Source organism: Peromyscus leucopus, chromosome 6 (genome assembly GCF_004664715.2).
Source record: "Peromyscus leucopus breed LL Stock chromosome 6, UCI_PerLeu_2.1, whole genome shotgun sequence".
Lineage (NCBI taxonomy): Eukaryota > Metazoa > Chordata > Mammalia > Rodentia > Cricetidae > Peromyscus > Peromyscus leucopus.
The window spans coordinates 72,051,754-72,298,231 of NC_051068.1; the positions used below are offsets into that span (position 1 = coordinate 72,051,754).

A 246,478-nucleotide genomic window follows, 5' to 3' on the forward strand; every position below is an offset into this window, starting at 1 on the left:
CTGCTCCCTCTTCTGTGATTTTTATTGAGCCTTAAATGTAGGGTTTTCAATGCAGATGTGATCAGTTGGGTTGGGGCACCCCACAGTCTCTAATTCTCTGAATTTTCACCGGTTACAGAGCTCTGTAATTGTCTCCATCTTTTGTAAAAAGAAGCTGGTTTGATGAGGGGTGGGTGAAAGCTGCAGTGACCTGTGGGTATTTGGACAGATGTTAGAGAACAGTAAGAAATGATGCTAGTTTAGGACACAGGCAGTAGTAGGTCCTCTCTGATCTATGACATCTCTGTTCATGAGTGGCTGGCTAGGTTTACAGTACCATGCACGAATACCTTTGTAGATGTAACCGTCTTTTAAAATAAGAAACACAGAGCCGATTGCAGAGTTTAAAAGCCCAAGAGGTCAGAGCAGTAGCTAAGAGCTAAAAACCTTACCCTTCACTGCCGCTGCTGTCCTCCTCAGCTGCAAGAGACCTACTTCCTGTGTGTTTGCCCTTTTTATTGACTTTCTATTCTGTCTTCTCATTGGTTGTAAACCCAATCACATGACCTCCTCGTCACTGCCCATCTATATAGACCTCCAGGTCTTCTATGGTTGGTATTGAGATTAAAGGCATGTGTCTCCATGCTGGTGGTATCCTTGAACACACAGAGATCTGCCTGTCATGTGATCGGGACTAAGGGCGTGTGCTACCACTGCCAGACTTCTGCTGTGGCTTGCTATTAGCTCTAACCCCCAGGCAACTTTATTTATTAACATACAAAAAAATTCACATTTCTGTACAAATAAAATGTCACCATATACCTTCCTGCTGACTGGACCACACATCCAATTAGACAGCGGTGGGTTACCCCCAAGATAAGAGTACCGCTACTGCACCATTGGGGATGCCTTGCCGGGCTGGTCAGACACCTTCTTCCCTCTATTGCTTTCCACCTTATTTTCCCCGCAGGATCTCTCGGCGAACCTGGAGCTCACCCACTGCACAGGACCGGCTAGCTGGCCGGTACACCCCAGTGAGCCTCCTGGCTTTGCCTCCGCACTGCTAGACTCTGGGAGGGAGCACGCTGCCATGCCAGGCTTTGGCCTGGGTGCAAGGGAGCCAAACTCAGGACTTCAATTGAGTGCAGCCAACACTCTACCAACTGAGCTACCTCTCGAGCCCCTCGGTCATTTTTAAACGTACTATTTTTATTCTATGGAATGTCATACATGAGTATGATATATTTTGATTATATTCATCCCCAGTGCTCCCAGATCCATCCCCAACTCTTCACCCTCTCCCAAGGTGTCCTTTTTGTCCTTTTAATCCCATGGAATCTAATTTGTGCTGCCCGTATACTCATGGGTGTTGGACCATCCACAGGAGAGTAGTAGACCCCTCCCCCATGGGCCACACCCTAAAACTGCTCTCCCAGAAGCTATCAACTGCCAACCGCCCCTCAGCTGGGGGTGGGGACTCAAGGCCTTCCCACTCCATTCTGGGATGTCGCCTGGCTTGATCTTGTGCAAGCCACTACAGCGGCTGTGAGTTCATGGGTCCTGTCATGTCCAGAAGACACTTCCGGTCTGGTCCTCCCTGACCACTGGCCCTTATGATCTTTCTGCCTCCCTTCCTCAGGGGTCCTGAGTCTTGTCAGGGAGGCGACTGTCATTCTTAAATGTGCTCAGTCAGTTCAATCATGATGAGGTCATTAACTCAAGCCCCATTTCTCAAGTATAAGAGGACAGTGGCTTTGAGAGGGACGTAGAAGAGGGTGGGGCAGGATTCCTACAGAAGCTCATTAGCCTGGCTTAACCACCTTTCGCTGCTCCAGCTGGTCATGTGAAATTGGAACTTTGTTCCCGGTGTCTTCTCAGGATTCTGTCACGTTCTCACAGTTCCCTCCTTGGAGAAATTCTTACTCCCAGGTTAAATTCTTCCATATATGGAGGCGGTTGTGCCATCTTTCATTTTTTCTTATTTTCTTTCTTCTTTGTAAACACAGCACATGAATCTATTTGTTCTGTCATTCATATAATAAAAGAATACTTTGGGAAAAATTGAATTACACCCCTCTGCACCCACTTGCCCCAAGGACAACAACCGCTGTTGACCATAGAAAAACTGCAGCTGTGGTTCATTTATGGTTGCCCACTTTGAGCTTGTTTGTTTGTTTGTTTGTTTGTTTGTTTGTTTGGAGAGGGAAACAACTTTAGCATGGAAAGGTTTATTTAACCTCGTGTGAACTCAGAGGTTCCTGCCCGTGGTTGCCTGGCGTCATTGCTTCAGTCTGAGCCCAGGTAGGAGCCTCACAGCAGAAAGCACGTGGCCTAGCAGAGACGCTCAGGCCGTGGCCTTCACAAGGTAGACAGGTGAGGAGGGGAGAGGAGAGATATGCACAAGGTAGGCTCTTCAAATTCGCTCCTCACTGACCTATTTCCTCCCACCAGGCTTCATTTCCTAAAACTCCCCTGATGAAATTAGTGCCCTCAGGATCCCGAGGCCCTGGGGTCCTCCCCTCAAAAATGCTGGAGCCTAGGCTTCTCATGAGCCTTAGGGGAAGGGAGGGGTATTGAAGACTTGGCATCCAAACCTTAGCACCCGGCGACACTGACTGATATAACTCAGTCCAAGAGGAAAAGCCATGTGCTCGCTCTCTACCCTGACATTTCTGTCCTCTTCTCAAGAAGTCGTAGTGCCCAGATGTTGGTTGTGCCCAGGTCCAGGTGGAAGAAACTGTGCTGGTGGCGTTTGCAGGTCTGATGTCTCACTGCAGCAGTGTCTATGACACAGTCTTTCATGCATCTTCCGGTGACCTCTGACCCTATATTTGGGAAACAACCCACATTCTGGATACGAGGATTTAGGTGCTTTCTCAACTACCACTTGCTGCTAGGAAGGAAATGTGTATCTGCCTCCTACATCGATCTCGGTCATAGTTTGGTAAACTTTTAAGGTGTCGCCTAGAATTCTCCCCCATCTCATGACATCTCAGGCCCTACTTGCCCCCCACCCTGCTCCGCTGAGGTAGCCACGGGGGACGCTGAGAGGAACTGCCAAGATTCACCGTGTTCCAGCAGTTTCTCAGGTCTCAGCGATTCAGGGAAGCGTTACAGAGTCCCCCTCACCCCCCCCCCCCAATCTGTCCAGTACTCACCTAAGACCAGTGCTGTCCAGGTCTCGAGGGCGCCCCCTCAGAGTTTTGCTCTGTTGGAAAGACTCCCATGGCGTTCTGGCCCAAGAAGCAAAGATACTCCTCCACTGGGTGAACATTCCACTGCCTGCCTTCCTTTTTAAGGCTGCACTTCCCAATGATCTTATGACCTGGGCTGTGAGTGGAGGGTGGAGGTAGGGAACGAACAGAGAGGGGCAAGGAAGGAGGGAGGAAGCAGAAAAGAGGTTTGGGGCCTGGAGGAGAAACTAGGGGATTGGGGATCTGGACAATAGGAAGAAAAATGCAAAGCAAAATAAGGAACCCCTTTTTGGGGCGGGGGGTAGGGGAGGGTTGTGTGTTAAGACTAGACACCAGCAAGCCAGGAAAAACGGGCTTGCACTTCCCGGATCCTAGTGTTAAATCCACTCTCTCATAGAGACACCTATCCTCGCTACACACTCCACATGCCAAGAGCGGAACAGAATGAACGTGAGCGCGAGGATTCTTCTGGTTGTAAATTAAGGGGGGGGGGAGCATGCTTGAAGAAGAAATTGTGGGGTACGATGGAGGCTGAGAATGGATTTGGTCACCTATAGTGAATCAGAGTCCTACTTGCTGTGTGGTTCCATGGTGTAATGGTGAGCACTCTGGACTCTGAATCCAGCGATCCGAGTTCAAATCTCGGTGGGACCTTTCTCTTTAGTCCATTGTAGGATGATCCATTTTCTTTCCTGTTCACAGTCCTGCCTGAGCAGAGGAAGGAAAGGGGAACAGGTCCCGGCATTCATCCAGCACTAGGTCATTTGCAGGTCACAGATATGTCCCAGCTCTTAGCTCAGAGACGCCAGTCTATTGCATAGCTTCCCCGGCACCCCGTCCTTGGCCTCCTGCCCAGCCTGGGACTCGCTGTCACATCGGAGCCCCTCCCAGTCCTCAGGTGAGCTGGGGCTGGAAGGGTTCCAGCACCGCGAGGTTGCGCACGCGCCTCCTGGCTGCCGGCACATCCGCGGATCCTTCTCTTCTTTCTGCACCGGATGAAAAGAATTTAAACGCCAGCTAGCCCTTCTCAGCTTGGTGTTGGGTTTGAGCATTTTCAGCACATTTCAGTTTGTTGAACTCGGAGTTACGATTGAAACCAGCAGAGGCCGCAAGTTGTCTTCCAGTGCGTCTGACTGGGGAATCTCTTTAAATCCTAAATTTATACAAAAAGCTGAGCCTGGATTTCAGCGCCCCTGGTGGCTGCTCCCGGGCTGCGAGTGGGAAATCACTGCAGCTTCCTGCTGCCAGAACTCTGCGCCAGGACAACTCCGTTGGAGAAGATCGTGGCAATGTTAGAAGAGGATTTAAAGGAGCCTTTCCTATGTAGGTGCCTGAAGACATTTAAAGAATTGTTTTCCTGTGGTTGGAATTTGGGGTAGTTACGAAGTACTGAAAAGTATAAGAGTGCAGTCTGGGATCTAAAAGGAAATGGGAGGACCCAGCAGAGGTGGTTGAAAGAGGCGAGGGAGGCAAAAAGGCAAAAAGTCCCCTCCCCCAGATACCCTGGAGGGCGAAAATGCAAGTAAAAGACTTCGGCCCCTCGTAACTGGGTCAGTGTCTCTCTGGAATGTAAACTTCTCTGGGTACGGAACCGCTTAGTCAACCGGTTCTCAACCTGTGGGTCACGACCCCCGCGCGGTCATCTAAGACCATCGGAAAACACAGATATTTACATGACCATTCATAACTGTAGCAAAATCGCAGTTATGTCCGATGTGACAGTGAGTCCCGGGCTGGGCAGGAGGCCAAGGATGGGGTGCCCTATTGCGGTGTTGGGAAAGCAACGAAACAACTTTATGATGGGGGGTCACTACAACAGGAGGAACTGTATTAAAGGGGCGCAGCGTTAGGAAGGTTGAGAACCACTGCCTTAGGACCCCGGCTCCCCTCTCCCGGTGGTGGCTCGGGCACTAATAGGAAGCATTTAATTTCATTCCCATTGGCTCCTCGAGCTCCCAGTGGAGTCCCATCCACATGGCTCAGCGGATAGTGACTGGACCCTGCTCTTGTACCAAATTCTGACACCGGGTAGACACCCCATCCCCAAAGTCAGCTCCTGGAATCTGACGGGGTGTGGGGGAGCTGCCTGCTCCAGGACAGCCATCTTGGGGGTGTTCTAGCTTGCTTCTCTGTTGCTGGGATAAAACATTCTGACCAAAAGCAACTTGGGGAGGAAAGAGTTTATTTCCCCTCCTAGAATACAGCCCATCACAGACGAGAAAAAGTAAGACAGGAGCTCAAAGCAGAAGCATGAAGTAGAAACCATGGAGAAAAGCTATTTGCTGGCTTGCTGCCAGGCCCGGTTCAGCTCTCTAATACGGCCCAAGCACGCTTGCCTAGGGATGGAACTGCCCACTGTGGGCTGGGCCTTCTCCATCAATTAACAGTCAAGACAAATGATCCACAGACAAGCCCACGGGACAATCACATCCAGGCAATTTCCCGAAGGAGGCTCTCTCCTCTTGGTATGTCAAGTTGACCACCAAGATTAGCCATCACAGGAGGACATGAAATAAACACTCTGGAGTCTGGGACAATAGAGCCCTCTTCACCCCCGTGGTCTGCTTTCAACAAGCTTAAACAGCACATGCAGTTCACCTATATATATAATCTATAATATAATACACACCGTGCCATCGTCTGCAAGGGTGTGCTGGCCAGCAACTTCCCGACTATAGACCCCACCTAACTGAAAACCCCATTTCTGGGACCCGGACTCCTGAGGGACAGGAACCTGGAGATGGAGTTGTGGGTCACAAATGGTAGAGAGGAGCAGCCAGGACACCGGGATCCCCCCAGCTCCTGACCTGGGAAACTTCTCTGCCTCCGGAACCACGGGGCTCGGAGAAGAAACAAAGTGAGCTTGCCTTCAAGCCCAGACCGGCTTCACAGTAAAAGACTTGGGTTTCCGCTAAAAAGAGAAGCCCCACGGAGATTTGAACTCTGATCGCAGGACTCCCAGTCTAGAGCGCACACCATTACACCATGACTGATTCCTTAGTTGGCTGTAGGTATGTAAATCCATTCTTGGCCTCCAAGAACTTCCTCCTCAAGTGTTTATCTTTGTCAGACGGAATCCAAGCACGACAGATACACAGGAGTCGTCGCCCCTGCTCACGTCCTCGCTGCCTGTTCTTTAGGTTTGTATCTCCCGGAATGAGATCAAATCCTTTTTGGGGACCGGACACAAAGAAGGGCGTTTTAGGGCTGCCAGTACGGCTCCTATCTGGTCCACGTTGCAGGAGCTTTCTGTTCCGAGGTAAAATTCCTGCCCCAAGCATTCCTTGCATTTTTTTTTTTTTTTAGAAGTTGCCGGCATCCCATCTCTCACACAGTCACTGATGATGCTCCGAGCAGGATCGGACTTCACTGGATCCGAGTCTTCCCTACCCGCCTCCTTCTCCCTCCCCTCACCCCCAATTCCTTTTCGGGTCTTTTATCTCCCACTTGGCTTTCTTTCTGCCTTCCCCTTGTCACATTCTCCACAGCTTCGTCCAATCCAAATGTCTGTCCTCTTACGCACTTCTCTTTTTCCGAGAGAAGGGGGGGAAGGGAAGAGGGAGAGAGATTCAAAGCAGGATGGGCTACAATCTGAGAAGGTGAAGAAGAACGAGAGTCCCTTGTCCCGACCTTTTGGGTGAACCTCAAACAGGCAAGATCCTGCCAGGAAAGGTGAAATCTACTCTCAAAAGTTTAAGGAATTTTCACAACCCTGGAGTCCGTCCTCTTCCTTGCCCGCAGAGTCCCAGGGAGCAAGGGTAGGGGCGCCCCCTGGCGGACAGCTGGGGGCAGCGCACAGAACGCGGCTTCGCTTGGGCTGGTCCCCAGTGAGACCCGCCCAGAGGCTTGTGCAAAGAAAAGCTAGGGTTGCCCTAATTAGAGACGAAGGTTGGAGGAGGTGTAGGCACTCAGCTAGCTCTGGTCTCTTCTCTCACCTTCAGGTGCCCGCAGCCTCCGCGCTGCTGTCTCCCGGGGGCCCTGGCAGCCTCTGGACGCCGAATCCCCATGATGGGATGAGCCAAGAGCCGCTCCCAAGAGTGAGAGCTGCCAACCCCAAGAACGAAAACGACAATGACGTGATGGGAGTGGAGGCCGCTGCTGCTACACATCACGCTGTGACCTCGGTATGCTACATACGACCTCCAGAGTGGTGGTCGAGAACAGACCTATGGACTGGACCTAAGGAGAGAACGGGAGTCCCTACGCACCCCACCCCCACTCCCAACCCAGCCCTCTTGTTCTCCTCTTTTCCTCTTCTCACTCCCGGAACCACTCTTCCACCCGCGGTGGCCTCTCTAACTTTCTTGCTTCACATCGCCCACGTCCTCATCCGACGTGGTGCTGGGTGGGAAGCACGTTCCGCTTTCAATAGGGCACCCTCTACATTTTCCAGGGAAATTTGGTTCAACCGCGGTAGGGAGGCTTTAAAGAATACACACTTTTGAAATACACGCTCTCCAATGTGGGGACTCCTCGGTATTAAAACTCAGAAAGACTAAGTGGGAATCTGTTATTTTAATATTTGCTTATTATTTTTTATTTGTGTGTAAGAAGATGTCAGGTTCCCTGGTGATGAAGTTACAGGCAGCTGTCAGGCACCTCACGTGGATGCTGGGAACTGAACGCTGGCTCTCAGCAAGAGCGGCAAACACGCTCAGTGGCCAGCCATCTCTTCAGCTCCCTTAGTGACATTTTTGATCCCCCAGGAACTCTTTCATGGAACACCTCCTGGGTGTTCTTAGGTGCCAGGCCCTGGTCTCTCCCCAATGCAGAGATCATGCATCTTCTCCCCTCAGTCTCCCCGTTCCTTCAATCACAGCATCAGCTCGAAGTAGGTGGCTTATACAGCACCATATCAGAAGTCCGTAATCTCGTTAGAACCATTCATATCGGCAAAGTAAGGTGGTTTATACAGCACCATATCAGAAGTCCAGAATCTCATCAGAACCATCCATATCGGGCGTGGATGAGGTTTTCTGAGTGTATGTTATGGTTCTGTCCTGGAGAGGGGCAACTTTCTTGCCTGCAGCTTCCTTTCTTTCTTTCCTTCTTTTTTTCCCCCCCACTCGTGAAGTCCAGTCTGACTCCAGAGTCATTGTGCAACCGAGGGTGGCCTTGAACTTTTTTTAATAAAAATGTATTTATTTTTTATTTTGTGAGTATCTACATAAGTTATAATGGATTAAATGATTTTAAATGTTTGCAATGAAAATAGGAACAGAAGGTGTTGGGGGGTAATGGGGATATGGAGCTAAAATCATGGCTCTCAGACAGGCAAATGATTGAGAAGCCACTGCCTTTGTCCTCTTGGAAATAGAGCAAATCAGTTTCTGCTTCGCTGTTCTTTTTCCCCTATCCATGCATATAAAAATCTCTTCTAAGTTAATGAAGCTCGGTGGGTACAACCGCTGAGCCCTTGTAGCGTCAAGCATTGGCCAGTCCATACTGAAAGGAGACTGAAATTCTTATACTTTGGTTGTGAGCCTAGCCTTTAATGGCTGAGCTGTCTCTCCAGCCTGAAGTCTGAAATTCTAAATCCAGCAGGCATCCTCAGCAGGTGAGACGCCAACAGCAGGTACCACGAGCCCCAACCTAGGAATGGGAAGGTGGCAAGGAACACTTGAGACAGTGCTGGACTCTCTAGACCCTGGAAACCTGGGACAAAAAGAACCTGAAGACTCTCCCAAGACAGTGCCCCACAGTTGAAGGTTGGCAAGTGGTATTCACTGGTCATCATTAGAGAGCCACACAGGGAAGAGCCAGAAAAGCATGGATGATACAGCATTGGGTGGTACAATGGCTGTCCTTGGTTACCAACTTGACTACATCTGGAATTAACTAAAACCCAAGGGGTTGGATACACCTGTGTGTGGGGGTTCTTAATTAAAATCATTCAAAATGGGAAGACCCACTTTTAGTCTGCATCTTTTGAGGTGGGAAGATCCACCTTTAATCTGGGCCGCACCTTCTAGTGGCAGCCTATGTGAAGGGCATTCATTCGTCTTTCCCATTAAACCTCTCTAGAAAGTTCCTTCAATGGCAAACATGGAGGTGTGTCTCCTAGGTGGTTCTAAATACAGCCAAACAAACTGAAGAGCAACCACCATATTCTGTGTTTTTCTGAGCCAATGGTAGCATTTTAAATGGAGGTCAGGAACTTCTCTAGAGCCTCATTAGGTATATCTGCAAACCTGTCAGGATGCAGTATAATCGAAAGACAGGTGGGGTGGGAGAGGCCAGCTTTCAAGTCTGGTTGACCCAGTCCTCATGACTTCATGTCGGCATATATGGTCAGTGACCCACAGCCACATCTGCTCTACTCACAGCTCAGGTAAATGCAGCCACTGAACTCGGAGCTTTCCTGCTGAATACTCATCTCATAAAACCCAGGGAACCTGGAAGCCGAGAAAGTGAAGCGATGGTCCCAAGCCTCACCCTCTTCCTGCCTGCCTCTCAGGCACGATGACAGGGTTTAACATGGAGGGTTGATTCAACCGATTGCTTTCAAGCACCCAATCATGCCAGGGCCTCCCAGCGTGGTTGTGTGCTGTGGGATCACGCTTTTGTACACTGGTTTAATAAAATGCTGATTGGCCAGTAGCCAGGCAGGAAGAATAGGTGGGATAAGCAGACAATGACTGCCTGGCTACTGGCCAAGCAGCGTTTTGTTAAACCAGTGTGCAAAAGCATGATTCCACAGCAGTTGTGTGCTGTTGCTGTGCTTGCACACATAGAGTGATGGGATCTCCGAGGGATCTCCCATTCTCCCAGATCCACCTGCTGTCTTATGTACAGTAGGAACTCGGGCAAAGGTGCATACTGCGCCTACATACTTCACCTTAGGGATTTCACAGTGAGGAAGGCAAGGAGACCTGTAAATACATAGTGCCGTTGTGATGGTTTTAATGCCAACTCACCATTAGCTAGAATCACCTGCATAAGGAGCCTTGACTGAAGATCTATCCTGGTTGCCTTGATTATATGGGAAGATCCATCCCGAGCATGGAAGTGCCTTCTGGTAGCAGCCCAGATAAGGAAGAGTGTGGCAGAAGGAAGACTATCTGCCCTCTGCTCATCTGGCCTTTCTACTTGCCATCAAGTTGCTTTACCACATTGCTGCAGCTGCCAGTTCCTTCCTGATATCAGAACGAGCATTTCTGAACTTCCACCATGGACCAAGGACCTACTGCTCTCTAGGAACTCTTCAAGTATTGGTACCAGATTGGGATTACTGAGGCACCTGTGGTGACTGAAGGAAACTGGCCCCCATAGGCTCATAGGGAGTGGCACTCTTAGGAGATGTGGCCTTGTTGGAGGAAGTGTGTCACTGGGGTGGGGCTTTGAGGTTTCAGAAGCTCAAGCCAGGTCCAGTGGCTCACTCTCTCTTGCTGCTGACCTCAGATCCAGATGTAGAACTCTCAGCTACCTCTCCAGCACCATGTCTGCTTGCACACTGCCATGCTTCCCACCGTGATGATAATGGACTAAACCTCTGGATTGTAAGCCAGCCCCAATGAAATGTTTTTCCTTTATAAGAGTTGCCATGGTCATGGTGTCTCTTCACAGCAATAGAAATTCTAACTAAGACAGCACCCATCCTCAGCTATGGGTTCTCAGTCCCTCAGGTGAGAGGCAGCTGTGGTTACTATTTTAGTGCAAGCTGAACTAATAAATTACATATGTACATATATGTATTCATCCTATAGGTTCTGTTCCTCTAAAGAACCCTGACTAATGCCAAGAATATTCAAAGAAAAAAGCCTGTAAAGTACAAGAACTCTTGTAATCTATAGGTCTCCAGGACCCACCCTCTCTAGCATAATTAGCATTCAAAATTATTGTGTAGAGCCAAGCACTTACTTTTGAAGAATTCAGGAGACAGTCCCATAGCATATCTGTCAATGTTCTAATAACCTTTTATTCACTGAGTTTTAATTATGTATTTTCTGTAGTGGAATGTCCTTCTGTAGGCTATGAATGTGTGTTGCTCTCTTTGGTTGATAATAAAGCAGCTTGGCAATGGCAAGGCAAGATAAGTTTAGGCGGTACAATCAAAGTGAGGATGGAGATGAAGAAGGGTGGAGTCAAGGGAGCGCCAGCCAGCCACCATGGAAACAAGATGGGTAGGAAATGAGGTAACCAGCCACAAACCATGTGGCAAAGCACAGATAAGAAATATGGGTTAATTTAAATGTAAGAGCTAGCTAGTAATAAGCCTGAGCCACTGACCAAGCATTTATAATTAATATAAGCCTTTGAGTGGTAATTTGGAAAGTGACTGGCAGGTATAATCGGGCATATGGGACAGAAAGCTCTGCCACCGGTTACATATAGCACTCCAATGTGACACATGTACATCCACATAAAACCTGACAAAGCTTAAATAAGATTCTAGACTCACAGGAACGGAGTCAAGCATGACTTCTTGGTAGCTGTCTTTTCTCTGGTGGGCTGTTCGCTGGCAGCCAGCAGAGGTACAGCTAACTTAGAAGATGGTTTTCTGGCTCGGTGCTCACAGCAAAAGTGGGCGGCTCTTTTAAGAGCCACTTATATAGTGTTTATGAGCAGCCATGGGACACGTTACTCGGTGATGGTGTGGACCTAGAAACTTCCCAGAGCTGGAGTGATAAACATGGCTCTCAGAGCTGGCAGGAAAGGTGCCTCCACCATGAGAATAGACTAGACCTGGGGCAGAGGAGCTAGCACCAGCCTGCCATGATCTAAGTTACACAGCAGTTTTTTGCTCATGCAGACAGAAAAGGTTACAGATGCAAAATAAAGACAAATTCAGACAAAAAAAGAAAAGAAAAGCCTCTAAACAGGTTACAGTGTGTTTAACATGCATAGGCTTGGGAGAGGAAAGAAAAGGGGTAAAGAAAATTCTTAAAATAAGTCATGTAAAGATGGAAAATGCACAGAGAGTCTGGATACTTTATGTTATTGCATTGTCTTTTATGTTTGTTGAGGAAGGAGCAACAGCTGCTAAGAGATGTTTGATTATTAGCGTTGCTAGATTAATCTAACTTATATATTTTAAAAATGTCTTGACTCCAAAATTTAAGTCAAAAGATATGTTACTTTGGGAAAGAGGTTCTGCTTTTATTACCACAGAAAATAAGAGGCTGTTGATTCATTCTGGGTTAAGGAAAATCAGGTTTGGTTGAGGAAGACCCCCTGAAAATTCTCCAATAGGAATGGATGGCCCAGATGATCCAACATTTCAGAGTATCTCTCTTGCAGTTTCCTCTGAGTTCTGCATCCAGAACAGCTTGAAGGCTGCTGGCTGAAATGATCCAGCCTCACAGACTACTCCAATCAGGACTTGACCATAATCCTGAATTTTTTTAGGGTCCCCCAAAGATTACCAACATTCCCAATTAGTGGGAAGTAGGCTAGAGAACTACACCCACCCAATGTTTGTCATTGTTTGAGGGGGTTGTTTACAAGTTGTTATGGATAATGGTCAGGAAAAAAGCTGAACAAAGGAGATTAGATTCAGGGATATTGTTCTGAAAAGAAAAACAGGGGAAATAGAAATGATAAGGTAAAAAGGTAGATTATTGAATCTACTTTAATCCAAAAACAACTATTAATCCTACATATTTTACATTAGTATGGATTTTGGTTTATTGGTCAAAATTTAAAGTTAATTTTGTTGTACTGTATGTATATTTCTACTCTTACTTAGGGTGTTATGTTTATGCAGCTCATTAAAAAATGTAATGTATATTTTAGAATACAGATTAATAGTCATCTATAATAATCAAACTTACAGGCATATTAGTGAGGTTTTCTAGGTATACAAAGGTATGTTTCAATTAGATAGGTAATCTTAAAACACTTCAAAGACCTACAGAATATCGCATTTAAAATGTCTTAAGAACTAGACTTTTCTTGACAGTGAGACATGTCTGCTCCTGGCAGCACCAATTACTTCAAAGAGGATGATGGGCATCAAAGAAACTCCATAAGGAGTTTGCTTTCAATGTGGCAAGGCTAGCCATTTGGGCAAGAAACTGGTCTTGCCTGGATTGCCTAACAATATGCTGTATAAACTGGACATGTAGGACCCATAGGAAAATAACTTTGCCAAAACAAGATGGGATGGCCATCCAGGTTCCTGCTTCACAGAAGAAACGGCCAGACATTCTTCAGGACACCGAGAAAAGCAACTGATGAACTTTGCCAATATAGGTGAGACAGTCCCTCAAATTTCCTGCTTCACTAAAAAGTCTGCCAGAGACTCTAGGCCTATAGACTGAAGATAGATGCCCCAATGTTACAGAAAAACTTAAGTGAGTATCCAAGCAGCCAGATGTCTCTGTCATTTCTAGAGTTTTAGAAGTTGCTTGCAATGCACTTCCTATTTATTCAGGTAATAGTATATCCTTTTGGGGTCCTCCTACACAGAGTTGAGGACTAGATAGTTATAGTTTTACTTAGTTATGATAAAAGGTAAATTAGATACAAAACTTTAGACTCACCAAGATAAGATAGATACTTGAGTGTTTTCTCTAATTTTGTCAAATACAAATAGAGACTAGATATTGTAACTGCAATTCTTTCTTGGTAACTGTTGTTATATAATTTTACAATGTTAAAGTTAAAACCTTTCTTTTTGACTAGACAAAAAGGGGGAAATGCAGTGGAATGTCCTTCTGTATGCTGTGAATCTGTGTTGCTCTCATTGATTGATAATAAAACAGTTTGGGCCAGGGTGAGGCAAGATAAAGTTAGGCAATCAAACTGAGGATGGAGATGAAGAAGGGTAGAGTCAAGGGGATGCCAGCTAGCCACTGAGGAAGTAAGATGTATAGAAAATGAGGTAAGTATAGATAAGAAATATGGGTTAATTTAAATGTAAGAGCTAGCTACTAATAAGCCTGAGCCATTGGCCTAGCATTTATAATTAATACAAGCCTCTGAATGGTAATTTGGAAAGTGACTGATGGGTATAATCAGGCATACGGAACAGAAAGTTCTGTCACTGGTTACAATTTTCCTTTTTGTCTTACCTTAAGGAATTCAATTTCCCAATTGAAGCTCAGGCCTGATTTCTGACCCAGTTAAGGCAGTGAAGGGAAGGGAGAGAGGCCTCCTTCTTCCTCAGTCAGTATTTAAAGGACCTCTTCACCTGGGGTGACCCCGACAGCCTTCAGTTAGGACCACCGAGAGCGACTAACAGGGGCACAGGGTAGCTCATCACCCCACCCTAAAACTCAGCCAGGTGAAGTGGCCACAGGCCTTCCTTACCCCACTCTGCCTCCAGGTGCCCAGCTCATATGGCACTCCCCCAGGCAAAGGACCTTGGTCCAGCTCTCCTGTCTGCACTGTATCTGGAGCCTCCAGAGACCAGGCCTGACTGAGTAGGAGGAAGAAGAAGCAGCCTGGGTAGAGGCTAGGGTATCCCTATTCCTGCCTCCCCACCTGCTGTGACTTGGTGTCTGGACAGCAGGCAGTGGTCTCATTGGAAGGAGACTGTGATGTGGGAAGCTCGTTAGAATGAACCAAGTCTGGGCTAAGTTCAGAGGTTTCTAGATTTCCACATGCTGGCTGAATTGTGGACAGGAAGCTGATTCGTTCCTTCTTTTTCCTCATCTCTGAAATGGTTGATACATGCATCGCACAGAAGCCGTAGCATTCAGATAGGGACTGCCCGTGGGTGCACTTTCAGAGAGAAATGGTCCCTCACGGTGGCTGGCTTGAGGACTTGAGGCAGGGGAACCTGATGGTGGGGTGGGTAGGATATTGGATATGCTGGATGGCTTAACAGATAACACAGTTGTGCTCTGATCAAACAATAGCCAGAGGTCTCGAAGTGGCTCCACTTCACAAGGCTGTGGCCTACCTGAGCCTGAACACAAGCTCTATGCTGTGAGGCTGGGGGTGGAGGGAGGGTCGTATTGAATGATCCCGGGGGCTGACGTAGATGGTGATGAGGAAGCGTCTCTGGGTTCTGGGAAGCAATAGATGCTCAGGGACTATATGTCAAGGTGAATGACTAGGGAGGGGTTTACACAAGGACAGCTCACAGGGTTAGAGCAGCGGAGGTTTCAGATTCAAGGGTCTAGGAAGACCTGCTGACTGCAGGGACCCCAGTGGTGCGACCAAAGATGGCCTGGCCTTTCCAGCCCTGGCAAGTGTTTTCCTTGTGGGGCTTGCGGAGTGAGTCTGACCCAGGGGACCAAGCAGTGGTGGGGACTGCATGCCCTTAGTCACCTGTCCCCTAGTGAGCTGAAATCCAGAGGTGTGCCCGATCTCCTTTCTGCATCTTTGGCCTGAGGTCACGGAAAAGCAAATAGATCAAAACCAACAACAACAACACACACACACAAAATAACAAAAACCCCACATTCAGTCTACAGACTTTTGAATCCTTTGAACACATTAAAAAAGTATAAACTTAATATAGTTAATATTCTTATGCTGTTGTCAATATTTAATACTCTTGGAAAGGCTTTTATTAAAATTGAATATATTTACAGTATATCTACTCTGATATACTGTAATATATATGTATATGTATATACATAATGAACTATTGTTCCGGTAAGCTATTAGTATATCTGACTTTGCATTGCGTATTTATTGATTGACTGATTGATTGATTGATTGGCTTATGTATGCAGATGGGCATGCATGTGGAGGGCAAAGAATAACGTGAGGTACTCAGTTCTCTTCTTCCACACTGTGGGTCCTGGGGCTCGAATCAGGTTGTTACGATTTGTCAGCAAGTGCCTTTACCCACTGAGCCACCTTCCAGCCCAGTAGTCTATCATTTGAGTCACACTTGTGTGTGTGTGTACGAATTTGGTGAGAACACTTTGACCTAATGTCTGCATATTTCGAGTGTGAAAACATTAACTACAGTCCCAGCACTGTCCTTTGGATCTCTAGCACTCACTCCGTCTGTGGAACTGAAGCTTTGTACCCGCTGATGAAAATCTCCCCCTTTCCTCCAGCACCTTGCCCACGGGGACCAACATTCTACTTCCCTGCCAAGTCAACATCCTTAGATTGAGAATGTCGAGGTCAGAGGAGCACTGGGTGTGCAGGCAGTCACAGAGACACATTAGATCACGAGGCTCTGATCTAATGAATGGAACTGTTCCTCAATGGATTCATAATATCATGGCCTTATTGGGAAAGTGGCGAAGGGTAGGAGGTAGGGCCTAGTTGGAGAAAGTGAGTCACTGGGGGCAGTCCCTTGTGGGCATTGGATCCCCTGGAGCTTACACGGAAGGTGGTTGTGAGCCGTCATGTGGGTGCTGGGAATTGAACCTGGGTCCTTTGCAAGGGGAGCCAGTGCTCTTAACTGCTGAGTCGTCTCTCCAGCTCTGATGTCTTGTTTTAAATGATGTGGTGGTGGTGGACGTGTGCAGAGCCTGCAGCGACCAGAGGTATTGGATACCCTGGCGGTGGTGTTACAGGCGGTTGTGGCCCACGTGACATAGGTGTGGGAACTGAACCTGGGTCCTCTGCAAGAGCAGCATGTGTTCTTAGCCACTGAGCAATCTCTCCACCGCTGCCTCTGGGTTTCTTAGTGATGGCTTGTCTTTCATATGCTTTTTTTTTTCATTTTAACTAGGCAAAGAATTTTATTAACCCCTTTCCAAATTTTCTTTCCAGGCTTCTTCAGCTTAATTGGCTGCAAAGAATTAATTGTGTCTAAGCAAAAACTGAGCTGCAGAGTCCAGGGGACTCTTGGGCTTAAAAATATTGGAGAGCTAGATTTTATCAGATCCCTAAACAAAAGAAGTTTACAAAGCAGTCATGCTATAAAATAGCAGCTCCTGTGACTTCGGCAAGTGTCACCATCTTCAGAAGTCAGCTCAGTTCAGTTTGCCTTGTCCTTAGGAGGCTCCTCAAAATTCCCCACCAGATCTGGAACTTCATCATCATCCTCTCCAGCAGCGAATGGTCCTTTTCCATCCACAGACCTGGCAGAGCTTCACCAGTCTCCTTACTCTAGGCAGACCGTCTGGCCCAAGCTGATGTAGAATGCTGAGAAGCATGAGTGTCGGCTGATTTGTTAGCGCATGCACGGCCTGTGACGGTGAAGGTGTGTGCCATGATGGTGGAGGTGTGTGCCGTGACGGTGAAGGTGTGTGCCGTGATGGTGGAGGTGTGTGCCGTGACGGTGAAGGTGTGTGCCGTGATGGTGGAGGTGTGTGCCGTGATGGTGGAGGTGTGTGCTGTGATGGTGAAGGTGTGTGCTGTGATGGTGAAGATGTGTGCCGTGATGGTGAAGGTGTGTGCTGTGATGGTGAAGGTGTGTGCCGTGATGGTGGAGGTGTGTGCCGTGATGGTGAAGGTGTGTGCTGTAATGGTATGTGGTAAAGGTGTCTGCTTTGATGGTGTAGGTGTTTGCTGCCAGAGACGCCTGAGTTTTCTGGTTGTTAAAATGCACTACTGTTCCTTTTTTAGTAAACATGTTCACCTCTTCAATATCAGGGCTGTTGTTCACCCCTAACTTCTTCAGGAAGAACTGAAGTTGTTTATCGTCTGCTGTGTCTGTTCTGTGAACCACTTTCTTTCTGCAAGCAGTTCCTTTCCCACCAAGGCACACTTGTGCCTGCAGTTTGGCAATGTTTTCCTGGGTCATGGGAATGGGACCTCATGGGGAACTAGAGTTCATGCTCGGGGGGCCTCAGGCAGACCAGCTGAGATGAGGCATGCACACATGGGGACGCCAGACAGCGGCACGTCTTCCATATTCTTATATCCTTATTCTAGGAGCTGCTACAGACATGAGAAGCAAAGGAAAACAATTTCTTTATACACAGTTTGCTTTAATAGCCATCTGAAAGACTGTGTAGCATCCTCCCACCCACCTGTCTGCACACTATGACCTTTGACACCTGGCCATAGCAACATATATATCTATATTATACATTTATACACACACAGCCACATCCTATGAGCACTGTGAAGACGCACAGTCTTCAATTCAGAACAGGCCTCGCCATGGCATTAAAAGAGGAGCAGGTGTGCTGTATGCTTTAGACATTCAACGGGCATGATGTGGCCGCCAGTCTCCAGTTCCCCCGAGGGGAGTTAGGATTCCAGGGGACAGCACATTTAAGGGACGCCCGTTCAACTTGAGATCATCTAGGAAACAGAAGGTGCTAGGTTAAGCGTGGGGCACCCAGAAGTCACCACGTCTGCTGTGTAGACTCAAAGAACTCTGACGTGGTGTTGCAGACCAAAGTACTACCTGGCTTGGCCCATAGGGCTGGCCTAGATTAAGAGTCAGTTTGCGAGGGGACTTTGCTGAGCCCCAACACTGTCCAGCAGGGCACTGCCACTCAATTCGTGTGCTTTTAAAACTGAGGAGCTTCGGTGTTGGGACCACACACCCCGTTTTGTGGGTGTCGAGGTCCTACTTCCCCTGAGTTGGCCATCTCGAGGACAGACGCTGAGGCAAGAACCGTGATGAGGAGGGTGCCAGCGCCACGGAGGCTGTTTAGAAGCAGAGCCGCGAGGCCGTCTATGCAGTCTACGTCAGTTTGGCTTAGTGCTGGGCCCAGCGGGCCTTGGCTAGTCATATTCACTGCTGCCAGGATGCCACTCTCGCCTGCCTGTCCCGTGGGGACACGTCTCTGAGCCCCTTTCTGGACCTCCAGCAGGGGAGGTGTGGGACAGACATCCCTCAGCAGATCGGCAGCTGCACAAGAGGGGGGCAGGCCCGCCCTTCCTGCTGCTGCTTTAAGGACTTGTTGTGGCTTCGCTTCTTGTGTGGCTCCTGGAAGACAAGGGTCACAAGCCTGAAGTGCACGGCCGAGCCCTTAAGGATTTCACCTGCGGACAAGGGGAGGCAAACCTCGTCAGTCAGCGGGAGTGGTCAGCCCCTGCTGGAGGCTGGAGTCAGAGGCAAGTGTGCTGAGCAGGCAGGAGCCTGAGAGCTGGTTAGGAGGACAAGCACAGGGCCGGGGGCGCCGGCCCGGAGAAGCTCCCGAAGCCTAGATTAGCTGGAAGCCTTCCACACTCCTAGAGTCTTGCCTCTCACGCCGCTGTACGCTGAGCGGCCAGACCCCATGGCTCTCCCTTCAGGAGTCGGATCATGCTCCAAAGCAAGTGGTCTGAAGCAAACAAACACAAAAGAAAGACACCCAAAGTGCCTTTTCTATCTCTCAAGAAAAGAAGTGCTGAGCCGGAGGTGAGCAGACACACACTAAGGAGCCCACTCTCTGTAGAAGGGGAAGACGTACAGCAGGAAGTCTTCCCGGTAAGTGCACGTCCCTGTTGTCAGTGGGGGCGAGTTGGCAGGGCCTCGGAGATAATCTAAGATGAGTTCTACCAGCCAAAGCCACACAGCCAGTTAGTGACAGGCCTGGGGCCTCGCTTAGGCCCAGGCCCGTGTCCCTCCCCCACGGGCCCTAGGAACTAGAGAGGCAAGCTTCCACAGGCTTGGGCCGGCGGTGCCGGAGGCGGCCGGGTTACCTTGGCTGGGACGGGAATATGGCTGCACAGAGGGAATCTTGTAAGTGCAGTGCTACAGAGGCTCGAGAAAGAAAGGAGAGTATCAGAGAAGAAACGGGAGTGAGACCGAGGCCAAAGAGCGAGCTGTCCGGCCCAACCCCACGCCGCGCAGGGGCACTGCCGCAGATGGGGTTAGGAACTTTCTGGGCAGCTGCTGGGCTGCTTTGGCGGCGTCAAGTCCACGTTCAGAGAACAGTTTCTGATCTTTAAGCCCCAACCACACACACCAAGTTTTCCCTCGCCCTGCTTCCCGGGGAAGGTCCGGCACTTATAGCATTTGAGAGGACGGTGGAGAATGTCTACTAGGGATAGAGAGTCTTTCGCCTTCGGGGGCAGTGTTTATCTTCAAGTTTTCTTCTAGATCAAGGAGGCTACATAAAGATTTTAAAGACAAGGGTACACCCAACCTCGCAGCAATGGTAGCCGGGTCAATTTGCAAGGTTCGGTCTACTTTGATTTTTTTTTTCCCACAGAGCCCTTGAGGAAACTCCAGTGCGCACAAATGGCCTCATAAGCAGACACCCAATGTCTCTGCCCTCAGGAGGCCCCTGTGCTGTGTTTCCCCAGCTTCCTCACCCCACAAGAAGGACAGAGAGCTACGGTACAGGGAGAGAGGGAAATAAGATGAGGGCAGGCAGACAGGCAGAGGCCAGGGAGGGAGGGAGGGAAAGAGGGAGGGAGGGAGGGAGGGAGGAAGGGAGGGAGGGAGGGAGGGAGGGTGGTCTCTGCTGAGGAGCCACGACCTACATCGGACCAGAAACCTCTTAGAATGTCAGAGCTGGCCAGGGGCGCCACAGACAGGATGGTAGCTGGTGGCTGAGGACAGGCTCTGTGGCCCAGGGCTGCAGCGTCGTCCTTACCTCTAAATTAGTCCGTGCTTTCTTCAAGACAGCATGGGTCCTCGTCACTGGAAACAGAAAACCTCCTCACAATGTGGGAATTACCAGCTGAGTCCGGCTTCCTTGGCACATGCATCCTAAAACACGCTCTCTGCCACTCAGTGTGGTCTATCACTTCTAGCCACCCTCTCTACCCACCATCACCCCTCAGTCTCTCCCCTTTCAACATTCCTGAGTCCCTCTGGTCACGTGTCTGGAAGAGCCCTCCCCGTGTGCCCTTCGGGGACACCTACGGTGGTTCACGATGTACTGTTCCATGCTTTTCTTCTTCTGCTTGGCTGTCTTCAGCCGCTCATTGGTTCTCTGAAGGAGCTCCTCCTGTTGGGACACTTGGGCTCGCAGGTCCAGGAGTTCTTTCTCCATCAACTGTCCCTGGGGAAGAGGAACAGACTCAGACCACATTCACAAGGCTGCACACACCCTGTGCTTTTTAGCTCTTCTGGTCAAGCAGAGGGCTACCATCTTCTTGGGATTTTGTATTAAATTCCCTCCTTTAAGACCTCTCAAACCTTAGCGGGGCAGTGGTGGTGTACACCTTTAACCCCAGCACTCAGATGCAGAGGCAGGCGGATCTCTGAGTTCAAGGCTAGCCTGGTCTACAGAGCAATTTCCAAGACAGACAGAAATATGCAAGGAGACCCTGTCACAAACAAACAACAACAAACCTCTCAAACCCCTGCTGGAAACAGCTGAGGACCAGGCCGCCAGAGAGACATGGAGAAGCCAAAGCCTGCCAGGGAAAGCCTCGCTCTAGGCTAGCACCAAATCCCAACCAAAAGCAAGAGCTCAGTTCAGCCCTGTAGAATTTCCTTAACTCTTCATCTCAAGTGACACTTAGGAGTTCAGGGATGTTATATCCGAAGAGATGGGACTGACCAGTGGACAGTGGAAAGTTTGCAAGTATCTGCCACTGTGGAGACATGAAAGCTCCTTGAATTGTCATAGCTGGGTCCACAGCCATCAGTACCAGTTATCTGCAGCTGGAACACCTCTGTCTAAGGTCTGCTGACCACAGCCTGCCGGAGAGGCAAGCAGACCCAGGCCTGGTCTAGAGACACGAACTTTAAAAACTGTTGAGATTCCAGAGAATGGCTAAAAGAGGCTCTCGTGCTATGATCTTTTGGTCAAGTGAACCTTAGAGGTGGAGGAAGAGTGCCATATTGTCAAAAGGTCTCTCGATCAGCTTAAATTTCAGGGTACAAGCCCCAAGAAATACCTGGATTCTGGGCTGATTACGTCTACTTTCCATGTTTTCCTTCTCTCTGATGTCTCATCAAGAGTTGGAGGGTGGGAAGAGAATGTGTGAGAACTGCCACGAGGCAGCCACGATGGCTCAGGGGTCTCCCTCCAGGATGTTCCACAAAGATTCTGTCCACCCCAACTTGCCATATAACCCCTGACCATTAAGAAAGCTGAAGGAGTTGAGAGCAGGGCCAGACTGGCATGGAAAAGGTAGGTTTTAACCAGCCGAAGACAGCCTCTTACCGCTTGGCCTACCAGTCCTGGACCGTGCGAGCTTGGCAAGGCTGCTCTCCAGAACATGGTGAGGAGGGATGCTGACTCGTCTAGGGTGTGGTTCAGAGCTCTGGCGCTGCTCTGCAGCTCACGGACACTTTTGGCACCTGGTACCTGGGAAGAGAGGACAGGCAGCCATGGATGTCACTGGAACTAGGGCATCCCATTGCTCCAAGCTCAGGGCTCAAGCTTCCTGTGTGAACACGCCCAGGACACAGGCCTGCTGGAAACCCTGGCTTTCCCTTACAGTTCCGGGACAGCGGGTCCCTTTGCCTGGAACCCTTCTCCCAGGATGCCCTACAAGCTTTCAGAACTCATTCTTGTGTGGCATCCTTTCTGAAACTGCACCTTCCTTGTCCGTGATGCAATCACAGAGGACAGCTCCTCACACTGTGCCTGTGGCACCTTATCGTGCACACCGACAAGGAACTCTAGCTTGCTCTTCAGTAGTGGGTCCTTGTAGACAAGGCTGTCCTATGCAAGCATCCATGGGTGGCCAGTTTCTCAAACAACACCATCACTGGTGCCTGTTTCCTCTTAACTACTGCGCACACTGAAGAGCTTCGCCGGCTGCCTCCCCTCCTCGGCTCGGTCTGAACAGGGAAAGCTGCACTATCAAGTTTACTACCCTTCTGTGTACGCAGGTTCCCGTGGATGCCTGCCCACCGGACTGACTTTGATCTAGACATGGCCTTCTGCCAGCATTCCTATTACAGATAAGCGACCGAAGAGGATAACATAATGGCCTGGTCCGTCAACATTTTACAAGTGCTCTGTTACAAAGCACGGGGTCTCCGGGGGTTCTCAGTCCGAGTATCAAGTCAGCCTGGTCTGTCGCCGAGTGGAGATGGGAGACAGGAAAGAAAGGTTCTGGCTGGAATAAACGTAAGTCACTTCCTCAGCGACTGGGAGATGTAAGCATAGACGTAATGATTGTGCAAAGGAGGTAAAGTCAGGGGGAGAGAGGCCCCCAAGAGCGTCAGGTTCTTACCCCTATGCCCTGAGCTTCAAGGCCAGGGATGCTGCACACTGGCCTCACAAGAGACAGGATCTTTTGGACCAGCAGCTTGCCTTCCCTGATCTGCTCTTGCAGAGCACTGTAGTCATCAATATGGCCAATGACATGTCGGCCATGCTTGTGGGCAAAGGAACCATCAACAGCATTGCCCTCCAGCTTGGGAGGGTTCTTCATCACTGCAGAATCATCTAAACCCAGCTCTGAGGAGGAAACACAGACAGGGTCCACTGTTAGACGTAATAACAACTTCCGGTACTCTGCTCCAAAGGGACAACGAAAGAGGCAAGAAGCAAGTCAGCCTTCAAAAATACAGGATGGTAGAGTCCACAGAGCACTCTAGGTCCTACGTGTTTATAACCGTCCTTAGGTCACTGTGTTAGACACGTCATACCGTGTTGTGGTAGTGTTAATTGTCACCAGCCAGAATTTGGAATTACCTGGGAGGTGGGCCTCTGGGCATGCCCGAGGCGAATCATTCTGATGGCATTAGCTTATGTGGGAAGACTCATCTTAACTGTGGGCAGAACCATTCCCTAGACCGGGTGTCCCGAGCTGGAGACAGTGAGCACCAGCACACATGTGCTCACTGCCTCTGATTCTCGTGCCAGATGCTATGTGACCAACTCCCCTAAGTTCCTGTGAAACCTGCAACAGTGAGCCAGCAGCAGCTCACTTACATTGCTCTTCTCTGGAAACAACAACAAAATGGATACTGTGACATTTTTTCCACTGGTGAAACATGCAGGATACAAACTATTAATGAAGACGTTTCTGGGTAAAAGAGGAGCCAGAAATCAAGCAGCAGAATACAGAGGAGTCCCGCTGGAGAACAGAGCGACAACAGAAGAAGAAAGCAAAACCAGAGTGGCAGGCAGGGAGAGTGTAGAAAGAAGGAGGAAGGCCGAGGACCGCGCAGAGGCAAGAGACGGAGAAAGGCCTCTGGACACAGGTGCCGCAGGCACACAGGCCAGCCGAGGGCCGTTGGCATCAGTCACGTCCCATCACGATCTGAGTCTTCTCCTTGCTATAGTTACCATTTGTCCTGGTGTTGATGGCAGGGTCTGAGCCAGGAGCAGAGCGAGAAGAGCTGGGGAGGCCCGTGGCTGGAGAATTCAAGCCAACATCCCGGACTGGAGGAGACACAGCTGAACCTAGGGGGCAAAACAGGAGCCATGTCAGGTCCGCCCACATGCCGCACACTGAGCCACGTGGTGCATGCGTAGCCCGAGACAGACCTCAGGCAACCAGCACCCAGAGGCCATAACACAGAGATCCAGCAAAGCACTCGGCGGGCACGCCTCTGCGGAGGGTGTGTTTCAGAAGAATGCCATGTCTAGCTGAAAACGTTGGTAGATATTTTATAAGCCCAATTTTGGATATACTTTGCATGTAGTATCTAGTACAGTGCCTTGAACGAAATGTAATTGTACATAAATGTTCACGGTATGGATGTTAAAATGCTGAGTAAAGGCAGAGAGAAAGGCTCAGTAGGAGAACATTTGCCCCAGCACTGAAAAAAAAAAAAAAGTTTACCAAAGAATGACGAGGTTCATAAAGGCTTCAGTTCAGCAGTCTGGTTATCATTCTGTTAGTGCAGCAAAGTCTAGTCACCTGCTCTTGAGCCTGATTCCTCCCTAGGCTCCTGATCCTGACTCCTAGGCCTAGGGACCCTTGCTTGTCTATTAAATGTCTCAGGACTCCATCTTCTCATAGGAAATACAGAGATGGGGGAAATGCCCTATTTCAGTGAAATTGTATATTTGACGACACCTGGTAAATTCTAAAGCACGACATAAATATGAAGAATCAATCCTGATTGACAATTATTGAATGCTACAGATAACCACACAGGCTATATTTCTTATCAGTCCCATTTTCAAGTGGAGTAAACTAAGGGTTAAACATCTGAGAGTTTAAATACTTTGCCCAGAGCAGATAACCTGTAAGTAGCAAACTTGGGAGTCTGGAGACAGGCCTGATCCTGAGTCCCTGGTTGTCACTCGGGAGGCCGTGTAAAAACATCTCCCGTCTCTGCCTGAGGCGGCAAGGCAGTTCAGCAAGAGTGCCCTTGTGCCACAGACACCTCGGCGGGCAGAGGGCGCTGCTTCTCCCTCATCCTCACCTTGGAAGAGTGGCTGTGTGTTTGCAGGCTCCACATTGGCTGAGAACTGGCTAACAGAGGACGGGCTGAGATCGGCTTTGCCAGCCCCACCGTCCAGCTGCTGTTCCAGCTGCAGCCGCAGACCATTGTTCACTTGAATGCTCTGCTCCAACTGCCCTCTCAGCGCTCGTATCTCCGCCACCAGGTAGCTTAACTCACTGGGGACTTGGTGGCAGGAATCCAGGTTGCAAGCTGAAAGAGGAAAGAGGGGGACCTAGGGTCACGGAACCACGTGTTTCCACGTATCAGTAAGAATGCTGCTCTGTGGCATTCCTGTCTGCCGAGGGTCGCACTGGAGTCTCAAGGGCTTGGCCACCCACCTGTGAGACAAAACCGCTCTCATACAGCACCAGGAGCAGAGCTAGGGGGCCCCTGACTTCATTCTGCTCCTCATGACGCCAAGTCCCCCACAAACTAGCTGTACATAAGATGTGGCCTCACCGTGTGGACATCATATCTACACCACCATGGTCTCAGGTTGAGTGGAGGCTCTCAAGAGCCTTTGCTCTACAATTTCCTTGCATAAAAATGATTCCACCAACTCACCTGCCTTCAAACCCATGAGTAGCCTCAGAGCTGGGCCTCCTCATTCCATAGTTCTACCACTGATGCTTTTCTCAAGGGCACCCAGGCTTTGACCCAGCCGTTCATGTCAACAGTGCCTCACCCTTGGGCTTCACAGAGAAGGGGGAGAGGGTCCTCATACCTTTCAGGCCTGTCTTAGGAGTTCCACAGAGTGACTCATAGATCTGGAGCTCTGACTGCAAGGAGAGGGACAGCTGCTGCTTTTCTTCACACTGTTGTTGCAGGAAGGCCAGCTTGTGCTGCAGCCTGCCAGGGAGAGGCAAGGGTTCACTGAGCCATGTCGGGGGAGAGGAGCCGCGAGTCGCCCTCTGCCTGGGGAATCTTAGCCCCAGCTGTCAACTCATGGGGTGGGCTGGCCAGGCCATCACTTTCACTTAGCAGAGTCTGGGCAGGTGAAGCAAGTCAGCCTGAAGTCCGAGCACTAGCTCCCTTTGCTGGCAGCAGCGCAAACATCACAGGCTCCTCGCGGGCCCTACCGTGCCCTCCTTGCTGACAGGCAGACACTGCGGGCATAGCGACTTGCAGGTTATGGAGAAAGTGATGTCTGTTAGGGGAAGCATGGGAATGCTCTCCTGCCCATCGCTGACAGACGGACACCTTTGCAACAGGACTTCATCTCTACTTTGTAGCACCCAAAGTTATTCCTCGTGCCCAATATGGAGTCTTCCTTTGGCTCTAAGCCAGCAGGGTGGCAGGAACAGCTGAGGGGAAACTGAGTTTTCCAAAGGAGGAAACTACCGTTTTTTGCCAATATCACGTCTGCACTGAACGTGGGTGCGTGCCTTGTCAAGACCCCGCCTACCTGGAGTCCTTTTCCTGGAGGGAGAGCCTCTCCTCCCGGAAATGCAAGATCTCTTCCTGCTTCTCCTGCAGGTCTCCAGCAGCTGCTGCCGCTCAGCCTTCTGCCGCTCCAGCTCCTTCTCCAGCTCTTGAAGCTGGGACCGAGAGGAGAGCAGAGCCTCCTGCAGGCGGTCCACTTCCTGGGAGTGTCCTGATGAGCGGGAGACAGGGGTCTCTATGTCACCGCCTAAAGCTCGGTAGAGAGTCAACCCCCAAACACACGTGAGGCCAGGGGAAGGAAGGAAGGTCCTGTGTGGGTGAGCAGTCCGCCTTAGGGGACGCCCCCATACTGGGGGGTGTGGGTCTCTTTCATTGTGGTGTCTGGCCCTCTGTTTAAGCACACCCGCTCTTGCCCTGAGGGAGAGCAGCATGTTCCTAAAGCTCAGTGTGTTCTAGACACTCAGGCAGCCACTCAGCTGTCCACCTTCAGTCTTATCAAAGACCAGCGCTGATTTCTTGTTTATGGATTTTAGAATATATCATCATTTTGAAAATTGGGACATTTTGGTGTTTTCTAGCCATGTGACATCTCTTTGATCAGAACTCCTTAAACAGGGACTTTAACAGGGACTCTTCATATGAGGCTAGTCCTTGCATACAAGTGTACTCATTTGGGTGTCTGGCTGTTTCTCACTAGGGAGGCTGTTCTCTTCCCAGCATGCACTGGTAGGCTCTCTGCCTCCCCCTCATCCTTCAGCCCTAGTTATCTTCCCCAGCAGGGGCTTTGCCTCTCAAATCTTCTTGTACTGGAGTAGCTACCTTAGAAATATCTCTTCTTGCCTTTTGCCTCCACAAGGATCCCTTCATTCTGGACTTAATCCTTTCATATACTGTTCTTAGCCTTTTAATAGCTGTTCAATAGATATTTGTAAATAAAAATCATGTGTTACTAGTCATACATTGAGTTAATCAAGTCAATGAATAACTAAGGTAGTTTGCCTCCCAGGCCACATGGGAAATGATGCCCACTCATAGGTGACCATTAAGTAGGGTTGGGAAAGTTCTAGAGGACATGGAACCATAGGAGGACGGCCAGAGAGCAGCAGGAGGGAGGGATGTAGTGAGGAGGCAGGGGACTGGCAAACAGGACCCAGACAGCTGCCCACATCTGTACTTGTCTGGAGATGCATGAGAGAATACAGACACATGCTTCCTGCTGCTGTGGATCCCAGTCACTGTGAGCAGGTGGAAGGGGGCAGATTCCCAAATGGCATGGCAGCTTGGTAGACAGCCAGCTGGATCGATATGGGTGGGCTTTCAGAAGGAACGGGCTTCCTAGAGCCATTCAGTCCCAGAACCTCAGGGTTGAGATCTCTTAGGCCAGTGGTTCTCAACCTTCCTAGTGCTGTGACCCTTTAATATAATTCCTCATGTTGTGGTGATCCCTCAACCATACAATTATTTTTGTTGTTATTTCATAACTGTAATTTTGCGACTGTTAGGAATCGTGATGCAAATCTCTGTGCTTTCTGATGGTCCTAGGTGACCCCTGTGAAAACATTGTTCGATGCCCAGGGGGTTCACGACCCACAGGTTGAGAACCACTGTCATAGGGACTAGCCCTTTGTAGGTAGATTAGCAATGTAAATCTTGGATTGGTAAATCTGGGTAGCTGTTACATCAGCTTCTCTTTGCTTCTCCAATTGGTGATTGTCATGGCCAGGGTAGAAACAGACCTAGGGAGAGCTGTAGTTTGTGATTTTTGCACAACCCACCTCTGGAAGCATGACTGAGCTGAGCCTGCAAGCTTTGGTTTTCTTCCCTCAGGGCTCTGTTCTCACTGTAGAGCTGAGGCATGGACTCCAGGCCCTGACTGTAGAAGTGGGAGGTGGAGCCTGTCCCAGAAAACACACACATATGTTCCATGCAACAGATGCTTTTCCATTCCCTCAAAGATCTGCTGTCCTGACCCAGCAGAAATCTCTGGCCCTCAAGGCCTGGGGTTAACCTGAGCACAGTGGCTGGTGCTGAGTGGCACCCAGCACATGCAGGCACTGTGACTGTGTAGGAGGCGTTTTCTCCCTAACTGGCTGGGGTTGCTGTGTAGAGGCAGCAATTGCATGCATGAAGGGTGACCTCCAAATGATGTGGGGGGGGCGGGGCAGGGCAGAGGTGGGGACTAATGGCCTCCTAAGTGAAGTGGGTGGGGTGGGTCTTCATAGACCTGGCTCTACTGCTTACCAGCCAGCTACATATAAGCCGATTAAGGGCAAGAGGCCAGATCTTTGCCTGAGGAAAGTTGGGCTCTGAGCTCAGATACCTCCCACAATACTGTGGGACAGTCAAGTGAAGTAACGAGTACCAGTGCTTAGAAAACTGGGAGGCTCTGTCTTGGGACATTTCCCATCATCCAGGACAGAGGCGGCGGGGCCTTGCCTACCGCTTTCCCGGGTGGTGGAGGTGAGCCTCTGCCTTGCCTACCGCTTTCCCGGGTGGTGGAGGTGAGCCTCTGCTGCAGCTGCTCCCGAAGCCGGTCATTGACACATATGGACTCCTCCAGGCGCTGGCGCAGGTTCCGGATCTCACCGAGATGCTCTTCCAACAGGTCGGCCCCTGCAGCCATCCCAGGACAAGGCGGAAGCTAGGACGCTGGTTGCTAGGGTGGGTGAGCTCTGCCAGTGGCCCCTCAGCCTGACCCTAAGGTCCCCTTCCCTCCGCCCACTGTGCCCTTCCACACGGGCAACCTCGCTGAAGGAGGTGTGGGAGCAGAGGGCGGCCCTCTGCTAAGGAAAGCCCACTGGCCCCACCCACGGTGAGAGGGAGCTGCCTATCACTTAGAAAGTAACTGACAGCTCTAACTGAGCCCGACTACCTCTGGGCAAGGCGTGTCCACCCTCGGGTGTGTTTTGGGGGGTGACAGAGAAGACCTTACTGCCTTTTTCCAGTCTCTTTATTGTTACTCAACAGTTTTTTAGCAAAATCCATCCATTCCCACTTAAAGAGAAGGCCTAAGGTAAAAACCACGTCCTCAAGCTACAGGGCATGCTTCCCTACCTCACTTTTAGCAAGCCAGGAATAAGGAGGCCCCTTTATGGATCGAAGAACCCAGGAGAAGAAGCACTCTTGGGTTACAAGCGGACCCCTTCCCTTTGGTCTGTCTCCTGGAAATTCCGTTTTTTACTGTTGGAACTGAGCTCCACCACATCCTGTTGGCCTCCTTAGTTACAGCCCTCCACTTGGTGTGACTGGGTTTTTGTGCACAGGACATATTTAAGGGGTGATCCTGTCAGTTCTGTGCATTACCTGTGGGTTTGGAGTTCAGCTGGTACAGTGAGGAGCCCGACGACAGGTCCCCAGAGACGCTCCCTTTCTGAGGCCTCATCGTGTCCCACTGGCCGCTGCTACCCAGGTAACCAGGCTCCGGGATTCTGCCCAGCTCTACGATGCCCCTTGTAGGAGAGTGGGACTGAGCGGGGTTGAGGTAGTGGGAAGAGCTAGCTTCTGGACGGCTGCTCAGCAGCGTAGCTGTGGAGGAAGGAGGAGCCACGCTAATACCTGGACAGAAAGAAACCAGTGAGAAACCACTGGGATCAGAAGCCAAGAACCAGTAAGGACATTGAGACTACTGAGAAGGGAGACTAGTGGTGGACAGGGGGGGTGGGGGGGATGTCAGTCCCTCAGTCATCGCAGGACGGCAGTTAAATGAAGACTCAAAAGCTCAACCCTCTGCATTTCCTAGCATGAGACACCAAGAGGCAAAGGATAACGAAGGATCTGAAAGACGCCTGTGTACACAAAGGAAAAGCCCAGGGCGCCACTTCTGCGTCCCTACTGGTATATTCCTCATGATAGAATCCAGGAAAGCTCTGGATGTAGGAATCATCCCAAAGTTAGGGGTAAAGAATGTGATGAGCTATCTGACTGGGCGCACCCACAATTGGGAGCATCCGTTCGCCTGTATTAGCCGTCCCCCAAAGCTAACCATCAGTCAGTCTTTCCAGAGGAGATGAGGTATAAAATCCAGTTAGATGTTTCCAGATTGAAGAACTCTTTGCTTGGGTTGGGAAACCCCTGTAAGGAAAGTTGTGATCTGGATCCCCTCCACAAGATTTGACAAACTACGGTGTGTCATCCGACCTTAAAGAATCATCAAGCATGTTCCAAGGATGGTGGGTGGGACCTCTCCTTTGCTAGGATAATGCTTTCAGAGACCCCAGGAAAGCAGAGACCCCTCCTTGAGCCCCGTAGGCAGAGGCAAGAGTTCAGGTGATGTCCTCCGTAGCCTGTTTCTGACCTCCCTAGGGAATGAATGTCTAAAGGAGGGTCCCTATGCAGAGTTTTGTTTTCCGCTTCTGTTTTTCAAAGCCCAGCACAGGAGGGTGGGTGCGTGCCAAGAGAAGCACAGCAAGGCTGGTTTCTTCCAACGATTACCAACACAGGCGAAAAAGACAGGCAGCCCCCTCTAAGCAAACAGGAATGAGTCCATCACTCCCTCCAAGGCCTTCAGACTCTGAGCAAGGATTAGTACAATGAATGGCCACTGCCCAACTTTTATCCTCAGTTATAACTGGTTCTCAAATTGGGCTACATGCTAAAATCACCTGAGGAAATGTAAACACACACACACACACACACACACACACACACACACACACACACACACACAAAACAAAAAAAACCCTCCCGAAACAGTTTTATACACAGAATCCTTCTAGTCTTTCCCTTCCTAAAAATCTGCTGACAACCATGGAAAGATAAAGGAAAAGGACAGAAGGAAATGAAAGCCCAAGAAGGTCATGCCACTTGGACATGCGGCCCGTTTGTCGGTGTCAGAACTGCCGGGGGCGGGGGGGGGGGACAGCTCTCGGTCATGAGCACTAGCCCATCTGCTGGTCTCGAAGGAGAAGAGCTGCAAAAAGCCACCAGAGCATTGCCACTGGGTCCAACCAAACTCAAGCAGCAGGGCATCTGTGCCCTGGTACAGAGGGGTCGGGGACCACACTCCAGGAACAGAAGACAGGCGCCAAGCCCATTCTCTCCCACAGGGCAGTTAGCTTCTGTCTTAGCTGTCTGCTCTAACTCCATGGACTACACAGGACTCTTGTGAGGCTCTGGAAAGACCACAGTCATGTTAGGCAGGCCCCACACTGATGTCCAGGAGAGAGCTGATAATGGAAGATTTGTTCCCTTAGATTCCACGGCCTATAGAATCGGCAAGCTCTCCTGAAGTCATTCATGGTCCAGTGGCTTCTGTAAATCAAGCTGTGTGCATACGAGACAAACTATCCATTTTGGGGGTTGAGTGAACAAAAAAAAAAAAAAAAAAAAAAAAAAAAAAAAAAAAGGCTGATCCAAATGCCCTCAGGGGCTTTACAGATAGGAACTCTTGGCTGTGATCTGTGGTCAGTGGAGAATCTTGCTGTTAATCTCTGGCTCACTCAAGCTCTGTTACAGGCAGAGCATGGGACTTCAGTGAAATTCTCAAACCCTTTCCAGTTGTCTTTAAAAGTCATTACTACAAAGTAATTCTTTTTACACCTAAAGTGATCACATGCATAAAACCTTACAATGAGGCATCCAGAGCACACACACACAGCAGATCCTTTTCTATGAATCGTGCAAGCACACACGATGAACTACCTATGGGGTCAAAGGACAGAATTCACAACAGTTGTTTGTCATGGCCTGTGGTTCCGGTCTACCCATCTACGTGTCTGGTTTCCTGCTTAGGGATGGACCTTGAACAATAAGAAAAGGGGTTCCACTCTGCTTCTGAATGTTGACATCACCCTTTGTATCGCAAGCTGATGATGTCGGGCACTCAAGTTCATTAAGAGCAGTCTGCAGCAAGAGATGTAACGACCCCACAGAGCAGTCGGTGCATGTGGCCATATTTTTAACGGTTATGTCACCCTGCAGGGGCAAAGCATACCTTCTTTATCCTGCCTGCCACTCAGCATTTCCCAGACTGCCAGGGATGCGCATTAACATATTGGGTGGTTAATGTGTTAGCAGTCGGTGAGCGCCAGACTGAAAGTCTCTGAGTCCCTCCGGTAGCTGATGGGACACACCCCAGGGACCACAGCAGACGCATTTCAGACAAGAAGCAAGCAAGCTTTCCCTCCATCTGCCCCCTGTGACACATGCCTAGTTTTCCCTTCACCCCCATCAAGCCGAAGCCATGCAGAGCAACAGCGTGGTGGCCGCCACTAATAAGCACACCAGGACAACGGGGCTCACTTTCTCCCAGCTGCTTCTGCAGCATCTGCAGCTCCTGCTGAGCCTCAGCCAAGGACACCGCTGGTGTCTCACTGCACCCGAGGAGGGGGGGGCCAGAGGGGCCGAAAGGCATGAAGCTGGGTGGAGTTGAGGGCATTGGTGCCTGGGCAAGGCTAGCCGGCTTGGGTGAGGAGTTAAAATGAAAGCCTAGAAGTAAAGAGTTAGGGAGAAAGGAGACATCATTAGAGAGAAAATAAGAGAAAAAAACAAACAAACAAACAAACAAAAAAAAAAAAAACAGAGAAGGCAGATCATCCCCTGATCAGATGTGGGCCTGCCATGTGGCCAGCACTTACTGTGGTCCAGGCTAAGCCAGCAAGGCCAAGTGTTATTCCTAAGAAGCAGCCTGGCAGGTGTCTCCTCCTCCTTATCCCTTTGCCGGGCTCACCTGCATGTATATCCTCTGCTAGACATGGAGGCAAGATGGCGTGACTCACGCCTACTGTACATCAGGATGGCTATGCTTACTTCCTCACAGGCCCTGGGATGCTGGTCCTAGCGTGTGCCAGCCCTTCTCTCTGAGAAGAGACTATCTGCTCATCCAGAACTCCTTTTGTGACTGTGTTATGATCCTTCTGAGGAGGGCAGGCTAGACCAGGTATTCCTAGGAGGTGTAGTGCAGGCGGGACTGTGGTGAGAACGAACTTCAGACATCCAAAGCGGAGTGTTCATTCACAAGAGGAGAAACAGCCATGGTGGTGTGGCTGAGACAGTGACTTGCAAGCCTGTCTGAGACAACTAGTTAGCATTTTTATTAGCTTATATTAATTGTACGGGAGAAGGGGCTTCACTGTGCCATTTCTGTATGTGTATGTATTATACTTTGACCGTATTCTCCCAGGAGGGCGCTGTCTTGTTTTTCCTCCTTCCTTTCCCAGCCCCTTCTTCTTGAAGGTTCCACCCCTCCTTTGTCTCCTTCTCTTTCCTCCCACCTCCGTTGACAGGCTCTGACTACGCAGGACAGACTAGCCTCACGTCCTGGGTTGAAGGGGGCACCACCAACTCTGTACACACAGGCTGCCTCAGCGCATAGTAGTAGAATGATAAACTCTTTGAGTAGGACCCGGCAGTTTAATTAAAAACAAATATTTTCCCCCTAGTGACCCATGAAGTCCATGTGCAGCCAAATCTTGAGAAACACTATGAAAATTGGATGTTTTAATCTGTTTCTTTTTTCCAGTGGGGAGCAGGGCAGAAATCAATACTATCCTGAGGAAGAGGCCTTATGTAGAAGACATGACGACATCTACAATACATCATTGGTCCCCTGGTGCTGTTACTGCATCAGAACCATACTGCAATCACCCAAACTGCCTAGAGACACAGCCCAGCCATCTTTTAGGAAGGCATTGTGATGTTAGAACCCCTGACCATAGCCTCTGTTTGAGCTGAAAGCCGTTAGACAGGTTATCTACGCTCGGGGTGAGTAGCCCATCCTTCACGATTTCTTGGTTCACTTGCTGCTCACTCGGAGCCAGACCCCCAGAGTCCGGGCTCAGATAGAGAAAGGATGCATACCCCTCCTCCTCCAGACTGTGGTTGAACTGCCTGTGGGAGGGGTGAGGGTAGCACAGAATAGGACTGTGCTTTTTGGGACCCAGACCTGAGCACATACGACCTGAAGGTAGCCAGCCATGGAGGAAGGCAGGAAGTGGGGGGGGGGCCTTTCTCTACAGTCTCTGAAGCAGAGCTCTGAGTGAGCAGTGAACACTGACAACTGTGCTAAGACATGAAGGTGAATGCGCCCCATATGTACATGGTACACATCCTGGACTATGACCCATTCATAAATCCACCGGCGGTAATGTAAAAGAAACGTCATTGAGCTGTGACGTCAGCTGCGTCACCTACGGACAAAGGCATTTGCACCACTTAAGTAGGTAGCATAAATGGGATCGATGGATGAGAGTTTCTTCCTGTTCTTTAGCTATTGTAATCCTACAAACACGTTTGCCTCTGTTCCCCAGGGTGGGTTAGAGAAAGAAATGGAGATGCTTATTAAAAAAGGATTCCTCAATTCTTGGTCAAAACTGGTTCGTAGATCAAAGCTTATTGCAGACTTCTTGTTTTCTCATTTCTAAAAATCAGACACAGATGGTGAATGAGAACGGCCTGATTGGTCTAGGATATAATAGATTTAGGCTTCTAACAGTTTCCACCCTTATCCCTGAAGGAAAACCGAGCAGGCAGCTGAGAGAGAGAGAGAGAGAGGAAGCTACTGGCCCACGGGCTGTGGCATACCTGAACAGGCCTGGCTGGCCTCCTTGAGGGGGTTCTGGGGAGTTGGCAAGCTGATGGGACTGTTGCTGGACTCGACCTTTAGCCCCTGGGATACACTGGTGGCTGATGGTTTAGAAGACAACACAGCACAATGACTCAAATGATGGATGGACTCTACAAAACCCACGAATGAAAAAAAATGTCTGGTGTCCTCCAGAGAACTGGGACCCGGGCCTTATATTCTCCAGGGGTGCCAGGGCCGGAGGCTGGCTGTCTTGAGATGCCCTGGGGACAAGGACCCTTTGCAGTATCCCCTTTCTTACTCTTAGATAGCTCCTTCAGTGAGGGAACTACCTTTGGGGTGACAAAGGGGGATCAGAACCTGGAAATCCTGGAGTAGCACACGTAGCGGGATCTTTGGAAGCCCGTGACGACTCGGGGGCCACTGTGCAGAAACTGTAAGGACATGGGGCATTTAAGGACGGAGGTCTATCAGACAGATTCAGTGAGCAGTAAAGCTTGGCCACCACCTCCTCACTTGGGATTACATGTCAGCATGTGCATGATGACGGAACTCAAGAGAGACAGAATTGCTTAGAAAGTCAGCAATAAAGCCGGGATCTAAGCCATGGGAGCCTGTGCTTGGGACTTGGTCCACACCAAAGTGGACTATAAGGCCTGGATCCCAGGGTCTCCTCTCAGTCTAGACGGAGGAGGTGCCACTCGGACAGTGGAGGCTACCTGAGTGGCCAGGTGAAGACTTCTTCTCTTCATAGTGTGTGTACTCGCTGGCTACGTCCATGTCAGAGCAAGCTTCTATCTCATCAGACAGGAAGGACGCGCTGCTGGCCGAGCGGTGGGAGTCAGTCAGGGCATGGCTGCTGGGGGGCGAGAGAGACCGGCTGTCCAGCTTGGCCTGCAGGACTTCGATCACTTTGTCCTTCTCCTGGAGCTCCCTGCTGAGCCTGGTGGGGAGAGGAGCAGGCCACGGGTGAGTCCAAGGTCACCTATCGCAGCTAGCCTTCCCTAACGCCCACAGGGAGACCCACGTAAGCCAAGGGCGCCATTCTGTACAGAATCTGAGAATGACACATCTCCAACTGGGCATGTGGGATGTGAACAGGTAGACCACAGCAGCCACACAGTGCCCAGGCCACAGGCTGGCACCGGCAGAGGCACAGCCAGTCCTGTAAGGCACGGCTGCCTAACGGATGATCCCTAAGACAGCGGCAGTCTGAGGACTATGAGCATCTCCAACAAGTATAAAAACTAAAAGGAAGCCTTGAAAAATGTAGAACAAATGCCCCAACACCCAAAGCTAGGGTAAGTGGAGACATCTAGTTAGCTCAAGTGCAGGCCCTCTATGTGGCTGTGATAAATGAGGAAACCAAAATGAATCACAAACACCGTGTCCTTCACCACTGATATTCTGAGAAGCACTCGCAGGATCTCAGCACAAAACAAAAAAAAAAAAAAAAAAAAAAAGAAAAAAAAAAAAAAAAAAAAACACACAAGTGATCTTCAAACAGGCACAATGTCCTGGCAAACACAAAGTTGACTCAAGATCACAAGTGACCCTACAAAGCACAGCCGACACAGTGCAACGGACTATCAAAGCAGTGGCCACAAGTGACCCAGCCAAGCCCCCTGACCTCCAACAGGCCCAGTCCCGGCCACGGCCCAAGTGCCCTGGCTCAAAGCAGTGGCCACAAGTGACCCTGAGCTCAAAGCAGTGGCCACAAGTGTCCCTGAGTGCGTGGCACAGGCCTGAGTTCAAAGCAGTGGCCACAAGTGACCCTGAGCTCAAAGCAGTGGCCACAAGTGACCCTGAGCTCAAAGCAGTGGCCACATACATGATCAAAGACACACATGAGAAAGCAGGAACTGATGGCAAGCAGTGCACGTGACCCTGAGCTCGAGTGAAGTCTGAGTCGCGGCACAGTGTCTGTCTGTGAGTGTTCCAGACTGAACATGTCGTCTTCCAGCGTCTCTGCACCGTCTCTGCCTCTTTCTCTACATGCTGTCATAGGATTGATTCTCCAAGGAAATAAAGTGACTACTGAGCTAGCTGTCCATAAAGCCCCGGGGCAGGCCAACCTCGCAGGAAGCTAAGACTCTTGGGACACACATGGTTCGTTCATGAGTCAGGCTGCTTCTAGCTTACCACGTCTAGAGCATTACTACAGCCATGAAATTATAACAAAAGAAAAGAATTTGGGAAAAACCAGTCAGTGTTCAATGAACAAATGAATTAATCTCCTTCAGCTTCCCTTCCTGGTCTGTGAACTTGGGGCTACCCTGTCTGGGTCCCTTTACCAGACTGTCTTCTGAATTACCTGAGGGCCAGCGGCTCAAGCCCAGCTTCTTCTTTCTCACTTTTATGATCCTCTGAAAATAAAATTTAGAAAGTTACAGAAGTTAAACAGGTTCCACGTCACACATTAGAAAGCACGGGTCCCACGAGGACACAGAACAGTGATTATGCCACACATCGGTTCAGGAAAACTATTTTGAGTGCTCAAGTTCTGTATGTCTGTCTGTCTGTCTGTCTGTCTGTCTCTCTCTCTCTCTCTCTCTCTCTCTCTCTCTCTGTGTGTGTGTGTGTGTGTGTGTGTGTGTGTATGCCTGGGGAGGCCAGGGGGCAACCGTGGGTATTATTGCTCAGAGGAGCCACCCACCATTTTCTTCCTTCTTTTTTGCGACAGTCTCTCACTGAAATCGGACTCACCAGCTAAGCCAGGCTGTCTAGCCAGCAAGCCCAGGAGCCCCGTCTGTCTCTGGCTCCTCGGGGCTATGATTGCAAGTGCGAGTTACCATGCACAGGCTTTCTTAGGGAGAGTCGAGTCTGGGGACTGAACTCAGGTCTTCTTGCTTGCAAGGCAAACACTCACTGACGGAGCTACTGCCCCAGCCACAGGCGATATCTTTTTAATCAGCATAAATTAACTGAACAAAATGATGGATTCCATGATGAGACTTCTGCAGATGTACACAAGATACTTGGATCATGAAGTCCTCTGTGGCTCACCCTCACCCTCACCTCTGCTGCTGGGCCCGCGTCTGTTCCCTGGTAACTGACTTCCTGCTTCCATGCTCGCTGTTGCTAATGTCTTACAGTTGCCTCCCGATTCCACTTGTGAGAGAACACCTATGATAACCCTTCTTTAGAGAGGTGAGCAGGCAGCTCACCTGAGCTCACCGGGGAAGTCACCCCACCCCATGACCTGGTGCTCACAATCATGACTTCACATGTCCAAACCGGGGCTGAAAACTGAAACATATTTTATCTCACTGGTCACAAGCTGCCTCCCCGTCTCTTCTCTGCCATACTCCAGCCTCCACATCCCGTGGCAGCCTGGCTTCTACATACACACCCACGTGACCACCGACTCGTTCCTCTCAACCTTCTTTTGTATCTGAGAGGACAAGTCCCTTTTCCTGTAGGTTGATCCAAATGCCTAATTGTACACCTTGACCTCTTCAGTTCTGGGATTATAGAAGTGTGCCACTATGCCTAGCTCTACAGAGGTGACAGCCAGCTTGGTGCCACTCAGAGGAGTCCTGATTCAGGAACCTGGACTCTGGGGTCGAGTGCCGCTGTGGAGGAATGGCAGCCACCCGAGCCTAGGACTGTGCCGGGGGCCAACTTACTAGTGCTCAGTTTGCTGGTGAGTCTCTCCGTCAGCTGACCCCCTTGGGCTAGCTGCTCCCGGAAGCTCTGGCCCAGGTAGTAGTCGATGTCGTTGCTCCGTAGGAGGTCCTCAAAAGACTTCACTGTGTCTTTTGCATGTTGGGTGAGAAGATAGCAAATACCTCTCCCTTCTCGGATTTTTTGACGCAGATATGATAGTTCGCGGGCCTGATCCTGAATCAAGGAATCGTATTTTCTAGTGCAGGGAAGAGAGGGGAGAAGAAAATTGAAAAAAAGAGTGAGTGTAAGTTATAGGGGCTTCCTTAGAGTCCTCTGTGAGACCACACCTAAGGAACTCCCTGACTTGGGCACTGTACTAGCCACGGAAAGTGTTGAAAAGTAAATTCCACACCAAGAAACTACTGTACCAAAACGTTCAGGAAGCTATTGTTCTTAACTCTTCTAGAATGTTAGTCTCATATTCAAAACTAAACCATAAGATCTATGAGAGTAAAGAAAATCCCAGTCGGGCGGTGGTGGTGCACGCCTTTAATCCCAGCACTCGGGAGGCAGAGCCAGGCAGATCTCTGTGAGTTTGAGGCCAGCCTGGGCTACAGAGTGAGCTCCAGGGAAGGTGCAAAGCTACACAGAGAAACTCTGTCTCAGAAAAAAAAAAAAAAAAAAAAAAAAAAAAAAAGAAAGAAAGAAAGAAAGAAAGAAAGAAAGAAAGAAAGAAAGAAAAGAAAAGAAAGAAAATCCCACATTTTACATCTCACACAGTCCAGTACAGTGTGGACACACAATAGATACCCTATAAATATTTATAATTTTTTACTCCTAAGTCTGTCTAGGACTTTCTCATCTTCTATTTCAAACACCATCATCTGCGTGGATTTCTTCTGTGCTCTGATACTGCGGCAGATGGCGTTTTGCAAAGACAGTAAGTACAGTCTCCCACGTCCCGGGCTTTCCTCCAACATGGCTTTGCCAGTCCTCCGTCAGTGAGGAGGTTTACTCTCTATACAGTTAAGTCTGGAAGATGCTGTGACCATGCTAACCCAGGCAACACAATGGAGGCATCACTGTGCCAAGCCGAGGAGTAGTTCTTTAGCTGCCTGGCAAGATCTACCTCCTGTCCTAGATACCAGCTTTCACACAGAAGCAACATTGCCAAGGACTATCACAGCATGAGAAACCAAAATCAAGGAGACATCCTTGAAGACAAAGCCACATGGAGAAAGGGAGGAACCAGGAGCCTAGGCATGGATAAAGACTCCACGCCCACCTCAGAAGGACCTTTCAGACCACTCTGGCCATAGCTTCCATCTGACGGCGGCCACGTGGGAGATCCAACTGAATCGAGTCAGCCCAGAGAACCATGAGAGATGGCAAAGTCATCATGTCTTAGAGTGGTTCATTACTTAGCGGTAGAATCGGTACAGAGGTTGACACGTATGTCCACTCCGTATTTTTTAGCATAAAGTATTGGTAATCGAGATAACTGAAAACAGCATTGAGAGTACTGTATTCCAGATACTAGAAGCACATTAAGAGTTCAGCTAAGCCCAGTAACTGTCCTTGAGCTGGGTCCTCTCTTATCTTCACTTCATAGGTAAGCAACTAGATGGGGAAAGATTAGTTTGCACAGCTCGGGAGTTGCAGAGCTAGGATTTCCCGTCAGGCATCTGGGACGAGTTTCATCACTACCCTGTACCACTTAAACTGACATGTTTTTTAACATCTGTAACAGGGCATCTCGGAGATCTGCTGCCATCATCCGATGTGATGCTGGTATCCCTTGTTTTCCCTCAGCTCAGCCACTATTTAAATAACTGTCCTCCTGATGACCTGGGTACATTCTCCCTTACAACTGCCAGGGCCGCTGTTCTAAGCACTGACTTAGACATCAATCAAGTGGCCCCCCCTCCCCCAAAACAGTCCCCCGCTTACCCAGGCCACGAGGCAGACCTCAGCTCCTCGGCCAGCTTCCCCTCCAGTCCAGTTTTGGGGAGCTGGGCCTCTAGCTGGGATACCCTCTGGATGAGACTCTCCAGATCCTTTTTGGCCTGTAGCCCTGGGGGGTAAAAAGCCCCAGTGCCGTCCGATAGCCACCCTTCATCTTCATCAGTGACACTGTGAGGTGAAGACCCCTCCAGGGTTGCGATGGTTCTTAGCTTCCGGGGTCTCTCCAGACTGGATGAGTAATCACTTGTAGCAGAGAGGGACCGGACCCGGCTCCTGAGGTTCTGAATGACCTTGTTGGCATTCTGTAGCTGGGCTTTCAGATCTCTGATGTCCTTCCTCAGGACAGAGCTGTCGTCCGGATTTCTGTGCATCTGGAAATCGTCCTGCCTCCCGGGTTTGTTCTCCAAAGGCTTCTTTGCAGGTGGGCTGACCAGGACGGGGTCCAGGTACCCCTGCTCAGAGCACAGCCCTTCCATGAGCACCATGGGCCCCAGGCTGTTGTGCTCCTCACACTCTGAAAGAGACAGAGACATCTTCCTGAAGAGAAGCTGGGGGTGCTGCTGTGGCCACTCGATTGAGGGGGCAGGCTGGTCACATGATCAAAGTGCTGGGGTAAGACCCGGAGCAACGCTCTCTTTAAGTCTGGCCGTATGCTGGGCACTCGAATCTAGCATTTCTTCCTAAACAGGCTTGTGGGCAAGATACAGTCACTTTCATCTTGTTGCCTGGAGAATCCAACAGGCTCTCCAGGAAGCTTGAAGGTGGTAAGCTAGCTAGTCACAGACCGTGCAGGGCACACAGCAGACCCAGAGTTCAAACCCTCTGGTGCCCTGTGTCCTTAACACATGAGTGAGTCAGGGCCTCTTCAGTGAGACATTAACAAAGCTTCATAGCTTTCAAATGACCACAAGGACTCAAGAACAAACGGCTTCTGCAGTTTCCTAACAGTGCTATGACTTAAAACTCCTGGGTTGCAACAGCATACAAAAACAGGCCTAGGGAAACAAGACCTTCCCAACAGTCAGTCTGGTAAGCCAGGCCAGGGCGGCGGCACCGGGATGACTAGTCACCATTTTACTAGTAACATGAGGGTCAGAGTGTTTTACTAGAACTTATCCATTTCATCGACGTGAGTACCTGGTGAGTTGGAGAGTTGGTTTGTTGCCATTTTAGCAGGTCAGGAAACGGAGGCATAGAGAAAAAGAGGGTTTGAACCAAGCACTCTGGTCTTTGGATCCCTGCCCCTAACTTCCCACTACCCTGCCTCAGCTTCCAATCTGTAGGGATCCTGTGGTTCCCAATAGTCCTTTGAGAATACAAAAGAAAAGATTTTATTCTAAACTTACAGTTTAGGTATCCATTAAAGATCACAGCTCTCTTCCGTAATAAAAAGGACTAGGTATTTTTTTCTATAATAGAAGTTATATTTAATTTTTTTTTTTATTAGCAGTGTGCTGAAAGCGATAGAAGTTCAAACTGGTTGCCTCATTTTGAAGAGTTCTCCAAAGTTCCTGTCCTTTGCTGGTCCTAGGTCTCCTTCATTCTCCTCCTGACCCACTACTCATCTCGAGTGGAAGTGGCCTAAGGCATCCAAATGCGGCACGGGACTCGGGGGAGAAGGGGGCCCCACACACCGTGTACTTACCGGGGCTGGTGGTCTCCTCACGTTCAGCTTCATTCTCACTCCGGCCACAAGTCTCATAGCCCAGGTCTTGAAGGTCCACCTGGATTTGCTTGCTGTCCTGTTTCACCAGGGATTCACCTGTGTTCAGGAAGAGACAGTGGTGGTTACAGAGCATCCAGACCTCCCTCATGTTACCCCAGCCTCAGTGGCACATACCCCCGGCCTTTAAGGCCAAGCAGTCAGAGCCAGGCTAGCAGAGAGGCTTTCTTGGACTCCGATGGGAGAAGATAAAGCTTGCCATAGGTAGTAGGTACCCACACACACACCCGGGTGAGCCCATGGTTGCCATGGAGAGGCTCTCTTCTGAAAACTGAGGCTTAGTTGAGACTAGACAAGGGAAAGTCAAGAGTTGCGTGCTACCACGTTAGGAAGCTCCAGTGAAATCATTAGGCCCTGTATCTACACGGTCTTGGCTCCAATGGGGCTGAAGTCCTTAAGAGTCTTGAGACATCTATCCCTGCCCTGTCCAATAAGGTAGCAGCTACCTACCCATGGTTACTCTTTATCAAACTAGCCAAAATTCAATTTTAGGTTCCTGTGCCCAATTCCTATGTGAATAAAGAGCATCCTGTCAATGCAGCAATCTCCCTTGGCTAGGGCTGACTCTAGAGCAACAGTGATGGCAGGATTTCGAAGACTCTGTTATGGTGCAAAGGAGGAAAAACCCATCATGTAGAGAGCCAAGTCAGCTTACTGACAGCCCTGGAAATCAGCGAGCCCAGATGGAAGTCTGTTTCAGTCCGTTATGTTCACCCTGGCTTTAAAGATGTGTTTATTTTTATTTTCCATGTAATGAATGCTTTTCCTGCGTGTACATCTGCGCACCATGGGCATGCCTGGTGCCCCGGGAGGCCAGAAGAGGGTGTTGGATGCCCCTGTGAGAGCAGCAAGTTCTCCTAAGCACTGAGCTCTATCCAGCCCCTACACTGTAACTTTAAAACCTTATCTTCTTCCTTTATTCTTTACATCCACCTACAAGTTGGAGTAAAATAGTCACACACACAGTTCTAAGACAAGAGTCGTGGCTGAAGTGTTCACAGGTTGGGGTAGAAAGATAAAAGCTGAGAAACAGGTGACTTCACTGGGGGGGGGACACACGACACTTTGACGACCACGAGCTGGTGACACTCACTGAATATGACCCTGTACTTCTCCAGCTGGTTCGCCTGGGCAAACACGGTAGCTTCCGAGATGAGTAGCTTCTCCTGGAGATCTTGATACCGCTGTCTGCACTGAGCCAGCTGGGAACGCAGGTGTTTGGTGGGCCCTGGTAGGCTAAACTCGGACTGGTGTCCGGAGTCTCGGGCCTGGGACTTGTTCTCCAGCTGTGAAAGGACCCAACACAATGATCAGGACGCTCTAAGGTCACCCTCTATGTGGTGAGAGCCACCTCTCTGTCTGAACGCCCGCCGGGGACGGTGTGCGTTATGTGTTTGCCCCAGCTGTTCCAGACAGAGCTCCTGGAGAGCTGGGACAATGTTCTCCTTCTCTTTCTCTCTGAGCGCATGGTAGCACAGCGCCAGTCAAGTCTCTAGATCAGCCTGTAGCAAACATTGACTCAGTTGCTTGAAAGGAAGAGGTGGAGATCTCCACTCCACCTTCTCTGCATTCCTGCCCCACAGGCCCTTCTCAGAAAGCCTTTGAACTCTCCATTTCACCGAATCTAGGGCCAAGTTCCTTCCTGCAGGAGGGTATCAGTGACTTCCCATGAGGCCATGACACAGACCACTCTGGAACCTCCGAGGAAGCAGCAGTGGTAAGAAGATGACATGGCACCCCAATTTGTCTGGGCCCCGTCAAGGCCCAGAGCATCACAACAGTCTGGCAGTTACAGCCAGTGAAAAGTCACTGCGTCTGAACGTTCTCCCCCACACGCTGAGTACCTGGAGGGCAGACAGCAGTTCATAACCCACTGCCACGCCCTTGGAATGAAATGCTCAGAAACACTCCTTCAGTGGCGTGGAACCCTTTCGAATGCCTCCGATTACAGAGCCCTGCTGCTAACATCAAGGCACCACCCCTCAGTACTTCCTGACCCACACGGCAGAACAGTGTAACGTAAAAACCGAAATCCCCGGCCCTTCCCCGAGTTTCTCACCTCACCCCTGCCCTCACTTACGTGGTGGGTATCCGCTGGGAGGGCTGCCCCAAGACTGAGGCTCTGGGGTCTGGGGCCAGGCCTCGTGGCCACGTTCTCCTTGTCTTGGTGTTGCTGCTTACCAAGGGCAGGCAGGCCCATGTTCATTCTGTCCACCTCCCTGGCGAGGCGCACCAGGAGCTCCGGCCTCACTTTACCGTTCCCTTCCGAGCTGCTCAGGAGCAGCTGTTCCTTGAGGAGGTTGATGATGTTGTAGGCACTCTTCAGTTTCCCCTGGACTTTCCTGAACTCAGCCTGGAGGCTGCTCTCATCCAGACCCCTTGGCCTCCGCAGTCTCCACCATCGCCTCGCCCTTCTCCTTGTCCTCCTCGGCCTCCCATCCGTCAGACATCGCTTCTCCCATCCGCTCTTTCAGCTCTGCATTCTCAAGGCAAAGGCTCAGCATGGTGTTCCTGCCAGGAGCATAGAACATGGAGCCGGGGTTAGCCGGGCCTACAGCTCTTCCAAGACCTTTTCACCCACATCTTAGTGCATGACAGACTCAGAGCCATTCAAGTACAGAGCTGAATCCCAGAGACCTGTGCCATGCCTCATTCATGCACCGGAAGACCCAGTGAGGGAGCGGGGAAGAATGGCCTCACAACACATGCTTCCCTAGCCACTGGATGGCAGCATTATTAAACAATCATGAAATAGACCCCCCAGTCTATTTTTCTTTACTTAGCCACATAGTTTCACATGCTGAATATTCATGACCTCTGGAATATACAAGCAAAATTACAATATTAAGTTTTTTTTTTTTTTTAAAAGATGGATCCTACCCAAGACAAATTTATTATTGTGGATTTTTTTTTGTTTGTTTTTTTGTTTTTTTGTTTTTCGAGACAGGGTTTCTCTGTGTAGCTTTGCGCCTTTCCTGGGACTCACTTGGTAGTCCAGGCTGGCCTCGAACTCACAGAGATCCACCTGGCTCTGCCTCCCGAGTGCTGGGATTAAAGACGTGCACCACCATCGCCCGGCTGTGGATTTTATCATTTTATTACTTATCTCTGGTTTTAAATCACTGAGTGATAAACTGGGTCTCAGGAATATGAAAAATAAATAATACTGATCAGAGCTGTAATAAAAATGTAGTTATTTAATTGTTTGCCATATTCCTGGTCCACAAAATAGGACGTAACCTTGCAGAGAGCAGATGCTGTGTTTGCCCTATTCATCCTGTATTTCTGGGACCACCACACATGCCTGACACATAAAACATCTCGATTTGTTGAAGTAATAAAATTGACTAAACTGAGAACACTGAGCCAGAACACACACACACATAAGAATCAGTACTGGGTGTGCACCTAGACGAGGTTCCTCAGAATCCTAAAGTTTTGGAGTTTCAAGCAGAAATTGTTAGGTGTGGATTCATGGGAGAAAATACTTTGGAACATCGAACTCAGAGAGATTTTCAAAGGAGAAAAAGGTATAGTTCTGTGCCAAAATTAGCATGGAGGAAGGAGAAAACAGGAAGGTATATAGAAGAGAATATTGAGTTAGTTTTACATCCTTCTGTGTTGGGGTAAGGCCTGATGTTTTTACACTATAAACTAACGAGAGTGAAGCTTAACAAGGGACTGAGTGTTGGGTGTGTTCTCTTTTCACATCAGTGTTTAAGATTGGGTGGAGAGCCGAGCAGCACAGATTTTCAGGTTGTGAACATAACCTACAAGGTTATATATACATGGTGTACATAGAAGGAGACGCTCTGCTCCATGACATCACAAGTAAATCCACACACGAATGCCTGAATAAACTTACATTTCCACGACATCACAAGTAAATTCACACATGAATGCCTGAATAAACTTACATTTCCACGACATCACAATAAATTCACACATGAATGCCTGAATAAACTTACATTTCCACGACATCACAAGTAAATTCACACACGAATGCCTGAATAAACTTACATTTTAACGTAGGTAAAATGTAAGGAAAGAATTATCATGACAATTCAACATAAAAGAACTGATACCTAGAATGATGCAAGACTTAATAATAAGTGTGTGTGTGTGTGTGTGTGTGTGTGTGTGTGTGTGTGTGTGTGTGTGTACCCATATGGAGACTGGAGGTTGACATCTGGCATCTTCTTTGACTGCTCTCCACCTTCTCTTTTGAGACGGGGCATCTCGCTGAACCAAACACTGGAGCTAACCTATTGGCTGGGCTGGCTGCCCATCAAGTCCCAAGGATCCTTTCCCATTTTCCTCTAGTGCTGGGATTTATGGGAACATGGGGTTGCTCCGGATCAAACTCAAGCCCCAGTGCTTATGTGACAAGCACGTTGTCTATGGAGTCATCGTCCCAGAATCTTCGTTTGTTGTGTGTGTTTGTTTGTTTATTATTGTTGTTATTTTAGAAAACACAGACTAGCCGGGTGGTGGCGGCGGCGTATGTCTTTAATCCCAGCACTCGGGAGGCAGAGGCAGGTGGATCTCTGTGAGTTCAAGGCCAGCCTGGTCTCCAAAGCGAGATCCAGGAAAGGTGCAAAGCTACACAGAGAAACCCTGTGTCAAAAAACCAAAAAAAAAAAAAAAAAAAAAGAAAACACAGACTATAGATTAAAGGCTTTGGTGTTAACCAATCAGGAAGGGGTGCAGCTGGCTGGCTAGCTCAGTTAGAGCATTAGGAGAATGCTCTAACAAAATCAGGAGGAAGTAACAAAAACCAGGAGGAAAGGGTCTAGCCTTGGCATTATGAAATCTTGAGCAGGTTACTTGCAATTTTGTACACATTAATTTCCTTAACTGTGAAACAAAGACAACAGGCCAGGTCCAGTATCCTACTCAGTGGGTAACACCAGGCACGGTTAAGTGACATGGATATGCAGGGAGTGAACAGGTCCTCAACTGGCATTCGTGCACCCGCACAGCTACTGTAACAGTATGCCACGATGAATACGGCTCCCAGAGGTGAGTGATACTGACATCTAGAATAATAACAAGGCTTACTAATAATTGTGTGCATATGTGTGTGCACGTGCACACATACATATGTGTGCATGTATGTGTACCCATGTGGAGATGGAGGTTGACTTCTGGTGTCCTCCTCTATTGATATCCATCTTATCAATTGAGACAGGGCGTCTCACTGAAACTCTACAGTATCATGTCTTTTTCAGCTTTTTTTCTCTTTCAAAAATCCCCTTACAGCCAAAGTAGTCAATGGATCAGTACTTGCCACTTTTTTTTTTTTATATAATTTTAGTGAAACAGAAAAGGTTATTAAAGTTGCAATTCCATGATTCAGCTGTGTATGCTTCTGAGAGGGAGTTGAATGGAGATCGGTGGGGCTGTAAATCCTCTTCCTCAAAGGCTCTCCCAGCTCTCTGTACAGCAGTGAAGCTGCTTGGGTAGGTGATTATGGGACTTGATCCAGAAGGCTGCACCCACACAACTAAGGAAGATTCTGTCCATACACATGCATAACGAGAGCCTCAATGGTATATATAAATTTATAAAGGGGTTCTATGGGGAAAACAGACTCACTGATGCAAAATGAAGTGATGTCGTTGCCTCTTCGTCTCCCAGGGGAAAATGGGGAAAGCTCCAGATTGTGCACCAGGAAACCTTCCACATCCAAGAAAGAGCTTGCAACCCACTCCCCCTTCTCTTTAAGAAGTCACATGGGCAGGCAAGAAGCACTGCCTGTCACAATCAGGCTAGGTAGCCCAAGGTCATGGGCGGAGCAAATTCCCATGCATCTGGGCAGTAATAGTAGAGCGTTATTATATCAAATTAAGACTAGATCATCTGCCTAACAAAAGTAGTCATCACCATCTAACACTTACCTTGCTCTAAAGAGTATATAAACGCATTAAGGCATGGAGCCTGTGGCATGCCTTGGATGTAGCAAGTTCTTGGCTGAGGTAGCTCATCCATCGTCTGGGGGAAACGCTGGGACATACCTGATGTGGGACACAGAGGAGAATCCTGCTTCTTCGATTTGAGCCTTCAGCTCCTTGAGTTCCGCCTCAGCTTTCCTCCTCTCCTCCAAGTGCTGGTGGACTTCAGCCCTCAGGTGGAGCATTTCTTCCTGAAGACACCTGTTATTGTCCCCTCCTGGTGGGGAAGGGGGCTGAAGACATGTGTTCTGGGTCTCCATGGTCGCCAGGCTTTTCTCCAAAGCCACCTTGATGAGCTGAAAGAAAACCACAGTTTCAAGAAGTTAGACCACTAAAGGGGACCCACGAACACGCACAAGGGTGGCTTCTGATGGGAACAAAAGACGCAATCAATGACCCTCTCTTCAAGCCAGTCACGAGGGCCCTGGGATTGGTGTGGGCAGGAGGCCACACCGGGTGAGTGAAGAGAAGGGCTTTGCCATGGGAGGAAGAGGAGAATCCAGAGGTGGTGAGAAACACACATGCGCGCACACCCACCCTGAACACAAACAAATGAAGTTTAAGCTAGTCTAGCGGATGCCAATATTGTGGTGCTTCTCTTCCTGGGGCACAGAGTCCCCCAAAAGTCTGCCTTGAAGTTGAGGTGCTTTACAAACCCTAGAGCACGGGAGTCTTGACTGAAGATCATGGTTCAGGATGCCAGTGCTCTGTGCCTAAATCCCTGTCTGCCACTCAGACTCCAAAGAGGAGATGAAGACTCAGAGTGCCTACAGCCAGTTCCAGAATTAAAATCATGGAGCTCCAGGCAGGGCAGAGCCAAGCCAATTCCACTGAGAGCAGGAGACTCACCCTCCAATTACAGGGTTTGAGGTGAAGCCACCCTACCGGACACCCAGTTTTTCTTTTTGATTATCACCCTGTGTCAATGCAAATTCTCTATAAATCTAAGCACGTGAGAAGAAAACAAAGTAGATTTCACAGTGCCTTTCTTCTTAAGGATTTTCTTGAAGTCACTCCTAAATGTTTCATTTATAACAGATTTTAAGGTGCTTTTCTCAAGTGGGAAGTTGGGAGTGTTTAGATTTTCTTATCATCCACACTAGGCTTATCTCTAGCTATATTCTACAGCTTTAAAGGAATATTAATACAACTCAGAATTTGGGTGTGATAACCTACATAATGTGTGACTGTTTTAATGTAAGGATTTCTTCCACCTTCCTCCCTCCTTAGGTTTTGAAACAGGATCTTGCCTTTCAGCTCATGCTGGCCTCAATCTCACTGGTACCCCAGGCTGTCCTTGAACTTTTGGTTCTCCTGGCTTATCCTCCTGAGTGCTGGGTTTATAAACAGGTGCTACTGCACACATTCCAGCAGTACTCGCCACACTTCCAGCCACGTTGACTTCTTTTCCTTCCAGTGGTACTGTTCAGAAGTTACACTCAATTCTAGGCCAGTTTTGACCCTCACTCTTCACCCCTCCATGCAGGAATTTCTGTGTCATGCTATCTCCTTTTACCTCTGTCAATATCATGAGTCATGTTTGTTACTTATAAGCTTATCCTGGTTATATAGAGTCATGTTCTAATTACAAAGCCATTAAAATAATTATTGTGCATCTCTATAAACCATGTAGCAGTCACCTGACTAGAGATGATTCATATAATTAATTATATGCTTTATACATTCATTTGGGTCACTAACATATTGAACAGAATAGGACCCAGAGCACAGCATATGGGTCGATGATGGCTAGAAGAGCTTGGGTGGTCACAAAGCTGTTGGCTTTTGCTATTCCTCATAACAAAGCTAGGTCACACCTGTGCTGTATGTTTGTGGTAGCATTCATTCATAGTATACATGTAATGGTATTTTAGCACCACAGCAATTGATATTGTCAAGTGATATGGAGCCAGAAAGAAGAGATTCCTAAACACAGCTACTCAGTCTTTAGGCATTCAATCCCATCTGGATTTTGTGAGTCCAGCAGTGACCAGACTATAGACAATGTCTGTCTCTAAGACTGCTGCCTGGTGCAGCCAGCTGGTTCTGTCTCCACGTATACCACCCAGCAATTGTAACGGAATAAAGGATTAGGTATGGGACAGGACACTTTCGAAGACTTATCACCATAACCTTCACTTAACTATGTGATGTGCCAGGAATGGTGGCCCACGCTTGTAATTCCAGCTCCTGGGAGGCTGAGGCAGGAGAACTGGAAGCAAGGCTAGCTTAGGCTACATAGTGAGGCCATTTCAAAAGGCCCCAAAATAATGAATAGGTAGACAAAAATAAACTTTGTGATGTTACCTCCCTATATAAACTACTTGCAATGAACATAACTAAAAATCACCATTAGACTTGAGAATGGACACAATGGCCACTCTTTTCTTAACCTTGAGTGTTGTTTATGCTTAAAAATAACCCAGCATTAATGAGGTCTATCCATTGGTAAAGTATCTTCCTGTGTGTGTATTTTATCCAGTTGGTTTCAGTATACCTATTTTCTTTTAAAGAGAAACATTTTGACTCATGAAATATGGATGCCAGAATGACCGTAAGATTCATTTAGACTGATTTCTCATTTTAAAATAAGAGAGTAAATCATTGCATAAACACAGAGGTGTCTGATCTTACATGTGGTAATATGATATAATCTACACAATTGCAGGACTGCGTTCACAGATATTCTGGGGCACATGGGGCAAAGGGTGAATGCCTCTGGCAGAGATCTGGTCATTGTCCAACCTAACTTGAGTTTTCACATCTCTGAAAGGAAGTTTTTTTTTTTTCACCTAACTTTATAGTTTTAATATAAACGTATGAAAAGTGAATTAGGATCTAGAATCATTATCTTTTACCACCTACGAAAAGCAAATACTCGTGTGCTTCTCCTCAGGAAAACTCATATCCAGTGTGTGTAATACTAGTGTGGCTCCTTTGGGTCCCATTTTAAATCATAATTCTTACTGTTTTTTCATATCATCTAACTCACTTGCGCAGTTGCTCCCATACAGTTTAACCTTTTTGGGCGTTTCTAGACCGACTCCAGATCTGCACTTTGGCTTGACCGGAGCGGTTTGCTTTCACCCTCTCAGGTCATATTTCCCACAGTGAAGGTCTGTCTTCAGACAATATAAACGACACTGAGAAATCACCGTTTCTCAAACAAGCAAGTGTCAGCCATCAACTAAAGACTATAACCACAAGGAGCTACCACCCATGTGTATCAGAATGTGTTGTATGTATTTTAAGAATGACAACATGTATCTCCTCGAACAACAACAACAACAACAACAACAAAACAGAAGAAGAAAGAAAAGAAAGAATAAGGAAAAAAAGGATACTAAATTAGTATGCCTTTGTAGAAATGAGTTGACAAGTACTTAGAAAGAAAAAGAAAAAAACTAGACAGAACTACTATATGACCCAGGATTTCCACTTCTGGGCATATACTTCCAAAGAACTGAAATCAGTATGTGAACTGATATTAGCACTCTCTTTCCAATACTGGTCACAAATGCCATAATATGGAGTCATCCTGGGTGTCTACGAATGTATGAGTAACTTACATATAATGAAAAATCTACTGAGTCTTTTTTTTTTTTTTTTTTTTCCGAGACAGGGTTTCTCTGTGTAGCTTTGCGCCTTTTCCTGGATCTCACTCTGTAGCTCATGCTGGCCTAGAACTCAGAGATCCGCCTGCCTCTGACTCCCGAGTGCTGGGATTAAAGGCATGCGCCACTACCGCCTGGCTAAAATCTACTGAGTCTTAAAAAGAGGGGCTATCCTGCTATCTATTTAAATCTGGAGAAGATTAGGCTATCTGAAATAAAGCCACTCACAGAAAAGCAAACACCATGCCATCTTCCTTATATGACTCCCATGCGGACTCTAACAAAGTTGAGCCAACTGAAGTAGAAGGAAGAAAGTCTGGTGTAGGGAGGAAGAGACAATAGGGACTTGAGAAGTCACAAAGCTTCACGCGGACAGAAGAAACAGGCTTTGAGGTCAGTTGTTCACATGGTAACTGTAGTTAGCATTAAGTAAATTTTAAAATAACTAAGTAAATTTCAAAGATCTCACCATAAAAAAATAAAAGTAAGTAAGGTACAGATGTATTAGTCATTTCATTATATATGTGTACATCAAATCATCACATTGTGCTTCATACGTTTAGTTATGATTTGATAATAAAATATTACTATTTTAAAATATTTTTTCTCTTTTTCTGTCAGATTTAGTGTACTGATCTTTTGCATTTGAAACTTGATTATTGATGAACTTTTCTGCATTGAAAGTGTTCAAATGAACAGGAGTGGCTGACTGCCCTCCAGTGTCCTTGGTGGGCATCTCCTAGGCATTTATTACAGACCTTACAACTTTTTGAGATCAGAATTTGGTTGGGCAATATCTAGGGAAGATTACTATCATGGTCAGATCTGAAGCTCTCTAAGGCAAGTGACTTCTTAGAATGAGGAAACAAACTTGCTTTCTTTGATGCTTGCCCAGGAACACAAAGCTGGATATGTTTGTTAGGGAAAGTGTGTATATGGGTGTGTCAGAAAGGAGTGTGACAGACAGACAGACAGAGGTGGTGCACACCTTTAATCCCAGCACTGGGAAGGCAGAGGCAGATCTCTGTGTGTTTGAGGCCAGCCTGGTCTACAAATGAGTTTCAGGACAGTCAGGGCTACACAGAGAAACCCTGTCTCAAAAACAAACAAACAAACAAACAAACAAAAAAAAAAAAAAGGAGAAAGGAGGAGGAGGGAGGGAGAGGAGGAGGAGCAGGAGGAGGAGGGGTGTGTGTGGGACCAACTATAAAGTTTATCTCCCAAGAACACAACAAGGAGGAGCTCAGAGGCTAACGATAGAGGAGAACAAGCAAACAAAGCTTCAGAAGCTGGACACACGGCAGTTACAGCAGAGCAAGCTTTATTTCATTGGTAACAGGAGAGTCACATCTCCAACTCCACGAAAGATGAAGTGCACTCACAGCGGCTTCGCATACAGTGATGTCATCCACCAAGGTTCTTCCTACTCAAAGCTGGAAATCAGCTCTCAAGAAAAGGTGATAGGAAGAAAACCGTGCTTACCCATCTTCATCCAGGAGGTATACACTTCTGTCTCTTAAGAATAAAGCCCTGATCTGAAGGTGTGCTAAGTTACTATGACACTGAGTACTTCCTATGCCAAGTACCAAGACAAGCGCTGTGATGTGCCGGGGTGAACGTTTACTCCAGGGTGAGACTGACCTTCTCACGGTAGAGTCTGGTTATCTTCTCGGTGTGGGGCTACAGAAAAGAAGGCTTGGGAAGAAATGGCTTTACAAACCAGGTTGCCTGTAAGACTTGCAGCAGCAGGATGGTTAGAGCATGGTAATCAGAACCTGATGGTCATGGTATTGGTGTCTTCCGTTTATTTCATCTGAAGTTAGTCCTGCCCCACAGCTGTTACAGCCATTGTGTCCGGTCTACATCCCAATCTGTTTAGAGCAGACTTCTGTTCATCCTGCAAATTCTTTCACCCAAGATCCTCGATGAAATCAGGGAGGGAGGGAGGGGCAGAGACCTCCGTGCACTGAAAACTGCAGCCCCTCAGTCAGTGAGCAGGACTCAGAAGAAGCAAATAGAGAAGTGTGGCTAGTGCAAAGCCCTCGAGGGGGGAACGAAGGGTAGTCCTGACTACAGCAACCAAAGGAGATCGTGACAGAAAGTAAAGAAACTCATGGTGATGTCTGATGTCCCAGACAAACTCAGGTCCTTGTCAAGAGCCCCAAATGATGCCAAATCCTACTCAGTTTGGGGTCTGTTCACTTGGCCTCTTCTTCCCAGTGTAATGAATGGCTCCTCTTTTTCTCACACAGGAAGTGTACAGACCCAGGAAGCCCCCTTTTTCCTATAAGTGTTTCTAGTAGATCCAAGGAAGATATCACCAGAAAGCTCAACTTCTTTCTAGTTCTCTACAACTTAAGAGCCACAGGCATTTAGCTAGACTTTTGAGCGTTTTGGGACAAGGTGGAGACACTCAGCTCCAATGAGTGCTAAGATCACTAAGGGTGACGTAACCTTTGAGGTCCAGGACAGTCACTCTTGGGCTGGAGACATTACATTTCTCTGATGGTGGGCTGGTGACAAGTTCTGAGGCTTGGCGGGACTGGCTATTGGGTAGCCTGTCAGATCACATAGCACCCAGAAAGATCCCTGCTTTGGAGGCATTCCAATCCCCCGGGAGTTTCTCAGACAAGTACTCCCGTCAAGCAGGCCCCGGGCCTCGCTTTCCCCCAAGACCAGCCCTTCCATGTCTCTCTGTCTTCTGTTTTGTGTTTCAGTCACAAAAGCCAAAGAGGGAAAGCATTCATAGTCTTAAAAGCAACAATTCTTCCGAAGCTAAAGCTACAGACAGACAGCAAACAGGGACAGGGCGGGCGGGAAGGGACCAGGGGCAGAAATAAGAACGAGAAGCAGTAAAAAACAATGGTGGACTGAACAGAAAAAGATCGAGGGGCCGCAGGGAGCAGGCCAGGGGGTGGGTTACGCAGATGTCTTCTCACTCGCAGCGCAGGAGGCTGGAGGTGAGAATGGGATCCGGGAACTCCTCGCACCTGACCCTGACTTACTTGCTGGTGGCTGTTGTGCCCAGCCTCCTCCTCGATGCTGTCTGTGAACTCCGTGCTTGTGTCCTCGGCGTCATCGCCCGCAGCAGCAGCAGCAGCAGCAGCACCTGCAAGAGTCCAGAAGAGAAAGGTGACTCCTTCACAGGTGGCTCCAGACGCCGGGTACAATTACACGCTTGCCATCCACCTCTGATTTTTTTCTGTTCTTCACGCTCTTGGCCAGCAACAGGGAAAACAGAAGCAAGCCTTCTCTTAGGCAAATGTTAGTTCCCTCCTAATATTTCAGCCTAAGCCTCAAAAGCAGCTCACTTGGACTATCCTGCTACACTTTAGAAGCCTTCAGAGTGTCTGTTCCTCTCCCCCACGTCAGTGGATTCTTCTCTGTTCTGTTCATACCCTAAAGGTCCTCAACATGGCTGGACGTCACTAACCTTTCTCCCACCACTGACTACTGAGCAGACCCCTCAACTCCTGGTATCAGGGCAGCTCCTCTCCCACTCTTCCATGGTTGGGATGGGTTGTCCATAGGGTGACGACATCTCTGAGGAACTGATCTCTGGGGTCTGTCTCACACAGGTCAGGATGTGAAGCACAGGGCAAACCAGTTTTCTGACTCCTCTCTCCAGCCACCCCCCTCTCAATCTCTTTAAGCGCCAACTTCCTTTGCCTGGAAGATTCTCTGTACTGCTCTGCTCAAACCGTGTGTAGTCTCATCCTTTCATCTTCCAAAGATGTACCTGTCACCCTCGAGCATAAGCATCTATATCCTGCTCTAAGGGACAAGTAGCTGCAGTTAGCGGTCTGGGCCAAGGTCCAGGGTGGCGCTGGGCAAGAGAAACTTCATTGAGGATGGCCTTGTCCTGTGCCTGCACTGCTCAAGAGAGAAGACTTTGATCAGCAGTTTATACTTAAATGGCCATCTGTGGCTAGTGGCTACTGTACAGGATGGCACAAACATGTAGCATTTATTCCTTTTAAAATTGATTACAATAAAAGATTGTTCATGCAATTCTACACTAAGAACTGTGACTCACATTACTGATTCCCGCCCCCTGCCCCCAGAACATCAAAGAATACCTATTGTGACACTTTTGTATCTCATGGAATTTGCCAAGTTAGGGAACATTAACATCTAGTTCTAATCCTGCCTTTTATCTACTGAGTAACCTGGGGCTCAAAGAATTCTGTAGTTTGTCTAAGGTTACATAGCTAGTTCTGACAAGATTTGGGCCCGTAAATCAAGTGTCTGGACTCCGGAACCGTTGTTTCTCATGATGGAAAACCTGATTACTTCTTCCAAGACCAAAGGATCCCCCCTGAGCTCAGACACTCATAAATGAAATCTCAGCACGAAGAATGAACATTCTCAGCTAGAGTGACGATACTTCTTACCTACCTCAAGAAAGCATAACTTACTTCTACTCTATACACCAAGCAGAAAGAGCGCAGCTCGCATCCACCTTCCAATTCTTAGTACCTGCAAGTCCACGCCAGGACATTTGCAATGGCCTGCTCATCTCATCCAAGAACTAAGAGGTAGGTGATAAGTGTGTTGTCTTAACAGCTTAGGACCCCCAGTCTTCACTGTGAATGCTGCTCTACCTTCAGGAAAGAGCAGGATTCTATCTAGTGAAACCATCTACCAGCAGGCAACGGTACCACTCAGTATCTTTAGATACCTCCTGCAGCCAGCATATAGCAAGACTTTACAACTACTTCCTTGAAAGGCAGAACCATCTCCCTCAAGGTCCTGGTAAGTAGAGATGAGTGAACATCATCCCTAAGCCCGAGCTGCTTTGGAAGCCTACTAGAACCAGGATGCCAAGTCACTGATGACATCTGTATGAAATCTGCCCCTGTCCAACAGTAGAGATGGCATTTCTTCCCTTACAAAGAAAATGAGTTTTCTCACTAAAAAGCTTTTCTCACTGTTTCCCTTTGGAGCTAGAAAATGACTGAGGGTCAATGAAGCTCTATGAGGTCAGCATTCCCATATCATTCACACGGGCTGTAGAGTCTGCTCCATATTGAGTCCATATCCCTAAGTCATCCCTGTACTGGGTTCCAGGAGTTAAGTTGGAGCTTTTCTGCTGCTAGAACCACGTTTCTATTATTGCTCCTTTAAACCACTGGGAGGGGACAGGATGCCTTATTTCTGGTTTCATCAGAAATTACAGACAAAAGAATATGCCCACTTACCCCAACCCTCTATTACATGGAGGTTTTGTTTCCGTCTTCCTTAATGGAGCTTGATGGCTACTCTGCCTTTTGCTGAAACTAAAAAGGCTGAAAATGTGTGTTTGAGAATAAAGCCAAAAACAAAAAGGAAATATGAGAATGAGTATGTTGTCTCACACTCACACAAGATCCTGTTTGGAGGCAACTGTCAGACATCCCTCTTTCTGTTACGATTTCCATTTCTGAATGAATGAAAGGAATTTTTTTTAGGGCGGCCATGTGGCTCAGCATTAAGAGAGCATGCCTAGCAAAGCCCTGGGTTTGATCCTTAGCACGGTCTCAGATCTGCAACCCCATACTTGGAAGGTGAAGGCAGGAACATCAGGGGTTGAAGGTCTTCCTCAGATACACAGTGAGTTTTGAGGCCAGTGAGACCCTGTCCCTCTACTGAGAAAAACAAAAGAATTTTCTACGCCTTTTACAAAGCAACCAAAGACTACTTTCTTAACCATCTTGGGATAGTTTAATCTTCTAAGTGGAAAAGACCCAACACTTCTAAAATTGATCGCCTGCTCACTTTTGATAACATATGAGATTCTCTGTGAGCTAATGATCTACCCCTTTCCAGGAACCTTGCTTCTCTGAGATGGAGTTTTACATGTCAGTACAGAGATGTGGCTGAAATATTATCAGACACTCGGAGTCCTCAAAGGATCTTCTCAATGTGGTTCTGGGAAGTTCCTAGGCTCTGAAGTCCACAAAACAGAGGTGATACCATGTGTCCATCTGTACTTAGTTTTCTACCAGCTATATGACTTTACAACGCACACAGAAATGAAACAAATCTATACAAGGTAACAAAATCCTTGAGTTGACAGTTTAAACACTGTGTAAACACAAGATGTTCTTACTAGTGAGGCAGGCACTCACACTTTGGTAGGTATTTTTAAATTGAAGATGGCATGGTGATAAAGAATGTGGACTCTGGTGCCAGATCACTTGTTTGAACCTGCTTTTGCCACTAGTTATGTGACTTTAATTAGGGTTAGTAACGCTATCTGTTCCAGGCAGCTGTTGGGAGCTTCCAACAGCTTCAGACTTCAAAGGGTTTGCCGACTCTGCGTGCTTGGAACAGTGCTTGGCGTGTGATCAGCGGGTCTGACCCTTAGCAGTATCATTTGGCTACTGCTGGAGAACTGAAGTGGTCCTTGGGCTGGGAGGCTGGGGGCCGGCAAGGCTGGAGGCCACAGAACCTAACCGAATATAGGCAGCAGAGCGAAGTGTCAATCCTGATGATGCTGATTTTACCTCAAGGTCTTTCCTTCTCAATTACTGCCTCATAGGACCCGAGGGAAGGCCCAGGCTGTCAGGGACACAGGGTGAGCCCTTTTGGAAAGCCGCCACGGCCCCCATCAGATCAGAACTGCCCTGACACGCCACTACGCGCGAATAGCTTTAAAGGAGACTTTATGCACTTTCCTTTTAATTCTTAATTCACGTGAAAACTGGGTAGGGTCAAGGCATTCTCCGCAACTTCCACTCTACGGCCATTATGTCCCTTGAGTTATTTATATGGGGATGGCAAGGAGCAGTGCCTCCCCACAGTAACTTCGAACATGGCAGGGGGCACATGTAACTTATTTTGAAAATGGATTTGAAGGGTCGAAGCTCACAGTCTGGTAAGTTTGCAGACCAACGGCTCTTTCCTTGAGGATCTTGTGCCGGCCTTCTCCGGCCCATCTTACTTTCATTCCCAGGCACTCTGCCATGTGCTCATTATCATCGGAACACTCAATTTTCACGTCATGCACCAAGTCTTTCTGGCTCAGTATTAGGATGCTATGTGAGAATCAAAGACAAAAAGTTCTCTATAAAGCTCCAGTTTGCCCTACATCCATTCCCTTCAGGACTGAATTAACGTCAAGATTTGTTCCAGTTCTCCTTAGCTTCTACTGAGATTGTTTTAGACGGATGTTCATCTTGGAAAGTAGGTAGTGCGGCTCTGTTAACCGGCAGCCAAGCCTCTTTACGGTGGACTTCTGTGTTTCAGATGCAATGTTTCCTAAGAGGGCTGTCCATGGGAATATTACTAAGAAAGAAGCTGCGTTAAGTGACTAAAGCAAATTCAACTCCCAGTGACTTTCCAGGGTACACAATCTCAGCGGGACTCTAGTGTCTACTCCCCCAAAAGGCTGCTTCGTCCATGTTCCACCGATCTTAAACTGCCCTAATGTATAAATGAGGGCCATTCTGGACAGATCAGGAGATAGCCCCACAGTCTGTCTGTCCTATCAAGTGACTATCATGTCAAGGAATTCTCCGTTTGCGGCGTCTCTTCAAGGAACAAAAGCATGCTCTTATAGGGACATTAAACGATGGCACCACCCACCACAGCAATTGACCCTCAAATCGGCCTGCATTTACTACTTCTCTTCAGTGAGGAGAGCAAGAATGGATTTTTAAGGCTTAACACGCCCATTTCACTGCTATGGGGAAGTGCAATGCTGTGTCTTTGGTCTGGCTTCCTTGAGAGGAGGAAAAAAAAATGGTTTTCCTCTCCTTTAGTTAAACAAGCACGCATGCATGGGGTCTGACTTTGACTTGGAATTTTAGTACAATGATCAATAGGCTGACTCCTATAAAGGAAAAGAAAAAAGGACATGAGCTTTCTCTCTCTTCTCTCATAAATCTTTAAGAATGAAACCGAGTAGCTTCTGTTGGCCTTTGATACTTTTATTGGATCAGTAACAAGTGTTGGTGTGTCTCAACTGAATTAGCTGATATACTGACACACATATAAAAAGCACAGGCTCCATAGCACAGATATTTACAGGTTAACAACACAGTTCCAGGAAGGATGAACTTTGAGAAAATGAGCAGCTTAAGGTGGTGAGGAAAGTCCTGAAGTAACTGAGTGCCAAGTTTCTGATCATCTAATGTGTCACTTCTTCATCTGAAGTCGTTGTGAACCACCTTTCCTCAATACCCCACAACATTTCACGTGATAAAAGCACCATTGCTTCCATTATTAGATAATAAACACCTTGCACACAGAAGTGTATGGTCTACAGAACACACTTGTCTATGTACAAGCTTCTAAAGTGTTTAGGTTGAGCAGTCAATCTCTAGCAATGACGAACAGCGGCACAAAGCCGGTCCGGGCACTCTTCTGGGCCACTCACAGCACATCTACCCGCCTCTGCTCCAGTCCAGAGAACAAAGCTCACGCGTCTAACAGTCCTGCTCCTCAGATTACTTTGGACCAAACATTTCAGAATACTCTGGAACACTCTATTTTACCTTTCCTGCTTTAGCATGAGGGAGGGCAGGATAATAAAGACTACTTTCTGGAATTTGGTTTTAAACAATGAAAGGAAAAATAACATAAAATGAGTGTATCACTTTGTAAGCTGAATTATTCTTACCTGACATCTGGTAAAACTTGTTGGCTATACGGTTTTCGATTTCTTTCCATTTCTCATTCTCTGTTGGTGATAAATTCTAATGCCAATTTTTATTTGGAAAACTCGTCCTGGCGTGTGCGAGTATATAGAAAAAATGAGGACTTACCTTCTGTCAGTACTCAAGAGTACATAAAGGTAATATATTTATTTTCTAATTTTAATAAAATGCTTTAATAAAGTCATTGTTACCAATGGCATGGGAGCAACTTCAATTCATAATCCAGAATGCAGTAAGATTTGAAACTCGGCATAGAGAAGCCTTTGCCATGTTCAACCTAAAATTAACTCAGTTTGTTCTGCTAGGCAGTCTTTAAGCACATGAGTTATAACATGGCTTTCCTGACGTCATAGGAGCTCTGTCCCCTTCTCCTGCAAGCCACTGCTGGTGACAACCCTGACAACTACAACTAAGACCCTTGTGGAGGAGACAGCTGAGGGGTTTAGGAGTTCCCAATGTGACGATTTTATGACTCTCTCCTATAAAAAGATCATGAAAGGAGAAAATTCTCGCAGGAGTTTTCTGAGTAGTAAGCCTAGTTTTTAGAACTGCAGCATTTGGAGGGATGTCTAAACAATGGGCTCGCAGCTCTGCAAGGACAGCGCAAGGAAAACCGAACTATGAAGAAAGTGTATTCGGCTGGGCTTAGCAGTCAGGAGCCTCAGGTAGTCAATCACATTTTACTTCTGAGAAAGGGGTGGGGCAGTGTGGTGTGACCCGCCACTTCTCTCCGTGGTCACGATATTCCAGTGTGAGGTCAGAGAGCTGAATCAACTTTCCTGAACTATTGTGGAGCTGTAAGCACAGCTCTTACAATAGATACTGACTAGGAGCTCAAACAAGCACACGTGTGGTAGGACTTTACGTATCTCTTCCGTGGAAGTCACTTCCACGGAATCGGTGTAAGTCCCGTCTACCAAAACCCTTCTTTCTACAGGGACTCTGTGCCGGTGGAAATCCTCCACAGGTTCTGATTTTCTTTGATCCTTAATAGGTCTCTTTCTATATGGAATATAGCTGAAAGTATTTTAAAATGTAAACAAGGACAATGTGCTTTCCCTACAATCAGCAGCACTAAAAACATTGCTGCTGTCTGTCCCTGAATGAAGAGACGTGGGTATGGAGGCAGATGAGGCGGAAGTGGCAGAAATGGAAAGTAAGTATGCGTCGTGGCAAAGTAGAAGGATGGCGTATTGAAATAGCCCAGCCATTCCTTTGCAGAAATTACAACGTGGCTAAATTGCTAGAAACAGAACATCAGAAAGATGTTGAACAATAGGAGCCCACCAACAGTCGGATCCCAACAACGTCACTTAAACCCGTGGTAGAGGGTTTAAGCTCAGTGGTACAGTGCTTGCCTAGCATGCACAAAGTTCTGGGTTCGAGCACTCAAGATCAAATATAAAGGAACACAAGAATTCTAGATTAGGAGAGAGTTTGGAGAAAGCATGTTAGAAGGCCTTTCATTTTATTCCTTAACTGAGCCTTCTTAGAAGCCTTTTCCAACTCAATAGTTTCAAAAGCTAGACTTCCCTCCTTGGCCTCTTGCAACCATTACTCTGCAGATATTTCCCACTATTTACAATGAAACGTGAGACAAATGAAATCTATCAATAATGGATTTTTCTAAGTTAAAGTTCAATGCTTCTAATTAAACAAAGCCCAAGGGAAAATCTGCTGCATTATTGTTCTTTCAAGAAAGTTTTTATTGAAGCACAAGCTTCTGTAAGTACATGATCCTTTAAATCTGAGTTTATTGAAATATTTTTAAAACCCCCCCACAAAGGCAGACAAGTCCAGCTAACATTCTGTGCTTCTACAGAGGAATGAAGATTACAGCATGCTAAATCCAAATCTATGAATGACATACAGAATCACAGTACCATCCACCTGGGGCTTACACACTACAATTCATCAGAATTGCGTTCTGTAACCAGATGCCAAATTATTGCACAAGTGTGTAGGCCTAGCACATTATCTCCAGGCAGCACAGTCCCCAGCCTCATTCTAGCATCAACGCCAGAAAGTAAGTACCAGATTTTAGTCACATTTATGGAATCAATAACAAATACTTAATTTACCTGTCTATCAACCTACTCTTGTTAGACGTTGGCAGATGGACTAATTATTAACAGACATTACTATAATCACTGCAAACTCTTAGGACCTAAGAGTCAGCTACAGCTGAAGCTTCATAGCAGCTTTGCAAAACTTTGTTGGTCCAATAGTAAAGTAAACACATTTCCTAATTGCCTTGTAATGACCTGACAGACCAGTCTTTAACTGATTTGACCTGTCTATAGTTCAACTCTACTATCTTCTCCCCTACTTGCTAGTTACATAATGTTTTACTTAGGCAGGGCTTAAAGTCTCTTAAAATGGGGGAACTAAGAAAAATGGGTGGTTCTGCCATCTTTCCTATTAAATGGTTCCTTTTCCCCAAAAAGCTGTTAAAACTGAAATAGCACATCCATTATAAGGAAGGCCATGCCGTCAATCTTTGTGAACTACTTCATCAGAAGATTCCGGGGTGCTTCTCTGGTGGAATATTTTCTTCCTGTCCACTTCAGGTGGACTGATGCTCATCTGTTATAGACACAGCTGAGGTTACAGGATCTTGGACAGAATTTGGAATGTAACCCACACCATGTCAACACATGGATGTAAAATGCCATGTCAAAAAGGAAGGGAGAGGGAAAATCATGTGCTCAGTCTAGCTTTGGGAGGGGACTCCATTTTTCTTAGGGTGCTGGAAAGCCTGAACTATGTTCCCTCAGTACCGTCTTCAGGGGAGCTAAAACCTCAGCTTCTCCTGTAGAAAATCTAAGCCCTTCAGCCGTAGGAAACTGTACGGGGCAGAATCCACAGCCCCTGCAGTAACCTGTTACTTCTCATATTCTTGACATTTAAGATGCTAGAAATGAAATCTTCGGTTCCCTTTCTCTACCTGTCATGTTGTCCCAAGAAAGTAGAGATGCACAGACCTCTGACACTTCCTTCTGAGTGACCTGAGCCTATCGGCAGCCCACACCGACTTCTTCCTCTAATCTGAAGGGATAGATACGCCAGAGCAGGAGTAAATGAAGGATGCCACCGTGCCACCTCCAAATGAGGATCTAGAAACCGTACTTTTCTCTGATTCTGGGATACAGGAAAATACTGCTTTCAAAGGGGATACGGGCAGGTAGGAGTGGCAGCCACGCTCAGTCGCAGCACCCAGAAGGCAGAAACAGGTGCAGCTCTGTGAGTTCAAAGCCAGTCTGGTCTACACAGCACATTCAGGCCAGCCACAGGACAGACATAGCCTGTCTCAAAAAATAAACCAACAAAAATGCCAAAATCCAAAACAAAACAAAAAATGGGGGGGGGGGATTGGAAACATCACATAGACGATTATCTTTTTATCCAGAGAATTGTGATTCGGGAATCCTTCCTTTAAAGTCATATTCTGACTAAAGGCCATGCCTGTGGCTTGAAGAAACCCTAGGCCAGTGAAGAACAAGAATTTTATAGACTTTTATAGACTAGAACTTAATGTCCACTAATCTGATCTTGTCTGTGACTCTCAACAGTCAGCTCTGAAGCAGCCGTAGAGGGCGATATTGACCATGAACACTTTCATGGTCTCTGCTCCTTAACTTAGCCTAAGTCCACTCTCCTGGTTTTGATTATCCTTAGTAGGGCTACAACCACTCCCCAAAGCCATTCTATGGGCTCTCAATCTCTCTCTTTCTCTCCCTAAACCTGAAACTCACTTTATTCCTTTATTTGAATAAAATCTGCTTTCAAAGAGCAGGGTTTGACTGGATGGCAAAAACAATACACACACATGCATTTTATGACATGATATGGAACATGTGAAATGGGGGTGAGATGTGGGGGATAAACTTTATTGGCCTATGGGAGGGTGAAGGAATGAGGGGGGGCTAGGGAGACGAGCGAGTGGGTACGGAAAATTAAAATGGAATGTTCTAAGGTGTGCGGGTATACTTCACGGCCTCCCTGTCTAAGGGAGACGGGTGTGCGCGGTGAAGCTCAGGTCGACTACAGTGACTCCCCTTGGCAGGTGCCTCTGCCACTGGTGACGGCACCTGTCCTGTCACTAGCAAGTCGGCACTCATTCTGTCAAGTCCGACCCGACTCTCTCTGGTTAGTGCAAACAGGGTTTCCATCCTGGGCTGCGGTGTGACCCGCCAGTGCTCAGAGGGCATGCTGGTGAGGAGCGTGCACACTTTCCAGTTCCCCACCTCCAATGGCGGCCAGCGTCTCCAGCCTGCTCAGGCGCTCCAGGCTTCTTCCAAGAACTTCTTCTAGTCGGCTGCGCAAGGCCTGGGCCCCTTCCAGTTCCACCTGCAGAGTCCGGTCTCTCTCAGAGCTGGTTAAACATGTCACATGGAAGGAAAGGGGTTAGCCATCAACTACGACGAGTCCACATCCTTCCAAAGAGCCCTCTGTGCCACCTAGGCCATCGCCTCCTAAGGTAACTGCTCCCCGAGGCAAGGGTTAAGGGAATAGACGCAGTCTTTGGGTGGCCCCTGTGCTCACTGCTGGGACAGAGCAAGGCCCGCACCTTGCTGGAAAGTCTGTCCCTTTAGCTACATTCTGGGCCACTCCCACACAAAAACATAGCGCGTTCCTACAGCAGCAGAAGAGAAATTCTGTTAGGTAAACTGAATTGAGACTGAGCTGAGAGCTGGAGAGAGCTGTTTTCTCATCTGCACCGAACTGAGGGTGCTCTGAGTGAAAGCAGCTCAAAGGAGTGGCATTCCAGAAGTTCTTTCCAAAGGCATACTGAGCAAGTGGTCCTACCACACCTTCCCATCCTTGTATTGTCCTGAGGTGGAAATGAAACATTTCTAAAGCCAAGTGAGAAATTAGGGGAAACTGAATAATAATAATAATAATAATAATAATAATAAAACATAGAAAGAAAAGAGGCCAGGAGGAAGGCAAGGAAAAAAAGGAAGGCACTCTGAAATGAGTCATAAAGACACAGCACATTAAACCAAACCTGAGAACTCTAAGAAAATACATTCACATGGTGCTTTATCTGCGCTTCTGCGTGGAATCTGCCACCGTCACAAACACATGCTCTTCACTGTCCTTAACCCAGGTTAGCGCCCGACAGCCTTACTGTCCACAGGACAGCAGGCTCGCAGGGCATGGAACCGAAATGCAAGGAGCCCACAGAGAGGGCACACTACCTACAGGACACTGTTCCAGACCCCTGGCCTGTCTTCGTGCGGAACCTTTGCGGTAACAGTGGGAAAGTCTATTTCAGATTTAGACACGGAGGCTCAGGCCAAGCCCCGCAGCAAATCACAAGGCGAGGAGCTTCCTTTTTTTTCTCCCCTTTGGTACTGTGAACACCTGTTTGTCATGATAAACTTGGTAAAAGAAAATAAGAGACGGTAAAGGAAGGAAAGCTGAAGGTGGGCGAGCCAGGCAGCCCCTCTCTTACTTCTCCGGATGGGCGTGGAACTTGACCAGGCTGCTGTACAGCTGCCTCTCTGCCTGCAGGGCCTCGTTGAGACGACTCCGCTCATCCACTAGTCCTTCTAGCATCAGCAGCAACTAAGGAAGGGAGAGAGAGGCAGCAAGGTGGAAACAGCAAAGTGAGACATGAAGCCACAGTGAATCCCGGGAGACAAGACGGTGTTTATTACCCAAGCTTCCTACAGAATGTTACAGTCTTCAAATCAACATCACACTCGTTACATTTTACATCTAAAAACTATTAGTCAAATTCAAACATGGGAGTGAGAATTGAGGGAGAGAGAGCGAGTCCAGAAATACAGGAAAGGGTCTAAGATGGAGGGATGAAGGGAGGCAGGGATGAGAAAGAGGGACGCAGTAACAACTTAGTACTCTTTCTAGGAAAAGTCCCTTCACTCAGTACTTACTGAGCATCTCCACACTGTCACACGCACTGTTCTAGTTCTAGGGAAAGCTCAGGAAAGCCATGGACCGCCCAGAGACAGCATGAGCCACATGAGCTGAAGACAGGCTGCAAACGCGTGACCAGCAGAGAGCTGCTGAAAGTGCGTGCCAGGCTGGAGCGAGGGGAGCGGGGCAGACGGGCAGACAGACAGGCTTTCTGAGGAATCTGGCACTGAGAAGGTTAGACGTGGGGGAGACGCTACAGAAGAACCTGTGCCCCACGAACTCACCTGTTGTCTCCGGTTTCCAGAAACTTCCTGACCCTGGGATTCTACTGAAGCAACTTTTTCCCGAAGAAGTAAGAGCTCTTGAGTCAGGTGTTCCATGGCTGGTATGTCTTCAGGGTCGACCAGCTGCATCTGCAGGTCCTAGGAAAAAATACAAGCCAACTTTAAAACCGCAATAACATTACTCCGCAGAGCAGCAAGGGACCTGTTCTGTTCCTGTTCTGTTTCAAGGCCAAAGAATTCAGTATCTTGTGTGAAGATGTTTTAAGATAGCTGAGGTCTAGACTATTCCAGTGGTTTTCAAAAAGCTGTGAAAGACCTTTATGAGGTCTTCTTTTATCTGTATGTTCCTGGTCAGCGACTCCAAGTCGGCAGCCTGCACCTGCAGCTCATCTTCTTGCACAGCCATCATGGACTGTAGAGCAGACAGCTCTATCTGTGGAGAGAAGAAAAGCCAACATCAGGCAAACGCTTTTCCATGTCATATCATAAACAGCCAGTAACACGAGAGGAAACCGAAAAAAATAGTGCCGTGGGTCAAGTCAATAAAACAGGAGTGTGGGATCAAAGGATGCTCTAAAACAAACTGTAAGAATGTTTTCTATTACTATGAACAACAAATTTAATTAATGGGGTCACCGGGATATTTAAAAGTTGGTTACAGCTCACAGAAGGAAGAAGAAATGGTGTTTAGTTTATGTAAATACTTCAGCTAATACATGAAAATATGGCAGGTTTAGGATGCCTACATTTTATACCCCTTAACGAATTACTAAGGTACTAAGCACATCCAGCGGCTGACACCACCAGGGATCACCAAACGACATGCCTCCTGGTGAAGAGCATGCTGCCACCACAGAGGAGCCTCTCCACCAGTTAGCACTGTGGGCACCAAGCTTTCAGTGTTACGTCTTCTTTCCCCCAGACGAGAAACTGGATGATAACAAAGCTCAGAAACTCCACGGTAACAACCACCCCTGCTAACATTCACGGTGTGCCTGCTACGTCCCAGGCACACAATACACTGCTTGTATTTAGTTGTCTCAACACACCTGCCGATCCGGCCCCTCTAGTTCATGCCTACTTCAACACCCGCCACTTGACTGCAGCACGTCGGGCTTTGTGCTGACTAGGGGCCGTCTGTCAGCCTGCAGTATCTTTCCCAGGGCCACTGTCTTCTCTCAGGTACCACCAGCCTGCTCAAGAAAGCCTTTGGCCACTCATCTAAGATGATCCCCGTCGGTGTTACTGTTCCCTGACACTTTCTACAGCATGCTATCTTATCATCTATAAGTACAACATTTAAGTTATTCATTTGTGTAATGTGTGCTATCACTCTAGTAGGAATTAATGACACAGATCCAGGAAAGGACCCTGTTGATTCTGCACCCATCTCATGCCTAGTTCTAGCTCTGGCTTAGAGAATGTGTCTCATGAAGGAACTGGCACAAAAATCCTCCCCCAAATCCGAGGATGTAACCTCTTTTCAATTATAGTTAAGATGATTTCTACCCTTCAGTGTATAAACAAGACAGACGGGGCAAGGGGAAATTAAGGAACTAACTTAAAATCACAGAGTTAGTAAGTAGTTCATGTGTAGTGCGGAAGTCAGGGAAGACAAATCAGGCTGTCAGACTTAATGTCTTTTTGATGGGTATTGTACATCCATATAGTCTTTGTGGCAATGGCCAGTTATTTTAAGTAAACTTTTGAAAAGCCTGTTTTAAGACAGTATGTGGTGGCAGAATAAACCAGGCAGCTTGGCTTTCCCCTGCCAGTCCTCTACACAGACAGCTAGCTGCCTGTGGAAGGCTTGCTTTCATCCCTGCTTCACTCAGGCCAAGCTGCCCGTGACTGGACCAGTCGATCCTTATAACTCAGGGCCTAGTTGGTGCTGGCAGCAAGTTCTATACCTGAGACTTTACCGATAATAAAGTTGATAGTGTCTGCTGCTGATTTTATTTTTCCGGTTGTTCAGAGCTATGGACAACTATTGGGCCCCTCTCAGAGATTACTATAATTACATATCTCAGGATTTGCAGTATTAAAAAAAACAATAGGGCTAGAGAGACGGCTCAGTAGTTAGGAGCACTGGCTGCTCTTCTAGATGCCCCAGGTTTGATTCCCAGCACTCTCGTGGAAGCTCACAATCATCTGTACCCCCAGTCCCAGAGGAACTGATGCCCCCTTGTGGCCTCTGCAGGCTCTCGGCACACACATGGTACATAGACATACATGTAGAAAAAAATACCTATACACATACTTTTTAAAAAAAATGGTAAACTTAAGAAAATATTCTTGCAGCATGATTGAGGTGTGAAGATAGACTGACACAGGTTTTCAATCCTAGCACGAGCTGCTGACCAAGTTTTTACACTGAGGTTTAGTTTCTGCATCGGTAAAAGAGAATATGTATTTCCAGGGCCACCAAGAACTACAGAAAACATCTTCAAAATGCTTGGCATGTGGCAGAAAACCAGTGAAACCAGTGGCTGTTAATAAGTACCCAGTATTAGAGGGAATATGTAACAGTATTGAGCTGAGAAGTAAGCAGTTGATTAGGGATACATAAAGCTGAGCAATGGAAAGTATCATTTATTCAAAACACATAGTCACAGCCCCTGCAATTTATGACCCTCAAAACAGGACAGAAGCAAAAAGGAACACTGTTCTAGATTGGAAATGCATGAGTAAAGTGGAAAGCGTGTGGGAACCCTAATACCTGACGTGAATAATCATGTAACAGCTACAGAGGAACCAGAGCAGGGAGGGCGACTGGGCCATTCTGAAATTGAAAGTTCTCAAATACTGCATACTTGTGTTTTCAAAACTGAGTTATATAATACAAGTCTGTAAGAAAAGAAATACGGTAACAAAATCAAGAGGTATGATCCGGACATCTGCGTTACATTAGACATCAAGTCATGATGCTTCCTAACGTTACCCTAGGAGTCCAGGACACTCACTGAGCTGACCGGATGTCGCAGCTACACATAAGTCTTCAGTTCAGTCTGTCCCTCTGGGCTCAGCCCTAAGCTGTCTTCCATTCTGCATCCTAGCTGGACATGCAGCTGGTTGCATTGGGAAGGCTGAAACATCTTCTAAAAAAGTGGATTAAAACTCCATGGGCAGGGAGAGTCCAACACGGAAGGCGGGGAAGGTACCTGCTCCAGGAAAAGACTTCTCAGGAAGTACCTGGGGTGTGAAGACCAGTTTAAACCTCAATCTGGCATTATGATGAGCCCCCACATCGGTGTTAAAAAACTGCTATTTCCTATTTGTGATGACACCACCTACTTCACGTGGAGCTGTGAGTGTGGTCACTTGACTAGCACAGTGCATGTGAAGAATGCTCAATATACAGTATTGCTCACGCTCACCTGCCTCTTGTTTCCTGTTTGCAAACTTCATGCGTCTGACGTCATCATTTTAGGCAGGAATTACACAACACTTCTGTTTTGCACAAGTGCTTCACAATTATTTTATTTTACTTACCAGTAGGAGGAACAAGCAAAGAGATTTGATGCTTCCACGGCAGTGAGAGCATCTTGTCGAGGTGACGAAGATATACAACAATTTGTGTTCCTCTCCAAAAAGAAGGAAGGCCTATCTTGCATTTGGAGCCAGATATGATACACGGAGAGTTGGAACATTTAAAACATAAACCAGTTTGAAAGAAACAATAGAAATTTGCGGACTGGTCTTGACTGGCAAACTTACCTGGCTTTCTCTTTCTTTTTTAGCCATGAGCTCGAGTTCCTCCTTGGCATTACTCAGTTCTTTCTCCAGCCCTGCAACTGTGTCCGAGTCTCCTGAGATGAACGCACAACACTACTTTTAGTCACGGAAACATGCTGTGACCTGTGCTGCCCTGTTTCTGAGAGGTTGACGCTAAGAACACACCCCAGCACTTAAAAAATACACACATGCACCTGCTTTGGTCTGTAGCACTGTCTGTAATGGAAACCCCACCATCAACCCACACGCTAAAGAGAAGGAATGGAATAGACCACCACACGTTCAGCCAGCAGATCACACTACACAGCTGAGAAAGATTGGGAATGAAGTGAGTGAGCTCATTTGGATTTCAAGGATACTAAATATAGATGTAAAAGAACATTTACCAGGGGAAGAAGGAAATGATACACCATATGCACAGGTAAACTGTCTGCTTATTGTTTAAAAACATACACAGGAAGGAGGACAACCCAGAAATGAAATGTATTACCCTTAGTGAGTGAGCAGAAATGAGAGAGAAACAGGGATCTGGATGGGCCTTCTGAGTCCACCTTTTTATATATTTAATTTCTGAAGTTAACACTGAGTTTTTAATATGTAAGTTGGTTTGACAATGAGTTAAAGAAAAGAACTAGAAAGGTTCCATGTAAAGTTTGGGCAGTTTTTCTTGGAAGTGATGTGTCTCTAGATTTCAGGGGAATCCAAACTGGTTTGTGGAACTATCATGATGTGTCCTGGCCAAATCTACTAGACAGGAATGGATCAGGAAGAGCAGAGGGAGTCTTCACAACACAGAACCGGCGCTCACCTAACGTGGGCCTGGGCACGCCGGCATCTTCTTTAGCAGTCAGTGAAGCGCTTTCATCTCTGGAGGGCATCTGCATAGAGCTCTGAAAAGTGGAACGGTTGTGGGGCTTAGAAAGACACGGGGACCATGATCACAAGGACAGACTTGGAACAGTCTCAGTTTGCAATTGCCGCCTCAAAAGTAAACAGGCAATGCAGTCGCCGTGGACACCTATGTGAGTCTACAGCTCTTACTTGATCAGCCTGCTCTCCAAGGTCGGGGCTGATGGATGTCACTTCAACTTGCTGGTCTGAGAGGAGTGCCCGGAAGGGGACGAGGTCTCTCCCCAGGTACTGGCGCAGGGCGTGTAACTCTGAGTTTCTCTCCAGGAAGGCTTGAGCCATCTTTTCTGCAGCAGCCTGGTAACAAGGAATCACAGAGAACATTATTAGAAAGACGTCATAGCCGTAAATAAAATTGATTTTCAAATTTCTCTGAAGATTTCTTTTTCTTTTATGTGCATGAGTGTCTTGCCTGCATGTGTCCCACGTGTGTGCAGTGCCTGCAGAGGGCAGGAGGAGGTCCTCTGGGACTGGAGTTACGGGTGGTTGTCAATCACCCGCAGGTTCTTAGAAGAGTGAAGGGCGAATGTGATAAAAAGAGATGGCATGCATGTATCACATTCTCATAAAAAGGTTATATTTTAATAGTTTAGGAAAAGAGTAGAAGAAAAAAAATCACCCCAAAAGAGTAAGCAAAAGGAAAAAAATAAAAAAGGATGGGCCTGTCAACACTCCATCACAGATGGGGGAGGGGCCTCTGAGCCTCCCGAGACTTGCTGACAGCCAATAGTTACTGGAGGGGGAGGTACCATTTCTTTGGTGGTGTAGCATTGGTAAATAGCCTTTGCTTCAGTAATTAACCTCCCACTCATGGTTAGGCAAGAAACCCCAATTAGACTCATTGTTCATACACACAAACGACTTGAAAGCAGGAGGTGGGGAAAGAAAATAGAAAAAATTTAAATATTCAAACTAGCTTATTTCTGCCAGTTTTCTAAGAAGACGACAATACAAGGGGAAGACCTAGAACTTATCTGTGACCACTAATGTACAGACACGGACTCAGGACTGGCAGGATGACTCAGCAGGTGAAGGCGCTTCCCATACAAGGCCGGGGGCCTGCCTTTGATCCCTGGAGCCCGTGTAAAGGTGGCAAGGAGAGCCAGCTCCACAAAGCTGCTCTCTGATCCCCACCAATGCACCACGGCACACGTGCCTACACATACACGATGTGTACCCAGGCACACACACAATAGTAACTGTAAACTTTCAGGGGCGCGGAGATAATGAATTGGAACCCTGTTAGCTGGATGACAGCACCAACTTTCTGTGGGATGAAACCAATGTTTAGATGAAGAACTGAGCTCCCATCACAATTTCTAAATAAAAATTAAAAAAAAAAAAAAAAACTTGCATTTTCAGTTTGTAAAACTTGGACTCTTTTGAGGTAGGGACGATCACTTAAGTCTTGATAACTTAGATAATATTTCAGAATTCCATTCTCCTTTCTCCAAAGCAATCAGAAGATTAAGAAAGTGAAAATAATGGATACATGCATTGTGTAGGCCACCTTCCAGATGCAATGTTCTAACCCTTTCATTCTGGCTGACGGACAGCTGTAGTTCATACACTGAAGGAAAGAAGCCAAGCTGACTGTAGAGAGTGAGCCCGGTCACCAGCCCCACACTTCCTATCTGCTGACAAGAGTGTCACAGGACCCTTGTCTGGTTTCGCAGCAGCGCTTACTTGGCTCGCCTGCTCCCGGGTATTCATCGACTGAAGCAGCCCCTGGATCTCCAGTTCATGCTCCACGACTTGTTTATTCTGATCACTCAGGAGGTCCTGCAGCATCTTTTCTTTCTGCTGCAGGCGCTGGCACAGCTCCTCAGCTATCCCGCTCTGGCCAGGTCCGAGTTTGCAGAGTAATGTTGCCCTGAGATCCTAATGCGGAAAGGGAAGGTACAAATTTCTGGAGAACAGAATTTTCTCTACCGCATATTGAAAGGGTTGTAGGAACCCATCGTAACTGTAAGATTCTTGGGAACATTATAATGCCTTATCATTTGTTTCCCCACACCTAACACAGGCCCATGACTCTAGACATATATACTTAGCGAACGAATACAAACAATATAGAGAAACGCCTAGAATGGCAGCTTTCACGATTTCTGAAGTAAGCAGTTTTCCTTATGCTTGGGCACGTGACAGTTAATGGCGGGTGGAGCAATGGAACACTGAGCTCCTTCACTTCCTCTGCAGTGTATGTAACCTTGGAGGGGGAGGACAGAGCCATGGGCTAAGGGAATGGAGTGAGGGTGAGAGGGCACATGCCCCCTGCAAGCTCAAGCCTCAAGTAGGAGGAGGCAAGCTTGAAGCCAGCCTGGATACAAGCAAGACCCTGTCTGGGAAAAAAAAAAAAAAAAAAGAGGACCAAGGGAACTGTACCAGTAAGGAGAGTAATGCCACTACAGCTCCTGGTCTACGCAGAAGTACAGCCTGGTGCTTAAAACCGTGGAGCCCTGCTGGCTGGACTGAGCCCTGCGCCTCTGCTACGCTGCTCTGACAAGTTACTTAACCTCAAACGTCTAGGTCTTTGCTTTGAAAGCAGAGTATGTCCTCATGAACTTGGGAAGATTCACGAAGTTCATTTCCCTTAAGCTCTTAAAATGATGCCTGACCCAGCAAGTACATCGTAACTATTATGATGCAGATGTATTTTTAGATCTAATTAATTCTCATACAGCTTCTCTGAGAACGATAAATGACATGTGATGTTTACAGTTGTAAAAAGAGGATTCCCAGGGAAAGGTAGCTACTCGCCCAGGCACAGGATATAGTTGAAGCCTTGGGTCGCTGGCTCCTGCGGCCTGGGGGTGCTGCCTGGGGCTGTGTCCAGCATCCCCGAGCCCATGCTCTGGAGTTACTGAGGTCTTACCTCCACCTCTTTGTCCTTGTTGTGCAGAGATGTCTGCAGCTGCTGAAGGACGCTCTCCTGTTCCTTCCGCCAGTGGCCAGATTTGGTTTCCAATTCTGCTTTCAGCCACTGGAGGTTTTGACAGGTGGCAGTTAACTGCTCCAGTTCCAGGCCTTTGGCCCTCAGGAGACCCTCCATACTCTACAGGGACAGACACAGCAAACGTAAGGCCAAGGGGCGCCCCACACTCCTCAGGATGAGAGATCTGTCCCACCTTTAACTTACACCCTCCTGTCCCTTTTGGTAAGAGGAGAAAACACAGAATGTCAAACCGGCGTTTTTCTTTAATGTGGTTTATAGAGAGGTAAATATAGAATGCATGATAAATAGGATGGGGAGCAGTTTCTCTCGAGAAAAAGTGAATGGCTTCTTTAAGAACTGACAGATGGAAGCTAGACAGCATCTAAAGTAAGTATGCAAAAAAAAAAAGCTAAAAGTGTATGTTAAGAAAACAAGCGGTTGCTGGGTGGCGGCGCACGCCTTTAATCCCAGCACTCGGGAGGCAGAGCCAGGCGGATCTCTGTGAGTCTGGGGCCAGCCTGGGCTACCAAGTGAGTTCCAGGAAAGGCACAAAGCTACACAGAGAAACCCTATATCAAAAAAAAAGAAAGAAAGAAAGAAGGAAGGAAGGAAGGAAGGAAGGAAGGAAGGAAGGAAGGAAGGAAGAAGGAAGGAAGAAGAGAAGAGAAAGAAGAGAAGAGAAGAGAGAGAGAGAGAAAGAAAGAAAGAAAGAAAGAAAGAAAGAAAGAGAGAAAGAAAACAAGCGGTCACATAACACACTGATATCTATAGAGCATCAATGTGAAAAATACAATATAAAGTGTGCGTGTATACACATTACCGCAGCAGTGCTCACGGGAAAGTGTATGCGCACGTCCATATTACTAGACAAGGATGAGAAGTCAGAACCATGCACACAGCAATCTCCATGCACTACCCCCCTCTAGGTCACAACATAAAGCTTCCCTCTCGGCTCCCAGTGGTGGAAAGAGAGAATGCTGCCACTTTTCTTTGGTTCTGAAACTCTGGGTCTCAGAGAACAATGCTTTGAACCTGAGGCTTCAGGCCCAGAAGGCAATGGGGAGGTGTGGGGAGGGAGCGGGGAGAGCAAGGTGGATTTGGCTCTTACTTGCATGGTGGTTTCATTGGCGGACAGGACACTACGCAGCCTCTCTAAATCATGATCTCGCTCTCGCACAGCTAGGTGAAGCTGCTGCAATTCCTTGTCCTTTTCTTCTAGAGCGGAGAACTTTTCCTCGAGAGCCCGCTGCAAGGAAAAGAAGGCTCCTAAATTCCGAGGGTTCACTAAACTATCACCTTTAATCAAATCGGTCTCAAATGTGAACGAACAGAAAACTGAAGGCCCCACGCAGTCCTTCAGACACCGAGTGCGGCTAGGCCACCGGCAGAGGCATGGGGGAGCTGGCTGCGTACCTCCAGAACAGCAGCTTGGGCTTGTATCTGCTGCTGCATTTTCTCCAGCAACAGCTCATTCGTTTCTGGAGTTTTGTCCGGGTTATCTCGATACCGTAGGAGCTCCTGAAGTTCCTAATAAGACAAAAGCACTTTCCTTTATCCTTTTACCTCTTAGCTGAATTTCTTCATTGTTTTTCAAGAAATTTGTTATTTAGCACATATACACAAAATGCTCAGAGATAACAGATATGTAACTTGTTAATGATTCTGCAACAAACAGACTAGCAGGTGAACTAGTCTGCTCACGGAAACACAGAACACGCTGCCTGACTCTGCCTAGAAGTGTCAGTCAAGATTTCAGCAAAGATTTTGAGCTAGGCCTGGTGGGGCATTCCTGTGGTGCCAGCAATAAGGGGGCAGAGGCAGGTAGATTTCTGTAAGTTAGAGGCCAGCCTGGTCTACAGAGCTCCAGGTCAACCAGGGCCACATTCTCAGACCCTGTCTCAGAACAAAACAAAACCAAATACAACAAAAAGATACTTCTCAAATGAAGATGTGGCATGGGTACTGTGAGGGAGTGGGAATGATACACAACGGTACATAAAAATCATATGCTCTGAAATTTAAGCAATTCAATATCCTGAAAGCTTAGAGTGGGTAACAACTGATCACGCCTCTTAGTGCCCCATATTCCCCTAAAATTTTCATTCTGTCGTTGAATTCTGTAGAAGTTCATATCTTCTGTCATGTCTCAGGAAGCAGAATGTCTGACTCAGAGGTGTTCTGTTTGCTGAATACTGCCTATGCAGTTTACGTTTGCACACAGAGCTAGGTACTTGCTGGGTAGCTGCTTCACAGATTGTATGTTCTACTCATTTTACGTGTTTCCAGCTCCATCACTCACACATGAGGTACAAGGCAGGCCTCGAGGTAGGCACCTGAGAGCTCCAGAAGCTGGCTTTGGTTGGAGAACTCACCTGAAACAGCTGCTCTTTGAGACTCAGACTCTGACGTAGGTGTTGAATGTCCTGTTCCCGGATTCGAATCTCATTGTATTTTTCCATCTCTAGGGTATGAAGCTGTTGGTTCTTACTATGCAATTCTCCTTGGAGGTGTTGTAAAGCTTTCCGTAATTCCTGAAATAAATATACCCTCTTTTTAAACTAACCTCTTCACATGATCATCAGGTATGAAGGTCTTAATGCTGTCAAGACAAGCTGGGCATGATGACCCCTGTCTATAATCCCAGCTTCCAGAGAGCCCAAGGCAGGAGGATCTCAAATTCAAGGCCAGCTTAGGCAACACATTTCGATCTCATCCCCAAAACAAAACAAGACAGACAAAAACTACAGCATGAAATATAAAGTAGCAAAAAAAAAAAAATCATTATTTAAATTGATATAGAAGCGTATATAGGGTATAAATCAAATAGGATGTGAAAGTTTATGAGAGTTATGGAGTAGAAAGTCGATTTGACAGTGTAGTTCAGTGTTCGCTTTCTGATCTGAAAGGAGAGCGCTGCAGTCTGCTAAGGAGAGTCTGCCCTGTACCCCGGAGCCCTTCACTAAGCTCAGAGCTGCTACCATCTTCCTCCCGAAAGAATTCAGCTTCTTAATTTGCATTACACCTCAATCCTGAAAAATATCTGAAATAATTCAGGGCTCATAATTAATTTCTGATCTACTACAGTGGGAGATATAGCATGTGCTCCATGCTAACAAGATAGAGGTAAAATGCTTACATGCTAATTATACATGTAAATGCTCTTCCCTACGTTACCTAATGACTTTTTTAAATTCAATTCATTTATTTACTTTGTGTGTGTGTGTGTGTGTGTGTGATGCATGTGAGTGCAGGTGTGCATGTGTGGAGGTCCAAGGGAACAATGTTCAGGAGTTGGTTTTCTCCTTTCAGCAGAGGTCCTGGGCTCCACTGCTTGTGAGGCAAGCGCGTTTGACTTGCTGGGTCATCTCACCTGCGCCAGCTGCCTGTACGCTTTCAGAACGACAGGCCAGCAGATACCTCCTCCTCCTTCATGAAGCTTTCCTATGCCTTCCTCCCTCGGCCCCTCCTAGACACAGGAACATAAAGCTGCATTTTTGGCCGTATTCGCCCTACTGAAACTGTCACCTGACTGCCTCTCCTACTAAACTAAGTAACTGAAGAGGCAGAGTCTCTGATATTCACCTTTGTATTTCCAGGACACAGTCTGCTCACCTGGGACTTGACCCACGGGCAACAAATACGGAACCAGATTAGACTAAGCAAATGATTCAAGGGTTCGGTTCGGCACACACCGTGCTGCTGAAAAGTGACCGTGGGGCAAAGTCAGCCTCGGGAGCCACCAAACGGTTAATGATTTACCTGGTTATGTTTCCAAGCAGCTTCCTTCTGTTGCTCTCTCTCCCGGGCCGCAGCCTCTACAAACTGCATGCACCGCTTGACATCAGCCAGTTGCCGTTCTTTCTGGCGCACCAGCCTCTGCAGCTTCTGGATTTCAAGCTGGCTACAGAACAGAGCACTCTGAAGATCAAGCAGGGCCACCTGTTGCTGAGCTGGGGCCGCGCCCTCTGAGCTCTGAAAAGGGCAGAACCATAGTCATAACCACAATCACAAGGCAGAAAGCCTGGAGCAGCAGAGAGAACTGTGCGGCCCAGGGGACGCCGCTCCCACCTACGGCCCTCATGTACCTGGAGCTGTCCAAGCTGGCTTTGGTGCAGCATCTCACGGAGCTTTACCATTGTGTCATTCTGTCCTTCGATCACCTGGTACAGCTCCTCGGTCTGGAAACGAGAGAGGGATAGCATGCTGATGGTGGCCAACTACACATAACAAGTTACCTTGTCTCTCCTGCACAGAATCATTCCAAAATACCGACTGAGCGGACAGGTTTGCTAGTCTCGCAGAAGTACTTACTACTTCCACAGAATGAACTATTTCCCACAGGTCTGTGACTACATAGCATTTTACCTCACTTTCCCTGCTTTTTAGCGATTCCTTGAGGCTCTGGATTGTCACATCTTGCTCCTGAGACGACTCCTGTGCAGATTTTAGTTCACAGCTCATTTCATTCAGTTTCTCTTGAAGAATCTGAATTCAGCAGAAAAACTCTCGTTAGCTCCATGATGGTTTTTAACCTCGAGGGCCATCAAAACATCTGGGGTTTAGAGAAGGTCTTAGGGCATATTGTCTCGTTTCTTTCCCGTGCATAGTAATCATGAGAGTCTGAACATGAAGAGAAGTAGCAAATATGAACTGCTTCCCTCAATGCTCAAACACCTCAGTTCTCACGGGCTGCACACTCTCTATGTCAAAAGCCATACTATTCTTCCGGCCCTTCCATAGGACCAAGGAGTGCCTGCTGTCTAGTATAGGACAGGCTACTATAAACGCGTACTAGAGCAGATTTTCAGGAGCCCCCTTGGGACGACTGCCTTGTAAGCAGATATTAAATCTACGGACTATACAGGAATAAGAAGACACACTAAAATCAAGAGCACGGACTTCTGGTCTCAGAGCCTTAGTATATAGAGTTAAGGATTACATAGAGGATCTAATCTCATTCCTAGATGGCAGCAGGAATTGGGGTACGCATGGAACAAGCTAAAATCCTGAGAAGAAACAAAAGGAAGGTCTGAGCAAGCTATGAGGATCTGAGTTTGACCCAGCAGTCACATAAAAAGGTGTGTGCTTGTAATCCTAACTCTGGGAAGGTGAGAACAGATGGATCCCTGAGCTTGCTGGCCAACCAACCTAGCCTAATTTTCAAGCCCCGGGTCCCAGTGAAAGACTACGTCTCCCAGATACCCCACGGTAGATAGTTCCTGGGGAAGAGTACCTGAGACTGACCTCTAGTCCACGTGCACTCACATGCATGTGGACTACCTGTACGCACACAACTCACACATACAAGGAAGGAAATAAAGATAAAAGTGTAGAACTATACTTTGAAATCAACTGTTCCCCAGAGAACTGGGGATGCCACAGTATTCACCTCCCAAATCCTACTCAGGATGACGGAGCTGGGCTAGAGCCAGTTCTGACCATACCTTGTTGGTGGCCTCTGTTTGCTGGATTTTGTCCTGGAGCTCTTCCGCGTGGGAATCAGACGCAGATTTACTGATGACAGCCTGGGTGACGGGGGTCTCCTCTGAGCTCAGCTTCTGTTGCTTGAATAACTTTTCAGGCTGGGGCTGGGAGGCAGCAGAGAGACAAGCACACTGAGTGAATGCAGTCAACGACCCATTTGATTTCCATGTTCAGACTGGGCCTCCTTTTTCAGAGCGTACTCTTAGCAAGTAGCAGGACTGTCTTCCGGAAGTCACCTGGTGATCTGTGCAGCAACTATGGTTTCCAATTACCTGAGACGCCATCCCTACTTCTTGTCATTCTCTACCCATTCTCACAGACACTGCTTTGTCGGGTAAAGCAAATAACTCAGAATTTAAAGAGAAGAGGCACTTAAAAAAAAAAAGAACAGGATTATGACAATCAAATATTTGCTTCATTCTATTTCATTCTATGTCTAACCAGGAAATTAACAAAGACATCGAAGGGTCAAAGTTATATTCCAATTACCTGTCCTATAACAAGCCTGTTTGTGTTGTTGGAAAACCTGTAGCCCTTTTTTTTAATATGGGCCATCCAGAAAACAGCATTTCTGGTCACCAAATCTTCTTAATTTATACTACTGTTGATAGGAGATGCCCTTGTTCTTAAGAAATACATATGGAAGTATCTAGAGCAAATGGAAAATCTCTATAACTATTAATAATTCTCACTTGTTTGCAAGGCAAAATGTGGCAAAACAGCAGTAACACTTGGTAAATCCAGGTGAGGAAGCGTGGGAGGCTTTTGTCTTTTTTTTTGGCTCCGTAAATCAAAAATATTAAAAATGAAGGGTGGAAAATAAAAACATAACCATAACAGTCTGAAGGACATGTGCTTTCTAAGACTACTGAATCTTAAAGAGCATAAGGTGGACTACATATCAAACTATACCTGAAGATCACGAGGAGCTCAAGTACTGGCTGCCTAAGGAATCCATGGGGCATTAACTCCTCCCTCCCCTGCCAGCCCCTTTCTCATCAGGAAAACAAAGAACTGCTACTGTGTTTTTCTTTCTTCACACTCTCTAACTTTACCATCTTCCAGGGGCTGGGGTTGCAGCTGCCTGTAAATGTCTTCCTGCAAGGGGCTGGCTGGAGGAAGTCAGGTGTGTTCTGTTTCCCCAGGGCTGTTTATCATGGTTCCTAACACTAAATACAGAGCGCTGTGTGAGGTTCTGTGGGGAAGACAATTCAGACAAATATTTAGCTCTGGATCCCAACAGTCTTGGTCTCTTGAGGAAGTGGTCACACCAAAAGACTATTCATCTTGACAGGTCATATAAAAAAGATTCTTGGGAGAGACAAAATCTATCTAGATCTAAAAAGGAAGATGAGATGCTTGCAGCTGGCTATGGCAAGTGAGGAAGAATGTTCTGGGGAAAGGGGAGGAGTGAGTGGGGCTAATGGATACAAAATATCAACTTTGTTACTTTTCTAAGCAGAGTGATCTTGTAACTGACCACTCACATCAAATCACCATTTTTCTTTTCTTTTCTTTTCTTTTCTTTTTTTTTTTTTTCCTTTTGAGATGGTCTCACAACCCAGTCTGGCCTCCAAGCTCACAACTTTGTCTCAGCTTCTCAACTGCTAAGATTGCAAGCCTACTCCATGGCGCCCAGCTTCAAACCACTGCTAAGAATGAAAAGGGTGCAATTAATTCTGTCAGGAAAAACAGGTACAAATAAGGATGTTTTATTACCTTGTTTAAAGCCCACAGCTCTATCTGAGCAGCTCATTAAAAGGCTGTTTTATCCCCACTAAACAAATTGATAAAACAAAACCTTCAAATCCTAAAAGGTGAGATGATCAAAGTGGTACTAAGACAGAGTCCCAAACATAAACACAGGGCAGGAAATTACAACAAGCAGAAGAGTTCTGAAAGTTGACAAATGACTCAGGAAAACGCTCAGCCTTCTGAGAGCATCCTCGAGAAGCTGGACTTGAAGGTTTGCTTTGAGAAGACATGGGGGTGAAATGGGCCCCTTTACCCTGGTTACACCTCTCAGTACAGCTAGTTAACTTCATCCGCTCCCTCAACACACACCTGTTGAGCACCAAGGAGCACACACTATGTTGGAGGCAAAAAAAAAAACTGCATAGGACAAAAGTGACTGGTCTTGAAGCAGACTTTACAGCACTTGGATTTGGTGGCTACACAATAAATACGGAAATACAGAGTATCTGCTAGTGGTTCTTCCTTTGTAGTAACACAGGAAAGTACTACGGAGAATTGGAGACTGTTACTTTGTATCAACTAGAGGAGGGTTCCTTTTGAGACAGTATCCAAATGGACATCTGAAGGGGTCAAGAGATAGTCATTCCAAAGCAACAGAGGATCCAGCCAGGCAGAGAGAACAGCTGACGGAATCTGAGCCTGGGAAAAGAAAAGCCTGTATGTCTAGAAAGGTATATTCCAAGAGAAATACAGCTTGAGGCACGGGTGTAATTTTTAATCTTCTCATAGCTTCCCTGAATACATTTTTAAAAAATCGAACTTAGTTTTGACAAATGTGTTTAAGCTAATATTTTTAAAACATTACAAATGTGATCAATATAAAAAATAAGACATTGTAATTTTTAAGTATTTGAAATCTGAGGTCTATTTTACACTTAGAGCACATTTCAACTCAGATTAGCCACGGATCAAGTGGACAAGAGGGGTACAGGCTGGTGGGGGCCTTATTAGAACACACAGGACACGGGGCAGAGTAACGGGGTCACGTGTTAAGGGAGGCACACACAGCCCAGGTCTCTTACACTCCTGTACAGAGGGAATAATTCAGCTAGCTGCATCGGAACTGGGAGGAGAAGTGTCTGCAGTATTTCATGTACTCACATTTGATTTTGGATGGTGCTGGGTATCAAACCCGGGGCCTCGGGCAGCTCTGGCCCCAGCCCTGACTGCAGTGTTTTCTAGCAGAAAAGCAATCCTATTTACATGTTCAAAAGCTCGCTCCAGCTGCTCTGTCGATGATGCACAGTTAGGAAGCCCCGGCAGAAAGGCGATCAGCCAGGAAGCAGGTGAAAGGTGGCTGGATCATAAAGACAGCAGTGAGAAGATAAGTGGATGGGTCTGGGACCGTTCATGTGCTGTGGCTCCAGACAACTGGAGGCCCGAGAAGAAGAAGCAGCAAGGATGACGACTCCCAGAAATACTTGAGATATTTGTTGTGAATAAAAGATGCCTCCCCTGGAGCAATAGCAATGATGTCACACACATACCACAAGAGATGACTGAAATAGATACCTACAATTCTAACGGACAAAGAAAACTGTCAGTGATTCAGTGGTAGAGCAGCCTCTATAAGACCTGGCTTTTTGTTTCCTCGGTGTAAAGTAACTCTCCAGTCATGTCCACTACAAATATGAAATCTCAACCATAGCAAGCAGAATTGAAGAAATTCACTTCAGGACTGGAGATACAGTGCAGCTGTTATGTTTACCTAGCATAAACAAGACCTCAGACTCAAGCCTTAAATCTCTAGTGCTGGGATCAGGGAACAGTTTCACTATTAGAACGGCAGGAAGGTAGTCCTAGTCATTCACTTAGGGCTCTGAATGAGCTAACCAGCCATTCCAATCCCACTTTACATACTAGGAAACGGAAAGCTACATAAGGTAGCTTAAGATATTCAAGTGACAGAAAAGGTCCAGAAGTGTCCAGGGAAAACCAAATTGCAGCTGGTGATGCAGCTTTTATTCCTATGAACCCACAGTTCACCATACCGTCAGGAACATTTTAGGGATCAAAGGTTTGTGCTTAATGAATGAGACCCATAAAAACAAACCAAACTAAACGAGGCCTGTCTCCTACTTCCCAGGCAATGTTCTAATCCTTCAGCAGCCCTCTTGGAAGCAAGACCATTTCCTTGTATATGTTTCTCTATATGCCCACGTTTATATTCACATATATGTGGTCTCTAGGCCTCCGTGTATAAACACAGGGATACAGGAGGGGCAACTCTGAAGCAGAAGATTGCCACAGGCCAGGAATCTGCATCTCATGTGAACGTCTCAGCCTGAATCACAGGAAACTTCTGATTCTGTGAATGACTTATTTAAGACATGGGAGGTGTCTGTTTCTCCTTTCTTCATAATTTACTCTTTTATAGCATGGAAAACGCCTTTTCAGAGACGCCCAAAGGCCATTTAATAAGCTCCTCTGAGTCAGGATTGTGTACTAAGTTCTTGTGAAGTACCAAGCACATAAGCTTATAGGTCCTAGAAAGATTCAACACAGCCCGATGTCGGTGATCCTTAGGTTAGTAGCATTAGGGTAATTCCAGATACTTGTCTTCTACGACCATGACCTAACCACACAGTGTCCTTTCAAATTAATTACTTTCAAGTCAGAGTTAGTATGCATGCTTCATCAATCTGGAAAAGGAGAGCGATGTCCAGGCCTAGTGTACACAACACAAGGCTAAAGAGCAGTTGTTTTTACCTCTGCATCGGCAGCATTTTTCCAGGCATGTTCTAATCCTAATAGTGAGTCACAGATCTCAAACTGCTATAATCGCCTATCCTACTGTTAATCATCAGAGACAAACAAGATCCAACGGCTAGCATAAAATTAAAGACCCAACCTTTGACTAGTATCTAATGTCTATATTTCCCAAAGGGCCTGATCTACCTAAATATACAGCAAAGGCTTAAGTGGGACAAATTCACAATCGTCCCAAGGGAGCAGGCCTTGCCATTGTAAGGTTTGAAGCAAAGGTGTGCTCTTTGAATTTGGACAAAAGGAGCCTGTAGTGGCCCAGAGCTTGGTGGATTGCTGTTTACTAAGGAGCCACACCCCCTTATCATAGCTTTTCTATGTCAGGAAATAAAGAAGGAAATTACTACCCAGAACAAGACGTCAAACCTTTCTGCAGATGATCTGAAGAGCCTGTGTCCACAGAAGGCAAATAAATGATTTGCATAGCATCAGTAAGCAAGAGAAATATACTGTTGCTGCTTATCTTACTATAAGGAAGGAGGTGTAGGGGGGAGGGTGGGAGGGAAGCCAAGCCGCCAGGAGGGATCTTCAATGCTGACAGTTAATACGCATACAATGGGTTAAGTGGAGGATCAAACAAAGGAATCAAAATGGCTAAAGTTTGCTTTCAAGGTTCTTGTATCTACAAATCAAAAAGAAAACTAACAAAAAACACTTATTTCCCCATCGTGACCAGCCTATTTTCAGATGCTAATATGAGAATACCACGTTTAATTTGTAGCATCTGTGTCTGGTCACAGAAACACTGTTTGGACCAAACACAGAAGTGAGGCTCCATTAAAGAAAGAAAGGAAGCACCCAGGTGCTAGGCATGTGATGAAAGCAGGGTTTTGCATACATTTTAAAACATCCCTTGTGCTTTCTACTAAAGTTCTTATTGGTATACAAATTTTACACGCAGGCCTAACTATGCCTCAAAAATCCCATTTCATTGGACCCTCGACTTCACTCATTACCAGACTGTAAGTCTCTGGACCCCGCTGACGGAGGACTAAGATTCCCAGTGACTTCTAGATTGCCCACCTTTGCCAATTGTGCCAGGATGTTGAACAGAATTAACTGAATCCAGCATTTAGTGTTGCTGTGGAAACAAAGTAACAGCTACCTGGTCCCTGTAAATAGCTGAATTTAAAAGGGCGGTCTGCAGTCCGTTAGGGGGACGTGAATATTCAAATTAAGTTCATTCTCCAGTCATGAAGAAAGTCAAGACTATGGTGAGTGAATCCCTTTCTTACTAACAACTACCTCCCAGGAGGGCTGAGTAGAAAAGCTGCCTGTGCAGTCTTCGCCTTAACTTTGAGTGACAACATTTGAATTCCCAAATATCTCCCATGAACAAGTCACCATTGACTCTCAAATGACTGTTACTATAACAAACATTGCCCAGATGTTCCTTCGAGAGATTAACAGGTTTTACCCTATGCTATGCGCTACCCATTTTGAGGCATCTAGGGGATGGAAAGCTTAACGCTCCAGGGAGAACTGGCCAGGAACCTAACTCTCTTACAGAAAGACAATGGAAGATATCATGCACAAATTTAAAAACAAAAATGGCAAAAAAAAAAAAAAAATCAATGGGTGGGGGGACTTTTGGTGCTGTAAGTGAAATGAAATGTCTTCTTTCTACAGGACTTTTGGTATGTAAAAGATACGCAATTTTGACAATAGAAAAATCAACAAAGAATGCTTAAAAGGTTTATGAAAAGCAACTTACCTAAGTGTAAGTCATATTTACTAAATAGGGCATGAGCAAAAAGTATAGCCAACATGGGCATGGGCGCATGCCTTTATTCCCAGCACTTAGGAGGCAGAGACAGGTAGATCTCAGTGAGTTCGAGACCAGCTTGGTCTACAGAGTGAGTTCCAGGACAGCCAGGACTGTTAAACAGAGAAACCCTGTTTTTTTCCAGCCTAGAACATTACTATCCTGAAACTCATCAAATCACAGGAAACCTATGGGCAGCTCATCGGAAAGGCACGCATGTAGTCATCATGGATACCTGGAACTGGAGTGGCAAATACTCTTCATCGAGGTCATCCCACAGCTCCTGCAGGTCTGAAAGGTCCAAAGGATAGCTCACAGGTGTCAAAGGCCTGTTAAGGAAACTGGAACTAACTCCATTTGTCATGATATGGCCAGGCTTGGCTCCAAGTGGGCTGGATTTCACTGGAATTGGAAGCTTGCTCCCTCGGGGACTCTGGAGGGGCTTATATTCAAGACCTTTAATCATGCTAAGAGCTAGCTCCAGTTTGTGGTTACAGAAATGCTGTGGAGCCTGGTCATCCGAACAATAGTCACACTTCAGAAGTTCTTTGGTACTCCTCTCCGTTTCCTCATCTTTTGTTGGGGAGGACTGGCCTGCACACTAGCATCCAAAGATTCCACCGAGGAACCTGGCGTCCCTTCCTCCATGCTTTCTCCATCCGGGGGAACTTTTGTGCTTGCTAAGTCTGGCGGCCCAACCTCTGACAGTGCTGGTTCTTCGGTGCAAATGCTGGTCGAGTACCTACTAGAGGGGGCATAAGAAATACTTCTGGCCACTTTGCGAGGAACCTTACAGATGGCTTCATAGTCAGAATCTGCAACCCGCAAAGCCGCACAACCGCGGCATCTCCTGGGTCGGTTTCCGGGGCCTTCGGAACCATGACAGCTGTGTGACTCCTGAATCTGATCCTCATTTTCAACCCAGCACTCAAACCCTGAAAAGGCAAAGTCTTCCTGGAGCAGTGCGGAGTACCTCATATCTGGCAAGCTGGAAATGTCCACCGTCCCACTCCCCGCCTTGATCTCCTCGCCAGAGTCATCGTTATTCTTCCGATACATACTGGCGATGCAGAACTTGAGGCGATCCTTCTCCAGCAGCAGCTTCTGCAAGCGCTCGATAGACAGGGCTTCGATCCTTGCAATAACAGTATCGAATCGATAGATGCGATCGAGCATGAAAGCACACTTGCTGCAAGCAAACTCGGCTCTGCCATCGCGAGTGACATCTTTGCCCAGGACGTACGAAAGCAGAACTTGGAGGTTGAGCTTGGACGTGGTATGGAAGATCCAGCGCCGCTGGTTTCCACACAGCTCCCGGGCACAGATCCTGCAAATCTCTTTCATCTTTACTCCGGGAAGGGTGGCCGAGCGTCTCGGTAACGGCCCCAGCTGCGAGCTGCGAGCTACTCACTGGCTCTGGGATGCGTTCCTCTTCCCACCTCGATTGTCTGGGGCTGGCATGGTCCTGCCCGGGGTCCTCACTGGGTAGGGGCGCACCTCCGAGCGCGCAGGCTCTGGGTACCACACGGCCAGCCCCGCCCCTCGGGCAGGGGGCGGGCGCGGAAACACCGAGGCGGGGGGATGCTGAGTGACAGGATGCGAGCCGAGCGCCGACGCTGCCAAGGCCCCCTACAGCTGTCTCTCCGGCGGGCCGCCGTGTCCTCTACGTCCTCCCGGGCGGGCAGGCAGGGCTCCCAGACGGTTGCAGAGGCTCAGGGCTGACGCAAAGCCCGGGCGAGGAGGCATCAGATTTCAAGATGGCGCCGGGGCCGGCGGCCTCCCCGTGACTCCTCTGGGAGTTGTAGTCCGACCGCGGCGGCTCTGCGCATGCGGGCTGGCGAGCACCTCGCCCCCGCCCTCTCCAGCTATCCCGGTAAACGTGGGCTTATCGCCGAGTGGAGCGTGGAAAACCAGGTGTCGGCCCGGCGCCTGCCTGCTTTACTCTGATAAGATCTCACCAAATGCACGCCCTGATCCCTTCGAGGACTCCATCTCCGCTGCTGGATGCCTGGAGGCTCCTCCCAGGGAGGAGAAAACGCAGTCCCCTCCCTGTCGGTCCACGGCCCAGTGCCACGTACTCTGGACGTGGCCTGGCGGTGCCACTAGGTACCGCTGCGCCACCGCCTTCTCGGGCCGCCGCCCCACCTCCTCTCCTAAATTCAGTCTGGCTCTGGGGTCAGAAGGCCCCAGGCGGCCGAGATGGGTGGGGAGGGCCTGATAACTGGAGGAGGCAGGTAGAGCGAGTTTGGCGCTGCCAAGCTAAGGTTGAACGTTCCCTACTATTGGATGGATCTAAGGATGGGGACTAGTGTTTCCTCCCATCAGTGTTGGGGGATGGGCGGCTAGGCCTCGCTGGCCTAGGTGTTTGGTCCTTTTATGGAGTGGGGCATGGCCAGTGCACAATGCAAGCACCTGAGAGAGAGAGAGAGAGAGTCCAGCAAACTCCTGGGTGGCTGCATCTGTTAATCAAGATCTTAAAGATAACAAGAGAAAGGGCTTTGTCAAGCTAGAGGCCTCCCGAGAGGAGATTATCACGAAATCTCCTCCTTTTCGACATGGAGAGGGGAGACAGTGGCTTCTTTGAGAACGTTTTCAACTCAAGGGCTTCAGAATTAGGGCTGGAAATTCACTGGCATAGTTAGTCCTGGGTTTTACTGCCGCCATGCAGTTAAGTCCCCCACCCTTGTGTACAGAACTTCACACACAGAGGAAGGGACCGTGTAGCACCTGCTGGTTGAGATGCAGGTAACACAAAGTGTTGTGGGTAAGAATTCACTTCCGGACTTGAGAGGCAAATACCAGAAGAGGAACCCTGTCCCCAGGAACCGCTTGAACTTCCCCCAGAGCAGGAACTCAGGTCCCTAACGACTTATGAATTCTAACATTGTGAGACCCGGGCTATTGTAATTATTCTAATCACCTAAACAAAATCCTGGAGCTTTGTCTGCAACGTAACTTTGCATATATAATTTCACCTAAAGACACAGATTCTGATCCTCTAGTCAAAGATCATAAAATGGGATTCCAAGGAAACAGCTGCAGTTTTGTATCCTCTAGGTATGTGAGCTTGAAAGTCATAAGAAACTGAGCAACAATCTGAAATATACAAGAGTTTCTGGACTCACCCTAACTGATGGACATGCAGAGAGCATTCTACTCCCCCCTAGATAAAATACTCCAAAATTACATCGAAAAATAGTGAGTCATACCAGAATTAGCCCTACCTAACATGATCATTGGTATTTAAAATCACTTGATCATAGTCAAAAGGTAATTCAGTGTAGATTAAAACAAAACAAGCCGAGTGGTGGTGGCACACACCTTTAATCCCAGCACTTGGGAGGCAGAGCCAGGCGGTGTGGTGGTATTGTGTTCCCCAAAATATTGTGTACCTTAATAAATTTATCTGGGTCAGAGAACAGACAGCCACTAGATACAAAGGCTAGAAAATGGTGGCACTCACACCTTTATCTAGCATCCAGAGATAGAATCCTCTGGATCTCTGTGAGTTCAAGCACATTGAAATAGCCAAGCATGGTGACAACGCTTTATCCAGAAAGCCAGCTTAATCCAGGAGTGTGGTAGAAAGCAAAAAAATATAAGGCGTGAGGACCAGAAACTAAGGCTTTTGCTGGTTAAGTTTTAGCTGGTTAAGCATTCAGCTTTTGAGCAGTAATTCAGCTGAGACCCATTCGGATGAGGATAGAGGCCTCCAGTCTGAGGAGACAGACCAGCTGAGGATCGGGCGAGGTGAGATAGCTGTGGCTTGTTCTGTCTCTCTGATCTACCAGCATGGACCCCAATAACTGACCTCGGGTTTGATTTTATTAATAAGAACTTTTAAGATTCCTGCTACAAGGCGGATCTCTGTGAGTTTGAGGCCAGCCTGGGCTACCAAGTGAGTTCCAGGAAAAACCCTCTCTCAACACTGCCCCCCCCAAAAAAAACCAACAAACAAACAAAACAAAAAATCTTGAAGCCTAAAGTTTAAAAATAAAACTTAGAAGAAACATCATTACAATACGTTTAGCATTTTATGGTCATCTTCATCACAATTTGTAGTTAACAGTGGCTCCTTAGAAGGAAGCAAATTGGGGTGGAAGGAACTAACTGAAGATATATTATTCTATAGACTATGAAACATTTGAATTTAGACCAACGAATATTCAGGTATCACCTTTAATTTTTTGTTTTTTTTTCATTAAATATTTTCTTTAAAAAAAAAATTAGCTTAAAAAAACTGTATGTGCTTGAATATTTTTCCTGCATGTATGTATATGCACAAAGGTATATGCACCACATATGTGTCTGGTGCATATACATGCAGGCAAGTTCAGAAGGGGGAGTTGGTTTCTCTGGACCTGAAACTTGCAGTTCTAGATGGTTATGAGCCATATAAGTGCTGGGAACTGAATCCATGTCCTCTATGTCTATGTAAGAGAAACAAGTATTCTTAACAGCTAGGTCATCTCTCCAGCCCTAAATGTCTTTTAAATTTGGAAAAGACCCCAGAGGTAAAGCCAAAGGCTGTGCCAGTTTAACATACCAGGTTCTACTTAGATCTAAGCCATAAAACTTGAAAGTAAAGGGAAATGTTTGTAACTTGCATGATGTACACATAGTGTGGGCAACTCAATATAGACAAAGGCTCAAATAGGGATATACAAATTAATGATGGTTATATCTGGGGACTGAAAATGAGTATGTTTTATGTGACCTTGGAATAATCTAGAGTTATCAGAGAGGAAGGATCCTCAATTGAGAAAAAGGCCTCCATAAAATCTGACTGAAGGCAAGCCTTGGGGCATTTTCTTAACTAGTGATTGATGTGTGAGGGCCCCGCCCATTGTGGGTGGAGCTGGCCCCAGGCTGGTGGTCCTGGATTCTGTAAAAAAGCAAGCGGAGCAGGAGCAAGCCAGGAAGCAGCACTCCTTCATGGCCTCTGCATCAGCTCCTGCCTCCAAGTTCCTGCCCTGTTAGAGATCCTGTCCTGAGTTCCTTCAATGATGAACAGTGATGTGGAAGTGTAAACCAAATAAACCTTTTCCTTCCCAATTTGCTTTTGATCATGGTGTTTCATCACAGCAACAGTAACCCTAACTAAGGCAGAAGACAAAGACATTTTCTGGGCCAGTAAAGATTTTCTCTGCCATGTCTTGAATGGTGGGTACGTGGGTTTGTGCAGCTTCCAATGCTCATGAGATCGAGCACTTTTAGAGTTGTAGATTTGATCTAAGTATATGGTACTAAAATAGATATGTAAAATGTAGATATGCATTGCCTAAATGCTTTTAATCTTTAGCAGAAAACAATCCCCACTTCAGCACAGAATAGCTTTAAAAACTGGGGATATAAAACAGTCTGGAAGACATTCTGTAAATAGCCCAATTGCAAATGAAAAAAAGTCTTGTTCTTGTTTAATATGAAGTTTAGAAAACACAGTTCCATGCACATGCATCCCATGCATTTAAGACTGAAGTAATGTATGTGATTAAGGTGAGGCTGAAGATTTTTGTGATAGTTTAATATAGATTAATGATTACTTCTAAAACTTACTGAATGCACAAATAGAAAGCTTGAAAGTAGGTTTCTTATTGTGGAGTTATCACTGGGCTGTATCAGTAGTTTGTCCTGAGGAGAATGAATGATAACAACCTGGGTGTGGAGGCTTATGCCTACAATCTTAGCTTGGGGGAGATAGAGGCAAGAGGGTAAGGAGTTCAAGGTAGTCCTCAGCTACACAGTGAGATGGAGGCTAGCCTTGACTACATTCAGACCGTATCTCTAAAAAAGAAAGAATAAAATGACTGGTGAGCACATTCACAAGCACTTAGTAACTTAGTGCTTACTACTTAGGTAGCTAACATTAGGTGACGTCACTTACATCTGGTCCTTAGATTCCTAATGGACAATATGAACTTTTAAAATACAACAGTTTTCAGACTTTAGTATCCCATCAGAATGAGGTGTGTATGTTTGGGGGGGCGGGTATTAAAATACAGATTTATCCAATCTTGGACCTCCTAACAAATCCCCAGTCTTGCTCATGCTGCTATCTGAGAGCTGTACTTTAAAAGTCACTGAACTAGAACTACTAAGTTGGGTTCAGAAAAAACCTCAGTAAACATCCGAAGTTCTCGGGAGGCTGGAGAAATGGCTCTGTGTTAAGAGCACTGGCTGCTCTCAGAGAGGACCCAGGTTCAGTTCCTAGCACCTACAGGGCGGCTCACAACCGTCTGTAACTTCAGTTCCAGAGGATCTGATGCTTTCTTCTGATCTCCATGGACACTGCACATGTGGTGCATAGATATACACATGCACATAAAAATAAAATAATTTTTGAAAGAGAAAAAAGGCCAGAAGTTATATAGATAGATAAATGAAAAAAATCTATCAAAGAGCTATTCACAACATTAATGTTGAATTTAAAAAAACTATACCATAGTTGGAGATGGCGGCTCTTGCCAGCATATTATCCCAGTACTCATGAAGCTGGAGCAGGAAGATCAGATTGGCACTGCCAGCCTGTGCTTACACTGTGAGTTCCAGGTCAGTCCAGGCAACAGGGGGTGACCCTGTCTCAAAAAATCAGAAAGAAAAGGAAAAAAGGAAGGAGGACTATATTTCCATTGTGGTGGACAAGTATTGCTGTGATGGCATTTTGTTGGTTGTTTTGTTGTTGGCACCACACCTGTTTGGGTATCAGAGTCAAAGGAGTCTCTCTCAGAGCCCCCACCACCACCACCACCACCACTTTTGTATCCACTGTATGGCAACAAAGCTGTGTCTCACATCTAATTCTGGCTTGGGAGGGAATTTCCAAGGGAAGGAGAGGTGGGAAACCCCCATGTTCCAAACCGGCTGTACTGGGTTTGATGCTCTAACTGTTCTAATTAATTAAAGCTCTTCCTGCCACAAAAAAGGTTCAGGAATAGAAGATGAAACAAACAAAAGAAGAACAAGAAGATGAAATAAAGAGTGTTCAAGTAAAGCCATTTAGGCTTAGTGCTAGCACACAAACTGGTACATGGTCTCTGTGTGCTGGAAACTAGAAACAGTGATGCTTTCCACTAATTAATGCAGTATTTGGAAACTTGGGCTTTAAAAGCAGGAGACTTCTGGTATATCTACAGATTGTAGTCATGCATTTTAGCAGAATCTGAGTTATGATAGTAAACATCAGAACCTTTTGCATTAAGTTGTTAGATAACTAGTTTCATAAATAAAACTTTGAGTATGTATTAAGTATGTAAGGCAGTCAACATGAATGTATGCAAACTTGATGTTTTCTCGGGCTTTGCTGAGCCCTCAGGCAGAGGTAATTAGAATAAATGCCTAACTAAATGGTACAGACACATTCTGGTGTGGGAGAAAAACACTGAGACCAGTGTGGACTGAGCACGTTGGAGGAGGCAGGAGTAGCCTGTGAAACAGCTGTCAGCCAAAGAAGATAGTATTATTCTAGGAAGTTGGGGTGAACACATTTTTGCCTATAAGTAAAGGAGAAAGTGGGGATTGCTGAGCATCCATGTGCATCTCTCTGCAGCTAATCCTCTGCAGCTGTTCATTCACAGGTATTGAGGTCCAACTGTGTAACACACTGTCACGGAGGACCTTAGCAAGTAGCATTTAGTTACAGTATTTTGACCAAAGCAAAAGAATTTGGACATGATGTCATGCACTTGAGCAGAGAATCGAACGAAGAGAACTATTTTAGGAAACTGGGCTGTGCCACAGATGGAATACAATGTTGGGAGTTTCTGGATGATTACAGGATGATCTGCTGAAGAGCCATCACAGCTATTTATATGTGTAGAGTAATCATTTCTGGTGTAGAAATGACAAGGGTATGGTAGGTCTGAGAGTCACCGTAAGAGTGAACGGTGCCGGGCAGCGGTGGCGCACGCCTTTAATCCCAGCACTCGGGAGGCAGAGCCAGGCAGATCTCTGTGAGTTCGAGGCCAGCCTGGGCTACCAAGTGAGTCCCAGGAAAGGCACAAAGCTACACAGAGAAACCCTGTCTCGAAAAACCAAAAAAAAAAAAAAGGAGTGAACGAAAGGGCTTGTTATATATGTATTAGATATGTGAGCCAATGAGCATGTATGTTGGCGGAAATTTCTGTACCACCAGCCACCTCCCAAATAACCACACAGAGACTTATTATTAATTATAAATACTTGGCCAGTAGCTTAGGCTTCTTACTAACCAGCTCTTAGAATTTAAACTAACCCATATTTATTAGTTCATGAACTTCCAAGTGGCTCATGGCTTGTTATCTCATTTTCTATACATCCTGCTCCTTCTGTGTCTGGCTGGTGACTCTGCCTTTCTTCCTCCCAGTGTTCTCTCAATCTCACTCTCCTGCCTAACCTCTTTCTGCCTATCTATTGGCCAGTTGGCTCTTAATTAAACCAGTGAGAGTAACACATGTTCACAGTGTACGAAAGGATTATTCCACAGCACATGCATTTATGAAGACAGGACCACTGCACTCCTGAACTCACGGCGTAAGACCTTCACAAGTTCAAGCCAGTCAATATAGTCCAGCTGGAAAGGGGGAGGGGCCTGCCTCTTCCTGAGGGAGGGAAAGTCAGTTTTCTTTAGGGGTGTGATCCCTGCTAGGTTGACCATGCTCCAGTAGTCATATGCATTTGGGTAGCACTGATTTTTGGCTCAGTGAGTTATATGAAAAAAAGACAAGGAGAAGAAATGTCATTGGGTGGGAGAAATGAGCAGGATTTGGGAAGAATTGAAGGGGAGGAGTTCGGAATGGATATGATCAAAATACATTGTACACATGAAATTCTCAAAGAATGCATTAAAAAATAAACGGATGATAGAATCTTTTCATGCTGAAAGAAAATCTTGAAGTTATTTACCACAGGGAAGACAGATTGCCATCTCCCTCTTATCTACAGTGGGCCGTATCCACATTTTTAGTTTCCACAGTTTTAGTGACCTATAGCCAGCTGTGGTCCAAAGTATTAAACAGAACATTTCCAGAAAGAAGGTCGCTCCTACACTAGAAACCGGCTTGCCTGCGTGTTCGGATGAACCCCTGTGCTGTCAGATGCTGTCCTGCTGGAATGAGAATCCGTCCTTTGCTAGTGCAGCCTTACTGTGTGCTGCCCTCTCGTTACCCTTGAGCTTCCTGTGCTCCGTGCTATGAGAAATAAGTTCCTCTTGTTTCTAGGCTACCGGGTATGACATTTTGTTACAGCAGCCTAAATGGACTAAGACAGCACTCCTAAAATACTTAAAGAGTATCTTTCTAGATTACGTAAACAACCATCCAATGAATACACCAGTGTTTTCCCTTTTTGTCTCCACTTACTTAAATCCCTTTCATGCTTTATAGACCAAATCTTTGCTGCCTACCCCAGTTCACAATGATTCCCCCTTTCTCTGTTGCCTTATATTTTCCCTGTTAAGGGATTTTCATCGGTGACAACTCTGAAGGACAAAGACTAACCCCCATACTTCTGGTATTCCTCTGTCTTGACTATCGGTACCCTTGGCAGTCATGTAAATACTGCCGACAAAGCTGTATGGAATCCCCTAATTCGCTATCTCCTTTGCAGCTCCAAGTATCAAAGCTGTGGTTGCTTTAGCTGAGAACTCTTACTCCTGAGACTCGTTACTGATGAAGGTTATGGCTTGGAGACAGTAATGCTGGGTGAGGATTTGTAAACAAGCCTCCGTCCGACATACATCAGCTTAGGAAGAGGAGCTGAAAAGCTGCCTTAAAAAAAAAAAAATCCCCTTATATGAAGCTGTCCGGCACTGCCTAAGCTATGCATCCCTGCAAGGTTTTCATTCTCCACCGTGAGCATTCAGAGCACATTCTTGCATTGACTTCCCCACCAGATCTCCCCATGGAAACACTGGAATGTTTGCTATTTTAGGAAATATGCCTGACTGCAAGCAGTGCTGTTTACATTAGTGCAAATGAGGCATGAATGCAAAGCCTTGAGGGGCTGCGGATCTGTGTGAGTGAGAAGGTCCTGTTTGATTCGCCAGCACCCCTCCCAATTCTGCTGCTCTGTGTCCACAGTGAAATCACATGCTAATAAAATTTGCTTATCTGTTATTAGAGAAAATACAGGAAAAATACAAAGCGAGAATTCTTTCCGACCTTTGTTTCCAAGTACGCCATTTCCCCTGCTTCCACACGCCCTGGTTTGGGTTTCTTTTTAAAGCTTTGCCAAAAAAGAAAAAAAAAAAAAAAAAAAACATCTACTGTTCTATAAGAAGGAATAGTATTAATAACTGGAGCGGCTACGGGTTTCCCTGTGATTCCGGCTCCCTTCACTGGGGAAGAGAAAAGGGCTCTGCTAACGCTCTTAACTTTCGCAACTGCCCAGAGCAAAACAGGTGGGCGAGGACAGCAGCTCCTGAGTACCCAGGCCACACTCTGTGGACCCGAGTGGACATCCAGAAGGACTAGAGGTAAACCTGGAGTGATGCCACAGTGACTTGACACATTTAGAGCATTTTAAAATCTTTGTCTAAAGTTAACAGATTATCCTATATATTGTACCGACATGCTTTCACTAAACGGGTGCTGTGGGGCAGAAAGGAGAAACAGCTGAAAAGTTAGTAAAACTAATGGAGTCAAATAACAAGTTTCAGAATACCTGCTTTAACTTGTAATGCACATTATACTGGTCAATTGACACACACACAATTTAAGCTTGTTGAGTAAGATCTCCGAGTGAGGAATCCCTTCTTTGTCTCCTCTAAAACTCCCATCCTGGGGCAGGCTGGCCCTATCCCTCTGTAATGAGGAGAAGGAGAAACAGTAAACAGCTAAGGGTATTGCGAAGATTGTGTCTTGTGAACAGCTAGAAGAAAACCACAGCCGACAGAGGTTATTAGTGTTTATCCATTCAAAAAGCGCATCCCTGGAAAGATGCTCTGCTCTGTCTGGAGCCTTTGATCAGAAGCTCCAGCATGACTGAGCAGGGCTGTAACTTGACACAAATCCAGACAGGTACAGGAACAGGGAATCTCACCTGAGAAAATGACTCCCAAAGATTGGCCTGTAGGCACGTCTGTGGGGCATTTCCTTGGGTAATGATTGATACTAGAGGGTCCAGCCTGCTGTGGTGGTGCTACCTGTGGACAAGTTGTCCTGGGAGGTATAGGAAAGCAGGCTGAGCAAGCCAGTGAACAACGCTCCCCCAGGGCTTCTGCTTCAGTTCCTGACTCCAGATTTCTGCCTCACGTTTCTGCTTGACTTCCCTCAGTGAAGTTCTGAGAGTTGGAAAATGAAATAAACCCTCCTCTTCCCCATTACATCTGGTCATAGTGTTTATCACAGAAATGGGTTTACGCCAGATGTTTCAAGTGCCAAACTAATTGGATGGTGTTTTGTTATCGATCTACTGCTTCTTTTAGTTCTTTTACTTACTATATACCTAGTAGATCCGTTCACTCGGAACTGGAAGCACAGCTGTGGCAGACCAGTCTTTGGATCATTCAGAACACTGGACGGACTGCAGGTTCTGAAGTGAAACTTCTTCTACTCAGATTATATGTGATCCATCCTGTCATGCTGCTGTAATCACGTGAGAAATGCTCATGAATGGGACTGGGGTAAATGAGCATTTTTCGCTTGGACGGTTCGAACCTAGAGGTTCAGGATCTGTGTGCTCTCCTTTCCTCTAAGGGCCGTATGCCAACTGTGGTGGTTCTGATTGTGAAGACGGGAGAGAAGCGGAAAGGATGTAAACTCCAACTCAGATCTCAAGCACTTTCGTCATTCAGCATCCACTGGAGATTATGGGATGGTTTTGCTGACGGTGAAGAGGGTTCTTTAGCCCCTGGAAATCAGGACTGAAAGTTTGGAAATGAAATTTTCCTTCCTTTAGTGCGCGTTGCCATGGCAGACAGAGGTGTGAACATAATAACAATGGAATTAAGACATTGCTACTGTTAGCAGGCAGGAAGATGTCCATAGCACAGGCTTCAGGCGTCTTAAACGCAGTGTCGGCATATACCGAGAAGAGAGGAAATGTGATTATAACTATTTTCAATATCTTTTACTCCTATCTAATTCACAGAATTCACTTGGTGGAGCAGTGAATAGCTGTGGACAGCCATACCTTGTTCTCAAGAGGCTGCACCTCTGGGGATTACCTTCTCGCTGGGTAATCCTAGGGCATTCATTAGGGCTGCCTTTCTAAAATGCATACTATGTGTTTGTTTGTTTGTTTTTATTTCTCTTGCTTTAAAACAATTCTTCATTGCTTACAACATAAAGTTCTTATCTCTGTATTTATGGGCTTTTCCAATTGCATATTTCAGCCTTCTCCCATACTTATCAAATGTTTGCTAGCAGCAATTACCCTTAATTCCTTAACGACCTTCCAAGCCGCTGTACACAGCTCCCTTGCCTAGAAAGATCACAGTGGTTAACTTTTCTCATTGCCCACAAAAGCGAGTCAGCAGAGGAAGGATTTCTTTTGGCTCATAGTTTCAAGGTGGAGAGGGTATGGAGGCCAGAGTGACTCCTGCCCATAGCAATGGGGGTCCCTTTAGACAAGCAGTTTGTCTACATTCAGTGGTATAGGAAGCAGGGAGAACTTGGCCCAAGGGTGGGCTGAACTATAGCTGAAGGCCTGGTCTCATAGTGGCCTACTTCTACCAGCCAGGCCTTACATCTAGAACCTTCTAAAATGGTTCCACCAGTGGTAGACTGTGTGGGACAGGTGAAGTGCTGGGTGAGTGTGTTCTGTTGACAGGAGCACAGACATGTCAAGGATACCAGTGCCTCAGGCTCATGGGAACGAAAGGCCTTCTTCCCCTAGGCCAGGCTCAGGAGAATGGCAAGACCTTCCCCTGGTCCAAGTAGGGATGTTGATGAAAGGTTGACTTTTAGCTAAATCCAGTAGGTACTGAGACTGTCAGCCACAGCTTCCTCGCCCTGGATGACGGCAGCCTGAGACTGCTCTCCTATAGAGAGCCTACAGAGATTAGCTAACCCACGTCCTTGTTCGTGCTGTATACTGACTCAAATTCCAAAGGACTCAAATGTTCCACTGTCCATTGACAGTAATATCCAAGCTGTGTGTAATCACCTGAAGCCAAACCTAGATTCTGTTGTAAATGTAAACAGAATGCTACTATAAATTCCATTTCCCATGAACTGAATTACTAAGTGAATCAAAGGAAGGTTGTGTTTTTATTTGGCAAATTTGCCACTTTCTCATCACTTTAGGGCATAATCACTTGCTGCTTTTGAATTGCCAACATAGCAACCTGGGTCATGCTGCATCTGACGCTTTATCATTCACAGAGATGTTCATACAATACAAGGTCTCTTTTAACTCTTTTCATATAATCTCATTAAAAATTTATATATGAAAATAAGCATTATTGTATTCTAAGTTAAGTTCTGCATAGATAGATAGATAGATAGATAGATAGATAGATAGATAGATAGATAGATGCACAAACACAAACAACCATATAATATCTACCTCACAGTTATTTTCAGGGTATAATTAAATCAAGTTACTATACAAAGTATTCTAAGTAGTACTTGCTAAGGGAATTCTACAATATGCATTGATTTTATTACCAAGGAAAAAATATTCTTTGATGAATATTTTATAATTTATTTATTTTTATTTTATGTGCATTAATTGTTTTGGTCCCCTAGAACTGGAGATACAAACAGTTGTGAGCCACCATGTGGTTGCTGGGAAATGAACTTGAGTCCTCTGGAAGAGCAGACAGTGCTCTTAACTGCTGAGCCATCTCTCCAGCCCTGATGATTATTTTAAAATACCCTGGGTTCATATGATTAAGAAATCCAACCAACTATCTCATTTTATATTATAATAATTGGAACCATTTATGTCTAAATGTACCCAAGATATAGCAGAAAAAAATGCCTCAATATTTCTTTCTTTCTTTTTTTTTTTTTTAGGTTTTTCGAGACAGGGTTTCTCTGTGTAGCTTTGCGCCTTTCCCTGGAACTCACTTGGTAGCCCAGGCTGGCCTCGAACTCACAGAGATCCGCCTGCCTCTGCCTCCCAAGTTCTGGGATTAAAGGCGTGTGCCACCACCGCCCGGCAAGCCTCAATTTTTTTTGTTTAGTAAATAAACAGAAGAATCACTGTGACTAGTTTTTCCTGAACTATTCACACTGGTGTGTGTCCTGGGGAGCAAGAATGCAAACTGGCCACTCTAGAGTTCAGTCATCGTCTAGGTTGACAGATACAATGAGAGAATTGTGACCATTAATGTCACTGAGGACTGATATATTTATTAATTTTACATTTTTGTTGTTTTGTAAAATGAAGGTAGTTACAATTTGAGAGAAGTTTGTAACAGAAGACCCATTGACAATATTTTTACATATCTGCTTAGCCACTTTAAAGTTGTTATTATGGATAATTATAGTAGTTGTTATGATGTTTTGGACAGCATACAAGATACTTCACATTTATTATTTTTAACCTTCCTAAGTGACTGAATACTGGGTATTTTTACAGAAGAGGAAACTATGTTTCTTCAGTGTTATTCATTTAGGGAATAGTGCCACTAAGATTCAAATTTCAAAATCCAAGCTGATTCTTGTCGTTCTGCTTCCCTATTTACAAGCCAGGAGGCTTCACAACCCAATCAGCATAGAAAGAGCAAAATTCCTTCCCTGAACTTGGACTTGACTGATCCTTCTGTGTCTGTCACTTTTCTCATCATTGATAAAACACCTGAAAAGAAGCATCATAAGAGAGGTTTGGTTTTGCTCAGAGTTTGAGCATATATAGAATCTATCATGGCAGGAAAGGCATGGCAGTGGCTAATGCTGTGGTTATAGGCTCTCCCTTAACTCTAAGAGGATCAGGAAGCAGAGCAAAATGGAAACAGAGTAAAGCTATAATCCCCAAGGCCTGTATCCCAGTGACACACTTAAAGTTTATATAACCTAAAACATACCACCTATTGGGGACCAAACGTTCAAACACATGAGCCTGTGAAGGATATCTCACATTAAACCATAACACCGTCCAGAAGTTAATATGAAGCACTTAAAGATTGCCAAGAGTATTTGAGATCTTACAGAAATCACTCTAACATTTCACTCTGTCTAGAAGCACGGACTGAACCCACCCTTTCATTCACAATATGAGCACACACTGGAGTAGACATTTACTAAAAGGCTCTGAGTCACTTTGGGTCATTTCAGAGCTGATAATACAAAACTCATCTACATATACTGCCAGTCTTGATGGTTTTCCCATAGCTTTGAGTCATCAAAGGGAGAGAAGGAAATGAGCTATGGGGGGCTTCTTGTCCCCAACACGTAGGAGGACTTCCTTTCACAGGCCCCAGTGCTCATGAGTTCCATGGTGCCCTCTTCACTGTGCAGGAGGCATGGCCCACTCAGTTTTCAGGTGGTGAATGGGTCCTAAGGTGGCATCCAACCAAAGCAGCCCTGATTGACTGATCAGTGTACAGATGTATACTTGTTTGCTCTCAAAATGAATGTTCTATGAAAAAGTAGGGAAATACTGTATGATAGAATTAACAGCATGATATGATTGCGTTTCTAAGTGTATATGTTGGGTGACAATAATAAACCTTATAGATACCAGGTAGTATTTCAAAAGCACATCAAGATAGTACACATTGTGGAATTTAATGTACTTTATCTGCAAATACTGATGCCATTTTGTTTTAGGTTGCTGTACTTAGCTTGTTCTGAGCATTCCTTCAGAGGAGAATACAAGTGATTTTTGTCTTTTTGAAATAATAATCTTTTTGCTTTTTAAATCTGATGTGAAAACTGATACCCAACCAGTCTCCATCACTAGTATTACAAACTACATATATCCTCTTCAGTGTCACCAAAGAGGATGCAAATATGTATAGGTACTAAGTATAGCAGCATTTGTGTATCAGGAAATACAAAACAAGCTACATAGGTGATTTTATTTCAGAATTTACCCAATAGTATTATGTCTTTCAAAATGCTTACTCAAGGATACATATAATTTTTCCTGAAGCTGCTGGAGTAATTGCTGTAGAATGTTAGCCTGACAGGCTTTAGAGACTGTTTGAGGCTAATTTTCTAATTTTATATTGATAGGAAAGGAAAAGTGGCGTATCTATGTTGCATAGCTCATAAAGAGTCAAATCAGAAAGCCAGATCTTTTTTGTAGTCAAGAGGTTTTTTTCTCCCCTAATCAAAGTATACATAAAATACTTTTCAGAGTCATTGTGGCTTAAGCACCTATTGAAAAATTCCATCTACTTTCCTCTATTGCTTACAGATCTTACCCTCTAGTATTTATGCTATGGATAGACAAGGCTGGAAAACACTTTTAATTTTTTTTTCAAGGCAGGGTTTCTCTGTGTAGCTTTGCACCTTTCCTGGAACTCACTTGGTAGCCCAGTTGCTTGAACTCACAGATCCCTGCTCTGCTCAAGTGCTGATTAAGTGTGTGCTGTGGAAAACACTTTTAAATTGATTCTTAGTCACCACTCTTTTTTTCTTTTTGGTTTTTTGAGACTGGGCTTCTCTGTGTAATCGCCATAGCTATCCTGGAACTCACTCTGTAGACCAGACTGGCCTTGAACTTACAGAGATCCACTTGTCTCTAACTGCCAAGTACTGGGATTACAGGCATGCACCACCACTGCCTGGCCTACTCCCCACTCTTTTATCAAGACTCCAGAATTTGTTTATGTGAAACAATACATTAAACCATACATCTGAGGGGCTCCTTTGCTTCCCCATCATTTTCAAGTTTACATTTATTTGAAATTACTCTTCTCCAAATGTATTTTAGGATTATGTACTATGCAGTGTCACTCTGCACTTAGCCCATGTTCCAATACCAAAAATTCAAACAGCAAATTATATAATAGTTCTAGGTAATAGAGTGATTAGGGGAATTCTTAGGTTTCCCTAAGTTTAACATAATAACCACACTTTAAGTTTGTAAGGTTTAACATGTAACTTCAAATACAACATGTTTTATAGAAATCTACAAGTTTTTAATCTCTAAAAAAATGACTTCATTTTTTAGAGTTTCAAAACTGCATTTTTCAAAAAGAAATGTCCCTTATCTTCTCCGATAGCTTCAGACTTTTTACACTCACCATTGACTATTTCATGCCACTCCAGACAAACCTGGCATGGCTGACCTACTTACAGTGCTACTCATCTTCCTCAAGAGAAGGTTAAAAAGCAGATTGTTATGACCGCAGATATTCAATATGTCTACTACAGTACCTGTCACAAAAGCTTTCGAAAGATCATTTCTTTCCTCATGGTTAGAGTTAATCCTCTGTAAAAGCAATGAAGAATTACCAAGCATAACACAGGGCTCCTTTTAGCTCATGATGTTGATCTACTCAAAACAACAATTAACATCGATAAGACTATATATAGCAAAAGGGGTAGAAAACAGCAATTTGCATCTAGCCAAGTATAGATTAAATCAACCAGAGACCTTTTTTTTGACTACGGAGTACTGGAAGCATGGGGAAATCCAGAATCAAAAGAAAGGAAGGAAAGTCCTTGGCTGCAACTACTCTATTATCAATGTCATCTTGGGCTGTAGGATGGAACTCTTGCCTGTGCTCTGTATCAGCTATAATCGGGAGAAGGTGATCTGCACTGGTAATCATAATATTCATATCTGTCATTCCTATGTGTCATCGTATCCTCTATCACAGTGAGGATCCTAATGTCTACCCCTGCCACTATCTCCACCACTGCCAAGGGTTAGTCTGCCTATGTAAATGCCTGGGGTAGACCTGTGCTTTCTTGGTGATAGAATAGTCCACATGAATTCTTCTGCTCTGCATCCCTATTCTGTATGCCCTTTCTATAGCTTCCTTAGAGTCATCTAACCTCTCTAAGTACACAAAAGCAAAACCACATGATAGCCTAGTCCATGGATCATAAACCACATTGACACTGCTCAGTCATCCATATTGAGACAATACTTCCTGATGATGCAGACACAACACAGAGTCTTGGCCAACTACCCTCAGGCAATGGTCAGGATCTGGATTTGGCCCGCTGCCAGATGTCTTCTGTAATTAGATGGAGAGTGACTCAGGCTCCTTTGCCTTGGATATGCTGGTGTTTAGGACCCACTTCAGATCATGTTCTAAGCGAATGGTACCTTGATTGAGTATAGCATCCGTGAGAATGCCTCCTTGACCTAGACTTGGGCTTTGATCTTTATGAAGAATGGGATTCAGAGTATTCGGAGACCCTCGATGAACTACAAGATTCTGACCTGCTCTTTGCTTTTACTTATCAGGAGTTTCCATTGGAGATTGTGACTGAGAGACTCTACGCCCTCTAAGATGTCCTCTATATCACTCACCTCAGCCAAGTGCTGCCCAGAACTAGATGAAGGACAAGTCTGGGCTTGAGAGTTGAGGGCCTAGTCACCCCAGGTCTGGACTGTGGGGAGGAAGAACATGATGAGAATGCTGTGCTCCACATGCACTAGCTTGCAGGCTCCAGCAAAATGCACATTTTGTTTTGTCTAAAAACAACATAGAAATTGGAAAATGTCTAGAAATTGTGTTGCTTAAGCATAGATACATTCTGGGGCCCACTTAGAAAATGTGGCTTTAGTAAGTTGAAAGTCAAGTGGAGGAAGGGCACTCGGGCTGTGGTTGCTTTCAAGATAGTTGATACTATCATCATTTTCTCCACAGTAGAGGCAGGCTCTCCAATATCAAAACCACATTCTATGTTGTAGGGAGCTAGAAACCATTTGGCATTGCTGGGAGAACTGTTGTGGAATAATCTTTTTGTACACTGTGAAGATTGCTCACTCAGATTGATTTAATGAAAAGCTGAAAAGCTAATAGCTAGGCAGGATTGGGGAGGCGGAGAGGACACTGGGAAGAAGAAGGGTAGAGATGTGGCGAGTGCCAGCCAGACGTGAAGTGAGTTGGACACACAAAATGGGATAGAGGTTGTGGGAGTCTGCTGGGAGACCAGCTCCAACCAGCTCCCACCTATCAAAGGGTTCTTGGGTAGAGGAGAGAGGAATGAGAAAATATCAAATAGAAAGATAGATGATGAGGAGAAAGACAGAGACATAGGATAGTTTCAGGAGGGCCTGGGTCAATACCCAACAGCCCCTTTGTTTATTCAAAAGGGCTTTTTATAATATGCCAAGGAAAGAGGCAAAAGACTCCCCCTTGCAAGATCAAAGCATACCATACAGCCAAGTGTAGACCCTTCCAAACACCTGGTAAATATGCCCATGGTCAAATCATCCCATTATGCAGCCCTGCTAGGTAAAGCAGGCTCAGATTCTCTGACCCTGAGTAATTTGGGCTCCCACAAGAGGTAAAAGCCACATGGTAGAAAATAAATTAATAAAAATATGGATTAATTTAAGTTATAGGAACTAGTTAGAAACAAGCCTAAGCTATCAGCTGAGCATTTATAAGTAATAACAAGTCTTCGTGTTATGATTTGGAAGCTGGCAGGAGTGACAGAAAAAAAAAAATCTGCCTACAAATGGCACCCAACCTGGACCATGTACAACCACATAAAGCCTGAGAAAGTTAAAAAAAAAAAAAATTGGAACACAGAGTCAAATACAGCTTCCTTGCAGTCTCTCAATTAGGCTTGATGCTAGTGGCAAACAGAGGCAGGGGTCTTTTAAGAGGCCCTGCTACTGAGCACTTATGTGAGATTTGTGCACAGCTGGTGGTGTGCTACTTGGTGGCATGAGTTGAGGTAGAAATGCTACAGCAGTGTGGACCCAGAAACTTACTGGAGCTGGAGCAATAAATGTGGCACCTGCTGGTACCTCCACCATGAGGCTAGACTCTCAGGGAACCAAGGTGGGTGGAGCCAGCCACCAGCACACCATGAGTTAAGCTACACAGTGGTTTAAGTTTTGCTCATGCAAACAGAAAAAGTTACAGATACACAGTAAAATAGATTCAGATAAAAAAAACAAAAACAAAAAAAACCTCTAAACAGGTTACACTGTGTTTAAAAATGTACTTAAGAAAAAAAAAGAAAGAAAAAGGGAATAAACAGTCATAAAAATAGTTTAAAAATAATAAAGTCTTTAAAGAAAAAGTAATGTAATGGAAAAAGCCACATAAAGTTGGAAAGTACACAGGGAGTCTGGATCCTGTATGTTATTGTGTTGTCTTTAAATTTTTTGATTGCTGATGAGCAAACAATAACTGCTGAAGGACATTGGATTATAAAAACTACTAAATTAAAGCAACCTATATATTTTTAAAATGTCTTAAACTTCAAAATGAAAGCAAAAAAAATATGTTACTTCATTGAAGAGGTTATATTTTTGTTTCCACAGGGCAAAAAAAGGCTGTGGATTTGTTCAAGGTTAAAGAGGACCAGATTTAACTGGGGAAGAACACCTGAAAATCCCAGCTACAGACATAAAGAAAACAAAACCTAAAAAAAAAACCCTACAAGACAGATCAAGAGGACCAGACGCCAATGAAAATGGGTGGGCCAGGTGATCCAGCTTCTCAGAGTGTCTCTGTTGCAGTTTCCTCAGAGTTCTTAATCCAGAACAGCTTCAAGGCTGCTGGCTGAGATGGTCCAGCCAGAACTTCAGATAAGCCTTGCACTTTCCCATTTTGCAGAGCCTGGACAACAAATAATACAGCGAACTCCCCCAGGACTTGACCATTATCCCAATTTTCCCGGGGTCTCCTAAAGATGCCAGTGCCACAAGACAACAGAAATCAGTCTAGAAAATATGACACCCACATTCCCAAGAGGTAGGGTGGGTGGATTTTGGTCATTTGATGAGTTATAGATGTTTGTCATCATTTAGGGGTGTTAGTTACAAGTTGTTATTTGTCATGGTCAGGAAAAAGATCTAACAAAGGCATTAGATTCAAGGATCTCTTTCTGAAGGAAAAAGGAGGGATACAGTATAGAAATGATAGAATAAAAGGGTAGATTATTGAATCTACTTTTAAACTAAAAAGCAAATACTAGTCGTAAATATTTTACATTGTTATGGATTTTTGTATACTGATACAAATTTAAGGTTATTTTTGTTATACTGTATATATGTTTCTATTCTTGTTTAAGGTTTTGCACCTATGCAGCTCATTTTAAAAGGTCATATAAAGTTTTAGTCTTTTGAAAGTTATTTAGGATAATAAATACAGGTTAACAGTCGCCTATAACAATCAAACTTATAGTCACGTTAGTTATGTTTTCAAGGTCATCAGAGATATATTTTAGATGGATAAGTGATCTTCAAATACTTCAAAGACCTACAAAATATGAAATTTAAAATGTTTTAATAACATAAGACTTTTTATGACAATGAGACACGTCTGCTCCTGGCAGCACCAATCTAATGCAGGGAAGATAGTGGACATCCAAGAACTTCCATATGGAGTTTGCTTTCTTTGTGGCAAAAGTTAGCCACTGGGCAAGAAACTGCCCTTGCCTCAACTGCTGACAGTTACTGTCCAAACTGGATCAGCAGGACACAAAGAAAAGCAACTGCTGAACTTTACCAAGACAGGGTAGGACAGTTCTTCAAAAATTCCTGCTTTACAGAAAAGTCTGTCAGATATTCTAGGCCTGTAGGCTGAAGATGGATGCCCTAATTTTGCAGAAAAACTTTGGGTAACTGTCCAGGCAGCCATATGTCTCTGTCGTTTTGGAAATGGCTTGCACTGCACTTCCTGTTTACTCAGGTAGTATTATATCCTTCTGGGGTCTTTGATGGAGTTGAAAACTAGATAATTATAGTTTTCCTTAGTTATTATAAAAGGTAAGTTAGGTACAGAACTTTGGACTCACCAAGAGAGGATAGATAATTGAATATTTTCTCTAAATTTGCCAAATATCAATGGACTGGACATTGTAAATGTAATTCTTACCTGATAATTGTTCTTATTGTATATAGTTTTATCATGTTAAGAGTTAAATCCTTTCCTTTTTATTTAGACTAAAAGGGGGAAATGTGGAATAATCTTTTTGTACACTGTGAAGATTGGTCACTCGGACTGGTTTAATAAAAAGCTGAATGGCCAATAGCTGGCAGGATTTGGGGGGCAGAGAGGATGCTGGGAAGAAGAAGGGCAGAGATGTGGAGAGTCATCAGCCAGATGTGCAATGAGTTGGACACATAAAATGGGACAGAGGTAAAAGCCACATGGTAGAACATAAATTAATACAAATATGGGCTAATTTAAATTGTAAGAGCTAGTTAGAAACAAGCCTAAGCTATTGGTTGAGCTTTCATAATTAATAAGAAGTCACTATGTCATTATTGGCAAGCTGGCAGTCCCAACGAAAAGATCTGACTACAGAAAACTCTAAGACTGTCCCCATGGTTCTCTGGTATCTATACCTTTGTGTAATTTTCATCCCTTTGAAGTGCTGTTTTGTTTTTAAACAAAATGCATGGCAAACATGTTCAGAGTCTGGACAAGAGAAAAACATAAAAGAAGGAAGCAGTCAAACTATGCCTATTTGTAGGGATTCTTTACTTAAAAGACCATTTTGAGTCTATTAGAAAACTCTTGGACATAATTAACACAGTAAAGTTGCAAGATGCACAATCAATATTATTAAAAAAAAAAAGAAAGGAAGAAAGAAAACCCAGTAGCTCTTATTTATACAAATGATCTGAGAAAGAAATTAGAAAAATTATTCCATTCACCACACCTGGAAAGTAGATATTTACACAGTAAAGTTGCAAGATTCAAACTCAATATTTAGAAAAAGAAAGAAAGAAAAGTAGATATTTACACAGTAAAGTTGTAAGATTCAAACTCAATATTTTGAAAAAGAAAGAAAGGAAGGAAGGAAGGAAGAAAGAAAGAAAGAAAAGAAAAGAAAAGAAAAGAAAAGAAAAGAAAATTCAGTACTGAGATTTATACAAATACTCTGAGAAAGAAATTAGGAAAATTATTCCAAACACCACTTCTGGAAAGTAGATATTTAGAAATAAATGTAGCTAAAGAAGTGAAAGATCTCTAAGACAAAAGTTTCAAGTTATTGAAAAAGGAAATCACAGAAAATATTAGATACTGGAAAAATATTTCTTATTCCTGGATAGGAAGAATTAATATTATAAAAATGTCTATACTACCAAAATTAATATACAGAATTGATGCAATACCTATTGAAATTTCCATATCATGCCTCACAGGTTTAGAAAAAATAATTGTAGAGTTTGTCTAGAACCACAGAAGACCACAAATAACCAAAGCAATCCTAAGAAGTAAGGACAACTGATGGTGGTGATATTACAATACTAACCTCAAACTATACCACAGTAACAAAGACAGCCTGGTCCTGGCATAAACATAGACAGACAGACTAATGGAATAGACTATAGAACCTAAAACTAAAATGGCAAATCTATGCTCACTTAACTTCTGACAAAAGAGGGAAAAACTACTTTGGAAAAAAATGCAGCCTATGCAACAAATGGTGCCGGCAAAACTGACTTTCCACCTGCGGAAGAAGGAAACTAGGTACTTACCTTTCACTTTGTACAAAAATCAATTCAAAGTGGATCAAAGACCTTCATTTAAAACCTGAAATGCTGAAACTTTCAGAAAAGTACAGGGATACTCTTCAACACACTGAGCTAGGCAAGAATTTTTCAATATGTTTTGTGATCCATTTATTTTTATTTTATGTGTTCGGGTGTTTTGCCTGCATGTATGTCTGTGCAGTGCCCATGGAGGCCAGAAGAGGGTGTTAGATCCCCCTTGGAACTGGATTTACAGATGGTTGTTAAGTCACCATGTGGGCACTGGGAATTAAACTCAGATCCTATGAAAAAGCAGTAGGTGCTCTTAACAGCTCAGCCATCTCTCCAGCCCCATGAACATTAAAACTGCACAAGCACTAACTCCAAGTATCCACAGATGGGACTATATTGAAAATAAAGTTTCCATTCAGCAAAGGAAATCATCAGCAGAGTGAACAGACAGCCCACAAGATGGAAGACAATCGTTAGCAGCTGCACTTCAGACAAGGGCTAATATCCAGAATTTACAAAGAACACCAGAAATTAAATACCAAGGAAATCAAACTGCCAGTCAACAAACGGGCAAATGAACCGAATAGACAGTTTCAAAAGAAAGACAGAGGGAAGACAGACAGACAAATGGCCAATAACTATTTAAAAAGTGTTCAGTGTTCCAAGCCATCAGAGAAATGCAACTTAAAACTACCAAGGGATACTGCCTCATTCCAGACAGATGGCTGCCATCAACACAGATGATAGCAAATGCCAGAGAAGATGTGGAGAGAAAGGAACCTTTATTTACTGTTGGTGGCGGTGAACCATTTGGATACTTCCCCAAAAATGAAAAAATAGAACTACCATATGACCCAGCTATTTCACTCCCGGACACAGACCCAGAGAGCTCCACACCCTACCGCAGAGATGTTTGCGCCCATGTTTATTACTGCTTTATTCACTACAGCAAGGAATTGGAATCATCATGGTCGTACATGAACAGAGGAATGGATAATAAAATTTGTTACACACACACACCATATATAATGGACTACTACTCAGATCTAAGGAAAAGTGAAGTTTAAAATATTGCAGAAAAACAGATGGACTAATAATGTACAATATTAAGTTTGGTCTCAGAAAGAAATAAACCACTTATTCCATCAAATATGTGGAATCTGGTCACCAATAATGTATGTCAACAAATATGCATGTGGGTTCAGTGTAACAAGAAAGAAAGAGAACAAGAAAGGTTAAATGTGAGGGGATGCAAAGGACCAATGGCAGGTAACAGATAGAAATGATAAAAGAGGATGCAAAAGATAATTGTTTTCTAGCTTCAAGCCATGTCATTTTTGGTTTTGGTAATGACTGAGTGCATACAAAGATTTAACTGTGAAAGTGTAAAACTTAATATAAAGCTTCACAGCTTCAATTGTGAATGCCAATACATAATTTCATTAAGTTGTATAGACTTTGGGTCTGCTTAATTTTGATGCATGGTTTTTTTTTTATTTATTTGCAAGGTCTTTTATAGTAAAGCTTACTTTAAAAGATCATTGTTTGTAGTTATAAATCACTCAGCATTGTTGGGAGACTTTAAGACTCTCCCCATAATTCTCTGGTATCTCCCTATATCTTTGTGTACTATCCACCTCCTTGGAGTGTTATAGAGAAAGATTTGCTTCTCAATAAATACTACATGACAAGCATGACGGAATATCACTGCACCACTGTGCTACAGTCTACATCAAAGTGAGCAGAATTTCCAGATATAATTGAGTTCTAACTGATTGGCTTTAAAAATATTTTTTTTTTTTTTTTTTTTTTTCGAGACAGGGTTTCTCTGTGTAGCTTTGCGCCTTTCCTGGAACTCACTTGGTAGACCAGGCTGGCCTCGAACTCACAGAGATCCGCCTGCCTCTGCCTCCCGAGTGCTGGGATTAAAGGTGTGCACCACCACCACCCGGCTATTTGTTTGTTTTTAATTACGTGTTTGTATGAATCTGAGTGTGGGTGTGAGCATGTTGGTACAAGTGCCCACAGAGGCCGGAGGAGCTAGATTTCCCTGAAGCTGGAGTTATGGGTGTTTTAAGTTGCCTGACATGGGTGCTGGGAACCAAACTCTAGTCTAAAGAGCAGTGTGCACTCTTAAACTGCTGACCCATCTCTCCAGCCCCATCATCAGTTGACTTTAAACTAACCAAACAGTGGGTCTGTCATAGTCAGGAGAGCCCCCGAAAAGACAGGCAAGGAGAGAGAGGAGCAACAGGCTTTATCCCATGACTCTACTACCTCACAGAAATCAGTTCTGCCAGTGATGCATGGGGCCTGAGATACCGAGCCTTTCCAAGGCCTGCCTCCAGATGAGAAACCTAGTCCACACCTGGATTTCAGACCCATGAGACCTTAAAGTAAGATCCAGAGGAGCCTCATCTGGATTTCCAGCACAAAAGCTTGCATGATAAAGACACGTGTCATAAGCTGCGAAGTGTGTAGTGATTTGTGGTATACCAATCAGTAACAAGTGCTCAAGGAATTAGGGATCTGGTGCCCAGGCCGCCCAGCCTGAGCCTCACCTGCACCTCCATGCTCACTGGCTCCTCCAGCAGATGTAGCAGGTGTTGTTTCTCCTGAGACAGCTGTTCCACAAGTCCCTCCTGGGCAGCCAAGCTCTGTCTCAGCTCTTCAATTCTCCTGGGCCAAAGACATGGAAGGAGTCTCTTTGTGCAACCATCCAACCGTTAATTATTGACCTGTCCCTATTTAGGCTCCTGCCACAAACCAGTGAGCTTTCTTACTGGATGCCACTGACGGGCCAACCTTAAGAAGAAATCCGGTCCAGAGGGACACGACATCTTAGAAAGGGTGAAAAAGCCTACTATCAGTACTTAAAGCATGGCTACAGTGTGCTCTCCTGGGGAACAAGGAAGCCCAAGAAAAGACTACCAAAGACGCCTACCTGTCCCTCTGGGCCAGGGCTTCCGAGTATTGGCCAGGCTTCACCTGGTCTCCCCGTGTGTCTCTCCTGTCCGTAGCAGCAGCATCCATCAGCTTCTCCGAGAGCGCCAGGTTACACCCCTTCTCCACCTCCACCAGAGCTGCCATCCGCGTGGCTTCATTCTTTGCCAGCCTGGATTCCTGAGAAAAGAAGGAGAGCTGAGCGGTGGGCTAGTCCCACCGAGGTCAGGCGCTCCAAGATACAGGGGTATTTGACGGAGAGGAGAAGTAAAGGAGAGCAGCTAGGCCAGAAGAAGATAGGGTGGCCCTGGAGAGGCTTTGGGGGACCACTTCTCCCGTCTGGACCTGCGGACACTCCTCACCTCCTGCAGCAGCTGGATCTTGTTCTCTAGGAGCTCATAAACTTGTTCTGTCTCCTGCTGCCGTCCCTCAACCTGATGCCGGAGCTCTGCTTCATTCTGGCTGTTGAGATCCTCCGCATCGGTCCTAAAACCACATAGCATTTGCTAATTAGAGCAGACCCCCAACCTCATGTGCAGACTCAGATCGCTCCAGCCAGGCGCTCACACCTCGGAGGAGAACATGAAGCCCTGCTGCGGCACTGTTCCCAGGACCCACTCTGTCTGACCTTTTCATCTGACCTTTCAGGACTTGTAGGTTCATTTGTTCTTGTCAATCAGGGCAGGTCTGCTGCCCTGAGGTTACCATGATTGCAATAGCTTCAAGAGGAGATGCTCATAGTGAAGGCAAAGGAGTCAGCAGCTATGATCATGGTCATGGACTTTCCCAGGTAAAGTGCTCTCCTAGAGGGATTGCTAACAGCCTGCTTCCCTGTTGTTTGGGTTTTAACTATTCATTCCATTTAGGTTGCCAGGACATACATTCATTTGGGCAGCCACCGAAATGCCCTCCTTTACAACCAGGAATGCATAGACTCACTGTCCTGAGTCTGGGACACTTCTACAGAATTCTATCAAGTGTTCAAGGTCCCGGGCAGAGAGCAGATATTTAATCTGAGTACACTCTGGTTTGGGCTGCATGTGGCTGCTCTGATATCCCTAGGGATGGCTGTCCAGGCACTAGCATGAGGGGTAAGGTATCACCAGTTTATTTATAGTGCACAACAGCTGTCCTTTGGATATCTGAGGATTAGAAGTTTGGGGGCCCAGACCAGGTGCTGAGTTATCTTAATTCCGGTTAGGTTTTGTTTGTGTTTTAAGCCATTTTTGAGAACCATGAACCATCATCATCTTGTTCCCAGAGTGAAGAACTGCATTAAATCATAGCACGCTTTACTATTTGGACCAGGAGTTTGTCACCATGGAGATGGATCAGATATTCCCAGAGATTGTAGGACTCCTTGATTTATAGTGGGCGCTAATCAGCGCCATCCCAGAGGCTAGCCCCATCTTCTGGTGTTGGGATCAAATAGCCTTTGTGAAGCAGGAATGGACAAAAAGTCAAAGAAATAGCCCAAGCATCCGACAATGGCAACTTTAGGGGATCAGCTTCTCCGTTAGCCCCACATCTCTTGAGAAATTCACCTGATAGGCTGGAACCAGGAGCTTTAGAGAATGGAACACACTTTAATTATTCTGAGATAAATTCAGCTCTCTATAACCCAGTTTTTCATATTTTAGAAAAGTATGCCACCTTTATCAAAGTACATATAACTGTAATAGGCCACAGGACAGATGTCCTGAAATATGTTCAGTCATTGGCTGATCAGTGGATGGTTGCTTGAAGTTTTCTGCCATTACAAAGAATGATGCAGAAGCATTCTTAGCTTTCTCCTCTCATGGGCATCCTTATTTATGAGGAATAGAGTTCCTCTAGGAATTTTACGATTTTTTTCACCTTAAAAATTAATAAATCATACCAAAAATATCATAATCCCCCACTGTCACCAGAAGAACATGAGAGTGACCGTTTTCCCTGAACCAGCTCTTGTTTTTTTTTTTTTTTTAGACTGACTGATCATTTCTGATAATGTTGTTTGCAAATACTTAACATTCACTGCCTCCTGATTAGTTCTTTCCTATTTAACAGGAAATTTGCAGTCTCAGGTGTGGGAAAGTCACCCATCCATGCCAAAATGTATCTGACCAAGTAACAGGTGCATCCAAGGAAACATGAAATCCATGGCTTCACATCCCAAATCAGATCCCACATTCAAATGCGAAGGCTAATGTAACATGAATCTTAAACGGTCTTATAAAATAAAAAACCTGGTGCCAGCTATTGGGGTAATTTCTGAAAGATCAGAGAAAAAGAACAAACCACAGCTAACCTCACATTGCCAACTTCTCAGCCAATAATGTTTCCTCAAACTGGAAATCTCTGTGTCTTCATCTGAATGGATCTCAGCTGAACTGCAGCTAAAAGCCTAAAAGCTTAAAAGACCTCTAGTTCCTGGTCCTCACACCTTTCTGCTTCCTGCTATCACTTCCTGGGAATAAAGGTGTGTGTCACCATGCCTGGCAGTTTCCAGTGTGGCCTTGAACTCACAGAGATCCATCTGGATAGATCTCTGCCTCCGGAACGCTAGGATTAAAGACATGTGCTACCATTGCCTAACCTCTATGTTTAATATAGTGGCTGTTCTGTTCTCTGACCTCCAGGTAAGTTTATTGGGGTGCACAATATATCAACCACAGGCTAAGGTTCAGGACTTTGCCTCTGAATCCATTCCTCTCTGGTGAGTGAGCCCGAGTCTGGGGCAGGACGAAACTCGTGTGTACACACTGCTCAGCACAGAACTCAGCCTGCAACTCACCATGTCTTATCCAGATGCTGTTTCCTGTCCTGGAGTTCTCGTTTCAGGCTCTCCACTTCAACCTTCAGCTCGATGTTCTGAAAAGCACACAGACATTAACCATCATTAGCCGTCGGCGCACTCTCTCCTGGTTCCTATTGATGTTGGCTCTGGTCCACAGCCGCTCATCTCCATCCTTTTCGGAACCCACAACACATGGGGAAATCCAGACGGATCAGTAAACAAGCTCTCCAGTTCTGAGATTTCCCCTGTGCTACCATTCATGCTTCCTCTGGATCACCAATGATGCCCTAGCTCATCAGCTCTCTAAAACATTAGAGGACAGACATAGAGCAAAACGAAAGTTTTCTACCATTATAGGCCACTATGTATTTTAAAATATGAAGGGGGTTAATTATTTGTGTATGTGTGCTCTTGTGGGTGGGTGCACGGGTATGTGCAGAGAGGTCAGAGGGCACCAGGTGGCATTCCTCAGGAGCCATCTACTTCCTTTGAGGTAAGGTTTCTCACTACTTTGGAACTCTCTTCTAGCTCAGGCTAGGCTGTGTGGCCAGTGGGCTCCAGAAATCTACCTGTCTCAGTCTCTCCAACACTGGGATTATCAGTGTAAACTACCACACCCAGCTTTTCCTAGGATTATCAGTGTAAGATACCACACCTGGCTTTTCTATTTTATTTAAATTTTTGGCATAGTTGCTGTTGATCAAACTCAGGTCATTATGCTTACATGATAAATACTTTCCCTATTAAACTGTCTCCCCAGCCCTGGATTTAATTATTTAAGGAAAAAAATTGATGTGTATTTTAAAAACAATGCCATAAATTTTATTATGAAATTGGACTTTTATAAATTAAGTGGTCTTTGGTGGTGGATCTACGTAGGGAACAATCCTTATAGGGTAAGGCAGCAACACTTAAGATTTTGGCAAAGAGAAAAAGGAAATAAAGGCGTGCCTGCAGAGTGTGAACAAGGATTTAGTGATGTTGCACAGCCGATCAAATAGCCAGCTGTGTATGAGGAATGGGAAGTCAATACAGACAGCATTTGCCGAGCCAGGAGGTGATCGATTGCCAACAGTGCTTACTGTGCAAGCAGGAGGACCTAAGATCAGATCCTCAGCACCCATGTAAGACAGCTGGTGTGTGTGCCTGTGGCCCCAGCATGGGGAACAGAGGGGGAGGGACGAGAGGGAAGATAAGGACTGGAGACATCAAAATCTTGGAACTTAATCAGATTCAACTAGCCAGATCAGATTCAGTGAGAGATCCTGCTCCAGGGCATAAAATATAGAGTGATAGAACAGACACCAGACATCTTCCTTTGGCTTCCTGTGGGGCATGCTCTCCCACACATATATGCATACATATACATATATCACACATATGAAATACACAGAAGGGAGGGAGGGAAGGGAGGAAGAAGGAAGGAAGGAAGGAAAGAAAGGAGGAAAACAGGAAGTAAGAAGGAAAGAAGGAAGGAATTAAAAAGGAAGGAAGAAAGGAAAGAGGGAAGGAAGGAAGGAAGGAAGGAAGGAAGGAAGGAAGGAAGGAAGGAAGGAAGGATGAATCTGGTTTGTGAATGCCATGATGAAGAAGAAACGGGGGAAGCCAGTGGCAATCAAAGACTCACCAGTAATGCCAGAAGCTCCACCTGTAAAGTCTCACCAGCATGGATGCCTAAACATGAGCTGAACAAGGACAGGAACAATAGACATGCCAGTGTGGGTGGGAGAAAGACCACAGCCCTCAGCCCTACACAAAGAACTACAGGCCACTAAGGAATGACGACAGCAAGAGAAATAGTCTTCCCCAGGGAGGAGAGAGCACCAGTTGGTACCCCAATACCAAATGGTCAATCCTAAAAACATACATACAAGTAACAGTATATAGACTAGATAGACTGTATTTACGTATTTAGGAATATGCGCGCGCGCACGCATATATATATATATCTGTATGTAACAAATTATGAAAAAAATAGAGGCCATGGATTTGAAAGAGCAAGGAAGGATATATAGGAGGGTTTGAAGGGAGGAAAGAGAAAGGGGAAATGATGCCATTGTATTATAATCTCAAAGATAAAATAATTTTAAAAATTTAATGAGTACAAGGGGGAAAAGAGCAAAGAGGTCAAAGGCTAGCGGAGCAGTCAGAGGTATAAAGCCGAAGCACAGGAAAGGTGCACCGTGGGTGCCACAGCAGCGTGACAGATTCATTCTATGACATTGTACACCGACCACCAACCTCTTGGTGTCAAAGGCCACACGAGAGTATCATGTTATACTTGTGAAAGATCTCAGAACTCGTGTCTCATGATAGATGGGTGAAGCAGGAATACTTACTGGGAACAGTAGAAGCCTGCTTTAAATATTTGGGTTACTAAGAATTGTCGAACAGCAAGAAACAGGACTCACAGTTTTAGGTCATATTTGTAGTGAGTTTCCAGCTGATATGTTGACAGGAATGATAGGGACAGTCTGTGTGTGTGCTTTGGGCTCCAGGTACAGCATGGGTTGATGTCAGATGAGATTAGAATACCTTAATGTCTTCAAGGCTTGCATTATAGTATTTAAGAAGAAAAGGATAGTTTTGTGTTCCCGAGGGTGACTTTGAAGCTATTACATCATGAGCACTACATAGAGTTACAAGATTTAGCAATTAAAACTGCAGGGTGTCCAGTTCAACTAGGATCTCAAATAAATAACAAGTCATTTTCAAATCTCAAGTATCTTCCTTGCAATATTTAGGTAAATTACAGTAAAGTATCGTCATTGATCAGATATTTAAATTGAACTGAACAACATGGATTTGTTCACATTAAAAGACAACAATTGGCAATTCTAGTCCTGTAAAAAGATCAACCACTGGCAAAGAATATTTTAATTTTTCTCTGAGGGAAAGGCTCGAGAGTTTCATATCAAGTCCATGTGGCATACCAAGAACTATCTCTGCAAAGGACTTAGGCCGGGGTGTGTGTGTGTGTGTGTGTGTGTGTGTGTGTGTGTTGTGCATATGATGTGTAGAAATGTAGAGGCCCAAAGTTGATGCCAGGTGTCTTTCATCACTCCTTGCCTTTATAGTCTGAATATAAATATATTCAGGGTCTCTCTCTCTGAGCCTGAAGCTCATCCATTAGGCTGGCCAAGGTCTCTGCCTCCCCCACGGCTGGGGTTAAAGGCCTGCCCCTCTACGTTCGGCTTTTATATAGGTGTTGGGAACCTGAACGCAGGTCCTTGTGTTTCTACAGCCAACACCTTTCAATGGAGCCATATTTGCGGCCCCCTGGAATGGTGTTTTAACACATCTACCATAAATATGATATTCATAATTGTCACCACCACCAGCAGCAACACTGCCATCAGGGGACAGTGGCAGTTTTCTCTGACATCATAATGTCTCACATGGATTTGGCACTCCGAACGTGACGCTGGGAAGGAGGACTCCTAAGGTGACTGTCCCTCCTGCAGCTAGCACACTCAGTTGTTGAACTCACTGAATTTTGTTACGTTTCTCTGTTCAGAAAGTGAGGAAAACTGGGTAAAATATGCTTAAGTCTTCCTAAAATGTTTATCTTATTATTGTTGTTGCTTGTGTTTGGTGTGTGTATGGGTATGCATGCCATAACACACACACACACGGAGGTTAGAGGACAGTTTCGTAGAGTTGTTTCCTCTTTCTACCTTTACATGGATTCTAGGGATCAAACGTGGGTCCCCAGGCATTTGTGGTAAGGGCCTTTGCCTGCTGAGTCATCTTGCTAATCTGACTTAAGTCTAACATAAAAGAAAATTTAAACTATATTTTGAAGTATTGGCAATGATGACTTTTTTTGGGTTTCTTTGTTTGTTTGTTTATTTGTTTTGTTTTGTTTTTTTAGACAAAGTTTCTGCATATCCCTGGCTGTTCTGGAACTCACTCTGTAGAGCAGGCTGGACTGTAATTCAGAGATCCACCTGCTTCTGCCTCCTGACTGCTGGGATTAAAGGTGTGCACCACCACCACCACCACCACCACCACCACCACCACCACCACCACCCAACTGGCAATGATGGTCTTTATCCCTGGCTAACTTAACTAAATTGGGTCTAGATGTTTGCAGAACCATCTCAGATAATTTCAGTTGAAAAGGCTTGTGTAAATAAACAGAACCTCACAGTTGGAAAGCCAAGGTAAATGCCTGGGATACATAAATAACCTGATCAGTTCTCATGATGTCAAGCACAAACTGACCTGTCCCCAAAAGTTCCTTGTAAGCAATTTTGCATGAACTCTATGTTCTAAAGCAAAACCAAACACACCCCCAAGGAATGTTGGGCTGTGGCGGGGGGGGGGGAGCTCTGAGGATACCCAGTCATAACCACAGAGAACCAGCTGCACACAGTGGCTAGTTGAGCACTCTGAGCCTCAGTTTCCCCAGGGTTGTACGGCTGTCTTCATCAGTGAAGACAATAATGACCATTTCACAGTGGATTTGATGTGGACTAAGTGAGATGGTGTGCAAAACACACTCAGACACTCCTTGTGTGAAGGTGTTCACCAACCAAGACTTTGGCAGCTCTTCACATCAGGTCTTTCATTTTAAAGCTAAGGAAACTGAAAGCCAGGCGGGTGGCCTCTAAGGTAAAAGCAGAAACAAAATGTGACATTCTACACTTGCTTCACTGTTTCAGACAGATGGCAGCTCTGAAAACAATACTCACTTTGGTCTGATTGAATTCCCTGTGGAAAACTACAGTTAGAAGATGTATTGCATGGAGTCCCTCTTTGGAAGTCTTTATGGAGGAGGCAGGTATAACGGGACAGCAAAAGTCCTAAGGGCCAGGAGAGGTACCTGGTCTCTAAAACCCTTAATCTTCTCCTCTGTCAAGGGGACTATAGAGATCCCAACCTCATACAGATATTCATAGACTAAATGAAATAACGCATAAAAACAGGCACATTACTGGCATGCTGTAAACATTCAAAACCATTGGCTATTACTGACAGTAATGGTAACAATGTGCCCTGTCTGAGACAGCTGAAGTTAGGAGATGCCATCACATATTAGACTAACATTGTATCATAGAAAGGAAATTATTACACTAAAATCAGGATGCCCCAGCACCTGAGCATGAGTTCTCAACTTGAACACTCTCCACTTTAGTCTCTTGAGATAAGTAGCGAAGAGAAATGGAAAGAACCGGATGGGGCAGGAGAGGGTGGGGGCCAGGGATAATTGACGGCACAGTTTTGTCTACACGCGTAAGTGTTCTTATGTGTGTTCTAAGTACAGCTTAAGTAGGTCCCAAACTAGATTTGCTTACCATATCATCAGATCTTGTCAGCACTGCATTAAGATATCTAGAGAAATTTATATACCAAAGAATGGGGAGCTGGGGGGAGGGGGAGTCACCTCTTCTGCCATATGCCCCCCCAAAGGACTATCCACCCAATAAACTCAAGGGAAAATTTCAGAGCTGAAGCTTAAGTAAGAAAGGCATTAGGCTCCATCACAATGTCAGCACTTAGAATCAGAGGCCAGGGACACACTTAGCAATTGACCGGACTCCAGTGACGTGTGTCATGATGTGCAGTGTGCTGTGCTCGATGAAACCACAAGGACCAGCAGCTCAACAGCAATCCACATTAAACCCAGCACTCTGCAGAAATGATTTCCCCGCCTGCAGTTCCTTCAACTAGAACTGAGTCCTGCATTTCCTTCCGAGTTCAACTAGGACTGAATTAAAAAGAAACAGCAGCGGGAGCCGGGCCGCTGCGGCGCACGCCTTTAATCCAGCACTCGGGAGGCAGAGCCAAGCGGATCTCTGTGAGTTCAAGGCCAGCCTGGGCTACAGAGCGAGATCCAGGGCAGGAACCAAAAGAACATGGAGAAACCCTGTCTTGAAAAACCAAAAAAAAAAAAAAAAGAAGAAAAGAAAAGAAAAAGAAAAAGAAACACAGCAGAGTGGTCAGCTCACTCTTTCCAGGTATCCCATCTTAACTCTAATGGACTGACTGCTCATATAATTCACAATGTGGTCATCTCTCTTAAACATAATATTTTCAAAAACTTTCCCAATACAATTCATGGCAGAATAAATCCAACAAATGAACAAGCTAACAAGAGACTGATGGACAGATGGACTGAGGGAAATGGACAGCTGCTCCCCCACAAGGATCTGGAGAGGTGTTATTTCTTAAGATGCACAGGTTTGTTACATTCCCATATATTTTTCTACCCACACTGCCTTGCCTTTGTCCTCTCTGGTGGTCCATAAGCAAAGCCTTCTATTCCTTGCAAACATGGTATAATGACTGTGTAGTTTCTTTTCCTGTAATCGTACCTAATAAAAAGCTCAGAGCGAGAGGCACGCTGGTCCTTAGAGATTCCTGCATGACCAGAGTCCCATGCTTAAAATTCACACTGCAGTCTTGTTTCCTAGGCTGAGCTCTGCTATCTAAGGCAGAGATGCGGGATAATGCTTTTAGACATACATGAAAAATGTAAAATTAAAACATAAGCTAAAAGATTTTCTGTTTTAATCTGGGAGCAGTCTCTAAGTGGTGTTCTATGAGCCCACGGATTCCAGCCTCCTCTTCTGCTTCTTTCCTCCTCTTTCCCTCGAAAGGGCCAAAGTTCTACTCCTATGTGCCTCACTGAAGTTCAGAGAGAGACACTGTGCTCTGGAGATCTGAAGAGGAACATCGGACAGGGGAGACTGACTATGGACTGGACACCAGCTGGTGTTAAGGAGGCACTATTCAAACTCTGTGTGTAGTAATATTGTGGTGCTTATGTCTTAAAGAAAGAACGTACCAGAGGTCTGTGCTGACCCATTGCCAGGCAAGGTCATCAGATGTCTGAGAGCGGCTGTGAGAAGTTGAGAAGAGGGAAGCCAGAGCATTGCAGTGAGATCAGCCAGAAGAACGAGGTCCATTGGGAACTGCTGAGGCTGGGGACACGGTCCCCAGGACAGGGGTCAGGGACACGGGAAATACTACTCTCTTTGTCTTTGTGCACATTTAGAATCCCCCCTAAAGTCAAAGGGGCATTTTCATTACAAAAACATAAGCACTTAGACTCCTTACATTCCCCCCCCCCTTTTATATCTCTGGAATTACCTAACTAGAGTCACTTGGCTCCCTTCATCAGCTTCTTGCAGCCCTCTGAGTTACATAAAATGGTGGTGCGCAGTCTATTTCCTAATACTGATGAATGGAGAGAATGAGCCCGCCTCTAAGCACCTCTCTGACATGAGGAAGCCAGTGGACAAGCAGATGCAGGCGCAGGCAGGAGAGGAGAAAAGGAGAAACAAACTGCAAGTCAGAGGTGTCCGAGAGGAACCTGCAACCTCGTTACATCAAAGAGCAAAGTTCTGTCACCTCCCCTCTCACATTGTCTCCTTGGCTTCATGTCTCCTTGTCCATACCTGCTCAGTTTGCCCTGCCTGATGGTCCCCTTTTGTTCTGACTTCGGCTCACACCGCCATCAGTCAGCATCTAGCAGCATGTTTTTCTGAGCAGAGTTCTGAGAGATGATAGTTCATGGAGACACAGTCCCCAGACCCCTCAATGCTCAGTGGTGCCACCTTCCTCCACACACAAGGACTCCTACTGATTGTGAAACCAATCGTGCAGCTGTCCTTGAATGCCACCAAGGCTCAGCCTGAGCCACTCCTGGCCTGTGGTGTCTTCTCTCCTTCTAAACCTGATGTTCACTGGGCTGCACCTCCAGCTTCCTCCTGTCCAGGGAACTTTCTGCAGTACAAGATGAGCATAACTCAGCATTCATACTGAGGGTGGTGTCATTTGGACACATGGGCAACAGGTGACATTCACACTCTCCCAAGCAAGCCAGGGCTTGTGGCCATCCAACGCCTGTTTCTAGAACACACCACCTCGCTCTTTCTTGCATCAGTTATTTTAAACATCTGCCTCTCCCTCCAGGCTTTCACAGACGTACTTTGCCTTGGTATCTCTCCAAGGAAGTTTAGGGAATGAATACTTAAAAACATTTTGTCAACTGTCTTTAATTGCATTTATGTTTGGGTATTAAACTGCAGTGTCCTATATTTGTGTGTGTGTGTGTGTGTGTGTGTGTGTGTGTGTGTGTGTGTATACTGATATCTGCCAGCTTCTAATGTTAGGGACCATGTCTTATATTACACGCGTGTGTGTGTGTGTGTGTGTGTGTGTGTGTGTGTGTATGCATATACAGATATATGTATACATATATACATATAATAGAGTGCTATGGAACAATCTTTGTACACTGTAAATATTTATTACTCTCATTGGTTAATAAAAAGCTGACTGGCCTATAGATGGGCAAAAAGAGATTGGGTGGGAGAGCCAGACTAGGAGGATGCTGGAAGAAGAAGGACAGACTCTTGAGAGGAGTCTCAAGCCAGATGCAGAGGAAACAAGATGTGTAGAAAATGAGGTAACAAGCCATGAGCCACATGGTAGAACTTAGATTAGAAATACTGGTTAATTTAAGATGTAAGAGCTGGCTGGAGACAAGCCTAAGCCATCAACCGAACATTTACAATTAATATTAAGTCTTTGTGTGGTTATTTGGGAGCAGCTGCTGAGACACAGAGAAACTCCACCTATGAGAGAGAGAGAGAGAGAGAGAGAGAGAGAGAGAGAGAGAGAGAGAGAACTTGACAGCATGTCAATATGCATGATAAAGTCAGTGAATACAATCCTCATTGGAGATCAAAATTGCCAAACTGAAGCACTTTCCTTGGTCTCACAGGCTTGAGCTCAGGGAGTTCTCTGTTACAGTAAGGGGCAAGTCAGGGTCAGTCTTCAGGGACCCTGCTTGCACGTTTGAAACAGGAGAAGCCAGAGGAGCAGACTTGCTACAAACAAGTCATTATTTGGGACAAAAATAAATGTAGCAGAATCCCACCCTAATCACTTCTGTAAATTAAAACAACTCAAAAGGAAATAACTTAGTGGGAGGAAGGGCTTAAGGCTTTTGTGAGACCCTTCCACAGTTCTATCCACCCCAGTGAGAGTAGCCATTAATGCGTGGACTTCACATCCTTTCTAGAAAAGGGAAGTACAAACGTGCTCCTTGTACACAGAATAACTTCCTTTTTCAGGCTTCTTGGATCGCACTGGGGTAATATTACATCTCTGTAGAACATAGTAAAGCACGCAGTGTTTTCGTAAGGAATTCCATCCTTCTGACTAAGGTACGAGGTGGTGGTGTTTGTATGATCCCCCTAGAAATCATTTACGTAGTTTCTGAAGGAATTCCTTTATAAATAAATTTTCCTTCTATTCACAAAATTTCAAAGCAAAAATAGAGCCCGAGAACACTAGTGGGTGCAGACATCTAGCTCTGCCACTAACAGTGCGATGTTAGAGTACTCATCCCAAAGCTTGGTTGGTAAACATTTGATTCATTCAAATCGGGACCTTTCCACCTTGCCTAAGGAAAAAAAATCATAATCCTGCCAGTGTCCTGTGTGAATGTGAGCCATCTAGCCAGCAGGGTTCATGTGCAAAACATCAAGTTTTTAGACGTTAGCAGAATGGAAGACTTGGTTTCTGAAGTAGAGCTCCTGCCGTCCGTCCCACAGTCTACACTCACCATCTTTCGGTTACTCAGCTAAGGCCCAAATTAGAGCAGAGGTTGCTCCAATGTGAGACAAGTGTCCTTTGTTGCCAGGAAAGGGACAACAGGGCAATGTCTTCAGTCACCGTCAGACTGTGTAATGCCAGGGCGGTGCCCTGCCAGAGGCAGCTTGAATACCCGGTCTCCCACGGAGATGGAAAAAAACAAGTGGAGAAGTTTGGTTTCCACAACAACAGCGAGCCCTGTCCCGAACTGTGACATTTTGTTCAGGGCCTGGTCTCAAGCCCCACCTCCTTCACTTCCGCATGGGGTCCTCAAGCCACGCCCACTTGCTCTGATCTGACTCTGAGTGTGCCGACATTCTAAGATCAGGTGTCTGGGCAAGCATGGCCAGGGGTTGTGTGTGAGTGTGTGGGAGTATGTGTGTATGTGGGGGAGGGAGGGAGCGAGGGAGGGGGGGAAACTGGGAGACAGGAAGGCAGAGGAAAGGAGCTCTTTAGGCAGTGGGTGAGGTAGCTGATTGGTGAGATGGCAACACTTGCTTGTTTTGTTCCCCAACCAAATACTTCATAAGCACCAGTCCTTGTACAGGCAAGGCGCTGTAACAGCTTCTAGAAACAGCAAGCCAGACACCGCCCCCAGAGGATTTATAACATCCGTCTAATCAATTAAATCGTTGATTTATAGCAGAATGCAATAAGCCAGAGCAATAAGCAGCCTGCAATAACCCAGGATCAGAGAGCCGTGTAGAACCATGCACAGGTGGCAGATATAAACAGCAGCAGATACACACATTACTGTGAATTCGCCATGTGACTCCTGACTTCATCCTCCAAAGAGACACCACTAAACCCCCAGACGACAGATCATGCGCCAGGCTGCTCTCCCGCCCAGCATCCCAGTTCTGCTTCAGGATAGAAAAGTGAACTGCAGCACCATCAAGGGAAGGAAAGGCTCTCGTGCTGAGGCAGAGGCATGGTAAGATGGCAGTCAGCCTGGGTGTAAATATCTGCTATCACACATTCTACTCCATCGAACTCTGGGAAAATGAAAATTCAACCATTTTTCACAGACAGCTCATCCCCTCCATTCTGGAGATCATTTCAGGGACATCAGCACAATTCTTTGTGTTTTAATTTCAGGTATATCGATTAAAAATGCAATTAAATAAGATGAAATAGAAATAGTGACATGTTGAAGGTATTCAATAAATGTGATTTCCACAAGTCGTCAGATGCACGAACCACAGGTAGAAGAGCTAATTCTGATCAACTCAGCTTAGAAATCCAATAAAAAACAAATCAAATGAGGTGTGTTTGGAATTTGATGGTGGAGGAAGCATGTATGCAATGGGCAAAGGGTAGAGAGGAGATCGTCTCCCGTTCAGTTTTTCTGTGAGCTACAACTCTAAAATATAAACTTTACTTTTAAAGAAGGATAAATGAGGGGAAAATGTGAGGTGTGCTGGCCATTTTATTTTCTCTGAGCACAGAGGTCCCAAGATCCATGCTGTCTTTTTCACACTGACTTCCAATTAAACCTCCATGTGTCATAAGCTAGTCATTTTCTCTGGCCACTCCATTAGCCTCTTGGTTGAGTCCCAGAGCCTCTGTTGATCTGGCCCAACCAAGCTGGCAAGTGAGATGATATACACATAAATACCAGTGATCTCAGGGAACCTCTCCCCTCCCCAGCACATTCCTTAGCAGGACAAATCTCTCTGACTTGGCTGGAGTCTATGTTCACAAATAGGCCTGGCTGGGCTTAATTTAGTAACTTGCAGCCCCTGGTAAGAGCCAGGGCGAGGCTGGAGCCTGTGCAATCCCCCAGGCTACTTCGTGGGAGACAGGAGCCCAGGCCTATCGCAGGAGCTAAAAGGGTTGCTCCAAATGATGTTTCTCTCAGCTGTTTAAGAACTGCACTTCACAGGAACCACCCTTTGTTTTTCTTAATTTCTCCTCAGGCAGCAGGTACAGGACTTATATGGAGTATAATAACTATATTAAAGGCTGGGCGAGATGGCACACACCTTTAATCTCAGCACTCAGGAAAAAGAGGCAGAGGGATCTCTGTGAATTCAAGGCGGTTTGTCTACATAATGAGTTTCATGCTAGCCAGGGCTATGCAGTGAAACCCTGTCTCAAAAAATAAGACATCCCAAACATAAATAAATTGGTGGGTATGGCCTGTTGAAGATGTTTAAATCCTTGACGGCATCTGACATGATCTGGTTCTGGACTCCAATGTCTGACTCCTGTTTTAAAAGCCTGGCCTGGCCTAACGCAAATCTTATGATCATCAGGTCACCTTCTGAGCTTAGACCTCTCCTGGAAACCTGGGACAGTGTTTACCCTACAGACACCACAGCTGGGCCATTCAGGATGGCAGGCATAGGCCACCCACAGCTACTGAACCCTGGAGATGTGACTAGTACAAACTGAATGCACCATGAAGATTCCAGGGACAGTTCATAGTGGATTTTTAATATTGACTATCATGAAAGAACATTAAAAATCTTTTTAAAAATTAAGAATTTTTGTACTTTGATTTTTATGTTGAAATTACAATGTTTTAATACATGATTGCCATAGATTTTTTTTTACACGGTTCAGTTAAAATTTGGTCACCAGAGAATTTTAAATAGCATGTGTGACTTGTATTGCACTTGATCGTGTTTTAAGTACATCATGTGAGGCCATCTTTGGTGCCTTGCAGTTCACCCTGTGATCTAAACACACCAGAAGCAGTTACTGGATGTAATGTATTAAGCACTTAATACTTATTAAGTATTTGGTGAAAAAGGAATAAATAAATGCCACCATCTCACAAGTCAGTTACTTATCCTCAGCCCAAAGAGCGGCTTGCCTCTGCCTATCTCTGTTAGGTTGAACAGGTGGGGAGTTTCTACAATGGCAGCCCCCCTATCCACACGGTAAACACTGTTCTGGTCACTGTCTCAAGCCCCAGCTACAACAGCAGGCCTTAATAGTAAGTTCCTCTCAACCACCACAGTAGAGAAGCTGCTGAAGCGGCCGCAGACAGGTGATGTCACAGTTCCATGAGGTGTTTGGACACAGAGTTGCAAGTCAGTGGAAGGAACGACCCCCTCTACTCAGGGCCTCACGGCTAGCACATCCTACCTACAGAAGACGATTACATTTTACCAAACGAGTGGGTGCCGCTGGGAATAAACTCAGTTAAGGATTTCCACTTGCTAGTTGGTCCTTTTCTCAAGTTACATGCTTCCAAAATCTACTAGCCCTCTTTGCGCCATTCCAGAAGAGTTGGGGCCAGCTGGACTTCTCCTGGCAGCTGGGTGTCGGGAGAAAATAACAAAGGATGGAGAAAACAGCTTCCCAGCCACAGCTTCTTTCTGCATGCATAGCTGAATCTCACCTGCGGCTTACAGGGCGTTGGGAACCGAGCCACACAAAACCCTGGATTTCTGTTATGAGCTCAGTAATATTTATGTTGAAAGCTGTGGAGGATACTTGGTGCTGATCTAGCCCACAAAGTATAATCTATAGGGAGATTTAAGAAACATATACATAAAAAGTTGCCAGGTAGAGATGAAATGATCTGTGTCAAATAGTTATTCTGAACTGTAGTTAGTTGAAGAAAATAGATGGAGAGACAAGATTTGGGACAGTGATGATGAGGAAAGACCCACCTGAGCAGGTGCGGTCTGGGCTGGATGGACTCTGGAAGGTGGGTAGGGTTTGTATGTGCAGAGATTGTATGTTCCAGATATGAACATGGATGTTTCAGAATGAATGAGCCCCCGGGAGAGGGAGTAACTCACTTTAGGAGTATGCTTGGAAATGTATTTGGGGGAACAAATAAAAGTCGTTTCTCCCCTGACGCTTGTGCAAGCTCCTCCTGGCACATGGCCGTGCGCCAGCACCCGGCTCTCACACGTCCTGTCTCTGAGCACAGCTCCTCTTCCAAGCAATACCCAGGAAGTCTCGCCCTTCCTCGTCCATCAGGATTTCACTATCCCCTGAAAAGTCCTACTGCTGTACGACAGATGGACACTTCCATCTTTAAAAACGGCTCTACCGACCCAGTACCCTTACCAGGCACCCTCTGTGTCTTCCTTCTTGGAACACAGCTCTTCAATGGAATCACCCATTTTCACTACCCCAGTGACTCTTCTCACATTTTTTAAGTCCACTAACACCAAGTTTTTGGCTCCACTATTTCACCAAAGTGGCTCTAATAGAGACCGCAGACGGTGCTAAAGTCGAAGGAGAATGTTCAGTCATCACATCACTCAAGCTCTCGGAAGTCTTTCAAAACTTTGAACCCGCCCCCTTAGTTTATCTGGCGTCAAGGACCCCAGCCTCCAGCTTCTCTTCCCACCTTACCATGTTGAGCCTGTTCTGTCTTCTTTTGCCTGTTTTTCTCCTTTTTTCCGAAGCGTTATCAATGTGAGTGACCTACAGCGTGGTCCTGGACCTTTCCCTCCTAGATGCTCTCAGTCCCTTGGTGATCTGACCTGGTCTCAAGGCTTCCAATCCCATCCGCATGCTGACACCATTAAAACCTGTGTCTCTAGCCCAGCCCTTTCCCCAGAAGTTCTGACACACTCAGTCACTTGCTTGCCACATGAAATACCTAACAAGTATCTCAAACACGAATTTTCTAAAATTGAGTGTCTTGCTCTTCTACCTCAAACCTTCTTCATCTATAATGTTCCCTGTCTCAACGGAGGCAGCTCTGTCCTTTTTGCTGCTCAGGCCGAAAGTCCTGTGGTTCTCATCAGTTCCTCTCACATTCTACATTGGAGCCACCCATGTAAATCCCATTGGCTCTGCCGCCTTCCCCACTTCTTCCCATGTTAACTGGTGCTCTGCTTTGAACACCATCCGCCTTCAAAATGGACTACAGCAGCTGCTTCCTAGTTGTCCTCCTGCCTCCCATCCTGGCCCATCTATACCCTGTTTACAATGTCATAGCCCGATTTGATCTTTTCCAAAGTCAGAGAGGACTGCCATTTGTTAGACAGGTCCTCAGACAAAACCCCGGTGCCCTCTGTGATTCAGAAAAGGTCTGAAATCATTAAAGCAATACAAGCCCCACCTGGTCTTTAGCAGCTCCATCGCCTCTGAGCTCACATTCTTTCCCCGTCTCAGGCTGCTTCAGCCAAGTCGACTCTTCTGTTGTTTATTAATCTGGAAAATTCTTCCCACAGTTATCTGGTTGGCTAGCTTCCTCATCTTCTTCTAGTCACTTTTTAAGAATCACTTTTTATATCACAAAGACAATTTTTTTTGCAGTATCTTCTACATTGGAAAATGTAGGTATTATATGACCTGACAGTTCTGCTACTGGATATTACCCAAGAGAAATAAAATGTTCATAGTAGCTTTATCTGATAACTAATCACTGGGCATGAACTATATGTTCATTAACAAATGGATAAGCAATTTTTGCCATCATTTTTTGGAATTTTAGTAAACAATGAAAATGAAAGCAATTTCATTTTCAATGGAATTGAAATAATAATGTGAATGAACAAGTTAGGTGGAAGAAGCCAGAATCCATAGTTCATACTCTATGATTCCTTTTGTAGGGGATTCTAGAACCGAGAAAACTGATTTATGGACAGAAATCAGATCAATGACTCCACAGCCTGGAGGTGTATGCGGATTGGTACCACAAGGATGTACAGCAGCTGCTCCTGGGTGATGGGAATATCTGACATGTTGATGTCACGGCTGCTACCCAGGTGTAACACTGGTTAAAATTACTGAACTATGCACTTAAGAAAGAGAGAGAGCTGGGCGGTGGTGGCACACACCTTTAATCCCAGCACTCATGAGGCAGAGGCAGGCGGATCTCTGTGAGTTCGAGGCCAGCCTGGGCTACCAAGAGAGTCCCAGGAAAGGCACAAAGCTACACGGAGAAACCCTGTCTCAAAAAACCAAAAGAAAAAAAGAAAAGAAAAGAAAGAAAGAGAGAGACAGAGACAGACAGACAGACACAGAAGAGTGAATCAATGGATAATGGAAGTGGAAATGTAAGTAGCCATGTGCAGAGGGTAGGGAACTCAGAGTGAAGACCCCCCACAGGAGGACATTCTCCTTGCTCAGATCATATGAATGGAGCAAGCCCAGGACCAGAGTCCTCCACTGGTCACTCACTTGTATCTTTTCTTCCTTTCCCATCCTAACTGGACTGCCACAGGAAATAGATTCTATTGACAACCGGAGGGAGCCTGGGTAAGGTTCTATTGTAGACCAGCTTCTAAACAACACTGCAGAATGACCAAGACTGTGGTTGTTACGACACTAAGCAGAGAACTCAGCTGAGGTGTGCTATGACACAGTGTGTGTGTCTGTGTCTGTGTTTGAAATCACTAATTAGATATCCCTGGACAGTCTTTGACACTGAAAACCTGTTCTCTACTCTTACACTTTTGGACCCTGCTATGGTCAGGATGTGTTTTGTTCTCCCATGAGTCAAGCTTTGACACTTGGATCCCTGTGTGGCAATGTTGAGAAGGGACAGAACCTTTAAAAGGTGGAGCCGGGCCAGATGGTGTTGGTACCTCTGCACATGGATCTCTGCATTTGAGGCCAGCCTGGTGACAGAGTGCGTTCCAGGACATTTAGGGCTACACAGAGAAACACTGTCTCAAGAAAACCAAAATAAATAAATAGATAGATAGATGGAGCCCAGTGGGAGAATGGAAAGGAGTAGTTTTCATGGGATCCCCATTAGCTCTTATTAGAGTAAGTTGTTATAAAAGAACATATTGCTCCCCACCTCACTTCCTGTCTCACGTATGTTCTCTCTCTCTCTCTCTCTCTCTCTCTCTCTCTCTCTCTCTCTCTCTCTCTCTCTCTCTCTCTCTCTCTCTCATTCCCACTGTGATACCAACCAACATGATGTGGTACAACCAAAGGGGCCTCACAAGAGCTTGCGCATGAGCTTTGGACTTTGAACCTCTGAGAACTGTAATCTAAATAAACCTCTATTAGTTTTAAGGTACCAGCCTTCAGTATTTAATTACAGTAACAGAAAAGGGACTAATACTAATATAGATCCTAATACCCTGCTCTTTCTCTTCCCTTCCTTGAGACAGTTTCTCTGTACTTTGCGCCTTCTGGAACCACTGGTAAGGATTTTCACTTTCTTTCTTTCTTTTTTTTTTTTATTTATTTATTTTTATGACAGTTCTGTCTGCACATTCCTGCAGGCAGAGAGATTTCTACAGATGTTGTAAGCACCATATGGTTGCTGAATGAACTCACGACTTGGAAGAGCAGCATCTCTTACTCTGAGCCATCTCTCCAGCCCAGGATTTTCACTTTCTAATTACACACTTATTTACTTACAGTATTTACTGTTCATTGTCCTCCCATGATAGAAAAACTCCACAAGGTCTCTTCTGCTCTGTGCATTAACAGTTACTAGTCACTTCCAGTAGAACAAAGAACACACACACACACACACACACACACAAAAAAAAAAAAAAAAAAAAAAAACCCCATTAACTCAAAAAACTAGTGTTTCAGCTTAAACTAGCTGATTCTTACTCAGCAGGGACAGGAAACAGCTAATTATCCCCTGCTAGGCACTGAAATGTACTCTAAGTCTGTTCTTCCCCAAGGTAAAAAAAAATCCCCAATTCCTCTATCCTTTAAATTTTTTATTTTATTTGCTTGCTTGTCTAGGCCAGCCCCAAGAGATCCTTCTGCCTCTGTTTCCAAGTAACTGGGGCCCTACAGGTATGCCCCATTTTTCTTTTGATTTTAAGTTGGTTTGTGTCACTTCCTGCTTCCTCTGAATTGGTGGGGCTCATACCATACTCAGCATGAGCCTGATGGGGCGCTGGGGAGCAAGGCCAGCCCTGACTCTGTTACATATCATGTGGCCATCTCCACCTGATTCACAAGTCAAAATGAGGCCAGTGCCATCTCCCACCCGAAACCCATCAATAAGACAATCTACCTCCTCTTGCTACAGTTCTGGCAGAGCCGCTATGAGGACACTAAGGTGTCCACTTACCAAGTCCTTTCTCTTTCAGTCTCCTTGATACAATGTGAGTTCGACACTGAAAAACATCATTTGCATTTAAAAGAGTGGCAAACTCTAAATAAGCTTCCAGGCTTTGCTTATGAAGTGTAGAATTAGGCCATGCAGCTGCTGGGATGACAGGTAGACTCCCTGTCTTATTAATGGCACACGTGGTCCTGGGAAGAACATCTCCTTCACAGGCTGTTAGGTGGTTGCGATTAAATATGGGTAAAGTGTATAAACTGGAGCCTGGCACATAGCATACACCAAATCCTCCCACTCCCACCCTGGGATTACAATGGAAAGCATTCAGCATTTTGAGGAGGGAATGAGGCAGCTACAAAGCTTCGAGGGGTCATTTTCTGCATGGCTGTTCATTTTCTCTCATTTTATATCAAGACCCTTAGGCACTAATTAAGGACTCTGGCTCCTTTAGAGGTAGGAAGAAGAGAGAGAAATTAGGAAGAAGTTGAGGGTCACAGCCCGAAGCTCAAGGAAGAATCCCATTGTTCATTGATAATACCACCTTGAAACATCGGCAATTCGTGCAGGATGGAAAAAACCCCTCTACAGATACCTCCACCTTTACAGAAGATGCAGTTACTACAGTCTCAGCTAGAGAGTCCTCTGAGACACTGAGAGCTTGGCAGCAGGCTGGACTTCTGCATGAGCCATGTTTGAAGGACTTAGAAAGAAAGAAAGAAAGGATAGGGCTTAGAATGGGCACTGATTCTCACCTCTTTGAGCCTCATAGGTCTGCTACATTCACTGATTTCAGTACCAGGCAGACCCTGGGTCCAGCTCTGGGCCCATCCATCACTGGCTTAGGAGCAGAGCGATGATCGGATACCCCTGTGGCATCAAGCGTGGACAAGACCAAGTTTGCATCTATGCTGAGCAGAGATACCCAGTCTCGTTAGAGGATGCAGGGCAGGGGTGTCTGCTGGAGCATGTCCAAGAAAGGCAGCTAGCTGCTGTGGCTCTGTGGAAGACCCGAGACCATCCAGGGGAAAGTGATGTGAGGACGAGCTGGCTTCAGGTCCTCTGTCAGTCTCAGACTCTCTCTGTGCTAGAGATCACGACACAGAGGCCAGCAGCGTCCTCAACATTTAAGATTTCTCTCTCCAAACCTCCCTTGGGCTCTTTAAGATCTTATGTGCATGGAGGCATGATTGTAGAACTTCCAGAAGGCTGAGAGACAGGAAGCTGGCATTATAAGGTAGCCTGTGCCTTTTATTCCCTCCCAACCTTCTCAAGCCCTGTTTCCAAACAGCGGGTATGGAAGCTGCCCAGTGAGGCCCAAAGTCACTTCTAAAGTTGCTTGGCAAAAAGTCACCTGACTACTGCTCAGCTATCCTCAGAACGGTATGTACCATGTCTGCCTTCCAGTGTATGATTGGATTAGCTACCGTCTAAGGTGATAGGATAGGCTCATGTCCAGTTCTCACCCTGTGCTTCCCCCTTCCTCCCACCCCGTGTAGGATACAGCCTCAATTCTCTGAGCAGTTGAACTTGTTGAGATGGGATGACACAAGACCAGGTAAAAGAAAACACCCACAGAGCTTTGGAAAAGCCATGGATAAAAGCCCTGCGGGGAGAGGGTGTCAGGCGGCAGGTGGAGAAATTGAATATTTTCTTTGTTATCACAGTACAGCACCAGTCATCTGGGGTGAGTCTAGCGCTTGTTTTAGCCCATTACAGGCAAAGAGGAAGAAAAACTAACTTCTCACAAGCACAGACACTTCTTGAACTTTGGTTGTAGATGGAAGAGTTTGTTGTAAGCTTGTGACTCTTGGATTTCTGTCTCAGCTTGACCACTAATATTCCATGTTGTATAAATGAAGACATGACCGTTCCAAGGTGTGGCGGAGGAGAAGGGTTTTACTGCAGATATGAGGAGAGATACAGCCACGGGCATCTGGAAGGGTTCAGAGAAGGGACCAAACATGGCCAGCTGACTGAACCAGGCCATGAGAGGAGAGAGAGATGGAGAGAGAGAGCGAAGAGGAAATCCAGGAGAGTGCCCGGCTGAAATGGCAGTGTTACACAGGAATCAGAAGCTGGGGGAAGGGAAACCCAGGAGCTGAGCCATTTAGGGTAGGGGGCAGGTGAGCAGAGCTGAGAGGAGCCATGGGTACTGAGTGAGCCTGGAGGCCAGCCTCTGCTTTGGTATGATAATCGGCACTTCAGTTAGCCATTTGTCTTAAGTTTCTTTTGAACTTGACACATGTGACCTTAGGCAAAATACCATTCTGGACCTTGATCTCTTTATCTTTAAAATGAAGGGTTTATTTCATTACTCATCAGGGGGATTCCAACAGCCCAGAACATGGCGACTCTCACTACTTCTGCTATTCTTATAATCAAGTTCTCTTGCAAAGTGAAGGGTCTCTTCTGGATTCTTTCTAGCTCTAGACAGTAGGTCTATGTTCTTTCTCTCCTATCTTTTCAGCTCTTCAAACACACCAAGGCAGAGTTTTTGCCCTTTTCCTCCTGCCTAGACAAGATGCTAAGCAGCAAAGCTCATTTCCTGCTAGTCACAAAGCGTGTTGTACCTGACAAACTTGAATCTCCCCAAACTACATTTAAAACACGAAGTTCTACCCATTTGTTTTACAAACAAGTAAATTCATCCAGTGGAAAAGCTGCTTCCGGCAGCGCAGGCTCGCAAAACCCAGGCTTTCCTCTAGTGACTGCTAATTATAACTCCCACTACCTGGTAACAACGCTGGCTTCCCTGGCATTGGCTGAAGCTTTCCCAGGCATGCTGGCACCTCCCATCCTAAGCCATCAGGGGGTAGTGAGAGAGGACAACCCCCCTTCCCGCCTCCCCCCCACCCCCGCCAGGTGCCAGGCGTCACAGATCTCCATGTGTCAGTCCTGGTCCAGCCCAGGGAGTTAAATGGTCAGAGGGCTCAGAAACAGTGACCTTTTCTCACAAAGTCCTACAGGTATTTTATTATCTCCTAAACATTCCGAAGACCAGGGCTCTCCTCTCCTGTGCCCTACCTCACTAAGCCCCTCAGTTTTGTTTGCTCAGTCAGTCCATCCTCCGATTTTCTGTTTCCTCTCACCGAATCCGACTTTCCCGCCCACCAGAAGGATGTAGCTGTTCCCTGCAGTTTACATCACTGGCTCCTGTGAAATGTCACGAAGACTGAGCCTTGTATACATGTCAGTCTCATCCTATGCCTAATGCTTAAATCTGGCAACACAAAACAACTTACAATTCTGTCCGCCACCGAGCAATTCATTTGTCGTTGGGCTTTCGCTTGTGACAAACCCTCTTCCATGCACCCCACGACTGGCTGACTAACCATGTTTATACCTTTTTGAAGTTCAGGGGTCATCTCCCCAAGAACTCCTTTATAGATTTTTCTCTCCATCTGCTCTATTTATCTGGGGTAGCAATGCCTTGTTTGAACTCCTTCACTCTCTGTCCATTTCTCTATTACTGCTTCCCATCCCATTCTATCTCTGGTGTTTTACTTCTCTTCGAAGGCTCAACTTCCAACCTAGTACTGGGAATATGGCAGAAGCCTTATAAAGACCTGTTGAAGAGATAGATGAGCCCAGAGGTTCCCAGGATGTGTCCTCTGCTGGCCTTTCCAGGGTCACCTTCACATCACCACAAGCCCTCCATGCCCCACATTCCAGCCACACAGGACTGGAAGGGTGCCAAGCACATGGAACTCTTTGTGACTCTGGCTTTGTACATGGCTCCTCCCGTCCAGAATGCCTTTCTCTATTTCTTCATGAATTACGGATGGTTGTGAGTCACAATGTAGTTGCCGAGAATCAAACCAGGGACTTCTGCTCTTAACTACTGAGCCATCTTTCCAGCCCCAGCATCTGAATCCGTAATCTACCTTTCCAACTCCTGTGAGCCTAAATTTCCTACCTTATCCTATTTCCTTCCCCCAGATGTAAACATGCTGCAATAGACTAGGTGTTACATAGATGGAAATGGTTACTATTGTCATGTACACCTGGAGACACATGCTCGGGAGTGCCTACCTCCTCATTTAAACTGACCTCTGTGGCTGCCATTGCCACAGGTAATGCCTTTCTTCATAAATTTGACAGAGTTGACGATATTTTTTTTTCTATTTTTTATATGTCTTCAGTGAATGCTGTGTATGTGCTCATGGGTGTATGGAAAGTTGTATGTGTGTGTGCATGTATTTTGTACATATGCAGTGGATGCTTGTGTACATGCACGTGAGTGTACATAAACATATATGTGTGTATGAATGCTTGTGGAAGCCAGCAGATGTTTTCTTTCTCCACTCTCTACCCTATTTATTTGAGATAGAGTTTCTCACTGAACCTGGGGCTCACAAACTTGGCTAGGGTTGGCTAGCCAGCAAACCCTCTATCTCGTCTCTACCTCCTCAGGCTGGGGGGTAGAGATGCATGCTGCAATGCCCAGTGCCTTCTTTTTGTTTGTTTGTTGACTTGTTTGTTTTTCAAGACAGGGTCTCTCTGTGTAGCCCTGGCTGTCCTGAAACTTGCTCTGTAGACCAGAGGCCTTGAACTCAGAGATCTGCCTGCTGAGTGCTGGGATTAAAGGCGTTGCCACCACATCCAGCTGTTGTTTGTTTTAACAAAGTTACTGGGGACTGAAGTTATGTCCTCAAGCTTGGATAACAAGTAATTACTTACTAAACAATCTCCCACAGGCCTTCTTACTTTTTTTTCTTAATTACTTATTTAATTATTGTTAACTTTGGGAAAATGTTTTAGTTACATACACTTTAAGACGTGTATGACAATGAATATATACAATTAAAATTTTTAATAAGGAAAATATGTGATAGGAAAGAGACAAAAGGTATAGTAGCTGAACTATTTATTTTGTGTATGTGTGTGCGTGCGTGCGTGCATGCGTGTGTGTGTGTGTATGTGTGTGTGTGTGCGTGTGTGTGTGTATGTGTGTGTGTATGTGTGTGTGTGTATGTGTGTGTGCGCGTGTGTGTGAAGACCAGAGGTTGACACTGCCTTCTTCAATCCTTCTTCATCTCATTTTTTTGGAGACAAGGTCTTTCCCTGAACATGGAGCTCACTAATTGGTCTAGACTGGCTGTCCATCAAGCCCCAAGGATCTTCCTGTCTCTGTCTTCTCAGAGTTGGGATTACAGGTGTGTGCCCAGCCAAACTATTTATAAACATTTCCCTGGAAACCCAGAACGGCCATTTTCCATGTGTGTTCTTCTATATGCACTGTGTGTGCTGACCGCCTGTCCTCAGCTTTCTGAGACTCCTGAGGGCATACTTATCTATTGGTCCTCCTTTGCATAATAAGAACTGGAAGGAGTTAGGGAATATTTATTAAATACAAATATTTGTTAAATATTTGTAACCAATATTTGTGTCCTTGGTTAAAAATTTTTAGAACTTGACATCTATTAGAATTGTGCACACACACACACACACATACATACACACACACACAGGGGGGGGAGATAAGTGTTCAAAAAGAGCTTGAAAAAGATGGAACCCATGCACACTGTAAAAATGGTTCAGCTATATAAAAATGACATTAATTCTTTTAAAAATTACACATAGAATTACCATATGCCAACAATTCTTGCCTGGGTATTGAAACCCAACTCAAGCAGACATTTGCTAATTTGTGTTCACAGGGGCCTTATTGTTATGAAATAATCTTTTCATACACTGTGAAGATGTGTTGCTCTCATTTGTTTAAGAAAGCGCTAAATGGCCAATAGCTAGGCAGGAAGAGGTTAGGCTGGACTTTCAGACAGGGAGAGAGCCCTCTGGTATGAAGAAGGGCAGAGTCACCAGAAGACATGGGGAGAAGCAAGATGAATATGCCATGTTGATAAAAGGTAGTGAACCACATGGTAGAATGTAAATAAGAAATACAGGTTAATTTAAGTTGTAAGAGCTAGTTAGTAACAAGCCTACGCTACCAACCAAGTATTTATAATTAATAATAAGTCTCTGTGTGGTTATTTGGGAGCTGGCTGGTAGGACAGAGCTAACTGGTGGGACAGAAAATTACACCTACACCTTATTCACAGTAGCCAAATGTTGGAAGTAGTAGACATGGAGAGATGACAGACAAACATGTAACGAACTGGTATGTGGCCTAAAACACAGGGAAATTATAACACAAGCTACAATGCAGATGAACCTGGAGGGCATTATGTTTAGAAACTGACTCCCCAAAGCTGTCCCCTTGCCCCCAAATGTGCTGTGCACATCTATACACATATCATGTACACATAAACAAAGTAAGGAGCATGGGCAGAAGAGTCTGGTAACCAGATTCTAAATTCCCCTGGAGCAATGTGCTGCTGCCTGGCACAGTAGGACCTCCCCAGCTGGGAGAGGCAGCCTTTCCAGCTCCGAGAATGGGGCTAGTCTTAGGGAATCAGAGCCTTGAAAGGGTGTCCCAGCGGAAAATCTAATAGACTCAAATATGTAGAGTGGCCACTTCACCCTTAGGAAAATGGATGGGACTCCAGGATGAGCAGTGTGCAGCTGATCACAATAGGATAAATGTATTATTTCCCGTCTTTGAGGCAGTGGAGAGATAATAACGATTGAAAGCGGAATGAAGATGGGTGGAGAGACCAGGGGATGGGAAGTTGATGCTGATAAAGACAGTTACAGTTGGGGGCAAAGTTCTGGAGAGGGATGAGAGTGATGCTCATAAAACAGTGCGAATTCACAAAACTGCACGCTTACAATTAGTTGTTATATATACTATGATACACTTCTGTGTGTGTGTGTGTGTGTGTGTGTGTGTGTGTGTGTGTGTGTGTGCAGAGGCGAGAGATAAATGTTGGGCATCTTCCTCTATTGATGCTGATCTTATTTTTTTCAGAGAAAGTCCCTCACTGAACCTGAAACTCCCTAATTTGAATAAACTGGCTGGCCAGTGAGCTCTGGGGACCTGCCTAACCTCATCAATTCTGTTGTGCTCCCCCCCCACCTCTGCATCCCCACTACCACCACTACTATCACCTTCCACCACCCCTGGCCCCAACACGGGAGCTACAAACACACGCCTTATCAGAATTTTTCTTCTGATGGTTGGGAAGCAAATCCCAAACTAAATTCTGGAGCCTAATCTAATTCAAATCCACTTTCACTCACCCCCCCTCCACTTCACACTAGCTACGTAATTTATACTTCTGTCTGAACACATTCCAAAGCTGTGCCCATTCAGATTTGCAGAGCAATCGCCATGGGATGGGACTGTTGGAAGAATGCCTAGTTTATTGCTCGCTCAAACGCCCGCCTTGTTAACAGTGTCACTGGACTGTTGGTCTGCACACGTACCTTCCTGGATTAATCAAACGTCTCTTGATCACCATACACAGGCTGTTGTGCTAGCTGCTACAGGAGTAAGGTATCAACAGAGAAATGAAAATGATAATAATCAGCACCGCAGAGGTGGGCGCGGAGCTCCTGTAGTAATGAGAATAGTAAAATGTGCCGGGGAAAGAAAGCCTCACCAGATGCATGGGGCTGGCCTGAATCGGAAACAAACTCAGCCTCTCTCATTTAGTCCCTTAGAGGGATGTTTGTATGTGAGGAACAGGGGTAAGTTTGCTGCAATAGCAATGCGTGGAGTAGAGTCTATTATTCATAGACGGGAAAACTAAGGTAGGGAATCCAGTCAAGCAGGCCGAATCGGGTCAAACCTACCACTCTAGGAAAAGAGACTGATTTAAAACAAGAAAAGATCCAGAGCAAATGACTTCAGTAAGTCGATATCTTTGGATAATTTTATCGTCTCTCAGTTTGTCACAGTAATGGCAAATATCTACTGACGTCATACCTCAGGAGAGGCACAATACTGAGTTTAGCTCATTGGCTCATTCAGTCTTGCCCCAAATCTACAGGACAGGTGCCATTACTACATCTACCTCGAAGCCGAGTTTCTCTGTCCTGTCCCGTTCTGCAGCTGCTTCCAAATAAAGTCAATTATTTGGGAAGCCGCTGCTGGGTATTTGGGAACAGGCAGGCGGGAGGGAAACTTCCGCCTACACTACCTCAGCTCAGAGAAATGACAGTACAGCCACACATTGCTTAAGGTGTCAGTAAGCAGTTTCACAACGACGAGGGCAACACAGAACAGATGCTGTAGCCTGCTACACTCCTGGGCTACTGTTCAACGCGCTGCGGTCCTGAATACCACAAGCAACTGAGGCACAGCGGCAGCGGGGTATCTAAACAAACACCTAAGAAGACACAGGACCGTCTGTACAACAGATGGGAACAGGAGATCTGGATAGGGCCTTGACCGTGAATGGACCTTGAGGGGCTGCTGGGAGCTGCTTGTGGTCAAGGGGAGACAGGTAAGTGACTGGGAAGGCCTGGCGTGCTTCTCAACACCGCTGTGGACTTTATAAACAATGTATCCTTGGGCTACACCAAATTTACCTTTAGTGTTTTCACTAATAGTGAGCCTTAGCTTATTGTAACTTCTTTACTTTTTAAACTTCTAATTTGTTTTATTTTGGCTCTTTTGTAACAAAATATAAGCATATTATATGGCAAAAAATATACTGCACAGATACTGTACAAAAATATTTTATATCCGTATTCTAAAAGCTTTTTTTCTATTTTAATTTATTTCTTTTTAGACTCTTCTGTTTAAAAAAGAAAACTAAGACAGAAGCACACATTGACCCAGGCCTATGAGAGTCAGCATCATCTGTGTCACTATGTCCTGCCCATCCCCTCAGGCCCCATTACTTCCCCCAACTCCCACCCTCCCCCACCCCTGGCCCTGTCCATCCTGTCCTTATGGGAGGTCCTCAGGGCAGTAGCACTCATGGGGCCACCTGTCATCTCCCATGATAAATGACTTCTGACATCACTCCTGCAGGACCTGCCTCAGGCTATTCTTAAATTAACCTTTTCATTTTGATAAGTAAAGAGATAGCTTTAAACCAATGGAAAAATTATAGTAGCCAAGCATGGTGACCCACACCTTTAGTCCCAGCACTTGGGAGGCAGAGGCAGGTGGAGGTGTATCTCTGTAAATTGGAGGCCAGCCTGATCTACATAGTGGAGTTTCAGGATAGCCAGGGCTACACTGAGAGACCCTGTCTCAAAATAACAAAACAAAACATCATTATTTTTATTATTAATAATTATTATTTTCACACAGTGAAGTACGCTCTTCTGCTATTATAAAGCATCCTGTGTGGTGCATAGTACATGTGCTATGCTTTTATACACCTGGCTGTGCTGTAGGTTCGTTCACATTAGCATCACCACAGACATGAAAGTCAAGTATCATCCTAGACTATTACAAAGACTATGACATCAATAGGCAACAGGAACTGTTTAGCTTCATTAAACGCTCACGGGGCCACCATCATGTATATGGTCCTTCATTGACCATAACATTGTTTTGTGGCACATGGTCTGTGTTTGCCCATGTTAAATCGGGCACTGAGTGACGAACCAAGGTTCAGTGTCAGGAGTGCCACATTAACAGCTCAGTAATCGTAACAGTAGGAGAAGAACAATGAGTGGGTAATAAAATCAGGAGGTTGTTCACCATAGCTATAAAAGTGTGCTATGTACAAGCCTCAGAGATTGCCCGGGAACACGATCATCTAATATCAAAGACGAGAAAACTGACTGGCAAGATGGTTCAGCCAGGAAAGAAAGGTGCCTGGCCACCTGTTACTGAACCTGAGCTCAATCTTTGGGACCCACAGGACGGAAGGAGAGAACAGAATCCTGCAAGCTACACAAGCGCACACACACAACACACACACAGACAGACAGATAGACACACACATAGAGACAGAAAGAGAAAGAGACAGAGAGACAGAGACAGACACATACACACATAGAGACAGAGACACAGAGAGAGACAGAGACAGACACACACCCATTAAAACGTCATTTGAAAACTTTAAAGGTGAGAAAACTAAAGAGGTTTAGGTCTCAAATCAGGCAGCTCATGGCTCAAAAAGGAATGAGACACAGCTCTTCTCCTACTTCTACCTAAAGGCTAAATTCATTTTCATCCTCCAACATTATGATAATTTCATTTTGGAAGAACTTCTCTTGACAAATAAAGGTATAGCTGGAGAGCTGGCTCAGTGGTTCAGAACACATGCTGGTCTTCCCGAGGACCCGAGTTAGGTTCTCAGCACCAGGTTGGGTGATTCACAGCCACTTGTAACTCAAGCTCCAAGGGGATCCCACATGGCACCAGCACTCCTGGGTGTGTTCTCCGCCATGTATATATAATGAAAATAATAAATAACTATTTTTAAAAGATAAAAATAAAAATATGAAACCATACCCAGTTAAGTTAGATTCTTTGCAAAAATGTGAAAGTTGTACAAGTAATTCTTTCAAGAAAACAATGATTGTGAAACATACGTACTTTGGAATTGGTAGCTGCTATCCATTGACCCTATCTAGTCCAGGATGATAACATTCCATTTCATGTATCTTCACTTTCTGCTGTTGGACCTAGCCTCGTCACATTTTAAATTCCATTTTTAGAGTGCAACCCGTAGGCTTTTGAAAAGCACAGAAGTCTGGGCCAGAAACTAATCATCATGGCTGGTGGTTTTCAGAGTGCTGTTTGATGACCGCATGTTGATCACACAGCAGTGGAGCCACACATTCCAGGGCTGGGCACAGTCAGCTAATATGAGAAGATGCAGGATTAGGTAATAAAAATGAGCAGGTCAGCCAAGACTCCACCCAGAAATGACTTTGCACAGCAGCTGCTGTCTGGCCATGCTGCGAAGCCTGTCCTGCAAGGAGTGGGCCATAGCTAGCTGTGAACCACCTGCAGGGTTGTCTCTCTTTTGACCCACAGGTCGGGAGCTCTAAGCCTGGCAGTGGCTACTTCTTAGCTTGATTTACATTGTCAAAATGATAACCCATCCTTTCCCCTGCAGAACCGAACCTACAATTACGGTATGCTACCAGGAGGGGACAGTAGTCCCTAATCACATAGGTGTATGTTCCTGGTTGTGGTGAAGGTAGGAGCCAGAGGGATAAAGACCACCACCAGAAAACCCACAGAATCAACTCACCTGGGCTCATAGGAGCTCACGGAGAGTGGACCAACAACCAGGGAGCCAGAACGGGACAATGGGACTGACCTAGGTCTTCTGCACATCTGGTACAGTTGTGTTGCTTAGTCTTTTGTGGGACTCCTAGCTAGGAGCAGGGGCTGTCTCTGATGTGGTCCAGGATGTTCCAAAATTTAATTAATTAATTAAAAAAAAGATCCAGCCAGGCCATGCTCCACAGTGAGGGAAAAAATGATTTCACAATAAACTGGAAGTTCAGTAATCAAAGGCAAATATAGCTCTAAATTGCAAAAAAAAAAAAAAAAAAATATATATATGAAATTAAATTATTATTAATATTTACAAAAACTGAAGCTTCAAGGATACTTTATTTAACATTAAACACATAGTAGCTAGTTTCAAAGAACCAATTTTTATGTGTAACTCAATACTCTTTAATAAACCTATGACTGGTATGATTTTTAACTTTACTTTCTCAGTTTTCTAAAACTAAAGAAAGAAACTCTAGAGCACTTTTAAAATTTGCTTTTAAGTTGATAATTTGAGGCTTTGGCATAATGCTAGCTTTTACAGATTCTCTTACAGGAAAAAAATTCCATGTAGCTTCCCTCACAATGAAGAATTTATCCATTTCAGGTCCCCTCTCCTCTGTCTCTGTCTCTGTCTCTCCTCTGTCCTCTATCTCTACTCTCCTCTGTCTCTGTCTCTCTCTCTCTCTCTAAATCACTAATCAAACTCACTAACTATCACTAAGGAAGACTTGACACATGGAAAGAGAAGCACAGACCCTCTTCCCAGTCCTGTTCTCCCCGTTTCCCGGAAGCTGTCATGGTGGGATGTTTGATTGTCTATAAGCATTGGTTTTCTTTTAAAGAATTACTTGTACAACACGCACATTTTTGCAGAGATTCTAACTTAACTGGGTGTAGCTTTATACTTTTATTTTTAAAGAAATGTTTGTCCAACATGAGAGAGAAATCAATCTAAGTATAGCAACAGACGGCGTCAGAACCTCTTGACTTTCTGTGTGCTGCTAGGCATGTGACCCTTGCTGTCCCTTCACGACTAATTAATCTTCCTAACCTAAAAAAGCCATCATGTAAGTAACAAGCATGAGCATAAGATGAATTGTTGTGGCCGTATTATAACGAGTCGAACTGCTTTTTCATTTTTTTTTTTTAAATACCGCAGTAACTACCAGCAAGTATATAATGGTGACCCTCTCATAGAAATGTGACATTACCCCGTTTACAAAGCAGCTGATGGAAACTGTGGCTTATTCCTACAGCAAATGAGTCTCAGTGCCTGCAGCTCTATCCTGAATGTCAGTTCTGTGGCGGCTGGAGCAGGTTTGCAGAAGGGAAGCAGCTTGTCAGGCCGTTGCCTGGTTCTTGGTCCGGTGTTTCCTGAGTCCCTGGTTCTTCTATCAAAACAAAACTTGCCCGGTTTCTATCAATCCCTCACCACTACACACTGGGATAGATTTCCACCTATGATATTATATCATTAAAAATGGCAAGCTAGGGGGCTGGCTCAGTGGTTAAGAGCATTGGCTGCTCATCCAGAAGACCACGAGTTCAGTTCCCAGCATCTATTCGGCAGCTCACAACTGTCTATAACTCCAGTTCCAGGGGATCCGACACCCTCACACAGATGTACATGATGGCAAAAACATCAATGTGCATGAAATAAAAATAAGTTAAAATTTTACAAATTGGCAAGATGGGTATCGTGATTCATTCCTATATTTCCAGCACTCAAGGGGTTGAAGCAAAACAATCACAACTTTGAGGCCAGCCAAGGATACACACTGAGATCTCGATGTGTTCTACCCTCCAAATAAAATGAACATTTATTCGAAGTCTTTTTTTTTAATTTTATTTATTTATTTATTTATTTATTTATTTATTTATTTATTTATTTATTTATTTGGTTTTTTGAGACAGGGTTTCTCTGTGTAGCTTTGTGCCTTTCCTGGAACTCACTTGGTAGCCCAGGCTGGCCTCGAACTCACAGAGATCCGCCTGGCTCTGCCTCCCGAGTGCTGGGATTAAAGGCGTGCGCCACCACCGCCCGGCCTGAAGTCTTTTTTTTAAAAACAGGGTCTCATAAGCCAAGTTGGCTTCCAAGATCACCTTGAACTTTATACCCTTTGCCTCCACCTCCAGAGTACTAAGACTATTGGTATGCACCACTATGGCCAGGTTATGCGGTGCTGGGGATCAAACCCAGGACCTCATGGATGCTAGGCAAGCACCCCACCAGCTGAGCAGTCTTCTCAGCCCTTAACCCAGCCTTTAGTGCATGATTTCTCAACCCGTGGGTCGCGACCCCTCTGGAGGTCCCTATCAGCTATCCTGCATACCGAATATTTACATTGCAATCCATAACAGCGGCAGAATTACAGTTTGAAGTAACAATGAAATAATTTTATGGTTGGGAGTCAACACAACATGAGGAACTTTATTAAAGTGTTGAAGCATTAGGAAGATTGGGAACCATTGCTTTAGTGGTGTCCAGTAACTGTCACCAACAGGGAAGAAGAATGTGACAGGCAGGTTGGGCAACAGCTGGATGAAACAGGGAAACACGAAACACATCCCCGAAACCATATGAGAAAACGGCTGCCCGCCCACTGTGTTCACGTAAAACCAAATGGAGACAGGTCACAGTTACCTGCATGCCATCCAATGGCAAGATGGAACCAGTAAAAGGATTGTCACCTCTACCTGTGACTTTGTGCTGTGACTCCCTCCCCTAGACCCTGAGGCAGCCGCCATAATCTGGTGAATCATTTTTCCAGAGAGAGATGGTGCCCTCTCTCATCCCACACAAAGCATTTCCTGAAGCATTCCACCTTTGGCCAATAAAGAGCAGAGAACGAGGCCGAAGGAGTCAAGCGGTAGTCACCTGGTTGGGGGTGAAAGAAACCCCTTTCCCTCCAGTGATCTACAAGTTGCCCCTTCTGCCCTGCTTCGGGGACAGTTCACGGAAACACTTCCTCCCGCTACACGGTGAAGAAATTAGTTCAATAGTTCTACGCCGAGGCCCACACTACCATGCATCCTCCCCATCTGCGTTATCAAGTCATCAAGTCCCCTGGACCTCTGGCAGCTTCCCAGGAGACACACTCACTCACTATGCAGCCATAGAAAAGGTAACAATGACCCTGGAGGAGGTCTCAGGGAGAGGAAGATTAAAACATGGACATTTGGCAAAGAGGGAACAGACTAAATCTCCCAGAATTAACAGAACATACCAATTGAATCTACCAAACACTGAAATCTCATGGATATCACCGCCAGCCCCTCTCAGATTTAGCGGTCCAGATGAACAGAATTGACCAAAGAATCGTGGAGGTCTCACAGAAACAACATGAGGTTGTTTCTCAGATCCAAATGCTCCCCAGTGGCTTCTATAGCTCCCAGCCTTCTCGGGTCACGGTAATGCTTGTGTAGCAGCTCTCTGGTGCAAACAGCTGGGCATTTAAAAGGGAGCTTTGGTCAAATCTGTGGCAACCAGGCACCAGACACCTGCCCTACTTCAGATCCTCCTGCCCAGACCCTAAGAGGCCTGAGGAAATCAGTGCAGTGAGCAGCCAGGAAACTCAATCCTTGTAACCCATCAGGACTTCAAGTCCTCTTACCAACATGCTGTCTCATCTCACCCCGAGCTCTGCCAACTCCCACACACACCAATCAAGGCAGCCCTGGGTACCTGGGAGGTCCGGGCTCCCTGCTACCTCCTCCACTGTTCCTGGGTACCCTCTTTTTCATTCTAGGGCAAACAGTTCTAGGACTAAAATGTCTCACATTCTGTTTCAAACGTGTATCTGTCTGAACACCTTCAAAGGAAAACACGGATTTCTCAAGAAAAGATTTATCCTAAGTGGTTTCTTCACACCACCGTATTTCCTCCCAAGACCCGGAGCTGGAAAAGGCCTTTAGGAGAATGTGTCCTCTGAGTCATTTCCTCCACGCTCAGTTTAAAATGCAAATCTCTGTGCTTCCCCATCCAGCCCTCAAGTCGGAGTTGTCTGTGGTGCACACAGAATCCACATTTTAGCCCGGCTGTGTGGAAACAGAGTTTGGAGGCTCTTGCTTTATACAGCCCCTTTCCGCTAAAGAGGAAGAAGGAGGAAAGCCGCCCCAGAGAGGGGAATGGGCTGGTCCGAGGTCACAGGGAAGCCCTGTTCCTCGGAAGCTCTGTCCCTAGACCAGCAATCGCAGTTGCGCGCATCCCCCTGCCACACACTCACTCACCCGCTTGTAGACGTCTTCCCGGCTGGCCTCATACTTCTGTTGCATGCGCTCCTCCAGGAAGTAGATGCGCAGCTTGAGGCTGAAGTTCTCCTTCTTCAGGTCATTGAGGTGCTGGGACAGAGTGCGATATCCATTAGACATGGTGGGCGACCCATGGGGAGGAGCATGCCCAATCGCCCCCTCACCCCAGGAACACGGTGCAGCTTTGCCGCGGCATGGAGCTGGCGGGCTGGGACGCTGCTGAGGCTGCGGGACCCTGGAGGCTAAGGCGACATAGTCCCTGATGGTGTGCTCCAGGACCTGGGACTGGGCTCTCTCTGCTCTGGGTGCTGGAGCGCAGCGCGCTTTCTTTTTTTACCCCGGGGAGATATTTGCGGAATCCCTGACGGAGGAACATGCTGTGTGAACTCAGACACAAGTGGCAGTAACCTGACTCCAGGACAGAGCTGTCACCCTGCCCTCCCCCCCATAAATCCCCCCTCCCCGCGCGCCTCCAGGCCCTAGAGTGGGCAGTTAGCTTTTTGGAAAGAGAGGGACTGACCCCCTCCCCGCATTCCCGGAAATGGGAAGGGGGTGGTTAATATGGTACTGGGTTGGCAGACAGAAACAAGAAATAAGGTTGCTATCCAGAGAGCGCATGCCCACAAAATGACCCACAGAATAGTGGACAGAGCCAAGCAGCCTCTTTCTACCAGGTGCAGATCTTGAGGCGCTACTGACCAGAGAGGAGTCCAATTCCTTTAGTGATCCAGAGCTCAGACCAGTGTCCTCCAGTCTTTCTCCCTGTCTATTTTCAGTCCCAGGGCTGTCGGTTCATAGCCTTTATCCCCATGCTCTCTGCTCCCTGATACACACCACACACCCGAAAGAGAGTGAATCTTGGCTGAGTGGGATCTTTGCAAACTGTTTTTCAGTGGAGCTTCTGCAGAGGGAGGCCCAAGGGTTCCTCCCGCTGGGGAATAAGTGTAGGAGTCCTTGCGGGGGTGGGGGAGGGGGGTGCGGGGAGTAGCGGCAGCCGACATCCCGGAGACCAGAGATTTCAGCCACTCACTGGTTCTTAACTCCCGCACCTGCCTAATGGAGCCAGGCCATCATCACCAGATCCTGCTCAGAAAGCAAATTAAGATCCTTGAGTGACAGCTGCAACGTGAGCAGGAAGTATTATTTATACCACATCACATGGGACTTTGAAGGTGACTGGGAGACAGCCCCAAAGCACTGATCCCAAAAGAGGTTCTTGACTTGGTAATACCAAGCTGGAAAAATTACTATTAACATCTGAGATAAAGGAAATCTAAAATTTTTATATTTAATCCAAGCACCCACTTCTTTTCCAACCTACCTACTTTTTGTCTTTTCCCATTCTTTCTGGACCTTCATAATGATCCCAGTCAACCTTGGTGCCTGTCATTATCCAGTATCCAGAGGTTGCATACATAGCTGGGCGGTGGTGGCCATGCCTTTAATCCCAGCAGTTGGGAGGCAGATCTCTGTGAGTTCGGGGCCAGCCTGGTTGACAGAGCAAGTTCCAGGACAGCCGAGACTACAAAATGAAACCCTATCTTGGAAAAACAAAACAAAACAAAAACAAACAAAAAACCCAACAAAGGTGAAGAGAGCCACACACCCCCAAAGAGCAGAGCGGCCACACAGTTGGTCACATGATAAGGTGTGTTCTATGCTGTAATCTTTCAAATCTGTGTCTTTCAAACTTTTTATATTTTGCACTGAAACACACACACACATACAACTATTCAATTATGTATTATAATCTGATATTTTCTATTTCTCTTTCTGGGAGTGACCTGCTTGTTAAATTGACTGACTGCACAGTGGATAGATAAATCTTAACCTGTAGTTTGAAAACCATTGACTCTAAGGGAACCCAGAACGAAGGATGACTAATTCTGACTGGGAGGCTAATGGAGAAGGCTCTGCCAGCAACGGAACTTGCCCTTAGCCATGAAGGAAAGAAATAGTTTGAGCAAATTAGGTGGCTTCAGGAGCGCAGAATTAGAACTGTGCAAGGGAAGAGTCTATTTTTCTAAAAAGAGAAGATTGTAAGAGGGGAACATGTGTCCTATCATTGTAAGCCAAAAATACTTCACATTAAAAAAAAATCTACTCGCCGGGCGGTGGTGGCGCACGCCTTTAATCCCAGCACTCGGAGCAGAGCAGCGGATCTCTGTGAGTTCGAGGCAGCCTGGCTACAAGTGAGTCCAGAAAGCGCAAAGCTACACAGAGAAACCCTGTCTCAAAAAAACCAAAAAAAAAAAAAAATCTACTCACTTAAAAATCTGCACATAAAAATTTTACATGTTCATTAAATCCTTAACCTTCATTGAGAGTTAGTGACGAGGAGGCTAAACGTCAAAGCTCAACACACACTTTTCTGAGGCACTGTGGTATGGTCCTGTAATCCCAGCCTCTTAGGAGGCTGAGGCAGGAGGATTACTGGTTTGAGACCAGCCTGGACAACATAATAAGGCTATGTCTCACACACACCAACACACTTCCTGATTCTAGTTCTGTTATTAAATACCTGTGTGACCTGAAGATGTCCTTCTCTAGACACAGGGCCTCCTCATGTGAAAAATGAAGTGGCTGGGAACAGAGTGATCTTTAAGCCTTTTTCTGGTCTAAACTCCTGAGGGGTGATGGCTATGGTCACTTCCCTTTGCTCAAGGTGGGTCAGATTGGCAGATTGTAGTTAGTATGTGGTTAGGCTTTGGCTGTCTACTGGGATAGTTTTTTTTTTTTTTAAATCACATACAATAATTTCATAAAAAGGTTTTAATTAAGGAAATAGAAAGTAGGTAAGGATTCAGGGTACTCCCATGCAGCTGGGATTTTCCTGCATGGTATTTCCATTTCCCTTTTTCCCTTTTTCCTTCTCTCCTGCCCTTTCCTGTGGCGCTCGGTTGATTTGTTTCGTATGTTTTGTTTTGGGCCAGTTTGTTAACGTCATCACTTATATGATGGTAAGTCCTTACCTTTCTGAGTTTTCTGTCTCTCCACACTATCTCCCCCAGAGAGTTTAATCCACTTTTAGTGCTACACTTTTATCTCCCGAGCGACCTCCCGGCCTTGGTCTTCTTGCTCAAGACCTAGGCCCACACACCTAATGTTTCGCTAGAGAGCTCAACTTACTCTTCCCATCCTCACAACAGATTTCATGACAAACACATCTGCATGAGTCCAACCATGTCTACGAGACTCTGCCACAGCCATCTGCCCTTCAGAGCCAAGGAAATGCCTTCAGAACTCAGATCTTGTCAGAACCCTTCAAGGGCATCTCATCCATCTCTTAGGCTAAAGAGAAAACGTTATCACATTTCGTTAAGACATCCCACTTCTTTTCTTTCGTTAAGCCTCAGTTGCAAATCCCTAAAAGAAGAAGTCACACCTTCTCTACCTGGCCATCTTTCCGTTCTGACCTCCCAGTAAGGCAAACACTCACATCACCAAGTGTTCATATGGGGCCTTTTGATGTTGCTTCTATCATCTGGGTGGATTACTGAAACTAAAGGGCCACCGAGTCCCATGTCTGCTTTTTCAGCCTCTGTAGCCACAGAAAAGCACTACTGCAGTCACATTAACCCAGCAGTGTGGCTGCAGGCTGTCTACGATGATTTCCACCAGAGCAGAGTTGTCTGGGGGCTGGCAGGGAACGGTTTGTGCCCTTGCTTCTCTTAGCTTAGCATCTATAAAGCATTCCCTAAATCATCTGTGGTTCATGAATGGATTAGCTTGCCCAAATTTTCCTCCTAATGTTGATTTCAGGAGGATGACAGGCACCAAGAACTTCATACTTCAGACACAGAGGGCTAGGGCACACTGCCCCCTTCTGCTGGCCTTATAACGAATACACCTCAGCTAAATGTGCCCTTCCTCCACGCCTCCCTGACTCCCCTAAGTCAAGTAGACTCTTCCTCACCGCTCCACAGTGTAAGACACTGTCTGTCCCCTTCCCCCAAGGCCGGAAAATAGTCTCCATTGCTCCTCTGGACGGAGTGAAACCCACGCCATTCCCTTCAGACCCCAGCCCAGTTTCTCCAGTGCTAAATAAATCTTGTGACCTCAAGAAAAGAATCTGCCTCCATGTCCCCTGTTGAATTTGAAACTTTGTAAGGGTTTGTGTTAATAGTTCCAAAGAAATCACACTATCTTAAAATGGTAATTGTAGAAAAATGTTATTTTGTTCACTTACCTTCCTAAGTTTATATGTCCAGGAAAATCTCTTCCAGGAGGTTTCTGTTTGCCCCACGGGTAGAAATCTCCACTTGAACATTAACATCTCATACTTGTGATATCTAAAACTGAACTCCTGATCATTTCTAGAAAATGCCCTTTCCTCGTTGGAGCCCATTCCAATTTGCTGCAACTCAGGATTTGCAGCTGGTGAGGCCAAAACCTCTAGTCACTCCTGACATTCTCTATCACATATGCCGTCCCATGTGTCTGCAAATCCTACGGTTTATAATACACATGCATTAGAAATATATATTGCAGATGCCCTATACCACAGCGTCTCCACTGTGTCCCGGATCCTAGGACTTCTCCCCCGAGTCACTTGATAGCTCCCTACATTGGTGTCCCTGCTTCTGCCCTGGTTTGCCCATCATCTACCCTGAGCACAGAGCCTGTGTGACCCTGCTGAAGTACTCCATGTTGCTTCTCTACAGGACTCTGTCCTTTCTTTTTCTGTACTTCCCACCTACAGTGCTGTTCCAGCCACACTGGCTCCTCTTGTTCTTTTTCAAAAACAGTAAAGAGCCTCATTCCTCAGGGCCGCTGAGATGGCTGGTCCTTCAGCGTGGTGTGTCCCTTCCCTAGACAGCTGCTGAACCTTCTTCCTACGAAGCACCTCATTTAAAACTACAGCCCACCCCACGCCTCACCCCAGTGCTCCTTAGCACCCTTTGTTTGAAGAGTCCATTCCACTATAATCCCTTAGGTTCTGCATTTATCCATTTATCGTGTTTCTCCCCGTCAGCATGCACTTTCCAGGAAAAAACTGGGATGGCTCTGTTTTATCACCAGGATCAAAACACGATGCCTAGTATACAAAGGTGTTCAATAAGTGAGTGCTGAATAAAAGAACTGACCAATAATTAACTTACTAACTTCTCTGTTCTCGATGGGTTTGATTATAATAAAATTCAACCTGTATTCCTGAAGGCATTTCTCCTTAGAAACAGGTTGTTTTATACATAAACCATTCTAGCAAACTAATGTTATCAGTGCAGAATCTGGACGGTCTATGAGAGTTCTAAATTGATATGGAGTAGTGTGTAAAAATTATAACCCAAGGCTACTGCGAACGCCACAGATAGGAAGAATGAAAGGAATTAGTCAGGGAAGGTTGTCCAGGAAGCTTCCACAGAGAAGGGGCGCTTTATCCTTAAAGGAAGAATCGGGTGTGCATGGACTGAGGCAGCTTGGGGAAGCTGAACAAGAAGAGCACAGAGGGCTAAGGAGATTCAAGTCTAGGGCCCGCACCACTTGGGGAGAACCCTGCTGAGGAGATCTTGATGTCAGGTGAGGACCCAAGAGTTTCCTCCTTGAGGCAGGTCCTGGTTCTCCATGTGGACAAAAGATGAAGAGAAAGTGGGTACGGAAGGCCAGGAACTGCACATCACAAGGCTGTTTCCTTTCTTTTCTTGCTCACCCTTCTTTCTTCCTTTCTTCCTTTCTTCCTTTCTTCCTTTCTTCCTTTCTTCCTTTCTTCCTTTCTTCCTTCCTTCCTTCCTTCCTTCCTTCCTTCTTCTTTCTTTCCTTCTTTCTTTCTTTCTTTCTTTCTTTCTTCTTTCTTTCTTCTTTCTTTCTTCCTTTCTTCCTTCCTCCCTCTCCCTCCCTTCCTTCCTTCCTTCCTTCTTTTTTGTTTTTTGTTTACTGCTTTTGTTTTGTAGCTTTGCAAGCAAAATCTCGCGCACTGGGTGTATCCTTGACCTAGAACATCAGGGCCTCCAGGCCGGTGTGTCTGCAGAAGACCCACAGGGCTTTCAATGTAAACTGCAGGCTCTTAGCACTTCCACTTAGATCTTCCTGTCCCCAACAGCACACTTCAGATTCTTTACTCCTCTTTCAAAACATTTTCCTTCTAGAAACAAATGGCCCTCCTCTGCTCCTTCCTGAGTTTCTTCTTTCACATCTTCCATAATATATTAGTCCAGTCTTGAAATAAGACTGTAATAATGACTCCATCAATGCCAGCAGTAGGAAGAGAATTACCAGCCAGCTGTCGTATGTCATGCTCCATTAACATAACCAACTGTCAAGTCAGTCTTTAAAAAACTCAGCTTGACATTTGCTTAATCATATTCAGACCCCCCAGATAGCTCCTGTAATGGAATTGCTTGAAGACATATTATTTTGTTAGCAAATAATACATAGTTCCTCTTCACTAGAGTTGATTAATCACCCAAATAGACTCATTCTTTTTCAACTGTAATATAAATTCTATAATTTAATTGCAACTAACTGGATGTCAGTGATATTTCGTATTTTGTGTTGTTTGTGAGGAAATGTAGCTTTAAATAAGTTTAATTGGAAAACCAAGGAAAATGTTTTAAGTATCCCTATGTGATGAATTTGAAATTACCTAGGAGATAGTCCTATGAGGAAGTTTCCAAAAAGGTTTAACTAAAGAGGAATGTGGGAAATACTACACCCCCTGAATGTGGGAAATACTACACAGCATGCTAGGGCCTCAGACTGACTGAAAAAGAACAAAGTAGGAACCGGCTGAGCCGTTTATCTCTCTGCTTCCTGCATGTGGGTGGGATGCAGCCATCCACCTCAGGCTCCCGTCACAGCCACAGCTGCCCTCCTTGCCTCTCAAACCGCGAGCCAAACCTTTCCGTCCTTCCTCGACTTCTTGTCAGCTAGTTGGTTAGGGACAACCAGAAAAGCACCTGCAGACCTCCGATAGCTAATTACCCATGTATTAAAAGATGATGTATGATCACATGAGAATATATCCAGATGGAACAGTATGGAATTGTGGGGGGGGGAGAAACCAATCACCTTTGAGCCAAGGACAGCTAGGTTCAGATCTGAGCTCCGAGCTGTTTTCTAACTGTGATTTGGAGGAACTTGAGAGAAGTTGAAAATGAGGGAAAAAATAGGTGTTATGATACCACAGACCACACTTCCTGCAGCTGGGCTCCATATTACACAATTATCAGGACCTGGGTCAGGACACCTATGACCTACTATGTGCACACAGCGGGGCAAGGGGTGGGCCTCAGGGGGCTGCCTAGAGCATCAGAGCCACACTTGCAGTGGCAACTTCTATTTGTCTGCCCGAGACAGATGAAAATAGAGGGTGGATATTTGGACAATTATCACATTATCATGTATACATTCTTGTTGCTTGTGAAATAGCTCATAATTACAAATAAAACTGTCCTAAAAAGAACAAAACTAAGAGTTACAAGGAGGCAGCTATCAATTTTACAAAGATACGTTAACTCTTTAGTAGAGTTAGATATAGTGAATTTAGGGCCATCTACCAAAATGTTAGTGAGTATTAATGTTATAAGAGAGAGCAAGTAAGTTTCCTGTCTGAAAAGGGACTTTGATGAAATGATTAATCACTTGTCAGGGGTGTTGCTAAAAGTCTTCACAGATCAGCAAGAGAAAACTTCTGAGGTCTGTGGCTAACTTGATCCTGTGTTTGAATGTTTATGTTTAATTCCTATAACTCCTTGAATACAATTATGCTGTCTCCATGACAACAATCACCTTGCACAGGAGTTACAAGGTACGTAGCACTTTCATGAATGTTAGTTCATCACATCCTTTTACACCATCTTTGAGGTACAAAAATAGGTGTTATGATGCCACAGACCACACTTCCTGCAGCTGGGCTCCATATTGCACAATTATCAGGACCTCAGTCAGGACACCTATGACCTCGATGAGCCTGTGACACACACCTGTGACTAATAAGGAACTTCCTCTTCTGCCTCAGGCCTCCAATAGCTTTCCAAATTGCATCTTTAACTGTAAGTAATTGCCCTTGTGCCCTTGGGGGGGGGGGACCTGACTGGAACTGTGAATAAAACAACAAAGCAGAATGAAAATCCCTTTCTCTATTTGCAAGATGAGTACACCAAAGTCAGCTCTCAGAAGATTGTACAGAGTTACCACATGACCCAGAAATCCTTTCTTTGTTACATATCCAAAGAACTAAAGACAAACAGCCTCAGAGAAGCAAGAACAAAAGGCCTACCACAGCACCTTGAATTCGAGAAGGCTCATAATGTCCTTGAACTGACCAATGCATACGACACTTAGGATGTCTGTATAACAGAACACTATTCAGCGACATGGGTGAGTCCTGCAAGCACTGAACTGATGGGAAAGGCGGGCTCAGGAGGCAGGATGCTGTGAGACTTCCCTGTAGGAAATGCCCAGAAAGGATAAGTGTATGGGGAAATGAGACCAGTGGTTTGCATGGGACAAGGACAAGGGAAACAGAGAGGCTGTGAGGAGCATGAGGCTTCTTTCTGGAATTCGGTAACCATGACAACTGCACAATCGGACTTGTACACCGTTCAAGGGTAAATTTTGTGTGGTACTTAAATTGTGTTTTAATAAAGCTGCCTTGCCAAAGAGAAGAAAGAAAGCAGAGCAGGGAGGGAAACTTGCCTAATTCTTTGTGTTTCAGAAATGATTTTTTATTTTATCACAAAAATTCATTTGCTGGTGATAGCTCAACTCAACTTACTAAGGCACGTGACTTACAGCAAACAGACAGTGTCTAAATGTTAAGTGTACCAGGGCTAGAGAGGTGGCTCGGTGGTTAAGAGCACGGGCTGCGCTTGAATAGGACCTGGGGTTTGGTTCCCAGCACCACATGGTGGCTCACAGCCATTTGTGACTCCATCTTCAGGGAACCCAGCACCCCATTCTGACATGTGAGGGCACAGCATGCACGTGGTACCCATACATAAAATCAAAATGAGTGAATATTAAATGGTTAGTTAATACCAGCTAGACCACAGGCCCTAACAGAAAGTCTACCTAAGTATCCTAAGTGGCCTTCAATACCCTTTAGTCATGATTATTAAATTTTATCATAAAGTTTTTACCATAATCCTCAGATAAAACAACCCAAAAGACAATCCACTCAACATTTGGAGTCAGTGAAAACATACCCACGGGGCCATCCCCATGAACACGTATGCCGCCTGCACAGGACTGACAGACAGTCCAAGAAGGAAAATGTCAATCACAATCCTGCAACTTGCTCCTGGATTCCTCAAACCCTTTTACTGCAACATGGAGTCTCTGTTTGCCATTCCAGATGCCAGCTACAAATGCTACAAGGACCTGGCTTTTTTCCTTTGGGCTGGACACGTGCTCAGCTGTGTTCATAGCAGTGTTATTCATAATAGCCAGAACCTGGAAACAACTTAGATGCCCCTCAACCAAAGAATGGATAAAGAAAATGTGGTACATTTACACAATGGAGTATTACTCAGCGGTTAAAAAAAAAAAAAAATGACATCATGAAATTTGCAGGCAAATGGATGGAACTAGGAAAAAAATCATCCTGAATGAGGTAACCCAGACCCAGAAAAACAAACATGGTATGTACTCACTCATAAGTGGATATTAGCTATAAAGTAAAGGATAACCAGGCTAAAATCCACAGTCCTAGAAAAGCTAGGTAACAAGGAGGGCCCAAAGAGAGATGTATGGATTTCCCTGGGAAGGGGAAATAGAAGAGATCTCCTGGGTAAACTGGGGGATGGAAATATGGAAACATGAGGGATTGGGTTGGGTGGGTCGGGGGCAGGAGGAACAGGGAGAATAAAGAGATATCTTGATGGGGGAGCATTTTGGGGTAGGGAGAAACCTGGTGCTGGGGAAACTCCCAGGAACCCACAAGGATGACCCTAGCTAAGACTCCTAGCAATAATGGAGAGGGTGCCTGAACTGGCCATCTTCTATAATCAGATTGGTGACTATCCTAATTGTCATCAGAGAGTATTCATCCAGTAACTGATGGAAGCAGATGCAGAGACCCACAGCCAAACACTGGACTGAGCTCAGGGAGTCAAGAAGAGAGTGAGGAAGGATTGTACGAGCCAGTGGGGTCAAGGTCATGACAAGGGAACCCACAGAGACAGCTGACCTGAGCTCACGGGAGCTCACTGACTCTGGACTGACAGATGGGGGCCTGCATGGGACCGACCGAGGCCCTCTGCATGTGTGTGACAGTTGTGTAGCTTGGTCTGTGTGTGTGGCTCCTGGGAGTGGGATCAGGAACTGTCCCTGACACTTGAGCTGGCTTTTGGGAACCCTATCCCCTGCTGGGTTGCCTCACCCAACCCTGATGCAGGGAGAGGACCTTGGTCCTGCCTCAACTGGGTGTGTTCTGCTTTGTCGCCTCCCTGGGGAGGCCTGCCCCTCTCTGAATGAGATGGAGGAGGAGTGGTTGGGGGGTGGGGATGGAAGGGAGTTAGGGGGAGGGAATGAGAGGAGAGGAGGGAGGGGAAACTGTGGTTGGTATGTAAAAGAAATGAAAAAAATTAATGAAAAAGAAAGAAAGAAAACAGATAAGAGATTGAAACCTCCATATCATTCCTGACGCTCCAGAATCCTTTAAATACTAAACTATTAAAATCATTCCATTGTCTGCCCTACAACTCAGAAACACACTGATGCTCACACTGGGCAGCCTTTTCTGGAAATAGCCAGCCTGATGACAGGAGTGCGGATGGATAACCCGTCTTGGACAGCACCCTCACTTGCATAGAGGCTGAGGATTCAGACAATGTCCCTTACGCCATCCCCCACCATCGTCACACACCCATGCCACTCACAGTCCTGGAATAACAAGGTGTCATCATTCCCCTCACACTAGAGCACTGGGGACTATAATAAAAACAAAAACAAAGCCAACAACTTCCCTGACCACCAGAAATAGATGGTCTATCCAGAAATAACGCTGCCAGAGACAGTTAAGTGAGCCACACGGCCGAAGTGACAGGTGGGCTGCAGTGATCGGCCAGGACCCAAGGACTCTTTGGCTCCACACTAGATCCTCTACCAGTTGAACCCAATCAGTACCACCAGGACTTGAGCAGTGTCCACAGTGGGCTCCACTCGGAAGGATCGTTTGCTGAGCTTCTGCCATCCGAGGGAAGCTACCAAGCAGCGGTCTTGCTTAAGCCTCAAGATGGTTAGTAACCTTGGGGCTGGGAAGGTGCCTCAGCGGGTAAGAGCACTTGCTCTGAAAGCAAGAGGACCTGAGTTCAAATTCACAGGATGCACATAAAGACCAGGCAAATGGCTGCACATGTGTGTTAACCCCAATGGGGGAGGTGTCATTGGTCAGCCAGCCTAGCTAAGCTAGCAAGCTTCAGGTTCAGTAAGAGACCCTGTCTCAAAAGTAAGGCAGAAATAGGTACCCAATATCTTCCTCTGCCTTCTGTATGATGTGCATGTGTCCCTGCACACACACACACACACACACACACACACACACACACACACAGACTCACATACACACCCCACCCCACATCAAGATTTCCAGTTGCTCTCTTCTCAGCAGCTGGCATAACCTAGCAGGGCATGCCTACTGTGTACCAGGCACTCTGCTAATCCCCCTATCTAGTAATGAAAAGACAACGTATTTTGTGCTATTACGTAGCTCAGCTTCTAACAGAAAAAGATGGATTTGGAACAAGTGACTCACTCATACATTAGAGAGAAAATTCAAAATACTTTGCGAGTGTGTGGTCGCAAGACAATATAGTCTGGGATGAGAACGGGGATGAGCTGGTGATGGGTCACTGCTAAGGTTTGAGTGAGAAACGTCCCCCACAGGTGGCTCCTGTGCTCGAACACCTGGTCTCCAGCTGGGTGGCGTTGTCTTGGGAGGTTGTGGAAACTTTCGGACTTTGGAACCAACAGGAGGATGAAGATGTAGGACAAGAAGGGAGGAGCCTGAGAACTACAGGCAGGTTCTACTTCTGGCCTGAGCACTCTACTTTCCAATCCACTGAGAAGTGAGCAAGCAGCCAGCCACATGCTCCACCTGCCATGGATGGGAGAGCCTTCCACACCTTACCTTTCCAACATGATGGACCAAATCCTCTGAACCGTGAACCAGAACTATCTCTGCCTTCCTTATGTCAGGTATTCGTCATAGTTAGGAGAAAACCATGAAAAGTCTTCTTACCCTTCACTTGTTCTACAGTCAATTAATAACTTTCAATTTCAGTACTTTTTAAAATTTAGCACACAAAGTGTTAGGTTTCATTATGAATCTTGTCAATTCTGTCTCTGAAATCCCACTCTCTCATTGTTTTTCTCGTCCCTCTGCTGGTATCACCCCGACTTTGTCTGGGTCACTGAGTCTCTTCCATGTCCCTCTGCCTCTAGATTGCAAGCCTCCCACTCAGACTCCATGCAGAAGCCAAAGAACCTTCTAAAAGGTGAACCTGAATCCAACGACTCCCTGGTAAACCATTTCTAGCACTTCCCGGTTGAGACTGGGTAAAATCTAAAGCCTTTGGATAACTTGGAGGCCACATCAAAATTCCTGTTCTCTTCTTCAGTCTCAACTCTTCTCCACATTCCTTGTCTTCGTGCTCCAAGGGTGTTGACTAACTGGAGTTCTCCCCCTCATCTGCAGCCTCACTCCTGCTTTCTCTTCTGCATGGAAAATTCCTCACTGGTCTGCTCACATTCCATATCAGTCCCTAATCTGCCTTCCCAGAGAGCAGCCCCAAAGAATTCAGGCACAAGGCCAGTTAGGTTTCCTAGGCAAATGTCACCTGATTTTCAAATGTGGCAGGAACTTGAGCAGCCTTCTAAAGGCCATTATTAAGGTCAGAACAATCAATCAACCAATCAAAAGTGTCACTAAACCTAAATAAATCTAGGAAACCGTATAAATAGACACTTTCTGCTGTGGGATGGTCTCTATGTCAAATTGCTCTGATTGGTCAATAAATAAAACACTGATTGGCCAGTGGCCAGGCAGGAAGTAGGTGGGACAAGGAGAGAGAAGAATTCTGGGAAGCAGAAGGCTGAGGCAGAGAGACACTGCCAGCTGCTGCCATGCCCAGCAACATGTAAAGAGGTCAGTAAGCCACCAGTCACGTGGCAAGGTATAGATTTATAGAAATGGATTAATTTAAGATATAAGAACAGTTAGCAAGAAGCCTGCCACGGCCATACAGTTTGTAAGCAATATAAGTCTCTGTGTTTACTTGGTTGGGTCTGAGTGGCTATGGGACTGGCGGGTGACAAAGATTTGTCCTGACTGTGGGCAAGGCAGGAAAACTCTAGCTACAACTTTCTAATAGGACAGATCAAATGAGGAAATTTTGTAACTGCAACTAATCAAAATACTTTATTTTGGTTCAAATCACTTATTTTGTTTCAGTATTCTCCTTATAAGTATTTCTTTGATGCCGGGTGGTAGTGTCATAGCTGGGCAGTGGTGGCACACGCCTTTAATCCTAGACCTTGGGAGGCAGAGGCAGGTGGATCTCTGTGAGTTTGAGGCCAGCCTGGTTTATAGGGCTAGTTCTAGGAAAGCTGAGGCTACACAGAGAAATCCTGTCTCAAACAAACCAAAAATAAATAAATAATTTCTTTGACATTTTGCCATTGGAATAGGAAACCTCTTACACTGGGATAGTCTACATTTGTGAATTGCTTCTTCCTCCAAGAGAAAGCCAAATTTTTATTTTGTTCACTTTTTAGACACTCTTTCAGACCCCTAAAAGTGTAATTTTCTCTAGGAATCTTCCCTACATCATGCCCCTCTGCATTTAGAAGCCCGAGCTATGTATTTTGTTAAGACTCTTGACTTTCATTATAGCAATGATTACAGTGTGTTTTAATCTGCGCTCAAGATCATTGTGTTTACTTTGTAGTTCTTAAGAAAAAAAATGAGTAATTTTATACCTAGATTAGGAGTGAAATTTTGCTAAAGGGCTGTGGAATGATTGCATCACATTTTAAAAGAAAAAATAACATTTATGAGTATTGAAAGTTTAGATTTTCCCCTTTCCATCTAATCATGTTCTGAATGTCTGAAGACATCCATGAAAACAAAACCAGTATACTTGGGATGCTATGGTAACGAAAGTGGAAAGTCCTTAAAAAAAAAAAAAATGCAGTTTGCTAGTAGCATTAATTTTCCAAGGCTGTGATTATAGGAAAACAAGATGTACAGAAATAGGCCCAGATTCACCTAAATTAGCAAAGGATACCCAACTGTAATAACTCAGTTCCTTAAAGGTAGAAAAGGTAAAAACCTTCCCCATTCCCCACTTTAACTTAGTTTTTCTTTTTCTTTCCCCCCCCCTATAGACTTTGTGACCCAAGTGGAAAGGTTTGCCAGGATGGGTGGGGCCTCCAGAGACTGAGTCATTGTGGTTTGAGCCACAGCCTGCCAGGGAAAGCTGGCTTCAGTCTAGAGCTGGAGAATGCCGCTGCTGGTTTTGCGGCATGTTCATGTTAAAGACAGCATTGTTGGCAATGCTAACCAGGGGAAGGCAGCGGAGGCCTCCTCTTGATGTTATAGCCAAAGACACTACCCTTCGTCAGCTCTCTTATTTACAGTTTGGGCCATCCTGAGTCTGTATAAAGCCACACTGTACACACTCGCCAACGGACCTCTCTGAATGGTCCTCTCATTTCCCAAGAAGTTTAGGAGTCAGTGGCCTCATGGCGGTGCCGTCACTTGAGAACTGTACAATTTGGGGCAAGTTATTTCAACTTTGGTCTCCTCACTAGTATAAAGAGTGTAATGTCTACCCCCTAAGCTCGAAAAATGAGCGGAATCTAGTTGAAACAACACATTACAGGACACAATTCTCTTAATTAGTCCCATCACAAAGTATTTTTAAAAGTGTCCATTTCTTTCCCTTCTTCCGTCTCTCTGATTTCACTATCTCCTGATTACAATTTTCCACCACGCTCCCTCAGTTAATGCACCCATTCCCGCCTTCAAAGTCAGCCCCTCATGATGGACACCAAGCCGTGGCAGAAGAGCCACAGATCTAATGAGACAGTTGACCTGCAACAGCGTTCAACAAATTTGTTGCTGAGCATTTATTGAGCACTTGTTGCATACTACATTATGCCAGATTCTGTAGACTGCCAGAGCGCAAACAGAAGCGGAATATGCTTTAGGGTTAGAGAAAGTATCCTAACAAACAAAAAGGAAAACAATCAAGCCTTAGCCCAAACTTGAAGGCTAAATGGGCTTTACCAGGTGGAGGAGGAGAGAAGGTCTTCCAGGCAGACAGACCAACAGAAACAAAGTCACGGGCAAATGAGACAGCTGTGCATCTCGAATGGTTCGGAATGAACTCAATGAATGCAAGAGATGATGTTACGATATCAAAGGAATTTCCCACATTGCTGGAAAAGTCTGATAGGTTTCTAATCTGTGTCAGCTTTAATAGAGGAACTTGTGATTTCATTCCCGAGTGGGACCCTTCATTAGCACCCAACTTTTACTAACTGAGCTCCCCAACCTAGAAAATACTTCCCGTATTAGGTCACATAAAAAGGATTAGTGAGAGCCTGGAAAGATGGCTCAGTAGTTGAGCGCATACTGCTTTTCCAGAGGCTTGGAGTTTCATTCCCAGCACCCACACTTCATGGCTCATAACCACCTGTAACTCCAGCTCCAGGGAGATTTAAAGCCTTTGGCTCTTTGGGCACGCACGCACGCGCACACACACACACATGCATATACGCACTCATGCACACACACACATAATTAAAAATAAATCATAAAAAAGTGGGGGCTGAAGAGATGGCTCAGAGGTAAAGAGCACTTGTTGCTCTTCCTGAGGACCCGGGTTCAATTCTCAGCATCCACATGGCAGCTCAAAACTATCTGTAGCGCCAGTTCCAAGAGTTCTGACAACTTCTAGCCTCTGCAGGCAACAGACACACACGTGGTACAAAGACAAACATACAGACAAAATACCCAAACACATTAAATTAAAAACATTGTTTTAAAAAGAACAAATGTTTTCAGGCTCCTATTATAAGACATTAGGCTCGCCTCTACCCTGTTATTTAGTTCCCCATTTGTTCTTTTATTTATTTATTTATTTTCGATTTTTTTTTTAATTTTATTTTTTTGAGAGAGAGGGTTTCTCTGTGTAGCCTTTGCTATCCTGGAACTCACTCTGTAGAGCACGTTGGCCTTGAACTCACAGAGATCTGCCTGCCTCTGCCTCCCAAGTGCTGGGGTTAATGGCATATGCCACCACTGCCCCAGCTTAGGTCCTCATTTGTAAAGCGGGGTAGCACTCCTTTCACGGGGTTGTCGGGAGCATTAAATGAGATGATGAAGCATTATCTCAGTACAGACACATGGGAAGTATGGTGACATTTTATTTGTGCTGAAATGTGATTTTATTTGTATGTTAAAAAATAAAGTTGCCTCGGTGTCAGAGCTAATAGCAAGCCATAGCAGAAGTCTGGCAGTGGTAGCACACGCCCTTAATCCGATCTCATGGCAGGCAGAATCTCTGTGTGTTTAAGGACATAGCCAGCTTGGTGACACATGCCTTTAATCCAAGTACCAACCATAGAGACTGGAGGTCTGTATAGACAGGCAGTGACAAGGAGGTCATGTGGTTGGGTTTAGAACCAATGGGAAGGCAGAACAGAAAGTCAATAAAAAATACAGACACACAGGAAGTAGGTCTCTTTTCTCAGGGGAAGGATGGCAGTGGCTGGTAAGCTAAAGGCCATTCGCTAGTGCTCTGACCTCTTGGGCTTTTATCTCTTTATTTGGCTCTGTGTTTCTTATTTAATAAGACTGTTTAGAATTACATCTACAGGGAAGTGATTCATAAACACTAGCTAGTTTTCCTCTGTTCTTCTTGAGCCTCTGCACCCCAGAGACACAGGGCTAGGATGGGAGCCATGAGCACCAAGAAAGGATTTCTCAACAGGAAAGAATTCTCTCTCAATTTACAACTATGGTCATTTGCATGTAAAAATTATTTCTGACCTAATGTATCCAATTGACTATCATGGCACATAAGCTGTGATCCCTGCCTCTCTAACTTGAAAAATGGAGAGAACGATACTTGTTTAAATGTCTTATAAGGGCATAATCAGATAATTTAGAAGAAAAGCTTAATTCACTGCTCAAGTGTACACATCTGCAAAGGACATTATGGAGGCCTCAGGGTTGGGGAACCCCATTTATTACAGAGCCAAAAGATAACAAGGTTTAATGATGAAGCCACTCATTCAAAAACCACAAAGGAAGCCCAGCTGCTAGGCAGTGCTCTCCTTTCTCATCGGAGGGGGCCAGCCTGACAAACACACGTAGTAGAGACTGAACTTACACACAGAAGGGGAGGCTGAGCAGTTCCTTTCTGAGCCCTCCAGACAGCCATTCTGCTCCCCAATCTAACCCACTCACTGCTGTGGACTGAGCGCAGAGAGTGGACAAGCAGAAGAGGAAGCCACCGGCTGGTCCATTTCACTCCCTTTGTCACAGTTTTCTACATTAACATCGATTGTCATTTTCCCCGACCAGTTCCATTCTGGCTCCACAACACACCAGTGTTTACATTTTGGGTCTGCTGGATCTCACTTTGTGTCAGGCACAATTATATGGGTGCATTGTCATGTGCAGTTTGAGCTCACTGAGAAGCTGGCTCTGGAGATGAGGTTGCTCCCTCTGCCCACTTCAGACTCAAGCACATTCATGCCAAGTATCTTCTAAAGGCCTTGCCTAGGATTAGCTGGGCCACCCTAACTCTGTGACGGGGAGGGAAGAGAACAGCGAAACAGACCAAGAGTGAAAACACTATGCCCTTGAGAGGAGCTAGAAGGCAAACCATCTCCAACAGAGGTTACAGTGTCTATCCTGTGTTATAAAACTCCTTACAGTAGGAAATGGAAGCTAAAAATGTATCCATGGGGAATTCATATGTGGGAAGCCCATCTGTAGAGAGAAAGTTCAATCAGAAACCCCAGCTGATTGCCTCAGTCTCCCCAGTCAGTTTCTGCTGAATGTTTGAGTACCCACGTTGGTGATGGTATCTCTATCTGTTGCTAATTGTTCTTTTACTAGAAAGGCTTCTCCACTGTGCTCTGCCAGGGATCAGTATTGGGACTCTAGGACCACCTTAGAGGGGCTTCCCCAGTGGACTTCTGCTGGATACTTTGAATACCCAATTTGATCATGTTTTGCTATCTGTCTGTCTATCTTCCATCTATCTATCCATCCATCCTTCTATCATCTATCTATCTATCTATCTATCTATCTATCTATCTATCTATCTATCCATCTATCATCTATCTATTCATCTATCATCTATCTATCTGTCTGTCTGTCTGTCTATCTATATCTATCTATCTATCTATCTATCTATCTATCTATCTATCTCACTTGCTGTTTTTCTCTTACTTTGGCTTGCTATATACATAATAAATTCACTCATTCAAAAAAAACCTGGCTGTCATAGATTGTGCTGGCTAGTTTTATGTCAACTTGACACAATCTATAGTTATGTGAGAGGAGGGAACCTCATTTGAGAAAATGAGTCCAGAATGTGGGACTGTAGGCAAGCCTGTAGGGCATTTTCTTAATTAGAGATTAACGCGGGTGAGCTCAGCTTTGGGCGCCTCAGCCAGTGTACACTACCTGTAACAGGTGCTGTCTAAGAGAAGGTCCTTCCTCAGTCCTTTAATAAGATTAGATGCAGGAGCTCTGGATCTCAAAGTATGCGGCCTTATCACCAGAGAAGATATTGTTAGTTAGTAGTTATGTTGTTAGTGATTCAATGTCTAGACTTTCTAACACTGAAATGAAGGCCAGGGGTGGTATCAAAGTCTTTTTGTTCAAATGGGGATGGATCCTGGCTGCTCAGCCCAAGCCTGTTTCCTTTGACATTCTTGTCAAGGCCAAGAGGCATGAAGCCCTGTCTGCTCTTCTAGTTGGCACCTACCCATCCCTTATCCCAAGGCTATGGAACACATGTTTTAAAACTAACAGAGCCGGGTGGTGGCAGCAGCGGCACATGTGTTTAATCCTAGCCCTTGGGAGGCACAGCCTGGCAGATCTCTGTGAGTTCAAGGCCAGCCTGGTCTACTATGGTGATATTTTAATTGTACTGGAATGTGATTTTATTTGTATGTTAATAAATAAAGTTGCCTGGGGGTCAGAGCTAATAGCAAGCCATAGCAGAAACTGGGCGTTGGTGGTGCACGCCTTTAATCCCAGCTCTTGGGAGACAGAGCTAGGCAGATCTCTGTGTGTTCAAGGACACAGCCAGCATGGAGACACATGCCTTTAATCTCAATACCAACCATAGAAGACCTGGAGGTCTGTACAGACAGGCAGTGATGAGGAGGTCATGTGGTTGGGTTTACAACCAATGAGAAGGCAGAATAGAAAGTCTATAAAAAAGACAAACAGACAGGATGTAGGTCTCTTGCTGAGGAAGACAGCAGCGGCAGTGAAGGGTAAGGTTTTTAGCTCTTAGCTATTGCTCTTGACCTCTTGGGCTTTCATCTTTGCATTGGCTCTGTGTTTCTTATTTAATAAGATGGTTACATCTACAGTCTACAGAGTGAGATCCAGGATAGGCACCAAAACTACACAGAGAAACCGTGTCTTGAAAAGCAGAACAAAACAAAACAAAACAAAAAACCTTACAGAACATGTTCTGATAATTTCTTCCATTTTTTAAGGTAAGGTACTAGGATGTGTCCTTACCCCTCAGCAATGTTTTCCTAGCCAACAACTCCTCCATGTTTTCCAGTCCTCTCATGGAGGTGCCTCGGATGTCCAAAACGGATATGAGTGTTTAAGGACAAACACACATATGAGCACTTGGTGAACCAGCAATTTAGTTTTCTGTTTCTCTCTTAACACAGCAGAGGATGAGGGTTTAAAATGCCTCTGGTTGGCCTCATATCTGACAGTGATTCTCAGCATTGAGAAGTAAGAACTACTCCGCCATGTAAGACCTGAACTATAAAAGCAAAGGACTTGGGAGTTATATTTGGAATGCAACTGACCCCACTAGTCCCCCAGCTCAGCCCCACCACATCCAGCCATTCATCCTATCAGTGGGTCTGACATCCGTCATTTCTGGGCTCCCCATTACCTCCCAACAAAAGGAGTGTACCTAACACACTCTGCCTTTCCAAGGCACCCACAGACCTCCGAGATGCTCTGTAGAAGCGCTCGCCCTTTGAGCAGCTGATGATCTGAAAGGTTGGGAGGTGTTGCCTCCCTGAAAGGAGGGTGTGAGGTGTCACCCACCCTGCTCCTATCACCATCATTGCCTACAGATGTATCTTGAAGGATGCCAATGCAGTCCTAGGGAACATCTGTAATTACGAGTTGAGGAAGGACAGAGTAAACCCATGGTAATACAACTGCTTTTGGAAATGTAATTTTACTGTGTTGTATCCAAAGCTATTCCTTGCAGAGTAAAAGGAAAACCCATTCATTTGAAGACTGATGTCCAAGTACTCAAGTGAGGCCTGCTCCTTGGGTATCCCCCAGGGGGCACCAAAGACCTGTTTCTTTTTTTAGAACATGGGTGTAAAATATTCTGAGTGCCTCCTCTTGGATGGTTTAAATGCAGGTTCTTTTGTACAGGCGTCCTAGGATCAAGCTGGCTTACAGGGAGTTGGGAATCTGCACTGTGGCATCAGGTCACACTTGGCCAAATCTAAGACTATGCTGGGTGTCTGAAGCAACTTTGCCTGATTCTTGTTGAAAAGCAAATGGCTTTGGTTGTGCTTCCTCATAGAACAGACAGTATCTAGCTTTTTGGCATTGTCCAAGCTGGTAACAGAGAAAATAATGTCAACTGGGAGCCCTGGGCTCACTGTGTTGCAAATCCAGCTTCTCTGTGTGTCATTTTACCTTCCTGAGTTTATCTGAGAAATGAAGGAGGAAGATGACCACTAAAACAGAATACATCAGTACAAGCAATTGATCTCCCACCAACCACAGGGCTCTAACAAATAGCTAACAGCATATGCTTAGGGCACATGCAGTCTTGAAATGGTCATCATCATGATAACCAAACCCATAATCCGGTCTGCAGGTCATATTTTTATAAAATCCCGATTCCATATTTGTGTTTCGAATTGGGATATAGTTATCCACACATGTATCTCACCTTCTCAAAGTCTCGAAGAGCCTGGGTCTGCACCAGAGGGGGCTTCTCAAATGTTCTCAGTGAGTGTGTCTGCCCAAAGGGGATCTTCTCACCACTTCTCCAGGCCTGTGAGTGAACCGGAGGGCCCCGATCTTTAGTGTCACTGAGAAAAGCTGCCAATGAAACAGAACAGTAAGAAAACGAGTGTATATAATAAAGGCAGCATGGCTGCTCTAACTGGCACATTCCAGCAGAACTTCGTTTCTGTGAAATATGAACCAGTTGTAGGTCACATAGAAAGGATTCACACACAATAATCTTTGTGGAGTTTATTACTTATGGTCTCTGGTGAACACTGAGACATAGCTTGTGCCCATGCCTCTTTATGACATGAGGGCCATCCTCCTCCATCCAAGTTGGCCAAGTGACTTGTGCTGGCCAACAAAACACATAAAGGTGACCCTGTGTGTGTCAGGCGATGAGGCCTCCAACTCCGCTTTTCTACTCTCAGCCTCTTAGCAGCTCGCCATTCATCTTGTCACAAAGTTGGGCCTCCAGAGCAGTGACATGTGAACGGATAAGGAATGGGTGCCCCAATCAAACATGACACATGAGGACCAGGGATCGGGGGACAGCATGGATTATGATCTGAGGTTAAAAAAATGTAGGGAACCCATCTTTTCTTGGCTGACAGAAGGAAAGAGAGCCTTTATTTCCACACTACTCTCTCTGCATTAAGAAGAAGAACCATATCAACACACGGAATTCCAATGACAGTGTGAGAGCAAGCAGAAGCAAATGGCCCTGGATAGCCCTGGCTTCACTGAGAAGTTAGTTAGACACAGAGATAGTCTTAAGGAGTCTTAAGGGGTAAGAGGCAAACTGTCACCCTATGCTATTCGTCTTCCCCTCTCTACCTCCCTCTCTCTGTCTCCCCCGCGGCCAGTTGTAAACTTGCCCGAAGAACTGTGTCATGGTTTGGATCTCAAATATCCCCTGAAGTCTTATATGCTAAAGGCTCACTGGCCCAGCCTATAGCACTAGTGGGAGTTGGAAGCTGGAGCCAATAGAAGGAAGATAGGTCACTGGGGACAAGCCCTTGAAGAAGTTATTGGGACCCTGGCCCTTTTCCTCTCTCTTGGCTGCTCAGTTGCCATGAGGTGGGTATGTTTCCTCTGCCACGGGCTCCTTCTGTGAAGTACTACCTCACCACAGGCCACATGGGAAACAGAGCCAGCCAAATGACAGGCTGGGACCCCTGAAACCGGGAGCCAAAGGGAATCCTCCTTTCCAGCTATCTCCGCAGAAGTCGTCGTGTCCAGTGACAGAAAGCTGACAAACACAGAACGTAAGGACAGGGGACCACGTCCTGACGTGTTCCCTTCACCTACCCAGATGTTTTTCATGTCCTCAGAAGAGATTTAAGTTCATCTGTGTTCAATGGAAAAGGAACTTTGAAGAAAAAGTAAAGGCGAATCAACAAATTGTGAATAAGAAATGGAAATGTCTACTATGCTGGCAGAGAGGGGGAGAGAGAGAGAAAAAGAGAAGAGAGAGAGTGCATCTTTTTCTTTGATCTGCTTTGTCCCGAAAACTCCTTGCCCCAATCTCCCAGTTTCCTGACCCGTCTCTGCAAGGAAACTGGGAGAATAAGGAGGAACAGCTGAGGATCATCGGATCATCGCTAGGAAGCGGCTCTGATGGAAGGAAGCCCTTTTAAGATAAAGAAAATGTAGAAAGAATATTGCAGTATTCCGAGACAGAGAAAAGTCTCCTGCAAGAGGGAAGGCACTGGGGGACTGGGGAGGGGGCAAGAAAAAGAAAAAGCGTATCGGAAAGGTGACGAGGGAACGGGCCGTGCTCACCGCAGTGGCGCCAGCATTGGCGTTGGGTTTTGTTGTTCCTTTCCCAATGTGTTTGACTTTCCATTACATCACTCATTTAAAGAATGACAACCGGAAATGTCATTTGTCTTCAAACTGAACACTGTAAGCGGGATCTTTAGTTTTGTAAAATTCACACACTACTGCACATGTGTTCAGATTGCTCTGTGCTTGATGGTCCTTGATGCCTGATGTTGTTTAGGGGCTTAAAGCAAAGGAAATTCAAGCTAGTTTTATTGGTGGGGAAATGAGTTGTATATAGGGTTTTGTTGTCGTTGTTTTGTTTGTTTGTTTGTTTGTTTTCTGGTGTCAGTTGTCTTTGATGAGGCATCCACCAAATAGTTGTTCTGTTCATTTATTTAATAGCACTCTGAGATCACAAATAACAATGGCATAAAATGACAATGATGATGTTGACCCTGTTTTGTTGGTGTACTAAAAATGTTTCTAAGTAAATGTGATTTTTGAATTCAGAATTGTGGGGAGAATGGTCCCTTTCCCATTTAGATGACGTCACATAGGCTACCGAGTGGGGCGCAAATGATACAACAGAAGGAAGCCGTACTGCAGTGAAATGGATGGGGTAGGGCTGGCAAGGTGCGCTGAGCCTCTGAGGCTGGACTCAGATCCGGACTGCTTGCAGACTGTGCAATTTTAAGCAGATAGCTTCATTTCTCTAAGTCTTACTGCCTCCGTGCACATGAGGATAATGACACTTTCACAGAAATCTCACACTGAAGACAGAAAATAACTAACGGGAGCAGTCCATCAAATGCCTGTCAATAGTAGGCATCTTGAACATTCCTTTTCAGTATTTGTCCCAGTTCTTAGATCTTTGGCTCAAAATGCAGGGCATAGACACCCAAAAATGTTAAATATGGTATCCTGGGAACATCTGAACTGAATATACACAGTTGAATATCAATGTGTATGTGTGTGTGTGCGCACATGTGTGTGGAAGCCAGAGGTCAACCTTGGGTAGTGTTTCTCAGGCATCACCTGCTGTAGATGATTGATAGATAAAACATTGATTGGCCAGTAGCCAGGCAGGAAGTATAGGCGGGGCTAACAGAGAGGAGAACTGAAGGAACAGGAAGGCAGAGGGGGAGACACTGCCAGTCACCACCAGGACAAGGAAGATGTAAGGTACCGGTAAGAGCCACGTGGCAAAGTATAGATTAATAGAAATGGGTTAATTTAAGATAGATGAAGTAGATAACAAGAAGCCTGCCATGGCCATACAGTTTGTAAGCAATATAAGTCTCTGTGTGTTTCCTTGGTTGGGTCTGAGCCACTGCGGGACTGGTGGGTAGAGAGATTTGTCCTGACTGTGGGCCAGGCAGGACCAGAAAGACTCTAGCTACAATCACCCATCTTGTATTTTGAGACATGGTCTCTCAATGTTCTGGAACTCCCAAGCAGGCCAGGATCTTCCTGTCTCTGCCTCTCCTGCGCTGGGCTTCCAAGTGCACACCAGCAAGCATTCTACTGACTGAACAGCCTCCTCAGCCACTTGGATACCAAGCTTAGGGGATGCTGAAGTCTTTAATGCATTCAAATTAAGACCTGATTTCTACATGGAACACATGAACCATTAATGAAAAAAAAAAAAAAAAGGCTAAACACTTAGCAAGTGAATGAAATCCTCAGGTTGGGGGCATGTCTTTGAGAAAGGTATTTCCTGAAAGAAATCTGTGTCAGCCAGACTCCAAACATAAGCATAGTATGCTTTCTCTTATATGTAGACTGTATGTTTTACTTTTCATATGTATTTATGAGTGTGAGTATAGGTTCTAAAACTAGGAAAGAGACTGTGAGGGGAGGAGAAGGCCTTCGAGTGTGGAGGAGGGTAGGTGGGCCTTAGCAGCATGTGTGTGGCGTGAAGGTGGAATTGGGGCCTCTAGGAGATGAGGGGACGGGCCGGGATGGGACAGGAAGACAAGGGAGGAGATGAAGCAATGGCAAAGTATGCAAAAAATATTAGCATAAAACACATCACTTCAGATATGTTTTTTAAAGATTAAAAAAGAGCCGGTGTGGTGGCACACACCTTTAATGCCAGCACTAGGGAGACAGAGGCAGGCAAATCCCTGAGTTCAAGGCCAACCTGGCCTACAGAGCCAGTTCCAAGACAACCAGGGTTACATAAAGAAACCCTGTCTTAAAGGAGGGAGAGAGAGAGAGAGAGAGAGAGAGAGAGAGAGAGAGAGAGAGAGAGAGAGAGATCTGTACTTTGATTTTAGCTGGCACATGTGCAGGAGTGTGTGTGTGTGTGTGTGTGTGTGTGTGTGTGTGTGTATGCTATAATTATGATGGCATTAATAGGAACAGTAAACAAGATATAGGACATGCTTATTTCTAGATAAGAAGTTTGATCGTTTAATCTTACCTCTGAGAGTGACATCATTACTATACCCATTTTAATGGGGCATTGGGGTAGAGATGTCATTTTGATGGCAGAATTTATCTTACTCATTTTCAAGTGGCTCTAATCTTGCAATGCTAGCCTTATTAAAAGTGAAGAATTCACAGAAGTACTTGTGTTATGACTGACTGTACTGTGCTGCCTCCTAGCTTATATAATCACATACAGTATAAAATTCCCCACTGGGGAATTCCAACTAGGGAAATATATACTGCGCCGGTGTGTGCAAATTTGGAAATTCATAAAACTTTGAGGAGACTCCCATTAGGAGCCAGAGGGGCCCTGAATCAAGGGACTAGATTTGGGGGAATGGCGGGAAACAGTGACATGAAAGGGCACGACCATGGCATCCTTACCTGCTGCACTTGTTCTGGGTACCATCTCCCCATCATCTTCTCCAAAATAACGTCTGTGGGGAAAAAAAAAATACATTAATTCATGAGTTACACATCCCAGGGCTCCTTTCCTGAGGTACATCTGTGTGTTCTCACCCATTTCTTCACTGGTACCCACTGAACTCTGACATGTATTAACTGCTCTTGTGGTCAACGCTGGCAAAAGCATAGAGAATGTAACTAGTATAAAGGCATAGTGAAAGGGACCTTTAGAGCCACGCAAGGAGGCTATCAACCAGATGAAGAGTGGGAACAAAAGAATATTCTATCAGGAGGCAACAGCAAGGGTCCGAAGTCAAGAAGGTCCCTGATGTGTTAGAGGAATATATGGAGCCAACTAGACCAAGCTGAACCTTCTTAGAGAATGAATAGTAACAAAGGATAGAATACTTAGATTTTAAATAGAGTGTTTGGGTGCTGAGTGAGGGCATGTGGAGTGAGAAAAAGAGAGGATGGTGTTCTAATTCGCTCCTCTGATGCTGTGATAGATAACGTGACCAAAAATAATTTGGGGAGGAAAGGGTTTATTTCAGCTTACACTCCCAGGTAACAGTCCGTCCCCAAGGGAATTCAGGAAGGAACTCAAGCCAGGAACTTGGAGCAGAAATCATAGAGGAAGGCTGTTTGCTGGCTGGCTGGCCCCTTTTGCTCTGGCTTGTGTTCAGCCAGCCTTATTTTATAACTCAAAACCACCTGCCTAGGGGTGGAACCACCCACAGTGGGCTGAACGGTTCCACATCGATCAACAATCAGGGCAATTCCCAACAGTCACAGCCACAGGCCCATCTGATCTGAGACTTGCTCTTCCGAGCTGACTCTTAGATGTGTCAAGTTGAGGATGAAAACTAAGCAGGGCATACAGGAGGCTTCTATATCTCAAGTAAGGAGATGTGGGGGGTGGGGAAGACAGTAGAGAAGGAAGTGAAAAACTTTAAAGAGAGCAGAATCAACACCCATGGGGGCTGGGAATATAGCTGAGCTGGTAAAGTGCTTGGCTAGCATGTATGAAATCCTGGATTGCTCCCAGCACCCCTGAGCAAATCGTGGTGGCTCCTGCCTGTAACCACACACTTAGAAAGTAGCAACAGGAGGATTAAAAGTACAAGGCTATCTCCAACTGCATAGTAAGTTCAAGGCTAAACCTGGGCTATGTAGCTTCCTACTTCAAATAAAGAAAAGAAAATTGACACACAAATTTTTGAAAAGTTAAATCCATTCATGGAAATGTTGGTAATGGCGTGATCCAGGAGCCAAGGCTTTATCTGCAAAGCACAGACAAGCACTGCCATCCTTTACACAGAGAGGGCGAAGATCACAGAGATCAGTCAATAAGTACTTGCCAAACACCTACATGTCGTTAGGTGCTGTGTTTTGTTCGAGTTTTTGATTTGGGGTACTTTAGGCAGCACTAGAGATTGAGCCCAGGGCCTCCTGCATGCTGAGTGAGTACACATTTTTGTATGTCAGTGTCCCTGTCCCTCCGAAAGGAACCTAGGTGGGCCTCACCCATGCTAGACCAACGGACCAAATGCATGGTCCTAGCAGCAATGTTTTAAACAAAAAGTTGTACCAGTAATAATAATAATAATAATAATAATAATAATAATAATAATAAAAACAACCAGTGATGATGAGGATGATCCAAAGGGCAGGGATGTAGTCTGGGAACAGAGCTCTCATCTAGCATGAGAAGAGTCTAGGCACTGTTTGAAGCTTCCCTAATACAGCAGTGAGCAAAACAGGCAAAAATATCTCTGTAGTCATGGAATGTACAGTGAGAGAAAACAACTCAAATCTATAGAGTGTGGGCACAAGTTCTATAAAAGGACCAGTGGGTAGACTGAGGGCATGATCATTCTGAGGTACGGCTGAGGGGAGGGTTTTTATTGTTGATATGAGGGAGAATACAGCCAGAGGAGGCGTCCAGGACAGAGAGAGAGAAAGAAAATGATAGGCTAAAACATGGCCAGCAGACTGGGGAGGAGAGAGAGAGAGGAAGACAAAGAGAGAGGGGACCAAGAGAGAGGGGACCAAGAGAGAGGGAACCAAGAGAGAGGGGGCCGAGAGAGAGGGGGCTGAGAGAGAGGGGGCCGAGAGAAAGGGGGCTGAGAGAGAGGGGGCCGAGAGAGAGGGGACCGAGAGAGAGGGGACCGAGAGAGCACATAGCTAAAATCATAGGTTATTATGGAATGAGAAACAGATGAGCTGAAGAAGTTTAGGGTAGAGGGTGAGCTGAGAAGAGTCACAGGTACTGAGGGAGCCTGGAGGCCAGCATGTGCTTTGGTGTGTTAATAGGCACCCCAGATAGGCATTTGTCCTTCTGACAGTGATAAGAACACGGCTCCTTTGGTAGAGGGGAACCGAATGGGCCCTGGAATTTGGGGGAGTGGAGTTTCCTTTGGACCCGACAGTGAGGGGACAGAGAAAGTGAATGTAGGGAAGGAACAGAGGTAAGCAGAGGCAGGGGACTGCAGTTTTTAGTGGACAAGACTGCTCCATGGAACGATGAGTAGCTATGGGGGTATGTGAGAAAAGACTCCTCTACGCTGATAGCAGCAAATGCAAAGGCCCCACGAGGGAGCAACTAGAATGCAGAACAGCAAGGAGGCCAGTGTGCTGAGTAGGGTGAGAGGAGGGAGGGGGGCTGTGCAGGGGACACAGACTGGAAAGAGCCTTTCAGGACACTCAAAGGCATTTGGCTACTGTGGTTTTACGAATCAGAAAGATGACCTGGAAGTGGCTAATGGTCTTAAATGACTGCTGGTTACTGTTTTGACAGACGGGTGGGCACACAAGTAAGGCAGGGACAGAGCTGGCTGTAATTACTCTGCAGAGAGATGCTTTGTTGTGGAACTTATTTACCCTTTAAGCTATTGGGTCTCCCCGGACAGTGGTGACCAAAAAGAACTCTGCAGACAACGCTTTACAGGGTTTCTCCTTTCAAAAGCCAGACAACAGTCACAGGGAGGGAGAGGGGAATCTGGCATTTATTTGGAAATTGATGTTTGCCTCAGGGATGGAGTCATAGAAATCTTCACTCTGTTAACCAGATGGACATGAAAGTATTGGACATGACACATTTGGAATGCACACAACGGGTAATTCGTTATTAACCAAAAGTAGACCTCCAGCTTCTGTCTCTCCTGGCCCTCTGCCTTTCTTGATCCTTATTGAGAAGTCTCCCTGTGAGTGAGCCACATCATGGAAGAGAGAGTGCAGGTACCACTTATAGACTCCCTCCTGTCGAAGTGAGGGAGTAGATGTCAAAACTACTCAGCAGAATAATGGCTTGAAATACGTGTAAGGGAAAATTTATAGTTATCTGTGCTGCTCTCCGAGCATGCGTGCTCCGTCCACAAAGGTGGCTGCCCATCTGCCTTCAGAAGCACAGTCAGCCCTCGGGCTGAATCTACCCATCCAACATTGTTTTATTCCATCCGCACCCGGGTGACCCACTTCTACAGTCCCTTGAAAAATAAGAGGGTCTGTCTCTTCACACAGGGATAAATGGCCCCCTTTAAATAGGACAGACAAGTCTTTTCCAGCTTGCCACAGTCCTGTTCCTCCCTACCTGGCCCCTCACATGTTGCTGAGGCTGGTGCCCTGGTACAAAGTGCAGAGTTTCGCTCCTACTTTAAGACACAGGAGAAATCTCTCAGCTCCGCCACACAATCCATTAACTTGTGTGGGAAGCTGCCCGCTTGCTTGTGTATCACGTTTACCTCTCCAAGCTTTTATTGCCTCAGATGTTCACACAAGCAGAATATGAGATTCTATTTCCTTATATTAATTACAGATTCTATTGTCAGAGTTTAAATCTGGAATGCCCCCCACCCTCACCCCATCCCCGCCAAAGGCTCCAGTGGGTGGTGGGACCAGAAGGTGACAGACACTCTAGGAGGTGTGACTTTGGTTAAAGAAGTAGGTCACTCAGCATATATCTTGTTCCCATTCCTCTTTCACTCTTTCCTGATTCCTGGCCACCAAGAGGGAGGCGGTTTTCCTCTCTGATACCCTCATTCTGAGATGTTCTGCTTCACCAGAGGGCCACGGTGGAGCCAGTGACCATGGGCAAAACCTCCGATCAATGAACCCAAATCAGTCTTTCCGTTTTCAAGTTGTTGGTCTAGCATTTTGTCAGTGATAGAACACTGACTAAGACAAAATTTAACAACAAAACTCATCTGCATGCTCTTCAGGGATCTAAGGTTCTTTCCAGACATGGTCTTGCTCAATCCTTCTTGCTCAGCAGAGTCCAGTTGACAGAGCAGAGGCAGGTTGGAACAAAGCGGTGTATCAGGCCTCCCCTTCCCCCACCCACACGTGCGCTTGCTGCCTGCCTTGTGTGGATCGATAACCAAAAGGATAGAAAGGTCAGTTTTAGACAGGACTGAGTTAAAAGGCATACTTGTAATCTCTCAGGAGAGTTTTTAAAAATCACTTTAGCTCTATTAACAGCTCAAGTTCTCTCTCTTAATGCCAGACAGTAGGCACTCACCACTGCTGGAAAAGGTTGGGAAGGAACGTGATGCTTCCCAAGGGAAGGAAGGAGCCCGCAGGGCAGAAACACTGAGTATGTGTCCAGAGGATTGCCATTTGTGACGTCGGATAAACCTGAGTGCAAAGAGGATTGAGGGAGAGTAGACACAGACGCCAAGCCTGTACACACACACACACACACACACACACACACACACACACACACGCCAAAGGATGAGATACACAGGTATATTCTTCAGTTTTAGCCAAGACCGAAAAAAAAATATGTGTATCCCTGGTCCTAGTTTCTCAAATTGAACTGTATTTAGATTTAAAAACAAAACAAAAGAAGTCCACGAGTGACTCCGGTTCAGCTAGCATGCTGTTCCCCAGGCCACACACAGCTCTCCCACACAGATAGCTGTATGTACTCATTCCCCCGAGAGGCTTTGTCTTTTAAAAAGAAATTTCCTGCGTAAGCGAGGACTAGCCGTCACCTTTCTCTTTCTCCCTGACATTATTATTCTGTCAGTAACAAAATGATTCCACGAAAATCACGTGTGCTAGTGACCTTGCCAAGACAATGTTCTGTTTAACTGAAAGAAGCGAGATTCTCCAGGCACAGCCTGCTCACAGGCTGTCCACTTGCTTGATTTCTGTATGCCATCTCACCCGTAATGTCTTGGTCAGCTGATAAGTGACGGGTATGATGTTAAATTCAAGCAACGCATTGATACTTCACATCATGTATCGCTGGCTTTCCTGTAGTTTTCCAAGGCGATTAAGTTGGGAATTATCAGAACGTAATTGCTACTCTCTGGAAACCATCTGCCACCCCCTGTCACTCTAATGCTGTTAGACTGACTGATGGCTCTTTCCAGTCATTTCTGGGAATGGTAGTTTCATTTACTCCAAGGAATACCCAGGACCCTCAAGTATGCTTTGCTTGAACACAGCTCCTTTGAAGATCCAGCACTGCACTGGCCCACTAGCCTAGTTTCTCATGATGCCCAGGGAGCAAGGCCTAGGCTCCTTCCTAGCAACACCGTGGCAGAACCTGCTGGGCGGTATTTCCTACAAGGCCGATAGACCCTATTTTGCAAACTGCGCTCTTGGTACCATCGTCTTCTAATCCCATCAACTGAATTTTTAGAGGGAGAGGAGTCAGGAATCAGTTACCCATCAGCTTCAATAATTAGTCCCTTAATACATGAGATAATTAGATCTTAGAACCAAGACTGTGTCCCAGACCACTTGGAGGTAGTTGATGGCAGTCCAAGCGCCACCATTTTCTTTTCTTCAGTCTTACCTGCTAGAATAATAAACCTAGGGTTGTGTTCTCTTCCCATATGAGGGGGAAACCCTCCCAAATGTGGTTCTTCTCCAGCTCCTTCCCCAGACCACAGGCTTGAGAGAGTTCTGAGGACCTTCCTGGGCCCCACCCTACCATTTACCATCACCTTGCTTAGCATCTCCAAACTGAAGGCCAAGGCTAGGCTTTCTATTTTTTTTTTCCAGTTTGTTCTTATAAACAAATTTCAGAAGCAGAAGAGTAGTATGTTTGAGCAGTATGTACAGTAGAAACCTGGGACTTGATCGTGATTGCTATTCCTTACAGGAACCTGTGTGTGCATTGGTGTGTATGTTCGGGTGTGAATGGCTTATGTACATGTGTGTGCACGCATATGGGGGCGGCAGAGTTCTACATCAGATGTTTCCTCTATTTCTTTCCGTCTTTTTTGGGGGAGGGGGCGGCTAGAGAGCAGGGTCTCTCACTGAAACTGGAGCTTGCTGGCTTGTTTAGCGACACTGGCTGGCTAGGAAGTCACAGGAATCCTCCTGTCTCTGCCCGTCCAGCTGGAATTGCAGGTACATGGCATGCCTCCACACCCGGCTTTTACATGAGAGTTGGAGACTGGCCTAAGGTCCTCAGGGTCGCCCAGCAAACACTCAACCAATGGAACCTCCTCCCCAGCCCTGTAGAGACCCCAGATTCATAAACATTTGTGGAGAAGCTCTTTTCATGCAAGGCACTAAAAATAAAAAGAAAATCATGGCTCTTGTCCTCTCATAGTAGAGTCTGAGAAGAAGGCACATGGTTCAAAGAGGTAACTTCGAGAATAATGTATCTAAAGGAATTTCAGACCATAGATGAGGCAGTCATATAGTCTCCACAGAGGTGGGGGTCCGGGAACCCGATGGAAAGCAGAGAACGCTGATGGAGGTTAGGTCTTAAAGGACAGCTGTAACTACACAAGGCGACATGAGAAAGGTCTAAAAACAGGAAATTGAATGGTGTCTTCTCCCCAGTCCAGTTACAAAGGGTTTTCTCTAGGGTTCATTCCCCATCCACGTTACCTTTCCTTTTCCCAAACTCTCTCAGACGGGAACCTTAACAGAAACCAAAGGCAGAAAGCACTTCATGTCTCTCCTCACACAGGACATCTTTACCTGACCACTTCAAGCCCTGCTAGGGTTTGGATCTCAAAGGCCTGAGAAAGGCCAATGTGCTAAATGAGTCTCGGTCGCCAGCATGTGGCACTAATGGGAGGTGGTGGACTCTCTGGGAGGTGGGGCCTGGTGGACGGGAGCAGCTATCATGTGTGCTGTTGATGGAGACGGTAAGTCCTCCCTTTCCTCTCTCTCTTTGCTTCGTAGACACCACACAGCGGGCAACTTTTCTCTACCACACTCAACTGCTGTCGCCACAGGCCCAAAGCCCCAGAGAACCGCAGATTGAAATTGCTGAGGCTGGAGCCAAAAGAACCCTTCCCTTTAAAAAGGCTGTTTAGCTCAGATATGCTGTTACCACAATGCAAAGTGACTAAGGGGGATTCAGTGGTGTGGCAACATCTGGTGACGTGACTCAGAAGTCTCGGAGCCATTCCCATGAGAGCTCAGATCAGAATCGCGATGGGAGTGCTGTCAGTAAGGGTAGTGCCGGTGAGGTTCCGGGAGGAAGTGCAAACTCTTGGGGTGAGAGACCATCCGCGCCATGCTCTGTCAAATATCATGCCTGCATTTCATCAACGCCCTGAGACTCTGTGGGAGGCTGAGTTTAAAGGCTCTGTTTACTTGGTGGGTAAATTTCAAGGCAATGCAGCATTTATGCTGTGGCCTGGATATTGCCTGCTGCTTTTACCAAGGTTTACAACGTGACCTGGGGACCAAAAAAAAAACTCAGAAAGATCTGAAACTTTTATAGTTGTCTGGAGAAAGAACACAGTTAAAGGTATAAAGCGTTCCTGAAACCGTAAGTCATATTAAACCTTTCTTGCTTTGAAGTTGATTCATCCCAGGGATTTTTTTTTTAATATAGTGGCTAATATCCACTGTAAACTTTGAAAAATCATTTAGTAATACTGTCAGTAAGAAAGGATCAGCATAATGTTTGTACTACTGTAAAAATGCCTATAAACATAAACTAAGAAACATGGCTTAGGGAAAGGTTGGAGGTTGGGGGTGAGGGAATTAAAAAAGTACACACACAAGTGTCTGAGTCACTGTCCTATTACTGAGAAGAAACATCACAGCCACGGCAACTCTTATAAAGGGAAACATTTAACTAGGGTTGGCTTACAGTTCAGAGGCTCAGGGTTAGGCTCCGTGTGGGTTTTTAGACAGAGGCTTGTGGTGTGACAGAAAATTTGCTGACATTTGCTGCTTACTAAGGTCTCCACGGTATTTAGACATCAAACCAAACATATATCTGTCCTACTTTCCACATTCTTTTTTTCCCCCCAGTTCATTTCATTTTATTATGTATACAGTGTTCTGTCTGCATGTATGCCTGCAGGTCAGAAGAGGGCATCAGATCTCATTATAGATGGTTGTGAGCCACCATGTGGTTGCTGGGAATTGAACTGAGGTCCTCTGGAAGAGCAGTCAGTGCTCTTAATCTTTGAGCCATCTCTCCAGCCTACTTTCCATGTTCTTAAGCCTCTTTTGAGGGGCAAGAGAGAGTTCAGTAGTTAAGAGCAGTTGTTGTTCTTCCAGAGGAACCAGGTTCATTTCCCAAAACTTACATAGTGGCTCACAACTATCTATGACTCCATTTCCATGGGGTCTCAAGCCCCCATCTGACCCCCATGGGCACCATTCATGCAGACAAAACATTTATAAACATAAAATTAAAAAAATCTAAAAACAGATTCTCCTTTGATATAACTTGCTAGATTCTGTCTAGTTCAAGTGAAAGGAATTTTCTAAAGGTCAATTTTTCATATTTTTATTTATATCTACCTCCTAATCTGCCAAATACAAAATGCCTAGAAGGAAAAAATAATCTGTGGCCTGTAGCTAGAGTTTTCCTGCCTGGCCCACAGTCAGGACAAATTTCTCTCACCTGCCAGTCCCACAGCCGCTCAGACCCAACCAAGTAAACACAGAGACTTATATTGCTTACAAACTGTATGGCCATGGCAGGCTTCTTGCTAACTGTTCTTATATCTTAAATTAACTCATTTCCATAAATCTATACCTTGCCACGTGGCTCGTGGCTTACCGGCATCTTCACATGCGGCTTGTCATGGTGATGGCTGGCAGTGTCTCTGACTCAGCCTTCCACTTCCCAGAATTCTTCTTCTCCTTGTCCCGTCTATACTTCCTCCTGCCTGACTACTGGCCAATCAGTGTTTTATTTACTAACCAGTCAGAGCAACACATTTGCCACACAGAATATCCCACAGCAGTGGCCTGGGTTTGTTTTTTTTAACATATGTGGGGTTCTGGCCCTGATGATTTATAAATGACAGGATTTCACAAATAATGTCACCTTGACAATGCAGATATCTACAGGTAATAGCTTTTTCGTTTTTTAACGGCCTGTGCATAGCTTTCCAAAGCAATACATTTTCTTACACTGCAATGCTGCTCAATGACCATGATAATTACTATGGTGAACCATCACACCTATCACCAATGCTGCCTCCCAGTTTATGGAATGAATGTCTCATACTTTCCAGGCACTATTCAATCATATCCTGTAAACTAGACAACCATACTCTACAAGTGAGGAAGAAGCCTGGAAAATGAGATGCTTCATACAACATCACACTGGAGCATGAACTTGAAAACTGAATTGGTTTAACTCTGGGCCTTTAAAAATTATCTAATATAAACATTTTCAATTATGTGTATACCTGTGTATCTGTATGTGGGTTTGTACACATGAGTGTAATTGCCCATGGAGGCCAGAAGAGGGCATCAGATTCCCTGGATTTATAATTACAAGTGGTTGTGAGCTACCCAATACAGGTAATAGAATCTAAACTTGGGTTCTTTGCAAGCACAGCAAGTGCTCTTAACCACCAAGCCATTTCTTCAATACCTCCAGATCTTTTTTCTGTCCATATATACCCTATTTATATCCATGCATAAATGCTTCCTTTGTGCCTGCCTTAAGTCCAGGGATATGCATTCTGAGAAACTAAGAGAAAGACAAGGTGAACTACCTGCTGTGCCCAGAAGATACAATGGGAGATTCAAAATAAATTTGTTTCTTGGGATAATTTATCCGTGAAAGACAGCCCACACTTGCATGTGGTAATACTGGTCTAACATGCTGTATGAAATCCTGAAAGAGAGGTCCTGAGAAGTCTTATACAAGTCTTACCCTGAAAAGTGTTTCTAACCAAATGTCTCGAGTATCTTCCCCAAGCCCCTTGATGATAACAACGGCTTGTCCTGTACAGTCCAAGGGAATGGGCTAAAAGACACAGAGATGACGGAAACAGACTTAATCAAAGTGGAAAGGCCATTTGTGAACATCGTCTGAGACCACACCTCAGGCCCCCTTTTCACTTGTCAAGAGAGAAGCAAGTATATCTTCTATGCTTCAAGTGTTGCAACTACTCCTACCCCACAATTTGGCACACGAATCACAAAAAGGCACATTCAAATGCAAATAGGTTAGAAGTCACAGATGCAGAGCACAGGACTGTTGTGAAATAAACTCAGTGAGGTCATCACTTTTCTCACCTCGGGACCCATCATTATACTCTCTGCAAGTGAGGATGCTGAACTGGCAAAGCCCCTCAGAACACACAGCACATTATTAAGAGCGCCCCAACACGTTGGGCATGGACTGACTTGCACTGACTCAGAAACATCCACTTCTCCCCAGCACAGGTTGCATTTACACCCTTCACTTCATACAGTCTGTCCATGAAAGTGCCCGTGACCAAATGCATCTTCGGGAAGCAGACTCTGGAGTGCTCACCAACAGCTACAGTGAGCTAGCTACAGGCATCATTTCCAACCAGCATGGCTGCATGTCTCTCTTTGTCTCTCTGTCTGTCTATCTGTCTGCCTCTCTCTCTCTCTCTCTCTCTCTCTCTCTCTCTCTGTCTCTCTCTCTCTCTCTCTCTCACACACACACACACACTCTCCGCCCCATCTGTCTATGTCACTAAGCCTTTCTCCCTTAAGAAAACTATTTTTTTTTCATGTTGCCTCCTGTTACAGTTCAGAGAAGTGATTTAAGATTGTAGGAGGTATAAGCAGTTCAGGTGATTATTCTCCTCACTTGCCCTTATAAGGTCATCAGACATCCAACCATCTAGTAAGTTCCCTCTGACCTCCTTGAATCAACAAGGTGACAGGTGAGACATCGGTACATCTTTGGAAAAATGCATGAAAACTGCCTGCTTTGGCTTCAGCCAGATCACCAGACAATGCATGGTGTCTCTGCACACTTCCAGAACCTGTCTTTTGTTATCTACTTTGGGTCCTGCCAGTGCATTCTGTGGTCCTCTGTTTTCATTCATGACTAACACTCCCAGGGCCTGGGCTATGCCGAGACATTGGCTCAGTCCACCTACAGTGGTACACTGGGTGTCAAGAGATTCATGATGTTGTTCCCTTTCTATTTCTTTTCTGAGTCATATATATTTCATTGTTTAATTTCTCTGTCTATCTTCAATGGCTTTTAAAGAGCTACATGCTCCTTATGGAATTGTTTTTTAGTTAAAGAAAAGCAAAAATCATTTCTTAAATGTCACTATGTATAGACTACATTGAACTTTTTTTCAGCTCAAGCAGAACTGAAGAACAATTAAAATTAAAAATATAAAAAAGTTTTTACTTTTAATTGTTCTTCAGTTCTGCGTATGTGAATTCTGTAAATGAGAAATCATATTGAGCAGATGATCTCCACTTTGCTTTTAATTTTACATTTGTATGAGTGCATGCATGTGTGCACCTGTGTGTGTACATTCATCCATACATGTGTGCCATGTGCGTGTGCGTGCGTGCGTGCGTGCGTGCGTGCGTGCGTGCATGTGTGTGTGTGTTTTGTGTGTGTGTGTGTACCGGGGCACACATGTGGAGATCAGCAGACAACCTGCAGGAGCTGGATCCCTCCTGCCACCATGGATTCTAAAAATAGAACTTAGGTCATCAGGCTGGGCAGCAAATGCCCTTCTCCACCCTCTGAGCCTCCTCTCCTGACCTCGCTTTTATTTTCATAATATTAAAATAAAAGGTTGTAAATAAAGAGGGCTGGGGAGGTGACTCAGCAACCAAGAATACTTGCTGTTCTTCCGGAGGACTCAGATTCAATTCCCAACACCCTCACAACCGTCTGTAGCTCCAGTTCCAGGGGATCTGATGCCCTCTTCTGGCCTCCACAAACACCAGGCGCTCATATGGTGCACAGACACACATGCGGGCAAAACAGCCATGTACAGAAAATAAGGTGTTTTGTGTTTTTAAACAATGTTATAAAGGATGTTGTTTCACAGGAAAAGTCCAGGAAAGTGGGAATAGGGAGGAAGCAAGTGGGAAGAGGAGGGGAAAATTATAGATTAGTCTGAAATTACAAAGACTAATTCTAGCATCTGCTATCCCCATACAGCTTGATAAAGTACTAAGACAAAGCTTATAGACTTCTAAGGGATTCCAAAATTTACCAAGGCTTATGGCTGTTTAAGGTACTTAGGTTCTAAAATAGTGCTGAGAAAATGATTTTAATAGTCAGTTCTGAGTGTAGGCTCCACAGAGAGAATAAAGAGCAGACAGCCTGGGTGATAAGGGAAAACCAGGAGCTGAAGTAAACAGTAAGGTAAACCTAGTGTTCAGAGAGACATCGAAGTCAGGGGCTTAGGGGTGTCAGGGAAGACATCCTCACGGTTGAGATCTTCTTCCTTTCTTTTGGTCTTTGGCTTTCGGGATTCTTAAGGAGAGAGAATATGGGTTAAGGATGAGCCCCGAGGGATGCCAGTGTTTGCAGGATGCTCAAGCAAATTCAAGTTAAGAACTGTGATGGGGGAATCTTGAAGTAAGAGTGTGCCTGGGGGCCGTACCCGAGTGTCCACATCATTCACTGTCAGGTACCCAGCGCTAAAGAAGTATATATCATAGCAAAACTGCACACGCTTCTTAAACAATGGCATTCACCTTCAATGCACAATGGTGCCAGGCTTTGCTAACCTGTTGTGCCCATGTATAATATGGCAATACCCAACAGACACATCAGCCTTCTAGAGAATGCTATCTGGAGAATTCTTAACTGAAGATCTACTGAAGACTTGGGCACAAACAACTAGTCCATTGTCCAGTCACATTCCATGAAAAATACAGAATAAACCAACTAGATTCAAAGTGTAACAGAACAAGCAGAACTGGCTATAGAAAACACAAGAGCTTGCTTCTAAAAATAATTTCCAAAGGAGGCAATGACGAAGCTAACCACAGAAGGATCAACAGTTACCCTAGCAAAGGCAAGACTAGGTGTGTGGGTGGGAACAACCGGTATATTAAGACCCACACAGAATAATTTTAGAACAGGGTGAATACAGTGGCAATCGGTATATAACCAGCTCCCTAGGACTGCTGGCAATGTCATGCCTATGAGACCAATAACCTGGAAAAGCACACAGAGGACTCTTTTGAAACAAACAGTTTGAATTTTACATGTTGTAACTTAGTGCACACAAATGTACATTTCTTTCTGCTACAAAACATACATTGACTTAGTTCGAAAGCAGCATGTAAAGGTGATACACATAAGTCCACAAGCAATGTACCATCTTCTTTTTCCTTGCAATAGGCATCCTAACACATACTATGCATAATTTTACTGTGGCCTAAATCTACTTTTATTTTCTCATATCAATAAATTATGTTTATTACCCTCTTAGTACACAATACTGCTAGAGATTAATGACTACAATAAAGCATTTTCCCCCAAAGATAGGTCAAAGTTAGGAATGTTGCTATTGATCTACCTGGAGATATGACACTTTGGGCTGATGTATCCAGTTTAGTGTGTATGTGTGTGTGTGTCTGCCTCTCTGTTTCTCTGTCCCCTCCCCTCCTCCATGGGGATTCAGGTCCTGAAAAGACATTTAAACTGCAATATATTCTTCTGTTATATGCAGTGACAGCTCAAGGACATCCAGTGTATTTTCAAAACCTGGAAATGTTTAATCTTGCTGTTCTACTTCTGAACATCAATTTTCAAAAAGAAAAAAGAAAGAAAGAAAGAAAAGAAAAGAAAAGAAAAGAAAAGAAAAGAAAAGAAAAGAAAAGAAAAGAAATCCTATGGAAGAAGATGCTTTCGGCATCCAGATACTTACTGGGTATTTACAGTATTGAAGGTGGAAAGCTGCGAGCCTGAGAGTGGGAAATGATTAAGGATGTGTTGTAATCCCACACGACATGCTATTCCACATGACGAATATGCCACAGAGGGTAACAAGTGGAAGAGGAGTGGGTACTGAGACAGGCAACCGAAAGGTGTCATGGTCGACTATGGTGCTGAAAAGATGCAAGGTGTGCTTATTATTGTAAAGTTCATCATAAAGAGTCTATGAACAAAAATAATTTGGCTATGAGTGCTCAGAAAAAAAAAACAACCATATCCTATTTGTCTTGCTGACCAGAGAACTCAGAAGATGCTGTGAGACGGAGGAGAAACACGGCCTCGTGTGTCTGAATGGTTTAAAATAGGATTGGATGGAGCCACCTTGGGCCATCATGACATCTTTTTTTTATTTTGGACTTTCATTCTAACTTTAAATGTTATTTGAATGCTTGCCTGAGGCAACTTGTGAAATGTCCTGAGCCCACTTCAGAATGTTATTTATAAGACGGCCGGATTTGTGGGTGGTGTCTTAAGACATCCACTGACTGGTCAGCACAGCCACAGTGAAGTGAGCTGCCAGGATGGAGAGGATGCTGTGAAGAAATGCAGCCACCTCCCATTTCCAGAGCAAAAGCAACCTTCCCTGTCCTCTGTACCCAACCTCAGTAGCTGAAAGAAGTGAGGGGGGGGGGCGGTGAGTACTCTACACTGATCTGGTTTGTGAGAATAAAGAGTGAAATCAGAGACTGAGACAAAGTCCCCAACCCTCAGCCAAGTGTAGAGCACAGTTGCCAAGGCAGAGATGTTTTTCCTTCTCAAAATGCAGAAAATTAATTGCTAGCACTGATGAATATTCAACAGGAATCCGCTGTCTAAAGATATCTCAGTAATAGAGTTAGGAAAGCAAGCATTTTCCTGATACAAAATGCTTCATGCAAAACACCAGGCAAGCAAGACACTGGCATCGTCTAACTGTCATGCATACTAATTTTGAACAGGAGAAAAATCACATGACCTTCCTCAGCAGCCACATCTGTAAAATGGGGCAAAATGCCATCTCTGGCTCCAACTATCCATTTCTCAACAGGACTCTCTAGTGTTTCACGTGAATTCTACCAGGCTGTGAGTTAGCCAAGGGTGGAACAAATGCAAACAGCTACCAGTGAGACCTGGTGGGTACAATACACCTAAATTGCTGAGAATCTGGCCTTACTTGAAGTTGTACTTATGACTATATGGTAAAGAAGTAAAATCAAATCCTGAAACTGGACCATTGGTTTTCTTAGCTGTTACTCCCTTTCTCCAGATTTTCACAGCCTTGAAAGACAGATACAAGTAATGCTTGCATTTTATTAAATGCTGTTCTTTCCTAACCTTCTATCTTGTTGTTGTTGTTTTTAAGACAGGGTTTCCCTGTGTAACAGCCTGGGCTGTCCTGGAACTCTTTTTGTAGTCCAGGCTGGACTCAGTCTCATAGAGATCTGCCTGCCTCTGCCTCCTGAGTGTGGGGATTAAAGGTGTGCGCCACCACCGCCTGGCTTCTAGCCTTCCATCTAAAAGGCTGCTCTCGAATAGGGTCGATTTGTCTTCCTTTTAATTGTTTGTTAAGGCAACTTGTATAAGAGTCACATATGACTTGCCTGGCTTACTCAGCATCCCCATATGCCACAAACAAGAACATTTCCACCCCAAAAGGGAAGAGAATTTGTAATGACTTTTCCAGAGTTAAGCAGTATGGCAGACTGAACAATGACATCCCAAGGAGGTCCGCATTCCTAACCACCAGAGCTTGTGAACATGCGACTTTACAGGGCCATAGGGACTTGAAAGATATGACTATGAGAAGAGATGATCTTGGGCTATTTGTCTGGCACCAAAGTAGTCACAAGGGTCCCTGTAAGAAGGACACAGGGGCGTGGGGATGGCAGAGGGAGATGTGATGGTGGAAACAGCAGCCAGAGCGATGTCATTGCTGGATTAGTGCTCTGAGGCAGGATTGCTGAGGGTCTCCAAAGGCTGGAAAGGGAAGGCATGGGTGCTCCCCCGGAGCTCCAGAAGGAACGCAAACCCGATGATACCTAGAGTTGAGTTTCAAAGGCTGATTTTTAGACTTTTGACCTCCGGCATTGCATACTCTCTGTCTCATAGGCCACTGTTTTTGGTAACAGGAAACTAATACAAAAGTGACGAAGGAGTTCCCACAACTCCTGAAGCAGAAGTCGTAGTGAGTTTCTAGTCCAGGTGAGAGGACACTAAATGTTCAGAACAACTGCCATTCCACCTTGAGATTCACCACGTGAGGAATCACACAATCAAATCTCCGTACTCTCCACGAACCATTCCTCCCACAGCTCTGAACTATGCAGGGACATCAGTGTTTTGGAAGGCCAGCATATTCACCATATTCACGGGAAATTTGCTATTGGAGAACCAACCACATTCTCCACAGGCGACTTAGCAAAGAGGCTGGCAACAGCCAGGTCAGAAGCCTGGCGGGGGAAGAAAGCTCACAAGGGGCTGCAGAGAGGCGGGCTACGATGATGACATGCAGCTGTCAGCATGTCTGACTGAGAACTTAAATGCCCAGCACCTTGGTCCTTTGTGGGTAGACTGAGCAAGATAAAGAGCAGGGCATGAGGGGCACCTGACTGTAATTCCAGCCCTTTGGAGGTAGAGGCAGAAGGATCAGAAAGTCAAGGCCAACCTAACCTCCATGAAGCCATTTCAAAACACAAAACAAGAGAGCGCAGGGTTGTGTGAATCACCTTTGGGGAAGGGCAATTTCCAGAATTTCCTGGAATGAAATCTGGGAATAGAATCACAGTATTAAGCCTATCCGTGAGTTTAAAAGAAGCTAACATAAGTACTCCATTTCAAAACCAGGTCACCCACAAGACACAACTCAAAGCACTTAAAACAAAACTAAACAACAACAACAACAACAACAAAAAAGCCGCTCAGGTTAGGGAGTTAGATCGCCCGAGTTCTCATTTCTTCCTTAGTTGTATGTGTCACACTGGACAAGTGAATCATTGTCTCTTAAGTTTGATTTCTTTGTCTTGAAAAATGTACATGACAGTTTTTTATCACATAAGTTATGGGGATTAGGAGAAATCACAGGTGCAGAGAATCAGCACCCATTGAAAGCTTAATAAACGTTAGCGATTGTGCGAATTTTCCTTCTCAGCATCTTTTAGGGTTGTGCTTTTCTAATGCATTCCCATAGCAGCTGCTCTAGTTTGCTTTGCTGTGATAAATACCACGACCAAAGGCAACTTGGGAAGAACAGGCTTATTTTACTTTACAGGTTATAGTCTATCGTTGAGAGAAGCCAAGACAGGAACTCAAGGCAGGATCTTGAAAAAAAAAAAAAAAAAGCAATGGAGAAGTATCACTTTCTGGTTAGCTCCCTCTGGCTTGCTCAGCTGGCTTTCTTATGAAGCCCAGGCCCATGGGCTGAGGGATGGCGCCGCCCACAGTGGATTGGGCCTTCCTACATCAATTCACAATTAAAAATGCCTCACAGATACGGCTACAGACCACTCTGATTAAGGCAACTTTTTAGTTAAGTTTCCTTCTTCCCAGATGACTCTCGGCTTGTGTCAAGCTGAAACTATGACAGTAGCCAATGTATATCTTTACCTTCACTTCACTTTATTACAATTATAAGTGATGGGGGAGGAGGTAGGACAGGGATATCATGAGTTCAAGGCTAGTCTGGACTACATAGTGAGACCCAGTAAGAAACAAGCAAATGAATTACAGACAATGTGTACATGAAGCTCTGAAAGGCAGAGTCGATCTCATTCATTGTTAGATGCTCAGCGTCCAGCACAGTGTGTGGCTGCTTGGGGTTCCTTTTTCCAAGATATTTGTAACTGATCTGACATGTGAGCCAAGGGCATCTGAGTGGCCAGTCATCATCTGTAACTTCAGTTTTTGGTTTTTTTTTTCCAGCTGTGACCCATTAGTTGATAAAACAGAGTCACCATCAGCACTGATTTTCTAAAGAAGTAACATAGGAAATATCTGAGTATAAAATTCATGATAAGGGTAAGTATTGTCACATGGAGCTTTGTAAGTGTATTTGGTTGCATTATAAATACATTTCCTATTGTGGGTTTGGGCTTATTAGTAGTGTGGCTAGCCATCACTGCCAGTGATCAGTATTTTCTAAGGTCTTCATGTGACTAGTGATGTGAAGTACTTTTCACTGCGTCCCCTTTGGATACCTTGTTTTTAGAAACTTCTTTTATAACCACTTATAAAACAACTTGGTAGTGTTCCTCAAGCTGAACATGCATTTCCTGTGGTCTAATGATCCGATTGCTATTGGTTTACCCGGTAGAAACATGCACAGAGGACATGGACAAAACGTTTATGGTGACATCATCTTACTAGCCCCAAACCTGATGATAGTCCCCAGATAAACTGGTATGTTAACACACAATAGAATCTTAGTTAAAAGAAAGAATAAATCAACCACAACTGTATGTGTGAGCATTGAAGAATTCCGAAAGTGTAAGTGAAAAAAAAAAGCTACATGGACGCTTGTCATGTCTACTTCAGTTTACCTGAAGTTTAAAACTAGGTGAAACTAAGCTATAGTGCTAAGGTCTGGGTAACCATAACCTAGGAGTCATAAGTAAGACCGACTTCATAAGCACAGGATCGTTGCCCATCTGTGTGCCCATCACATTCATACACTCAGTTTGCGACTTGTGAGACTTTGACACAATTACTTTGTGTGTATGTGTGTGCATAACTGGGTGTGTGTGAATGCACATATATGTGTATGTCAGAAGACAGTCTGAGGTATCATTCCTCAGGTGCTACACACACACACACACACACACACACACACACACACACACACACACCTATTGAGACCAGATCTTTTACTAGTCTGTAACTTGCACCAAAGCACCTGGTTACTTTTTTTTTTTTTTTAAATGGAGGTTCTGGGAAAAGATCCCAGGTCCCCAACTTTGCAAGTCAGGTACTTTCTTATTGGCTCTCAGAGTTATCTCCCAAACCTCACAATTCCTATTTTTTTAAGATGTGAAAAGCACTAATAGATGGCAACAGTCCCTGACACACTCGCTCTCCTCTCCATCAGGTACTCCTCTGGGGCCAGCAGTCTCTCTGGATCGGTAGCATAGCCCGTGTTTGAAGGGTGCTTCCTGCCGTGGAACCACACCTTGCCTCTTTGGAACTTGCTGTGTCCATCGTTGTTCTGCCCTTTTAGGAGGTTCTAAACTCATCTAATCCCCCTACCACCAACTGCTCTTCAGATCTTTGACCGCGATGGCATACCCTCCCTCTCTCCAGACTTAAGAGCCCCAGGTCCCTTGGCCAGCCCTCAAAGCACAGCTTTGAGCCCCACCCTGTCTCTTCACTGCACTTCTTTTTAAAATTCCGTGGAGCCCTGAACAGAACACCGTTTTCTAGGAGAAGAGACAAAAAAGTAGGATTGACCCTTCACGCCGAGAGAGCTCACTTCCTCCATCAGTGTACTCTGGGTGCAATTCGTCCTTCCTTCGAAATTCACAGTAAACTGTTCACTCTGTTGAGCTGAACAATCAACCGAAACCCCCCATTTTTTGTATAATTACTATTGAACCCCAATTTGCTTTCCGTGTTTGTAGTCTTCACCGTCTCAGAACACTCACTTGGCCCCACGCCAGTCCCCCAAAGCTAAATTCCGGTGATGAAGAGCCTATCTGGAATATAGTCTTCACACACCCAGAGATCTCCCTCAATCTCGAAAAAACAAACAAAACCCAAAACAAACAAACAAAAAACCCCGAAAAGCAAACAAACAAAAAACCACACACAGAAATGAAATCTTTGTCTCAGTACAGGGCCTCTAGTCCTTATCCGTCACTTGAAGGAGCTCCATTTTAAGGAATATTTAGAGAATGGTGGGATGGAGCACCAGGAGAAAACAGAAAATTCCACAACCATCTCTGCAACCTGAGCTACCCCAGACCCGCCCTGGCCTCGGCCTGGGCAGTGGAGGTTGCCCAGAGCCTCTTCCTTCCCTCTCCCACAGTGAGCTCCGACCAGAGGCTCAGGAGCTGAGCATCACTGGCCTCTATGGGTTGCTGGCATGTGGCTGGGGCAGGGTGAGGTAGAGGTGGAAAACGTGGCAGGGTGAGAAAGAACCTGACACGTTAAAAGTACCGGAAACTAAAGGTGTCCTGGGGGAAGCCTACTGGAGTCTCTCCAGTCTCTAGAAAAAAAAAAAAAAAAAAAAAAAAAAAAAAAAGCCTTCCAACCCAGGAAAAGACAAGCTGACACATGGCTCCAGAAAAACTTCCAGGCAACCCCGGGCGGTTTTGACGTCAGGAGTAGGTGAAAAGGAGAGTCACCGAGCTAGGGACACGCCAGAGAGCAGAGCGCATGTGGAGGGAGGCCGGGAGAGGTGGGCTGGGAACCAGGGAGGCGATCAGACAGAAAAGGGGAGCGCTCAGAGGCCTCTAACGGTGAGGGACGGCAGGGGGAGGGATCAGGGCAGGGACCCCAAGTCACAGGCGGCGAGGGAGAAGCCGCTTCTACCTGGCCCAGGTTTGCTCCATGATCCAGGCGATCTCCTCGGTCTCGGGGCGCAGCTCACCCGGGAGTGGCCACAGCCCGGGAAGATACCAAACCTTGCCCAGGAGTCTCCAGCGCAAAAAGCCTGAGTCTCTTCCTCCTCCCCAGCTCCTCTTGGCGCCGGCGCCGGCGAAGGAACGAGGTCTGCTCTCTGTTTTTTGGAGAGAGAGAGCCGATCGGCCGCGGCCGCACCCTCAGCTAACGGTGCGCTGGGCACAAGGCAGGGACTGTTCTCGGGAGGTGGCTGGACGCTGCTGCTGCTGCCGAGCCCAGGCCTCGGGCACACTCGCTCCCAGGCTGAGACGCGACTGGCTGGCACGAGCTGATCCGCACCAGCTGAGCTGTCAACCGCGGGTGAGCGGAGGCGGGGCTCCCTGCAGCCCAGGACCCGCCCAGGTGACACGCCGCGGTACACACCCTCCGACCTCCACCGCCTCCCTCGCAGGCTCAGAGGAATGATGGCCTCAGAAGTGGCCCTCGATGACCCTCGTCCTACTCTCCGTCCCTCGCTCATCCCGGTGAGAGGCTTTGGCTAAAACCAGCCAACTGCAAGGGAGCACCTTGGAGAGGTGGTCTTCCCCTGCGCCTGCGTCGCCCACCCACAGGTAACCTCCGAGCCAGAGATGGAGTCTGGGAAGGATGCGATCCAACTGAATGCAGGTGTGCCTACTAAAGCGTCATGGAACACAAGGTGATTTTCTGAGAGATGTGACCCGTTTTAGCTTCACCAGTCATCCACGGACAGAAACTTCCTCAGGAAGCACCCTCCTCACCAAACCTTGCAGTCTTATTAGCTGCCCCCATCTCAATCAACCCCCCCCCCCCGTTTTTTCACTATTCTGCCTCCTTTCTTTTTAGTTCCCACAGCAACCGGGCTCTACCAGAAGCTCCTAGAAGACAGAGGGCTCTTGAGCATCCCAAAATGCTCTGAACGCCTCAAGACACTTAAGAGTGGCCCCCAGGACTCTCTCTACCGTGGCTGCTCTGAGATCACGCCGAAAGGCTTTCCTTCCAAGGAGGGGGCTGCCCAGACCCTGTGCATCTACGTGTGTACCAATGTCTAAACAAGACAGACATGCTGTGATTAGAGGGCTTGCTGCCCGCCGCTCCCTTTTAACTCTGAAATAAACCTTTTTATTAAGTCACATGATTACTGTTATCATTAGCTTTACTGTTGGCCTTTTAATTTTCAGAAAGCTTTAGCATGCCTATATTTGGCGATATCAATTTAGTTAGATTTGTTCGCGGATGGCACCTTTGAGAACCAGAAGGCTCGACCCTGCCCAGGCTCTGCCCAGGCCGCTGCCATGACCCGGAGCTATGCTCTCCAAATTTCTGAAGATAGACCAACAAGGCTTTTCTAGAAGGGATCCATTTTTCCCGGAAGTCTTGCAGTTACACTCGGGGAGAGACCTGGCACGTGTGAGTGCTGGCGGGACGGCGAACAGCCTGCACTGACTGTGGCAGAAAATTGTCAACTACCTCCAGTTTCTTGGATTAGTTCTAATCACCCATAGGAAGCCGGGAGGGCCGGACAGAATAACGGACATTGGGGTCTAGAGGAGTGGTTTGAAAATGCCCTAGTCTAGAATCTTCCAATCCCAGCCCTCAGTTTGCAGCTAAAAGCACACTGCTCTTGAGATTAGAGAATCCTGTCTCCCCTTAGGTTCATCTAAAATGTTACCAGGAGAGAACAACATTAAGGTCCCGTTTGACACTAGGCAAGACCCACAAGCCACCTGTCTTGAAAAGAATCTACTGTTGCCTTGGGGGAGGGGCAGGGAGCTCAGGTTTCCATCCCGCATACCAAAGTTGATGCTATATTTAGTTGTGTCTGAAATCAAATTATGGGCTGTTGAGTTGTGGAGAGAGATTCTGTCTACAGCCTAGGACAGGCGCTGCTTCAGAAGACACAGGCGCTAACTAGGTGAACTGTGGCCTCCCGGAAGGCAGACTGAAAAACAGGCTTGGGTATTTTTGAAATAACTCTTCTGTTCAAAAATATAAAACGTGTTTATTGCAGACCATTAAGAAGTTACAGAAAACTACGTGGAAAATAAAATAACTCTTAATACCTAGTGATAATCAATGTTTAAAGCTTATGGAATCGCTTCCTGGTCTTTTAAAAGTGGACTTCTTAATGCAAATATAAGCTCACCTACACCCATAAATGCATTTGTGAGGAAAGAAATTTATTTGATGTCTAAAAACTTTCCTATGTATGGTTAAAAACAATTTCTTCTTAAATTTCAAAAGAAAAACACTTGTCTAAATAGCACAAATCTAGCACAAATGCTTAAGTTTCTCTAGATTTCTTTTAGTCATGTTTGGTTGGTACATATTTATATAGCTATAATTACAGCTTAGATCTGTGTAGTCAATTCCCCTTTCCACCTGTTATGTATTTGTTCATGTTTTTGGGTAGTGCTCATATTTATACTCTAATGATTATACTATGTTTTAATATCCGCTTTAATAGAAAGCCAGCCTACTTAATAATATTTTTGACTAGGTATGCCATTTCTAATATTAGTGTCAGATAGTACTTCAGTGAGCATCTTTTCTGCCTTTATTCTTTAATCATGTTGTGTTTTGAATGTATGATTCTTCCATGGGAACGCAATGAGTGGGCCTAAGAAATAAGGTCTTCAGGGAGGAATTACACCATGAGTGTTTTATTCTCAAGAATGGGACTGATGTTCTTATAAAAAGAGGGTGAAGAAAGTGCCCTGGTCTCTTTTGTGCTCCGTCTCTCTCTCACCATGTCAGGACGTAGCCTGTGTCCTGTCAGAAGGATGTAGAAGGGCCTTCCTGACAGCAGAGAACAAGTCCTCAGCACACATCGAATCTTCTGGCACCTTCATCTCAACTGAACCAGCCTCCAGAACGGTGAAAAACACAGTTCTATCATTCATAAATAACATAGTCTAAGGTGTTCTGTTATAGCAACAGGAACAGACTAAGACAAATTATTTTTTGAGATAATTAAATCACAATACTGTTAGGGTAAAATGACCCTAATTTTATCATCTTACATGTAGTTCAATAGCAGTAAGGTTTATCATTAATTTTATATAATAGAGAAATAACATAATAGTTATAAGATATTTGGGGAATCTGTTACTACTTAGTATATAATCTCATGTCATCTCATTTTCCTTTACACTTATTACAATACTAGTTAGTAAGTTCCTATATCATATGCTTATTTGGGAAGCATTATCCAGTCTATGTGAAATCCGCCTGAGGTGAGTCACTGTGTCAGTCATCTTTCGGCTGAAACGGTGCGGCTTAGCACAGACCCCAGGGCTCTGATGTTCGCAGACCTTCCTTTCACACCCAGGGACCTGTACTTGAATGGTAGATGGGTTGGCCGTGAGTTGTCTGCCCAACAGTTCTCTTGTTCCAGGACCCAAACGGAAGCAGCAGCATCTGCCTAAGGAACGTTCTTCTCCTGGCAATGTGCAACAGAGAGAGAGTTAAGTGACACTCAGGATGTCCCTTAGGTCTCTGCTCAGAACTGGCACACTGTTCCTTCTACGATATTCCACAAAATAAGACAGATGAGAGTCCAAAATCATCAGTGGGAAAACCCCACAGTCTATGCACAGAGTTCAGGAGTGGAGGGTAGGTATTTGTGTGCTGCTGTGGGATGGTCTTTCTGTACGCTGTGAATATGTGTTGCTACCATTGGTTAATAATGAAGCTGCTCTGGCCTATGGCAAGACAGGTTATAGCCAGGCAGGAAATCCAAGAAAAGATACAGGGAGAAGGAGGGCAGAGTCAGAGCAGACACCCTGGAACAAGATGCCAGTAGACTGGTAATGCCACGGCCATGTTAATTTAAGATATCAGAGTTAGCTAGCAATAAGTCTGGGCCATAGACCAAACTTTGTAATTAATATTAAGCCTTTGAGTATTTCTTTGGGACTGAGCGGCTGCAGGACACAGGAAAACTTCAGGCAAAAGTGTGGCTATAATATATCCTGCCAGTCACTATATGTAGTATTCCCACAATTTTTGTCAAATTTTTCCCTCAGAGATACATACTAGCTTTTACCATTCTTCACCCCCATTTAAAATTAACTGTGGAATTTAGTAAATGAAACATCACTTGCTTTTTGGCCTTTGACATATGAGAGGCACTCATCATTTCTAAGTAGAATGTAGATGCTAAGAATCAGAATATAATTAGCCTTAGCTGTTTTCCACTGCTGTATTAATATTGGAAGAACAATTGTGCTGAGCCAAGGTTTCCACCAACCTAGGTCTCTGAGGATTGTGATGATTGGAGTCTCTCTGTCGACCTACATTGAAAAAAGGTAAAAATACATTACAGAAATTAAGCTCCTGAGGGGCTGGAGTTGACTCCAGGGTTAAGAGTACTTTTTCCTCTTACAGAGGATCCAAGTTCAATTCCTGGCATCCACATGGCAGCTCACAACAGTCAGTAGCTCTAGTCCCAGGGGGTCGAACACCCTCTTCTGACCTCCAAAAGTGCATGTACTGCACAGACCTATATGCAGGCAAACACTCGTGCACATAACATAACAAAATACATAAATCTAAAATGTTTTAAATAAATTTTTATAAATAAATATTTAAGTCCCTGAGATTTGGGGACTTTCTCTGCAGCATAGCCTGGCCTATTCATGTCACTCCCATTCTGAGACTGAGATCATTTTATCAGTTTTGCCCACGATCTTTATTAAAAATCTGCTCCAAGTTTTCTGTATTAGAACAGAGGTCAACTGAGTTGATGATGCTGATCAATCCAACCAGGTATGTTCTTTTCTCCTGAGTATGTAGCTTAGCTCCTAATTGGTCAGCTGATTGGATTGATTTTCAGCCTCTCCAATCATGTCCAAGCATCCAGCGGTATCTTCTGTTCCCTTCAGTTCTGTTTTAACTCTGCTTTTCTTCCCTCCATCTTGACTTTGTGTGAAGGGGATCTTGATGTGGATGACTGTGTGGCTTAAATGTAATAATAATAATAATAATAATAATAATAATAATAATAATAGCTATGTCTAACATATTGTATCGGATTTTCTTCTAAGCTAGCTTCTCTTACAGATACAATAACTTTATGGGCAGACTCTAGTTAGCTCTTTTTTTTATAATAAATATTAATGTGGAGTATGGGGAGATAGAGCATATTGCCTAATAGCAAGGTTCATAGTTGAGGGCTGAAACCATGTTTAGTTTTAGAATGTCATACCTGCTCATTATGCGTGACACTTCCCAGATATGGCCACCTCACATTTCCTCACACTTAGATGAGAGGACAATACTGCTAAGTATCTGTCACTTCATTGATCAGTGTGGTTCATTCGACTGACTTGATTAGTAAACAGATATCTTCCTTGTCCCTCACAGAGCCCTGCCCATCTCCCCAACTCTGAGTTAAGATAAATATCCTTTCAGGACACAGTGAATTGTCCTAAGATCAAGGACATAGTTTCTTGGATACTTTCCCCATCGAGAGGTAGACTATAACTATATATTTTTTACTCTTTAACTTGTATTGGCTTGAGGAACTTACTTGACTAATAGAATTCTGGTAAGACATCTACCTGCCAAGCCTAGGTCAATAAGAGGCCTCCCAGATAAGAAATCAAACTCCTGTGAAGATAAACAGTGTAGTGATGCCCCAAGACTATGAATAGAGCTGAGACTTAGTGGAGCCTAAGAACCCGTAGCTCCCACTGAAATGTCATCACTGGATAAAACCAAACAATCACCCGTGTGGCCGTGACCGGGGTATACCTGTCCTCTGAACCATACTAGAATTATTGATCCCCCAAACCATGATATAAGAAAACACTTACTGTGTTCAGCTTATAAATTTGAGAGTAGTTGACTATATAGCAATAAGTAATTGGAATTAAACTTGCTATCTAGAAGGAAAGAAACAATGACAAGATAAAAAGTCTGTGTGTATTCCGCACACACAGAGTTTTAGCCCTAACCATTCCGATAAAGCTAGTTGGTTGGATTTGCAGATGTGAAACCTGCATTTATAGAGAGACAAGTACATATGAACTTTCACATGGGGAAAAAAAAAACTCTTTTAGTGGAGTTGATAAGTTCAAGGCTGCTACGTGTATTTTATTTATTTATTTATTTATTTATTTATTTATTTATTTATTTATTTTGTTTTTTTGAGACAGGGTTTCTCTGTGTAGCTTTGTGCCTTTCCTGGATCTCGCTCTGTAGACCAGGCTGGTCTCGAACTCACAAAGATCTGCCTGGCTCTGCCTCCCGAGTGCTGGGATCAAAGGCGTGTGCCACCACCGCCCAGCTGCTATGTGTTTTATTAGCCCCAGGGAGGACCTAATGGGGAGAACTGTGGCCCGGATGGATTGAAGTACCTGGTTACCCAAGTACCGTGGAGAGAAATGGTTGGCTTTGCAGGACTGGAAAGGACTGCCCTGCAGCAGTAGCTGAAGCAGGCCTGGGTGGAGGGTGTGTGCTCAGAAGAGGCAGAGCAGGTGAAGGAGCAGCTGTGCCTCAGAGCGACCCAGCTCGGGGCCAGGAGCAGTTTACGAAAATGAAAAACAACCTTGGGGATTAAAGAGAGAGGGGCCTTTAAAGGGACTTTTATTTTCCATAAAAGAAGTGGCAGTTCGGAGGTAGCTAATGTTGATGGACTTAGAGTTATTCCCACAACTTTATACAATTCAAGGACAATTGAGTCACCTAAGTTCATTCAATTTAATGCGAGTTCAACCACAGCACAGCGTGTGCTACACACTGGGTGTGTGAAAGAAAGCTGGTGTGGAAAGCCACACACGAATTCCTTCAGTCATACCACAGATCTGATTATCTGCAGAGCTACAATACACAAAGAACAGGAGGAAAGCCCTTAATTAAATTAGGCTTCTTTACAGAAGACAACCTCGCCGGGCAGTGGTGGCACTCAAGAGGATCTTAATAAATTTGAGAACTGGTCAATCTAGAAAGTTCCAGGCAAGCCAGAGCTACAGAGTGAGACCCTGTCTCAAAAAGCAAAAACAAAACGATAAATAAATAAGCAAATAAGCACCCCAAGAGGAATTTCTCAAGGGAAATTAGAAAAATAATTCCTCGCTCACTCAAATGTGTTGTGGATACATAGTATCCACTCTGTGCTCCACTACCCAAATGAAGAAATGTAAGGAGACCTAACAGAATTCTAGAAAGAAAAAGCAAGTGTTTTATTTTGGATCTTAAACATCTCCCAAGGCCAGTGTATTGGAGGCTGAACCCTCAGCGTGGCTCTATGGAGAAGGGGTGGCATTTCTAACAGGTGAGGCCTGGGGAGAGGTCTTCCAATCACAGCCTTCGGCATGGGCTCAAAGGGGATTCTAGAGTGTTAGTCTTTTTTTTAAATTAGAAATTATTTATTATTTGTGTGTTTTGCCTGCATGTCTGCATGTATGTGACCACATGTGTGCAGTGACTGCGGAGGCTGGACAAGGGCATTGGATCTCCTGGAATTGGCATAACAGGAAAAAAAAGAAGACAGCACATGAGTAGGCACCAAGGATAAATACAATTTAAAAAACGATCACAAGTTTAATATTGACAATCTATGGCTTTTATTCAAAATTGCTCCACATTTATCGAAACAGCACATTTTATCCTAGAAATTGGCACAATCATCAGCCAAACTTTTGTTGTTGTTTTTGTTTTCTGTTTTGTGAGACAGGTTCTCTTTGTGTAGCTCTGGCTGTCCTGGAACTCACTCTGTAAACCAGGCTGGCCTCGAACTCAGGAATTCGCCTGTCTCTGCCTCCTGAGTACTGGGATTAAAGGTGTGCGCCATCACACCTGGCTTTTTTTTTTTTTTTTAATTAAAAAAAGGGTGTGGTTGGACAAAGTTTGTTTTCCCCAGTAGAAGGAAAATTCTCCCCATCCTCTCCTGGGGAATGACAGAGGGTGCCACTCACCTGGAAGGGCATGGCAGCACAGCCAAAGTCACTAGCCCTGTTTACAGTCTTTATATTTTGTAAAATAGGGTTAACGACAATAGTTGATTTGCAAGAACAAGATCGTCTATAGTGAATATTTAATTCATTGCCTGGTGTGTTTTAAAATTCAATAAATCATGGCCTTTTTTAAAATTGATGTTTGCATACCACACAGGATTCACTGACTCTAAAAGAGCAGTTACGAATTAATTCCAGTTCTGCTACAAACTGCTCCCTAGGCCTAGGCCAATGATCCCAAATTTCCATTTATCAGCTTCCTGCCTTATCATAAGACAAAGCTCTGAAATTGAATAAGCAGGTTCCCTAACTTCCTTCTCCCTCTGTGTGTGTGTGTGTGTGTGTGTGTGTGTGTGTGTGTGTGTGTGTATGTATGCACATATGTATTCATAACCACCCCCTTCATTGGCTAGCCTTGTCTGTCAGCTGTAACAAAAACCTCAACGAAGGAAATTATGAACAAGCTTCAGACAGCTGGTGGTAATTTACTCCAGAAACCCCAGCCCATCCTTTCAACACCCACTGTTTATGTGCATCTGATGTCGGAGGAAGGGAAATCATGCAAGAAATGCGGTCTGTAAATTTCTCAGAGGGGCTTTGGAACAGTGAGAAAAGATTTGTGTAAATTCTGTGTAATTCTCCTTGCTTTGAGCATAGATAATAAGCCTTAAAAATTGTGCAGACTGATATTATGGTCAATAAATCCATTCTGGAAACAGAAACAGTACTGGCATAAATAAATTCCTAAGGAGCTTCCAAGCATTCTTGACAATCCACCATCACTAAAACCCAAGTCATTTTCTAGGATCCATCAAGCTGCTCTAGGACCAGACACCAACCAATCCAGGCTAGCTTGGGACCCACAAGGAGGAGAAGAAAGTGGAATGCCAAACCCTCGTTTAAAGCTCAGACTGGATTTTTGAATTAAGAAAAAGTTTGCTAAGAACAATATAGTCATATCAACCCATGGTCCTTGCCTTTGAATGTAGCCATCTACTACCTTACCTGTAAAGACGGACAGATGACAGACAGACCTGAAGGAAGGAAGGAAGGAAGGAGGAAGGAAAGAGGGAGGGAAGAAGGAAGGAAGGAGGGAGGGAAGGAAGATACATACATACATGTATTCATACATATGTAACTTAACTTTGGTTTTTAAAAATATTTCCATTTTCCAGGCGGTGGTGGCGCACGCTTTAATCCCAACACTTGGGAGGCAGAGGCAGGCCGATCTCTGTGAGTTGGAAGCCAGTCTGGTCTACAAAGAGAGTTCCAGGACAGCCACAGCTACATGGAGAGACCCTATCTTGAAAAGTAAAGGGCAAGAGAAAAATAATATATATATATATATATATATATCTCCATTCACAATTTTTCTCTACTTCTGAGAAGAGTTGCAAAATAGAACAATGAAGTCTTATAAATCTTTACTTGATTAACCATTCATTAACAGTTTTCCATGATATTTCCCCTCTTCACACACACAGACAATTATTGCTGTCATCCAGATGAATCATTTGAAAGTATAATGCAGACTCTTCACTACTAAAGATTTCAGTATTTCTTATGACTAATTAAAATTATTAAATGGCTGTGATTGCGCCCTTTCCTCTCGGGCCAGCTTTGTCCCCATTAAACAGAATATTTTGCTCATCTGAAGTCTCTGAAGCCAAGTTCTTGACAACTAGCTGTCAGTAGCCACCCCTAACTGGTGCTTGGCTCACATCTGCATAATGAAGAGGGCTCATCAAACAGTCACTCTGGAGACAAAGGCGAAGCCCACAACAAAGGCAAATTCTCTCTTCCACACTTAGAACCATTGGAAGCCAATTTCTTGGCAGTTTAAAACAGCTGGGGTTCCCCCACCCCTTCTTCCAGCTGGCAGGGGTTCAAAAACATCAAGAAGCAGCCCCAGAATGCTTTACACAATCAAGTAAGTTCTAATGAGAAAAATCTCACACCCTGCATGCAATTTTCCCTGTTTTCACGTTATCCCTAATACTACTGTACTTCGTAACAAGCTTTTGGCAATTCTAACGTAAAGAGGAACAAAACTCTAAGAGTCATTTATCCTGGATATGAGGGGATTCCATTCACACCATCAGTCCGATAAAGCAAAATCCATTAAGTGATATTTTAATGCAATATTTTAGAAAACAAAACGAATGTTAAAATTATGATGGTTGGGAAGACGGTTAAGTTGGCATAGTGCCTGCTGCGCATGACCTGAGTTCAAACCCCAGCACACACTAAGAGTTTCTGCCTCAGAAAACGAAGTGGAGGACTCCTGGGGACACGCGTGTGCACTCAAGGGCTCATGCCTGCGTGCACACATTTCTACGATGAAGTAGAATCTGGGAGGATTCCTCCCAGCCATGGCCTTCGTTATTCATTCCTACACGGCGTGCCAAGATGCATGGTTAGATGGCAAACCCCTAGACGCATCCCTTGTGGTGCTCTCTTGCGCCAGGCTCCCCCGACCTTGTTAGCCACAGCTCTCAGCCTGTGTATTGTGAACCGCCAGGCAGCAGATGGCCCCTTGCAGATTCCATAAGGTAAAAGCAACTGTACCGGAGAGAGATAGACCAGTGGGTCATGGCTCTTGCACGCAAGCCCGATGACTTGTGTTTGATCCCCGGGAACCACATAAAGATGGAAAGAGAGAACTCGCTCTGGGTACGCCCACTTTTCTGAGGCCCAACTCAGAAAGGTGTAACTGTTCCTTTTTCCTGTCTTTTTCTTTCCGATGCTGGTCAGAGCCTAAGCATGCTTTTAAACTCCCGGACTAACCCTGGGGGATTCCTCCCTCGTCTTACGCTCCCCGTCTCCTTGTGGCTGTCTGCCACCTAGCGGCTGACCTCTGTGCTGCAACACGGCTCTTGTTCCTCTCTTCTTTCTCCTCCTCCTTTCCAGGCAGCTGGAGACAGACGGCTTGCCTGTCCTAAGGTGCTCCTTTTCAACTCAGTCTTCTGTTTGAGTCCATTCTTGTTTTATTTTATTAAAGGGACTGAGGACACTGCAGAGGAAATCCTAGTTTCCCAGGGATCACGTGGTGGCTCCACTGGGACTCCTTAATCTTCCTGGTGACACATTCCCTAACTTTTAATTCTTGGCAGAAAAAACAAACAAACAAACAAACAAACAAGGAGCCCATTCCTGGACGCCTAGATGGCATCACTGTGACCTCCACATACGTGCTGGGACACCTCCCACAATAATTTTAAAAGCAGCTATGAGACAATGCCAGTCAGTGTGGCCTACTTTTCAGTTTCAAATCTCAACTACAAGCTGCTGTGATCTCTAAGGCACTGGGGAGATGGTAGAACAGGGGAGGGGGTGGGAGAGGTGGGGGAGAAGAAGGGAGATCAGTTACTGCACAGGCAGCCACTAAAGTAACCAGATGTGGACGTGTTGTTGTTGTTGTTTTGGACTTGTTGTTTGCTATGTTTTGAGACAACATCTCATATATATGAAAAAAGCTCAGGCTGGTCTCAAACTCCTGACCTTTCTGCTTCCACCTCCCCAAGTGCTACCACTCTTGGCTCTAGAATGCCATTGTTCACGATCCGGTCTTTTAAAAACACACACACACACACACACACACACACACACACACACACACACACACGGTGCACTTCAAGAATTTGTCTGTACAACTCAAAAAGACAAATCTATCTCACCTTGACTCTTCTGTCACGTGACCAGAAGCAGCCATGGTCCCTTCATGCTTTATGCAGGCTGTAGAGACTTCTCGCTGATTAGAACACTTCCACCCTGGAGCCTCTCCTCTGGTAACAGCTGCTCCTCCAAGGGACCTGAATGCTGTGACAATAATAGCCACCCACAAGTGACCCCTGCTGGTAGAATCTATATTGCCACTACAGCTTGGTGGGTGTACTGATTTGACCCTGACCAGTCCCCACAGTTTCACTATTTTTTACGTTCTCACACCTCACCTGCTGTATATGTTTTTGCTCCCCACCACACTTCTATTTTGCTTACCCCTTAGTGGGGGCATCATGGGCCTGACTTCCTGCATCCTTATCAATGTCTGGTTCATAGGGTCAGCATTTCTCTCGTCTTGTGTTTAGTTCTTTTACCTTTGTGGGTTTGTTTTGAGACATGATCTCACATTGTAGCCTTGGATATCCTGGAAGTGGTTATGTAGACTAATTAGCCTTGAACTTGTGGCGATCCTCCTGTGCCACTCCTGAGTTCTGGAATTGTAGACAAGCACCACCATGCCTGGTCCTTGTACCATTTCTCATCTACCCTCTGGGTAGGGCACTGGAATCACAGCTCCAAAGCTTAGCTTAATGATGTGGGCCCCTGGCCACAAGCCTGGCCATGTGCCTGGCCAGCCCTTCACCAGTTCTGCTTTCGGTTTGCTTTTACTGATATATGTACAGCCAGGAGCTCATTCAGTTGATACCAGGGCCAAGCTCACAGTCCAGTTTTCAAGGATCGAGTCTCTTCTGATCTCTCTGACTGCCAGTTCTGTCTGAGAGACAGAGTGGAGCAGCCCATTGGGAGAATGATGTAAAGGAACAAGCTGTGCCGAGGCCATTGAGACAGGAAGGAGATGAGATACACAAAAGCCATGAAAACCTCTGGGGTTTTTTGGAGGCAGAACTGAGCAAGTACAGCCAGCCGGTGCTATGATTCTGTTTTGCTTTGAAGGGTTTTTCTTGTTTGTTTGTTGATTGTGTTGAATTTTCGTGTTTGTTTTATTTTTTGAGACAGGGTCTTACTGTGTAACCCTGACAGGCCTGAAGCTCACTATGTAGCCTGGGCTGGCTTTGAACTCACAGAGATCCTCCCACTTCCGCCTCTTTAGTACCGGGATTAAAAGCATACACCAGCACACCTTGCCTAACTACTCTGAGGATAAAAACCTATAAGGGATTCACACAGTGTAGTGCAGTCCCCAGCCTCAGCTCTGGCTCTGTATGTTTCTAGAGTCACCCCAGCTTCAGTCCAAAGGAAGGAATCCTGCCGCTCCTCTGATTTTCAGGAGCTCAAGCAATGGGTGTGGTCTTGATCAGGCAGCCTCTAAAATGGTCCAGGATGGTTGCTGTTGATCAAAGTTGTGTTTGGTTACCCTTGAGTCTGAGGTGAATCAATGACCGCTAAAGAGCAGAGGAAAGTAGACATGCTGGGATGCCACGTTCAAGGCTAGTCATTTCAGCTGGGGCTCATCTTGAACATGCTGACTTTCGTTCTCTTAGGTAACTGTGCTAGGGGAGACAAGGTACCACGATGTAGGCATACATACATATGGCGAGCACAGAAACTCAGTCTGTCAGACCTGGAGGGACTGAAGCCTGTAACCATCCCAAGAGGTGACGTTTGCATACCCAGGACGGGAATCTGTCAGATCCTGTCAAGTTTTGAGATGACTATGGCCACAAACAGAATCCCTCCCCTGGCTCCTGGCTAAGCTGCTCAGATTCCTTACTCTTAGAGCAGTGGATCTCAACCTTCCTAATGCAGTGACCCTTTAATACAGTTCCTCATGTTGTGGTGACCCCAGCCATAAAATTAGTTTCATTGCTATGTCATATCTGTAATTTTGCTACTGGTATGAATTATAATGTAAATATCTGTTATTCGGGATAGCTGATGTGTTACTCCTGTGAAAGGGTCATTCCACTGTGAAGGGGTCGTGACCCACAGGTTGAGAACCACTGCCTTAGAGGCTGTGAGCGCTAAATGTTCATAGTTTTTAACTATTAAGTTTGGGGCTGGTTTGCTCTGTAGTCATGGCAAACTAATTTAACTAATATAACATTAACCTTTCTGTCTGTCCAAGGTCATGCTGCAGATGCAGAGACTACTCCTATCCACAAAGAAGCTATTATTCTCTCCAGTAAAGAAGGACAGAGAAGTGAGAGCAGTTATTTAAGGATGCACAATAACACCTCAATCTATGGCTGTAGCAGTTCCTTTTCTCTTGCTGCAGTAAAACACCATGACCAAGGCAACTTAAAGAAGCGTTTATTTGGGCTTAGGGTTCTGTGGGGGGGGGGGTAGCAAAGCAGAGGCATAGAGGCTGGAGCAGGAGGCTGAGACCTTACCTCTTGAACTGCAAGCAGGATGCAGAGATGTAGATGCAAGGCCACATCTCCTAGACCTCCTCCCCGCCCCCCGCCCCCAAAGCACCACTAATTGGAAACCAAGTGTCCAAATGCCGGAGTGTATGGGAACAATCTCCTTCACACCGCCACAATGGTGATGAAGAACGAACAGAACAGTGATCACTCAGGCTCATTCTATCACTCTGCATATGTTACAGTTGCGTAGCTTGGTCCTCTCATGGCACTCCTAACCGTGGGAGCAGGGGCTGTCTCTGACTCCATGGCTGACTTTTGGGGAACTCTACTCATCACACTGGGTTGCCTGGCCCAGACTTAATATACAGTAAGGTGCTTAGTCTTAATGATACGCCATGTTTTGTTGATATCCATGGGAGGCCTGCCCTGTCCTGAACAGAAATGGAGGAGGAGTGGATTGGGGGTGGAGACAAAGGGGAGTGAAGGGGAGGGATTGGGAGGAGAAGAGGGAGGGGCAACTGCAGTTTGGATGTAAACTTAATTAATTAATTAATTTTAAAAAGATCATTCTATAGACTGTGCCTCTTATGCACGTTTCCTGCAGATGTTTTTTAACCACCACCAAGAACATTTTAAATTAGAAAATACATGAAGTTCATGAAGACCTTTCTTGTTGAAACCACAATAAAGCTATATGTTTTAGTTGCAGGATTTCACTGCAGAGTAACAGAGCCAAAGGTGTCACAGCGTGAACTATAATGGAGACAACATGGATGCCTTGGTGGTTTGAATGATAATGGCCCCCGTGGGCTCATATGTTTGATACTTGGCCCCCAGTTGGTTGGACTGTTTAGAAAGGATTAGGAGGTGTGGCCTCGTTGGAGGGAATGTGTCACTGGGGGTGAGCTTTGAGGTTTAAAAGACTCCTTCATTCCCAGAGTATTCTGCCTCCTGCTTATGGATCAAGAGGTGAGCTCTCAGATGCGGCTTAAGCCATCTGCTGCCATGCCTTCATTTCAACATCTAACCCTCGGGGACCATCAGCCCAATGAACTCCTTCGTTGATAAGCTGTCCTGGCCCTCGTGCTTTGTCACTAATCGAGATGCTGAGATGGGAGGTAGTTTCTGCTTGCTCGCTGGGGTAGCTGCTCCATGTCAACATTTCTCCCATTGGGTCACCTTCTGCCAGTTTGTGTTGGAAAGTAGATGTGTGGCGCGTGAGGACACAAGGTGGGCGAAATTCTGAATGCATGTGCCTATTATTCTGCACAGTAGGCCCCGCTCATTTTGTGTCTTTGTTGTCTGAAAAGTGTCTCAGATTCTCCTTTGAAATTTGCAGTTCACTCATTTTTATTAACATGAATATGGAGTGCTCTGATGCTTTTTGATATATTCTCAGTTGTTGTGTCCATGCCCACTTCCTTTTTTTTTTAAACAAGTCATTCAATTCTCCGTGATGACCTTCATGGGTTTTGTGGTACGAATTAGAAAATAAGTCTTCAGAAGGTCAGATTTTGTAATACAGTTTATTGTTTTAAAGCCAGTAATGTATTCAAATGTATGCTGACTTGAAGACAGGTCTTTTTTTTTTCTAAGTCCTAGCAAAGGATTTTACAGTTGGTTTTTTATTGACTCCTGCATGGTTCTGTTTTGATATATTTTTTTAAAGGAAATATAGACTTAGTGGCATTGCAAAGGAAATGTTTTTAAACACAGACAAATGAAATAATTACTGTAAATGTGCAGGATATAGACATTTAGTGCACCTGCATGTTAAACATGAAGTCTGCTGCTTTACAGCTGTGACCTTGTCAAACTGCTTAACTTTTTATATACAGTTGGGGAGAATAATTAGTATCATTCTTGAAGGGTCATAGAGAGGACTGAAAGCTCATAAAGTGCATAGCATAGAACCTGGCATGTCACAGGTACTCAAAAACATTGTGTATGGAGATTAGAGAGATGGTTCAGTGGTCAAGAGGACTTGCTGCTCTTCCAGGGGACCCAAGTTCAGTTCTCAGCACCCACATCATGCCTCACAGCCATCTGTAACTCTAGCTCTAGGGGATCCCATGTCATCTTTTAACCTCCTTGGGTGCACGTGGTGCACATGTGTCCATGCAGGGAAAATACTACTCATACACACAAAATAAATAACCTTTTGTTTTGTTCTGTTTTTAGAGACAGGGTTTCTCTGTGTAGCTCTGGCTGTTCTGGAATGTGTTCTCTAGACCAGGCTGGCCTTGAATTCACAAAGATCCATCTGCCTCTGTCTCCCTAGTGCTGGGATTAAGGCATGCACCACTGGCACCCAGCAATAAATAACTCTTTTTACAAAACTAAAACATCATTGATAATACAAATTATTAAAAGCTTATAGTGATAACGGCTGCATTGCTTACCATGGGTAACGATACAGTCATTACAGGAGTTTGTTTAGAATCTGTGAGGTTGAGCATGGATCAATGTCTGAAACTGCTCTGGCAAATAAGCCTCAGAAAACAAGTGATTTGAAGGGACTGGAGTGTCACCTGGAGACACCTTCCCTTTGTCTGCTACTGCCCTCCTACCATGAACACCATCACCACTTGGTCGCCAGGTGCAGCCTTCTTCTAGGCAGATACTCTGATATTACAAAGGGTCCTCACCAGTTGTTCTGGCTAGCTTTATGCTAGTTTGACACAAGCTAGAGCCACCTGGAAGGAGGGAATCTCAACTGAGAAAATGCCTCTGCAAGATTGGACATTTTCTTAGTTAGTAACTGATGAGGGTGGGCACAGCCTACTGTGGGTGGTACCACACTGGACTGGTGGTTCTAGGTGCTGTAAGAAAGCAGGCTGAGTGAGCCATGAGGAGCAAGCCAGCAGTGGGCAGCTGTCCTCCGTGGCCTCTGCCTCAGCTCCTGCCTCCGGTTCCTGCCCTGTTTGAGTTCCTGTCCTGATGGTTATTAATGATGAACTGGGATACAGAACAGTAAGTGTAGCAAACGTCTCTCTCCAGGTTGCTGTTGGTCATGGTGTTTTGTCACAGCCATAGAAACCCTGAATAGCAATCTGAATGGCACTTTATTTTTGTTCCATCCTCTGCCCTGACCCCAGAAGAAGCAGGAATTAGGCCTCAGCTAGGGCTAAATTAAGCAAACAAACAAACAAAAACAAAACAAACAAAAACACCAGAGGCATCACGCATCATTTCATCTAAATACTCCAACACTGGAGTTGTTTCTCTCCATCCCTTGGTTTTTCTACTATGTTAATTTTGCTTTCCATATCTTGAAAGAAGCCAGTTACCTGCCAGAAGGCCCAGGCCTACTCCCCCCAAGAAGAATCTCATTTTGGTGCCAAAATCTGTGGAGCTTAAGCCTCATCCACAAAAATGGCTTCGTATCTGCTGGTAACCTGCACGTGCCATCCTGAACACCTTCCCATCACTTGCTGGCCTGCACCACTAATACAAGTGAAGTACAACTGGCTTTCACTCTGTACCCGGTTTCATTTGCATTGTTTTGACTGGCGCATTGCTCTGCTTTGGGATCTCTTTGATCTACAGTGGGCAGAACCTGCAGGTCAGGGGTCAAGTGCACTTGTTTCCACCACCTCTCTTATTTCTTCCGCTCAGCTGATCCGTGAGTGCCTCCAATCCTAACTGAGAAATCCTTAAATCTATCCCTTTCCCCATATTCTCACCACCACAGCCTGAGCTTGGACCCTCATGGCCTCTGCCATGAATTTCTTTCAATAGCCTTTTGATGATTCCATCTCTTGGCTTAGCTTATCTGGACCCGTCTCCCATTTCTGTGATTCACACAAAAAGTAGGTCAGACCCCATTTCAACACTCACCACAATGCCCAAGTGTCTGCAAAGGAGGAAAAACGTAAGCAGTCTCAGTTCCTTGGCCTGAGCAAGAGATCACAAACTTCCCTCAATGTTTTTTTTTAGAAATGAAACAGTTTACTTAATGCAGAGGTTCTGTCACCCAGCCTGAAAAGTCTAGGGTGCGTCTAAAGAGTGTTGAGGCTGAGGCCACTATCTAAAACAGGCTGGCTGCACTGGCCAGGAGTGGAGTTTCTGTGTCTACTCTTTAAGTCTCCTCTAGATGATTCCAACACACAGGTAAGATGGAAAACTGATGATTTACAGTATGGGTAGAGAGACACTTCTGCTTTCAGAGAGCATGAAATAACAAGGTCTGCTGTGGTTTTATTCTGAAATGTCTCTCCTCCAGGCTCATGGTTTGAGGCTTATTTCTCCGTCCATAGTGCTATTTGGAGGCCGGGGAGGGGGCGCGGGGTGGGATGGGGCATTAGCTCTAGAAGGTGGGGCCTGGTAGTGGAGGCAGGTTAGGCAGGCAGCTTTTTGAAGGTAGTTCCTATCCCCTGCTTCCAGCCACTGGACGGAAATGCCTCCACTGTTGCAGGCTGGGTCCCATTGCTGGGACTGCCCACCATAACGCACTGCAACCCTCTGGATGAACCAGAAGGAATCTTTTCTCCAATCCGTTGTTTCTATCAAGTGTTTTCTCTCAGCAACACAAAAGTGACCAATTCAGGGTCTGGATCCATTCTCCCTAACCTCTGATAGAAATTACTAAAGTGTTGGACAAAAAGACATATGAAATGATGATTTCCAGGCATACAAATTGAACAACCTAGGACAACATCACCAAAGAATGAGACAGGTCAGTTGGTGTCTTAAGATGAGGTTAAAGAGGTTTTTGTAAACTCCATCATCAGAATCACTTTTGATATCCCAAAACATTACAAATTATGAATAAAACAAGTGTACATAACTAATAGCTCCAAGCATTTCCCGTTGAAGATTCACCAGCTGGAGTCCAATGGCTCTGGTCTCTGTTCATACTCTTTCCAAAATCTGTACAACCAGGTGCCCTGTGTCGCCAGAATAATTACAGCAAGAAGGCAATCACTGGCTGCTGCTTTTTTGGTCTTGAACTCCTCAGCCTCCTGAGCTCAAGGAAATAAATCTCCAGCCTTGTGTAATATGTTCTAGCACAGAATGAAACACAGACTAAGAACCTTGTCATTTGTAATTTAATCTTTATAGTTAGCACCAACTGATTCAGAGAAGAGACGTGTAGACATGAGAGAGACTCAAGGATTCCCAAACTTCTTAGTGTTCTATTGCTATGGAGAGACACCATGACTATGACAACTCTTATAAGGAAACATTTAATTGGGGCTGGCTTACAGTTCAGAGGTTTAGTCCATTATTGTCTTGATGGGAAGCATGGCAGCATGCAGGCAGACATGGTGCTGTAGAAGTAGCTGAGAGTTCTACATTTGGAACTGCAGGCAGCAGGAAGAGAGTGAGACACTGGGCCTGGCTTGAGCATCTGAGACCTCAAAGCCCACTCCCAGTGACGCACTTCCTCCAACAAGTCCACACCTCCTAATAGTGCCACTCCCTATGAGCCTATTGGGATCCATTTTCATTTAAGCCACTACACCAAATAAAATAGACTGTACCCTGGTTAAAAGTGTTTACTTACTAAAGATGTGGGGGGGGTGAGGGGGGGGAGGCATACAGAAGGAAGAGAGTGACAGTCAATGGACATTTACTCCTCAGGTAAAAAATAACTCCTTTGTGTCCTTGATACTCTGTTTGGAGCTCTCAGCTTTTTTCTTAAAAAATTAAAATCCACTGACTAACTGCTCCTGCTCTTACTTCAGATATTACAAACAAATAAAACAAATATGCCACAAGACTTCCCTGAACTAGCAAAAAAGAACTGGGTTCCCACATATATTTAAAAAAAAAAGTCCCTATTATAAATTAATAGTTTGCTATTAAAGGTTCAGGTAGTAGTTAACGTGGGTTCATCCACTTGAGAAACAGTGAAGTTGAAGGCAGACTTTGGACACACTTTCTAAGAAAGGACATGCTGTACAGCCTCATGGGTGCAGTCAACCAGCTTTCCCGGAAGAGACTCCCTTTATTTTTTTTTTTTTTTTTTTTTTTTTTTTTTTTTTTTTTTTTTTGCTCTCTCCATCTTTCTGGTCCAGCTTTTGTTTCCTGCTATACTGTTAACAACCGTAGTTTAGAGCTGAGACTCTCGAGGTTCCAGCCAATGCCATCACTGCTCAATCAACAGCACAAGCTGAACATGGGTAGCAGAGCTGCTTTCTGACGTGTATAAGCTGAGAATTAGGAAAATCATGCTCAAAGCACCCCCCCACACACACACACACACTTCTGACACACTAATATCCATTAAGCTGCTGCTCTCACAGCTGGTGTAGAAAGTATGCTACCACGTCTTTGAACATGTGCGTTTTGTTTTAGCTTTTTCTTGATTCTTATTTGAAATTGCAGTTACTTACTTTTTAGTTAGCACACACAATGATGGGCTACTTAAGATTTCAACTTATCTATTTATCTATCTGTCTGTCTGTCTATCTATCTGGAGGAAGGTTTTTGAGACAAAATTGTGCTGTGTACCCCAGGCTGACTTTAAGCTCACTACACATACGTGAATATCTGGGTGTGGTGCCACAAACCTATAATATCAGTTGAGGCAACTGGGGAGGCAGAGGAAGGAGGATCATGAAGTTGAGGCCAGCCTGGGCTACATAAGAAGGCCCTACTACAAAGCCTTACTGCCATAATTTAAAGAATCATGTGTTAGCCCTACAAATTTGTTATTGTCAATGACAGTGAGAAAGATCACCCCTCCATGATGAGTGTTTATTTCTTTCCAGAAAAAAAAATTAGCTATTATATAGATTGGTAAGAAGCTTTGAAATTGTAGAGACATGTATATATGAATATATACATGAATATGAATGGTCAAAGCACACTCACATTTTGAAAACATAATTGCATTTGGGCTTGTTTCATTTTGTATAAAAATGCATGTTTATTGTTTCATTCTTTCATTTCCAATAATTTATTATGTGTTTCTTAATAGAAATGTGATCCTTTTAGCTACTGTATAATTGGATACAGAATGACTACATTTTCTTGCGTAAACAGGGGTAGTATGATGAATAAAACGTTCCTTTGAATAGACTCTCCTCTCTAGTTCACAAATCTAGCAGACTTTGGAACATGCAACACAAATCTAGCAACTCTTCAGCCTAAAGGTCAAATCTCTTTTAATCCGAATCCCAATTCCACTCATGGGAAACTGAAGCCTAAAGGTGAAGTGATTTATTATTATTATTATTATTATTATTATTATTATTATTATTATTCCAATTAGTTTAAGGCCAAGTAAGAACATGAAACCACCATTGCTTTTTGGTTTGAGTGAAGTACCAGCTTCCCACGAGGAGGGAAAAGTACTAAATATTCTATGACAAAGACATGCTTACTTAATAAACGGCAGCCGTACAATCTGTCCCTGACAGATTTTCAATTTGCTGTTGCTGCATGAAGAACACGAGGCCTAATCTACCGGGTGTGTTCTAGGCCAGAGCCGAGGAAGGGTCTGGGTTCAGATGGAGCTAGCTGGCCCAGAGTATTCAGCTGACAGGCCCAGGCCGGGCTCCAGCGCTGCAGAGGAGGAAAAGGCCAAGATGGGGTCTCTGTGAACGCCCCTAAGGTTTCCGTCCTGGCATAGCTTCTGAGTCATCTCCTTTGGCTCAGCCCAGCAGGCATTGCCTCCTACCTCACCTGCACCAGCACAGATCAAGCAAAGACCTAGAGAGACCTAGATTCCCATGCTTTCTCCTGGACATCAGCACCACACCGTTCTTCCTGCTCTACCCAGCCCTGTCTTGCTGATTCCGTTTGCTCCCGGGAACCCCCATCTCTTGCGTGCCCGCCTAACCTTACCCAGCAATTGTCACTGGGCGACAACCTCCTGCGAGTGCTGTTCACCTGCCAGGATCCCAGCCCTGTCCCGCTTATCACGGCGCACCAGCACCCCTGCACACCAGCACCCCTACACCGCAGCTTCCCCTGGCTCCAGCGACAGGAGCTGCCCATGCCTCACCTCATCCAGGGTGCTGCCGAGGCTGCCTCCTCCTCCTCTGCCGCCGCCGCCCAGCTCCCGGCCCGCTCTGGGGGTCGTCGCTCCCGGCTGGGGGGCTGCCACGGGGCCTGGCGAGGTGCGTGGTGAGCCCAGCACGGCGGCGGCGGCGGCGGCGGCGGCGCATGGTGGCAGATGGACTCGCTGTCCGTGTGCTTCATGGGTCCCAGGCCTGGGCACTGCGCCCTAACTATGGTTTCTGCTTGGTTTCCCTTGGTTTCCCTGGCTGCCCAGGAGCATCCTTCCGGCGGCGTGGATGAGCATCCACTCCAGATGCTGCGGCTGTGGCGGAGACGCGGCCAGGTTCGGCCTCCCGCGAGGCTGCCTGTCAGTTGCTCCGCCCAGACGATTTGGTCCCTGCGCTACAGACGCTAGCTGCCCTGCGTCCTCCAGCATCTCTCCATCTGAGACCTCAGCCTGGCAGTCTTGTCATTTCCAGACCTCACTACTGCCTCTTCGTTCTATGCACTCCAATGTCACCTTCCCCAGTTTCTGAAACTTAAAGAAGTCCCTGATGGGCGAGATGACCCAGGGGTAAGGGCACTTGCTGCTAAACCCTATGATGTGAACCCACATGATAGGTGAGAACTGACATCCTCAAGCTATCCTCTGACCTATACATGTATACACCCCCCACATACACAATAGAGAAATACAAACAAACAAACAAATAAATGGGAGCTTTTTTAAGTTCCTCCTGTTCTCACACCTCTATCTACTTTCCTGGTTCTTTCATTCCCTTTTATATTATCCTCAGAATACTGCTCCAGCTTGTTGGTTAGCCTCGTTTCTTCTTTGCCCCAGTCCCTCATCTCCTAGAATCTTCTTTTCTTCAATTTTCTCTTTGGTTATGGGGAGGGGAGCAGGGAGGGAGGGGGGGAGGGAGCTTCCTGAACAGTTACAACTTTTCTTTCAGTTGGGATTTTCTGATGGTCATTTTCTAAGAACTCATAGAAAACAGTATCTACCATCAGGCCAAGTGAGTGTTGTCATCTAAAAACAAGCAAGCAAGCAAACAAACAACAACAACAAACAACACACACACACACACACACACACACACACACACACACACACACACACAAAGGCATGGTGGTGTATGCTGTTAATGCCTGCCCCTGAAGGCAGAGGCAAGCGGATCTCTGTGAATTCCGGGTCAGCCTGGGCTACAAATCGAGTTCCAGGACAGCCAGGGTTGCATAGTGAGACAAAACATATTATCAGGGCATATTGGTTTATGCCTGTAATCCCAACTACAAAGAAGGCTGAGTCAGAAAAGGATCAGAATCTCAAGGCTAGTCTGTCTCAAAACAAAATGAAATGCCACAGGGATACAACTCAGTGGTGGTGCACACTCCTATCACATGGGTAAGGCCCTGGCATCAGTCTCCAGCACCAACAAACACACATAGGCTAACTAAATCATCACTCAGCGGCCGTTCCAGCAGCCTGTTTCTTATATCCCACACCTCGCCCTGAAGAACAGAGACAAGCTATAACCTCCAGCAAAGCGGAATGCTTCTGCCATACTCTCATGTACAGCACCAGGCCTATGGGCAAGCCAAGTTTGTCTTTGTAGATGTGCACGATGGATGGAAAAGTTCTTAGACAGTGCCCAGCAGGACTGATGGACTCAACCTGAACCAAACTGAACTCATGGTAACCCACCCTCTCTCCAAAATCTGCTGTGGTTCAGTGTCCTGGCTTTTAATCTCAGCCCTATCAGGCACCCAGCTACCAGAGACACTAACCTGAATGCTATCAGTGGAGATACGCTCCTTACATCCACCACCGCCTCTAATTCTCCATTACTCACCTTTATCTTTATTCGATCCTCCCCAGCATGGTTGCAGCTGCCTCCAGAAAATGAAATTATTGGGTACCTCATTCTTCTCTCTTTCAAGGGTCTTAATCTGTATCTTCCTTCTTGGCCTTTTCCAATCTATCTTATCTGGGTTGTTTATCTCACCTTCTCAAGCAGGGGGTTTGAAGTGATGTCTTCTAGTCTGTATCTCCTTCTGCCCATGTTCATTAGCTCCATCTGTGTGCCATCAGCAGGCTCAGTCTCCCGTACCCCAAACACCACCACCACCACCCCCCACCACCCACCCACCCCACCACCCCCACACACACACCTCCTGTTTCTGACAAGCTTCCCCCCCTTTCTCCTGCAATTCACTTTAATACATTGTTTCACTTGCTGTGGGTGCTCCCCACAGCCTGCAGTCCTTCAGGCCCTGGTTTTCTGCAATGGGTTTCTTTGGCTTCGTTTCATTCACAGTCATGTATCAGACAATCCTTTCACACAACTCTGGCTAATAAGACTGAAAAGAAAACCACACGGCTTCGTTAACTTTAGGGAGTTAATACATAAAATCAGAACTAGATGTTTTCACAGCTGCGATTTAAGATGGACACAAAACTTAAAGGAAAAAACTTGTCGAAATGGGAGTGCAGTTCAAGGAAAGAGAGTTCCTGCCTAACACGCATGAGATCTTGGGTTCAGCTCCTAGCAGAGAAGAAAAAGAAGTTTGTCAGCCTAAGATGTAGTAATTAGTGAATGCCAGCTTTAAAAAAAAAAATCTCAGTGTTACTAAATAAAATGAGAAAATGTGGAAACGTAACATTTTTGTCCTGATCACTTCTTCTCATAATCTACTAGAGGGTCCTAAGGTAAATTTTAGAAAGGGCTAAAGGAATCAACAAGTCACAGGTTATTTCCTTTCCAGAGATGTTTGAGTCACTCACTGTTGGTAATGTCTCAATTTGCCAAAAATCATTACATACCTAGGAGACTAAATATACCGCCCCCCCCCAATTTTGAAAGGAAAGAGGGGCATATTGAGATGCTCCATGCCCCTGTTTCCATGTTTTCCTGGTCCTTCAGGACTTCTGAGTGGGGCTAGGAAGAAGTGGGTACAGAGCAACTATGTGAGTGTGACCCATGGCAGCAGGGACAATAAGGACAAAAGACTGTGAAATAACATGGAAAAATAAGTCCTCCCCTCCCCCCTTTTTTTTCTTTTTTGGTTTTTGGAGACAGGGTTTCTCTGTGTATCCCTGGATATCCTGGACTCACTTTGTAGACCAAGCTGGCCTCAAACTCACAGAGATCCGCCTGCCTCTGCCTCTCGAGTGCTGAGATTAAAGGCGTGTGCCACCACCACCCAGTTGAAAAAGAGAAGTTTTAACAATCCGGGCATATAAAATCAATCCAAATGGTCAAAATTTATGCAAATGTAAAGCTTTAAGTATCCAGATGTCAGCTGGCTCTCTGCTGTCTCTTTTCTCACACAATAAATATAAGATGCTGGAGGCTGAGGAGATGGCTCAGTGTATAAGCATGGAGGCGTGGGCTCAGGTCCCTGGCACCTGTGTAAGGCCCAGCATGGTGGCACAGAACAGCTAGCACTGTACCAAGGCCAGCTCTGCACACAGGCTTCTAACCTTACTGCTTAAATTACGGTTGTTCTGCCAAAGACCGTGCCAGGTGCATTTCCCCAAGCCATTTTTTATTCCCCCTCAAAGAATGTAGCTCCAAGGCCAAAAAGAAACAGTGATGTTGACATCAGATTTCATGAGGTGCCACTCCACTTATTCTATAGAACTAACACTCTTACCATCTTCAGGGCTAACCACTGACTGTGAGTAGCAGGGCTGAAGCTGGATGTATGTGGCTTATCTACAAATAGGCTAAGGAACCTCCCCCCCACACCACATGGCTCTAGATGTATAAATAACCTGTTTTGATCATGGATTTGGATTCCAGATGCTCAGAATTTGGTTCTGCTCAGTGATAGGTTTTGCCTAATACACAAATTTAAAAGAGTGGAATTCCATAATTAAAGAGCTTATGTCATTTTTCATAACTGAGGCAGATAAACAGTTTCGGGAAAACTGTTGAAAACTCCAAAGCTAGTAAGTATTATGACTTCCTACTCCAGCCAAGATGGGGTAAATGCATCAAATTAACCCTCTCTCTGTGGGAAGAAAGGAATTGAATACTATACAGGAAGTAGCAATTGTGCGTAAGAATTACATACCGTTTTGTGCAGGATCTATATTTGAAGGCACTGAGGTGTGACCAGCGCAGGCAGAGCATGAACCTATGATGTTTACACAGTGATGCACAAGCATTTGTTTTTTGCTGGGCTTCCTATTTCCAGGGGATTTTCAAACTTAGGTACAACCTAACAGAGCTCAGGTAACAGACACAACATCCCCAGACTGAGTAAAAGGCTAGGTCCCAGGGCAGCCAAAGTGGCTGAGACTGCAGACATGCTCCCAGAAAGAGGAAAAGTGTGGAAAAAGAGTTCATGAATATAGATAAAAATCATCATTAAGCTAGTGGCTTACCTTATGACTAAACTTGGCATGCACAAAAAAGTTACCAAGAAACCCACCAGGAAACAGTGGCTCAGAGTCTAATGAGCCAAGCACAATTTTAGCTCACAACGGAAGTTGGACTTCAAGCCTCAAGGTGTAGATACACTAGAGCTTGCAACCAAGGCCACCAAAGGACCATGCTCTTGGAATAAGGGCACAATGATACTGAAAGAGAACGGATATGACATAGCTTGAAACCAAGCGTTTGCAGGATCAGAGTGGTCTACTAAGTATCCTTTCTACCTCCCAGAAGAAAATGTAACCCTTTAAAGGCAGATAATATTAGCCAAAGCCTCTCCATTTTCAGATCACTGTCCAAATACAATATAAAATTGTCAGCCATACTAAAGGTCACCATTCAAAGGCAGAGAATATTAGCCAAAGCCTCTCCGTTTTTCATATCATTGTCCAAATCCAATAAACAATCATGAGCCAGACTAAAAGTCAGACCCAAATGATTAAACACTAAGAGAAGGCTTTAACCAAATAAGATCCAGGCATTAGAGTTGACAGGGAGCTTAAGTACTTAGGCTTACTGAGCTTACAAAACTAGAAAAAAAAATGGACAAAATGAAAAGATGGACCATTTGTTTCGATAGACAACTGAAAACTATAATAATATAATAATAGACATACTTTTTAAGACCAAACACAATTGGAAACAAGAATTTGTGGTGATCTGAATGAGCTGTGCCCATGGTCCCAGACATTTGAGTACTTTCAGTTCATGGCACTGTTTGGGGAGGTTGAAGAGGTGTGGCCTTGCTGGAGGAAGTACGTCTCTGGGATGGGTTTTGAGAATTTAAAGACTCATAACATTTCTAGATAGCTCTCTCTGTTTCGTGCTTCCTGTCAAAGATGTGAGATCTCAGCCTCTGCTCCTGCTGCCATGTTTTACCACCGTAATGGCTTACCCACAATCCAAAACAAACCCTTATTTATGTAAGTTACCTTGGTCATGGGTTTATCACAGCAACAGAAAAGTAGCTAACACAGACCCCTTTGCTGTATTTCATAACGGCGAGTATAGCAGAAGTCAGGATTAGTGATCTGAATTATAGCGGCACCTAAGCTGAAGGGCAGAGACTAAAAAGAACAAGGGACCAACTTAACACAGTTAAAGGATCTAAGATATATGTAATTTCAGTACCTGCAAGAGGGGCGAGAGAATGGCCCAGAAGCAGTATTTGAGGATATCAAGACCAGCAATTTCTACACATGAGGAAAGAAAACGGGCCTCTCAGACTCTGGAATTTCAGGAAAACTCTAGCAAGACAAAAGATGAATATCTACCAGAAATAGTAAAGGCAGTTTCAATCCATAAATTTGTTGAGGACAGCTCTCCAGTTACAACAGACCATTTGACCACGTAGCTGGTTTCATTTGCCCAAGCGGTTCCACAGCTCCAGGAGACATGTGTGAGTTGCTGGCTGGGGGCATGGGATGGGGGAGGGACTAAAATGGGAAGGGGCTCATGGAAACTTTATCACTAACATCACTAACCCAAGATATCAGTCTAGTCAGTTCTGAGTATCAGAAATAAGGAAGTGGAAATAGTAGGCTTGATAATGATGATAGGAAATAAAAACCAAAGTCCTTTAGGCCACAGTTAGTAAGTGTTTGAGTTTTATCAGATATTAAACAGCTGAAAGACCCAAATTCCAAAGTGGATTATAGAAAGGATAACTTTAAAATTATTTAAAGGACACTTACACGCAGGCCCTGGTTGTATCTTAGTAGAAGAGCACATATTTAGCATGCACAAGGCACCAGAAAGATATGTATTGTATTTTCAAAAGAAGAAACATAAAAAATGATAGAGCACTTCATAATCCACTTAGTAAAATAGGTGATAACAACATGTTTTGCAAGTATAGGCACTTAGACAAACTAATGATAGGCACACACACACGCGCACACACACACACACACACACACACACACACACACACACACACGATAGGTGAGTATATATTCACACCCAAAAGTAGGCAAGAGGCTGACAAGATGGCTCAGTGGATGAGGCTCACTTGCTGCAAAGCCTGATTACCTGAGTTCAATCCCTGGAGCCCACATGGTAAAAGGAGAGAAATGATGTATCATGGCACAAGTTCACTTGCCCAAGCATGTGCACACATGTGTACACACTATTATAAACAAGCAAACATACAGACAGACAAATGTGAAAAGTAAAATACACACCACCAAGGTTGGTAATTATGTGAATCATGCTTTTTTAAAGTTTTATTATTATTAATATAAATAATATTATTAATATAATTTTGATTATTTGGGAATCTCACATCAGGCAGCAGCCCAAATAGCTACACAGGCCATTCCCATCAGGCTTTTCCAGGCAGGAAAGCCTGAGAACATCATCAAGGCACTAGACAGAGGCACAGACTGCATGCATCCACATGGATCTCAGGCTTCATCACACCCTAGAGCAGTAGCATAAACCACAGATACCAACATGGTCTCCAGTGATGTCACAGGGCTATAGTGGTCCTTCGAGGAGGTCCAATTCAGGCATTGAAACTTTCCTCCTCTTGGGCCTCCTTTGCCCAGAGCCAGGGCCGAGTCCGTGTCTGCTTAAGCTCCAGGCTGTTGTACAACATCTGGCTGACCCTATTGGGCAATGATAGCAAGTAGACCTTGGCCCTCTCTCTTCACCTATTACCACCTGTAGCTGGAGTTTTCTCTCCAGGTCCTGCCAACCCCGGCAGTCTGACAGCCCATTTATAAAATAAACACAGAGACGCTTATATTATTTACAAACTGTATGGCCATGGCAGACTTTTTGTTAACTGTTATTATATCTTAAATTAACCCATTTTTATAAATCTATCTTATATTTGCTCATTTTCATTAGAGTTAGCATTAATAACCATATGACAGAGTCTACGTTAGGTTGTTTTAAGATTTCCTCTGCCAATGGAATTAATCCAAATCTCTTCACTTTAGTCTCAAAAAGACTTTTCAGACAAGGGCAAAAAGCAGCCATACTCTTCACCAAAATATCACAAGGACAATCTCTAGGCAACATACTAAAATTCTTCTCTGAAACCTCTTGAGCTAGCTCCCTACAGTTCAAATCACCTCAGCACCACTGTCTTCCATGCTCCTACTAGTATGGCCCATTAAGAAGTGCTTAAAGCAGCCGGGTTGGTGCACGCTTAAAGCATCAGGAGCAGCCAGCATCTGTTTACCACCCTAAATGAGTCCAGAAAGTGCAAAGCTACACAGAGAAACCCTGTCTCGAAAAACCAAAAAAAAAAAAAAAGAAGAAGAAGTGCTTAAAGCATTACATTGCTTTCCTAACCCAAAGTCCAAATTCCTCCAACAAAAAACATGGTCAGCCTATCACAACAATACCCCAGTCCTGGTACTAATTTCTATCATAGTTAGGATTTCTATTGCTTTGACTGAAACCATAACCAAAAGGCAAGTTGGGGAGGAAAGGGTTTATTTGGCTTACACATAGTCCATCATTGGAGGAAGTCAGAACAGGAACTCAAGCAGGGTTGGAACCTGAAGGCAGATGCTGATGCAGAGGCCATGGAGGGGTGCTGCTTGCTGGCTTGCTTCCCTTGGCTTGCTCAGCCTGCTTTGTTATTAAACCCAGGATCAACAGCCCAGAGATGGCACCACCCACAATGGCCTGGGCCCTGCTCCATTGATCACTAACTTAGAAAACACCTTACAGCTGGATCTCATAGAGGCATTTCCTCAACTGAGGCTCCTTCTTCTCTGATAACTTTAGCCCATGTCAAGTTGACAAAAAACCATCTAGTACAGTAGCTTAATATGAAGTAATTTAATTTGGATGTGTGTATGTAGTTGGAAGATTTCTCCAGTCCTGCCCAGCTCCACAGTCCCATGTTTCTCTATTCCCACTCAGCCCACGGTCCCACAGCCGCTTATAAAATAATTACTCAGAAGCTTATATTAATTACCAATTGCATGGCCTATGGCAGGCTTCTTGCTAGCCTGCTCTTGTATCTTAAATGAACATATTTCTATTAATCTATGTTTTGCCATGTGTTCCATGGCTTGCCTATCTGCTGGCATGCTGTTCCTTCAGTCTGAGGCTGTTGTCTCCTCTGCCTCTGCCTTTCTTCTTCCTGTCTCCCTCTTGGATTTCCTGCCTGGATATAACCTGACTCTCAGTAGGCCAGCAGCTTTATTTATCAATCAATCAGAGCAACACATATTCACAGCATACAGAAAGACATCCCACAGCATGTGTGTTTTTAATTTGCTTAGTAAGGTTTAAGAATTCTCTGACATTGCTATCTATGATTCATTCCCCTGAATTCCCTGACTCTCACCATCAAGTTTCTGGAATTTTATTCATTTCAAAACATTGTGTATTGTTAAGTCAAGGATAAAGATGAACTTTAGCAATCTGAATATTCTTTTTTGTTGTTGTTGTTCGGTGTAAAACAGTCAAGGAAGGCCTTTCCTGTACCTAGCACAGGGTTGCTCATTGTTACACAGTTCTGTGTTGCTCTGAGGATCAAAGAGCAAGGCAATCCCAGATGTGAATGAGACAATGCAGAGAGTCAGAAGCAAAAGTGACTCAGATTCCAGAGTCCCTAAGTTCTGAGTATCTGATCAGATACAGCAATAGCTTTTCCCGGTTGTATTGAGCAATCTAAGAAGACCACACCCCCTTTTTGGAATAACAACTCCAGTGGTTGAGGGCACCAGAATCATGTAGTTTGTTTAAAAGGAAAACATGAGGGGTGTGAGTATGAATATTGATTGTTTCATGACATGGTTGGTAGAGGGCTGGAGATGTAGTTCAGCGGTCAAGCATTTGCCTGGCTTGTGTAAGGTCTGGGTTGGTTCTTCAGCACTGGGGTGGGAGTGGGGATGGGATTTAACCCTATAAATTTTATAAGTAAAATTAACTCCAAGTAGCCTAAGCAAGAGGAGTGGAATTTATCATAAGGAAACAATAATAATGGCATACACTCCTGAGAACACCATAATTAAATCCATTATTCTATGTGCTAACATAAAAATTAAAATACATTTAAAAGAAGCAATGGTGTCTGATAAATATACAGGCAATACACACACAGGTCTTGGGAAAAGCTGAGAGTCACAAACAAAAACAAAGCTGAGACTCTCACTACAAGCCAGCTTCTCTATACATGCCTACTATGTTTTGCTCTGTCTGCTTCTCCGACCCACATGGCAGTGGCCTTATTGGAAATAATTGTCATTAAGTCCCTACTACTAGAATCATTCTATCAGGATCGATAGCAGTCATTTGAGATTGTGGTAGAAGGCATATCTTTGTTGAATGGAAGGTAGAAGTTAGAGATGGCTATAGCTGTAGACTATTAAACATTATTCACACCCAAATTTCTTTCTACTCCACACTGTCTCTGTTAATAGTGCCATTAGTTTTTTTTCTGTTATCTATTCCAATTCTTCATCTTCCATTATGGAGTCAATCACAGGATCTCATTGAGTTTTAACTCAAAAGCCTCATGAATAATTTGGAATAATTGCTGATGGTAATTTAAATTGTAATAGAAGCATATATTATTTAACCTATATATACAGGTTAAAGAAAGAACCCAGGGGTGATGACTCATACCTGTAATCTCAGCATGTGGCAAGCTGAGGCAGGATGCGATTGTGACTCCAAGGCCAGCATGTACTATATGTGAGTTCTAGGCCAACCTGAGCTCAACTCATGTTCACATCACTGCTAACTATGTGACCTTGGAAAAATCCTTTTCTAAAGCTTCCCAAACTATTAAGTGGGGGTCTTCAACTAACAAATCTTACTGGGCTGTTTGGTTAAATTTACAAATATTCATAAGACTAACTATAAACATTTAACAAAGAATAGTTGTTACTAATGTAACAAATACATTCATATTATTTAATTTTTTAGCTTACAAAACACTTGTACCTACATGTTCGCATTTAATAGTCACAAAAACCCTTTAGGGACTAAGAATATCCCTTTCTTACAGATGAGGACACCAAAGAACAGAGAGATGAGGACCCCTCCTTTAGAGTAGTTGTCTAGAGGTTCAAAAGTAAGTGAAAACCAAGTCATTGGAAAGCTTGGTAAGATTACCCTTTTTATACCATGACAGAGGCAGCTGAGAGCCTAGATTTGGGGAGCCTGAGGACCTATGCAATTCGTGTTCATTTATAGAATAGGTATTTGTCGATCTCTTTTTAAAATTTTCTTGTGTATGGGTGTTTCACCTTCACTTTAGTCTGTGCACCACGTGCATGCAGAGGCTGCAGAAGCCAGAAGAAAGCGTCGGATCTCCCTGGAATTGGAGTTACAGATCGTTGTGAACCACCATGTGATTGCTGGGAGTTGAACTTCTGCCCTCTGGAAGAGCAGACAGTGCACTTGACCCCTGAGCCGTCTCTCCAGCCTCTATTTGCTGATTTCTTGCCACAAACTGTTTAAGAACCTTGTGACAGCATCAACACTCAACCCAGAAAACCCCTCAAAAAAAGCTCTGTCGAGACATACACAAATGTAAAAAGTATTCTACATGAAATTTTCTGTTAAAAAAATCTAAAAACATATAGCTATTTAGTTGCTTTGCACTCCGTTCGTGTAAAAATTCGCTCTCAGTTACCTTTTTAGCCCTTTTTCAAATACTTCAAGTGTAAAGAAACTAGAAAATTGTTTTAGCTTGGGTGCCACACCCCTTCAAGAGACACAACTTAGTGAAAGCAAAAAAAAAGAAAAGAAAAGAAAAAGAAAAGAAGGAAGGAAGAAATAAAGAAAAAAGAAAAAAGAAAAGAAAGAGAAAGAAAATCACAAAAGTGGGCGGGACTTGGCTAGTAAGAGGAGGCAGGCGGAAAGACTGCGGAACTAAAGTCGCGGTGGTTGTGGTTCTTGGTGGGAAGCCAGTTGAACGGACCGGTAGTGGAAAGCTTTGGAGCTGTTTCCGGCCACCTCAGCGGGAAGCGGAGACGCCAGCAGCTAGCTGTTGGGGAGCTGAGCGGGAGGTGTGACTGGCCACCGCGGGAGAAGGCAGGGCAGTGACTGCGGCGGCCGCGTCTCCATAGTCCGGGAAGATGGTGCTGCTGACAATGATCGCCCGCGTGGCGGACGGGCTTCCGCTGGCCGCCTCGATGCAGGAGGACGAACAGGTAAGCTGCGGCCGGAGCCCCGAGCCCTCCGGTCCCCGCGAGCTCGCCTTGCTCCCAGCTATGGATTCCTTCCTTGGACCAGCGAGACCCTGGCGACCTCGCAGGCACTCCCTCCTCCTCCCCCGAAGCTCTTTTGCCGTGTGCTGGCGGAGATACGACCTAGGATTAGAAGTCTTGGTCGAAGCAGTTAGAGTTTGGTGTTACCTGTCCCCCTTGAGACAAAAAGCTCCGGAGAAAGGATGTCTTTGGCTGATTGTGATCACCCACCCAGTTTGAGATGAGTTGTTACGGGGCTTTCTTAAAATTCAGGACTTTTCGTTTTCTGCTGCTGTTAAGGCTGTTGACTGATACATCTCGGGGAAGATCAACCCCTTATTTCTTCACCTCGTTTTCCTGTAGCACCTGATCCTTGACCTAGCCTGATGACATCTTTTGAAAGCGGATGAGGTAACATTGCCACTTATAAAGTTGTCAAAGTTCAGTACAGTGCCTGCCTTCACAGTTATGCCTGATTTTCACCCGCTCTAATAAAGTGTATTGCTCAAATGAGCCCAAGAATGTGATCTGAACAAGGGAGATGGGGGGTGGCATCTTCGTGGAAGACACGCACTTTGAGAAATATTTTTTCCCATGAGGGGGTAGCAGTTGGGTAGAAAGGGCAGAATCTGGTCAGTTGCATTGAATTCTAATGGAGGGGGGTGACCAAAGTGGATTTGAAATGCTGTTTATTATTATTGGGCCACTAGTTTCTGCTTTGATAATTTTCTGAAAAAATCATTGATTGTTTCATAATTTTAAACTTCGTATTTACTTGTTGTCGATCCGCCAAAATGGATTGCTTTGTTTCATTGACAAGAAATTCTTCACAGAAGTGTTTTTGTGATTGTCATTCCATCATTTTCCTTTAGTGATTTCAAGTCTAAGTAATAAATATCCTTTCTAAACTTTTCATGGCTGCAAAAAGCATCCGCCTTAGACTCATTTTTACCATCGTAATGGTATGCAGAATGTTCTAGAGTGCCTAGCACACAGCAGCACTGTCCCGAGCCTGCTGAGTGCAGTATTTCTTCAGTCCTCACACCACCCGTGTTAGAGTGCTGCTCTTACTTACCACCCTTGGTAGAGAGGGAAGCAGCGAGGCTTACAGAGAATAGGCCACTTGCTTAAAGTCAGAGAGCTAACAAGTTAGGGGAAGGGGTCTGTTTTTACCTGTCACTGTTCACATTTGGGACTGGATGATTCTTCGATGTGAGAGACTGTCCTAGGCCTTGTAGGATGATGTCCCCTAATATCCTGATGGCAGTAGCACATTTCCTGTCCTCTTGTTTTAACAACTTGGACTACTTCTAGACGTTTCCAAAAGTTCCTTTGGGGACAAAGTCAGTCCTAGTTGAGAATTGCTGATTATAGTAATCAGCTACTGTTTTCTCATCAGTATCAGTTTGGTTCTAGACCAGAAACTTAGTTCCTAACCACTGTTCTGTTTTTGAAATTGGGGCATGTTCTATATAGCTGGAGCTTGCCTTGAATTGATTCCTCTTCTTTAGCCTCTTGAATGCTAGAATTACAAGAATATACCACCATATCCAACTCAGAAATAACTTTTTTTTGTTTTGTTTTGTTTTTCGAACATTTCTCTGTGTAGCGCCTTTCTGAATCACTTGTAGCAGTGGTCGAACTCACAGAGATCCCTGCTCTGTCCGATCTGATTAAAGCGTGCGCAAGCTCAGAAATAACTTTTAAGACATAGATTATCTTGACCAAATAGTTATATATTAAATCCTCTAATTGTCCAAGCCAAAGTAATTCATGTGCTTTTAATTATTTGTACTGATACTCAGTAGGTTATTTTTAGGTATTTACTAGGTGCCAGTGCCTATATATGCTATTAACTGCCTTATCACTGAAGATGACTGGTTTTTCAGATAATGCGGTGGAGAATAGCACCTATAATATAGACAGAGCATTTTATACAGTGTTGACTATGTGCTTTACTAGAAATTTAGGCTTAGGGCAGATAGGTGAACTTTTCTTCACAAACCCAGGCTCGCTGACTGATGATTCTATTCCTTTCTTCCTCCTTTCTCTTTCTCTTTCTCTTCCTCTTTCTTTTTCCCTTCCTTCCTTCCTTCCTTCCTTCCTTCCTTCCTTCCTTCCTTCCTTCCTTCCTTCCTTCCTTCCCTCTCTCTCTCTCTCTGTAAGGACATGTTTTTTCTTTTTAGGATGGTTACAGTTTCTTTTGTCTACCTTTCTAACTACCTTACAATTAATTGTATTTGCTTTCATTTGCACTAGTGCTGGAAGGGCAGTTCAGCTTTGGGAAAGACGTTAGAACTAGCCGGGAGACGACAGGGAGCGCTAGACAGGGAGCGCTAGTAAACCAAGTAACCTGCTGTACACTTGAACTCCCCTGATTTAAGGGCTGTTACTATGATTACCTGTAGAGGAAAATGACTGGTTCTTGGTCGATCTGGCCTTTGACCAGCTGAGTTTATCAAGGAGCTATACATGATAAGACCTTAGCTAAACATTCTTAGAGAATACAATGATCTTTAGCAGTGCTAAAGTATGTGGGAAGTGGAAGGTGATAGAAAGGATGAGGTCATCGTCCATGATACCCTGATGGGGTGGAACTTGGCTGTTAGGAAGCCGTTTAGGGGTCACCCATGCTGTAATGAACCTCTCACCCATGCTTTGTAAATATACCCGGTATATTCATCGGTTTGTAAAACAAATCCAAATCTGAAATGTTCTTAGAAAGGTAAAAGATGATATTGGGTAGCAGTAGTTGTCTACTAGGCCTAGGTAAGATGGGAAAAATACCGAGATTCTGAGGCAAATCACTGTCTTGTACCTTGTAATACAAAGTCAATCCTAAGTATACTAGATGACCCCAAATATACCAGTGGCGGACCTCAAGTTTGCTTATGGCAAAGCCAGCTGTCTTCATTCTCTTCACTATTGGATTACTAACATGTCTTTTTTTTTTTTTTTTTTGGTTTTTCGAGACGGGTTTCTTGTGCTTTCACTTTCGGGACTTGTAGCCCGGCCTCGAACAGAGTGCCTGCTCGAGTGTGGATAGCGTGGCAGGTACATGTTTTAGCAGTGTTTGATTTCTTCTACATGAACTGGGAAGCACAATCAGGGCATCTAGGTATTTTTAGCTGAGCTAACTAACTGACTGTGAGCCCTTTGTGGCTTTGACATTGAAAGCAGGCTACATTGTCTGTAAAGCAGTGATTATGTTGTTTTTGTGGGGTCTTGGTCAACATAGCTCCTTGGGCTTTTCATGTGAATTACATGATTGACAAGACATTGTCTAGAAGGTGGATCTACACTGAAACAATTTTAATCATGTAAGTGGAATGTCCTAGTGCTTGAGGCAGGGGGCTGTGTGGTTAGATTATCGAGGTCAAATCCTAGCCCCATAGAGTCCTTGGCCAAATTTGGTTTCTAAAGTATAATATTGGAATAATAATTCTAATCACCTCCTAGAGTAATTATGATGATTTAATTAGTTAAATTATGTAAAATGTTCAGAATAGTTCCTGACAGAAAATGAGTGTTAACTTTATTTCTGAAGTGTCTTTACAAATTCTAGCCTGTCTTTAAATTTACACACCAGAATTACACATAGCACTCTTTGTACAAAGATGCAGTGAACAGGGATGAATGAATAGTTTTTATACTGTAGAAGTAATCCATGCTTATTTGGAAAGTTTAGTGACTTATATAGTCAAAAAGTCCAAGGTGCTAATGATGTTTATTTCCTATAATCTGTACTCAAATATTCTCATATTTCCCCCTCTCTTCCCTCCTCCCTGTGTGTATGTAAAATTAAATAATGAGCTATACTGTAAGACTGACTTCATTTTCCCTCTTAACAGGTCTATGTGCTGAATATTGTCTCATATCATTAAATATTTTAGTGCCTGCGTAGTAGTTTACTGTGTGAATATGTTAAAAAAATTATTGTTATCCACAATGATTTTGTTCTTAGGAATGGTAATGCTGGCTGAGCCAGCATTAGTGTTGATTGTCACACTGTAATCTCTATGTAGATTTGTCCACAGTGCATGATATTGCTTTGTTTTTTGCAAATTTTGAAATTGTAGCATACTTCCAACCATGATTTCTTATGATGGGTATGACTTTTAGTTCTGTTCTCTCAGGTTGTAGTAATGTTTATGTTATGTCTTACAAAGTTGGGAAATTTGCACCAATTTTTATTTGATTGGCAGGATTGTTTTGTTTGTTTATGAATTGTTTGTTTTGTTTTGGATTTTTTCTTTTGCCATCATTTTCTTCAGCTGTGCCTTAAGGTATTCATCTGCCTTTAGCAATTGAAAAAACAGTGTTATTTTATTGATTTAGGAGTGAAGATTGAGCATAAGTATTTTCTCAGATCATTAGGGGATTCCATTATCACTTTAGTAACAATCCCAACATTAGTTGGATCAAGTGCTGTTGTACGTTCAGATCTCTTCAAGCCACATAATGTCATACAGATTGGTAAATACCATTCACATATGAAAATAGGATGTTGTGCAGTAGTTTTTACTGACTGAAAGTATGTGATAATATTTACTAACATGTCTGGCTGACCAGTCATGGATGGACGCATGCATGCATACTACTTAATATGATTATTATAAGGTACTATTTAATGTGTGAATTGATATAATATCCACATATATACATATATTGATACAGAAGCATTTCTCAAACAAATAGCATTATAACAGATCATTGCCATAATAGGTAAATCCACAGTTAGTGCATTGAGTAGACTCTGCCTGACTCTGGCTTACCTTATGCTTATTTATTACCTCATTTATATTAAAATTCTAGGTCACCATCTTTCTGTACTTGTACCTTTGCAGACCTGCCATGATATAACTGCCTCCTTGTTTCTACTATTAGCTCAGTGGTATACTGTCTAGAAGCTTAATGTTTCCTGAGGTGTCCCTCCCAGACTGTGGGAGAACTAATATAACCACTTTCATTTCAGCATTATGAGATACCTTCCAAAGGAAGGCTAGTCTGTCTTTTAATACAAAATAAGTCATTCCAAAAATGGGATAATTAGGACTTTGTGTCACATGGCAATGTGTGTGACTGGTTGGCTAATAAACATCAAAAGAAACTGGGAAGTCCAAGATGACAAGGCTAGCAGATTTGGTGTCTGCTTTTAGTTCATAGATAGCAACTCTGTGTGGGTCTTCCTGTGGTACAGGGCCAAATTGGCTTTCTGGGGTTTCACACAGGAACATCAACCTCAGTGATTAGCATTCTCTCATCATAACTGACCATCTCCCAAAGGCTTCACTTCCTTACCATCAGCTTGGTGGTGAAATTCTCAGCTTAAAGATCTGGACAGCAGAGACCTTCAGACCATAGCTAGCAGAAAGTCCTCCCCCCTCCCAGGAAGAGGGTGAATTAGCAGTATATATTTGTTTCTCACTCTTCATGCCCTGCTTTCCTTCTCCTTAACCTTAGTAGGTTAATAAGGTAAGACATTTATCCTTTCCAAATGACGTGACTACATTATGACCCTCCTTTTCCTCTACAGAAATTGCTCAGAGAAATACTCACGATACCATTTGAGTGTTAGCCTTTTGGCATATGTCACTCTTTATTCAAATTTGCTGCCTAAACTGGAGAATCAAATAGATTCATGTAATAAAGGACAGCTGGCCTTTTTGCCTGGTTGCAGTGGTAGCATCCACAGAGTTTTCAATCACAGGCATGCAGAGAGAGTTCTACTTAAATGCTCTTCCACTTTTGTGGAAGATTCTGTTGATACTCCAGCTAAAAAATGAGATTCACCAGTCTTTGGTTCTCAGAACTTTCTCCAGGATGTGTCATGGGATGTATAGTTTCATTCCCATAACTCTGAGGGAAATGGGTGAGGAGGAGGGTAGTGAGCTAATAGCAAAAAGAACACTGAGTGCCTTATGTAAAATGGATATGCACACTTTTGCTTCTTAGCAGTTAAGTACTGGGGTCTTGGAAAAACTAGGAGTTAGGTTTTCTTATTTGTTCTAAAAGTAAGACATTTTTCTTCATTGAAATGAATCTTGTTGACCGCTAAGTGAAGGACCTTATTTATGTAGTAGTCTTGTGATGTCACGATGCCTCTAACAGATACGGCTTTGTGTGTATGTGTGTTAAGTTCTTCAATGAAGTTATCTTCTTTCAGTCAGGCCGAGACCTCCAGCAGTATCAGAGCCAGGCTAAGCAACTCTTTCGAAAGTTGAATGACCAGTCCCCTACCAGATGTACCTTGGAAGCAGGAGCCATGACTTTTCAGTGAGTATAGCTCTGATTTCCTTGTGATCATTCAAGTATGAAATTCAGTGACGTAATCCCCTATAAGAATAGAATGGCAGGGACTGGGAAGATGGCTCAGTGGTTAAGAGCACTAACTTTTCTTGTAGAGGACCCGAGCTAGTTCCCAACACCCATATCAAGTGGCTCACAACCACCTGTAATTCTAGCTCCCCGGCATCGATGCCCTCTTGTACCCTTTGAGGTTACCTCAACTCACACACATACCACCCCCCATATACTCTATCTTTAAATGTGCATTTAACAATAAATGCACACACATAATTTTTAAAGATCTTTAAAACTATAATAATGTGTTGTTTCCTCATGTGATGCTTTGTGTGGGAGTGTGTACGTGTGCGCTTGAGTGTGCGGGCCAGAAGACCACCTTGGGTGACATCCTCAGGTTCTATCCACCATGTTCTTTTTTTCTTTTCACAACAAATCTCTCTCACTGGCCTGGAACTCCCAAGTGGGCTAAGCTAGCTGGCCAGGGAGCCCAGGGACCTTTGCCGTCTCCTTCTCCAGTGCTGGTTATAAATGTGTGCCACCATACCTGGCTCTTAAAACAAACATGTATTCTAGAGACAAACTTGGAGCTTCCAGCTTGCAAGGCATGTAGTGTACGAACTAAGCCATCTCCCCAGCCCAGATAGTAACAGTTTCTTAAACGTAAACTGCTCTAAAAACACAGTCTCTCTATGGAAGCGCTTTTTCTGGCTCTCTCCCTAGAAAGCTGAAATTTTAGTTTTTTTAAGTTAAGGTGCTTAACAGTAATTTAACTTGTTAACCTGTGTCCAACAAACTCTATACTTAGCACTCAATCATAGGTAACTTCTTGCTTTAGGAACATCTTGGAGCCAGACACAAATAGCTAGTACTCCTGCTCAAAGACTTACTAAACAGTGTTACTGACCAGTTCACATAACATCTCCAAGCCCTGGTTTTCTCTTCAAAGGATTTCTGTACAAGGACTTTGAGGAGACGCATACATAGTAGCATCTTGCTTGATTCATAGAGAACAGACAATAAATATTGAAACACTATAAGAAAATTGAAAAGCATCTAAGTCAGTGGCCGTAGAAGTGGTGGGTTTCTGTTTGGTTTGTATTCCCGGGGTTGAACTCAATGCCCTCATGCGTGCTGGGCAAGTACCCTACCCCTGAAGGATGTCTCCAGCCACTCCATGTTACGGACGGTGCACTAAGCCAAGGGAGGGCTGGAAGGGACGGTGTTACCTTCTCAGCACTGTACCGGAGAACCTACCAGAAGCAAATTAAGGGGAGAAGGGTTTATTTCTGCCTCCTAGAGTGTCAGCAGGAAAGTCAGAGTGGGCAGGGCTTGAGGCCGCTGCTCCTACTGCATCTGCAGGCAGGAAGTAGAGAGGAATGCTGCTGCCCAGCACGCTCCATCCTTCCTACTCAGTCCCAGATGTCAGCCCACGGAGCCCTGATGTCCAGGGTTGATCTTCCATCTCAGTTAACTCAGTGAAGAAACTCCCTCAACGATGTGCCCAGGGGTTCTCCTAGGCAAGTCTAGATCCTGTCAAGTTGACAGTCAGTATCAACCATCACAGGAACTCTACTGGATTTTTAATTATCTACAGATAATTGGTGTTAAATAACACAGGAAAGATGCTATAGAAGATCAAAGGAAAATACGAAAGATCAACTGAGTGAGCTTCATGATGACAGCATTTCGGGCAGTGAGGTCTGTTAGGACGAGGAGGAGCTGCTTGGGTGAGCTGCAAACAGCTCATAAACAAGCGCTGCAACCAAAGTACTTGAGCTTATCAAAACCAAGCATGCTCTAAAAAGAGAACGGGAGACACACATTTTATAAGGAAATTACATAGTATCTAAGGCATTTGCAAAGATACTTTAATTTAAACACCAAAATAATAAATAATAATAATAATAATAGCCATTTGGCCATAAGAGATAGCATGCATCTGTAGTCTGAGCCAGTCTGGAGGCTAAGGCAGGAGAGCTGTGTGAGCTCATGAGCTGAGACCAGCCTAGACAACTTAGCCAAGAGAATGCATATATATTCATTTAATTATATGATACAGTTATCGTCCCTGTCCACAGGCTCTGCCTCTGTGGAAGCCATGTCTATAGCAAAGGACCATGCATTGAGAATGTTTTTAAAACGTGTCTGTTCTAAACAGATGTGGGTTTTGTGGAGTTTTTTTTTTTTTCTTATCATTATATTTTCTTATCATCATAATTATTCCCTAAACAATATAACAGCTGTTAAGAGGTTGTTTATACTCTACTAGGTATTTAAGATGATTTGAAGTCTACAAAAAGATAGACATGAATTTTGTGCAAATATTGTTCCACCTTATATTAGGAACTTAGACATTTTCCAATTTTAGTAACTCTGGGTATCCTAGAAGTAATCCCCTGCAGATACTGTAGGATGACTCTGTGTGTGTGCGTGTGTGTGCGTGTGTGTGTGTGTGTGTGTGTGTGTGTGTGTGTGTGTGTTTTCACGTGAAATAGAGAACAAAAGACCTAGGAAATACTTTGTGGACCTAGAAAGAAATTTTCTTGTGATTCCTGTAGGCCTTTCACAGTCGTGGGTTTTTCTGCTGAAGAGCTAGTAAGGGTTCTTCTTCGCCAGAGCCTTGTTGTCTTCATGTGTGCTCCTACCTCCTAATGAGCCAACCTTCTTCCTAACAGAGGCACATTCAGACCAGCACGGTGCTTTAGAGCAGGGCTCGCTAAACTATCCCACTTGCTTTTCTGCTCACGAAATTTTGACAAGACTGGGTATGTACGTACATAAAATAGGTACACAAATTAAACCTTTACTCATCATAAACTGTTCAAAAATTTATTTTTAAGTAATTCATTGGTGTACAAGTAAATTTATTTAGTTAAAATAAGCAAATTTACATGCTCATGAGATGTTTTGTATTTTTACATAAAAGATTGAGGATTGACTAAATTTTGACTCTGCAGGGTATAGAGCATCATCAGTGTTTTTCAGAGTTTATCTTCATTTTGATTTTATAATCTTGAGTGCTGAGGACACTGCTTTGCATAAATATGTAGTACAAAATGGTAGAAATATGGTTAAGGCCATTTCAGAAATTGGTGTGAATTCTGTCCAGGTTTCAAGACAAAATTCATTTAATGATTTTTTTTTTTTTTTAATGCAACTCAAGTCAGCAACTCAAACAGATTTTAAAATCAAGCATGGCTAATAGTAAAATGTATACTACTTTGTAGTTACAAAGTGCGGAATAATGACAGGAAAGTGTCTTTGTTTTCTATTATCAAATCATCATTTTTTCTCTAAGAGCAGAAAACTTCCAATGTACCACATAGGAACACTTCAGCTCATGACACAGCAGTCTCAGATCTGAGCTCATGTGTTCTGGGTATTTGCTGGCATGTGTCTTGACATCCTGTGCAGTGCAAAGGATGTGCATGTTCAGAAACAAGACTGCAGTAAAAGCACACTATGCATTGTTGTAAAGTCCTGATAGAAATACCTTGGCTCCATACATGTTCCATTTTTCATTTTGTTTTTGCTCATTCAGAGTTGCCAGATTTTCACAGTTCCATATGGGGTCACAAGCCACCAGTTGAGAAAGCTGGGCTTTAGAACAAGAAATGTAAATGAAGTGCTTTGAAGAAAGCAATACATTCCTATTTGAGTGTTTGAAGAAAGGGACTAGAAGATAAGTGACTACAAAAATTTCAGAGAGAAAAGAACTTACAGAGGCTTGAACATCTGAGAAGGAACAGAATTTCTCCAGGTGTATAAAAGCACCACAGTGAGAAAGAACAGCTTAAGCAGGTGTGCGGGGTCTAGTTTGTTCGAGGCACCATGCCATTTGACTGTGGTATAGTGTGACTTAGCAATTCATCTGAAAGGCTATCAACACTGCCAGAGTATGACTTTATGTTACTGGATTTGTGTGTCCCTGTAGCTTTGAAGTAGGGCAGTAAGTCCCGTTGATTTCTCTGGGAATGACACCAGCGTCATAAATGACAGTGCAGATTAAAGTCAAGGAGGTCAGTTGATCCAGGTGCCCGTGCAAGTGGTAGGACAGCCGTGTTGTTAAACATCACTGTACCCGAGAGAGCACCAAGTCTTCAGACGTTCCTTTGTGGGGCTCCAGGATGCCTCAGGAGTCAGGAACAGAAGGCGGGATGGGAGTTTGTGTCAGACAGACACTGTGATTTTTAACCACCTAAACCAAAGAACCTCTGACCTTGTCCTCTGCACACATAAGCCCCGTTAGTATATGTTTTGTTGGAATAAAGAGTACTGTGACTAAAAGGTTTGAAAGGCTCTTAGTAGCTTAACTTTTCCCCAAGAATATTCCATAGTCACAAAGCCCCTTCCCAGAACACCAGAGAGCTCACTGTCACAAAAAGGAGTCAATTCCATTGTTGAATGGTTTTCCAGGTGACTAGAGTTCTTCTGTACCAGGGTTTTTCTTTTGGGAAACCAACCAGCTCCCAAATCATGACAGGGAGACTTATCACTCACTAGCTTAGGCACATTTCTGGCTAGCTCTTTTAACTTAAATCAACCTGTTTCTCTTTATCTACCTTTTGCCTCAGGGCTTTCTACTTTTTTCCTGTATGGTAGCTGCCTGGCTAGCCCCGGCCATCTCCCTTTCTTTCTCCCTCATTCTCTTCTCCCTTCTCTCATTCTCCTCTTACTTATTCTCTCTGCCTGCCAGCCTCGCTTAGCCCTCTCCTGCCTAGCTGTTGGCCATCCCGCTTTTTATTGGACCAGTCAGGTGCCTTAGGCAGGCAAGGTGAAACAGCAACACATCTTTCCATAATTAAACAAATGCAACAGAAGCAAATGCAACACATCTTTACATTGTTAAAGGCAGCAGAAGCAAAGGTAACACACCTTTGCCTAGTTGAAATAATATTCCACAACATTCTTCTGGCCAGAAGTAGGTAGCTTGACTATTTTTGAGGTGGCTTTTTTCTATGCCAGTAAACATTATCTCATTTAACTTCTAACTTTTTTCTCCATAAATTCTTAGTTCTATTTTATGTTGTGACTGGAAGGACTTTAATATGTGTACACTAATATTTTTGTCATACATGGTCATAGGATGGATGGAGTCATCATGCCTGTAGCTTTCAAAAATAACCTCTTAGGTATTAACATATATTAATTGAAAAATTGTATAATGAATAAACAATTACAATGTGCCTACTCTCTTCTGGGTATTTTTTTCTATTTACTTTTATGTATATGAGTGTTTTTCCTCTGTGTGTGTGTATGTGTGTGTGCACGTGTGCGTTCGTGCGTGCGTGCTTGCTTGCATGCCTGGTGCCCACAGGGGTCCGAAGAGGCGTTCAAGTTCTCTGGAACTGGAGCTAGAGATGGTTGTGAGCTACCCTGTGGATGCTGGGAATGAACTCAGATCCTCTGCAAGAACAAGTGTTCCTCAGTGCTGAGACACCCATGCCAGCCCCGTTTTTTTGGATCTGTGTTTAGTAGTGGGAAGACAGTTGACTTCTTGGTTCTAACAATCCGTGATCTGAAGTGAACCCTTTGACTTGGACCAGATGTTTACACAAGCTGATGGAGTCCTAAAAGTCAGCCTCCACACGCAGTACGGTCCCTCCGTGAGTAACCGTGTCTTGCTCTTTCCTCCAGCTACATTATTGAGCAGGGGGTGTGTTACTTGGTCTTGTGTGAAGCTGCTTTCCCTAAGAAGTTGGCCTTTGCTTACCTGGAAGACTTGCACTCAGAATTTGATGAGCAGCATGGGAAGAAGGTGCCCACTGTGTCCAGGCCCTATTCCTTCATCGAGTTTGGTAAGACTGGACCCTGCATTTCTCTCTTAAGGAGTAAACATTGTGGAGAAACCCTTTGATACACTGGTTATAATGTTGACGTGTTTTCCCCTGGAATTTGCCTGGGAAGGGTTTGATTCTGTCCCTTCTCCAAATGTACCTTTTTGTCTTTTTGAATGAAGAAGTCTTCCTTCTTATTAGTAAATTCCTCTAGTCTTTTGTCTTTTTCCCCATGTGCCTTTTTGTTGGTTAGTTTGTGTGACAAATTCTACATAACAGTATACTTGACTACCCTATCATAGCTGAGTTCTTTAATCTGTAGGCTCACACAGTAAGAATAATTCTATGGAAATCTGAATTTGAAAATCAGGAAAAATGATGATTGGTGTTTTGTTTTGTTTTTTTTCCCAGTAGAATAAGAACCTCTAATTAGAAAATATATGGTATTTGAAAACCCTGTTTGTTACCTTCAGAAGTAGCAAGTGTGAGTGTCTGTACTTGCACAGGAATTAGGGGAAAGTTCAGCACCAGTCAGACCTGTAAAAGATTGTGCTCTTAGTAGGTCAAAGGAAATGGCCTGTGCATGATAAGCATTGAGAGCTAGAACAGGCAGAGTCAGAATACATTGCTGAAATCCTTAGTCAAAAGAGAAACATCTTTATGTCTTGGAATTTCTAAAGTTTTCAAGTTTGTTAGATAGGTACATCATCTTGCTTTTAGTAATATAGAGAAAATGGCCAAATGCTAATTTTTATGATTTTTTGGTTTTTTGAGACAGGGTTTCTCTGTGTTGTTTTGGTGCCTGTCCTGGATCTCACGCTGTAGACCAGGCTGGCCTCGAACTCACAGAGATCCGCCTGGCTCTGCCTCCCGAGTGCTGGGATTAAAGGCATGCGCCACCACCGCCTGGCGATTTATAGTTTTTTAAATGATATTTTCTGGATAACAAGTTTAGTAAATCCAAGGGAATAATAAGACAAGTGTATCAAGGTCACAAAGGAAATAGATGGCTTACCCAAATAAGCTTCAGGTGAATAAAGACAGAAACAGACTGCAGTTCCACGTATAGTGACTCAGGACCATGAGCAGTATAGTTGTTCCCATCCTCAGAAGGAAGATGTCAAGGGAAGGAGCAGCTTCTGAGCTGAAAGGGAGAGCATTTAGGGGCAGACCAGCTTGAAGGAGCAGAAGCTTTTAGTGGAGGAACACTGCTAGTCCGTGCTCCACGGAGCTCAGCGTCCCAGAGTGCAGGAGGATGGAGCGGGGATTGAAAGCCAAGTCAGGGATCAGCAGCATAGCGGTAGATTGTTTTGGCAAGAGTTGAAAATATTTCTGATATGCCATCCCCACAGTTTTGAGAAATGCAGACAACTAGGCTACAGGTGGATGAAACTATGGTTCTGTATTGGTGATTTTGCAGGTTTTGATCACGTTTGATTTGGGGTAAATTTGGAAAGTATACTGCTGCTCTAACTCTGGCCATTTTAGGCTGTGATGATAAAGTGTTGACAGTGTTAGTTATTTCAGGGGATGTGTAGAATTAAGTAATGAAACCCAAAGGGTCTCTGAATATAGTTTGAAATTTTTCTGTCTTCAGTAATGGTTTACTAAATGGGTCTTAATATCTCTATGGATTCTGGTAGTAATTGCCTCAAACTCAGAGGTGTCCCAGGGACAGTTCACCTGAATGGTCATCTTAACATTTTACAAAGAGGTCAAAGCCAACAGCGGACAGATGGCAGGTGTAGGAATAAACTCAAGACAGTGGCCAGTGGCCAGTCTTGGAATAAACTCAAGTTCTGATTACCTCTTCAGTGGCTTGATGGACAGGGAAATTGTTAATGGTTACTTATCATCATTCTAGATACCTTCATTCAGAAAACCAAGAAACTCTACATTGATAGTCGTGCTCGGAGAAATCTAGGCTCCATCAACACTGAATTGCAAGATGTGCAGAGGATCATGGTTGCCAACATTGAAGAAGTCTTGCAGCGGGGAGAAGCACTCTCAGGTATGAAAGCAAAGTAAGAGAACAGCTTGTCGGAGTCTAGCTGGGACTCTCAGAATTGACTACACAGCAAAGCTTCCAGTATGGTGGGGATTTTCACCTTGCGTGATTAGTTCTGTGCACTAAAACAGTGTAAAGGACTCACAGAAGCAGTTACTGTTTCTAAGAATGTGCAAAATTTAGTAAATTAAATACAGAAACATTTGTGCAAGGTCGTAGTCAAGGATGTGATAGAGCCTTGATGTCTCCTTGGGAAGCATTATTGGGGCTCGGTCAGGGTTATGAAATGCCATTTTCATCAAGACATTCCTCTTCTGAGACTATAAAAAGATCTAGTCTGCTCTCAGCTTCCTTCCTTCAGTTTTTAAGTGTCTGTTGTATGGAAGGTGTTGTGCTTTATAGACAGAAAATGGGGAGGATACAAATATGTGTCACTCTGTCTCAGCCAAGTCAGCTTCCTTGGTGTTCTAAGCAGTGCATTCTGACTGCGTATCACCTGGCCTTGCAGGAGCTGGCTCTTGAAGATGCTCGCCCTGGTCCTTGTAGCTCAGCCCACATTGATCTCCTACTTGAACTCCTAAAATACTCCCTTACACAATCTTTAGCATGCACTAGTACAACATGTATTTGTTTTTACTTAGTTTTATGTGTGCACATGAGTGTGGAAGCAAGGTCAGCTTTAAGTGTGTTCCTCAAGCAGCATTCACCTTGGTTTTCTGAGACAGTCTATCCCTGGCTTGGTTTTCCAATTATAATTGGTTTTCCAATTATGTGAGGCTGGCTGACCCAGGGATCCATAGGGATAGTGATCCATAGGGATCCACCTACCTGACGCTCATTGCTGAAATTACACACATGTGCCACTTTTGCTGACTTTTTATGTCAGTTCTGGGAACTCGAACCCAGGTCCTCTTGCTTACCCGGCAGACACTTCCCTGTCCAAGCTGTCTCCTAAGCTGTTTACTAAAACATATTTGCCAGATTTTTAAAAACCTTTTGTATGTGTATGTGTTTTATTATATATGTGTATATGACTGTGTGTGCATACTTGCTATGGATACATATGGAAGTCAGAGGCAACCTCAAATATTGACCCTTGCCTTCTGCCTTTTATGTATTTTAGACATTTTTCTTTTTTCTTTTTTTTTTTTTTTTTTTTTCAAGACAGGGTTTCTCTGTGTTGCTGTAGCTGTCCTGGACTTGCTCTGTAGACGAGGCTGGCCTCGAACTCACAGAGGTCTACCTCCTGAATGCTGGGATTAAAGGCATACTCCAGCACTCTCTGCCCTCTCCCCCTCTTTTTTTTTTAAAATTCAGACAGTGTCTTACTATATAGCTCTGACTGGCCTTGAACTCACAGAAATACACGTGCCTTTACCTCCCAAGTTCTGGGATTAAAAGCATGTGCCACAACCTTGAAGTGGTGATGCATACCTTTAATCCTGGCACTCGAGAGGCAGAGGCAGAAGATCTCTGTGAGTTCAAGATCAGCCTGGTCTACAAAGCAGTGAGTTCCAGGACAGCTAAGGCTGTTACACCAAGAAACCCTGTCTTGAACAAGGACAAAAACCAAAAAGTATGTGCCACCACATCACAAGACAGTGTCTCTTGTCTTTGCATGTGCCAAACTGGCTGGCCTGTGAGCTTCTGGGAATTCTCACATCGTCTCCTGTCCTCCTGCTTCAGAGGTACAGCTTCTGACTTTAGGTGGATTCTGGGAACGGAACTCAGGTTCTCTGCTTGTGTGGCAAATGCTTATCCATTGAGTCTTCTCCCTAGTAAAATATGTGTACTTGTTTTTGTGTTTTTGAGATGGTCTTTTAAAAAATGTTTGGATTCATTTTATTTTATGCTTATGAGTGTTTTGCCTGCCTATATGTATGTCCACCGTGTGTGCATGTGTGCACACTCAACAGAGAGCAGAAGAGGGCATCAGATCCTCTGGAACTGGAGTTATAAATAGTTGTAAGCCACCATGTGGGTGCTAGGAACTGAACCTCTTTCCTCTACAAGAGCAGCGGGTCCTTTTAACAACTGAACCATCTTTCCAGTCCCTTGAGACAGGGTCTTACTATGTAGCCATGACTCCCCTGGATCCATTTGCTTCTGTATCCTAAATGCTGGCATTACAGGTGTGTCCCACTACACCCAGTTTATGTAGACATATTTAAAGTAAATTAAGCCAGTATGTAAAATTTAAGTGATGTGACTGAATTATCTAGAGTAATTTTAATTATAGCTAGCTAGACAGATTAAATATATGTGATATTTAATGTTATTTGAACATTGATATGTACATGTAAGCTCTTCACTTGTGTGTGCTTGTATGTTTGTTTTTGTATTTGCGTGTATGTAGTGTTTGCAATGTTTGGGTGTGTGAATGCATGCAGTTGTATGTCTGTGCTTGGGTGTGTGGAGGCCAGATGTTGATGTTCTGGTACGTCTCTACTGCTCTCCACCTTATTTATTAAGTCAGGATCTTTCACTGAGCTAGAGCTCTGATTCAGCTGCCAATGAGCTCCTGGGATTTGTCTGTCTCTGCTCCCTAGTGCTGCGCTTTCAGACACATGTCATACTGTAGTTGGAATTATCTCAGTCCTGCCCGGCCCACAGCCACTCAGACCCAAATAAACACACACAGGCTAATATTATTAGAAACTGCTCGCCATTAGCTCAGGCCTACCACTGACTAGCTCTTACACTTAAACTCAGCCATTTCTGTTAATCTGTATGTCGCCACGTGTTCCATGCTTTACCTGTGTGCCTGTTATATGCTGCTGTCTGGACAGTGGGCCGGAGTCTGCTGGCTCAGCCTTCCTGTTCCCAGAATTCTCTCTCTGTTTGTCGCCTCCGCCTGGCTACTGGCCAGTCGTCATTTTATTTATACAGAGTCGATATCCACAGCATTCCCCCCTTCCTTTTTTTTTCAAAAAAGAAGTTTTAACTTTAACATAGTAAAATTTACATGTAACAGAATAATTATCAAGCAAGAATTACAGTTATAATATTTGGTCTATTTGTATTTGGCAAAATTAAAGAGGATGTTCTATCTATCCTATATTTGTGAGTCTAAGGTTTCATATCTGACTTATCTTTTATCATAACTAAGGAAATTATAACCATCTAGTCTTCAACTACATCAAAGACCTCAGAAGGATATAATATTACCTGAGAAATGGGGAGAACACAAGCATCTTTAGGAGTCTTGCAGGGTCTTGGCAGCCTAGACATTCATCCAAGGTTCTTTGTAAAGTTGGGGCATCTGTCTTCAGTCCACAGGCCTAGAGTCTCTCAGTCACTTTTCTCTGTGTCCTGTAGAATGTCTGGAGTTTCCTCTGTGAAGCAGGAACCTGAAGGACCATTTTATCAAGCAAAGTTCAGTGGTCACCTTCCTATGGTCCTGCATGTCCAGTCAATCAAGCAGTCTAGGCAAGAACAGTTTCTTGCCCAAATGACTGTTTTTTGCCAAGAAGAAGATAAACTCCATATAGAGAGTCTTTGATGCCCATCTCCTCTCTGAAGTAAATGGGTGCTGTCAGGAGCAGACATGTCTCACTGTCCAGAAAGTCTAAATTTTTAAAAACATTTTAAAATGCCATATTCTGTAGGTCTTGAAGTGTTTAAAGACAACCTATCTGTCTGAAATATATCTATATATACCTAGAAAACTAAATAACATGACTATAAGTTTGATTATCATAGAAAGACTAATTATTAATCTGTATTTCTTAATTATCCATTACAATCTAAATGAGTTACAAAACATAATACCTTAAACAAGAGTAGAAATATATATATAGTAGACCTGTGCTCGCTTCGGCAGCATATATATATAAATAATATAAAATATATATATTAGACCAAAATCAACTCTAAATTTGTATCAATAAACTAAAATCTATACCAATGTAAACATTTTAAACAAGTTCTTTAAAAGTAGGTTCAATAATCTACCCTTTTATTTATCATATATATATATATATC

General features: G+C 45.0%; 3 protein-coding genes, 1 long non-coding RNA gene, 1 other non-coding gene and 1 pseudogene across 5 annotated transcripts; 3 read left to right on the forward strand and 3 right to left on the reverse strand.

Moving 5' to 3' along the window:
- Positions 1-3,755: 3,755 nt before the first annotated feature.
- On the forward strand, positions 3,756-3,827 carry Trnaq-cug. The gene has a single exon. It is a non-coding gene; the product is annotated as a tRNA-Gln (tRNA).
- A 14,117-nt stretch (positions 3,828-17,944) lies between these two features.
- On the reverse strand, positions 17,945-217,142 carry LOC114680909 (myomegalin-like). Its single transcript, XM_028854083.2, is given in 50 exon segments — positions 17,945-18,974; positions 19,617-19,668; positions 20,516-20,562; positions 20,788-20,926; positions 22,040-22,183; positions 23,061-23,287; positions 24,122-24,238; positions 25,210-25,440; positions 25,955-26,079; positions 26,636-26,711; positions 26,714-26,824; positions 28,389-28,508; positions 29,095-29,226; positions 29,917-30,168; positions 32,854-33,039; positions 35,134-35,286; positions 35,854-36,077; positions 37,449-37,500; positions 38,764-38,999; positions 40,694-41,222; positions 42,354-42,470; positions 43,525-43,717; positions 44,512-44,809; positions 44,811-44,942; positions 48,449-48,681; positions 55,005-55,108; positions 64,889-65,016; positions 66,103-66,215; positions 66,812-66,949; positions 67,128-67,244; positions 70,529-70,620; positions 71,355-71,436; positions 71,588-71,752; positions 73,142-73,336; positions 74,331-74,510; positions 75,499-75,636; positions 75,804-75,917; positions 76,763-76,921; positions 78,150-78,362; positions 78,476-78,568; positions 78,756-78,875; positions 79,835-79,978; positions 112,233-112,350; positions 112,616-112,794; positions 112,977-113,100; positions 115,391-115,467; positions 148,306-148,416; positions 169,473-169,624; positions 174,116-174,168; positions 216,797-217,142. Coding segments are annotated over 50 exon segments (7,581 nt in total). The 5' UTR covers positions 216,994-217,142; the 3' UTR covers positions 17,945-18,825.
- LOC114680908 lies at positions 86,635-88,922 on the reverse strand. Its single transcript, XM_028854082.2, has one exon. The coding sequence runs from the start codon at positions 87,502-87,504 to the stop codon at positions 86,698-86,700; it is 807 nt and encodes a 268-aa protein (XP_028709915.1). The 5' UTR covers positions 87,505-88,922; the 3' UTR covers positions 86,635-86,697.
- LOC114680930 lies at positions 102,753-105,981 on the reverse strand (annotated as a pseudogene).
- On the forward strand, positions 194,534-195,959 carry LOC119088202. Its single transcript, XR_005091810.1, has 2 exons — positions 194,534-195,507; positions 195,675-195,959. It is a non-coding gene; the product is annotated as an uncharacterized LOC119088202 (long non-coding RNA).
- A 10,986-nt stretch (positions 217,143-228,128) lies between the features above and the next one.
- LOC114680921 (vesicle-trafficking protein SEC22b) lies at positions 228,129-242,797 on the forward strand. Its single transcript, XM_028854105.2, has 4 exons — positions 228,129-228,367; positions 234,570-234,679; positions 240,347-240,507; positions 242,351-242,797. The coding sequence occupies exons 1-4, from the start codon at positions 228,293-228,295 to the stop codon at positions 242,512-242,514; spliced, it is 510 nt and encodes a 169-aa protein (XP_028709938.1). The 5' UTR covers positions 228,129-228,292; the 3' UTR covers positions 242,515-242,797.
- The last annotated feature ends 3,681 nt before the right edge of the window (positions 242,798-246,478 follow it).

Excerpts from the sequence above, each read along its gene's own strand:
- LOC114680908 (XM_028854082.2), bottom strand. The coding sequence starts at position 87,504 with ATGAAAGAGATTTGCAGGATCTGTGCCCGGGAGCTGTGTGGAAACCAG.
- LOC114680921 (XM_028854105.2), top strand. The coding sequence starts at position 228,293 with ATGGTGCTGCTGACAATGATCGCCCGCGTGGCGGACGGGCTTCCGCTG. Across the intron at positions 234,680-240,346 it reads GCAGGAGCCATGACTTTTCA|CTACATTATTGAGCAGGGGG; the intron begins GTGAGTATAGCT and ends TCTTTCCTCCAG. Across the intron at positions 240,508-242,350 it reads CTATTCCTTCATCGAGTTTG|ATACCTTCATTCAGAAAACC; the intron begins GTAAGACTGGAC and ends TCATCATTCTAG.